This window comes from Epargyreus clarus, unplaced genomic scaffold (assembly GCF_041222505.1).
Source record: "Epargyreus clarus isolate Ecla_fem2 unplaced genomic scaffold, WU_Ecla_fem_2.2 ptg000008l, whole genome shotgun sequence".
NCBI classification, from domain to species: Eukaryota; Metazoa; Arthropoda; class Insecta; order Lepidoptera; family Hesperiidae; genus Epargyreus; species Epargyreus clarus.
Genome location: NW_027332216.1, coordinates 2,061,966 through 2,350,323, shown reverse-complemented (window position 1 = coordinate 2,350,323; position 288,358 = coordinate 2,061,966). Strand labels below are relative to the sequence as shown.

Sequence of the window (288,358 nt, the reverse complement as noted above, 5' to 3'; positions counted from 1 at the left end):
GTGTTTAAGTGAAATTTTATTGGAAATGCCTATTTTTATTTGGACGTCTCCCAAATCGTTGCAATGAAATAATTTATTACTGTTTCCCTTTGTCCGAGATCAGTTTTCATATTGGAAATTGAAGTTTTTCCGTGAAGCAAATATTAATGGGGATTTAAAATTCATTTTGATTTTATATTACTACCGGCGAAATTTACGTGCCTGTTTTCGCTTAAATTCTCAAATTTATTTAATAATCTGTTATTAATAAAATGGGCACTAATTATTATGCTACCAGAAATATATCAAATTTATTGTACTGGTTACCAAATGGTAGTGTAGGTAGAGTCTGTATGGTCAGAATAGCACTGTTAGTCATACAAAGGTGCTAATTTCTAACTAAATTTTATTAAACACAAAATGCTTCGTATATAGTTTTTACCCGACTGCCAAGGAAGGGTTATGTTTTTCGCGCGTATCTTGTATCTTTCTTTATTTGATCCGATCTTACAAACAGCTGAATAAATTTCGACAGTTAAGGTGTCATTAAATTCGTCTCAATGACCCGAGTGTCCTTAGATAGGTGATAGAAAAAAAAATCAAAAGGGCGAATTTTTGGCGCGAATTAGTGACACATTTAAAAAAAAAGGTTCCATTAATTGAACCTATCGAGTGGGGTATCAAATGAAAGTAAATTAAACGTAGACTATAAAAACATATTTGTATATATATAAAACAGCAAGATGACTGACTGACAGACAAATTAAATGACTTTTTCAGTTTTTAGAAATCAAACTACCGCCAAAACCGCTCAACTTAGAGTTCTGAAATTTTGCACAAAGGTTCACTATATAGCGTAAATAAGTGCTAAGAAAGGCCTTTTGGAAATTCTTCCCCTAAGAGGGTAAAATAGGGGAAAACGGTTTTTTTGAAATCCTTTAATTTTGAAGTAACTGCTACAAAATTTTGTATTTGGCTTTCTGGATAGGAACAAGGACACGCCTGTTTATCCCCATCCGAAAAATTAACCCCGTAGAGGGTAAAATAAGGGTTAAAAGTTCATTTAAACAATCGTCAATTTTGAACACTATGAAATTTTGTATTTAGCTTGTTGGATAAAAATAATGAAATTCTACCCAATACGAGGTAAAATAATGACCGGAACTTTGAATTACTGAAGGTATATATTTTATGGAGCGTAAATGGTGGATTGTTTTTGCGAAATAGTAACACGTTTTAAAAAAAAGTTAACTAAACCTATCGAGTAGGATATCAAAATAAAGGAACTTAAAAGAGATTACACATACGTTATATAACATATACATATGTATAGCTCATCGAGATGACTGTCTGACTAAATGAGTAGTGTTGCTGTGATAAAGGTCAACGCAAAGGGAAACCGCTGAACTTAAAAGTGCTGGAATTTTAATCATAGGTTCTTTATATAGCGTAAAAGAGCGCTACGAGGACAAAATAGGATAATATTGTTAGACCACCTAGAGATACCTACTATGAAACTTTGTATTTGGCTTTCTGGATTAAAATAATAAAACGCCTATTTCTCCGTTTTTGGAAATTCTACTTCAGCTTGTATAGTGCAGTCAGGTTTTTTGATTTTTTTAATTAATTACTTGTTTCCTTGCTACTTCATTTAAACTAGAACATCAATTACACTGTCATAAAGTAGAAATAGGTGATACAATAGTGTTTCTATCTTTAAAATATATTAAAACTTGTTGCATCGTGTTTCTTCGACGAGCGCTAAATAGAAACGTGTTCTTTACCTATTAAGAAAGTTTGGTACAACATTAAAAGTTTGCATTGAACGAAATAACAGCACTACAAAAACTTGGTCTATTAATAGGAATAAACGCAATGCAGTATACTGAACCATGGCTGGTCTTAATTTAATTAATAGTTTGCGGACATCCACAAGGCGATTTGCATACTTTCCATCTTTATCACTCCCGTTTGATTAGAACGAGATAGAACTTTAACTAATATTTGTCTAAGCACTCAACGACATAACGCTCTAAAATACTAACACAACGGGGGTGTAAAATTAATGATTTAGTTTTCGTAGATAAGCAAATAAGTAAAATTTCACATTAAGATTCAGGGATAGGTGAACAAATGGACATGCAAACCTACAATAGAAATCTAAGTTCACACTATATTTTTCAATCTTTCTGCCTGGCATACTGATAAAACGTCGGGTGCGCCACGCATCTTGTTCGTTAGAGACTGTTCTCTCTGTTACGCAGCTTTATGCTCACAGGCGTGAGTTAATCTGTTGTCGAGAGGCTCTTTGAGCCTGCGTGCGTGTGGCATGCATGACAGGAAAAACTTTTATGAAACGATATATACGATTATGATACAATATCAGTATGATGAAGTCCGGTCGCAATGTACCAAGGAGAGTTCTACTTAAAATTTGTCACCATCACACAAAAAGAATAAAGTAATCAGGACAGCGTTGTAACATTATAATACAATAAAATATTCCTTTGAAACGTCCTCTTCAGAACTTAATATCAGCGTCTGTGAAAAAACAAAGCGCTGATTAGGCATAAAAAGATTATTGCTCAATTTGGGTGGAATAAATCTGGGCTTCCCATTCACGTCACGTTCCCTTTTGTTCCCGGCGTTTGAATACTTATTACTGAGATTTTTTGGCACACTTCAACTTCAGCTTTGCTACTCAATATTGGTTTATTTCATTGTCTCTTGCGACGGCTCAAGAATGGATTAGTTACTTAATATTATTGCAAGTTTTTTTGGCGCGGCAACATATGTCGCGCACGATATCAGATCCCATTGCACTATATACAATTTAGTGGGGTTTTCATGTCATAACTTCATAAGGCGTTGTCCGACTAGAAGTCCTTGAAATTCGTCAAGAAGTCGTGTCCAAAATCTAATTTGGTAATATAATTGGTAATGAACAAGAATATGGCGTACACACTGTACAATTAAAATAAACGAAATATCAATAAATAAGTAAAATAACATTAATTATATGTATACTACTCGTGTGTACATATTGAATATTTACATTATAGAACACAAGAACAATGTGTCTACTCCTTTATGTGATAAGACAAAGAAGTGCAGTGTCAGAGGACGCCGCCTTCATTATATGATTATTTAGCAGTTTAAGTTAGCGTAAAATTACTCATTAGTCTTATAGTAGGCTAGATTGTAATTAATATAAAGTACCCTATTACTCATACGGTACTTTATACATGCAAAAAAAAAAATATTGAATATTATGGACTATTTTGAGATGAGAAAATATTGGACCTTTAATTGTATGCTTTACGTGAGGTATTTGAATTAGATTCAAAGTATCAAAATCAAAAGTTAGATTAAATGCTCCCACGCCACCACGGCACATGACCACTTCATAACCCACCACCTCATTTTAAACTTTACTTTTGTTAAAAAAAAACATTGACAAGCGTTCAAATAACGTTTCGATTTTCGCAATTAAAAGTTTCGGCAACATTATAAGTTTTTAATAATTTTTCAAAATTCTGTTCTGCGTTATAATGTTGACGTGTCTTGTTCAGCGTCTTGTTCTCTTCTTGTAAAAGTTGTTCAATATGTTTCGAACTAGTTAATTGTCTTCGAATCTTTGAAGCATAGATGCTTGAATATTTCTTTTGTTTTCTAAATATCTTTGTTCAAATTTTGCCTTTAAGAAGCATTTTAAGAAAATGTTCGAATGATGTTTGGAGTATTTTATTATCGTGTTCTAACATTGTAGTAATTCGTATTATTCGTAGCGTAGTATTCGCTGTTTTAAATTCGTAAGTGTACCATAGACTTGTTAACTAAATAGACATAACTAGACTTTTTTACTTTTTATAGTAAATGAGCAAGCAAATTCATCTGATGGTAGATGGTTACTGCTACTGCTAGTGGAGATCTGTAATCAACTGGAATACGTGTAACCATAGCAACGATGATTTCGACTTGAACAGTAGCATTACCATGAGTTGGCATAGAAACGCCACTATAGAAATGGTAAATAGAAAACTATTGTCATTTTGCTAGTGTATAACATAACTACTATCGTTACGGTATTTCTTGACAACGTCTGTCAAATTAATGACTCATGGGAGCGAATTTGTATGGCAATAGATCATAATGACATTCGCTAGCGATTTGATTTCGATAGGTTTTTTACGTATCGAGTTACGTCACTACGGATTTTAGTTCTACGAGTAACCACCAGAGGCGCTGTACAATTTTTCATACATTTATTTTACGCAGTCGCTAGCGAGTAATACTTTTGTAAACTCATGGTAGTCCTACAGGAGGAAATCGCCTTAACCCTCGCCTGACAAACCATACCATCAAAAAGCGTCTACCAAACAACGCAATGCTTTAAAGTAGTATAGTCAGCGTAAAACTGCTAGTCCGCTCTGAATATAGAAATGAATCGCGTGTCCATAGCAGATTGTATGACTACACCTGCTCGCAACAACTTCAGAGCGGACTTGCAGTTTGGCGCTGACTATAAAAGACTTTAAAACATAAAATGCGTAATTCCCTTCAGACCACATTTAAGATTCAGAGCGTTGCGAGTATAATTTTTAGTTCGCGAAATTTGCTTGCGAGCCGCGAAGAATCGTTTGTCTTGGAGCTGTGAATCCGTGACTGAAATGTGAAAGCTCTCGTCCTAACCATTTACTTGTAAATAGCTGGAATTGGGCATCCTATTGCCTAAAATTTCAATTATTTCTAAATTTTTGAAGTCGTTATTATTTTATCAATATCATTGACAGCTGACAGCAGACAGCAGTGATATTTAGTGGTTAAATATTTACCGGTGGCACCACCGCCACACCTATTTCTGCCTAATAACAGCCTGCTGTTATTAGGCCGCCTAACCCTGTAGGCGCTGCTGTGCTCCGTTTTAAAGCGTGTGGTAAGGGACATATACTTTTCTGAGGCGTTCCAGCTTAGTCCTCAGGGATAGCGGCACATCCGTGGCCGACCTCAGGTAGGAATATCTAACCCCTATCTGGGGTTGATTACAGATGTCCATGGGCGGCGGTAGCCACTTACATACTTACGTATACTGCATACTCGTTCGCTACTTTATATTATACAAGTATTATAAACACTTTTAAATAATCTGAATTTAAAAAATATTTTTTCTTTCTTCATTAAAATTTTGTCATTCGTCGGATCCAAACCGTAATGGCATGGTAGAAAAATCATTAGCATTCATAACGGGATTTATGGTGAAATTAATGCTACAAATCTCTTTCCACTCCGATCTTTTTCTTACGAGTATTGAAGCCGATTTTTAGGAAAGGGTATATATATATAGGGATTAGTAAAATTTCCTCGAATTTTTGTAAAAAATAATAAATACTGTTTTTTCGCCTACAAGAATTATTACTGTAAAATGTCTCGACCAGGTAGCAAGCATATCAAGTTATTAATACTTTAGGAACTCTTTCCGTATGTAGTGTAATTTGGTATTTGATTTTGATTTCTTATTGTTCAATGGAAAAAGATGCGGCGGCGATACCATATTTATTCTACCATCCTCTAAAACCACCTTCTACTTCGTGTGTATCGCACAATGTTGCTGGAATGGTGTGTCAATTTTGTTGGTATGTTGTATCGATGTTATGGCTATATTGTACCAATGCTTGCTATGTTGTACCAATAATGTTGGTATATTGTACCAAATATTGGTTAATGTTTGTAAAAGAACAGCATAAACAAACGAGGGCTTATCTCTAAACTCTTCGAATTAAAACTTCCCAATTTCTAACCCGTGTCATGCGTAAATCGGAGCCGACATCCAATTTGGCGTCGTCACGTGGGTGGGGGAAAAAATTGAAAATAAATTGATCTCGTAACTCGAGCGTGACGCAGGCAATGGTTTAGAAGGAATGGGATTACGGCCGTGCGTCGAATGTCGTGCGGTTTGGAAATAACAACCTCGAGTTGCCATGAAATGTTTATTGCGAACGTGATTTGTCAGGTTTTGTAAGGATGTGTGAAATGTGCGGTGATTTTTTGTGTGCTAATGTGATGGTAACAGGTAACAGTTTGGGTAAAGCGGCATCACATGATCACACCTATTTTACTGGAAAAATGTGTTGTGTGTTTCAGGCGCATTGTTTTCTAAGTCTAAAACCAAAAAAGGCTTTGTGGAACCAATTACAGATGAGTTGCCATCCTTAAGGATGAAGACCATTATCCTTGAGGTCACCTGTTTATGTAGATACATGATGAAGGTGTGGATACACCCACTTCAAACGTGAAGATTGCTTCACGTTAGACAAGTGTTACTAGTGGTACCTCCATAGTGGTACTATCACCTCTCAATATCATAATTGATACACAACTTAAAATTGTGCAATCAACAAAACATTACAAACAAAATTATTAACTTACTTTTTTAATTTAAGTTAGGTTGATACCTAACTTAAATTAAAAAAGTAAAAACAGAAATGCGTAGCGGCAACAAAACGCCTTTTTAAAATTTACCGGCATTTTTAAAGGCAATATTTCTTTGTGACACGTGTGCTCTTATGAACATCGTCCCTTATAATGAGCAATTAGACGACACGTGCTCCCGCTAATTCCCGTGACCCGGCGCCATGTTGAAAAAACGACGCTCGCTGATTGGCCAATTTAAATTGCTCGGCGTTCAGGGAATTCCGGTCGAAACCCCAATTATTTTGGCAAAAAATATCGCAAAATGACTGACTCGATGAGAATGGCGGATATTTTTGGAACGAGTAATATGATGTACGTAAATTAAGTTCATTTTTAAAGTGTAATAAGGTGAGTATGACGTGATGAAATTGTATCCCTATCTTTAAAGTCGAAATAATGTTTTATATATATTTTAACTTATATTACAGGCAGTAAACATTAACAGGCAGTTTAGTGTGGAATTAGCACATGAGTTTCTTAGTGATTGGATAGTTTTTTAAATTTCTTATCTAATGTTGCTACACCACTTCAAAATGCACAGCTTCCATGTCTTGAATTTTGAGTCCGTCATTGTACTCATTTAATAGTATCATCAAAAGTTATAAAAATGTTCCAATTTTTATACTACAATTATTTTTACGTCTAAAACAGTCCGCACAGCTGTTGCAATAACAAAACCGTACTCTACCAGTACGTTTAAAATTGATTAACTTGACACACTCGTCGAAAGCTCTCGCAGGATGCTCGGAGCCGTCATTCATCAGTCAAAAATAAAAAAAAACAGGACATTTCGCAGTGGAGAGGCGGTCCGCGACAAATTCAATCAACACGATGACATCGTTTCATATTTTCAGGCACCGCTCCTACGGGAATTGTTCTATACGTCAGGTGACGTGACAAAATGTATTTAGTTCGGGACATGTTTTAGAAGTTATTTGTAAGCATTGGTATTTTTTGGGAGTGGATGTAATATATAGCAAACTATGTAATATATTAGTTTACCATGAGATAGGTTTGAACTAGGCAATCTATAGAAAAGTACACATCAATGCAATCACAGAAAAGTCACATAAGAGTGTAATCAAACTACGACCCTAAGTGCGTCGTTGCACTTGGAAACTAACGGTCATTATTAATAATCAATCTGTCTAATGTTTTGCCGACCAAAGACAATTTATAATTGCTTCATACTTAACATTGTCAAATTTCGATCCTTGGTATAATTTTTTGTTAATTATAAACAGCGTCAGTAGTGAAGAGTTCTCCAGTTAATTAATAGAGTAAGTGCAAAGATGATCGTAATAAGGCCATTCACATGCAAGCATCATTTGGAGTTTTTCGAATTGATTAAATCCTCTTTCCATCGCTAAAAGTTTCGGGGAATTGGCTTAGCTGTTCCCAGATTAGCTCGTATACACGGAAAACATTCTAAATGAGAATTTTTTATTTTTTGGTAATACAAGCTTACAGAGTTTACGGCTTAGTTTAAAATAAAGTATATTTTTATTTAAATTAGTATAGGCGAAGAAATAAAGAAGAAAGATTTTTGTATTTTTTTGACCGATTAATTAAAAAAATATTGGGCCGATTAAAAAACAATCACGAATATTTAGACTGGATTTTTTGAATTAACATAGGCTATATTTTATATCGAAAAATAAAAAGTTTAAGGAAAGGGAGATCTCCCGCCGAGCTAGGTAATTAGGCCGTGATCCGGCAGTCTCAGTTCGGAGCTTGTATAAGTATATTATGCAATATGTTGAGATAACTTCATTAGCGTGATTTAGAATACTCGTGGCGCCATCTCTTGGCGGGAAGTAGCCACAAAGTGTTGAAGAAGAATATCGAGACTTTATTTAGATAATAATTATTAACTACTCAAAATGACTTGAAAGTTTATAAAATTTGTCACAGTTTTTTAAATAAATGTATACATAATATACGAAATGAAATGAGAGCAATGCCTATTCCGACTTCAACTAAGAACAATTTAAAGCTAAAAACCTTTACGCATCTGCAGTTGTAAATGGAGCGGCGCTGATGAAGATTGATGTCCAAAGTTGGGACAAAAAACAAAAAGGTTGCCAAAGAACAACAAGAGAGTATCGAAAAGCAATAATGTATCACAAGTTTTGTCGTTAGCAGTTCGCAACTCAAACGGAGGCTCCAGTAGTTTCAGTTCGGGTTCTTGTGTTGTTTTTGGGAAAAAAGGAAAGTGCTAAATAATAGCTTTGTCGCTCTCCCGATTCAGGATTGGATTTAAAAGCTTTAGTGATTCGAATTTAAATACAGGACTTGGTCTTTTCTTTTGCGTGACTTTCTGAAATCTGTGTAAACTGGTAGAACCCTTTGTGGTTCGACTCTGGCGGCACCACCCATTTCTGCCTAATAACAGCAGTGTTAAACATTCCTGTGTTCCGTTTTGAAGGGTGTGGTAAGCGAGACATACTTTTCCCAGGGATTCAAGTTTAGTCCACAAGGGTAGCAGCGCATCTGTGGCCAACCTCGGGTAGGAATATCTAATCCTATCTGGGATTGATTACAGATGTTCATGGGCGGCAGTAGTCACTTACAATCAGGTGGACTGCATGTTCGTCTGCTACTCCTTTATTATTTATAAAAAAAATTAGGTCTTCCGAAGATCCCTCCTTTTATGATCCTCTTCCATATGAAGATAGACCTTTCGAAGGTCCTTCAATAGTTCAATAGATTATTCTGCAAGGTAAGCTTTAATTAAAAAGAACATGAATTGTTTAATTGATATTTTTTCAATAATAGATTTACTACCTTCTAAAAGTTGAATATAGATGAACTTTTGGATCAAAGGATAAAGCGTTATTAGATAAGGTATGATTAGATTAATAAGATTATAGATTTTAATCAGTCACCTTTTCCCATAGAATACGTGGATGTAGATAATAAAAATAGGTACACTACTTACCCCACATTATCAGCAACACGCATGTCACACCAAAACGGATCATCATAACTTTACGGTAAATCCATACTTTAAATATCGGCTGTCTTTTTTCTGTTACCATAATAATATTAAACAGTAACCTCTGCAGCCATTTATAACGAGCATTGGGGAGACGCAGACCACAACATTAGGGTGACCGAACTAAATACATATATTAATTAAAACTTCGGTAAAACCGCAAGGGATCGGTCTTCCGTAACGTATTTATCGTTTGTTATGGAACTGTGTGTTTAATTGTGGCGATTGGGTTCAATTTGTAATGTTTTTGTACTCACATTTGACTAACAAATTGTTGAAAGAGAGCTTCTTGAGCAGTTGTGATTGAAAATCGATGAAACGCTACAAAGTGACAAAGATACTTGTAAATGTATATAATTTAGCCTGCGAGAGAATGAGATAGATTATAATTATGAAGTATTTTTGTTAATTAAAATCTCTAAATAAATTTGCTCGAAGGTTATGTTACAAAGGTTTCACTGTGATTTAACTTCTACCGTGTGTGAAATGTACACATGTTTTTGGCATTATATTATTTGTAAGCCTAATATGTTTATATTTTAGGAATAGGAATATCTACAGCCTCATGCCTCACTGCCGCATATGGACATCTGTAATCAACTCCAAATATGATTTATCTTCTATTTGAAGTATATCACAGATGCGATTCTGCTCTTGAGGATTAAGTAGGATCATTTCATTGGTATCTATACATCACTGTTCAATTAATAGCACAGCGGCTTTATACCACTGCTATAAGATACGAGTAAATGTTGTGGTCACCACATATGAATAATGTTGTAGCTATGTGTTAGTGACAAACACTAATATATCACCTTATTTTTTTGTGAATGTAAAACAATATTAGAAACACTTCAAGATGTCCTTTGCAATCCTGAGATAATGACAACCCATACTTTAAGAAACACTGACTTAGTGATTTCTATTGTAAGTTATGTGTGAAAAACATCTGTTAAAGCATTATTCCTCTGGTATTGCGAATATCGCGTATAAATTTTAAAATAAATACCCAAAAAGATCCCAACTGCCTACATTTTACAAATATTGTGTTCCGTAATGAACAATTAAATAACACGTGTCGGGCGAGTCCCGCGAGTGGACGCCATGTTGAAAAATGTACACCAGTTAAATTGTTCAGCGTTCTGGGAGTCGTGAACGGAACACAAATTTTGGAGGGAAAATATCCAAAAGTAAGTTATTTGTAATTTGAAGTGTCAAATGGGACTTAAAATATTATTATAATATATTGAAATAATACTATAGGTGGCTTAAATTTAATTTTTTCAATAACAATGTTTTTATTTTGTTTTCTTTAAAATAAAAAAATAATTGGTAAAAATAAAACACATTTACGACTGCTATGATCGAAAATTTTGTCTGTAACTTGGCTACTCATTTTTTTTTAATTTATGGTCTTAAATTTTTGGACGTAACATATGAGCGACAATAAACTAATACATAAGCCACACGTTAATGACTGACGCCAGGACAGCTCGCGATAGTCAGCGACTACCGCCGGTTTTTTTTTTTTATTTATGCATCCAAGCACTTACAGGCCGCGACGGCCGGTGCCTGCGTCGTGTGGGGCTGAATGAAAGGTCCTCCTGAAGGGAGGACCATCCCACTAAAAACTCCTTTAAAGGCATTCGTCCGAGGGGACCGTACAGCCGACATCGGATAGCGACCTCTCGTTGTGGAACGAGAGGCGCTAGCGGCGCTCCCTAGAGAGCGACCGCTGGATAGATGACACTGAAGGTGTCAACGTATCATGAATAAGACTAGAATCGTCGGGAAGACGATTCTCTATGGAGAGTTGAACGCCCCTGTGGGCGGCCAGAAGATTCTCCACATCCGTGGAGAGTTTGTTAGGAGCGTCGGTCAAGATATTTCTTGGCCGACGGCAGTTGTGACGGGTAGGAAGAGGGGCAGCATAGTCCGCTGCACCCTTGATGAGTGGGTTGGAATGATTTTCTGAGCGGTCGAAGAACGCTTCAGAGAATTGTTTAAGGACTTGTTGTATTGGAGCGAGTTCCAGGTCGCGGTGAAGGTCGGCGTTCCTGACATACCAGGGGGCATTAAGTGCCCGACGACAAAAAAGATTTTGTATGACCTGGAGTTTATCTAGAATGGTGGGATTCGCGTGAGCGAAGACTGGAGAGGCGTATGTTAACACCGGTCGAATGCAAACCTTATACAGCGTTCGCTTATTCCTGGCTGACAACTTGCTGTGTCTGCCAATCATGGCGTTGAGGCGGCTCATGTAAGAGACTACCGCCGGCGCGGGCTGTCGCTTATATATAATGCTTAGTTCTTTCGAAGAGCAACTGCGATAGAATTCAAAGTAGGGGGTAGATTTCCGATTTCCATTATCAGCAGTGGCCATCAAATGAACTGCATGCTCATTAAGTACTTCAAAAACACAAAAACGATATTTAGACATGATTCTCGTCTTAGTAAAGTTTAATATTTGGTACATGTATAAACTTTGAGCATCTGTTGCATTAGTCTACAAGAGGAATAGACATTATGCAGTGAAACGGCTGCAACTAATACAAGAGAGAATTTGTCACGGGAACGTGCCTTGCTGTTTATCCCGGGGCTATTTTCAAGCATAATATAGTTTGGGACGTGCGCAATATCGCACTATGAATATGAGCTGTCATGCAATGAACATACAGTATACAAGGATATAGTACGATGCTATACACCGATATAGTATATAGCGGCATTTGAAGCGTTTACAATATCGCTGATAGCACATAGAGTGTATTTTAAAGTATCGCATATAGTCCACGCTATACTATATAGTGTAGATCATTGTGACCTAAAAAGTTGCAATGTCTTGTTTTGGAAGGTGGTAGAGCCAATATGGCTTGACTGGGGATACTCCAATACACCAATTTTTAGCAGTTTTTGCGTATCGGTGGTTTGGTGTAGATGTCGATTGATTTACATATGAGACGATCATCTTATTGCTTAGGAGTAGCAATGTATTTATGATGTCTTCAGTTCTATACGGAGCAGATTGTCAGTTAACCATTAGTAGATTTTCTAACTTGCTTGTTTGCCCCCTTTGAAGGACGTGTTAAGACATAGGTCACGAATTATCATATAAATTTAAAAAAGAGACAGTTTAAAACGTGCCGCGGGCCGGATGCCCGGGCCGAGTCCGGCCCGCGTTCCGACAATTGCCTTTATCCAGTTTAAACCCTTCCTATTTCTTAGTACCCTATCTAGGAGTAGTAGCTATGATGAATAAGATATTTCTGTCGCATACACGAACTAACAAGATACGTATCTAATGAGTTGCAGCTTTCCATGTCAAAGCTCGATGTGCATAATGTAGCGAGAATTGCGATAAGCTCAAAAGCTTTGCAAGTTGCGAACATGCTAAACAGCACATTCACTGGTATGTACTGTCATGTCTAGAGCAGTGGGCTAATAAGATTAAATGTAGTATGGGAAGTACTTATCTATTACGTGGTCAACCTATTACTGTCCCACGGCTGGGCACGGGTCTCGACTCAAGTTGATAGGGATGTAGGCCATAGTCCACTACGTTACCAAAGTGCAAATTGGTCGACTTCTCACATCTTTAAGAATTTTTTAAAGCTTTCAGTTGTGTACATTTCCTCACGGTGTTTTTCTTCATCAGATCCTTCATTTCATTAGATTATTTCGTTAAATCAAGTGGTAATTAATTTCTAATACTTAAATAAATCTATGCGTATCTTTGATCCTTGGACCCCCGATACAACCATTTCATCCACGTTATCACTGCTGTTAGACCATCTATCACTATTGCACTGATTGACAGATGCTTAAGAGGTCATAAGACGATGATTAGCAGCATTACAGCCAGTAAGACAGTAATGGGTTGATGATGAAGTCGATTTGCATTTAAATTATTTAACGAAATTATTTTATAAAATTTCAATTTCTTAATTTTTTTCAATTTCTGAAACTTAAATCGTATACGTGTAATGTTATTTTTCTCCAAAATATCATCTTCTTTATTTACGGAGAGCACTTCTTGTCGCACCGAGATTTTATCAGCAGATCCAATACTCGATCTAAACAAACGCTATCACCCCTCTCATCCGCCATTTTGTTTTATGAACTCTTTATTTATGTTGCGAAAGAGCAATTTATTTTTCTTTAGCGATTTCCTCTAAGCATAGAAATAAATGATTCTGTCTTTTTGTATGTTTTCACTTTCTTCATATTTTTGAGGTTATAATAATGCTTTCGATATTAATACTTTATGATTCCCTGTGTCATATATGTCATAGACTCATAGATATACACAAACACAAATATACATCCAGACTATATCTACCTATATCTACATCTGACTATATCGACCAGGGATCGAAGCGAGACCCTATGCATGGTATGTCGGTGACTGTGGAATCACGTGGGTCATTTGATTGATACCGAAATAAGACCTCGGTTTTATTATTTTTACCAGTTAGCTTGTTGCCAATAATTTAAGAAAAGGTTAAATCATATTGATGTTTATGCGTATTTTATTGAGTACAACTATGAGGCTGTAGGCTACTTTCTAAGCTGGAATCATTCAACCTTAGACTAATAAACCGATAATGCACGCAAAGCCGTGAAACAAAGCTAGTTTCAAAATAAACAGCCTCTTATCTTTTAAAAATAAGATAACATTTTTTTAGCATGAGGAATTGGAATACAAATTCAATAAAGCGAAACGCACTTTGTATCATCTTGATAATGTTACACCCCTTATATTCAATTTCGTAAGGCCTAGGTTACAGGGGTTGCGTTCTAATAAGTTATGTTTCTTACAAAATCTATATTATAAGTTTTCATTTTTTTAATCGAATTAATACGAGGGTCAAATTTTGCTATTGAAATTAATTTTGAAATTATGCATATATGTTTGGTTTGGATGACAATGCAATACATGCTTAGTAAGGTCATTCTAAATCCAATATGGCGGACGCCCCAAATTGGCGGATTAAATATTTTTTTGAATCCCAATGATAAGGTATCCGATAGCTTTTTTAGAAGAATACGAAACATAAAATGATGATGGCAAAAGCTTTTAAAACATTTTTATATTTATTTGTGTGGTTGGTCTCTGCAGATCTCGTATCTTCTCCTGCCTCATAACATCAGTGCTAAGCGCTGTACTGATCTGACATAAAGGGGATGCTAAGTTAAATTTTAGGGCCGGCTAATTTGATAATATCAGATAGGACTAAAATCCTATTTAACGGTTGACATCATATCTCTATGGTCCAAAGGTCCAGTAATGACCACTTACTATCAGGTACACATTATGTTCATTATGTATGTATGTACATAGTTTCATATAAAACATATCCGGGCTACATGCATCGTATTTTCATAATTTCTGTTAAATTGTAATAACGTTAACTACATTATTCAAGCCATCTAAAGCTAAAGCTTTATGAAGGAAAAAGTAAGCTCATTACGAAAAGACGCAACATCAGAAGATTGAGAGGTAAGTAGATTTGCGAGACAGAATTACATTACCTTTGTATCTTGACCAAAGAGCTAATTGTGTAAGAAGGGAGATTTAGCCTTGGTGACATGGTGGTGGTGTTTCATAATAAATAATTTTACTTAAATATTTTTTTTATAAATAAAATTGTAATCATTATTAAACCTATTTCTGTATTACACCAGCTGTTAAGTGCTGCTATGTTTTGCTTATTACTTATTCAAGGTATTACTTAGTTTTCAGGTAAAAACGCACCTGCGGCAAACTTCAGGTTGATCAGGGCTTGATTACAAATGTCCGTGTACAGCAGTCACTACCTAGGATGAGGTGGACTGCATGATCGTTTGCTACTCTTATATTATAAAAAAAAATCAGCCTCACAATCGGGGATCCGAAGTTCAAATCCCAGAATTCTACCTTTGTTTTTTAAAAAGTCAACCAATTCGGACTTGTAAAGCGCGGTGGAATATGTCCAAAATCTCTCTAACTCTGAGAGGAGACTTGTGCCCAGCAGTGGGACAGTAATGGGTTGACAACGAGGTACGTAAAACTTCGTACCTTCGTACATAAAAATGTTGTAACAAATGGGTTGATGATGAAAACATACTTTTAAAACAAGCCTGAATTCCAAGAATTTTTCTCTTTAAATAAGAACAGTTTTTCATAATCCGAAAGCGGAAAATGAAATTGTATGGCACAATAAGGCATTTTTAAGTACAAATATTGCAGACGGCCCGTCTCTTAAGAGATTCCCTCATAATTTGCGTGGCTTGAAACATTGATGTAAGAAATTTATAATGAACTCTCTTGATTTCATATTAAAAAATGTTTTATTGCAATCTTTCGATCTTGCAAATTTATCATCCAGTTAGAAATTAGGGAAATATAACAATTGTTAAACACAATTATGCATAATATATCTATTATAGCCCCGAATTTGGTGGATGCACCGCCGTGCGTCTAGATATAAACTGGTACCTATTGTTACAGGATATCTGAAATTAATCCTTAATCAGGATTGAAATAGGCCTATAAAACTGACGACATACAAATAAATTAAAACGCTTCGTGACCACATGATCATACATCATCGCCATGAATAACATATTAGCGAGAAACTTTTGCTGTTCAACAACGGTGGTGGACGTCGCGATGGTACATTTTCAACTATGATTTAAGATTGATTGAAGGTAATAGAACTCTTTGTGGTTTCACTCTGACGGCTCCACCGCGATTCCTAATTCTGCCTAATTAAAGCAGTTAAGCGTTGTTGTGTTCTGGTAGGAAGGGTGTGGTAAGGGAGACATACTTTTCAGATGCATTTTAGTTCAGTCCTCAGGGGTAGCGACGTCTTTGACCGACCTCAGTTAGGAATTTAGTCTTATCTGGGGTAGATCACAGATATTCATGGGCGGCAGAAGCCATTTACCATAATATGGACGGCATGCCCGTCTGCTACTCCTATATATCGTATATATAAAATTCTCGTGTCACTATGATAGTTACCGTATTCCTCCGAAACGGCTTTACCGATTTTCACCAAATTTTATATGCATATTCAGTACGTCTGAGAATCGGCTTAACATTTTTTTTATTTATATGGCAACACAAAGTTAGCCGGGTCAGCTAGTAATATATAAAAAATAAAATAAAACAGAAACTATGATTTTTTTTACCTTCTCCATGAAACCTTCGCAGCTTCTTGCTCAGTGCCTCCGAGAATGCCTCTTTTATACTTCAGACGTTACGGCGAGGGAGATTGCTGAGCTAGCGACCCTTGGTAGGCGGACATCTATAACTTGTATGGCGATGTGAACGAAATGTTCAAGAATGAGTATGAATTAAAATGTTTTTTTTGCTCGGAAAATTCTCGTCAAGCAATGTTTTAAATAAGCTTCTGGTTTTTGTTGTTAGCATTAGTTTTAGTTTTCAATTAATTGGATGTTTGTACTAAATAATTTATTATTAACGGAGGACATTTAAGGGATAAGAGAAGAAGAAAGTCACTTCTGGGTCTGGGTGTTTGTATTATTATTGTTATATTATGTTTGTGTTATTGTAGTAACACAGGTTTCTCAACCCAGTACAGGGGCCCTTGCCACTTGTTTTGTAGACACCATTTGAAAGCAATAAACTATTTTTATTTTTATTTTATTTTTTTTATTATCTTTGCGGCACCACCGTCACACCTATTTCTACCTAATAACAGCAGTGTTAGGCGCTGCTGTATTCCGTTTTGAACGGTGTGGTAAGGGAGACATACTTTTCCGAGGCGTTCCAGCTTAGTCCTCAGGAGTGAATTATTAATGTGTGAATACAGGCACATAACTGGCAAATTGACAATAAAGAAATGGTAAACCGAATAATTCGGTTCGGTAAAGGTTAAACCGAATATTATTCGGTATTCGGTTATTCGGTGAAACCACTATTCGGCGCATCTCTAATTACAACGTAGCCCTCAAGCCTCTAGCCGATCTCAGGTGTGAATCCAAAGCTACTTACGATTGACCTCATTACGTGGACTACATTTGTAATCCACGTCAATTAAAGCATAATTTACATACTTAAATGCCCAACATTTAAATCTGTTTTCACCACAGATTCCCTAGGTTTAGAAGTTGAAAAGAACATATTATTTTCATTCCAAAGTAATGAATGATTACACCTGCACCGTCCCAGATTTAAGAACTACTTCATTCAGAGGAAAAATAAAAGCTAGAGTTCCAAGCGCCCGTAAAATTATGAAAGTGCTTCCAACTAGTGTTTGAAATAAATGTATGCGAGCGTTGTGAGACATGGCCGTTTTTTAAGAAAAACGTTTATGTATAAAATATATATATTTTTCGTAATATTGAAGTAGAAAACTGTATGTGAAGTACGCAGTCCATCTGATGGTTAGTGGCTACTGCTGCTCATGGACATATGTAATCAAGTTCAGATAAGAGTCCTGCATGAATTCGGCCACAGATGCGTTGCTGTTGTCGAGACATGAGTTGGAACGCCTCTCACATGAGTGTCTCCCTTACCACACCCTTCAAACCGGAACAGCAATGCTGAACAATGCTGTTATATTGGGTTTAGAATGACGTCATAAATCAAATCATTCATCGTCATTCAAACCAAAGTGAATGCAAAATTTTATAAAAATAATATAGCTTACAGAAATATATAGGTACATACATCATCATCATCATCATCATGAATAACCCATTATTGTCCCACTGCTGGGCACGCGTCTACTCTCATAATGAGAAGGATTAAGCCATAGTCCACCGCGCTAGCCAAGTGCGTATAGGTAGACTTCACATACCTTTGAGATTTTTTTTTATAAATCTCTCAGGTATGCAGGTTTTCTCACGATGTTTTTCTTCACTGTTTAGCAAGTGATAATTAATTTCTAATACTCATATAACTTTTAAAAATCAGAGGTGCGTGCCTGGGATTCGAAACTCGGACCCTTCGATCGATTATATACCTAGGTACCTACGGTTAGGTACCTAGGTACATAAATACGTCCGAAAAACATTACACTCGACTATCGGATAAAAACTTAAATTGGAGGTCTAGTCTAGATAAGATCAGGCTCGAAATTCTACTGAATATCAACCAACCTTAAGTCAAATTAAATGAATTTTCCAAGACATAAAACTCCACTTCTATCTTATCATCACAATTTTGCTGCGTCTTTTCATAAAACTCTCTTGATAAAGTCTCGAAATAAAACTGTTCCAGTCGGCATAAATTTACAACAATGTACTTAGATGAGTAAAATACATAGATAGATCATTCCTAACAAGAAAGTGTAACCAGTTTTGACAAATGAAATTGTTGCGTAAATAAAGTTTTGCCACGACTCCGTGCTAAAATGTCCCTAAAATGTTTGATATGCTTAGTCATTTATTACGTAAATTACACAATATTAGTTATCTGCACGTTGTACATTTTTTTTTAAAATTGTTTTTTATTTGATCTAGTATTCAAAAAATCCTTTTGTGGCTTTATCCAATTTCAAGGCGGTGAAGTATCTTTCTATTTTACTTATAAAAGACACTGTAGTTTAGAGTGCATGTAAAAAGTCTACTTATGTAGCTACTGAGTGCTAAGGCGGAGTTATTTCCTTTATTTCGTCTGAGAAAGTATGTCGTTTTCATGCTGCACGTAGCTACACTATTTTAACAATTTTAGGAAGCTGTGAAGTTGACGGGGTATGAAAATATTTATCTAGGTAACTTTGTAGTTGTCCCTGTAGTAGGACTAGAATAGGACTACAGTATCCCCTGCCTGTCGTAAGAGGCGACTAAGAGGGGGCTTCCGGGGTTGCGGGCGGCAAGAGCTCGAACCGTCCAGTAAGCGACCCCGGGAAGGACGGCAATATGTGTGGTCGCATATCGTCGTAAACACCACATGGTTTGGGAGGAGCGAAAACTGCTCTCCCAGGGCAGAGCCCGATCGGGGCATCGCGCTTGAAGGACTCCGGTTGTGTTTCGTCGGAGATCCCGGAGTTTTCCAACAAGTGATGAGGACGGCCACCGGAGGGGTTTTAGTGCGGTAAAAATCCCACATAACTCGACGTCGCTCCCATGTCGTCGGGTACCTTTTGAAGGTTTCCCCCTCGTTAAAAAAAAAGGTAACTTTGTAGTACGATTGCTGTGGTTTTACCGGTGTATCTGCCTGTAGTGCATCTGATGGGTACTGATCATTGCCATCTTTTGACATCTGCCAATCATACCAGTCATAGTCATATCGTACATAACAGTCTTGGAAAACTAACGAAAATTCGAATTAGGGCAGAGCAACTCTTTTTGAAGCAATATTTTTAACCACATACTTAAACGGGTAGCACTTTCTAAGTACAATGGGTGTACCGTCTTAGCCCTCAACCATATTTATGAGAAGATTTCGTTAAAACAATAGCACTTAACTATTTTAGGGTGTATTCAAAAGGTTTTACGTATAAGACAATCGATTTAATCGGTTCGATCGATTCAATCGATTAATTAATTTTCGTATTATATAATTTCAAAAATCACCTATCGGCCCATTTGTAATGAAGCACTGTTGAATAGCTTGCGGTTAGTGGGAACACTCATGCCCAGCTTTGGGATTAAGCAGGTCAAACTATTACACCCGCAATAAAAATAAGCAATTAACTCCCAAATTAAGCCATCGGGTTCGTCATAAAATATCACAATTAAAATTGTTTCAATTCTCACGCAAAGCGGCGCGGCCGGAAAGTGCTTGGAATAACTTTTTTACGCCTCCACTTTAAAAATTGGAATAAATATTTTTTGCAAAATTTACTACCGGGTTCCGGAGTATGGGTAGCTCCATTTATTTATTTATTTAATAATAGAGTAGCAGACGAGCATACAGTCCGCCTAGTGGTAATTGGCTAATGCCGCTTATGGACATCTGTAATCAACTGCAGATAGGATATTCCTACCTGAGGTCGGCCACAGATTCGCCGCTACCCCTGAGGACTAAGTTGGAACGTCTCCGAAAAGCATGTCTCCCGTACAAGACCCTCCAAACCAGATAATAGCAGCGCTAAACACTGCTGTTAATTCGTAGAAATATTTATTTATTCTTCCCTAGGTCGTTAACACATTCATTATTCATCCATTCGGTCAGTCTGCCAATCACACATTCATAAAGTTTACTTGCTTAATTATTCACTCATAAGACTTTAAATAGTTTATTCATTCGACCCTGAATGAATAAAACAATGAATGTATATACTTATCAATTTCTTTATATATTTAATAGTTCTTTATCAAACATTCATTACAGACGTAAATTAACGTAAGTAGAAAAAATATTAGACCCATGATACAAAATACATATATCGATAATTTATTGCTTAATTCATTTATTTCTGCGATCTTTCATGCATTAATTACATTTTTATATATGGTTCCTTAACCTTTCATACGTATGTTCATTTTAAGATTTTAGCCTAAAATTATCGCGGATTTGAGACATTTTATTATGTAACGGGTACTCACAATATCGGGTCGAAATATCGGCAATAAAGAAATTAAAAAATATATCATGTATGTACATAGTATGTTAATTTATTGAAGCCTTCATTAATTCATTTACTCATTAATATACTTACCGGTTCAACATCATAATCAAACAAAATAATGAATTTCCAAAGCCTTTAGATAAATTATAATCATATCGATAAAATTTTTTTGGGTACAAATAGAAAGTCAGACGGCCCAGTCTTCAGCTGAACCCTGCTCTAAAATATAAAATAACTATTCGTTCCCAGCGTAAAATTAAAACATGCCATTTCAGTTTCACTTCTCACGCAGCGGTACGGGCGAACAAAACATGCTTGAAATAACTTTTTTACGTTCCAACTTTCGGAAAGCTCGAATTAAAAAATTTCGCGGAATAAATTCAATCCGCCGCTTCCTCGGCAGCCGTTAAAATGTTTCGTTGGTTTATTTTGGTTTTATTTTCGTGGTGGATCTGATAAAGGAAATACCGTCATGCTAGGTACGACTATCGTAAGGCTAATTTGTATTTTGGTATTAATAACGTTTGCAAAGTGTTACGATTCAGGGATTGATTACCAGATTGAGATTGATACTTACACTTTTCTATATGCGTGGTAGTTAACTAATAACCACTTGCAATGTCGGTGAAGGCAAAAAAAAAACGCTAACAAATCTTTCATCTTGTCAACTAAACATATCCCCCTTGTTCTTACAATCTAATCAATAATATCTTAACCTTTATCTTAAAGGTCCTCCTTTGTGGTTCGATTCCAGAGGTACCACTACAACTATTTCTTTCTTATAGCAGCAGTGATAAACGCTACTGTGTTGGTTTGAATGGTGTTGTAAGGGAGACATTCTTATCCGAAGCGTTTCATCTTAATCTTAGGCGTTCTATCTTAGTTGCCTACCTCGGGTGGTTCTGTAATCTTATCTAGAGTTGTTTATTTTTATTTAAATTGCACATAAATTGTTAGCTCTAGATACATTTTAGAGCAGTTTTATCGTCATTTATAAGTACATGATTCTGAAATAAGTCCTCACCGAACTTTAAGGGTAGACATGCCTTAAATTTGAAACTGAGTCCGTAATTTCGGCAACCAATTATTCCCTGGGGCGTCGTTCCGAAGTTGGTACCAAATCACCGCTCTGGTAAGCATCACTCATTTCACTTAATTGATAATGTTTGAAACAGGCATCGAACTTGGTATAAAGTTGCGTAAAATTTGTTTTTTAAAGTATACATGTATAGTAGACCCACGGTAATCCTTTTTTCAAGGCAGAAAAACAATCAATCGATTTATTACAGCCTCTGAGAGTTACGAGGAGTTGGCCACGGGAAGAGGAGTTGTTCGAGGCCACACATGGGAAAATTCAAATTTGATTCAAAATTGGATTGTATAAATTATCTAAAAATTTCTAATCTTTAATAAGTAGGAGAGAATGGGGCCGAAAGTAGCGGTAGGTAGTTCCTTGCAATTATCTCGAAAACAAATTTGTCTAAAAATATAGCCTCTAGCTGACCCGGCAAACGTTGTGTTGCCATATAAATAAAAAAATGTTAAGGGTGAACAACCCTTATCACTTAGGGGTATGAAAAATAGATAGTAGTCGATTCTCAGACCTACTGAATATACATATAAAATTTGGTGAAAATCGGTATAGCCGTTTCGGAGGAGTGCGGTAACTAACATTGTGACACGAGAATTTTATATATAAGATTACTCCCACAATTTAGATGAGTCCAACGACACCCTGCCCAGTTTAGGCTGCAGGACGTGTCAAACAATCAAACTTAGATACCCTCGATAAACATTACCCTCCGCTCTGATATAAATATTAAACAACTAATAAGTAATAACGCTTGGAAAAATCTCAAACAGCATTCATTCATCTAAAGTGGTGGATCACTGCAGCCCACTTGATCTAGATAGAACATTATCCTTCGGAACTCCCTATTAAGGGTGTTTTCCTCCCTTTCCTTAAGTTCATCGTACAAAAGAGCAATTTTATAAAATATTTTTCCTCCGTCAATCGCAAACCATTTCATTTCTGAATTCGATTAAAACTAGCACAGAATGAAATTGAAAAAATGAGTTGATTTTCCATTCCGTCGCCGTTCTTCCAATTTTAAAACGAATTAAACCCGTCTCGGGGTCTATAACCGCAGAATTGAACTAAGTTCTGGAAAATGGGAAAATAAGCATGATAAACGGTTATTAAAAATAATAACTAGACATAACTGAGCTAACATAATAAATAGATGATTTAATATAATGTTTTTAAATAATCTTAGTGAGGTGTACACTCTACCTATAGGTATATGCATTTTTTTCTTATATGGATTCTATACATTGGATCACCTCATTCTCAGAAACTACTGTAGATACCTTTACCATGAGTTTTTATCAACCCAACCCCCAATTGTTTTTACCAATCAGTGCCCCTAGCGGATTATATCAGAACTTGGAAATTGTATGGGCCAATACGTAAACAAATACCAAAACAGTCATATTTGTCAAAACGTAAAAACTCATGGTAAGGGTACTGATACGATTTGTATGAGGTTTTTATACGAATTCAAAAAAGGAGGAAGTTCCTTAATTTGACTGTATATGTATATGTATTTTTTATATCTGTTCGCGGATTATCTCTATTATTTTTTTGCTATACCATACGACATTATCGTTATGTCATCCGTTACTCAAGTCAATAATAGGTCTGTCTTTGTAGCGCTATTTTCTTTCATTGTAGCTCTTTTAATTCAGACATTTTTAAGCGCAGACTCGAGTATATTACTGGGTTAATGTTACAAACAGTCACTTTGATGTTTACAACAGCCATTAATGTAAACCACACGCTCACAAATCGTCCCGTCAGTCATACGAGCTCAAAACCGCGCCGCTTCATAACATTCTGCGGTTTGCAAACTTAATTATAGTTTCGACCCTTATTTCTGTTTTAATTACTCCTAGCGTATCACATATACATTAGTACATTTTTAATGATTACACGATACGAATTCATTTTGGTAGCATGGTCGTTTGAAATTTGGCCCTGAATGCTCAGAATTTAGGGTCGATGACATTAACCTCTTACTTCATGCGCGTAGTAGAAATTAATGATTTTTTATCGCTTTAATGCACATGTACAGGTCTCCTGATTATAAGTGGCTACTGCCGCCCATGAATATATGTTATCTACTCTAGATAATCTTAGATGCCTTCCTGACGTCGGCCAAAGATGCGCCGCTACCATTGAGGACTAAGATGGCATGCCTCGGAGAAATATATCCCCTTACCCCTTACCACACCAACAAACCAGAACAAAGCGCTTCCCACTGCTGTTATTAAGTAAATGGTTATGGCGGTGTTACCGTCGGACGAATCACAAAGGATTCTACCATCCTCAATTTGCAACTTTGTTACTTCTATGTAAAAAATATCTATTCAAGCCTCAGTACAAAAACCAGTTAACACTTGTCATATAGGGAGCAACATACATGTAATTCTAAGCCGAAAGCAGAAAAAACCTCGTTTTACATACTAAACGAAGACGGGCCGCGGGCTTCTATTTGCATACAAAGTGGCAACTTTCTAGTCAGCTGATTTTATTAGTGATGCGACTGTATGTGTGGGAGTGCCGATGTGAGTGTGTGGGTGAAATGTATCGAATTTAGGCCTTGTTTATATTTTATAGGGGTTGTAGGGTCATATTTCTCTATGCAGCGTTTGTTTGTAACTATATATGTTTGTCTCATTTTTTAGCATGCCCTTCAGCGCCAACGGCTTGATGGATTTTAACATATGAGATGTCGATGAGTGTATATAATTGTGGGAGCAATATTATTTTCATATTAATTTACTTATTTTTTAATAAGTCGAAGTCTATTGTTCTTATTATACAAATATCTACAGATATTGAATGTGTTGAGTCAGACATAGCCGATGCAGATAAAATTATAATAAATTTTCACCGAATTTTATATGCATATTCAGTAAGTCTGAGAATCGGCTACTATCTATTTTTCTCACCCTAAGTGATAAGGGTCGTTCACCCTTAACATTTTTTTATTTATATGGAAACACAACCTTTGCCGGGTCAGCTACTTATTTATCTAGATTTTGACAGGCACGGCTCGTGTCTATGCGGCTGTGTTACCGTAGTTACAAATACATATGTCACACATTACGAGTATATTGGAGAATTACTATTTGTGTGCTACTACGAGCGGAGATGTAATCGAATTTTGGATATCAATTTTGATTCGTGTGGTGAAGCAGTCATATCTCGCATGCAAATGTCCGTGTTCAACCCCAGTGCCCTTAGTATAAGTTTTACGTTTTTGCAAAAAATAGTTTTACTGTTTTTGTATATATTATACACTATAGTTCTGACCCAGTCCGCTAGGATCGCTGATTGGAAATGTATGGGCTACGTAAACAAATACAAAAACAGACATTTTTATAAAAACGTAAACACTTATACTAAGGGTACACTCCACCCAACACCTATATTATAATATGTGACTTTTTACTTACTTATCTTACTACAATTATTTTATTTTTAAGCGTATATTTCACTCACACGTTTATGTCAAAATATTATTTCCTTCTATATTTTTCCATACAGATAAACAATATAACACGACAAACAACATAGCCGTTGATTAGTATGGGGGTACAAGTTACAACGGTTCCGTATTTGCATATAGAAAGGCTACGTTCAAAGTGGTTCTGATTATTTCCATTATTTCCGCGTGGTATCTTCATTTGCCTTGTAATATTGTTATGGGATTTAATTGTGTTGATTATAATTATTATTATTATTATTTTTATAATATAGGACTAGCAGACTAGCATGCAGTCCACCTGATGGTAAGTGGCTACTGCCGCCCATGGACATCTGTAAACAACCCCAGATAGGATTAGATATTCCTACCTGAGGTCGGCCACAAATGCGCCGCTATCCCTGAGGACTAAGCTGGAATGCCTCGGAAAAGTCTGTCTCCCTTACCACACCCTTCAAACCGAAACACAGCACCGCCTTACACTGCTGTTATTAGGTAGAAATAGGTGTGGCGGTGGTGCCGCTAGAGTCGAACCACAAAAGGTTCTACCACCTTCAAAAAATGCGACAAAATGAATTTATTTATTTTTATGCGACCCTTTGATGTCCCACTGCTGGGCATGGGCCCTTAAAGTCAGTGGCGTAGCAAGGGTTTGGGCTTCAGGGGTTGAAAATTATATTTTAATAAAAAAATAGTGATAACACTGAGATCAGTGCCCAGCAGTGATTCAATAATAAGTTGTTGATATGAAAGAAGAAGAAAGGTTCTTCGGGCTAATTTTCTAATTAGATAGTTGATGAAATTAATAATTGTTTGTAAGTTTTGCCGAATCCTGAATGTGCCCCGAGGCGCGCAAGTCGAGTTTAAAAGGTCTTCAATACAAAAATACCACGGTATACCTAACATGAAAACGTCGTAATATATAAAATTCTGCCCTTCAAAACATTCCCGGGCGGACTGTCTGACTGACAACACCTAAAGCGCGCCTTGAAAAATCATCAGCGGTCACCCATCAAACTCCCGACCGCGGCAGAAGATGCTTAATTTTTAATCATCATTGCTGGGTTCAGGTCTCCTCTCAGAATGAGAAGTAGAGGCCATAGTCCACCGCGCTGGCTAAGTGCGAATTGGTAGACTTCACGTAACTTTGAAAACTTTTTTTAAAGATTTCTCAGGTACGCAGGTTTCCTTAAGATGTTTCCTATACTGTTGCAAAAGTTAAGTATGTGATAATTTGTGATACGTACATAACTTTGAAAAATCAGAGGTGAGATTAAGCCTGGGGGAGCCTCGGATTTGAACCTCGGACTCCTCGATCAAAAAGCCGAGTTTCTTAACCAGTAGGCTATCACTGCTTTTTTACTTTGAATACCAGTTAATTGTAGTTAATTGTAATTGATTGATTGTAGTTAAGTGTATATTGATACAAAAATGGCGAGATAATTCACGCTGTAATATTTATTAACATTTTTTTATCTGATTAATGTTGAAAAGTCACAAGCCTAACTTAGTACTAAATATTTAAAGCCTAAACTGTAATAATAACCGTTAATATTCGATGCCATTATTAAATTTAATGTCTGTCTGCCACCATTACGTGTACCGTTAGGATATTAAATAACGCAATTTACGTAGCCATTGTGCATTTAATTAGAAGTCACGGGACAATACAATAATTTGCTAAATTAAAAATAGGTACCAACACACACTGAAGAGTACCTTCACTCGTAACTCAGATCAAACAAATAATCCAGACTCCAGGGGGCCTACCACCATATTTTTAAAACCATCATAATTCAGGAAAGTTTTACTTCAATATCGCATTAACATTATTTTACTGCAACACTGCAATAAAAATAATAAATAATTTCGACCGGCACAATACAAAACTGCTTATTGTAATATGATAAAAATAATCTTACTTTAACAAGTAAATTTCAATGTATGATTGGAATAATATTATTTTAAGAGATGGTAGTAACCCTCCAGGACCAGTGTCACGCGAATTCGCGAAAATCGGCCAAGGGGGTCCACGGTTCAAATCCCATGCACCTAGAAGTTATGGGCGTAGGTATTAGAAATTAATTATCGGCGAAGGAAACCATCGTGAGGAAACAATTGTGAGAATCTTTTAAAATAATGTGTTAAATGTTACTAAATTAATTGGCACTTGACCACATTGGTGGACTATAGCTCATTCCTTCGCATTCTGAGAAGAGACCTGTGCCCAGTAGTGGGACTGTAATGTGCTAATGATAATGATGAAGCAGATTTCAAGACACGTTTTATAAATTACTTGTCTCTTCTATTTTAATTTAAATAAACAGGAACAATTGTAGACAACTAAAAATAAATTAGTAGGTATTGGCCAGTTGTAAGGGAAACTCAACGAGGCTTAACATTTATTTGTTAGAATAACGGAATACAAGGCAACAACTGCAGTTTTGCTCAAGAAGCAGACTTAAGCACCTACGATTGTTTCTCACAAAAAAGTCGAAACAATGTCGAAAGATGAGTTAAAAATGTTAAAGCTCACTTGCTCTCCTAGTCAGTTAAAAATTTTTTGAACAAAAGAATAAAACCGACCACTATGTCACTACAAAGTAAAATATAATTCAGATAAATGTTGGTTCAGTACATAGTTCTAGTTCTCTAGAAGTCAGCGCTCAATATATTTTTTTGGATAACGGCGTAAACAGCGTATCCAATATGAGCACCGAGAAAAAGAAAATTGAAATTGGTTAAGAAATACTCGAGTTATGCAAGTTTAAAAGAAATCAGGATTTTCCAATTTTCCGCGAAAACTGGCGAAAAATTTCAAATTTCCTTGAAATGGACCCCCTGTGAAACTAGCCGTAAACAATGGTGTTTGAATCATGCCGATCGGTCGCGGCATCGCGAAAAACCGATGGCACCACCGCCACACCTATTTCTGCCTCATAACAGCGCTGATGTGTTCTTGTTTGAAGGTGGTAAGGGAGACATACTTTTCCGAGGTGTTCCAGCTTAGTCCTCAGGGGTAGCATCTGGCCGACCTCAGGTAGGAATATCTAATCCTATCTGGGGTTGATTACTGATGTCAATGGGCGGCACTAATCACTTACCATCAGGTGGACTGCATGCTCCTCTGCTACTACAATATCATATATTAAAAAAAATCAAAATATTTTAGGTATATGATCGAAATTTCCTTGGTAAGGGCTAACTAGCTTCTACAAACGTATCGAAAATAAAAAGCAGCCCGCTCAGACAAAACATTCACTTCTACGTTTTACTTTCACAAGTCTCTTGTTCTACAGCAAACGGTAAGAGATGCTTTTTAATATAGAAATAGCATATGAGCAATTTAGCATGCAGCCCACCTCATGGTAAGTGGCTCCTGTCCATGGATTTCTATCATCAACTCCGCATAAAATAAGAGTCCTACATGAAGTCCGTTACACACATAGACGGATACACAAACACTCAGACCCAGAAATCTAAACTCATAATGTAGATATCTGCCTGCTCGGGGATCTAACCCGGGACTCTCTACGCATCAGACCGGTATGGTAACCGCTCCGCCACGCGGGTTATCAGTACTATAACAATCGTGTTGTGCCCCCACCTTGCTTGATTATAATTATATTACCTTGCTTGATTTTTATTAATTATTATTTATCGTCTTCAAAAAAGTCACATTTATTACTACTTATGATTGTGAGAAAATCTACATGCCTAGTACTAAACTTAATGGGGTGGTGTTGTGAGTTTTGATCGCTAGCTTGAAGACTTACTCGTTGTTACTAGAACAAGTACCTAACTTCCAGAAGAATGTCTCGCCTTTACTTTGTGTCGGTGCAATAATAAATTGTTTGTGCGAGTCCCCTTCTTCTTCACTTGAGATCGTTAGATTGTTTAGACGTATATTGCTTTTGGTAAATGAAGATAGATCTAAGATGTACGGATAGAACTATTCTAAATGTAAAACAAGTCAAATCCATTCAAACACTTTGCTAAACAGTTTTGGTCACCGAAGGAATGCGCAATGCATTCAACAAAATGCCGTAACTAAATTGAGGAAAGAACTCCAACAAAGGTTTTCTTTTTCCCTCTGTTTTCTTAAAAATGTAACAAGTGAACAGTTGAGATAATAATTGAATAAATAAACAAACAACACGTAATGTAACAAGAACTAAATGAAAGAATTAACCTTTCGTTAATTATTTCATTCGTTAATGAATATGTGAAACAAAACATTATTTAAATGAAATTAAAATGAATAAATAAAAATAATAAAAAGTAACAGAATGAAAGACACAGTAAATGAGAAAGAGAGTATGGTCGTTATTAATTTAATTAAGGACAATTCAGAGAAAATGTATGAGAAAGTAATGTAGTAATTGTAATTAAATCTAACGATTCGATTCCTTGTCGTAGATGAAAAACTGGAGTAGTTCTTCCAATCACTTTATATTACTTACGAAAAATAACAAGAACCTTTCATTTCCATTACGGGAAGGTTCGAGTCCCTAATTGATTGTTTTGGGCCGCTAAGCCTCTCACAAAGGCAGAAAATGTAAAAACCAACTTTTTCAATCAAGCGCCCAGGAATAAGCCTAAAAGCAATCGAAATTAAACTAAGGCTGTTCGTGACAGAAAAATATTACTTTGTTATTTAAATCGGGGTAGAAGACTGGTCGCCTGGAAGAGACTTTGCGATGTATTCTTATAAGCGTTTATTTAACTTGCTTTGTTAATTCGTGTGCATGTGCATAATATATCTTGCAACTGAATTTTGAACCAGGTAATTTCAATCGATTGAGCTGTTTGATTTGGATGACTATAATTTATTAGCTTGGTGACGTCATTCTAAATTCAATATGGCGGACACTCCTAGATGAATGAACAATTATTTTTCAGGATATGGGTATCAAATTAAATGATTTTATAAGAAGACTACGAAAACAAACATGACAAAACTTGTTTTTAAAACTAAAACTAAAAATATGAATTGTAAAGTAACAAAAGAATCTTGCAGTCCACCTGATGTTACCTATGGACATCTATTACACATTATTATTATTAATATTAATCAATCCTGCATAGGATAACAGTAGTAATTGAGGTCGGCCACAGATGCGTTCCTATCGTATAGTCAGTACCAGTATTTAATTACCTCGACGTAAATCAAATCAAATCAAATTCAGAAGATTATTTCAGAAGAAAAATACGTAATAAGCTTTAATAACATATGCCACCAAAATATCAAATTCAAAACCTTAAAATAGATAGACTCAAAAGAAAAAGATAGACAAAATGTAAAAGAACAGACAGATAAACTAAAACAAGAGGGAGCTGGAAGCCAAGAGCGTTTTAAAAATTCTAGCGATTTTTTTCCTTTTACGCTGATAGCTTTGAACCTTCGCAATTCCATGAAACAAAACGTATGCAACTCGATACCACCGACACCTTTCGAATAAGCGAGTGTGTTGTTCTTTGTGTTACTGTTCTATCTATTCCCAGTGGAGTGTGTGGTGGGGTCTCCAGGTCTTGTCTAGTGGGAGATGTAAACAAAATTGAGGTATGAAAAGTGGTTACAGGTAAGATGTTATGAAAAGAGTGGATGATCTGTTAATTTTAAAACGCAGAGTTTTTAGCTGTTAAAATCGTAAAGTGTAATTCCTTGTCTACAGCATTTTAATACAAAACAAACAAAACAAACGCTTTCTACACTAACAGCCCCACAATAGGATTCCCTGTATCGTGGGTGCTATGGACACACACAGAGACAAATACACAAACATCCAGACTCAGAAATAGAGACCTAAATTCATCATTTAGATTTCTGTCTGGCCGGGGATTGAACCTGGGATCCTCTGCGCGTCAGACCGGTATGGTGACCGCTCCGCCACGCGGGTCGTCAATAGGAAGTTAAATATCTATTTATTTATAGCAGTAATAAACTCATGGTTTAAAACTGTGCTATTCAATCAGGGGTCCAAGGTTCTAATTTAAGACACGAAGACTCTTCTGATTTTTAAATTCAGATTTTTCTGATCTACTAATCTGAGTTCGGTCAAAAAATTGTTCTCAAAAGTCTGGGTAGACAGGCTAAATTTTTTTTTGCAATGTTATTTGATTCAAATATAATATTTAGATCTATGGTTTACGCATTTGTGTCATTCATCTTTTCGATTAAGTGATTGCAAAATAGTCGATAAACAAACTCCTCCTAAATTGGGAGAATTTTATACCCAATAAACCTAATTGTTTAATGTTAAATTTGAACGTCCACAACTTAGCAAATTAAGCGAGCGTAAACGAAGGATCATTGCTCGCAAACTGTTTATATGAGGAGTAAGACATTAAACTGAAATGTTTATTGCTGTTTCATCCTGTTTGCTTGGAAGGCCGAGTATAGTACTCCTAAAATGGAAGGGATTTAAGTGGATGAATAGTTTTTACGCAGTTGGTAGGAGTATGTGAAATGTGAAATGTTGGTAGAACCTCACGTTATTACACTGAAAGGATTGGTCGCTACATCATTTTGTACAGATTCAGATTCTTTGTAAATATCGAGCAATAGGGTTAATAACTTGTTTGCCGCCAAAATGCAAACCTGTAAACGTTTGGCTTGATCAAAACCTATGCTTTATCCATAAGTTTAAATTTGTAACTGTTTGGTAAGCGTGCGGACTCGTAATTAGACTAAAGTTTAGCTATTTAACATATCAGGGAGACACCACACGATAGATCGTAAGTGAAATAATACACGTGAGTGACAGTTCATGATGATCATCATCATCAACTGTCGCAACGACAATACATGTGGTCAGCGAATGCGTCGACATAATTTGTCATTGTCGCTGTATTAGCTCTCAATGCCTTTCATTCTTTGTGAATCCTGTCCGAAATTATGTTGATTATAAATAAATAAGTAATAATAGACATTTTCGAAGCTTCGCCCGAAACTACGTATTTCGTAAATAGAGTATGTTCTAGGTCTAGAGTCTTCTGCCATTTTCTTTGTTTATGTCTATAATGATCTTAAAATGATCTAAAAAATACATTTTTTTATTTTTTTCAAACACGAAAAAAGATGACAGAAACAATTTCAATTGTCAAAACTCGTTACATGTTCTTGTTAGGAGTGAGTAATCTTTACTAATCTATGGTTTATGTATGTGGTATGTAGTAGTATGTACATTAATGAAAGGTTACGTTTGAAAAGCGTTTATTTAAATGTGTTCTATATTTCATATTTGTTTTGTATGTATGAATTAAGAAACGCTTTTATATGACATAAAAAGCGCGCTATTCATTACTCATTCCAACATCTAAATCTTGTGATGCTAAACAAAAACAACGCAGTTTAACCTGCACAACCTTTGCCTGGGGCTGAATAGAAAATAGTAGTCGCGTGTTAAGTGTAAAAAAAAACTAAAAGCAGGTGTTGACGACTGACGCGGATCCTTTGCGACGCCACAAAGGTACCACCAGCATTGTGTTTCGAGCATTACTTGACGACGTGGTGTGGTCTAAGTGAAAAGCGGGAGCGGTTAATTTGTAAGAGTTTAGATATAATAGTAACTGTGTTAATAACTAGAATGGGGAAAACAAATTTAGAAGGTGTTAAAATTATTTTTTGTTTCGTTCTATGGAGGCATAACCGCCAGCTGTTTTTGCCTAATAGCAGCAGTGTCTAACGTGATGTATTCCGGTTTGAAGGATATGGCATTTCAATTTAGTCCTCGGGAGTAGCAACACATGTTTGATCGGCCTCAGGTAGGAATCTAGTATTATCTTAGGTTAATTACATGTGTCTACGGGCTGCAGTATTTATCATTATTTGGACTGCATACTCATTTTAAAACGTAGTGGCACTATATCTGGTGGTGACAGTGGATTGTCTGTTGGTATTAAAACATTTAACAAATATTTCAAAAATATTCATAAATGTAGATGACCAAATTGATAAAGTATTTTGTTTTTTTTTTAAGGTTGTAATAAGGTTGTCATATCAGTATTATAATTTCATTAATGTAATCTAGATATAAATAGAATTTATAAAAAATAGGGCCAATTTCAAACAAACTTATTCACTACAGTGCAAAACAAATTTTATATTCAATTATGTGAAACAAATTTTATTTCGGACTCAATCAAGTTTTCACATTTATTTTTCTAGCGTCAACTATACGTATGATTCGATTATGGCCTGTGAATAAAATGCACTATGGAGGTCATATTGTTCGCGCTGTCGAATTGCATCGCAAACAAAAGCTAGCATTCCAATTGTTACAGCCACACATAGGATAGGATGTATTCGTATATACCATTTGTTGTTTTGTATCGTGTCGCGAATATAACTACGGGGATGGGATAAGCGCGAATGGTTTTCGCTACGTTGGCGTTGCGACATGTCAGGTTTTAAAGGATCAATGAAAGTATCATTTAATAACTTTATTGTATTGTCACGCATTTTGCTCTTATTCAACGACTAAGGCATTTAATTTATTACATATTACCAAGATAGCAAACGTAGTGATTCTCTACATATATTTTATTATTTAATTTATATTGCAAATAACCATTAATAATAAATCGTTATTGTTCATTTTATAACGTGTTTCAAACCTAGTATTAAGTAACTTTTCAAGTTATGTGTTTCTTCAACCTATTTTATTTATTTTAGTTATTATTGCATTTTATTTAAAATTTTATTGATAATACGAGTAGGTTATTAATATCCGATTACGTACGTAAACTTAGTAAAATTATTCTTCATATCAATTTGTTCTAAACAAGTTAAAGCAATACGTTGTAACAGTTATCGATAGTATTTCATGATGGCCCTAGTTTATTCAGTACATAAAATGTTAGGAATGTTAGTATTCAGAGTGATCCAGTGATAAAGTGTTAGCACCAATTCTAACTGCCGTTATGAATACATACTCGCAGTTTTTGTTTCCAGAGTTATACATACATATATGATTTATTTATGATTGAATGAGGCAAGGCTTTTAATGGACGTTTTGCTAAAAGTCAATTTGCTAATTAGACCTATTGCACAGTAGACATTTTGGGTATTTGGAGGTATTGTTGCTCAGGCATATTCAGAGTGATAGGTAACAATCAGGTGTGTGCGTTTCCTCGTGATGTTTTCCTTCGCCGTTATAGAGATGTGGTTCGAGCCTCAGGCCCTCTAAAGTTGAGACACCGGGTTTCAACTACTAATATGTTATTACTCATAATTGTGTTGTGTATTAAGTATAAGATGATCGATAAGATAAGATAATCAATGTTTTCATGTAATTTTATGGATAATGAGTCTTTGCATATTACTCTAATCTGTTATTAGAGAGAGTATTAGAGAGAGTATTGCGATTTTGGAATGCCGTAAGTTGATGTTATTACAGTGTAACAATTCCCGCTCTCGTCTGTAACTTGTACCACACGACGGCTCCTCTGCAGTGTTGAGCGCGCCGCGGTGAAGTGTGACGTGCAAATTATGAGGCGGATACACGCTACGGATTCACTTCACTTGGGTGCTGACACTTCTAGTTTTCTTTACTGTTGTGTACGTAGCAACAATGGTACATTGTTCACTTATAGCTAGAAGCGGCAATATTTAATATCGTAATTTATTTATCAGTAAGAGTAATGCAAGGTTTACATGTTTTCGAACGGTATATAAGGTAAGATTTAATAACAGCAGTGTTAAGCTTTGTACTCCGGCTTCGCGGGAGAGGCAAAGGAGACGTTTCAATTTTGTTCTAAGGGGCAGCAGCGCATCTCTAGCCAACCTCAGATATTACTCTAATGTTATTTGGGGCTGAATACAGATTTTCATGAGTAGCATAAGCCATTGACCATCAGGTGAACAGCATGCTCGTTTTTACATCAATTTTGTAAAAGTAATAAGTAAATTGAAAATACATATCACTTACATCCATTTGAGTATTAAAATAACCAGCACAGTTCAAACTAAATGAACTGGCGAAATATACACCATATCGCCTATTTATATATATTTTTAGCGCCATATTGGCTGACTGATTCCAACACCGGCTTCCGTTAAACTCGCGTTTCAATTAACGGGAATGTTTAACGAACTGAGTACGGGGAGTTGAATGAAGTTATTACATGTGCTACATGGAAGTATATAAAAATATATGTATATAAGGATAATAGATGTTTCTTTTGGGAAGTCGGTTAGAACAGGATAGAAAGGTTCTTCTGGAATTTAAAATTTTGGAGATAGTGGTTTGACTCTGGAGACACCACCGTCACACCTATTTTTTGCCTTGGAACAGCAGTGTTAAGCGCTATATACTATTTTTAAGGGTGTGGTTTCAATTCTGTTCTGGGTCTGGGTGTTTTTGATTTCGTCTTTGTATGTGTCCATGGCTCACGCTACACAGGGATTCCTACTGTGTGGCGGTAGTGTAGAAAGATGTCATATGTTAACGTTATTTTCTATTAAATTATTTTAAATATTGAAATCACAAGATCTTAACCTACACATCTTTTCTACATTTTATGGATAATAGTTCCGTATTATCTTTATTATACTATTTGTATTTCACTTTAACGTCTTAACGCTTTTTTAGTAAAGGTACACTTAGTAAATTAATTAACTCTTAGTTAAAACCGTTTGGTGTTTGTCAGGGTATCTTACTTTGTCCTTTAGTCTTAACACTGTAAAAAGGATTGTAGCATTTAGACTGTAATATTATCAACAATCAAAGGAGAAAGCCAAATACAATTTAAATAACCGAGTAATACTGAAAGTTGGCTCCTAAATAACTAATCGGACTAAAAGGTACAAGCCGTTGACACTGTAAGCGAGTTACGACTTTTTTATATTCAAACTTTCTTTTGATTGCTCTTTTATTGTTAGATAAGTGCTTTATTAGCCAAACATTTACCAAGTTGCCTAAAGACATAAAACAACAGATCAAACATCAAAGAAACTAAGGTTAATTAATTGGGACCGTCTGGAGTTTCTCAGGGCGTCATTCTTTGTCCTGTAGATTAAATACCTGTCAAGAGTGAACAACGTGAACCGGCTTCTAATCTAATTTACGTTCAAAAGGCTAGGTTCAAGTAGGGATGGTAATCTAAGATCGTTTTATCGAGGAATCGATTTTAGGGCCCACAAGATTGATTTGTAATCGATCATTGTCGTCGTCGTCAACTCATTAATTTCCTACTGCTAGCCACGGGTCTGCTTTCAGAGTTAGAGAAGTTTGGAGTTTTTTTAAGTACATGCGTTTAAGCAAGTAATAATTAATTAAGAACCTTGGACATTTGAGCGAGTTGCTCAATTTTAACCGCTATCACAGCTTACGTTTTTAATAAATAGTAGGAAATCAATCGATCTCAAATACTATACAATGCTCATCAGAGTTCGACTTCGCACTTCGATTCGATTTGAAAATCAATAAAAAAGTCGATCTTTTTCGTGAAGTATCACCATCCCTAGGCTCAAGTTTATTAAATTTATAATAACAAAATAACATCGAAATTTAATAGCTTTGAAGTCGCTTCGGGGTGTATCTGCGTCGTGAATGTTTCGACAATATCGGTGGTTTAGTAATTTAACAACGTTCTAGAGTACAGTAAATATTTTTTAAATGTCATTTATATTTTTAATATTTATTTGATACATTAGGATTGTTGTTATCCGTTATTAACTGACGACTAAAGTTATCCGATTATTAACTGATTGATTATTTGAGATATTAGAAGTTTCAATATATATTTCAAATAAGGATAAATAAAAACGTATACAAATTCCTCTTTATTTTTTAATTAATACATTTTTAATTACTAAGATACATTAAATGTTAAATATAAACTAAAAATGGACTTATTTACAAAATATATACAAATATATACAAACGTATACATAGATTTCTTGCTTAGAGAATTCAGTAAAATATTTGGAGGATTTTTTGAGCAGAACCGGACCATATATTAAACTATATAATGCTATATAAAACTAATGTAGTTTCTACTTTAACGAGTAGATCGTAATATTTGTAAACTATTCCAATTAACCAATTATAAATTGACAGAATGCGATAGCAGTAACCATAGCTGTCAGACACGCTAATTACACTAGGTTCTAAGTTTGATATGCGGCGAAGAAACTGAAATGAATTAGGTTCTATACTATTCTGTTTTTGGATATTCCACGATTTATAAATCGCATTGATAGGATATGAGAGCAGAAAGTCAAATTTCAGAACGCTTTAGTAATGTTATACTTTCTTTACTATAACCTTTAAAATATTACATGAGTATATAAAACATGAAAACAAATCTATCGTTATTTCATATTTAAAAATCCGACAAAGCATTTCGGTTATAAGCGCTTACAACTACAACACAAAACATTACTCTCCAAGCCCAGTGGTAAAACAGTTTTAATGACATATTATGTCTTTTACATACGTTACCCACATGTATAGACGCGTCATAAATTTAAGTTTTCCGAGAATTTTCTATGTGTGCTCTTTGAATGTGCCCGCTTTCATTGCACTCGTTTTCCGCGTTTTAAATAAAATAAATGAGGGAAATTTCTACTTTTACTGCGGTGAACTGTGCTTTTTAGATCTTTTTGGTGCTCGCATAGAAAATTAGTTACTTGGATTGTCCACTGACGGTATTGTTTCAGTTGGACTTACATATTTGTTCCTTTAGTATTTTTCCATAAAATATTGAAAAAAATAAAAATTTATATAAAATTGTAAGTTTCATTTATTGTACTTATGACATAAATTGCTTTAAGTGCGTAAATAATAGTTAATTTATTTACTTCAATACTTAAAAGATTTCGCTCTTTAAAGTATTATTTATTTACGTAAACATAATAAAAACAAATTAAATAAGATTATAGAACAAAATGCAAAAGAGAAAAAATTAAGTGAAATACATTCCGAGCTGATAGCAGTAAAAAAGTAACTAACATTTTTAATACCCCTGTGCCGCACAAAATACATTTCATTTCATAAATGTATTTTTCATTTTACAATTTCAGAATTCAAATCAAGAGTGAGTAAGCAAGCCGAATGTTTTAATATTTGGAAGTAACAAAAAGAACCAAATTTTTAAATTACTTTCAATCTGCAAATGGGTACCGAGCCCCGAAGGCAATCGTAACATTTAGCCAAGACCTCGATATTGATAAGGCAGGACAAAGGCTATACAAAAAGTGTTTAATTTACTGAGTAAACTGCCGGTTTAAACAGGAATGGATAGAACCTGAATAAAATAAAGGCCAGAGTAAAAGCGAATTGACAAAAGGTAACGTAAGGCAACTGTTTCATGGAGTCACGATTGCGAATAAGTCACTTTTTCTTGGGTCATTGTAACTTAAGGTTGCACCTCAAAATATATAAAATAAATAAATAAAATTCCTTTATTTCAGGCAACTAAAGACCCATATAATATGTGTTAGTAACAAATTACTTAAAGATAATTTATTTATTAGATTTTATTTATATATTTTTAATTTATTAAATAAAGACAGGCCTGTCTTTATTTCTGTCTGTTTGGTTACTAACAAACTTGCACGTGTTATTTACTTTATACCTGAGACAAAAACACATACATATTGCATCTCAAACAAGATATTGCAGTATTTAAAATCTTGGTAATTTCCACAATATAAACGAACGCAAATAAATAATACAAAGTATAGATTGCGTTCCCTTTAAAATGATAGCGCCTAATTCGATATAACATAAACATCGCGAAATCGGTTAGCATTTTTAAAGTTTTCTTTCTTCCTTTATTGATAATGTTTTTTAATTAATGTTTTTTTATTCAGACGAGGGTAATGTTTTTTGATCGTTTGTTTCGTGTTGATCGTTTGTTGATTCTCTGACACGCCCTATTGACTTCATGGGTTAACGGTGAAATCGTTTAATTGTAGGTATCACTCCCACAATTTTAGTACTTCTTTTTTATTTTTAGAACGTCTCTTCAATTCAATCATTTGAATTAGCTCCATCGCTTATCGCCTGTCGTTTCGTTGTCAAACAAGTCAGTACTCACTACAAAGGGTGAATCGGGGAGAGTTTGCACGGGAATCGAATCCGCGCCGTCCGTGAATACGAATTGGCTCTATTTGATTTTTGTAATTGCGAATTTTGGAGTTCCGCCGCCGAGTCAATTTGTAAATGAATCACGATGTTCCGAACGTGCTTTATTTAATCTGATTGCAACAGAGCCATATGCAAATAAGTTTCGTTTGTAAATAATACATATACGTGTACGATTCTCTGACAATTAAATGTATATTATGTTTGACTTCTGGATGTAAATAAATAAAATTGGACACGTGCAAGTCGAACTTGCACACGGAGGGTTCCATTCCACAAAAAAACAAATCATATTCTGTGAAAAATTACGTGTCTATCGCTAGGTGTCCAGATGGACAGGCGGACAGACGGACACACGGATAGACGGCCAAATGGGCTGACGGACGGACTGCCGAAGTTTAATAGTAGGGCTCCGTTTTACCCTTAGCGCTTTGTATGAAAAGAAAAAAACTGTTTAAAAAAAAGAGCGTAGTGAGCAGTATTCTCGGTTCGCCTGATATTGTCAAACTATTTGTATGTGATTTCTAGTTATATGTAAAAGACACTTGACTTTTTCTACATTCAAAGCCCCACACTACGATTCCATGCGTCGTAATACATACATAGACTAAAACACCCAGAACCAGAACAGAAATCTAAGTTCATTATTTACACATCTGTATTTTCGATTCTCCTATACTTCTGTTATCAGAAAAGTTCAACATTTCTTCGTTAAAATTCCTTATTACATACGAAGCCGCGGTAACAAGCTACTTCATAGAATGGATGTCATTACGAATCTGTCGTGAACGGTGAAGCCGGAAATGTCACTCACACATCTTCTCCGATTTCCTCGTTATGTTCCTTGACATTATTCTCCAAATCGTATTTCGTTTTAAATTGTGTTTTGTTGCAATTCCGTGGTTGTATTTATATTAATGTTGTTATTGTTATTTTATGCTTTCAAAGGTTCGCAAATTCTGCCCAATCTAAATACCTATTTCAAAAGTATAAAAATTAGAGGCTACCATAGCACTTTTGAAAGTGACACTTCGATACTAATTAAATTAACGCAACAATCGCTAGTTCCACGTTAGATCGCCACAAACCAAACGTAGACTGCAACCTGGTATTTTCGTTCGTTATTTTAAAAAAAGTTAACATCATACCGCTGACTTTGACTCATTATCATATCGGAATGAGAAGGATTAGGCCATAGCGCAACCGTGATGACCAAGAATTTATAGACTTCACATACATTTGAAAACTTATTTTTTAGATTTTCAGGTCTATAGGTATCCTCGAGATGTTTTCCTTCACCGTTTAAGCAAGTAATAATTAATGTCTAAAACGCACATAAGTTTGAAAAATCAGAGGTGCCTGGGATTTGTCCCATGGACCCCTCGATCGAGAGGCCGTGTTTCCTAACTACTAAGCTATCCCTGCTTTAAATAATAGCTCAGAATAGTACACCGACTTATTTGATGAGCACCGTAGCGTTCGAAAAGAATCTTGCTTCAGAAGTTTATAAAATATTAACTCGTTCCAATGTAAATATAAAAACATACTCATAAGGATATTACAAACGTTCATAGTATCAACATGGAACATTTGCAAAAACAGCGAGCAACGTGCTCGCGTCCGGTAAATACCGGTTTTTACAGGATTAAACCGGGCCAAGCCGGATATGCAAATAAGCTTGTATGAGAATTTACGGGCGCTGCATGCAAAGTAAAGTTTGAACGAGTTTTAAAAACTAAATACTGAAGTGGGTGGAATGTTTTAGTGCTTTTTTCCGAAGAAAGACCCACAGGAACGTGACTTAACAAAATGGCCGTGGATATAGGGTTGCTAACGATAGTTAGAAACAGGTAAAAACGAAAAATGTAATGAATCTTAAGTAACCGTTGACATATTTAAGTCGATACGCTTAGGTTGAAAAACTAATGAACATTGCAAATTTAATGTTTTAATGCCTATGTCTAATTAACCTTAATTATCTGTGCTCTGTTGGTTACATGTTATTTTTGTTTCTATTGCGTAAAATTGACTGAATACATTTTCTAGTAAATTTTGTTTGAACCATTGTCTTCCTGTGGTATGGTATATTATTGCTCGTATACTAAGAATAAATAAAATGCAATGAATTTATTTTGTGTGTTTGTATTTTTAGTGAATAAAGATTTTTTATCTCAGTTATTCTCAGTGTCATAGCCCTAGACTAAAGCACTCATTTCGAAATAACAAACAGACCATTTCATTTTATTACACAAAATTGGTAATAGAAGTTGGCAACCCTAGTGGGAGCGCAAAAAGTAGTCCGAAACGCGAAACATGCCACATTATTCATCCCAAAGTGAGATTCAGGGGAGAAATTCGCAACTTTCTGGAGTTTACAGTAATAAAGCGAAACTGTACAAATAGGTGAATGTTTAGTTCGTTATGTTGGGAACCACTGGTAATAATTTACCCCGATCTCTTATCAAGATATTTTATTATATTTTGATAACGGGTTTGGAAAATATAATAATTTTATCCGGTTTTGTGGAATAAATTAGTTAAAAATAAACTGATATTTGGTCAACCACAGTTCTACGAATTTTGTTTGAAATTAAAAATTATAGCAAGAGATAACACTTGTTGATAACGTGATGTGACCAACGCAATTAGCATACGCTAATTGGTCCCGACAAAGAGCATCCAGAGGAACACCATGGGGTTTTAGCTATACGGGTCTAGTATATATTTTTCGATGCACCAGCGACTGAGAGAACCCCATGTAGAGTTTTCCCATGTAAAAAGAGGTACTAACGCATCTAAAATCTGGGGCCAATAAAAGGCCCATGTGCGATGGTCTACTATTTCAACTTTTCGATTTCTGATATGCCACCAGGTGTTTACTCCTCAATCAACCCAAAACAAATCACCCACAACACAAATTCTCCCGTCCGCTCTAAACACAAACGTTTTGCAATGAAACGGTTGAATGGGGCTGTCCACTTAATTAGACTCGTAATTCACGAAAGGGTGGATAAACGATTTGCATAACGGGGTCGGATGTCCCTTTAAATCCCGGCTAGACTCGGCAGAGATTATATAGGCTAGTGTTTATGACTGTTGTAGGAATAGGTGAAGAGCTGGTAAAATGTGATGTTTTTTTTTAACACCTTAAGAATAAGGGTGAAAAGAATTATGAGGATTATATCCATGCTTGGGCAATTTTGGGTTGGGAATTACGATATTGTATCATAACAGTGTGAAAAAGCTAAAGATCAATTTGCTATTGGTCAGCATTGTGGATTAATATCTAAAAAGTATATGGGCAATGGGCAATGGCCTGCTTCGTGCCATATGTGGTTTGTTTTGTGGTTCAACTCCTGCGGCATAATTGCTACACCTAATTCTCATAACAAAACAGTTGGGCGCTGTTGTGTTCTGCTCTAAAAGTGTGTGGTAAGACACTGAGGCATCCCAACTTAATCTTCAAGGGTAGCGACACATCTATAACTCTTCAGGTAGGGCTCTATCGATCCCCGACGAGACAAATGTCTAAGACAAATTAAAATAATCTTATTCGGTATTATATTTAATATTATTCGGTATTACTTTATGATTAAATTATAAATAATATATCTTTATCCTGTCTCGTGCACGCGTATCCACCATTTGTTAGCCCCTTTCCTTTCACAGGTCTGCTGGAAGAAATTTCATTAGAAATAAGCAGTACCTTTGCACAAAATGTTATTTATAAGACTTTTGTATTAGTTATCTGTGTGCATAAATAAATAAATAAATAAATAAAATAAATAATTTTGGATATGAGTGTACCAGCTTTTGTGTAATACGTAGCAAATCGTAGCATCAAGCTGAGTCTAAAAGACCTTAAAAAATTAAGCATTCAACTATGAGTTAAAAGTTTACCCCCATTTTCTTCCCACCTGGATTATTCTCTATTTGAATATCATTTAGCCGCTGCATAAGTTTTAATGAGCGCTTGATCAGCTTAAATTCCATAGTCTCGCTGAAGATAGGTAAGTTTATTTCCATCATTAAGAATTGTTATATTTTGATCATTATGCTTCAAAGTTTTAATTGGACTTTGTTAACTTTAGTGCTAGATTTTGTCTATGTTTTCGCATCACAACAGGGAAGATATTTTTCTTACATTATATATATTTTAGTTTAAATTATATCTTATTAAGATAAGTTATTCCTTATTCTATAATTTTAAAACACTCAACCCGGTGTTTATGTAGACCGTAGGCGGCTTGTAAAGTAAAAAAAAACATCCAGTTGGAACGTTCGGAGAAGTAGCCATCCCTGAAGGATATGGTCCTTCAACCCAGAACATTAAAACTGCTGTTATAACAGAAATAGATTGCAGACTGAATTTCCTCAACATCGTATTCAAACATATATAAACTAGACGTACATGTATTGCTCAATTTGAATTAGACTATCATCATCAACCTTTACTGTCCCACGGGTCTCCTCTCAGAATGAGAAGGATTAGGCCATAGTCCACCGCGCTGGCCAAATGCGTTTTGGTAGACTTCACATACCTTCGAGATTTTTTTTAAGAATTCACAGGTATGCAGGTTTCCTCACGATGTTTTCCTTCACCATTTTGACATACATACAGACACGCACATAACTTTGAAAAATCAGAGGTGCCTGGGATTTGAACCTCGACCCTCGATCTCAGGCCGCGTTTCCACACAGGCTATGTCTGCTTTAAGTTTTGAACTGCTGTTATAACAGAAATAGATTGCAAATGGAATTTCCTCAACGCAGTATTCAAACATATAAACAAAAATAAACCAGATGCATGTGTTACTATTTGAATTACTATCGTGCAATGCTAATTCCCTCTCACGCGTAAATTATTTCTCTAATTAAGCCGACGGCGATCCAGCCACTTCATTGCACTAACAGTTTGTTTATTATGCTAATGTTTTGGATTTATACGCTGTGTAAACTGCTTTGAAAATCGTATTTGTGTGGTTCTGATGTTTGTATTAGACGACCACAACCCACGTAGTGGACGCATACATGTGTAAATACCTAGATCTAGAATAGAATCTTAATTTGTCATTAGGTTTGTGCTTGACCAGGATGCTGTCCAGTCTGTTACGCGTATCGTCAATTTTGAGGGCGAAAAAAGATATTTCTATTTAATAGAAATTTATCATACTAGACTGGCATGTAGGGTTCAGAGTTCAATCCTCAGTGAAGCAGATATCTAAATCATGAAGTAAGATTGCTGGTACGGGTCTGGATATTTATGTCTTTGTGTGTGTCACCAGCGATAATGTAGACTCAAATGTGGGTCTATGAGTGTAGAAAAAAGCCTTAATTAATGCGGGCATGGTGTGCTTAATTTTAAATACCCATAATAAAAAGTTTACAATTTTAAGTGCACAAAACACAATAAATCTTTGTAATTCGATAGTAAATCAGCTAGGAGTGTAAAAAGCAAACATTTGCGGCGATCGTACTGCGCCCGTCCAGCCAACACGGGAATGCTTTCACGTCTATGGCGCGAAGCACGACCGCCATTTTGGCGAAGAAATATTAATGACATTCTTCTTATTTCAAATGGTCTCATAACAATAAAGATATTGTACTTAAAACAAGTAATTTAATTAAAAAATCAATAACTAAAAAGGCACTGCACTAAAAAGGCTGGAGTAGAATTTCCAAAATCAGGGAAATAGGCGTTTCATTATTTTTATCCAGAAAGCCAGATACAAAATTTCATAGTGTTTGCTTCAAAATTGACGGTTGTTTAAATTAAATTTTAAACGTTATTTTACCCTCTACGGGGTTGATTTTTCGGAAGAGGATAAATAGGTGTGTCCTTGTTTCTATCCAGAAACCCAAATACTAAAATTTATAGTAGTTGCTCTAAAATTAAAGGATTTAAAAAAAAAACTGTCATCCCCTATTTTGCCATCTAAGGGGTAGACTTTCCAAAAAGCCTTTCTTAGTACTTATTTACGCTATATAGCGAACCCATGGGCAAAATTTCATAACACTAAGTTGAGCGGTTTTGCCTGTACGTTGATTTCTGAAAAATTAAAAAGTGATTTAGTTAGTCAGTCAATCAGTCACCTTGCTGTTTTATATATATACAAATATGTTTATATATTCTCCATTTAATTTCCTATCATTTGATACCCTACTCGATAGGTTCGGTTAACTTTTTTTTTTGAAATGTGTTAATATTTCGCGCCAAAAATCCGCCATTTTTTTTTCTAATACCTATATAAGGACACTCGGGTCATTGAGACGAATATAATGGCACCTTAATTGTCGGCATTCATCCAGCCGTTTGTTAGATCCGATCAAATAAAGAAAGACAAACATACAAGATACGCGCGAAAAACATAACCCTTCCTTGGCAGTTGGGTAATAACGTAACGTACTTGTGTAAATAGATTTAAACACCAAGGTAGATTTGAGGAATGTTGTAAACCTGAACATTTTATAACACACGTTGGCATTTTACTTTTTTGAAGTAGAGTTCGGTATGATACAAAAGTTTGTTCGAGAGGCCACATTCTTTCATTACTTTGAACAAGAATTGAAAAGGTTGATTGATGATTTTAATAAAAGATTAAGAGAAAGTTACAAATGGTTTAAATTAAGTTGAAACTTTTTCGATAACTTAAAATTTTCAATCAATCTTAATTATTCCAAATTTGATAATTATTGCTCAGAAAAATTCTAAAATTTCGAACTTTAGTAGGTAAAAAATGATTGAGATTGATTATTATTATTGGCTGTTAAAATAATTGAGAGAATTGTAATCCAATACAATTATTTCAAGACACAAAGAAATATTCGTGGTATAGGATATCTTAGTGCTTGTACACGGATATAAAAGTAACTATTTGTCTTTGTAATTTGATAGTAAATCAGAGGAACGGAGATAAAAAGCAAACATTAGCGGTATGCACTCGTCCGGTGAACACGGGAAGGCTTTTACGTATCTATGGCGCGAAGCACGGCCGCCATTGTGGCGAAGGGGTTTTGTGTCAGGTACTTATATTTTAATTTAAAAGCTCTTTTTCAATAATGTTAACGAAATACAACCCTTTCATTTTATACCGGCATTTTTGAAGTTATACTTCTTGTAGGGCGGTTAGGAAAAGTGATAAGTGATTTATTACAAACCCACAGATAAAAAAACGTCACCCTATTAAAGTATATCTCTATTAATAAATTTATAAGAAAAACAATTTTTTAAGCTATAAAAGAAATCAATGTCAGATCTTAAGCTACAACAATAGTAATTTTGAATCCTATAAAGTCAATTAATCGAATAATTAATAAACAGTTTACAAGTCTGTCAAGTAATAACTTAAATAATTAATCAAAAACTAAAATCAGTCATTAATTCAATAAGACTCAGTAGGACTTACAAATCTTACCAATCGAACTAAACTACTTAGAAATCAAGCTAATATTTCACTTCCTTCCACAAAGAGTCGGTACCGCTAAAACGATATTTTACAATCACGGTCTTCTTATTAGATTTCCTTCGATTCGATTCGACTTACAATAACTTACAATAGGTAATTAATGCGGCCAAGTTCCACAAAAGAAAGACAAATAACCAAAGTTCGGAGCGAGCGCTAAGTTCCCACAATTTCTTCAGTCAACAACTGTAAGAGCGTTTTGATTTATAAATTTATTCAACCTCCGAATACTTTGGAATTTTACGAGTTGTCCCATAGCTGGGAAACTTTTGGTATGTATTATAATAATATGAGTACTATATTTGTCGAATATGTTGATGCATCTTTTGCGATGTCTATTGAATAAAAATATTTAGAAATTAGTAAAATTAATTGAAAATGGTAGAACCACAACAGTTGCGTTGACTGAATTGGGCACTCAAACTTACTCCTTTTTCACATTTTTCTCTTAAAATGTAACACGCTTTTCATTGAAAACCCAAATATAAAACGCCTTTTTTCCCAATCAAAATAAATAATTTTAAAACTTTTTATTTCGATAAAATATATTAAAAATCAAAAAAATATGGAAATAAATTAAAGAATCTTAAGATTATTTCATTTGTTCCATTATTTATTTTAATGACGAAGTTACGACTAACTTATTCGTAAAAGTTACAAAAACTAATGCGGCATAAATATATTATCGTCACCTATAATTATATTGGATCATTACTGAGGGCTGATTGATGGTCCACGGAGGTCCAATCAGTCAAAGTGAAGCAATGATTGGCCCTGAGCGGTGATAAACAGGGCCATAAATCAACGGTTTTGTGGGCCGTCTTCATGCTACCGGTGGTAAACTTTATTCTAATAAACCTAGGAATGTTTATGTCTATTTGTGTGCTGTTAGGGTAGTACACTGCTGGGTACGGGTCGTAATGGGAGGAACCTTATTTTAGTAGACTTATTTGTTTTTTAATTTTTTTTTAATATAGGAGTAACAGCCGAGCATGCAGTCCACCTGATGGTAAGTAGCTACTGCCGCCCATGGACATCTGTAATCAACCCTAAGTAGAATTAGAGTCCTCCTTCTAGTCGCCCACAGATGGGCCGGTAGCCTTGAGGAGCTTGTTATGTTTTTATGTCTCTAAGTTTTGGTTTTAGTTTGACTATTTTAATTCTAGGTAAGGGTTTCGTCTAAGTGAGAATTGGGAAATTCACTATTTTGGCCAAGTGCGAATTGATGGACAATGTAATGTAACTTAGTACTAAAAGTGTGTGAACACTTAACACTATTTTGGAGAAGGCAGCATGTAGTCCGTGGGCCAGGTGCTATTTCATTAATTATACGCTTCACAACTATTAAGAAGAACTTTTAAACATGTAGCATACCACACTGATAATGTAGAGTTAATTACTCTACATTTTAAAAATATCTCTCAGAATATTTCCTAATGATGTTTTTTTTGGTGATGGAGTTTCTTACGCCGCTTCTTCTCCTTAGCGAAATACCTTCCGAAGCGGTGGTAGTTTGTTGACTTTCAAAAAGTATTCTATATGAATCAATTTTGAATAAATGAGATTTGAATTTGAATTTCACAGTTAAAAAGTGGGTCACTTTTGAGACATATGATTAATTTCGAAAAATTGAACGCATGACTTCAAAATTGATACGCCGAGTTCCATCCCACTAAGCCACTAAGCTTAGTCTTCATAACGAGTAGTTTCCAAAACAATAGAACACAGATGTCTTTCTGAGCATAATTCTGTATAATGTCCACCCATTATTTCAGTTATGGGTCTTCACCCTCGGATGTACGGACATCTTGATAAGGGTAGCATAATTTGCACCCCTGTCACTATATGGCATATTTATGACGATAACTCGCCTTAAATGATATAATTTTACAGGGCCCTTATGTTTTTAGGAAACTGTTATGTAAAACAAGGTTAAGGAGATTTTGCAGGTTTGTATCGGAACAGGAAATCGTTAGTAAGTTTTGTTTCGAAATAGAAACAGCGAGCATGTATTTCGCTTGATGGTAAGTGGCCTACCATAAGTGGACAACAGTAATCAACCTAATTTGAAGGTACTACCGACACGCATTCGACCAGCGCGGTGGACTATGGCCTCATCCTCCTTGACCTCTGAATGGGTCTCCTATGCCCAGCAGCGGGGCAGTAATGGATTGACGATGAAGAACCATTAGTAGTTCGACTCCAGAAGAACCACTACCACGCCAATTTCTGCATTATAATCTTCGATCAGGAAATAATAGTAGTGTTAAGTGCTTACATGTTATGGCTTGCAAAGCATGTTAAGGGAGAGTCACTTATGAGGGATTCCCACTTAGTCCGCTAAGGTAGAAATCCATCTGCAGGATATCTAAGTAGGATTTTAATACTATTTGGGATTGAATATAGAAGACAATATGCGGTAGTAGCCACTTACCATACAGGGGGTACCATAGGCGATTGCAACTTTTTTCAGTAAATAACGCAGATATAATTGTTTTTTTTCCCCGAGGCCACTCACAAATGCATTGTTAGTACTAAGCACTAAGAATTAAGGAACATTATTTAATGTTAAACATTTAATACTTATACTAATTTGAGGTGCTTAAATATATACTAAAACTGCAAACTTTGCTTAGCTTTGTTGAAATAAGTAAGATTTAGCTAGCAAAGGTATTCTGAATTGCTTTACAAACATCAGATTTGAAGCTTTTGCAAATTCACTCATAAGGTTTGCCTTACTTGTTCCTAATCTAGCAAATTTTACTTAAACCATTACTTATATTCATAAAAAATATAAAACATCTAACGGCTTAAAAATTTTTTTTATTACTACCACAATTTAAACGAATCTAAGACACCTTATATGCTAAAATCTATCAAGCCGATTGAGCTACAGGTCCTGCCAAATAATAAGACATACATACATACATCAGCATACATACATAAGCATACATACATGAGCTCAAAAAACATTACCTACTATTGGGTAAAAATTTAAATCTTATATATAAAATTCTCGTGTCACAATGTTAGTTACCGTACTCCTCCGAAACGACTTTACCGATTTTCACCAAATTTTATATGCATATTCAGTAGGTCTGAGAATCGGCTTGTCCCTGTAGTTCCGGGACTAGAATAGGGCTACGGTATCCCCTGCCTGTCGTAAGAGGCGACTAAAAGAGGGCTTCCAGGGTTGCGGGCGGCAAGAGTGGGAGCTCGAACCGTCCAGTAAACGACCCCGGGAAGGACGGCGGTATGTGTGGTCGGATACCGTCGTAATCACCAGATGTTGTGGGAGGAGCGAACGCTCCCCTAGGGCAGAGCCCGGGCATCGCGCTTGGAGGACTCCGGTTGTGTTCCGTTGGAGATCCCGGAGTTCTCCAACAAGCGCCGAGGACGGCCACCGGGGGGGTTTTAGTGCGGTAAAAATCCCACATAACCCGACGTCGCTCCCACGTCGTCGGGTACCTTTTGAATATTTCCCCCTCGACAAGAAAAATAAAAAAAGGTCTGAGAATCGGCTACTATTCATTTTTCATGCTCCTAAGTGATAAGGGTTGTTCATCCTTAACATTTTTTAATTTATATGGCAACACAACGTTTGCCGGGTTAGCTAGTAATGTATAAAAAGTAACGATCATACCAGGCGCTCATAACATCAAAATATGTGCCAAAAAACCGAATTAATTTCTTCAGCTCAGCTGAAACAATTCGATTCATGGACGCATTATAAATTCGCTGTCCGTACGATTCTAATCAGTTGGACTGCTATCGAATCTGGCCGAATCAATATGTGCGGCCGGTGTGATGCTTGATGTAGGGCTGTCACTTTCGAAAACTTGTAAATTATTTATTTATTACGTTGCATAAGCATACTTAAATAGGCAAATTACCCATTAGTGTCTGTAACGTATTGGCCGAAAGAAGCGCTATGTATCCTATACCTGTGAAAGTAAAGAAAAAACATTTTTGATCCCTTTTTTGTAGTGAAGTACTAAATAATTTTTATCTAAATTTTTATCGTTACATTAATTTGTTTTTTATTTTACTTATTCTTGAACTTCTCAAGTGCGTGTTTTCCTAATTCTTCATTTTATAAACGGCTATTGCTCATCGAACTCATCTTATACTCATCTTAGTTGTACATTGCATTGCATTGTAAAATAATATTAACTATTCCTGTCTATAAAATCGATTGACAGCCCTATTTCCAGCTAGGCGGAACAGAGCAGTAATAACCGGATTGTTCCGGATTTGCGTTCCAAATGGCCAAATTACTTATCGATGCGAATGGTGCCAATATTGTTTGTTACCTTTGTCTTGCTTCTCGAATTTAGAGGCCTAAATGAGGCATAAATACTTCGAATAGCAAGCGATTGTGCAGTCTGTTTCCAATGCTCATTATAGCTCATGGTTATTGTGTAATCAACTTAGAATGGTTCTTTAAGGCGTTCACATGATTTAAATGAGACCAATGTAGCAAATGAGCGTGTAATAGTGGCATCTAATAGTAAGTGGTTACTGCCGATTAGTTAGTGCTGTTAGTGGTGACATGTAATTACAATGACAGTGGACAATGTAATATAGAGGGAGGTAGAGGAGGAGATATCTTAAGCTGATGATATATCAAGTTCCGAGGGCTAAGGTGGTCACGTCACCTGTGAGCCATCATCATATTATTATGCGTTGTTATCACCATCAACTATCAAACTAGGGGTACTTTATGAGATAAGTGGCAAACGAACTTGATAGTTAGTGGCAATTGCTCCATCATCTAAATTTGATTGCAGTCCAACTTCATGTCGACGTCATCGTGAACGTCACTATTACATATGAGTGCTTGATGAAAATGTATTTGCCATTTCACACCCTATAACCAAAATATAGCAGCAACACATGCATTATAATACAAACACAATGAAGGCTAACTTGAAACGCCTCGTGCGTCATTTACCACATCCTTCATTATTATTATTATGGTAATAAAACATTGATACTCCCAATCAAATTGATTATTACCAAGTAGGGGTAAACATTTAATACCCTTGGGTACCCTTGAGTTTTTGCAGCTTTTGCAAGCTCTACAAAAACCCTTCATAAGGGCCCATTGAACCTAATCTCAGGTGCCCTATTGATAAGGGGGTCACAGGTGTCGGGGCACACCATTGACGACGGAAATACCGGAACATTGGCATAACATCCCAGTTTCAGTAAATTAGGTTAAAGGGTCACATAGGCTTTTGTTTTGAGAGTTCAAATGGTAAAGTAAAAAGGAAAGAAAATATTCATCTGATGTTTATAAGCTGTTATGTAAAGTAACATTTCAAGAAGGTTAAGAAAAATAAGGTAAAAGGAAAGGTTGGTAAAGAAAAGTAATTGTACGTAATTTTCTTTAATGAATAAGAAAGATAAAAGAATAGAGCTTAAAAATATATTCTGTTGAATAAGTTACAGTAACAGGTAAAAGTCGATATCGTGATATAATCTTATATGCATAAGTTTATTTTTTTCGAATACTTCAACTTCACTAAATTGAAATAAAAACTTACATAGTTTCACCATTTTGCGTTCATAGATTGCAATAGAAATATCGTATACGTAACGCACACATTGACTGAATCAACGATGAGAGATGCATCAATTTTGTACACGCCGAACACGTAGAAGGAGATTGGCTGCGCGTTGATCAAACTCACAAAACGGTGAATAATTGCTTTCTCGTTTTCTTTGATACCTGGAAAAGTATTATTCATTTTATTATGGGAAGCTGTAAGACAGAATTACCATCAAGAGTAGCAGACGAGCATGCAGTCCACCTGATGGTAAGTAGCTACTGCCGCCCATGGACATCTGTAATCAACCCCAGATAGGATTAGATATTCCTACCTGAGGTCGGCCACAGATGCGCCGCTACCCCTGAGGACTAAGCTGGAACGGCTCGGAAAAGTCTGTCTCCCTTACCAAACCCTTCAAATCGGAACACAGTTATTAGGTAGAAATAGGTGTGGCGGTGGTGCCGCCGGAGTCGAATCACAAAGAGTTCTACCACCTTCAAGTTACGAGTATAATGGTAAAACTTAAATCTTTTGAGACCTTTTTTGTGTCACGCGGGTTCACGCGTGTCTTACTAGTATTTAATATTAGCATTTGTTTTAATATTGTTTTAATATTAGCATTTTCTTTGTGATTTACGTACTTGTAAACCTTATGACAGGAAAAGTATGAAACGATAGAATGAACAAGTGATACGCAAGCGGGTAACACACGCGTGTCACATGCGTGCAACCACGTGAAATCTGGATATCAATACAGATACTAGTATTACATACTTGTTATTACAAACCTGAACGTAATGTTTGTTGTACCAAAATCGTTTTGATGTCCTTTGTTTTACTCTCACAGCACTCGGCTAGGATACATGGCCATAAAGTTAGGATAAAAGCCTCTATTATCCCGATTACGAAAGACGCGAGGACGGAGGCTAAGTTACCCTAAAATGAAAAAATACACTATAAAAATTTTGAATTTTCCAACAAAATTTATTTAAAATTGATTTAAATTTTTGGACTCACCACATCAGCACTGCTTGACATGAAGCGGTATATCAAAATGAATAAATTCGTCGTATTACAGATCAGACGTAAAGTGAACTGAAAGATGTTATTTGTTTAGATATACTTTCTAAATTAACATAAAAATATTACAATAAAGTATAAAAAGTTAACAACGAAGCACGTATCATTGAATTTGGAATATTTTTTCTTGTATTTAAGAATGTTAATTCCAAACACGAAATTCAAAGGAGGCGCTGTTTCGAACGGCTAGAACATAATATATTTTCTCATTAGCCAAGCTTTCGTCGAAATCGAATTCCTTGGCACAGAAACTTAATTTAGTTACAGAGCCAACTAGTTGTTAAAGTTGATTTCCAATTTCGCTACTTACGGCCAACTGAATGTTTTTGGAGATATCGTCTGCCGTGTCCACTAGTGCTTGGTATGCGTCTACCAATTTCATTATTTCTACATCTTTATCTCTCTTTTGTCTTACTCCCGGTAGTAGAACATTTACGACAGGTTCCTTGTACCATTCTGTAGGATATATTTTCTTCAGCGCCTTCCATATGTAATGTAATCTGTACGTCACTATCAACAGAAGGAATATTCTCCAAACCTCCTCCAATTCTATGACAGTGACACAAATTTGAGAAGCAAACAAGATATGTAGTGATGACGCCTTTCCATCTCTTCCGTGAATCAGAGCAAATGATAAAAGCAACTTCATTGATACAACCAAAGTTGTCAGCGCTGATATTTGCAAGCCTAATGTTGCATCTCCCTTACCGATGTTAAGATTCTTATCCACTTTTCTTATCTTCATAAAAGTATCTCTTATAACGTTCTCTTCAAAGAAAACGTTATAAATAACAAGTATGAGATACTGAATAGTGTAAATGGAATTCCATAGGATGATCTCGAAGGTTTTGTGAATGTTATCTTCCATGATAGTAAAGACTAAAGTCAGCGCGATGATGAAGCTGATACTTTTATGACATATCTTTATTTTCTTGGGAAACTTGAAGTGTTTATCTATTCCAAGTATGTAAAAAGAAGTTGTAAGCAAAGTTATACTTGAAAATAGTTTGTGCATTTTCATAGAACGTCAAAATAAAATATATCTCATTAAACTAATCTAATTAAATTTCTTAAAACTTGAATGTCTTTAAGATATTCAAGGCAAGCCCGCTTTGTAAATCGATTTTGAACTCGAAATATTTACTGAAATATTGCTTTACGAAAATTATTTTTAAATTTCAACTCTTCATTAACTCCAAAATATTTTATGTTCATATTATGCTTCTTTTGAGCGCTGCTTTATAACTACTGCCGGCCTCCTTTCATTACTTTGAATGGCATCTTTAATACCTTGAAAGCCATTTAACGTAGTTTATGTATTATGCAGTGCTTATCAGATGAAGACTTCAGTAAATGGGAAAGGCTTTTAATACTGGACAACGTTCATAACAGTAAGCTTTCAATGGCTTATGCTTTAAATAATTTATGGTATGGATCCCGTGGACTGTAATATTCAGATGCATCAATGATATTATCAGAGGGATTAATTATTTGTGAGAAAATTTCATTCTCCTCACATACAAATTGATATTACCATTTTTAATTGGTCTCTCGCGGACATGCCGATGCGTGCGACAGGCGGATCAAGAGCTGGTTTTTTTTTATTTCCAATTACCAGTTTATTTATAATACAATATTATCTAAAACCTAAAGTCAATACATGATCGAAAAGTTTTTTACCGTCTTTATATGTTTTTTGTTTTATCTTTATGTCTAATTTAAAAAATCTTTCTTTCGGTTCATTCTATACAGTTGGTCTTTCTCTATAGATTGTTCCGTCCGAGTATCCCTCATTAGGAAAACATGTAAAATCATTCGCTATCACTGAGAGGTTTATAGTGACATCTCACAAGTAGACAAATCTACCCAGTTGTAATTTAGTTATAGGTAGAAATATTTTGGTATAGCCCATTGGCTATTTTAGCTTTACCCAAGAGCACAAAACTGCGGTTTTAAAGGTTTTGCCTGAGTTGCCTAGATCACGCTCCACCTACTTAATTATTCAACGTGAAGGCGCTTACTTAATAGTAGGTCAGGAAGGCTTATTAAATATTCACTTGCATATTAGAGACACATAAACCCACGTTTATTAAGGTAAATTTCGTGTGTAGTCAGGTTACTTATGCTTTAGAAATTGCAATTTTAGATATTCCCATTTAGGTAATAGAAAATGCAAATTTGGTAAAAGGTTCAACTTATATATTTTACAGTTCTTCTTATAAACGCTTTCTACACTCACAGCCCCACACTAGGATTCCCTGTGTCGTGGGTGCCATGGACACACACATAGACAAATACACATACTCCACAACACCCAGACACAGAAACAGAAATCTAAATTCATCATTTAGATATCTGTCTGGGCGGGGATCGAACCCGGAACCCTTTGCGCGTCAGAGCGGTACGGTGACCGCTCCGCCACGCGGGTCGTCGTTCTTTCTTATATGATTGAAGTAGTTAAGGGGCATATAATCTACCTGATGGTAAATGGTCACTATCGCCCTTAGACATCTGTAACGTATTCGATCGATCACAAATGTGTTGTCACTGAGAAAAAAGACGGTCTCCTCATATGTAAATCGGCGTATCCACACTCTATCACCAAAATGCAAGAATTGCTTCACTAGTAATAGGTGTGACGGTGATTCTTTCAACGTTGAGCCATATTCCTTTACATAATGCCATATAACCATAATATCATCTTTTAAAGTATAATTACAAGGATTTCATTTCCCGCGTTCGGTCCCTGGCCAAGCACATCGTAAGATCTTTTTTGCTCTTAATCACTTCTTAAGAACATAACAATAACGGGCGCCACCATCGTTGATAACAAATTTAAAATAGATTAGCTGGCTACAGCCGCGTTGTCCAGAAGATGACTTGAGCGCAGTCCGGCGACATTCAATTAGTACTGCGCTAATGAACTAGTTGGCGCGGAGCCAGCGGAGTTGTTGCTCGCGTTTTTGGTATTTTAGGATCAATACATTTTTAGTTTGTCAGTCTAGTTATACTACAATACTGTAATTTAAGCATTTTTACGTTTACTAATCAAGTAATAGAAGAGGTTAATTTGGTTTAAAAATTCAGTTTATGTACTCTTATACAAGTGAAGTGAGCATCCTGTTCACCTGATGGAAAAAGGTCGCTCTACCAATAGTCATCTGTAACCAAACTCCGACCAGAACAGAGGTTCTACCTGAAGCCGATTAAACATACTCTTAGAACTAAGGTCGTCGACTCATATGTAAGTCAAATATTTTACGCTTAAATTACACGTTCCCGGTTAAACCATATTAGTTACCCCATTTACAGATGATTAATATCAAGATTCTAGATGGTTCCTGGTTCTAAGTAGACACCTAATTGAATTTTTTTGCTCTTTATCACTGTTGATAACAAATTTAAAATACGAATAGATTAGCTCGCTACAGCCGCGTTGTCCAGAAGATGACTGGAGCGCAGTCCGGCGACATTCAATTAGTACTGCGCTAATGAACTAGTTGGCGCGAAGTCAGCGGAGTTGTTGCTTGCGTTTTTGGGATTTTGGGTTTCGATTAGTAAATTTTTCAAGTTTGGCAAGTTAGTTATGCTTTTGATCTACCATTTAAGTAACAAAAGATTTAAATTTGGTTGAAAGTTTTAACTTAAAACCCTTAACTTGTTGGTTACAAATGTTTATGGTGGGAAATTGTTTGTAACCAACTCCGCACAGAAGAGGAGTTCTACCTGATGCCTGAACACTTGTGTTGCTACTCCTCAGGACTAAAACCGTTGCTTCATATGTAAGTCAACTAATTTACGCTTAAATTACATGCGGCGCTGGTACGACCCGGTTTAATAATCTTAATGGTTAACATCAAGATTCTAGATCATTCCTGGTTCTAAGTAGACACCTAATTGATTTATTTTTGCTCTTAATCACGGCCTAAGATATAAAACAATAAACAAGCTTCGCCACCGTTGATAAGAAATGTAAAATAGATTAGCTCGCTACAGCCGCGTTGTCCAGAAGATGACTTGAGCGCAGTCCGGCGACATTCAATTAGTACTGCGCTAATGAACTAGTTGGCGCGGAGCCAGCGGAGTTGTTGCTCGCGTTTTTGGGATTTTGGGTATCGGATCGGTAATTTTAAAGTTTGTGTATGATATGTTATTAATATTAAATCTGTTAATGTTTTGATCTTACAAAAGATCGATGTTTGACAATTTCTTTATACTAGACGTTGCCAAATTTTGATCTTGGGTAGGTAAAAATGGGAATAGTATGTACAGAGCTTACCTTTCGCGCTTTACTCATAACTTCCGTCCCATAGTATATAACTCGGTGCTACAGCGCAGCGTCATGATTTACTTCTAGTGCTCTAGTGCCCTATTGCCCTAAACCGGACCTTTATTATTATTTTATTAAAGCAACGTGGTGTTCATCTGAGGGAAAATGGTCACTTCCAACCTATAACATCTCTATAAACTCCATATAGAATTATAACCATAAAAATATAGAAATAGGTGTGGTGGTGATATTTATTTGTTCCAACTATAATTAGAAATTAAACGAACTTACCTAAGTGAAGTTCCATTACAATTGTACGAACTGCATAGTCTCGAAATGATACTATAACCCACCCACCCATACTTATTTACAATAAGTAATACCCTTAATCATCATGTACCCATGTTGTAAAATAATCAAGCCAAAGAACATGCATCTTGTTTGTTTTTCTTTAATTTATATGTAAATTAACACAATATTCAAACCAATGTTTCAGATATGAGTTGTACTGCTTCAAAGTGTTTTCAGACAGAGATGCCAACATGATGTTCATTGTAGCGTCCGACATTCCTCGGCGAGAAAACGCTTCCCGGACAAGCGCGCGGCAACCAGGGTAAGGCGTTGACAGAAAAGGGGACTGCTGGAATAAGATTTTACTAAATTTACATGAGGACCAAAACGCAACACTTCTGAAGTAACAAGTTTCATAAATACAGGGTACCAAGGCTGCGTTGGCCAGTCTGGTACTACCAAGATTCCCCCCGACTGTTCAGAGATAATTTTTTGCAACACCCTTGCTATTAAAACAAATGGAGGAAAAGCATAAAAATAATATGGTTTCCATGAAAAAGTAAATGCATCTATTTTAGCAGCATCTGGGTCGGATTTCCAAGAAACATACAAGTCACATTTCTTATTTGCATGACTGGCAAATAAATCTATTTGAGGAACCCCAAAAGAACAAACTATTGCATTAAAATATTCATTTCCCAATTCACATTCAATGTCAGCGTGTAATTTTCTAGACTCTCTGTCAGCAATAACATTTAGAGAAGACTTAATGTATGAAGCAAAAACAAACAATTTCCTGCTCTCACAATATTTCCATATGTGTTTTGATAATAAATTTAAATGTGGGTATTGTACACCGCCCATGCGGTTAATATATGAAATGGCTGTAGTGTTGTCAATACGTAATAAAATTTCACAATTTTGAAGATTATTGGTGAACGCCTTTAATGCAAGAAATGCTGCATTTAACTCCAAATAATTGATATTTTGTTGTCTATCAATCTCGTTCCACAACCCTGCAGCCTTTTCATTACCACATGACGCGCCCCAGCCAGTTAGAGATGAGTCTGAAAATATTTCGAGTGCATAATTACCACATCTTATATTATTAACTGATGTCTCAATATGTGACAGCCACCAACTAAAATCATCCCTTAGTTTGTCCACCAGAGGCATATTCGCCTCATAATTATTATCAAATCTATTCAAATATAAATACTTTTGTCTTTCTAATTCTTTAGTATATAAAAAACCATAATCAATAGCCGGGCATGCTGAGATTAGCAGACCAGTTAAATGTGCAAGTTCTCTAATTTTACAATATCTTAAGTCATTAAATTCTTGTATTTATTTTAATCTTTAACCTCTTATCTTGTGGCAATGCTATAGAAAAATTTTTCGAGTCAATCAAAAACCCCAGAAACTTAACAGTTGTCTTTGGTATCAATGAACTCTTTTTATAATTAATTATAAATCCTAAATTTGTTAACAACTTTATGGTCTCTTGCACATTGTTATGACATTCTAAATAAGATCTGCCACAAAGCCAAATATCGTCTAAATATATAACGGAGACAAAACCTCTTGATCTTAAGTTTTGAATTACAGGTTTTAGAAGTTTGGTAAAAACATATGGGCCGGTGTTCAAGCCAAAAGGTAGCACTTTAAATTCATAATATTTTCCTTTAAAAACAAAACGTAAATACTTTCTAAAGTCATTATGAATTGGTACTAAAAAATATGCATCCATTAAGTCAATAGTACTCATATAACAATTTGGTGACAATAATTTAATTAGAGTGCGAGTGTCTTCTAGTTTAAAATGTTCAGTATATGCAAATTCATTAAGACTTTTAAGATTCAATATGAACCTACAACCACCATCAGGTTTTTGAACTGTAAAAATCTTTGACAAATATTGTCCCTCTGATGGCTCACACTGAACTACGGCACCAATAATGAGAAGCTTCTTTAAACACTTATTTATGTTACAAACCTCACTTTCTGAGAATGACTCATTCCTTGGTACTATAATTTGCTTAGGTGTCCGTAAAAAGGGAATTTTATAGCCGTCAATCCAGCTTAAAATTCTAGGGTTGGATGTTAATCGTACCCACTGATCTTTAAAATAAAATAACCGACCACAGTATGGATGACTAACCTGAGTCAATTGCGGTTGGGGATTGACCTCAGAGGTGCCTTGGATTGAGCCCGAGCCTTCTGTGATATTGGTACCTGAGCACGAGGATTCTTGTAAGTCTGGAAATACTTCTGTGGCCCGGCTTGGTAAGGGTACCTCTGACTCCTGGATGGATTTATCACCGGGCCCTTGAAGTTTAAAGACCTTCGTTGTGTCTGTTGTTGAGGTTTCTTCGCCTTGCTTATACTTATTTCTAGCCCAGACTTCTTAATAGCTTTTGCAGCTTTTAATTTTTCAGAAAAGCTTTCACCGAAAAGCCATTCATCGATCTTTGTTTCTTTTACTGCGTCTTTAGTTGTTTGATCCAAACTTTGCAAAATAAAGTTCCTTCTTGTCATGAATTCCTGGTATTGGTGATCACATAACAAGCATCCAGCATCGTTGATCAGATTAATTGCTTGCAAATTCTCCTTGTTCTTAATAACTTCTCCAAATACTTTAGCAAGAGCTGCAAGGGCGCACCCAACTTGGTCTTGCTTATTGGCTATGGCCTTGTCCCTCTTAACTACAATATCTGTGACTGCCGCTTGAGCTTCCAAATTAAGCCTTGGGGCAGCTGTCCTACAATTTTGTGGAGGTAGATATTTCTTCTTTATTGCAGCCCTCGTTTCTCTTGCCAAACCATTCCTTATAACATCAGTCCATCTAGATGCCAACTCCTTGTGAATGGACGGCCCAAACTTACATTCCTCGGGAGCGTCACCCAAAATATTAATTATATCTTGATCCAAGGTCCTCCTCTGTAATTATAATTACTTCTGTATAATTGGTTTAGGTGATATACATAATCAATCCATCTTTAGTATACTACTCAATAGTAGTGTCTTGTTATACGGGTAAATACCCAATACAGAGGGGATAAAAAGAAAAAAAAACCCTATTTAATTATCAATAATGGATTCTTGATATCCCGTAGAAATGACCGCATCTACTTAATAGTAGCGTTTTATCTTATAGGTAAATACCCTATTAGGTATGGTGAAGAACCATTGAGGGGCTAAATAGCTCCATTGTCAATATTATTTACTGACTGACCATAATAACTAATCAAGATCGCCTAAATAGGTGACAAGCTTAGCTACATGAAAAACATCGTGCTTTATTTCTTGCTAAATAACTAAACAAAATAAGAACGCAAAACAAACAAAAAATACCCTGAAAAAACGAATACATAAGCGTAAAATTACCTTCTTGTTCTTCCTTATCGTCCTTATTATTTGAGATTGACATTTCTTCATTGGATGATAAATGTATTACATCCTCAATTGGTGTCGGCGTACGCAATGGCCGCCTGTTACGCATCTTCAAAATCTTTTTTTCATATTTTCTTATTTTCCGGTCAAATTCTTCTTTACTAATATCACTCCTACGTCTCTTGGACATTATTAATCTAGATATTTCCGATTATTTGATAATATATTATCAGTAAATTACTTATTTTTTAATTTATCAATTAAACGTAAACCACACAGGCTGCACGAAAAACGATAATGTCATTTATCGGTAGGGGGCGTTATGAGTAAGTTGTATATTGTTTTAAATGATTTAAATTCGAGGTTTTTAGCTCTGAATACTCGTGACACAAGGCTGGCGGATGCGGTATACTACAAGTCAACATTATCATTGAAGAGACTATGCAGTGAAGTACAATATGTTGTTTCTACTATCTTTGGAGTTGGAGCATAAACATTAATAAACAACCATGTTGCTCCAATGCGAATTGGTGGTCAGATGTATTGAGGCGGATATTAGTTACTGAAGCAAACGCATCTAATTAGTACTCAAGATAGGGCTCTTCTTTATTGCGACGACACGATAGCGGCGCGGCGGCGGCATCGAGAGTAGTCTACACATAGTTCTATTAAATTGTACTGTACACTGTCTTTGTGGTACGGCACGACAGCGACAAGCTATTTATAGCGCAGTTAAAGTCGTAACAACATCTTTATACGATTATGTATTGTGTGTATGTTACTGTAACGACCGGTCTCAATAATCTAGTAAAAGTTAAACTAGGTTAGCTACCAGAGTTTTTCTGTGACATTAAAACTATCTGTTACTGTCGTCTCAATAATAAAATTTTTCGCAACGCCAACTATAGTTAAAGTCAGATAGATTCCTTATCTTCGGAAGTTCGAACTGCACGGTACAGTATTGTCACGGTAAAGATCTGAATAGCAGACAAAAACCTTAAGTTTTACTGGTACATCCTAGGATTTATCTTACTTCGGTTTTACAGTAACATAATAAACAGGTAGGTTTCCTCAGCTGATGCTAGTAGACAGATATTTCATCAAAAACTAGAAATTATCCGCGACTTCATTCGCGGAATTAAAAAAATTGAAGTTAGTAAGTCTTGTGTTTTGACGGCGACGTCACTAACTATAGTTTAACTATATGGAAGTTACTCGTGTAAGAATCTGCCTTACTAATAATATGATGAGTTCCAACTTAGTTACCAGGGACACCAATGTATCTATCATCGACCTAAAATAGATCTGCTTGAAACAGTGTCGAAAATAGGTTTAAATAAGTTGGAATCAGATGTCATTTCAGGAAGAGTAGGTATATCGCCTTTCCCTTAAATAAAATAACGTATTTAATTTATATCGAGTACAGAATGAACGACATGGCGTAAATGCGTGAAGGTGGTAGAACCCTTTGTGGTTCGACTCTGACGGCACCACCGCCACACCTATTTCTACCTAATAACAGCAGTGTTAAGCGCTGCTGTGTTCCGGTTTGAAGGGTGTGGTAAGGGAGACAGACTTTTCCGAGGCGTTCCAGCTTAGTCCTCAGGGGTAGCGGCGCATCTGTGGCCGACCTCAGGTAGGAATATCTAATCCTATCTGGGGGTGATTACAGTTGTCCATGGGTGGCAGTAGCCACTTACCATCAGGTGGACTGCATGCTCGTCTGCTACTCTTATATTATAAAAAAAGGTGATGATACGCCATACACATATCGATGTTGGCTTCCACATTTATCTATATATCATCAGGGCTTTATCAAAAATGAAGAAAAAGCTGCCGGTGTAATGCCGGTGCCGTGTCGTATCCTCTCGAAGAGGAAGCACCCAATTGACGCACCGGTAATGTTATTCAAGGTTGTTAATTATAATTACAGCCGCAATTACACACGTGTGTGGCTTGCAATTACCGACAGGTAGTGTAAAGTACTGTGTTTAGGTTTACGGATGGAAATTAATTGTTATTAGAAACTATGTTAAAAGCAGTGATGATAAACCTTAGTACTCCCTTTGACACGAACCGGATTGAGCGTAATTATTTAGGTTACATGATATGGAATTCGATAATTTGTTGCAATGTTGGCAATGTTCGATACATTGCCAACATTGCAACAAATTATCGAATTTTGTTGAATTAAAATTTAAATTACAATTTAAATTAGGTCCGAGTAGCCTCCAGATTTTTGTAAACTTTTATTTACGTATAACTTTGTTAGTTCGCATGTATGTGAATTTAAATCAGTTAAATCCAAACGATTGTCCTGAATTTTTTATACACGATTGGTTTGGATGCCATTACATAACGCTAAGTGACAGCATCTTAAATCTAATATGGTGGGCGCCCCAAGATGGTGAACTAATTATTTTCCATGCACATCCATGATATGGGTATCAAATACTTAGTTCAAACCTTACCTAGTTTTAACCTATACATAGTTTTCCGGTAAATACTTAGCTTTCCGGGAACAATACAAAAAAGCTTCCGTCTATTGTGGGGAGTGACCTTTTTTTTGGAAACCTTTGATGTGTTCTTCTCAGTCACGGGGTCAACGGTTAGGATATGCCGACTCTTACTGGCTAAAACCCCACGTGGATCACCTGAATGCCATTCGTAAAGAATATATTCGTAAGGACATATGAAAAAGCATTACTTCGTGTTGGTTCTTCTTCCGAGCAATTTCCAAAAAGAATTTGCCGAGAAAGACCCGTGGGACATAATTGTAAAACATACAAGGATTGTTGCTTTATCCAATAATAATAACTTTTCAAATACTGCTGAAAAGTCATGCAATAGTATTATTAACAAACAATTGGAGTACAATTATAGTATTTTGAGCAAAACACAGTAGATGTTAATTGACAGAAATGACTCCTAATGACAGTGTTGACGTGTAACTTTCAGTGTAGTTAGGGACATGCTAAGCGCTCGTCAGGAACTCATAAAGCCCTATTATATTCAATACGCCTTTATTTACTGTTGTAATTGTCAGTTTCGTTTTATGTAGTCACCAGCTAAAGTGGGAGAATCCTTTTAGGCTCGACACCACCGCGACAAATGTTTTTGCCTAATAACCAGTGTTAAGCGCTGTTTTGTTCCGTTTTGAAGGGTGTACTAAGGAAGATATACAATATATTCCTTTGACATCATGTCTGTGATTCTAACTTAGTCTTCAGGGTAGCAACGCAACTAGCCGACCTCGGGTATGACTCTAATCTTATGTGGAGTTGATTAGAGATGTCATTGGGCGGTAGTAGTTACATACTATAATGAGGCATGAGGGATTGCATGTTGTCGCCTAAAATTTATTACTTGTGCAACATTTTAAATATTAAATTATACTTAATATGGCTTGAGTATAGTATGTCGGCACGTACAGGCTCGAGCTTTCGTCTAGACGTGAATTATGGACCTGTGCTCATCAGTAAGATATCAACAATGTTGCAGTATTAACATATACAATAAAATTTATCATTAATTAAATATGTCTAAAAAGATAATGGTAATTAAACTTAGCATAGTTACCCCGTCTACTTAAGGTTAACTTAGTGTTATTATTAATGTTCAAATTGAACTAGCATAACGGTATATAATTTGCAAATTTTGGGATAAAATTAACCCTAATCCCGAGGCGTTATACGTTGCTAAATTTCACTGTAACGCTTCTGAAGATCGTACCGATTAATTGCGTTACAAATTTTAATTAATGAGGAAGTTGCGCATACGGTACTTTGCTGGGGTGCTGGTCTAAGTAATAAGCGGGGGCGATAAAGGCGTTAAGCGATAAAAAAAGCTAAAGAGAGAGAGAGATAGACAGAGAGGGAGACTAACATTTTGATGTAAGTTGCGAAAAAAATAATTAAAAGTAATCATCATCATCATCATCATCAACCCATTACTGTCCCACTGCTGGGCACGGGTCTCCTCTCAGAATGAGAAGGATTAGGCCATAGTCCACCGCGCTGGCCAAGTGCGTATTGGTAGACTTCACATACCTTTGAGATTTTTTTTTATTTTTTATGAATCTTTCAGGTATGCAGGTTTCGTCACGGTGTTTTCCTTCACCATTTAGCAAGTGATAATTAATTTCAAATACGCACATAACTTTATAAAATCATAGGTGCGTACCTGGGATTTGAACCTCGGACCCCTTGACCGAGAGGCCGAGTTTCTTAACCACTAGGCTATCACTGCTGTGGCAATTAAACTTATAAATGTCCTAAATTGAGTTCAGGTAAACACTATAATCTTAAAATGGTTTCTAAACATGGTTAATTGGTGACCACGTTGAATGAAGATCATGTCACGCCTTTTCAGCACAAAACATAAGTATTCTGTGTATTCATCGGTTGCCGGGGAAACGATTTAAAAATAGATTTTAATAAAATTCACTCCATCTCTCATTACTTGGACCAAACATGAAAAAAGCACTTTAACACACGTGCTCCCTTGTAACTGCTCAATAATCCTTTCAAATCGAGATGATTATAAATAAATTGTAGCATTTATTAAACGAGGGATTCAACATAAATTATGATGTAATATTAGCTTATCTGTTGTGTTTTAATTAAATAATTTTATTTTGTTGTATCTGTGGTCAAAAGGAAGCACTTTTTAAGTTTAAGGATATATATGTTGTGTGTTGAAGTGAAATGAAGCGTACCGAAGCAACACAAGTTATTATAAGTTTTTATCTTATCTTATATATAAAATTCTCGTATATATAAACTCCGGCGAAACGGCTTTACCGATATTCACCAAATTTTATATGCGTATTCAGTAGGTCTGAGAATCGGCTACTATCTATTTTTCATACCTCTAACTGATAAAGGTTGTTCACCCTTAACATTTTTTATTTATATGGCAACAAAACGTTTGCCAGGTCAGCTAGTAATGGTATATATAAGATTTGAAGGTGGTTTGCATTTCGACGGAAGGTACATACGTACACCATCTTCTGCCTAATAATAGTAGTATTCAACGCTGTTTTTCTGAGATGAAAGGTGTGATAGATAAGGGAGACACTTATCCGAGGCGTTCCAACTTAGTTCTCAGAGAAAGCAACGCATCTTTTGCATGTTAATTTGTGATCGATTTCAATATGTTAAAATTGGAATGTTTGAAAAAATTAAACGTATTTGTTGCAAATTAATAATTTTATTTGGATGTGGTTAATAATAACCGTTAATTAACAATTAGCTTTCCAGTAAATTTAATGTGCCGATTGAATAACTAAACAAACCGCAGCATATTGGCAGATTATAATTAATATTTCAGTTCTGAAGCCAAACAGTCATAATTTGTAAAATGTTAGATGGTGCTGAGTGCATTCATTATATCATTTTCGAAAATTGGAATATAATTATGATGATTTAATTATATTCATACTGTATAAATCTATTTTGAAATATGAATGGAAAGGTAATATTTAGAGGCAAGATGAAGTAGCTTTTGATAAACCATTTTGAAAAGTAAGTTTACTATAAATTAAAAGAGATATTCTTATATTTAGTAGACATCATAGATAATACATAATATATATAATATCAGCGTTCGTTTACATTAAGAAACGTAAAGTTAAAAATCAGCGTTAAATTGGACACATCATCCTCCAGCCAATTATGTACTATGTAATATAATATATGTTGAGAATTCCTGTTCAAACGATTTAGATTTTAGAACTAGTTATATAACTAAAAGTTTATAGAAATTATTTTTTAATTCACATTGATATTGATATTTTATTTAAAAGTTATTTTGATGATGATGATATTTATTTATAGATACTGCAAAAAGCATTTTACAAACAACGAATATTTTCGAAATACAACACGGAACTTGTACCAAAACGTAAAATCGCAATAAGCCTCGCTGCCTTACCCCACTTGACCCGCCTCACTAATTAGCCCTCTACAATTAGCAGAAACCATTGAACCACCATGAGAGCGACTTTACCTTCTTTCTTTGAAGTATATCTCAAAGGTTAACTCACTCGGTATACTTTCAGTAAATGAGTTCATCTATTGCCAAATTTCTTAGCATTCAGAAATCTAGTCCAAAACGAGATCATTTACCTATGCCTGTGCATTTTTTAGGGTTCTGTATAATATGTTTCATAGCGACAAACCGTCAAAAGGACCCATATGTGAATAAACTGTTTGTTTGTTTTTTTTTTTTTTTATAATATAAGGGTAGCAGACGAGCATGTAGTCCACCCGATGGTAAGTGGCTGCTGCCGCCCATGGACATCTGTAATCAATCCCAGATAGGATTAGATATTCCTACCTGAGGTCGGCCACAGATGCGCCGCTACCCCTGAGGACTAAGCTGGAACGCCTCGGAAAAGTCTGTCTCCCTTACCACACCCTTCAAACCGGAACACAGCAGCGCTTAGCACTGCTGTTATTAGGTAGAAATAGGTGTGGCGGTGGTGCCGCCGGAGTCGAACCACAAAGGGTTCTTCCACCTTGATATAATTAAGAAAAGGATTGTCTATATTTTTTTTATTATGGAAGTAGCAAATAATCACGCAGTCTACTTGATGATAAGTGGCTACCGCCGCCCTTGGATCTGGAACCACAGATGCGTTGATTCACCTGTGAACTAAATCGGAACGCCCGAGAATCCAACCACAAAGGGTTTTACCATCTTCACCTCGACTATAAAATGTTGATAACGATTAGTTGACGTAAATACCCATTTTTAACACGCTTTTATTAGCTTGGGTTGTATGTATGTATGTATGTATGTAACAGAGTAACGGAATCTTTGATCCCGATTTCTATCCACTTTAAACGTTAGTTTAATTCAAAATTTTGAAGAATTATCAAAATCCGATGACAATACACGTTTTTAATAATTTTGTACCAATGTCCTTATCAACATCCTCAGGATTAACGATTTTCGAGGCGAGATTGTTCATGCGCCTTAGAGAAAGTTCAAATAGTTATTGCGTTTTAGTTTCAATAAGGCGTAACTGTTATAGCGTGTTTTTCAGTTTAGAAAATAATAATGTTATTTGTTTGCATTGTGCCTGACATTTGACGTAATCGCTTTACTAAAAAGAAAAGGTTATCCATTCTTCGCATTTATTTTTCTTGTTTCTTGTATCACCTCTTTATGTAAGCAAATCATTTTTATTATTATAATTTCATACTTAGTAGTAACAACAAATTATGTATTTTTCCAAGGATACCTCCAAATTCCCTATTCGCACACTAGCGCCATATCAAACGGTGCAAATCTGGCCAATTAGAACAGCTTAGAGCTAATCCTACAGAACAAGCTGGAAATAACTATAACACTGTGGGAATGAGAACGTTGTACGGATTAATTCATGTATGTGTGTGAAAATTTTTTTATGTGCTCTTACTTGTTTTTCTATTGCATGCCGTTTGCACCTATAAGTGAAGTGACACTTACTGCTTATATACATATAAATTGTACAATGGATTTGTCAGTGATTAATTCGTTGGTGCAACTATTAACAAATAAATAAATAAATAAACAATTGAACATCAAGAGGATTTTGGGAACTTAGAAAATGTTTGTTTTATACAGAAAACCACAAAAAAATAAATGAAGGAAATATAACTCATAACTTAGTAAACAAAAACTTGATGTTTACCTTTTTATAAAATGTTGCGAAATTGAGACATTTAAATACGTAAGGGGTCCTCACGATATGCGGTTTTTGGTCCTTCTAATTATTACTTATTTTCTTTCTAAGTCTAAAAGCTATGTAAAGTATCTATAGCAAACATTTAAAGATTTTTCCTCGAACACACACTCGCGCTCTGGCGCAAATCAAACGGCGCAAATCTGCCCAATTAGAGCAGCTTAGCGCAAATCCCGCGGAACAAGCTGGAAATAACTATAACACTGTGGGAAGAACGTTGTAAGGATTAATTCATGTATGTGTGTAAACATTTACAGGATATTAGGAACATAAAAAATGTGTGTTTCATACAAAATACAAACCAAAACTGTTTTTACCCTTTGTGTACAGAACCCTAAAAATAAGTGTTTAATAGAAATTGATCATGTTGTTTAATATTTTATGTACCTACGTAAAATAACTGAATGTGTTCTTTTATTTTTGTGCTATTATTGAGATAGCTTGGTTTGGCACTAATACATAATATTTTTTAAGTAAAGGACAATGCCCATGAAAGTATGGACCGCCGTCCAGAGTTGCATCAAATTGAAACTTGTTGTGGACGATGTATAACTAACCAAATACTACCACCAATAACTAGCAAAAAGCGCAGCTTTATAAGGGCTCGCGTATCGTGAATGGTATATTCAGTTTAAGATCCTATATCAAAGATGATGTGGTCACTTATTAATTAACAATAAATTATTAAATCTACCTTTCGTCAGAAGACCTATGAAGAGCAAAGGTACCTTTGATCCAGAACCAGAACCACTTTAAATGCTTGTGGTGGATAACTTATATTAGATCCATTTTTTGGGATTGTAATTTTTTTGCGATTTATCCTTGGTATCTTTTTACTCTTGAATTTAAACTCCGCCATACTTATAAAATTATTGCGTCTGATTTACAAAAAATATTTTTTAAGTATATATAGGTATAAGCTATTGTGGATGTCTGAAACGCAGTACATTATAAGCTAATCTGGGGTCTGTTACCAATCAACAAGATGGTGAATGACCTTTATTATTCTCTTCATGTCGATTTGGGTCATTTATCAGTGAATGTTGAATTCACCACGACTTCTTTAATTTACTAAAGCTCCGAGGAATACATTCCGTAAAGCTGCGAATGAGCTACTAATTAATTCTGTTAAATAACATTTTTATCAATTGTTAAATTAACTATTAAATTTATGAATTAAATTAATGAATTATGTGTGTGGCCTGCTCAATTAGTTTTGTATTTTCTTTTATGTTTCTACCTAACATAACCAATTCTATACAATACAGGAACGAATTTCCGTAAAACTCAATGTGATAGTCGCTAAATTGTAAATTTGTCACTGGGCTTTTTGTCACAAACAAAGTATTTTTTGACGATGGAAATGAAATTTGCGGATGGATTCTAAACGGGTAGTATTTAAACGAGTGACTGCAAATAAAAGTTTTGAATGACAAAAATAATGAATTTTGGTTATAGTATTACTAAGGGAGCAACTGGCTGCGAGTGACGAGAAATTAACAGAACAGCAACTTACAAACATTAATTTGAGCGACCTAATATTTTTCTAAGTGTAAACATTACGTCCTGCGTTTTATTAAATATTTAGCAAATGTATTTTTTAATACTGAGCAGCATTTTATTTTAAATGAAGTGTTTCGAATACAAAAATCACTTTGAAAAATACTATAATAAGTAGAATATTGTGTGCTCATGTCATTGATCATGAATAAAGGTAAGGTCTGAATTCATACAGATTGGGCCCACCCGCTCGCTGGGCGCTGTCGCGCCCTGCTCGCTTCGTTTTATATTGTCTTATATGTTCCAACCTAACCTAACCAATTCAATTACAAAAACCTAACCTATCTTAATACTAAAGTTGCCTCTCTATATTTCCAGTCGCTCACTTAGTAATGTAGTCGCTCACTTAGAAATGTAGTCGCGCAAGTTATTAAAACAGTATGTCATTATCAGTCGCTAAGATTTTTTTTATTTGATCGTTTTATAATTTCCCACTGTAAACAAAAACTTAGATTAATCGGATATGTGGAGTTTTTGAAACTGCACTGCGTCAAAACATTTGTAATATCCAACGAATATTATAAAGGCGAAAGTTTGTGAGTATGGATGGATGTTTGTGCCTTATATTAATCGGATTTGAATGAAACTTTACAGTATTACAGTCTATAAGTACACCAGTATAACCTGGAGAATACAATTCATAAAGATATGGCTATACTATACTTAGTTGTCAGAGCTATATTGATGTACCTACCATACGATGATACGTAAATTTTATATGAATGGATGAATAGTAATTAATTAGATACATTTTCGGTACGCATATTGTAAATAGATTAACTTTTTCTTTGACACTAAATAAATCGGACGGATAGTTTAAGTTAAGGTGGTAGAACCCTATGTGGTTCGACTCCGGCGGCACCACCGCCACACCTAGTTCTGCCTCATAACAGCAGCGCTGTGTTCTGGTTCGAAAAGTGTGGTAAGGGAAACATGGCTTTTCGAGGCGTTCCAGCTTAGTCCAGTTTAGTCCAGGGGTAACGGCGCATCTGTGGCTACCTCAGGTAGGAATATGATCCTATATAATATAATCCTATCTGGGTTTGATTGCAGATGTCCATGGACGGCTGTAGCCACTTACTACAGGTGGACTGCATGCTCGTCTGCTACTCATATATCATTAAAAAAAAACTTATCTGAGACGTTCCAGTTTAGTCCTCATGGGAGCGGCGCTTCTGTGGCCGACCTCTGTTAATTACAGATGTCCATGGGCGGCAGTAGCCACTTACCATCATATGGACTGTATGCTCGTCGGCTACTCCTATATTATAAAACAAAGAAAAACTTGAAACAAAACGCTTTTAAAATACACCGGTGAAACCTCGGTGAAACGCTGCCACGTTAGCATTTTCATATTTTTGATTGACATAATTATGTCATAAATGTCTGCATTCATCATGACGTTTTTTTTATTCTGCCATTATTTAAACAAAAATAATCCAAGTCATACAGCCATCAATGTTACACTAAATTTAAATTTGATAAAAAAGTGTTTTTTTTTTGTGTACAAAACCTTATTTCAATCGTGTTGGTCCAATCTAGACATGACCTTAAGTAACTGTGTTAAGTTTCAAATTTATAAGCCCTGTAGTTTTTTCAAAAAAGGGATGGAAAGCTTGCAAGATTTTCGAATTATAGAGGACTCGCTTCGCTCGCCCTAATTATTTTTTAGATCAGCACACTGGTTCTGAAGTTATTTACCGAAATGTGACATAATCTCAAAATCGAAAATATCCGACGATAGATTGATGGTCGGTTTTAACTGATAGTAGGCACCTATAATGTAGTTCGATTAACATGTTCCATTTACTTTTAAAGGTAGAAGTTAAAAAACCTAAAATAATCCTAAAAACCTAAAATAATGAATTCCGAGTATAAAATACCGCCTTTTTAATTTTTAAGAACAACAATCAACATTTCGTCTTATTTTATCTTAAATGGAATCTCCTGTTCAAATAACTATTCTGATCGACAAACTATGTAAAAAAATCAAAAAATAATTTTAATATTACTTTCATTTTGACGCATGAGAAAAATCAGTACCAAGAATGGGCATTCTCCTTTCAAATAATGTCCAAATTAGGCTTTGAATCATACGTAAAATAGAAATGTTTTAAATCCAATTGGTGCTTTAAAACGCATTATTTTTGAAACGAAGTGACATCGAAGTCAGAAGGTGATGAATATAAATAACTTAGTTAAAAAATACTTTTAGCTGTTACTCAAGTAAGTATATTTATAAAAAAATATCACCAACATTCTAGAGGGCTGACAAAGCCCTCTAATAACCAAATTGATGTTGAATGTCTGATGACGTGTAGGTACTTATAGTTGTGCAAACAAGGTATCAGGTGGTTCGCATTAACTAATGAGAAGCCTGAGGACCCTTCAGATCTCGAAAGCTTGCTTGCACATACGAGTATAATCCATATCGTTAAATATTAGAAACTAAAATGGCAACGGCTACATGGTCAAGTATATTAAGCATATATTTATATAGCATGGGAGTAGCAAACACGTTAGAAATTAATTATAAATTGCTATAATGGTGAAGGAATATACACACGTGCGTGTTCTATAAAAGTTCTGAAATGTGTGTGAAGTATCAATTTGCACTTGGCCAGTGCGCCGGATTATGGCCTAAGCTCCTCTCACTCCTCCTTACCACAAAGGGTAATTATTAATTAAGCGTAATATTCAGAGGCTGAAGGTGTTAGAACCCTTTGTGGTTCGACTCCGGCGGCACCACCGCCACACATATTTCTACCTAATAACAGCAGTGTTAGGCGCTGCTGTGTAACAGTTTGAAGGGTGTGGTAAGGGAGACAGACTTTTCCGAGGCGTTCCAGCTTAGTCCTCAGGGGTAGCGGCGCATCTGTGGCCGACCTCAGGTAGGAATATCTAATCCTATCAGGGGTTGATTACAGATGTCCATGGGCAGCAGTACACTTACCATCAGGTGGACTGTGTGCTCGTCTGCTACTCCTTTATTATAGAAAAAGGCTAATCGCAAATAAATATTTGATTGTCAAATCTTATAAACAAACAACGCCTAATACAGAGCTTGTTAGAAATATCAAGACTTATTATCACTCAACGCGCGTCAATTGCTAAGTAATATTTAATTACATTTGCTAGACGATATGTCTGTCCCCTAATATAACTAGACAATGCCTGGAATTTATCTCTCGTTACTTAGTGAACATAGTGCCACCTGATACCTTCTTCGATAAACGTCTCCCCCAATTTACTTAGTAATAGATGAATGTGGTTGGTTTATGACATTAGTCTCTTGTTTCATGGGCGCTAACAGACATATACGAAATAATATAGCAGTACCAGACGAGCAGACATCCGCTGATGGTAAGTGGCTACTGCCGCCCATGGATATCTGTAATGAACCCCAGATAAGATTAGATATTCCAACCTGAGGTTCGCCACAGATGCGCCGCTACCCCTGAACATTCATACCCCTGGACTTCATGCTCGTCTGCTACTCTTATATTATTAAAAAAAAAAACAGAAAATTGGAGATGTCTGGTATTCGATCCTCAGGCCCCTGATCGACAGGCCGAGATTCAACCACCAGACTGCTTCTGATAACATACCTTTGTTATATGTACTTACTTACCTATGAGTACCTGTTTAAAGTAAGCCTTACAAAGAAGATTTGGAGGCAATAAAGCGTCTAAACAGTTCGAGCAATGAATGTTTAAACGAAGCAAACACCTGAGCGAGGTTCCGCTATTGAACGTTTATTTATCCGTTTACAGCCGACACGGATGTTTAGAGCATTTTTTACGAGCGCCCGAAATTACAGTGAGGGTGTGGTGCAAGTTGTAAGAGTTAGAGTTTTTTTATATACTTTTTTTTATATAATATAAGAGTAGCAGACGAGCATGCAGTCCACCTGATGGTAAGTGGCTACTGCCGCCCATGGACATCTGTAATCAACCCCAGATAGGATTAGATATTCCTACTTGGGGTCGCCCACAGATGCGCCGCTACCCCTGAGGACTAAGCTGAAACGCCTCAGAAAAGTCTGTCTCCCTTACCACACCCTTCAAACCGGAACACAGCAGCGCCTAACACTGCTGTTGCTGCGGTGGAAATAGGTGTGGCGGTGGTGCCGCCGGAGTCGAACCTCAAAGGGTTCTACTACCTTCAATCTAAGTTCTATCGGAAGTATCATGTAAGTATCATCATCATCAAACCAATAATGTCTCAATGCTGGGCACGGGTCTCCACTCGGAATGAGAAGGATTAAACCATAGTTCACCGTGTTGGCCAAGTGCGTATTGCTAGACTTCACATATGAATGATAATATGTATCTCTCAGGTATGCAGGTTTCCTCATGTTGTTTTCCTTCCCCGTTTTAAGTGATAAAATTAATTTCTACTACTGGGATTTGAACCTCAGACCATTCGATTAAAATATCGAGTTTCTTAACCACTAGGCTATCACTGTTATACGTGTGTAAGTACATGTGTATGTGTATGTGTACATATCTTTATTATACTTAAACCCAGCAATAAGGAAGACTGACTAATCTAATAGAACCAAATACCGTTGCCTGTGGACATTCACACAACCAGAAGAGTCGTCGGTTTTGACAAAGCGATCTTTTTGCACATCTCTTAAAAAGCTACCTTTAACAATAGCTGCTGAGAAATAAAAAATACATTTAAAAACGTTCGCACAAATAGCTAAAATACGCACGTCCTTAAAAAAATTTGGGATGCTATTTGATAATTGGTTTGCAAATATGGACTTCATTGTTTTGCAGGACTTTGACCAAGAATCCGTGCAGAATAATGATTAGAACGCTCTCTCTTGTTCCTTGAAGCAAAGCTCTCAGAACAGTCATTATAATGGAGCTGAATCGGCAATATTAATTTTTAGTGCTGCAATAAATTGCTACCAATTCTTTATCACTCGCTACCTGAGAAAGGCAATAAAGACAAATATTTATAGCAACCCCTAAATAGGAGTGTATTACAACATTTTATTAGGGATAGTAAAAGTGAATGAGTTCGCTAAGTAATTATTTTACACGTCTGTAAGAAAGACGCTTTGTATACTCACAACCCCACACCCCTTATGTGAGTGTTACCCCTGTGTCATAAATGTCATTGACACACACAATGACAAATACACAAATGTAAGACTCTCAGTTCTAGGTTCACATATATGTAGTTTATTTCCATAGATACACCAACATTCATCACTTAAACTATTCCAACACTTAATAATTAAACCCACAGCAATTTGGTACGGTATATTTCAAATCCGGACTATTACAGCTCACTATTACAGCTCACAATTGAATGGTCACAAAAATGCGGCTCACAACCAACTACCCTACAAATAATAATTTTCCAGCACTACCAAATACCCTACAAATAATAATTTTCTCATTTTCTTACATTCTTATCAATATCGTTTCCTTGTATTTTATTTTAATTTTAACACAGATTAAAATCATAATATCGGTATTATTCTTTACAATATTTTAATAAATATTAGATAAGATAATCACTAACTCTTACACAAATACCCAGACTCAGAATATAAATCTAAATTCCGTATTTTGATATATGTTTAACTGGGGATCAAACCCGGAACCATTTACGCGCCAGAGTGCAGAGAGAAATGTTCGCGTTTCGTGCTACAGATATCCATGGACCGAAGTGACAATGACGGTACGTATCATGAAGTGGACTGTTTGTTAGTTATTACAAAGATAATAGAAAGTTAATAAAAAATGTGATCAATAATTCAAGGCTTACGAAGATAATTTTTTAACGCAACATTGACTATATTTTATGTATTTATCTAATTATTGAAACACCTTAAACTAAGAGTAATAAGGGAGGACTTAATGCCTAATGGCATTCTCTGCCCGTCAACCCTGGGCGATGGCGACAGTATGTGGTAGGCGTTTACACAAAAGTAAAATAAACTGAGACATATTATACATACATACGTACAAACTATAGTCCATTATTAATAATTGGTCCTCCAATGTTTTTACTATCAAAGATTGGATAAATTTATGTAAAAAATTAGATAAAAACGGTAATATGTCGAACAATTTCGATAACATACCCAAACTTCAGGATTTAATCTTTTCCTACTCGTAACTACTTCCGTAACATAGAGTGTAAGCAGCCGCTCAAAAGTTTTAAGCGTTACGGATTATGTAAAATTCTCAAACCGGGATTGCCGGGTATCAGTACACAGCGCTCGGGGGAGACATGATGACGTGAGCAACCATTGTTACACTCATAACACTCAGTGTAGACCATGTTTGCAAATTATTTTGCTGATATAAGTTGTCGAAAAGTAGTTTTGAAGTGAAAGTCGTTTGGCAGGAACTGAACTCACGTGATCGTTACACTCAAATACAATCAGTCAGTCAATAAATTGTTTATTTGCATGAATATAGTACAAAGTTAATACAATATTGAACACTGTTACATGCCACCCAGGAAGATATGCAATATAACATGACGTTTATTGTATGCATTTTAAAATGAATGATTTAATTGTAGTAAAAATTAATAATTAACGTTAATATCATTTCCAAACAACGGTTCAAAGTTTTAACCGTTACGGATTATGTAAAATTCCGCTCAAACCGATATTGCCGGCATCAGCGAACAGCGCTCGGGGGAGACCTGTACGCTTAGTATGAGTTCTTAGATTTTGACAAAAATTACTGTTTTTGTTTTTGTTTACGTATTTCCCATATATTTCCAATCAGGTCTGATACAGATACAATCCTCTAGGGGCGCTGATTGGAAATGTATGGGCAAATACATAAAAAAAACCAAAACAATCATTTTTGTAAAAACGTAAAAACTCATACTAAGGGTAATGATGGCGTGAGCAACCATTGTTCTACACATAACACTCAGCTTGGAGCATGTTTGAGAATTGTTATTTTGCTGATAAAAAGTGAACTTGTTGAAAGATAGTTATGAAGTGAAAGTCCTTGGGCAAGGACTGAATTCATGTGTCCGACATTCTTAAATACAATCATTTTTTTATTTACCAGAATATAGGTGTAAAGTTTTTACAATAATACAATATTGGACACTATTATATCCCATTCAGCGAAATATGCAATAAAACATGACTTTTATCGAAGTTCATTGTATACATGTAAAAATGATAAAAATACAAGTATTATAATATTAATAATTTGATAATAATAAAAAAATATTAATTAATTGTGATACTAAACTAAATAAAAGAATAATAAATGTAAAAATAAAAATTAAATATAAGCAAAATCTTCAATATTAATTTCAAACAATGCTTAAAAGTTTCAAGTTTTGCGGATTATGTAAAATTCTCAAACCGAGATTGTCGGGTACCAGCGCACATCGCTCGGGGGAGAGATGATGGCTTGAGCACCCATTGTTCTACACATAACACTCAGCAAGGACCATATTTGTGAATTATTTTGCCGACATAAAGCGAAAAGGTTGTAGAATCATTTTATTTGACAATGCGAGTGGCAGAGCGGTCTTCGAACATATCTGAAGTACGGTGTTCGGAGTTCGATCCCCGGTCAGACAGATAAATGGTAAGTTCTGATTTCTGTGGAATATCCTAGTGTGAGGCTATGAGTGTAGAGAGGGTATTATTTATGAAATTGTAGTTGCAAGTTTTATAATATAGAAGTAGCAAAACTAGTATGCTGTCCACCTGATTGTGGTCACTGCCGCCAATGGACTACTGTAATCAATCCCAGATAAGATTAGATCTTATCTGGGGTTCGCTTCCTCTTAACAGCCTTGAGAACTAAAATACAAAGGTAAGTATAGCAGCCCTCAAAGCAGAACACAGCAGCTTTTAACACTGCTGTTATTAGCCAGAAAAAATATGGCGTTGGTACCTCTGAACCACAAAGGGTCCTACCTACTAAGATATATTAAATAATCTTTTAAATGCAGCAACGCTCATAAATCCATCTTACTAAGACTTCTGTCATATTTGGGATATTACAAAAGAAACTTTCTTTCAAAAACGTAGTATTCTTATGAACTGAAATATCACTGTTACATCGTTACTCCCTACTTTCGTTTTACGAAATGTCTATCATCTTTTTTGACAACCCTATCAAAACTTACATCTAACTCGCATTTCTTATAAGCACTGAAGTTTGGTTAGGTTTTAGTAAACATACGGTGACTTTTCCTGCGATTCTGTATTAATACAATCCCAAAAAGACTGCGATAAAGTCGTGATGCTGACGTGTCAACTTGCTATACCCGACGTTGTTCAAAATAGTTTCGTGGTAGCGCAGGTTGTCATATAGTGGCGCCCTTAGAAGCGATGTAGACGGGCGTTTATAAAACGCGCTACCCATTTGCTATTTGCTCATAAGATGTAATATAGGCTTGATTTCTTCAGTGTTGAAAAGTGGATACATCAATATATTCGACTATATTCGTGCGTGTCCCGTGAATTGCAAGATTACAAGCGAAATTATATACACTATCGAGAAGATTTGAACCATAGTGACCGTATCCATTCGTGGTCTAGCACTTATCAACCCCATGTTGAAGACAACACCCCTAAAGAAAATAACGAACCACCAACATCGTTAAAAATATAAATTGTAAATAAAATCATTCATGCGATAAATTTAAAATAAAAAAAATATCGCTTAAAAAACCGCTGCCTTTGTAGGGCGCGGCTTAATCGCCGAGTGTAATCGCGCTAAACTTTTGTATTAGGTTTTAAGCCGTTTTAAAGTTCGGCGGTTTATGTCGCTAATATATGAATATGTAATCAGACCTTGGATCTTCGGCTCAGTGAATAAATAACCTTATTGAAGTCATCCCTCAAATGAAGAGAAATGAATGACTAAATGGAAAAACTGTAAACGGAAAGGTTTAAGTTAGTATTTTCAGCTACAGTGTTTTTGAAGACTTTTGTGTAAAAGACTTATCGTTTGTAAGAGACCAGTCTTAAGAATAAATTTAGAAAATATTTAACCATATCATATACATTTAATAATAAATAAAATTCAAGTGCGTTTGAGAGTGCTTTGGAGAATATGTTATGCTGTCGGTACAAGTAGTTATACTAAAACTAGCTGACACGCCTGATGGTCAGTGACTTGGCTTCTCCAGTTTGAATTGTACTAAACATATGCGCAGAATATCCAATTGTTTAAGAAATGGAATCTTCCACGAATATTTCTACTGACACGCCAAACATTTGCAAGCATGTTTGAACCAAGAACCGAATAAATTCAAAAATTCGGTCCAGAGTCGTCGGCCGAATAATAAAATGTAAATAAATCCACGCCAACAGCTCTCAGGTGCTCTAATATTTATCGACGGATGCCCTTGAGCCATGCAGCTTGAGTTTGGCTTGAGTTTATTGAAGTTAACATCGAATTGGAATTTATATTGTAAGCCATAAATAAGATTTACGTTAGTAATAAAATTAAAATAAACCAATTTTTGTCAGCCAAAGTTTGCGATTTGATAATATGACCCAATAAGTGTTATCTACGAAGGTATAGTCCGCACCAAACTGCTACTCCGCTCTGAAGTTGTTGCGAGCAGGCAGTCATACAATTTGCTGTGGCGACGCGATTTATTTTTGTATTCAGAGCGAAATAGCAGTTTTACGCGGACTATATCATTGTAATATTTCTATGGTGCTTTCGTTCACGTTATGTTAGTATATTTTTATTTGCTTTATTTTACTACTAATTTTTGTACCACTTTCTATAGTCTTAGTATATCATCAAGATTTTCTGCGTAAAAATCCATTAAGTACTTGGTACCATTTATTTAATTCTTAATAACGTAAAAACGTTTTGGTATTACCAAAGATCTACGTTACATACATTATACATTTAATTTGATTGCACCAGAATTGAATTGAGTTTTCGCAGACATTTTGAAACCTAGTTCCAGGCGAGCAAAGATCGGAATAAATTCTAAAATTCCCGTGCCGGAATGGTCGCCGGGTGAATAATAAAACGGGAATAAATCTCAGGGAGCGCCCTCAGGTGGCCCAATATTTACCGACGCGCGTCAACGCGCCACTATGGTGCAGTTTTTGAAAGTGTAATTGAACGTAAAAATAAAATGAAAATAAAATAAGTAAGTAAATTATTAACATATTTTACAGAAACTTTTAGTTTGTTACAGTGACTTAATAAATAAAAGTGGAAAAATAAAATATATGTTAAAATTTCCATTCCTCTTTTTAATTTTAATTTTACAAATGAAAATAGATTAATATTTTGTCATTATTTAGTCATACGGTTTTTAAATAGGTTCTCGATTGTTTTTATTGTTTTGTTCTATTACATATGTTATGTCTATTCTGTTATTATCGTCTGTGCTATACTATACTGTTATTTTGTGTATGTTTATAGTAACACTAGCTGACCCGGCAAACCTGCCGGCTACCATATAAATAAAAATATGTTAAGAGTGAACAACCCTTATCACTTAGAGGTATGAAAAATAGATAGTAGCCGATTCTTAGACCTACTGAATACGCATATAAAATTTGGTGAAAATTGGTAAAGGCGTTTCGTATGAGTACGGTAACTAATATATAAAATTAACATTAATAGTTAAATGTACTATCAGTTTTATTTAAAAGTAACTTTAGAAATGAAATCTCCCATGTTTAATTACAATTGTAATTTAAAATAACAATGTAAATTATAATACCTTGCTGGTACGCTGATATTTATTCGCATATTTCTACGCTATCGTGAGCGGCATTTCGTATTATTTATAAATATTTTTCAAGATACTTATTATACTCCTTCAAGATACTTAGTGGAATTTAAAGAATTTCTATCGCTTCGCAAAGCGTAGTTTCATATTCTACATAAATATGGAATTTTAAAGAAAAGTAGATAAGAAAAAAGAATAAGAATAGTATGAGTGTGTATTCATAACTTTTATAAATTGACAGTTAGCTGTGATTTATTTCAGACAAGTTTTAAATCAAAGTTTCTACTAAGTATACTTATTTAGGTAGAATATAGTGCCATCGGCACATAAATGAATTTATAATATACACAAGGCATATACAATATACATAGAGATAGAGTTATTTTCTCTTAAATGTTTATCTCTGAAAACCAAATTGGAATAACTAATAAGACTCAAAGGTGGTAAAATTCGTTGATAAAATATAGCGGCAGTGTTTACTTGCAACTTTAGTGTCTAATTTGCTACATTTTTAGCTGTAAATAAACTTCATATATGACTCTTATTAACTTTATTTTTGATAGTATATCACACATGACCACTTAACACCTGGTAGACAAACAGACATTATTTGATTGAACTTTTTATACACACGTAATAAATAAAGTCGTGAATAATGTGTTTTGTAAATAAATAGTTTTGTAATAAAACTTCAAATATTTTGTACAAAATATATTATTACTTTTTAACACTTCCAATTGTATGTAACTTGCGTCTTTTTACAAAACGATGAAATTGACAAAATAATTATGAACTTTACAAAATTATTTTAATTTAAAATAAAATTACAGTTATACAAAACAATGTCTATTGAACGAATTACACGCGAAAAATACAACACAATAATAGAATAATAATGAATGTTGTATTTAAATACTGATAATTAATTATTTAATTATAATAAACTCAAAAATTGAAATTTATTTCTACTTTTTTGAGCTCTTTTTTACTGAGTATTTTATTTTTAGTATTTCTTCTTATTTATTTTACAAATATTATTATTAAACTAAAGGCAGTGAAAATGGAAACTATTGTGCAAAATATATCTAATAATTACAATTGAAATGATTGAATGAAGGATGATGAAACAGCGTAAATAGATAAAAGATATAACAATTAATTGAAACAAGAAAATTATAAAAATTTTTCCTTTACGCCGATTTGTAATTTTTATAAATAAAAATGACGAAAAAATCGGGTCTGTTTATCTTATATTAGTTATCTTATTTAGTATTTACAGTATGATGTTCTTTAATTGATTACTTTTAAATAAATGCGATTTTTAATGAAACTAAAACAAATAAATAAGTATATAATACCTAACAATATCTATATTTAAGAGGATTTATAACAAAACAACTTTCACTCAATTACCTACCGGGATACCTTTAACAACAATTGAGCAATATTATTATCTTGTTTGAAGAAAATCTTTGGGTATCTATCAAACCATAGATTAGTCAAATAGACTCATTGGGCATATCTGGTATTATATCAGTGTAATAGATCTCATATAAAACCATCTCATATAAATGCTTGTTGGGACCAGTTAGCGTGATGTTTTCTGCTCTCGTAATTCTGTATTTTCATCTTATTCTGATTTAAAATGTAGTATTAGGAGTATATTTGATTACTAATCTATGGTCTATAAACAAAAAAAACTTCATCACACCATTTTTACTTCAATTCTCAAACACATCATTTGTAATTTTTAACATTGTCCATATACAGTTTCACACTGCTGAAAGTGTCCACTCTGATAATTTTTACCACTTTTACTCCGGTACCTACAAACCGGTAACAAATATCAATTCCCTTCCTTACATTATCACTTCACTTTCCCTACATTTTCTTTTCTTTCCTTTCTCCGTTAACATTTACAAAACTACTGTTTCAAGTACTATACACAATTACACACACGTTCGAGTCATCACAAATCAATTACCTAACTTCATTCAGCTCAGATTTTGTAAGTGCAACTAAAATACTTGCTTTAATCACTCTTTCTTCTTTACCTTCGAAAACCTACTTAATAACACAAGGGTTTAACAAAGGTTCCAAATTACTTAACACTTTTATCACGTTATCAAAACCATTACTCTACAGTACTATATTAATGTTGATGACTTACAGTATGGCTACTATCACCTTGTGCTAACCTATGATCGTTCGTTCAAGCGTCCATTAAATGTAGGGTTTAACTATAGGATTATATACAATAATTACAAAACATTTCGTTTGAGCGCCCGAAAGTTCACCCTCCCGCAGAATTTTTATTTGATCAGGAAACGAGGCTTTTAAAACCACTTAAGAGCTTAAAAGGGGAGCAAAATAAGTCATACGTTTCGAAATTTCGTCTATCTCATTAAGAGAATTCGTGCAAAGATTTCTAGATAAGATTTTTAAAATTCTAAGAAGATTTTACAATTACATTGATTTTATAATAAACACAGAAAAATGAAAGCACTATAGACATAATGATATTAGGTGTTCAGAATAATTTAGTTAACAACAACGGAGGGTTCAGGTGCTCAATATAGCGTCTGTCAATGTAGACTCCAGTCCAAGGGTAAATCCCTTGAAGTGGACCTGGAGTGAAGAGAGGGCGGCGCGTGAGGTGCGCCGCGGGCCGCATGTCAGTAATCCAGTGACTCCTCGTCCGGAGACCTCTTGCGGCAGCACAGACGCCACGCAGCGCCCAAAGCGCACAGACCAATCACGATGGCCAGCCCAGCACCCAAAGCTGGAGCCATCCAATCTCCACTCCCAGCATTCCTCGCTCCAACACATAACTCCGGTGCTTCATCGTGAAGCTGACCCAGAGGAATCCCACTCAATAGATCCAAATATCCAAGTCGACGTAGACTGTCTTCGGAATACGCTTCCCTGGCTCGTTTGTCTTCTGCAGTCCAGAATTTTCTTTCTCCAGTAACAGTGGTTACGTTTGGACAATTGACAACACCATTGCAAATTAATCTAGCAGGAATGCAGAGAGCTTCTTCTCCTGGGCATATAAAATCGCATCCTTGTCCAGAGCCAGACTGAACAGACCCACTATCAGTAAGACGCGACGTCATTAGGGTTCCATCAGAATTCTTAGGCAAATGGTATAATCCTGTCCAAGCTATTTTGAATGTAGCTCTAGCTGGAGAAGCGCTGCCTATGAATACGATCCTAATTGACCTCGTCTTTTCCTTCTCAATCACAAGCGGATCGTCTAAAGATTCGAAACCAAGTTCACCCGCCGATAATATTGGGAGTTCACGTGCCAACGACACATTTTCTCCGCACACCGATAAGTACGGTTCAACCCTACCTGGCAAGTATATTTGAATATTGCCATCGTCGCAGTGTCGCGATGCGAATTTGATGCTGTCGAAATGCAGCCAAATGTCTCGCTTCTCTTCTATCTCTAAATCCCAAATACATTGAATACGCTTCGGTGGTTCCGTGTAGCCTAGTGCCTCGAGATGTGGGTATACAATTTCCCCGTCTGACGCGGCTGCCAAAACTGCTGGGCCACACAATGGGCCGTGAACGAATTCGTATCGAGCTTCAAAGAGCGGAGAGGGGTTTTTGAAGTACGAGGCTGCGGCATGAGCGTTATCTACAATAAGTTGCAGGTTTAGTGATTCTCCGGATGAAACTACTCTGTATGGTCGCACACGAGAGACAGTGTTCGCGTGTTTGGCGCAAAGACACGAGCCAAGGGACCGTTGGACAGCTAGATGAAGAGGCAACGGGGTGGTAGTTACTATCGAAGTATTATATGTCTTGCCTCCCGGTGACGGCTCCCAAATGATCAATTTATCAGCCCTATCTTCGTAGCAGTTTTGGCAAGATACTGGTGTATATGGATGTTCCTGTAACAAAAAGAGAATTTTAATTAATTTCTTAATTGAAGTTAATATGATGTAAAGCCGTATTTTCCAAAAACGATTTTTCCAACAATGATAATATCCACAGAAATTGTACATGTGTATAAAAATATTTTTATTTAAATAATTTTCTAATCAATTTTGTATTTACCGAAAATTAACGACTAGTGAAAATACTATTTAGGCTGTGTTTAATTTTAAAGTACATAACCATGAAATAAAAGAGTCAACAATCTGCACAAATTAGGATATTGATTTCTCTCGTTAGGTTCGCATTTTTTTCAAGTACCCAATATTACGCATGCGGAGTCTAAGTACTTTGCTTATTAAAATTACCTTAAAGTTCACATTCAAGATGGTAAGTATAACTCGTGCGTAGATCCTCTTATCGGTGACAAATCTGTACAGGCAGTGGACGTCCTCCCCAGGGGGTGCTTGTTTGTACACCAGGGTGTTGAGTGGTGACCGCAGCCTGCCAGCCCGCTGCTTCCACGAGGCAATCACCTCGTCACAGGCGGTACCAGGCACAGGCTCCCCGAACCGCGTGTTGTTGAAGAAGTCGTAATGAGCCCAGTAGTAAAGGGACGAGCTGGGAACGAAACCATTATTGTAGTTTTCATTCGTAATTACCTTAAGGGTAAATACGGAACCCTTTTTGTAACATAGGAGTAGCAGACGAGCATACAGTCCACTTGATGGTAAGTGGCTACTGCCGCCCATGGACATCTGTAATCAACTCCAGATAGGATTAGATATTACTTCCTGAGGTCGACCACAGATGCGCCGCTACCCCTGAAGACTAAGTTGGAGCGCCTCGGAAAAGTATGTGTCCCTTACCACACCCTTCAAACCAGAGCACAGCAGCGCTTAGCACTGCTGTTATTAGGTAGAAATATGTGTGGCGATGGTGCCACCGGAGTGAAACCACAAAGTGTCCTACCATCGTAAAACCCCTATAACAAACCTTGAAGGAATCTAATCTTATTGATTACAGACGTACATGGGCGGCAGTAGTCACTTACCAACAGGTGGATTGTATGCTCGTCCGCTTGTGTAATAAAAACAATGATAACCGGTAATGGTCTACGGTAATCGACCGTTATAAATAACGGTTATAATTATAACGACCCGTAACAGTTTATAAATAGGGTCGATTAGCCCGATACGAATACTTAATGAGGGCAAATTAGCGCTTCAAAGAAAATATTTCTACAGAAGTTTTATTACTACGATCATTACAGTTGAAGTAAAAGTCAGAAAGTATTTAAACTTCTTTCGAATACAATTATTTTTATCAGAACCTTTATCGTTTGAACGAGTCTTGTAAGATTTTACGACATGAAGGTTATTCAGTTAACTTTTATTGCAAAGTTTAAAAAATAGATCCATTCATACTTAGAGAGGTAACTAGAGTATAATTCGCGCCAAACTGCTAGTCCGCTCTGAAGTTGTTGCGAGCAGGTGTATACAATTTGCTACGGCGACGCGACTCATTTCTATATTCAGAGCGGACTAGCAGTTTCGCGTGGACTATACCATTAACTGCGTGACAGTGAAATTATGGATATTTTCGCTAAAGATATTGTTTTTAGCGATAAGAAATCGTAAATAAGTAAACAGTACAAATAATAAGCAATTTGGTAACACCAGTTAACTATTACAAAAACGACAAACTATATGGAAGTGAACAATAAGGTGACTTCATAATAGTAGCTCCGGGCAGTTAACTAATACTGTTATAGCCATAACGGTGTAATTGAGTTCCATTATGACATTAGCTTTGTTGCTTTTCCATTATGCGCTGGCTTCAAATTTGTGTTATTTTACTACGATTATTTATATTTGTTGGAGCAGTAGCTTAGTGGTTACGGACTTTCGATCGAGGGGTTCTAGGTTCGAAACCCAAACCTCTGATTTATCCAAGTTAAATGCGTATTGGAAATAGTAATCAAATCAAATCATTTTTTTAAATTCAAAATAGGTTCTTTACTGACCACTTTTTGAATGTCAGTAAAACTACCACCACTTCACAAGGTGTTTTGTAATGGAGAAGAAGCAGCGAAAGAAACTCCATAACACACATCTTTTTAAAAAATCCTTTGTACTGTATTTTATGATGTTTGCTATTTATAACTTTTCAGTGTACAAAACCTCATAAATAAATAAATAATTACTAGCTTTAACAGTGAAGGAAAACATCGTAAATTACATTCGAAATTAAAAATAAAAATGTAGATTCGATATCTAATGTAGACAAGTAATCTAATAGCGGTTTGGAATATGAACTATGTAAGGAACTACGAGTATGTATTTGAAGGTGGTAGGGCCCTTTGTGGTTCGACTCCGGCGGCACCACCGCCACACCTATATCTGCCTCATAACAGCAGCGTTAAGCGCTGCTGTCTTCTGGTTTGAAGGGTGTGGTAAGGGAGACATACTTTTCCAAGGCGTTCCAGGTTAGTCTACACGGGTAGCAGCACATCTGTGGCTGACCTCAGATAGGAATATCTAATCCTATCTGGGGTTGATTACAGATGTCCAATGTCCATGAGCGACAGTAGCCACTTACCATCAGGTGGACTGCATGCTCGTCTGCTACTCCTGTGTTATAACAGCCAAACATCAGCGCTTAACACTGCTGTTATGAGGCAGAAATAGGTGTGGCGGTGATGCCGCCGGAGTCGAACCACAAAGGGTTCTACCACCTTCATATGCGGCAGTAACTACTCACTACTAGGCAGACTGCGTGAACGTGTTACTTTTCTCTTACAAACAATCTAACGTTATAGTCAGCGAAACATTGCAAATCATTATATCATATATGTTTCATACATGCTTATAGCATATGTGCAACACCGTACAATATCACAAAACTTTATCAACGTTTTTGCTTCCAATATATAAAATAAAATTGTTCTATAAGCAAACCACTGATATTATAATATAAAATACTGACCGATAATAACGTTATAACTATAATAGTGGGTCGGAGATTAGCTAATAACGACTGCCATAACGGTGTAATTGAGTTCCATTATGACATCAGCTTTGCCTACCCCATTCATGGATTCGGCAGATTTTCCTTACAATGTTCTTTTATTTTCCTTACGGTTCAATATAATGGTTATATGCAACCATTCACGTCAACCTGTTATATTTTATCTTTTTTTAGTTGCTAATTATATTTTGTGTTTTAAATATGTAATATTTTTTGTCAGATTTACACAAAATTATAATATTTTTTGTAATATAGATGTAGCAAATGAACCTGCAGACCACCTGTAAATGGCTATTGACACCCATAGACATCTGTCATCTACCCCAGATAAGATAAATTCCTACCTGAGGTCAACTACAGATTACCCTACCCCGGTCTCCCCTTACCACATCCTCCAAAACGGAACACAGCAGCGCTTAACACTGTTTAGGGTTTACTGTTTTAGGGAGGAACTTTTAGTTACAGAAGAGCCCATAAGTCGTTAGGTAGGTATATAATTGTTGCAATAGAAGATAATAAACGAATAATACAAAGAAAAAAGCATTCTGAAACCGCAAATAGTGACTCCACAAAGCTAATGTCGTAATGGAATTCAATTACGCCATAATGGCTGTAATATTATATTAGGCAACTGGCAAGAACTTGGTATTATGTGCTAATGTGAAAATACCTAGTCTAAGTGCTATATTGTGGTATGAAAGAGAAATAATGGATTAGTAATAAAATATCTAATTATTAACAAGGGAATGGGAATCCAAGCAGTTAAACAGTTCTTTACTAAATAAAATCTTAAAATTGATGAAATGACAGAAAAAATACATTTTAGAATGTGGGTGTAGATATATTAAATTCAGAATACCTAACAAATATAAATGATTTTGAAAATTTCTAACTTACGGGAGCTTAACGGAATAAAAGCTATAGGGATAAAAGCACATGAAAAGAGCATGTTTCTAATTTTTTCGTAATATTATATTAATATTTTTTTTCACATTTATTAAGCAAGTAAAATTAATATTAATAATAATAATAATAAAATTTTATTTCAGAATAGGTTTGTTTGTATTAAGTAATGTAAGTTATAAGGAAAAGGAAAGTAGGTAAGGTAAGTTACATTTTTTTCGAAATTTATAAAGCAAGTAAAATTAATATTAAGTAACGTAAGTTATAAGGAAAAAGGAAGTAGTTAAAGTAAGTATAATAATAATAATAACTTTTTTATTTCAAGCCACAGGACTCATATGTGTTAGTATTACATTATAGACTTATCCTATGTTAGTACTTAATCTAAAACTAATATGTTATACATATTGTGAAATCATTGCTATGCCATTCCATTAGAAATGGCACAGCAATGACCCACGTATCGGTAGTCTAATCTGCTTTCAATCATGTTCAGGATGCTGTTGGCACCGCCCCGCAGTCTGCGCAGTATAGTAAAGTAGAAAGCAGTAACACTATTTTGGAAAGTAGGCAAAGTAAGTAAAGTAAAGTAGATAGTAATAAGGGTATCTTACCCACTATAGCTGCCAGTTTTGCTTTCAAACCGCACGAACATAGCGTTCCCGGTGGACACGAAGTCATGTTTCTCCATCGGCCTGCTGAAGGTGTCGCAGAAGGTCTTGATGATCTTCGCGTCATCAGGCCGGGGGGCGTCGTAGAGGGTGAGGGACTCCCCACAGTCACCCGTCCAGGGGACTATGGGGGACTCTATGCGGTTGATCCGGAAGCTAAAGAAAATTAGATTGATTAATTAATTAATTTATTTATTTATTTATATATTTATTGTAACACAAACACACGGTTAATGTACAACAGGGCAAACTTAATGCCTGATTGCATTCTCTAAATGTTAGTATTATCATATTTTTTCATTATAAAACACATTTTTGGTGCATTTAAATTTAAAGTTAATTTATTATATTATGTACCAATAAATAAAGATTATAAAGCAGGCACAATACTTTATTAAGTAATAATTAACTAAGTATCCTCACTAACTTTCCCCACTATCTTCCTTAGATCGCTGCTTAGCGATAAGGCCGCCTATTGCATACGATTAACTACATAATTGTATATTATTGTTATGTAATAAATAATATCTATCTATCTATTAGGAATAGAGAACATTCATGGCACTATAAGATGCAAATATGTAAAATACCGGGAAGGTGTTTACGAATAAATTTGTTTTAATTGAAGTGTAATTCAAATATTGACATTTGGAGTGAAGTAATTAAAAAAATATGAGAGATATAAACTAATTAATATACGAAATTATATCAGACAAAGGACGTATATACTTGGCAAAACTAATACTAAACCATACTTAATCAAAGCATAAATACAAAAGTACTGTAATGGTTAAACCGAAAGTGATTTCATTGGCTAACAACAAAATAAAATAAAACGTTATGTTTCCTAGTTTATAGCGTCTATGAAGCAAATGACGAAAAATTTTCCTCACTTATTTCTACCTAATAACAGCAGTGTCAGGCGCTGCTGTGTTCTGGTTTGAAGGGTGTGGTAAGGGAGACAGACTTTTCCGAGGCGTTCCAGCTTAGTCCTCAGGGGTAGCGGCGCATCTGTGGCCGACCTCAGGTAGAAAGGCTATCTGGGGTTGATTACAGATGTCCATGGGCGGCAGTAGCCACTTACCATCAGGTGGACTGCATGCTCGTCTGCTAATCTTATATTATAAAAATATATATATATATATATATATATATATATATATATATATTAAACAGTAAAAACAAAGGCGAAATAAAAATAAAACTGCATATAAAGCATATTTGCGAAATACCTTCATTTACGATATTAAAGATCTTATATAAAAGTTATTTATTAATACAATTTTCTTCATATTAAATATTCCCGGAATGTAATTACGGAGAGAGTTGGAGCAAAAACGTCGTTAGTTATTAGAAAAATGTAATGTATTACTTTGTGAGGAATTATAGTCTGAGGGTATGATAAAAGGGTATATGCCAATAAAAAGATAGCTGTAGTTATTAAAAATTCTTGTATTTGTAAAATAGAAATATTATGAATGGAAGAACTGACTTCTAAATTTGTAATTAAAAATATTTTGAAATTCAAAGCAATGTCTGTAAAGTATGCAACAATCGCCTTTTGTAGGAAATAAGCGAATTCAATGAAGTAAGAAGCCTTTTTAATTTTATTCTTAAATATTATTAGACAAACCAAATAGGTTTGACTCTGAAATATTTGTGCTAAATTTAAGTGCTTTGGATTTACGGTAAGTTAATATTCTGGTATTCATTTTACGTTAGTAGTAAACGCAAGTGGAACTTCATATTATGTTTTTGATATCTCATGTTCTGGGTGCGACAGACTTACCTCGGAAAGTACAGCCTCACGACTTGACCAGGGAACCCTTGCATCAGGTAAGTACAGGACGTATGAGGCGGGTACCAGTGAGCCACTGACAGGAATATACCCTCGGTATCTCCAGATTTCTTCAATGATTCCGCTGTGAGGAGCCAGTCGCAGTTACCAATCTTTGACCCTGGAGCTTCCACGTGACCTGGCCAGTTGCCAACATTGAAGTGGAAACCCGTGTTGAGTAGTGGACCTGAATAAAAAGGGTGATATTCAAATTTTGTATTAGCTAGAAACTTACATATTTTCGCACGGGTCTATTTTTATACAATCTATTAATACTTCCACATATTGATATTATAATCTGGTAGAATTGTAAATATTTATTTCGCAAAGCAAATTCGGAACCAATATTACGCATAAAATCTATTTTCCACGTTTTACTCGTATGTAATTATAAGACCAACTTGCGTAGCATCGCGTAGGCCGCCGTAGCACTAGCGTAGTCAGGGCGTAGCAACGCTCATGTAATGAACTGAAGGCTACTATTTCTTCCTTATTGTCATATACTTGACATACGTCGATGTCATGAATACAAAAAAGATAGGTACACAAGTATTCAGTACCCTTAGTATGAGTTTTTACGCTTTGCCAAAAATGACTGTTTTTGTTTTTGTTTTTGTAATTTCCCATATATTCCCAATCAGTGATACAATCCGCTAGGGGCGCTGAGTGGAAATGTATGGGCAAATTCGTAAACAAATACCAAAACAGTAATTTTTGTAAAAACGTAAGAACTCATACTAAGGAACACAGGACAGATGCAGAATAGAAATATACATTCATTATTTATAACTTTGCCATTCTTGGAATCTAACTAACCCTCTGAATCAGATTAATGGTGTCCACTACGTCATGCTGGTCATCATAGTTTTATTTACTGATAAGTACCACTTTCTACTTTGTTATTTATCTACTTCTATACGATAAAGAGGGTTTTGGTCTTACCAGCAGGTGAGCTCACGAACTCCACAAACAAGTCCTGGGAAGTCCCGATGATGGAGTACGGGAACTTGCCCATCCCGCAAAACGTCCCGATCACGGACGCAGACTCGTCCTTACCGTCGTAAATCCTTATGTAGTCATACGGACAGTTCTCTGAACCTGTGTCGAAGAAGATTTCTTTTAAATTTTATTATGGTCTTACAAAATTTGTATGGATATAACTTGATCCTGGTTTCATGAGTATAGCACACTTGTCTTGTCTTGAATGAATGATTTTGATGAATGTCTATATAGGGTAGCAACATACATGTGGCTGACCCCAGGTAGGGTTTTAATCATATCTGGCGTTGATTACAAATGTCCATGACCGGACAACTTGCCATCAGGTATACTACACATTAGTTTGATACGAGTATTTCTATATTATATTAAAAAAATCCTCCCTAGACATACCGAAGGACATGGAATTTTTCAAAAAATCAGCAAAAAGTGATTTACTTAAAAGCGAAGTATAAGGTTTATAAAGTGGTATTACAAACTGTTTTATCTAATAAAATGTTATACGGAAAGAAATATATTGTAGTTACAATATTTTTCTCATATTTCACTGGAGTCAATTATAAAAGTTATGAAGCAAAGATAAAAGGCCTTTTATAAAACTTAACACAATTTCACTAAACTTTCCTCCAAGAATAAAGTTATTACCTAAATTAACATTTTTATCTATTCAGGGATTTTAATAGTTAGAATTTTGACGATTTCTGTTGGGTTCATTACAAAGTTTAACTTGACTAGGCAAGTTATTATAAGTGGAGGCTGTTCGCCGGTTTCTTCTAATTAAAATATCCAGAAAAGTAAAGCTTGAGTTGGGCTTTATAATTAATATTCCGTAGTTGTCTTGCGGAGTTCACGTGTTTCACACGTTTGAGATTATTTGTGAAAATAGACGTACAGTTAAGAAATTTTACAACTATTGGTCGAGTTTGTACAAAATCCATAAGTTCTAGAAATTTAACGGCTAAACGTAGCATACAAACTCAGTTTGTTCGAGATAATTAATTTGAGTCTGTTATTATACACTTACTTTCCCGGGAACATCTTTACATTCTGAGGGATTGAAAGAAGAGCAGCGCCTTTTTGAGCCAAGTTATCGATTATTGCGATCAAAAACACGTAGGACCAACGGTCCTTACATCAGATCCTTCGGCTTATTTCAGCAATGGACTTATAAGGACTGATGAATAGATAACATTGGATAGTTATGTCAAAAACTATTTGAGAGACCCAAAACTTTGTTGACGGATATACGAAGTTACTTTCGGACGTGTCCGAAACTTCGAGAGTTTTCAGTTTCAGATCAGTTTTCAGTCTTTCTAAAATGACTGTTTTTGTATTTGTTTACGTACTTGTCCATACATTTCCAACCAGTGCTCCCAGCGGACTGTATCAGAACTGATTGGAAATGTATGGGAAATACGTAAGCAAATACAAAAACAGTAATTTTATTAAAAACGTAAAAACTCATACTAGGGGTACAGTTCTCTTGTGTATCCCGAAATATTCTCTGGTATTTTGATTTTAACTTTAAACTAGCCTGAATTTAGGTTAGATAAACGCTTTTAATATCAGGATTAGGATTAAGTTTCTAGGTTTAATATTCATAGCTTTGTATTCTGTGAAGTTTAATGGTTATGAGTTATTTCTGTGACTTTATGCATAAAGGCGGTATTTTGCTCATTTTATTTGCATTTGGTAAATAAGGAATACCGGGAGAATTAAACATCCATTTTAATAACTTTATTATATGCACGGAAAAATGAGATACAATTTGCTAAAAATGTCCATAAAATAAATTGAATATTACAACAACATTGTAAAGAATAAAGGTGTGTTCTATAGTTCTACTATCTTTCTGATTATCGATACATTGTAAAAGTTTTATCCTATTACCAAAACTTGCGTACTTATTCGAATATAAGCGATTAATTCCCCCATACATCATCAAAGCTGCTAATAGCGGGCGAGGATACACATAAACTTCATATAATATTTCACAGCTATATTCCCTTTAGGCTTTTTACGAAGTATCCAATAATTTCCATCGTTATTCCGGGGTGAGGTGAGCGTAATTTATTGCGATCGTAAATAACGAACGTCCAATAATGGACATTAAATCTGAACGCTTCCAGAAACTTCGATCCGATATTACGTTCTTAGGAGCTGTCAAAAGTTTGCGTACCCTCGTTACTGTGTACAAAATTAGCTGGCGACTTCTGAGTGGAACGCTGTAAGTGACTAAACGATTGTAATGTATTTTGTTATGTTGAGGCTTTGTTGTAATGTTCAAAAATATTATGAGCCGTACCAAATACAACATTCGTTAAAAGTATGAACCAAATATACGATGTTTAGTGAAGAATGCTTACAATCTACATTTGTTCGTATGCATTCTTGAAAGATGCATAAATAAATAACCTATATAAAGCTATATAAATATTAAATAACCTTGATAAAGCTGACGAGCTGCCTTATGGACAGTAGTCAACTTCGCGAGCGGACATTAACAATACCAGAGGATTTGCCAATGCATCGCCGGCTTTGAAGAACTTTACACCTTTCTCTTTGTACCTCTTTGAAGAGCCTCATGACAGTGCTCCGGGAATACCTCAATTCAAAGACGTACAATACCGGAAGAATTCATTCCACATCTTGCATGTTGCTGGCAAGAACATCACTGGCAAGGACATATTCTAATTAAAATTTATTTCAATTCATTGAATTTAATAGTTTATAATATTAAGTCATACATATTTATATATGAAACATCTATGTGGTAGTAATTTTATAATGTATACCGAAACTAACACTAACACTGACTTCCAATAGCATATTTTTACTTTTATTTATTTATTTATATAAAGGTCGCACCAATAAGGATAGGATAGTCGAAGAAGATAACTTAAATAAAATAATCATCACTCAAATAAAATATGAATATTACTTTGTTATGTAACAGAAGTGTCGGTTACAGCGTTTCAACATTATCGGGGTGTTTAGGGATAAACAGAGATATATTTAGCATTTACGGGGTGGTTTGGGGTAAAATGAATCACGTGGCTGTCGAGGCCAGCTACCTACGAGGAAGTTTGCATTTTATTTACGGAACACATGTTTTATTTCGAGGGGAAGCCTTGCTGAAACCGCGCAATGTTTTTGAAGTCATAGGAATATTTTTAGGTAAATATTTAGAGCGGTCTTTTACGTAAGGGTTTTGTATCTATACATATTTTTGTTAGAATAATCATTGTTTATTCGTTATTTTAGTAAGAATTATGTTTCAATTTAGAATTATTACGAATGTTAAAGTATGAAATATATTCTCGTGCCCTATGAATGGACTTAATGTTTGCTAAGTTATTGACGCTTAAATTTTCGTGGAAAAAAATAAAAACAGTAGATCTTTTTAATTGTAATATAAATACGTCTTTTTAATATTATGTTATAATATAACAGGAATAAAAGATAAACAATTGAAACTTCTTAACCACAGTGATTTAAAATAAGTGTATTTAAGTAATAAAGTATACATGTATCATCTGTAATCAACCTCAAATAAGAGTACATTCCTACCTACTTACCTGAGGTAGTTCATAGATACGTTGCTTCTCCTGGGGACTAAGTTAGAACGCCTCGAATAAGTGAGTCTAAATTATTGATTTAGATACGAGTGTCTGACCTATGACTGTACCCGAAACGTGTTATCAATAAAACAAGCTTACCTGACGTTATGGGCCTCATGGGACATGTCATGATATTTTCGCATCGCTGCCCGTCTATATTGAATTCTTCGTTCTCTATATACAGCTTGATGTATGGAAGCCGTGTGTTTAGATGATACCTGGACAAAAATATTCAGTTTATTGAGAGAAAAAAGCTTACATACAACAACAATACATACGCAAAAATCATTCAATCAGACATAAAAATTAACCATTTCTTCATTTAACAAAGTCTATTGGCATTACTTTTCATTCATTCTTAAAAGGACTAGATAAAAGAATACCAGAGCTTTTTCCAAAAACTTAAATGCTCCGAATTTTGTTACGCAACTTACCAGTTTACCCCTTTCTACTCTCTTTACAATTGTTCTCTTACAATACATTTTTATAACGAAAAAGAACAAAAATGCCCGAGCCATTTACAAAAACTTAAACTAAGAAATGTACAGCTGTCAAAACTTACTCTAAAACATCGTTACCCGTTACGCAACTAACCAGTTTACTCCTACCTACTCACTTTACAATCATCCGCTCACCATCCATTTTTAAACAGAAAAAAAAAATTAAGAATGTCCGAGCATTTTCCATAAACTTAAACGCTTCGAAATTTGTACAGCCTTCAAAACTTGCTCTAAAACAACGCTGCCAGTTACGCAACTAACCAGTTTACCCCTACCTACTCACTTCACAATCGTCCGCTCACATTTGGCTTGGTGCCAGGGGAAGAAAGGATAAAAAGTATGCAGGAGGATAAAAAAGTATTGCCAATAGCGACCTCTATGTTACCTAGGCCCCTAGAGGTAGGACAAAGTGCTTTTTATGGCACTGAAGTGACAGGCGTGCAGTTTATGTGCACTTCATAGCCGGCGAATTCATCATCCTTTTCGTATTTTACTTTTTGAATTTCAAGCGTATTTCAATTGTTAAGTAATATACAAAATGTTAGGAATAAAATGTTCTAAAATTATAGACTGCTGTATATTTTTAAATTATACATAATAGATCTTCTTGTCGATAATACTGGATAGTAGTCCTAGCAGTTTTCTTTAATTTAATGTCTCTCAGATTAAAAAGAAATAGGCAAAATAAAGAATCAAATATACTATTAGTAACTCTATGGACAATATTTCAATATGAAATAAACACAAAGAATTAAGTAAACATAACCTAAAATTTTTAATTAAAATATATATAAATTGGTTATTTTCACCGTAAATTCTTCATAAGTCCCAGTCGGGTAATTTTCACCAGAAAGTGCCTATCTTCTGTTAAGATTATACGGGATTACTTTGGTTAAGCCAGGCATCCAGTGCATGAATACTTGCAGTGAAGATCTGTCTTCCATTGTATGTCTATTTGATTACTCTGTATGAATTACCTAGCTAATACATACCTACAGTGGAGATTTCTGGGATACACGCCAGGGTACGCAGCAGATTGTACATAGCAGGTCTGGAGCCGGCAGTCCCGGAACACTCGTTCGCAGTACGACCTGGGAACATTGGAAGTTTAGTAAAGGTCCATTTGAAAATATGAATATAACACACGGTGCTGTGTTGGCAGTTCCTTTTATGAGAACTTCGCTGATACGCTACCGCGTGTTTAGATATGTTTAAAACATAAGAAAATATAACACTCTAATTTGTTTCCACAAAATATAGATAATAAATCTCATGAATTAATTATAGACTTTTTCGCACATAAAACTTTTTTGGAAATTCTTTATCCCGGAATTTGGTTACTGTTTTGTCGTGCGACTAGATTTATGAAACAACTACAAAAAATGTCAATTACAACGACTACTACTATATTTAAACAAAGATTTTAAATGTCAAGTTAGAACATAGAAGTAGGAAGATCAATAGCCGCCGTCGTCTCCAGACTAACACTCGGCAATTTGATTGGTCGCATAAATCAGTGCGACTGTAATAATGGCTGATTTATTTACATTCCGGTCACGTGCACAGTGGTCGCTATTTGGCTGCCAACAGAAAATTATTTTGGAGAAAAAGAAATTTCTATTTTTCCTTTAAACTATTCGTGATATTAAACCGTTCAAAACTATGAAGGTTTTAGTAGTTATTGATTTTTTGTAGCATGAAAACTGATACCTTTATTTTTATAAATTGTCCCAGAACTATTAAAAAATAATAGATATCGGTTTTTAGTAGCATAGGGACTAATTTTAATCTTTTTTGCAAATAGTGTTTTCGAGTGTATATATTTTTTTTATAATATGGGAGTAGCAGACGAGCATGCAGTTCACCTGTGATGGCAAGTGACTGCTGCCGCCCATGGACATCTGTAATAAACCATAGATAGGATCAGATATTCCTACCTGAGATCGGCCACAGATGCGTCGCTACCCCTGAAGACCAAGCTGGAACGCCTCGGTATAGTATTTCTCCCTTACCACAACCTTCAAACCAGAACACAGCAGCCCTTAACGCTGTTGTTATAAGGCAGAAGTAGGTGTGGCGGTGGTGCCGCCGGAGTCGAACCACAAAGGATTTAACCACCTTCAATATCTCATTTATTCAGTATGTCTCATTTATTGGCACACAACAGCCCAAACGGCTTGACAGAGTTTTGGAGGCTCTATTGAAGTAAGTTATACTTATTCTTAAATATACAATGTATTATTCCCTTACTCTGTAAACATTTGTCATATTTTGTTTTGAGTTGTAAATTACAATATAAAGTCAGTTTAATAACATATTTCATCGGACACCAACAAAGCTTCGAAACTTCTAACAAACAACCCAATTACACTATAAATTTATTACCTCGTAACAGATCCTACGCAGGGTAACAAACCCTTATATTAAGGTGTGACAATTTATTCATTGGAAAATAGGAGCTAGTAATAAAAACGGCACTCCTTCAAAGCCAATCGATTAATATTTCTTGTGTGTTCCGTTTTTACTATAAAAACACATGGGACCTATGCCCAGGGCCCCGACGTCACGGGGTCCCGAAAGACTTATATTTGTTTAAATGCGAAAACAGAGTATATTGTTTAAAACTTTAGGTGTCTACAAAGAGTTAAAATTAAAATAATAACGAGTAGTGAATGACCATGGGTCCACTCTAATACGTACATAATTTTGAAAAATCAAAGGTCCCTCGTATATAACTCGTCACTGATGCTCATTGACATCTGTAAGCAACATGAGCAGGAGGTGTATGGGATTCGAACTCTACTATGATGATTGGCTATATTCGGAATACAGCCAATCACAGGTGCGTTGTTACTCCTGAGATCTAAGATGGTCGCCTCAAGTAAGTAAGTCAGCATTCACCACCGTTCTAGCATAACGCAAGATCAGCTTCACGCTGGAATTTGGTGTTGCGGTGGTAACATTCAGCTCGAAGTATACCGGTTTAAATTAAGGATATTTAAAGTAGATAATTTCCTTTCCGCTCTAAGCATACCTACGGATTTAAATTAAATCATATTTAAATATCCAAATTCAATTTAAATAACTCTCAGAGAGTAAATAAACGACTTCATATCCTTTCTACACTAACACTTTCGGCAATTTGATTGCGAAATACACTCGTAAATCAGTGCGAATATAATAATGGGTGATTTATCTACAATGCCGGTCACGTCTCGACCAGAGTGGTGGCCATTTTGGCGCCGACAGAAAATGATTCGGGGAGGTTTTGTGACACTTGGAACTGTATTAAAGCAATTTGTAAGTTCCAATTTGATTTGCTGTCAAGACGCCATTTTGAGACGACTTAATTATGGCGCGGAATATCAATTTTGTTTAGGCTACATTATGTTTTACTGATTGCCATAGCCATGGTTAAACTCATGGATCAAGGAGTCCGAAGTTCGAATTGCAGGAAGGGGCCTTTAATTTTTCAAAATTATGTACGTGTTAGAAATTAATTATCATTTGTTTTAACGATGAAGGAGAACAGCCTGAGGAAATTTGCATATCTAAGAGATGTAATAAAATAAGTTCTTAAGGCTATGTGAAGTCTACCATTACTCACTTGGCCAGCGCGGTGGACTATGGCCGAATACTTCTCATTCTGAGAGGAGACCCGCCCAGCAGTAGGACAATAATGGATGAACGTCAACGTTACGGCGCCTACATGGCATGATTATTATGATAGATAATTATTTTAAAATACGTTTTACAATTTTTCGAAGCTATTAAGTAAAAAAAAACAAGTAAAATTCTTCGTAGAAAGTGTAAAATCATTTACAATTTTTACCTTAAATAATATCATCTTTTAAATAATGAATGAAGTAAAAAGATGGCATATTTAAGTTATGAAAAATTCTTGGAACATCTAATGTATTTTATTAGCCGTGTTTTAATAAACAATTTTCCAACAATTTATAACGTTTTTATGTTTTAATTTAGAAACATAAATGTATTTACGGACGTATAACTTGTGCCATTAAAGATGGAAATTCAGAATGACTTCATTTGGACAAGTTTTACACAAAAATAATACATTTTAATGAATGAATAGACAAGTAAGTGTTCAACAGAGCAAGTGATCGTATTAATGAATAATTATTATTCATAATGAGATTCGCATAGCAGAGCGGTCACTCACGGTCTGACATAAACTGAGTGACAACAATAGGTTTGGCAGATATCTTAATGACGGATTTAGATTCTGTTTGTGTATTAGTCTTCGCATGCGTCCATGGCACCCACAATACATTGAATCTTGGTGTGCAGTTATGAATAGTTATAAAAAGTCTAAAAGAAGAAAATCTTATGATTTTCGACCAAAGGAATAAATTAATTAACGTTTGAAAAAAATAATGAACAAATGAAATTATTAATTGACATATTATATACATAGTTACAAAATATTATTACATATTTACAAATGAAATGACTTTTTACAAATGAAAGATTACATGAATGGTCGAATTAACTATTAACTGAGTGAATGAATGAATAAAAGAAAGAATTGACAAAAGTATTTTTTGTCTAACTCCTATTATTTTTATCATTTCTGACGTGCGTAACGTGTACGTCCGCTGTGGGGAATAAACACCTTTTTCATTCATTCCCGTCACGTCGCATCAGTGGTCACCATTTTGACGCCGACAGAAAATAATTTAGTAACTTTGGTCAGACCTTAAGTAATTGGGGAGTTGGGACTTGATTTATTCCCAAGGGAACCCGCCGAGATGGCATTAAGTTAGATAATAGTTGCAAGACTTGTTTGTAGTTTGATTTTGAGTATAAGTTTAGTTGGCTTGATATATTTAGTTTGCTTTTAATACTTAAAGTCTTATTGAAGTAATTATGAGAGGATAAACAATAAAATTACAAATTTGTAGCTAGGCATCCGATGCCACAATCAAACTGGTGGTGTTTTTCATAAAAAAAAAAACTTGTTCGATTCCCGGACGCGGTAATACCATTTTTTTAAAGATCGGCCTCGTAAATCGTGTCAGCATTTTTCGCTATTTTTTATAGTTTCAATTATTGAAAAACCCTGTATTACTTCAGCTAATTTAATAAAAATGGTAACTTTGACACTATAATATGCAATTTCTATACGGAATAAAATGAAAAAAAAAAAAGTTCCAAATTTCCTTCCCATAGAAAATGTATCAAACACACAATCAATACACGGCAAAATAAACCTAAGCAGTGAAACAGAATTAGCTGTAATTCAACAAACTGCATACGCATCCGTACTTGGAATTGCAAACACTGAAATACAGATGAAATATTTACCTAATTCTGTCACGTCGTCGGCCATAAATTTTGCCGCCAGTTTGGGAATTGTTCCACTAATAACGATGAGCGAGCTAAGTGCTGAATTGATAGGATTTGTCACACCAGTGGCATGGTGGTTGTTATATTGATCAGCGTTGTGGATATTTTTGTGATATAGAAGAAGTTAATGATCTTGCATTTCATCTGATGATAAGTGATTAACTTTCTATTAGAGTCCTATATCAGATCAGCCGATGCGCTTCTACCCCTAAGAACGAAGTTAGAATGCTTCGTTTAATGCACGCTATTTCATATTTTTCTTACCAAAGATCTACATTTATCAATTGATACCTTAAGTAGACGGAAATTTATTAAATTATTCAATAATATTGGGTTTTAGTGTCCCTTATATTAACACTACTGCTACTTCTCCTATAAGGTGTGTTCCAACAGTTTCACTGCGAAGCATTATTAAGCTTTCAAAATTTAAATGTTTGTGTGACGGTAGTAGCACTGTACGGTTTCTTGCTGCATACACTATTAGCGATAAATAAAATACCGAATTATGGAGTAATTATTATATTGTCCAAAACCGATACTTAATTGTAATGAATGAGATGCGCTAAAACTACTTGATATAAATGAGAACGCGGCGCCCTTGTTGGCTAATTGATGCGAACTGATTTGAAAATATAATTATTTAATGAATGACGTGCGCGCGGCTTGGGAAATGCTGACTGCAGCAAATGCACGGTTGCACCGTACATGCTCCCAAGGGCGAAAGATGAAATGAAATGTAGGTATGAATATGTATGATAGTGTAACAAGATGATTCCATTTTGTCCTTATGCTAGAATCTAAAGTCTCTAAGTGAATTTTGTTTTTCTTGGCATAGGGGTTGTACACTTATTCACTTTATGCACTTTAGGTATTTCACTATACACACTTTCACACCGCACTTGATTATCACATTCACGATCACATTTATTTACGCTCGAGGATTCTGCCGCTAAAGGCAGCTCGATGACAGTTGGTTGAGAACCCGCCTGTTCGGCCCTCGCCACCGCCGACTGCCGAAGTGTCCAGCGCCTGCTACGGACTCTACGTGCCAGGACGATCACGCCAATGACCAACGTAGCTCCCAAGATTACATAAATTAAAGTGTAGTGGTGTACGTCATGATAGGACACCCGCTGGGATAAGTTTTCATTTGATTTGAGACCGTGAATTTGTCTTTTGATTTCTTCTAATTGTTTTTCATTAGAAGAGAATGAGTTATTGAGCTGCAGAGGGGTAGGAATGCTTATATTAATCATATAATTGATAGGTTCTATGTCCTGCTTGTAAAAAATATTTTCAACGTGAATGCTACTGGAACCTTCATTATGCGCATAGATTGTAAAATTTTCAGTTTTAATTAAACATCCTTGATCAACTGTTATTATTCCTGCATTTGTTAACCGAGTAGCCGTTACATGATCTTCACATAACACACGGATGTAGCAACTCCCGCAGCAGAAGAATAGATAGGTATTTATCTTGCTAATTTCTATCCATTCATTAGTACAGGTAGCATAATTGATCTTGCATTTCCTTGTAATTGGGTCCATTTCACATAAATTTTCATAATTTTTTAAGATGATAAATAGGGCCCTTTGAATAACATAGGCGACCATTTATTCCGTCGTGTAGACATGAGTTGATATCTTGTTCAGATAATGTTAAGTATTTCTCGTTTCTTAAATTAATAGCAACGTATTCTGCTATCGGTATAAGTCGAGCCATGCTAAAATTACCAATAATACGTGGTATTGATAAAATTTTCGTGATTTCAAACGGTTCTCGTGTTACCAAAGGAAGCCGTAATTCAAATAATAAATAATCTTCTGACATTCTTGCTTTTATTTTCAATAAATTGTATACGTTTCTAAAATCGTTATGTAAGTTATTAATAGGCAATGTTAAATCCTTTGTTAGATGACTTGATATGCTGGTGAGTGTGCTTTTAAGCTGCTCCGGAGAAATTAAATGAAAATTAAATTTACCGTGGTATATATCTGTTACGGTATCCAACAAAGTAGACTGCACACTTGCTAGCTGTCTTAACATGTTGTTCGCCGCTATAGCTCCCAAAGTAAAATCACTCATAATGATGTTTCTCTCGTGGTCAGTCTTTAAAGCATTCTGGATATGTTGAAACTGATTTGATAGGTAATTTAACATTTTATGTTGTTTATTAATGGATTGCTCATTTCTTTTTAAAACGTTGTATTCCACTTCTAATACGGAAGTTTGATTTCTTATAAGTGCCATCAAATGATCTTCATTGTCTTTAATTAATTGTATATCGTGTTTATACTGTTCTGCGAATCTTTCGTCGAGTACTCCGAACAGACTGTTCGCCAGATATCCGACACCGTTAAGAAGACCGCGGCGCTTACGTATGTCCGCACGCGTGCTAGAATGCTGACTTAGCAACAGCTGGTTATAGTAATGTAATTCCGAGAACTCTTGCTGTAATTGCGTTGATATTACGTCACAATGCGATATATTTTTAAGAAGATTGCATGTCGTACCTAAATATTTTATATATTTGTTGCATGCTTCTGTACCTTGCCAATATGGATTCATGTTATAATAGGTGACTATTTTCCATTCGTCCCTTATTAATCTCATATCGGTAATTTTGTCAAAGTACAGTCCTTGATTGTATTTAATATAATCCACATGATATGAACAATGACATGTGCCCAAAATACTCATGAAAAAGAGCAATAACGTAGTTAGGGATATAAAATTGTAACCTGATATTTTAGATTGTCTTTTAATAGGTTTGTCATTTGAGACATCAGCCGGTTGCGTCGCTTGTTCGACTTTAGTTTTATTTACCGGGAGTATTGATAATTTTATAATCGGGCGTTTTATGAAGCCACTTTTAGTTTTTAACGTGACCACCCTGACATGGCCGTCAGCTCCCGGATGTAGCTCGACGACGCGTCCTACCGCCCACTTGCCAGGGGGTAAATTCGCATCATTGATCATCACTACATCATTAATTTGTATGTTGGGTTGCTGATGTTTCCACTTGCTTCGTGCAGACAGATGACTGAGATACTCTGAACGCCAACGCTTCCATACATCTTGAACAATTTTCTGAGTAAGATACCATCTCGTACGCATGTCAGCTTCGGTTTCTACAATATTCATGTCTTGGTTTAAATTTATAAAGCTCGATGGTGTCAGAAATTCCATGTCATCAGGATCTTCTGTTAGCGCGCATAACGGCCTGGAATTCAAAACAGCTTCTATTTGCGCCAACACCGTAGAAAATTCCTCAAAAGTTAATCGCTGCTCACCAACGACTCTTCGAAGATGATACTTCACACTTTTAACTGCCGCCTCCCATAGACCACCTGCCGAAGGCCATGACGGGGCATTAAAATGCCACTCTATTTCCATATTAATTAATTCAGTAATGAAATCTTGGTCAAATGTTTGTAATATGTTTTGAAACTCCTGTGCCAAAATATTACTAGCGCCCACAAAGTTTGTTCCATTATCGCAATACATATGCCGCGGAGATCCTTTTCTAGCCGCCATTCTGCGCAATGCTGCCAAAAATGCAGACGAGGAAAGGTCGGAGACCAGCTCCAAGTGAACTATTCTTGTGGCCATGCATATGAAAACTGCTATGTAGCCCTTAGTGGTCTTGATACCACGACCCTTGTTGGCCTTTATAAATACGTGCCCAGTAAAATCTACACCGGTATGGTAGAAAGGTTTGGCTGCGTTGCATCGCTGTGTAGGTAGATCTCCCATTAATTGCGTTATTCTGATTGGGTTATTTTTGCGACATGTCACGCAAGTGTATAACCGGCTCTTGACAGCTCGGTTGCCACCCAAGATCCAGTATTTTTGACGAATAATTGATAATGTCACTCTAGCCCCACCATGTAAGGAAAGGGTATGTGCGTGATCTATTACTAAGTTAGTAAGGGGACCACAATGCGGTAAAATGATAGGGTTCTTCATGTTTGAATTGATTTCCGCCTTATTTAATCTCCCTCCAACTCTAAGAAGTCCGCTTGTATCCAGAAAAGGGTTTAATTGCAATAATTTGCTTTTTGTACATATAGGTTTATTTAGTTGTAAGTTATTAATTTCGCTTGTAAATTCTGCTTGTTGTACATACTTTATTAGGGTATATTTTGCTATATTTATTTCCTTCAAGGTAAGGTAACTTGATTGACATGTTTCCTTTCGCTGCGTTAGTTTTATAAATCTTAAGATCCATCCAAAAACTCTTGTTAGTTTCTGATAAGAACTAAATCTTGTAAGAAGCTCTTCAATTATACTAGTTTTCTTGGTTAAAGAATTTACTTGTGGCGATTGTTTAACTTCTTCATTCGTCTTGTAAATTTCAGTTTGACTACGGTCCAGGCTGGTGTTACTGTCTGACAGCCATAAAGGCCCCTTCCACCATTGAGAGTGTTCTATCAGCTGACTTACACTCATGCCTCGACTCGCACAATCTGAGGGGTTTTCCGCCGACTTGACGTATTGCCATTGCTGCGGAGGCATAATTTTGATAATTTCTCTCACCCTGTTTGCAACGAAGGGCTTCCACCTTCCCGGATTCCCTTGAAGCCAAGCAAGGACGACTTTTGAATCCACCCAACCATATGTTCTGATATTATATTTACTGAGGCATTCATGTACTTTAGCCATGAGTTTAGCCAAAAGTAGTGCACCGCAGAGTTCCAACCGCGGTAATGTTATTGTTTTGTTTGCTGGAACGAGCCTGGCTTTTCCTGCCACCAACGAGACCTTGACGCCTCCCTCCACGCTGATTCTAGAGTAAATGACGCACGCATACGCCTTGGTAGAAGAGTCACAAAAGCCATGAAGCTCCAGCTCATCACCTTCCGCTGTCGTGTGCAACCACCGTGCTACCTGAATCTGATCTATACGTGACATGTCCTCTCTGAGTTGCATCCACTCTTTTAAGATGTCATCTGGTACTGTATCGTCCCACTGCATATTAGACACCCATACCTTTTGAAATAATAATTTTAGTCTGGTCGATACTGGGGACAACCAACCAAGTGGGTCATATAACTTGGATATGTCCGACAGCATAGATCGTTTGGTTGGAGTCTTCGTCACCGACTCAATCTGTGATTGGAACTCAAATGTATCTTGTTTAGAATTCCAACGTAAACCCAATGTTTTGGTCGATTCCGGTTGTCTGAATTCAAAATTGTTTTGCCTCTGATCATCCTCTTGCACATTCTTAATTAAAACTTGCGAATTAGATTTCCACTTCCGTAAATTAAATCCTCCAGATTTCAATAACTTGATTAAATCTTGCTGTAGCCGTGATGCTGATAAAATAGACTCCGCCCCGTGTAAAACGTCGTCCATATAAAATGATTGTTCCAAGACCTCTATAGCCTGACTATCTTGATAATGTGATCTTTCATCCTCTGCCAGCTGCTTTAACGTCATCATTGCCAAAAACGGCGCGGCCTTGGTGCCGTACGTGACCGTGCAGAGTTGATATTCTTGTAAAAAGGATTCGGAAGTGTCGCGCCATATTATTTTTTGAAACTTCTGATCTCGTTCATTTACCCAGATAAACCTAAACATTTTTTCGATATCCGCGGTGAAAGCGTAGCGGAATTGTCTCCATTTCAATAACAAAGATTGGAGATCCTGTTGAAGGTTAGGTCCTTTTAACATTAAATCATTTAAACTGCACCCTGATGTTGTTTTAGTGGATGCATTAAAAACTACGCGAAGTGCAGTTGTAGTTGAGTCATTACGTAAAACACAATGGTGCGGCATGTAACAATTAGGTTTCTGGTTTCCGGACGATGGTTTCATATGTCCGCATGCTTTATATTCATTAATAAATAATTTGTACTGTTGTTCGATATAAGGGTTATTCCTGAATTTTCTCTCCAATTGATGAAACTGTGCAATAGCCGTATGTTTGGATGAACCTAAATGCTCCTCAAAATTTTCTTTAAACGGAATTCTGACCTCGTACGAGCCATCTTCCCGCCTTGTTGTAGTTGACTTGTAATATTTAACGCACTGACTATCTTCTTCTGACAAAGAGGGTGATTCCGATACATCTTCTATTTCCCAGAATTTCTTTATATCGTCAACATGATTTAGTACTACGTTACATTGCAGTGTCTTTACATTTCCACATAAAATCCACCCCAAACGTGTCTGTTGTGCTATTGGTAGGTTAGCTTCATTTGATCTGCTAATCCCGTCCAATATAATGTGTGAGTACACATCGGCTCCTAGTAGAATGTCCACAGGTCGGCTGATATTAAAGTCGGGATCTGACAGTTGTATGCCGTCCAAATGGGACCACGTTGGCTTGCTAAACGTGCAACTAGGTAAGTTCTTGACGAGTGTGTTCATAATAAATACTTCGGTATTGAATGAAAAATCGCTATATAACGAATAACATGTTATATTCGTCATACCTTTGCAGCTACTTTCCTTGGCTCCAACACCTGATATTAATCCCTTACAGCGTTTTCTTGGCAAACCTAGAACTTGTGTAGCATGCTCGGAGATAAGGGAAATTTGAGAGCCTTGATCAATAAGTGCTCGCATTTTATGAAAAGATCCATCTCTTGCTTGAATCTTAATTACAGCTGTAGCTAATAATATTTCACTTATATTGTTATTGCCTTGTTGCAATACCGAGTTTTGGTTTAATTCTTGAATGCTATTTGTACTAGCAGTAGTTATATTTACCGAATTTTTAAATGCTTCATGCACAAGCGTATTGTGTTTACCTTGACATTCGCGACATCTTCTTTCTGACATACATACCTTATCTTTATGATCGTAAAGGCAATTTTGGCATAAACGCAGTCTTGCTAATGTCTTGCGTTTCTCTTGCGGTGTCATATTTAAAAACTTATTGCAAAAGTAAAGTCCATGAATTTCTTTACACAATGGACACAATAATTTTGCTGTGTTAGCAGGTGAATGACCACCTTTATACGCAGGAAAGGATTGTTTTGCATTGTAATTTGATTTAAATTGTTTTAAGTTAGAGAAGTTATTTTGCGAGTTATTTGATGGTTTTAAAGTATCTTGTTTCTTCCGAGACGACTCTAAAGTAGTAAATTTGTTTTCTAAAAATTTCAAAAAATCTTGTAATTTTGGTAACTCTCTAGGATTTTTTAAAGACTCTAAGTAATTGTTGTGAGACTCCGAATCCAGTTTTTGTAGTAAAATGTGAACGATTAAAGGATCCCAACTAGTTGTATCGACACCAAGCTGTTTAATAGCGTTTAAACATTCTTGTGTAGTGTCGTGTATTTTCTTGATATGGTTTACTGATGTTTGTTGGGTAACTGGCAGGTTTAACAAAGTATTTACGTGCGTTGAGAATATCAATCTTAAATTGTTATACCGATTGTTCAATATTTCCCAAGCGATGGAGTAATTCTCGGTGCTAATAGGCAGATGTTGTATTAACCGTTCAGCTTCTCCTCTTAATTTACCTTTCAGAAATTGCATCTTCTGGGCATTTGAAATCGATATATTATTGTGGATAGCTTCTATAAAAAGATCTTTAAATGATATCCAGCTCTGATAGCTACCACTGAAATGAGGAATGTCCATCCTTGGAGTCCAACTCTCCTGGTGCGTTACTGACCACATTTTAGAATTAATTGCTTTCTTCATTTCGTTGTAGGTACTCTCATGCTTCGTATAAGATTGTTCATAAGTTACATCCATTCCTTCTAACTCGCTGTCCAATTCCCAATGCAGGGAATCAATTACTGACCACCTTGATTGTAGACTACGTAAAGCGTCTTCTAGCTCCCATTTTTGAGACATGACACTCAAATTTATGGAAGATACAGTCCTAAGGAATGCTCGGAAGTTACTCAATTGTCTTTTAAGCATCTCATCTAATTTGCTATTAGAACCTCTAGAAACTTGCCTGGTAGATGACGACGATTGCTCATCCTCGTAGTCGTGGGAAGGCCCTGCTGATCCCGCCTCGCGCTGCCGACTTGTCTCTCCTTGTTGAGATGGTAGTGGTTGCGATATAGATTTACCAGTAGGTTCCAGTGCAGTTCTTTTTAATAATAACTGATGTTGATCATGGATAAATGATTTTGTTGATTTATAAACATTAAATGCTTGCTCAAACTCATTTTCGGTAAAATACGGATGGGTCCTGCTTCCCTCCGTTGAAAGCCGATCATGATTGTATTGATAATCTGCCCAGTAGGCTTCTAAGGCTTCCAATCTTCTTTTATAATAATCAAAAGACTTACGTCCCGCGGAATCCTTATTTATATTTGTGACTATTTTGGACATAGCCACGTGTAACTCACCCTGATTTTTGTAAATTTCTTCCATGTTTGCTGAGTAATAAAAATGCAACGGTCTTACTTGTTTAATCCCTGCTTACTGCAAACATGTAGACTTTCTTCTCCTCACTGCAATCCCTGATAATCACTGCTAGAGTTCTTGATAACCACTAACAATGTTCTTGAAAGTCACTTGATTTAAACTGATAGTCACTAGTCCGGCACACGTGGTTACAACCACGCCACGCGGTATCACTTTTAGGCTCGAAGGACCATTTAATAATGTATGGTTTCTTGCTGCATACACTATTAGCGATAAATAAAATACCGAATTATGGAGTAATTATTATATTGTCCAAAACCGATACTTAATTGTAATGAATGAGATGCGCTAAAACTACTTGATATAAATGAGAACGCGGCGCCCTTGTTGGCTAATTGATGCGAACTGATTTGAAAATATAATTATTTAATGAATGACGTGCGCGCGGCTTGGGAAATGCTGACTGCAGCAAATGCACGGTTGCACCGTACAAGCACTACAAATCCCAAGTACACAAGTCGTTATATTTAATATGTGACGTCACTAAACGAATAATGTTCCGAAACGTATCAAAAGAAGTATACCTTAGAAAACCATAATGTATGTATATAAAAGTTTATTCCCGGAAAGAAAAATAAGAATGTCCTTAGTTCTCTGTCTGTCAAGTTTATAAAAATTATAGCTTTAGAGAGGTATTTTAAAATGCTTCGGGACGTAACCTTCCGCTAATGGAACCCACGTCCATTGTCTAATAATGGAGGTTGACAGCTTATACAAGTTTCATTGTCCTGTCGTAAGGAAAATGTAAGCATTTGTGGCGAAACAAATACAAAGTCAGCTATATTTTAACGATAAAACATGAGGTTGCAAGACTGGCTTTTTCTCGGTTTTGTCCGTATATCGTAATATAATCGTATATATTGTTGTATGTGACTTACGTATATATTTAAAAAGTTACGGGTACCAAAGGGGTGTTAAGAAAAATAACGAAACACTGAGAATGTTTTTTTAAAAAGAACGCGCATGTTAAACGGAGTTAAGAGGGTCAATGACCTTTCGTTTTTAAAATAGGTTTCAATTTTTAAATATTAATAGGTCAAAGACTAGTTCTTATCCCTACGAAATATGGAATACCAAATAAATAAATGGTCACAAGTTTAGACAAGATTGTTTATTATTTCTAACGTTTAAACAGGTTAGGTTAGATTATGTTACTTTAAAATAAGGTTGATGCTATTATATCGCTTACACATTATAACTTGAGTCAATAATTAACTACTAAATATTTTTCGTATGTTTTCCACTCACACATAAAGAACGAGCGAGAGGTGAGATCGCCGCCACTTTGGATTACAATATTTCTTATTACTAGTTACGAGTATTTATGTTCATTGCATTGATAAGTAAAATAGAAAGATACTTCACCGCCTTGAAATTTAATGAAGCCACAAATGGATGATTTTGTCATTTACTTTTTTAATTTAAATAAAAAACATTTTTAGAGAAAATTAACGTATAAATAACTAATAATACTACGTAATTTACGTAATAAATAAATAAGTATTTCGAACATTTTAGGGATAATTAATAATTTACAACGGAGACGAGGTTATAATTTATTTACGCAACAAATTCTCAAGTCTCAAAACTGGGTACACTTTCTTGTTTGGAGTGATCAATCTAGTATTTTACTCATCTAAGATCCATTGTGCATACGTTCGGTATGGAGCGGCCATTTTGTAATGCATACGAATTGTATTTGTAATGTTTTGTTTGAAGTGCAGCTTTGTTTGTTGTTATTAATGATTTTGGTGTGTCCATTTCGGATATGATGCTTTGCTGAAATAATTTATGGGAGATTCTGTTAACAGATTGCTACTGATAGAATTTCAATGGAAAATGGATTTAATTTTAAGTAAATCATTATTATTAAAGTTATAAGTAAAATATTTATAATTGCCATTTTAAAACTTTTGTTATTGTCACTTTAAATATATGGAAAATTAAAAGCTGTCGAAAAGCGTTAAATTTATAAGATGATCCCAAGAAAGATTGTTGAACACAAAACTCTTAAAAAGTTCTCGTGTCACAATGTTAGTTACCATACTCCTCCGAAACGGCTTTACCGATTTTCACTAAATTTTATATGCATATTCAGTAGGTCTGAGAATCGGCTACTATTTATTTTTCATACCCCTAAGTGATAAGGGTTGTTCACCCTTAACATTTTTTATATATATGGCAACACAACAAGAAAAAATAAGCTTTTGTTTGCCGGGTCAGCTAGTCCCGTATATTTGTATATACCTTGTGGTGGCCGGTATTGATTTTAAATGCGTTCACTTCGTAGTAATGATGCTTTTATGAACGATTCGAGGTTCAATTTCAGTTCACAATCGTAATAAACTTTAGTTTGCTTTCAGTGATGCATTAATCGCTCGGCCAGTACTGTTAAAGTGCGACCAGTACTAGTAATTTACGATAAATGAAGCTGAAGTATGTTGAATAATAGAGGAACCATTGGGAATACCTTTTTAAATATTTGAATTATTTATATTTATTAATTCAGTTTTAAAAAAACAAAAAAGACAAAAAGTATCGTTACCGAGAGATTGATAATAACGGACCGCGAGTGTATTGTTAAAAATCTATACTAGTTTATGACATAAATTGCGGTAAACATAAAAGTTTTTTACACGGCTTAAATATCAAAAGAATAATCCGTACATTCCTTTACCAAATAGTGTTGGGAAAGCGTGATAGATAATGCTTCAGGCATTTGTATGTAGAGGTCCGTGCCCAGCAGTGGGAATAAGATAAATTCACTTACCCTGCTACAACTTCGCCTCTCCTATTGGGATACAGTTCTGGATGCTGCCCATACCGAAGATACACTTCGAACTGCTGCTCTGCCCTGCGAATATTATTTATAGTTTAAACATGGTATAGGATATAAGAAGATATATGTGCATAATAATTAAAAATATGATGCCGAATAGATGATGTGGATGAAATAAATTATATTAAAGTATATTACGAGTATATGTACATACATACGTATCGGTTCAGAAATATACATCGGTGTAAAATAATCTAATCTTTTACATATTTTTTTGAATGATTCGTGTGAGATTCGAAAGAATGAGCCTTAGGATAAAGAAATGGTGCTTTCTATAGTATACTTTCATCAGCTTATTAAAATTATAAAGCTAACTGAACAATATACAAAATTTAAATCGAAATGTAAGCTTAAAACTGCGTACGTTGCGTAGATGGTAAAATCAGGATTTAAAACCCTTATCCTCTAATGCGACTCCAATAAGATGAAAATAAGGGAGATAAACTATGCAAATAAATTATGTAATTTAAATTATTAGACCAATTAATAAATCAGATACTGAAAATGTATTTATATTAATAACAAGCATTACTGTACCCTTACCATGAGTTTTTACGTTTTTACAAATATGACGGGTTTGGTATTTGTTTACTTATTTGCCCATACTATTTCCAATCAGCGCCCCTAGTGGATTGTATCAGAACTATAGTGACAGTAACGTAACATTAAATGTCTAAATTGACAAAATTGCGCTTTATGTTTTGTCTCTCTTTTTTGCGAACATGTGAGGCAGACAGAAAGACTTGAGCACTTACTTATTGTTACGTTTACTCAGCCTACTGAAGCAAACGGAACAGAATATTGGATTGAGTAAACGTAACGTAAAATTGTGGGATGTTTTGAAAACTCATGGTAAGGGTACTGAATTTATTATCGTCGGCTGAAAATGTAGAGAAAAATGAACTAGTGTTTTAGCAACTTCAAAATTATGAGGCATGGAGTAAAGAGTATTAATTTCGCGTGACCTGGCAAAGGCTGGTAGCCAGTTAGATTTTACATAAAATATAAATGAAATTTTGTGGCCAACACGCCGGGTTACAGAAAAAATAAGCTGAAACATTAAGTTACGCTTTTAAGATTAAATAGGCATTTTTTAAGCTTAATGTGATATAGAATTAAATAAAAATAGCACTGGCAAGTAACTATGACAATATAGATAATTGAGGCTGCTAGAACCAGAGTGGCCTAACTGCATTTTAATGATTGTTGAACTATCTGTATTTGCGTAATTTAAAAATGTTGTATAGCCCGCGTAAACCTGCTAGTCCGCTCTGAATATAGAAATGAATCTTGTCGCCATAGTAAATTGAATGACTACACCTCCTCGCAAAACTTCAAAATCGAAATTACCATTTAATAAAGAATGTGGGCATCGTTAGGCCCTCGGCAGTTGTGATTTATCGGAATTAATAAAAAAGTTTATAAATAAATTAAATTTAATAGTTGGTAAAAACCGTCAATTGTTGCGGTGGTCGATTGAAGAGACATGTGTTGAGAGACAGACTTACATGTGTTTTAACACTTGAGAACCAGAGAAGTATACGCGCCACCCACACAACAGCAAAGAGTGATAACGGTGGCATGACGACACTCAAGACCTAGCTAGCTATAAGGTCGTCCTATGCCGCGGTGTGACTTCGGCGCGTGGCGCAGGGTTTTCGGGCCTCGAGAAATCCCTCCTTACCCGGGCAATCTCCTCAGTCGGTACACTGCCCACCAGTGTTATGAACTGCCGTGAGGCAGCGGTGCAGCGTTCGGTCCTCTATGTGACCTTACACTCAAGACCGTCAAACCTTTTGTTGTCACAACACATAAGTTGCTCTTACCTTAAGGCGTACCCATAATTTATATCCTATAATGTATCCTCACTTCTAAAACATTATGATACTTACACACAGCAGTTTTATAAAAACAAATCCACAAATAGTATGAACAAATCAAGAACTTTTAGAACTTTTAGAGCAAATAATCGTTTGAATGTGATTTCAACGTAAACTGTACGCTATATCCCAAGGTAAATAAACTTCGTATAATACAAAAACGAAGTAAACATTACTCTATTACTAGAGTATTACTCTCGCGTCACAGGGCAAAGGGTCTGCGATGTGCCCAGCGGTCAGTTTTAACGAAATATTCGCATGTAAAGCAAATTTGAGAGATTTTTCACTCGAATTTTGAATTGACGTGCACGACTTTTGAATGGCTTAGTACGGTCCCGCTGGCAAAGGTTTACGGTTTTTGGTTAAATGTAGGTGCGGTTTTTGTTTTATTATGCAAAATATAAAATTAATATGGAATGCCGTGTTGGTTTGGTTCTTACGGCGTTCAGGTGGCGAAACTTTATAAAAATTACATGTTTTCTCGTGTACCTAACTCTGTATGTATTACTTTTTATATCAAATCAAATCTCTTTTTAATACGCTTTTATTAGCTTCAGACGTATGTATGTTGGTATGTTAGTATGTAACGGAATCTTTGAACATGATTTTAACCCCCTTCAAAACGTCGGATTAACTTGAAATTTGGCATACTTATTAAGAACCGATGACAATTCAATATTTTAAACATTCTGACCCGTTATCCTTACTAGGATAATCAGGATCAGCGATTTTTGTTTTCCTGAGACCCGGAAGGTCTGCGTTAAGACCAATAAAGGAATCTACCAGGCGCGCCGATCACCTAACCTGACCTGACCTGACCTGATCTGACCTGACCTGACCTGACCTGACCTCAACTTCGACGCGTCCGTTGTTAATAGCATCATGAAGCGGTGTCTCATCATCCTTATTCATTCAGCACTTCAACATCTGCACCTTCCTTTAACAAGATTTCCACTATTTCATTGTTCCCATTTCTTGTTGCCAAATGTAAAGGCAAATATGATTTCACATCATCGTCATAGTCACAACTTATATTATTAACTCGAGCTGTAAAATTAATTAAACTACTAACAGTTTTAAAATCTCTGCAGGCAGCAGCAACACAGAGAGAAGAAATTCTATAACTATTTTTGATATTATCATCATCATGCTGTAATATTAAATCGATGATTGGACGACGTCCTTTTGAAATGGCTAGATGTAAAGCAGTTGACCGTTTTTCTCTTGAGTATTGCCATCAGCGCCTGTTTTTAAAAGATGCTCTATCATCCTTTTTCCGTGATTACTTTTATCCAAGATAGAGGACCTGGGATATGGTATAAATTATGAAAGAAAGCAGTTAGCATTGGCAATTCGGATGTCATTCAACAACTCCTCTGGGATTTTCACGTTAACAATAAAAATAAACACCAATGTAAACACCACTTCATACAGCTGTGTTAAACAATGACCCAATATTCATTTTTGCACTGCTAAGCAAAGGTGCTGATGCTGATTCGAAAGATAAACTTGATAATACGCTACGTAATAATCGATAAAATAATCGCTAAAATAATCATTAAAAAATTAAAAATAAATAATAGTTAAAAAAAAATATAAAATACGCTTTTATAAAAAATTCGACCAAAAAATGAAAAATAAATAATAGTTTAAAAAACTAAAAAAATACACTTTTTATAGAAAATCCAACTAAGAAATAGAAAATAATATTTCTAAAATTTGAATTAAGAATAGTGTAAATAAAATAAAAATATTTTTTATTGTAAAAAAGCGTGGGGTGCTTTTTAAGATATTATCAAAATGATAATCCTTCTACTCAATATCTATCAATAAAATATTTATAACTATTGACACCATGCACCCCACGCTTTTTTACAATAAAAAATATTTTTATTTTATTTACACTATTCTTAATTCAAATTTTAAAAATATTATTTTCTATTTTTTAGTTGGATTTTCTATAAAAAGTGTATTTTTTTAGTTTTTTTAAACTATTATTTATTTTAATTCAAAATAGGTTCTTTGCAGAGCACTTTTTTAATGTCATTACATCTACTAATAATAATGATTAATTTCAAATGATGATTAGTTATATTATACCACCCGTAAACAACCATAATAAATTTCAAATGTAGATTGAGAAGTCAATCACCTAAAATGATATTTGACTTTATGAAAAACTACCAAACTCATATTTTTCTTGCGTAACCGATATTGGTAACTATTTCCACAAACTAGAGAAGGAAATAACCAAAACATCAAACAAAAAAGAAATTTCAAATTTCAATCAATATATCCCGAAATAGAAATGGGCTTACCTCGAATCAAAACTGAAGTAAGTTTGGTCGGTGAAGTTATCAGCGTGGAAGACGATCTTGACGAAGTTAGTCTCCGAGATGAAGGTCTGCGGTTGTTCTATCTCGCCGCAGAAGAGGCCAGGCTCCTTCCGGTTTGAGACGTCGGTCTTAGCATTACCGTCTACTATCTGTGAACAAATAACCTTTGCTTAAATTACTTCTTTTAAATTTAAAAATAAAGTGTCTGACTGGCTCCTTGATAAATGTTTTTACGGCGAATACTTTGCGTATAAGGAAAATAGTAATCAGCTCCTATATTAACATACATATTTATTTCTTGTTATTTAAATAAATTAAATTAAATTACACATATTTGACATTAATATACATAATTGAATAAAATAACTAAAAAATATTACTTGTATTATGAACTTGACATTGCACACTATTTTGATAGTAGAATATAAGAATATATAAAATATTTGTAACCATTTACCATTCCTACATTCTGGAAATAAATAATTTTCATTTCATTTTATTACGCTGGTTAAGATTGAAAAGATTATGAAGAAGTACCTTTCAATTTGATCGGGATAATTTTCTGTTATTTTGAAGCATGAATTCATTGTTAGGTAACAAAATGGGGAAAATACTGTTATATATTTGTGTTTTAAGTTTTGCGATAGTAGAGAATGTTTTGAGTTACGCATTTTATAACTTTTATAAAACTTAGGATGTATTGCAACTTATATATTGTCTATATCGTACATATATCGTCCCAAAATCTAAAAGTTAAACAATTTTCTGTCTTTACCTAAAGGCTAGAAGAGATTTTGTTAATCTCACATAAATACGAGTAACATCATAACATGTGATTGTTTTTGTACACGTTTATCTCCAAGCTAAACGGATTTCTAGGATTTTTTTCGAGTGTGTTCTTTTGGACCCAATACGTAGCTATTGTCGAGATCTAAAATTGTTTTGTGGCAGAATAACATCTACCCGAGTCAACTAGTTATAACTACAATATGTTTGATATCATTTAACAATGTAAGGTTAACAAAGATAATTCCATCCAACTTACTAACAACCAGCCAATTTATTTAAAAATCAAACAAAAAGAAAATCCAAAACGATGGGCGAGTGATCCGATAATTATGCTTTTAAATTGGCTCGCAATTCCGGAGTTGTTCCGCCTTGGAGTTCAAAAATTAATTAGTAGAATTGGTAAAGCGTTCGTCTACTTAATTACTGGCTTCAACGCCGACTTTCGAACGTGATTTTTGACTTACGGCTTGTGATTTTATGATTTCGTGGTTCGGTGGATTCATATTTTTGTATATTTATTTTATTGCCAAATAAATAAAATTGATGATTGCAGGATCGAAATTTGTTGAATGGAATGAAACGTACTGAAGGTGGTAGAACCCTTTGTGGTTCGACTCCGGCGGCACCACCACCACACCTATTTCTGCCTAATAACAGCAGTGTTCTATGTAGTGTATTCTTTTCTCTTTCTCTTTCTTTTAAGTCTATCATGGAAAGTGGAAATATACGTGTAATGTGTGTCTCAGTTCTCAGTCAATTAGAATAAAAATATATCAAGAATATTAAGTATATAACATCCTTCTAAATTACTTAACATTATATACTAAATGGGGTTATTTTATCTTCTCAGTTTTTCTTACTTTGCTGGTGTATTTTTTCGTATGTTTTGCTTACTAAGTAATGTTTAAGTTATTATTTTCTAAATGTAACACAATATTCTTTATAGATAAATCATAATTCTTGACGCAATTGATTTTAGATGTTTATGTGTTTGCTTACTAAATAACAATTAGGCATTGCAATGTTTTTCGTTTCATTACAAAACATAATATTTTATTCGATGCGTATAAAGTGACGTACGTTGCAATATTTGAGTACTATCTTGTAAATATCCTTGCACTATCACACTCTGAAGATTAAAAACTTTTACTACTTCAGCTGTTAACTTACTTGCATGTATCCCTTGTGACACGTCGTGCCGTTGATAAGAGTACCCACTTTGAACTTTTTGAATCTTATCCTCAATATCCAGTCTTTTGGAGATCCTCTGAAAGCTCTAAACCTGTAACAAAAACATTTTCAGGATTTATAAGTTACATGTTGAATTAGCTACCGAGCATGTAGTCCACCTAATAGTAGGTGGCTACTGCCTCCCATAAAAATCTGTAACCAACCGCAGATAAGATTAGAGTCCCATCTGAGGCCAAGTACCTAGTGCCTCAGAAAAGTAGGTCTTCCGTATCACATCCTTCAAATCGCACTGCAAATCACTGAGCTTATTAGACAGAAATAGGTACCTATAACCTTCAAAAGTTTGATACCCAAAAAATACACCCTTTGCCTTAGCTTATTAAAAATTGATGGTCTATGCCTATTAATATAATATTTAATAAAAAAGGCTTGATTTTAACAAGCACATTTGAAATTTTGCGAATCTCGATATAATGCCAGTGGGAGGGTAATAAAAATAAAATAAACGTAATCTTTCGGCACGGGACTCCTCAAGGGAGACATTTTGGGCCCCATTTACTACTTCGTGTCCATTGAAAGCACTTTCACTTAGAAAATTGCAGTCCTTTATATTTATTTCGGATTTTATAGTTGTTTGTTTTCCGAAAGTGCTTCACTTTCACATAAAAACAAATAAAATAAGTGTTATAGGAACCAAAAAAAATATTATTTTAAGGAGCATTTTAAAATCAGTTTTAATAATTTGTGTCATATTTTTTGCATTGATGCCGTGGTATTTATAGTTAGCTTATGAAATATGACCATCATTGACAGCAACTCGTAAATATAAGTTTTGTGGCTCAAGTATTTTTGTATGATAAATCAGATGTTTCAAAACAAATCGTTGTTTCAAAACAATTGTTGTTAGGTTTAGATTATGCTAAATGTGTGATTTGTATTTAGTTTTTCTACTTACCTATATGTGCATGTGAGGGGTCTTCCAAAATTTTCTGGTGTGACTGGCGGTGATGATACATCATCATATATGTCCACTGTCTTGTTACAGTGATCTCTTTTCGGATCTGTAACAAAATAAAAATGTACATCAATATCAAAGTCTACTGTAGCGTAGTATCATTAAAGGACCTAATTAACATTACTTGTGAAGTTAGTTTCATTCAAAGTGGCTCTTTATATATTTATTCATTCAGATTCGAGTTTCCATTCAGTTTCTTATCAAGCATATTATACCTTTGTCAACAACATACTTGTGAAAATAACGTGAATTTAGATCCGTTTAAAGTCACGCTTAAACTTCACTTTAAACACGATCTACCCTTTACGTTTTAAGCTCATAAAACGTAATACTTCTAGTATTGCCTCTTGTATTACTCCCTACAACGAGACCGTTGTATCGCGCTTTCAGCAGTAACGGCTCATAAAGCACTTTCCTTCAGCACTTGAAATCATGATAAAGATCTTGGTAATTTAGTTTAGCTGGTACTTCATATTATAATGGTTAAATTAGGTTTACAGTACAAGTGTCAACATGTTCTTGACATTTAACTGTAGGATTTTGATACGTATTTTTTTGGTATTTGGTTTGGGCAGTTGTGGCTTTACAGTTAGTTATTATGCGAAACCTACCATAACATATATGTAATGTAATATATGTTATGTTGAGTATGTTTTTTCATGTGAAGTTTGTCAGATTAGATGGATTTTGCGAACACAAAAGTCCATATCTATACGCTGGAGAGCTAACTAAATAATCCTGTCATGATTGGTCAGAATATGCTGTGCGAAGACATTTTATCGTGTTTTGATTGGTGGAGCATCACTTGGTCTGACAGCTGAATGAATGATGACGATTACTGCATCACTGGTATTTACCAAATCTAACTGTACTATTTATGAGTACTTTGTATTAAACACAATCATAAAACACCACATCATACTAAATGTCATTCGAGCAAAATATCACTTGTAGCGCAATAACTTTTTATGTCCTATGCAATAAATTTACCGCCGTCCAATGACATAACAAGGGATTTGTGGTATGATGTACGCTATCGGTCAAATATGAGGAATGTGGATGCATGTGAGTTTATGCAATGGTAATTCTCGTTTAAGTTTATAGAAAATCACATGTGAATGAATTAATAATAATGCAACTGAGATTAATTTTATAATAATTATGACTGTTTTTTGCTATTATATCTGTAGTATATATCTCTGAAGTAATAAGTCAGAAATTAAGATTAAGTGACTTTAAAGTAAAGCGTATTTTACACTGTTTTGTTTAGAATAGAAATACAGTGTCTTTTGTAGAATTTCCTCTAAAATACACTACATAAAACGTACTTTTAGTAATAAAACACCAAGCATACTAAATGGTGTACAACAGATCACTTGTAGAGCAATAACTTTTTATGTCTCGCGCAATAATGCTACCAGTTCCGCGACATTACAAAGGATTTGGGGCATTTTATCACGCCACCTAAAGATCATATTTGTGGATAAGAATTGTAGGTTTCGTAAACATTTGAAGATTTCTCTCACATAATAAACTGGGTGTTTATAGTTTTTATGTTATCTAAGTCATATTGTGTTAATACGATATACTTATTTGAGTGTCACTATATAAGGAAATGAGAAATTATGATAAATGATTCCAAAAAAAAGTTCTTTTGTACCTGCTACATTTATGACTTTTATATATTAAGTATTCTTGTTAAAAAAACATAATATTTAGGTATCTACAAAAATTTCAGAGTACCTAGTCAGTCAGTTTGATCTGTTTGTATCATAATTGTAACTATGACTTACGATTTTGTTATAAATAGACACATAGGAATTGTTGCACAATAGAAATTAGCTAGTCCGCATTTTTCAGTGCAATATACGTTACTATAGAAAGTTATTTTAGTCATAAACCACCGCATACTAAATGTCGCTCGTACAACAGATCACTTGTAGCACAATAACTTTTTATGTCCCGCGCAATAATTCTGCCGCCGTTCCGTGACATTACACCGGATTTGCGGGATTTTGTCACGCGATGGAAAGGTCGGACCGGCAAATACAAATTGTACATTTGAGGAACGATTGGTGATTTTTGTTGTATAAATTGTATTTGTATTTTGTTCCTAGAAAATATGGTTTATTGTATTTGTAAAATGAAATAGATATATTTGTATTAAATATTTTGAACTTAATTATACACATAGTTATTTTTGCCGTTATACAAGCAATGATTATATCATTTTATTATAATATATATTTTATAAAGTACTGCATCATTATTGTACACACTTCAGTAAATTATATATCTACATTGTTAATGAATTAGTTATATATTAATAATGTGACATATTTAAATTTTTTACAATTAATTAAAACTCGTAAGTTTTTATATAATGTATAGTGTAACGCTTTCCAAATTTATCAGTGTTATCTAAAGATCTTTTTTCGTTTTTCAAAATAATTTTAGTTATAAAACACTGTGGATAGTAAATGTCGCTCGTACAACAGATCACTTGTAGCACAATAACTTTTTACGTCCCGCGTAATAATTCCGCCGCAGTTCCGTGACATTACACCGGATTTGCGGCATTTTGTCACGCGACCTTTACTTTACTGTACCCAAACACACGCACTTTGAAGACTGTAAGATTAACAAAACTTTCTTTGAAAATATTTATAAAATGATGTTATTGAATATGTATGAAATTGTAGTAGTTTACGAATACAGCTTATTTTGTGGTAAGTGGTCACAACTGCTCATTAAATATGTATACAATGAACCCTAAATAGGATTGAACTTATATCTAAGACCATTGGCCAGTGGCAGTGTTTTTTTCCAACTTGTACCATGAATCAACACTGTCTCTGTAAAATACATATGCTTGTGTATTTGTACATATTATCTCTGTAAAAAAATAAAAATTGATCACAATGTATTTCATAAAACTTACAAACGACAACATGTGAGTGACAAAAATTCAAAATTGATTCGGAAAACCGTACACGGGAAAGTTTGTTTAATGCCATTGTGCTAAACTCTCCGCGGGACTGTTTGTAATCGAGTTGCGAGACATCACACATCTGCTCACAGATGCCGGAGTGGATAAAGATAAAATGGATAACATTTTATAACCCTTCTGGCATAAGCTGCTTTATCCTCTATAATGCTGCTGCGTGCACAAGCTTTACATGCGTGTTAAGTTAGGTAATACATGGTTCAGTTGCAGTTTGTAAATTGTTTTTTTAAGTTAGATAATTAAAGCATAGATATACTAACGCTTTTTATTAATAATCAATGTATCGAATGTTTTTCCTACTGTAAAGTGCTAAATTGAGATCTTTGGAAGCCAAAAATTTAATAATCGGCTCTTACTACAGGCAAGGGATAGCTAGGGAGTAGCTCTATCCTGGTCAAAAATATACAAGGACGCTATAATGGCAACATACTAGTTATATTTTAAACTTAAAAGGATTTTTAATAATGATTTACTTCGATAGATTTACACTCGAATAAAACAACATCAATAAACATACGTCTAATATTAATCAAAACAGTAAATAATCGTATTAAAATTTTATAAATTTAACATCATTCTTTACTCATAAATTGTACTAGTATATTATATAAATCAGAGTATTTCTCACAGACCTGTAGTATTTCTCAACTTCTAAGTCGGTACTCTTTGAGCAACAGAAACTTTCTCCAATGGCACAAAACCCTCGAACAGGACTACGTACGGAGAACTTTGGAAAATATTATAGTGTTCTGTGGCTTCCTTATACTTTTATTGGTGTCCCGGGGACTAAAGTTTCCGCTTCGGATAAAAGAAAATGCTCGAACTTTACATACTGTTATTTCTTGTATCAACACCGCAAAGAGTACCTAGTAAAAATTGGCCAAAGTATATTTTCGTTCATGTTTGTTTTCTGGTGGTTCGAAATTCGGCCTTTGGGTTCGAGGTTCGAATCCCGGGCGTATTGGAAATAATCATTTGTTTTATCAGTTAAGGAAAATTCTTTGGGATAAGTCGCAAGGGTGCAAGCTCTACAAATCCGAATAAAGGAGGTAATTGATGAACTCTCTTTAGTTTGACTGCGGAAACACCACAGCTATTTAATAACAAAGATTATAACGAATTCCTATTTAGTTTTTTCCTATTATTCATCTGTGGTTGACCCCTAGTAGGACAATATTAACTTTTCATAGTAACATTTACTACATAAAAGGATGGTAAATAATACACGAGTTCATACCGACGATCGAACGCTAGCGGTCGCTGACTACAGGCAACAACAGTCAAAGACGGCAGGCAACAACAGACAACGGCGACAGGCGACGACTATTGTGAACGGTCACCGAATGTTGTCTCCCTATTAGAGAGAAAACACACGAACGATAGTGAGCTTATTCAAGAATGTAAAATAATTGATATCGACGACCTTCGTCGACGATCGCTGACGACAATCGTCGACAATGCCACGAACTGGGCCTCGTGTAGCTCCCCAAATTGATTTATAATTCATCTCTGGCAACACAATAATAAAAACAATACAATATAGCAATCTGTATAAAAATGCCGAGCTGATTCTGTCAGACACAGAATAACGACAGAATAATGGATATGTCAGTCTTGCATGATTGCTCGAGGGAGCGAAGTTACAGAAAAAGTCAAGAAAACAAAGAAAAGAAAATGGTGGAACAAAGAATAAAGTTTCATATAAATGTGGGCTCAAATTGCCTCTCTAAGTAATGACTTTGTTAGATTATAAAATTTCTTTTGAGATACTCAGTGGTATTAGGTTGAATTATAACACTTTATTTGGTGACACAGAGCGAAAATGTTAGTAATAATTTCAAGAAAATATTTGAAAAATGTTTTTTGATGCTATATTCGGTCTATTTCGCCCTAAAGTAAATAAAATAGCATAATAATACAATAGACTGGATACGGGGAGAAAAAGTGCCATCCACGATTTATTACCAATTAGTAGTAAGTCGGTCTGTTCTATAAAAATCGGAGATGATTTTAGGTTAGTATGGAATATTAATATATACAAATTTTGTGTGGAAATCTCTCTATAGCCTTATACGTTTGTTTTTATATAAACTGAAGCAATATTTTTCCCTAAAACTTCAGCCACAGTATCCTAATAGTTAGTATAAATGTTTCCATTAGAATTAAAATATGCTGCCGAAGTGTTCAAAGAAAAATATTATAAACATAATAAAAGCATATTTTATGACACTATTTATCAAGTAGCGAACTCTCGACATAATATTCATAAACCATACTAGCTACATTGAAAATGGCGTAAACAGGCTCTTGAAGGCTTTCATCTTAAATCAATACAATCTTGGAAACTTTAGACAACATCATCAATCACCTAGAAAATTGAGAAAAACACAAAGTTCTGCTTGTAATGGAAACATAATAGGAAGGATACGTTAGATGTACGTATAGTGACGTATAGTCCGGGAAAACAAAGTTAGCGGAAAATTCCCGGAGGAATCAGTTCCAATACAACTTACGTTTGGTTGGAATTCCACGTTACGTTCTCGCGGTTCTAAATATTTGATTGTAATTCTTTATATACTTTCTTAATAGTTGTTTATCATTGATGTAGTAATATATACTACCAAAGTATTTTAATGTTAAAATATCAACTGTCTCAATTGAGTTTGTAATTGTAAATAAATATAAATTTATATAGGAGTTTTAATTAAATTAATTTCATTATTAGTAGATTGTTAAATGTGTAGATTATTAATATAAAATATGTCTTTTAACTTAGGATGTTATAAAAAATTGATTATTATACCGTGTTTACAAAGGAATTGTATGGATAACAGATTTTGACAAACGACCTGTCTAACTTCCATCTTGAATTCAATGCAATCTCGAAAACTATAGACACAGCCGTCATCAATCACCTGGCAAATTGAGCAAAACGCCAAGTTCTGGTAATAGAAATATAATAACGAGGAAGATACGCCGAGTATAGGATCACTAGTGATGTATGGTGTGATGTATACGCCTCAAGGGAGTTTATGGGAAGTTAGCGGAAAATTCCCAGTGAAACTAATGAAATAAACCTGACGTTTGAATTTATTTATTTAGATGCTTACTTAATTCATGTTGTGTGTTTTGGGAATTAATAGTTAGGGAATTTATCCCATCTTATAAGGTTTCGTTTTCGTTTGGCTTTCCCATAAGAACTATGCTTATCTGGTTAGTATATATAACTGTGTTATAATGGTATGTTTACTTTAAATCTCAAAACTTAAAATAAATACATTTGAGACGTTTGAGCGTCTAAATTGTTTCCACTAATGTCTTCCAATTCAATTTTAGATATGAATTAACAATAAATTTAAATAACAAGTTAGTTTCAATGTTATTAGTAATTATTTGTATACGTACCATCACCGTCATGTTCACGTTCACCGTTCATTGATTAAAAATGCCTACTCATTATTTATTATTTACTGAACAAACACATGGCATTGTAAAGGTGAATGTTCTGTAACGTCAGCAGAATGTGTTTAAAATTCGAACAATTTCGTGAAATACGTATATTACTGTCCGTGTAAATGTGATCTAGTTACATGGATTGTGGTCTCGGGAGACCACAAATGCTGTCCCCATTGTGGTCTAGACCGCACAGTCCGCAAATACTGCGCGGTGTGACTGGATCGGGTATAACTAAACAGTATAATTGGGTGAATTAATATTAACAAGCTGGTGTTTCTGTATTTCGATTTATGGAAAAGATTTACCTACATACGTACTATAGATTATGTTGTTGTTGATATTATGGATATACAAAGACAACACAAGCTTGCAAAATTACTAAAATGTAAATTGATGATCTAGACGTGTCATTAAGCTTTTTCTGGCTGGGTATCAAACGTAATATCGACTCTTTAAGGGTTCGTACACAAAACTGCGATGCGACGTCGCATCGCAAAAATCTGCGAGCTCCCTCGACGCATCGCAAGAACTTGCGAATTGATTCGCATCGCACAGTGGTTGTTGTTGTTGTTCACCCTGAGAGACGCTACGCCGCACGATATCGCATCGCAGCAATTCGCATCGCAATTTTCTGCGTTGCGAATTCGCATCGCGTCGCATCGCAGTTTTGTGTTCGAGCCCCTAATACGGACAATACTTTGAATAATCAGAGGTCCATGCCTAGGTTTTCAACCTCAAACCCCTTGTTCGAGAGGTTGAGTTTTAACCAGTAAGCTATCACTGCCTAAAGGACCATGGTTCTACAAAACGATGATTACAGTATGACGAAGATAGTATTAAGCCTCAACCAAATTATGAAGGATAAGAATATCAAAAGGTACTTAAAGAACATGATATAAAAACTCCCATCGTGAAACTTTAGCGAGAATAATAATGTGTATGGAGATCTAATGTCAGGGGATGCCCGCATATCTGGGACAGTAAATAAAAGTCATTCCCGGGGGCGAAATGATCTTTTTTGTTAGAAACTTTGGGAGGAAGTGTAAGAAGCTTCACGGTAACTTGGTTCTTACCCTCGAAGTTATGCGTTAGTATTTTATGTTATGTTATGTTATGTTGGGCATCTACGATTGTTTGTATAGATGTAAAGTTAAATGTGTTTGTGATCGTGAAACAATGTGTGCAATGACACATGCTTTTGTATGTTCTTTTTTGTGGACATTGTGTAATTGGACGGCGATGTCAATTTGATATGTACGAGTAGTTATAGATAGATGGTAAAATTAACTTTTTACACTAAACGCCTAGTGTCCAATGATATGAATTCTATGGTTATTACTATATTATTTATTATTTCTAGAACTTAGATTTCTAGACTTTCTTCACTATTCTTAGTATAGGATTTCTAAGAGTGCACGACATTTCGTCCCCATAAGAAAATTTTAGGCTGTTTGTATAAAAACCGATATTTCTTTACATGAGTATTTCATTTATACTTATGGGACATTTCTGTTTTTTGTTATTAATTTATTATTACTTTTCTCATCTAAGTAAGTAGTAATTCAGACACGTAATGCCATTCTACTTAAAGTGAAGCTCAAAGTTAACAAATAAAGGCATTCTCACATTTTAGAAGCCCCTCATTCAAGGATATTCAAACACTTCCATTATCTGGACATATTTGCTTAAGGAGCACTCTGTTTAATTTAAAAGAAACTCCCTTTATTGTCAGAACCCCGGAACAAAACAACGAAATCCACTATAATTAATTAGTTGATATAAACACAATATTCCGGCGTCAAGTCGGGAAGAGACTGTTTAATCCCGTGCCCCACAAACGCTGCAGTCCTGCGTAATTAGGGCCTGTCGATCCGTAGGACCGGGATTGAGACAGATGGGTCCTATGAATTTGGGGACTGGGATTCGAGTCCGCATATTCTTCAAAGTTATGTATTAATGTATTATAAAGAAATACTAAATGTGCGTGGAGTCCATCTGATGGTAAATGGCCAATACTTTCTACGTAACTGAGTTAGATCCATCACTAATACGTTGTCATACCTAAGACTTAGAACATCTTATTTAGAAGTCTCTTCTTCATCACGCCTTTCATATTTGATCAAAGCAGCACTTAACACTTCTGCTATTAGACATAAATAATTACATGATATAAAGACAACATTCTAGCGTCAAGTCGGGAAGAGACTGTATAATCCTGCGCCCCACAAACGCTGCAGTCCTGCGTAATTAGGGCCTGTCGATCCGTAGGGCCGGGATTGAGGCAGATGGGTTGTATGAGTTTGGGAACCGTGATTTGAATCCACATTCTTTTCAATTAGACACATATAAAAATACTAAATGAGCGTTGTGTCCACCTGACAGTAAGGTACCTTCTCGCACCAACTGAGTTCATTATTGTTGCGTGACAATACCTGAGGACCTAGTTGAAATACCTTATAAGTCTTTCAATCACCACAGCCTTCAACTTAACACAAAGCAGCACTTAAGACTGCTGCTATTAGACAGAAATAATTAATTAGTTGATATAGACACAATATCGTCGAGTGGGGAAGAAGCTGTTTAATCCCGCAAACGCTGCAGCCCTGCGTAATTAGGGCCCGTCGATCCGTAGGGCCGGGATTAAGACAGATTGGTTGTTTAGTGTGCGAATTTATTCACTTTGTAGCTTATAGTATAATGTGGTACTATGAATTTTGGCTTGGCTTTCGATAAAATAATTTTCAATGTTTATTTTTGTATTTTATAAATTACGAAATAAACGTGTAGTTCATCTTATGGTAATCACTTCTTCCCACGTAACATATTGGGTTTAGACCCCTTATGGATGCGTTACCATCTTGACAACTAACTTGGAATGTCTCTTATAACTGTATCTCTTACAACACCCTTCAAAACTAGAAAACAGCAGAAAATACTACTGCTATTAGACAACAGTCGGTTGATGTAGACACAACTATTATTCCGGCGTAAAGCTAAAAAAAAATGATCAGTTGAAAAATGTATGACACGTATTGGCCACTAACCTACACATACCTATTAAAGGTGGTAGAACCCTTTGTGGTACGACTCCGGCGGCATCACCCCCACATCTATTTCTGCTTCATAACTGCAGTGTTCAACGTTGCTGTGTTCTGGTTTGAAGGGAGTGGTAAGGGAGACATACTTTTTCGAAGCGTTCCAGCTTAGTCCTCAAGGGTAGCGGCGCATCTGTGGCCGACCTCAGGCAGGAATATTTAATCCTATATGAGGTTGGTTACAGATGTCCATGGGCGGGACTGGCCACTTACCATCAGGACTGCATGCTCGTCTGCTACTCCAATATTATAAAAAAATACCTCTAACCCTCATTGGTGGTGATGTTCTCCAACACCCAGCTATGAAGATCGTGTTTAGCACTGAGACATAAAGGGTTAAAGCTATTAATCACAACGGAAATCCAATTTGAGAAGCGTAACTAGTTTAAATTAGTCCAGAAAACTCTTAATTTGAGCGGAATTACTTGCTTTCATCCAATTTTCTTGGCAAGAGAATTCGTGCTAACACAATCGTTATGTGTTATATGGCGGAGTTGTTCCCACTGGAAACAAGACTGTATTGTTTAGGGTTAGGGCTCATTTTGAAGGGATGAGTGTACTTTAATCAGCTGATTGCGAGAACTTTTATTCCGTTGTAAAGAACAACTCGTTGGTCGATGAAGTGAGAAACTATTGTTATTTGGATGAGGCATCTTATCTTATTTTATGTTAGTTTCAAAGGCTAGATATGATAAAAAAAAACGCTTTCTACACTCACAGCCCCACACTAGGATTCCCTGTTTCGTGGGTGCTATGGACACACACAGAGACAAATACACAAACACCCAGACCCAGAAACAGAAATCTAAATTCATCATTTAGAAATCTGTCTGGCCGGGGATCGAACCCGGGACCCTCTGCGCGTCAGACCGGCATGGTGACCGCTCCGCCATGCGGGTCGTCACCAAGATAGAACAAGTACGGCTCGGAGAGATGCCACCTTCAAATCTATTTTTATCGTGTAGCACTTACGCGTTTTGTTAGAGTGCGGATGCCGGCTGACATACATATTAGGTACATACTGAACCATTAAATTCTACCATTTGTGGTTAGACTTCAGAGGCACCACGACCACACTTATTTATGCCTATTATCAGTTACGTCACTGTGTTTCGATTTGATGGTTGTGGTAAGGACATACCTACCCGAGGCGTACCAACTCGGTCCACAACGGTAGAAAGGCATCTATGGAATCCATGGCTATGGCTTTATGACTTTAGGTAGGATTGCAATCTGGGGTACAGACTTGGGCAGCAACGGCCACTTCTATCAGATGACCTGCATGCTTGTTTGTAATTCAATGATGAATTAACAGACTGTGTCTGGGGCTGCATGTTTGTGTTTTCGAGTTTGTGTATGTGTATGGCACCCACGACTCAGCGAGTCCTAGTGTGGGGCTGTAAATGTAGGAAGCGTCTTTTTATTATTTTATTAATAAGTATACAGAAGTAAATAAGATTTAAAGTTCAGCTTGAATGTTAGTAAGCTTTAAACCGTTGACCGACCTTGTTTGACGCTAGTAGTGGTAGTAAATGTTATTATTTTATTTACTAGTAAACAAAAGTAAATAAGATTTAAACTTTAGCTTGAGTAAGTAAAGTTTAAAGCAGTGACCGGTGCGACTGACTCGGTCCGCAAGTTACGACATCGACTTCCAACTCTAAGAAATTATTAGTTGCAAGCGTGCTCCAAGTACCATAAGAAATTGTAGTTTCGAAACATATTTTAGTTTTCTATTAGATGCCTTTCAAAGTGAAAATAAATTTGAAAAAGTATAAGTTAGAGTATAGTGACAACTTTGCCTTTTGTATTAAACTTTTTGGTCAATAAATAGTAGCGAAGTAAATATTTAGGTTTTTATGCTGATAGACATAACATGTGAGTTTAAAGGTAAGTCTCAATCTGTCGACCGATTCTGAAACCTCGTTGAACTTATTTCTGCCTTTTTAAATATAAAAGTAACACACAATAATGCAGGCCAGATGAAAATTAGTGACTACTGTCGATCATGGACATATGTAGTCAACCCCGAACCACATTAAAGTCCTAAGTTAGGTTGACCATAAACCAGTTGCTGAGGACTCAGTTGGAATGCTTCGGTTAAGTATGTATCCCTTTCCAAACCTTTTAAATCGGAACACAGCAGCTCTGAATACTGTTGTTCATAGGCGCTGCCGTTTTCTTGTTTGAAGGGTATCAAGGGGAAGACACTTACACGACGCTGTAATATTTATTCACTTGGGTCACCGATCTCATGTAGCACTCTCATGATTACAGAATAGTAATTTCTCCATAAAAAATCTAAATTTAGACAGCACTTTTGAACCATGCAAAAAGCTGCAAAATGTTACAAAAATCCGATTACATTTTCAACCTACAGTACCTAAGTGACACAATTAGGAAGCTTTTAAAGTTCCGTAGTAAACTCCATTGACCTCAGTACACGCTGTTCGCTCATGCGAGCACGTTGCCAACAAGTTACACATGAGTTAGCTTGTTTCACCAACGAGCAACACTCTCATGACCAGATAGATTATGTTTAGAACTACGTTTATTGTCATTTCTGAGCTCTATTTTATTTTACGTCTATTATTTTATTTTACATTTATAAAACGTAATCATTTGTTTTTTTTTCACGAAATAAAAACGTTATGGGTGTGGTGGGGAGTTTCCTGTGGCTTAACACCTTATGAAATGGTGGTAGATTATTTAATGGTGGTAGACGTTTAAAAGAACTCTGCAAGGAATATATTTGAAATGAAATGTTTTTGGTTCTGATTATGAGTGAGTACGATTTTTTTTGTGTTATAGAAGTAGTGGTAAATGGTAAGTGGTCACTGACCATGAGAATCTGTAACTGCCTCTATATAGAACAGGTTTTTTTTATAATATAAGAGTAGCAGACGAGCATGCAGTCCACCTGATGGTAAGTGGCTACTGCCGCCCATGGACATCTGTAATCAACCCCATATAGGGTTAGATATTCCTACCTGAGGTCGGCCACAGATGCGCCGCTACCCCTGAGGACTAAGCTGGAACGCCTCGGAAAAGTCTGTCTCCCTTACCACACCCTTCAAACCGGAACACAGCAGCACCTAACATTGCTGTTATTAGGTAGAAATAGGTGTGGCGGTGGTGCCGCCGGAGTCGAACCACAAAGGGTTCTACCACCTTCAAAAGGTTTTCTACCTAAGCCGATGATGGACGACTTACCTAACGACGTTACCCCTGACGGCTCATGTAATTCATCGGATATTTTATACCAGGACCATTTAAAAGTTATGTCAATTTGAATTTTTATTCAATACTCAAAGCTGATAAATTTTCAGTTTATTATTTATTTAGAGTTTAGTACAAATAAACGCTGTTTACAAAAACATTGTTAATTAATTGGAAAGTAGTCGGCTAACAATTTAATTAGTATCTTCGAAGCTAAAATACAGAAGCGCCGGCCTGATCTAACCGGAAAGATAGGAAGGGATGAAACAATAATACTGTATATGAGAAGGGTTGAAAGAAGTGACTTTGGACAAAGTCCCTTATTAAGGGATTATTATCTCGGAGTATTCATCTTAAGAATGCTACATGTTAACTGTTTACGGAGTTTTGGATAAGATATATTAATTTTTCTGTCCCACTGCTGGGAATGGACTTTTCAACGTCGTATTGTCATCCAATAACTGCCCCACTCTTGGTTAAGGGTTTTAGGGGCCAGAGTGAAGGAGTTTAGACAATAGACCACCGCACTGGGCAAGTACAAATTGGTAGATTTCCCACATTTTTGAGACCATTGTTAGAAGACTCAAGTATGCAGGTTTCTATACTATGTTTTTCAATGATATAACATTTCTAATAAGCAGTTAGCACAATTCGAACTTCGGACCCCCTGATTGAAATCACGACTAGAGATGGGCAGAGGGTTTAAACCCATCGGAAATAAACCGGGTTTTTACCCGGTCGTTGGGAAGAAATAGGGTTTAACCCCGAAAATGGGTTTTTATTCGGGTATTTACTATTTTCACGCATATCTATCCTTTTTTAAGCGCAATTATTACTTTGATGATGATACTGTACTAAATATGGACTGTAAAAAGACATTTGCAGCGCCAAAATGCCATTTTATCACGCCATTATTGAAGAGGATAGATGCAGACTTAAGTAAGAAGCCAATTAGCGTATGCTTTTGATGCAAATTTCAAACAATGTCCACGTCCCGTTGTTATTGTAGAATATAATATCCTGTGGCCCCAGTACTGGGTTTAAACCGGGTGTTTTGCCCATCTCTAATCACGACTGCTATATACACCCCACGATATTTTATATACATGTAAATATACAATCTGTTCATTAAACACAATACAATATTTATATGTATGAAGTGTGAATGATTTGTATGTATGAAGCACTTTTATATGCATGAAAAATTATTTCAGCAAACACTGTCTACATAAAGTGGAACGTTCAATATTTTCCGTGTATTTACTTTGAAAATATTAGATCCCATTCAATTTTAAACTATGAAAATTTAACGTCAGGGCGTAATGGAAAACTTTTGTTTTTCATACAGATACAATGTTTGCACAGTAATGTTTCCGGCGTGTATTAATTGGAAATTGATTTGGAAGTTCAAAAGCTTTACGGGTAGTTTAGTAGTTAGTTTTAACGGTTCAATGGAATCGTTCGCGGTCTCGGGTTAGAATTTTGACTAGAAATGTAAATTATTTTTTGTATAAAATTTTTGTAGCAAATAATTAAGTGATCAATTGTAACTACGGTTGAAATTGTATCTAAAAGGAGAGAGGACTAGTTTAAAATATCTCGTGTGTCAATATATCATCCTTGCCAAATTTTTAAAACTGCAACGCAATGCTAGACACTATTTTATAGGTAGAAATTGGTGTGGTGATGATGCCTTCCGTATGGAGCCATAGACTATTTTACCTCTTTGTTTGTGGTATATAATAATCCTGATGTTAGACCTATTGTAACATAATATTATTATGTAATAATTTATGTCTTGGCATCACTTGTAATAATCTTACAAAGATATTGCACAAAAAACAACTACAAGACCTTAATTGTAACTTTTTCTTTTCCCGGACATTTTATCAAACAAAACTGCGCATAAAATATTTTACGCGACAATTCACTAACATTTGAAAAATAAGAGAAAAAGTGGAAAATATCTTCCATACGACGTCTCCAAGGGTAGGATGCAAAAGAAAATATGTAACAAAAGGACTTGGAAACTATTCAAGATCGGCATAAAGCTCCAGGAATGACAATTTCCAGGGAAAATGTTGAAATGAAACTATATCGAGATAAACCGTATATTTTTTCCGGGAAGCCAGTAGAGGTTTAAAATAATTTTGAATTCTGTAAGGTTGTTTAAGTTCTTCAATAATCTACAGAAGAAAAAAATTGAAGTGTCTGTTTGTAATGTACAAATGACCGATTTTTAATGCCAATGAATGTATAAATGTACATATTATATGAAAACAAAACCAAATTGTATGTCTGTCTCTTTGTTCCACTTCCAACTAATCTCCTTAATATCCGGACAGATTTTAACCAAACTTTTACTGGTAATTAAGCTGCTACTATAAGAAATAGCATCCAATTATTTTCTAAAACGAAAATACCCTATTTTCGTTTTAGAAAATATCATTAAGATACAAAATCATTAATATTCCACGCATAGAATTAAAACCCATGAAATTTCTATAGCACTTATGCAGACGCGGGTAAAATCGCGGGACACCGTTTGTTTGACATAAAAGAGCAGAGAGAGATAAATAACTTTCCTTATATTATCATGTAAGTAAGTGATTTGCTTTGAGCGTGAAACTGAAATAGTCCATTAGAGCAGAGATCCTTTGATTTAGTGAAGATATTACTGGAAATTAATTCTCATATGTTGAAAGCAAACGTAATGACGCAATCTATATATCTAGAATTAGTCCAAGGTATTCGAAGTCTGCTAATATGTTTTAGGAAATGTAGTCACACATGGAAAGCAAGGGATGAATCTGTCCTATTCATCAAGTTGATTAAGATAATATTCACCAACTGAAAAAGTACACATATCTAACGTCATATAATAATATAAGAAAAAAGTTTTGGAAGAAGTAAATAAAATAAGCATCACAAAATGTTTATAAAACATTACATAAATTGAAATTAAAATTTCATTAAGAGCCAAATAGTAGAGAAAATAACATAATTACAAGCTCCGTTTTTCTAAAAATAAAAAATAAGACAGACAAATAATACGTACACGTGATTCTGAGAAAGCATTGCAAAGAAATAAACAAACAAACAAAAGAAAAGTCCTTGGAAATGTATTCAACAATAAAGCTTCGGAAATACAGACGACGTTGTTGGGAGAAATATAATTGATACTGCCATAATTGCAATTGTTTTAAAAGAAAATATTGGACTGAAGATAGGTACTACAGATTTTTGTAAGTTATTCAATGTGACTTGTTTTTAATAATGTAATTTTGTTGCAACAAACTGCGCTTAAGAATGTTTAGAGAAGCTTTGATTGGGTTCTAGTAGAATTTGTTAGATTGGATAGAGAAAGTGATTTAAAAAAATGTGATATTATTATTTATTACCAGCTGAAGAACGAATGAGAAGTGTTCAGGTTAATCTTAATCCATATCCTCCACGCTGGCCAAGTTTTTTTTTATAATATAGCAGACGAGCATGGAGTCCACCTGATGGTAAGTAGCTACTGCCGCCCATGGACATCTATAATCAGCCCCAGATAGGATTAGATATTCCTACCTGAGGTCGGCCACAGATGCGCCGCTACCCCTGAGGACAAAGCTCAAAACGCCTCGGCAAAGTATGTCTCCCTTACCACACCGTTCAAAACGAAACACAGCAGCGCCTAACACTGCTGTTATTAGGTAGAAGAAGGTGTGGCGGTGATGCCGCCGGAGTCGAACCACAAAGGGTTGTACCACCTTCTAAAATTGATTGGTAGACATGTATTTTTATATGAAAACAGTTTTTATTCAATTGCTCCGTTTTAGTTTGAAGATATGTCCCACCTCTGGCCATCTATCATACACGACCTCAGATAGAATTAAATTAAATTGATTCCATTTAAGGTCGGACACAGATACTATTTTTAGGACTAAGTTGGAATGTTTTCTAAAAGGCTCTTTACTATATATACTTTTAATTGTTCAAACCAGGATCCCATACAGTGAAAAGTGTAGCATGCTTGTTAACACATTTTCTCTTATATGAGTTCGATTATAGATGTCCATGGGCGGCAGGTACCACTTACTAACAAAAAAGAAAGTTGTCCCTTGCTATCAAACAGTGTTTTACCGTATCAAAGGGTATTCATAAAATAAAATCAAATAAAGTAATAAAATCAATACTAACAAAGTAATTCCGGTTATGAATATGTGAGTGAATTGAATTTTTAATAATATCACCAACGGAGCGGCTTACTAACAACATTGGTTGAATTTTCATGAATTTATTCAATATTTTGTTTGGCGAGCTATATTTATGAATGATTGGAAGGGTAGGATGATAGTTGTTACATGGCTATGGAGATTTCAGGGTTCCAGGTTTGATTCCCGATAAGGCAGTTAAGAAAGAAATAAGACGTCTGTTCTAGTTGTTTATGGGTGTATTTTACTATCGTTTAGCGTGTATGATATCCGCAACGTAAGCAATTTTTAAAATGCTTATTACTACAACAATGATTATTTATTACAAGTTTATCTAATTTACTAGGCTGAGTCTATTAATACGGGTACTGTACGAACAATTTATAATTATTAATACGGTTACCGTACGAATAATTTATAATTATTAATACGGGTACTGGACAAACAATTTATTATTATCCGATTCGAACCGGTAGATTTTGAGAAATCTCAAAAAAACTACAAAAAAAATTTTTTTTAATGTTTTTTATTTAATAATAATAAAAAAAAAGCCTAACCTAACCTAACCTAACCTAACCTAACCAATTGAATAAATGTACGAATAAATATATTTAAAAAAAAAAATTGAATTTGTCACATTGTTTAAAGAAAAAAAAAATTGAATAAATGTACGAATAAATATAATTTATTAGTCCAGTACCTGTACAAATAGTCACATTGAATTTACTATACTAATTATTTGGTCTTTCTTAATTATATATTAAATACAAGGACACTGTTATATTTTCAGTAACTTCCGTTTCAATTTTATGTTTCTAGACCTACGTCGAAAGGTGATAGAACTCGTAAGGTTAGGCGGGGGAGGGACCCCTATACCTATTTCTAGTGTTGAGCACTTCTACTCGTAACATTTCTTTGCAATAGTATTCCTATGCATGCCATTTGACGTGTCTTTCGTGCTTTGTTTATTAGCTCTATTTAATAAATTAATACACTCTTCATTAATTATCATCATCAATTCTTTTCGGCACCACAAAATAATATTAGAAAGCTCACCCTTATATGTCACATAAATCCACAGGTAAATATACAAACAGAGGCAACACATTTTATTACATTTCCGGTTTGACGAAACCCAAAATTGGACTATCCAAGCTGAATACCGTTAAATTTCCGCAAATTAATTGAATATTCTGTTCGGTGCATCCCTTTGTGTTTTATCATAAAGGGGATGAGGCTTTGTTTATACAAAATTGTTGGCCACACGACTCTGTTAATAAAACAAGATAATATTTTTCATAACAACAGCGTTTATCAAATGTCACCAGTGCTTCACGTATTGTGTTTCTGATTAATTATTATCAATTTATTACGATTTTACTGTTGATGTTATCGTAGGTCTTTTTTCACTTTTCCCGGGACGTACGCCTGTATGAGGGGCCGCATAGCGTCGTACACACTATAGTCTGATTCATAATTAGGTGTCCAAAATGTAAGCAAAGACATGTCACTGTAAAAATTAACAAGAAACCAAAACTTTAACAAACTCAACAAAAAACAAAAAATTAAACAACTATACACAACTTAACAAATGCGCTATGAAAACGAAGAAACATTCGAGTTCGATCACAGTCACAAAAATGAATAACTTTTTTTTTTTTTTTTTTGGCGCCCAGATGTAGGTGGAAAAAGGGCTGACCCTCTACGGAGAGGGAGGAGCAAAAAATGCGTCCAAGCACTTACAGGCCGCGACGGCCGGTGCCTGCGTCGTGTGGGGCTGACTGAAAGGTCCTCCTGAAGGGAGGACCATCCCACTAAAAACTCCTTTAAGGCATTCGTCCAAGGGGACCGTACAGCCGACATCGGATAGCGACCTCTCGTTTGCGGAGCGAGAGGCGCTAGCGGCGCTCCCTAGAGAGCTACCGCTGGATAGATGACACTGAAGGTGTCAACGTATCATGAATAAGATTAGAATCGTCGGGAAGACGATTCTCTATGGAGAGTTGTACGCCCCTGTGGGCGGCCAGAAGATTCTCCACATCGGTGGAGAGTTTGTTAGGAGCGTCGGTCAAGATATTTCTTGGCCGACGGCAATTGTAAAGGGTAGGAAGAGGGGCAGCATAGTCCGCTGCACCCTTGATTAAGGGGTTGGAATGGTTTTCTGAGCGGTCAAAGAATGCTTCAGAGAATTGTCTGAGGACTTGTTGTATTGGAGCGAGCTCCAGGTCGCGGTGGAGGTCAGCGTTTCTGACATACCAGGGGGCATTAAGTGCCCGACGACAAAAGAGATTTTGTATGACCTGGAGTTTGTCTAGGATGGTGGGATTCGCGTGAGCGAAGACTGGAGAGGCGTATGTTAACACCGGTCGAATGCAAACCTTATACAGCGTTCGCTTATTCCTGGCTGACAACTTGCTGTGTCTGCCAATCATGGCGTTGAGGCGGCTCATGTAAGAGCGGGCGGTATGGGTGACCTTAGAGACGTGGGGTCTAAAGGTGAGGCCCGGGTCAAGGGTAACTCCTAGGTATTTTACTGTGGGCCTCCATGGAATGGGGGCCCCAAGTAATTTGACGGAGGGCAGGTTGTTTAAACGCCTGCGTTTGTGGTCGAAGCGCATTGCGGAGCTTTTCTCCGCATTGACTTCGATGCGCCATCTCCTAAACCAATCTCCTAACTCGTTGACCGAGCGTTGGAGTTTGGCGAGGACAGATGACTCCTTTTGCCCTTGGATGTAAAGGGCGGTGTCATCGGCGAAGAGTGAGAGCTGCACCCCATTTTTGGGGATAGGAATATCGTTGGAGTACGATATGAATAATGTAGGAGCGAGCACTGAGCCTTGAGGGACTCCGGCTGTTACGGGGCGTGGGGGAGAGAGGATACCTTCGTGCCTGTAGCGGAAGGTTCTGTCCTGAAGGTAGGAAGCCACGATGCGGACTAGGCGATCAGGAAGACCAGAATGGTATAGCTTGTATACCAGTCCTCCATGCCAGACTTTGTCAAAAGCCTTGGCGACGTCAAAGAAGACTGCTAGTGTCTTGTTACGTCTTGGATAAAACCCGCTTGTGATGTACTCGACAATGCGGTGGACTTGTTGGGGGCACGAGTGCTGGAGGCGAAAGCCAAATTGGTGAGGAATGATGAGTGGGGGAGCATCTATTGGGAAGAGGTGTCCTCTTATGTGAACGAGGATCACCCGTTCGAAAACCTTGCCCATTGCATTGAGGAGGCTAATGGGGCGGTGGTTGGAGGGAATATGTTTCGGTTTCCCAGGCTTGGGAATACCGATAACTGTTGCTGTCTTCCAGGCTGTTGGAAAGAAGCTGAGATCGAGGCAGGCATTGAAGATAATGACCAGAAGGGTCAGTGCCTGCTCGGGGAAGTGTTTGAGCGCCAGGTTGGAGATACCATCCGGACCTGGGGCTTTACGAGGTTTCAAACCGCGGATGACGGTCCGGACCTCGTCTGTAGTGATTTTAATGGGAGCAGAGGTGACAGGGAGAGAGATCTTTTTAAGGACCTCCTCCTCCACCTTGTGAATGTGGATAGGGTCGCACGGTTGAGTGCTGGGGGAGCACTGCGCAGCGATGCTATCTGCGAAGCATTCGGCCTTCTCAGCGTCTTCGAAGGCTATGCTGCCGTCGGGGCGCGTGAGAGGGGGAGTGCTTGAGAAGGCTTCGGTACGAAATCGTCTAGCGATTTTGTAGAATGCCTTATGAGAAGGTTGGATATCCTCCATGAGAGAGTTCCAGTTGGAGTCCCTCATTTCGGCTAGCCGGGATCTGACTTTCCTTTGGAGGGCGTTCGCGCGCCTCCTAAGGACAGGGGTGGGATACTTGGCGGCCCATCTGAGGGCTGCGTTTTTAGTTTGGATTAGCTTCCTGACCTCGCGAGGTAGTTTGCGGTACGGGACCTCTACCACCTTCGCGTTGTCATGAAGCGAAGTCTGAACTAGCTGGGTGAGTGAGTTCACCGTACTGTCTATTTTCTCCGAGCTAACAAGGTAGTCTGGGGGAATAGTATACGGTGAATCGGGGGCCTCTATGGCCGAGATGAGAGATTTCTCGTACCCTTCCCAATTAGTGAAGGTTTTCGAGGAGGTATGGGGAGTTGGATCATAGGGACCTAACTGTAGAGAGACTGGACGATGGTCTGAGCCCAGATCGTCCAGTGTTTCGATCGCTCTTGTATTGAGCGCGACGCCTTTAAGGAGGGCGAAATCCAGCACGTCGGGTTCTTGGTCTTCCCGATCGGGGTAGTGGGTAGGCGCTGTTGGAGAGAAGATATCAAAGTCCAGTGCGCGGGAAATGGTTAAGAGTTTCTTACCGTTGGTGTTAGTCAGACGACTGTTCCAAACGGTATGTTTGCAATTGAAATGTCCAAATAGTACGACAGAGTCTCCGAGCGAGAGGAGGGCCTCCAAGTCGCTTTGGAGAGGGGCTTTATTGGCGGGGAGGTAAATTGAGGCTATGATCAGGGACGGGTGTCCTGTCATGCCTAATTTGCATATGGCGGCTTCCATATTGGTGAGCTTGGGTGTTTCCAGAGGGGTGCAATGGAAGGATCTCTTGTAGTAGATGGCAGTGCCTCCGCCACGACGGTCGTCGGCTCTGTCATTACGTACAAGCGCGTAAGAGGGGAGACTTACGCCTTTAAGGGAGGGCTTGAGGAAAGTTTCCTGAACAAGCAACAGGTCGATATCCCTGTTGCGGACGAACTCTTTGAGTTCGGGAATGCAAGGCTTAAGACCTCGTGCATTGAAGGAGATAAGCGAGACGCCTTTAGGTTTTTGACGACCGGGATGAAGGGGTTGAGTATGAACGTTACTCATTGAATGGACTTGAACAACGCTAGGTGTTCAGAGTAGATTGCGATGCGCTCCGCCTGGCTGGCGTTACGCATCTTTTGCGAGACGAGTATGATCTCGTCGAGGTTCACGCCCTTAACGCAGTCCTTAAGGAACATGATATGTTCCCTTACCGATGCGTCTTGGGTGGGACGGGGAGTGGGAGTGGCCTTAGGGGCCGGGGTTGGTGGGGCGGTCGCGGGTGCGACTTTCCTCCAACTCATGGGAGCGGTTGGGGTTTTGGAGGCCCCTAGCCGCGGGAAATTGGTCGAATTGACCAGAGGTGGGCCTGCTTTCGAGGGCTGCTTTTTAGCAACCTTCTTTTGAGCGGGACGGGGGGCTTTAGGGCAGCCACGGTAGTTAGCCGGGTGCCCTGAAGTGGTGCATAGCACGCAGGCAGGAGGGGACTCGTCTTCACGAGTTCTCTTGCACTCACGTGTGGCGTGGGGTTCTAGGCACTTGACGCACCTTGGGGGGGCAGTGCAGTTCGCCGCTGCATGGCCGTAGAGCTGGTAGCGGTGGCACTGGGCAGGGTAGCCACGCTTGTTAGGTGGTTCCACCTCGATCTCAGAAAGGCCACAGATTGTGAGCTCCTTCTCCTTGAAAATGTCCTTGGAGGACGGGGTCTTGGCTAGAATGGCCAGGGCTAGAGGGTATTTGACCCCGTTGCGGTTGTACAACTTGTGTACACCTTCCACGGGGAACCCTTGGTTGACTAGATCCGTTAGGATTTCGTCGGTGGGAAGCTCGTAGGGGAGACCCCTAAGGACCGCTTTGATTTTGCGGTCCTCTTCTAAAGCGTACGTGTGGTACGGGAGTTGAAGGTGAGTTAGGAGCCTAATGAGGCTCCTGAAGTCCTCGGTGGTGGGGCATGAAACGCGAATAGAGTCGCGAAGGTTACGTGGCTTGGTGTAGTGGATCTGTTTTTCCACTAGGGTATTAGAGAAGTCGGACCATTTCGACTTATCTCTGAAGAAAATGTGTGGGGGCGGTTTGCACTTGGCAAGTGCCGGTTCGCAGCGTGTGGCTGGCTTGGCGGGCTTAGCCGCGGGGGTTGAGCTCTGGGGCTCGGTGGAGGCTTTTGGCACGGGGGCCAGAGTGGAGGCTTTTGGCACGGGGGCCAGAGCGGGGGCCGCTGGGGCTGGGGTGGCTTCGATAGAGGCCTCGGAAGAAGTCTCACTTGTCGCCTTAGCGACGCGTTTGACCGGTCGTTTCTTGGTCTTCCTCGACTTGACAGGGGTGAAACCCTGGTCGTCGTCGGAGGAGGGGGCGGTGATGAGGGTGTGCTCCGACGATTCGTCGGAGGAGGCGGGGCGTTTCAGCGAGACGGCGTCAAAGTCCATCTCGTGTCTCGGGGTGGCATCAGGGGATGCGGGTGAGTCGGTAACGGACAGGGGATCCGTTACGGACTTTAAGGGCTCGCAAAGGGAGCGGAGTTTGACAGCGTCAATGGGGCGGTTGAGCTCCTTGCTCAAGAGGGAGGACAGAGCCTCGAAAAACCTATCTGTTACCATGTAGGCCATGGTAACCAGGGATGCCTCCCTGCCGAGGCAGGGAGCTAACGGGGAGGGGGAGGGAAATGCAATTACCCCTAAGGGAAAGTAACTGCTACCGTCACCCTTGGGATAGCCCAAGTGCAGTGGGATCGGGTCTGCCGGTTTCTCTCAGGCCGAGAGGTCTGAGAAGCGCACCGGGTCAACGCTAGCTGGTTTCGTTGGCACCGTTAGGTATCCACCAACTCAAACGCGTCGGGACGTGAGTTTTGTTTATTCCCAATAAATTGGCAATAAACAAAGCACGGACCGCTATCGATAATATCGAGTAGGCGAGAACCGGCCGAAAGGCCAGAGAAGATTCTGGGTTAGGAAACACTAGAGCGCGAGCAGGCGGGGCTGCTCGGTCTGGCGTTCAAACGCAGAGTGAATGAATAACATCAGCTGCGAAACTTAAAAATGACTGCACAAGAAATGTTTTGGATTCCGATTGCGTTACCACTATTACATTTTAATTTTCTACCATAAACCTTGTTTTTTATTATTATTACTGTATGGAACGAAATTGAGGTAATATAAATATTAGAAAATGTGAATTGATCTTAATTTATTTAGATTATTATTTTATTATTGTTGTATTAATTTAATATTGTCAAAAATAAGAAACTACCATTTGAAAATGATTTTCTTGATAGGTCAACACCTTTGTTTACATTTTGGACACCTAATTATGAATCAGACTATAGATGGTTTGGCGAGTTTATGCGCACCAGGGTAGAGCCCGACGGGGCAACACGTAAACTCTGATTGCGTTCCTTTGGAGATCCCGGAGTTATAAGAGTTACACATAACCCCGTGTCCCGAAACCAGAAAAAACTTTGTTCTTCTGCTTATCTGTGGGTGGAAAGTAAGAGCGTCAGCACAGAGGTTAATTTGCACATCTCTGATATGCTGGGTCACCGGATTTTTATGCTTAATCGTATCATATCGTATGATATATTATCGTTTTGTAACATTTATTCTTTCAAATCATATAATTTATTCTATCTTTAGGGTATAACTTCAGTGGAAACAAAAATCACGTCAGCAATTGAAGGCATCTGTTGAATTTGCCGCATTTGTCTCCCCATCGAACGCCAGCAATAATACTGGCACGTGACTATTACTGTACACTGTATTGTTAATGGTTTGAATGGGCCTCGACAAATTGCGCTCTATCCGCGTTTTACTCTGTGATTATTACATGTTTGACATATTGGAAATATTGTTGAATGACTTTTACACTGATATAGGTAATGATCGTGCAGTCCATCTGATGTTGTGTGCTTACTATATCTATCTATCTACAATTAACCTGAAATGTATTAGAGTTCTTCAATAAAATTAAGTACATACTTAATTTTATAGTTTATCTTAGATGCTACTTCTCCTGAAGACTTAGTTGAGTCGCTCAGTTAACCATTTCTTACCACGGATTCTACACTAGATCGAACATTGTCTTCATTAAGCAAGTGCTCTTTAAATATGATTGATAATTTCCAAAATGTTACCGTAATTTCTGACCAAGACATCATTACCGAAACATTGCCTTCATAAACCAGAAAACGAATTAGTAAAAAATATATAAAGTCATTACGAAAGCCGTTGTAATTTCATTCTTCAAATTATATTTAAATCAAGCTCGCCGGGGATTGAATTTGTTATCCTCCGAGGTTTAGTGGGTAATGAGACCCCGTAATGAGTCCTGGGAAATTTGAGTACCACTGGGAATAATTCCCGATTATTGTATCGTTATACCCGTATCTAGAGGTTCTCTCCTAATGATGGCAATTTACAAATCATTATGGATTATTCATTTTTTTAAAGATTTCTCAGGTATGCAGGTTTCCTCCCGATGTTTTCCTTCACCGTTTAAGCAAGTGATAATTAATTTCTAATACGCACATAAATTTGAAAATCAGAGGTGCGTGCCTGGGATTTGAACCTCGGACCCCTCGATCGAGAGGCCGCGTTTCTTAACCACTAGGCTATCACTGCTTTGTATTTAGTATTAAGGTAAAATAACTTTTCGAAGAGGGCATTTTGATGGTTGGTAGAATGCTTTGATTCCGGAGGAACCATTGTCACACCTATTTGTACCAAATAACACCATTAAGCGCTGCTGTGGTCTGGTTTGAAGAGTATGGAAAGAGAGATTTATCGACATACTTAGCTGAGACGTTCCTCAGGTAGGATTCCAGTCTTATCTGTAGTTGATTACAGATGTTTTGGAGGCATGCTCGCTTGCTTTTTAATATTATACAAAAAGGGGCCTGATATATATTGCCCATCCTACGGATCTTATGGAGTTTTTACTGTTATAAGTAAGCATAGTAATACATGCACTATAAACTATCTCTATAAAATAAATATTAATAAATATACCCATGTATGTAGTCTCCATTTAGTTTCTAGGTTTAAATATATACCTGTTATCAGCCATAACTGAATGTCAAATTTCACAAAACTAGATGTTCGTTGAAAAGCACAAAGCTCGTTCAAATTTTTGAGTATTTGAAGTGAATTTTCCGCGAAAGCACAAGCTCTCAACTTTGCTCCGTTTACGGGAAAACCGATCGATAGTAGGTTGAGTGGACTCGGTAACTTATTCAACTGGTATTATATTGACTAGTTCTAAGATACTTTATAGATGGTCCTCTAAAATGTGGCAAGATACACAATAAGTTTTTAATGTGGTAGAACGAGAGTTCTATCGTATCATTCGTATTACATTAAAAACTTATGCGGCAGAGTCGAACCGCATCTCTGCGGTTTGACCACCACTTCACGTATTTCTGCCTTATTACAAATGTTAAGCGCTGCTGTGGTCTGGTTTGAAGGGTGTGGTAAGGGAGACATATAATTCAGAGGCATTCCAGCTTAGTCCTCAGGGATAGCGGCACATCTGTGCCCGACCTTAGGAACGAATCTAATCCTATATGGGGTTAATGTCCACGGGCGGCAGTAACCACTTACCATCAAATGGACTTTCTGCTATTCCTATGTTATAAAAAAAAGAAAGATAATAAGTTACTAGAACTTCTCAAGGTAGAGTTTACTTGTTGGTAATTATGCCACACCAATTTCTGCCATATAAGGGTGGTTTTATGGGCTGGCCTGGTCTGGTTTAAGACGTGAGAGAGACGCATATACTAGTAATCCCAGATAAAGGCTTCGGATTTTAGTTGTAGCTTCTGAACCTTTATAAAACTTAGTAACTTGATATTCTGAAATAATTAAATCATTTTGTATTCCCGATACGAAACTCACGTAGATACACAAATACGCGCAATATAGTAGAAGTTTTGATTAAAGTAAATAATGACTATTATAACTAAGGTCTACGCTCGGTAAATGAACATTTAAATAAAACATTTGATTAAGCAAGGAGGGAGCTAAATTGAGAATCTTTCCAACAACTGTATCAGCAAAAATAATCTTCGCAGTGATAAAATAATCCGCTAATACACATCGAGTCTCACGTAGACACACAAATCCGCGCGATATAGTGCCCGTTTCCTATAATTTATACCCGGCTCGGTTATGAGGTTCCCGCAGATATAATATTTTATTTGTACGGTAATGCACTCGAGGAAATTGACTTGGGTGCCTATTCTACGTCTATATCTGTTTATGGCTTCAAAAATATAATGTAAAATCAATATAAAACTCAGAAACCCTATAAATAGAACTATTTTAAGTAGGTTAAAATAGGCTAAGAAGACATTTAAAAAAATGTCTCATTAATAAAACAAATATTTCGTAAAGCAAGTTGTACCTATATCTATTAAAATATTAAGTAGTGAATAGTGAACAAACTTGAAAATCTGTTTAATAACTATATCAGTAAAAGTAATCTTGGATATAAAATATTCTGCTAATACACATCGAATCTTACGTAGACACACCAATCCACAAATATTGAGAATCTCTCCAATAACTATATGAGCAAAAATAATCTTCGCAGTGATAAAATAATCCGGCTAATACACATCGAATCTCACGTAGACACACAAATCCGCGCGATATAGTACCCGTTTCCTATAATTTATACCCGGCTCGGTTATGAGGTTCCCGCAGATATAATATTTTATTTGTACGGTAATGCACTCGAGGAAATTGACTTGGGTGCTATAAAATTGAGGGCACGTAAATCAGCGGTATTGCGGTTTGGAGATATTAGTATATCGGTAGTGGAGTCACGGTTTTGTTTCGGTGTGAAATGTTAAGATTGGGTACGTCAGTATGTTATATAGTGTTAGTAATTTTGTATCACAATAAGGTTAAGGTCATTCAACCATGCTGTATATTAAGGTTATAATAGGTTTTTTAATATCAGAATATTGTGGAAATTAAAAGGAATGTGGCATTTCTTACCCAATTTATAATATCCTTACGACTGACAACCTTATTTCATTTAAAATCTATTTTTAACTATCAATAAAAAATGTATAGGTAGTATTTTTTTCCTACCACTTTCTGAGCTCCATTATTTTTTGGTGCACGTGGAGATCCTTTATATTTTGGCAGAATTTTTTCGCAAATATTTATTTCTCGTATACTCGATTTAATATTCTTGCAGGAGAAACATTAAAAATAATATGTCCATAAAAATAATATGTTCAATAAAAATTGGCTTGATCATCGCTTATGAAAACCACACAAATAAAGCATATCGTTTCAGTTCTTGTAATTTATATTATGGTTTTATATGTATGAGGATTCCGTTCATATATTTTATATGCACTCCGGCAAATTAACTATGCTATAAAATTGATGCATGATCTAGTGGTTTTCAACGACGTTTAAATTTTAAGTAAAGTTGCTAAAATTTGTGTTCGCCAAAATGTTATCAATATAATTAATGAAAATTTGAGTATTTTTCTTTGGTCTTATATTATGAGGTCACTTCTTCCCATAAAAATCTGTAATCAATTCTATACATAACGAGCTTTTGCCCGCGGCTTCGCTCGCGTTACGAAGTAATATTATTAACTAAGAAGATTTATAAAAACTTTCATCCCCTATTTTATCCCCTTGGGAGTAGAATTGATCAAAAATCCTTTCTTAGCGGATGCCTACGTCATAACATCTACCTGCATGCCAAATTTGAGCCCGATCCGTCCAGTGGTTTGGGCTGTGCGTTGATAGATCACTACGTCAGTCAGTCACCTTTGAGTTATATATATTTAGATTAGATACCTGCTGTCTACCTGCAGTTGTTAACAGATGCGTTGCCACTTTTAAAGTCTAAGATGGTTACCCCATATTATTATGTAATTATGTTGGTTATGTTACCGCATGTATAATGTAAGTCACTGGTATGCCGTACCCTTCCATTGAAACTCAAGCACTGTTTTATGTTTGAAATTGCTGTAGACCTATACCTTCCAGGTCCAATTATTCTACTACGTTTAGAAATCTAGGGCGGTTACGGTTCCCTCCCTACCTCTAGTTAGCATGTAACATTTAGAATAAAATTACTTTTAAAACCCTTACACTTTAGCCGTACTTTGTTGCAAATAAAATAATTTAATTTCTTAAAGTTTCTGCAAAAAGCTCAACGCTCTCCATTCTTTATTTTCTGCAGCGGTTGCTCCACGTCGTGCTTCAGTTATTAAGCAGTCAAGCACGTTTCTTAATCTTGAATTATATTTTGTTGCTCATTTACTTAGTATTTTATAACTGATTTGAAAAGAGCTTTTTAAGATGTGTTATAGCTTTTTAAACATATGTGATGTTAATATTTTTATGACTAAAGTACTGGGTTTAATTCCCGGTAGCATAGATATGTATTAACGAACCCTTATTCAAGGTGTAAGTTCTTCCATAATTGTCTTTATGTAATGGCACTCCAGTAGTTTCCGAGTGACGGGGTATTAGTTATGAGAGCGTTATATATTTTGTTATATTATATTACATTGATCCTTTATTACAGGCTCACTTTTGATCCCAAACCCGATTATTTTTGTTAAATAGTATTCTTTATGTACACGCCTTATAGACTCAGGTCTCATCAAAATCTGTTTAGCCGTTTTCATCCTGTACATAGATACATAAAAGTTAGTTTTAGTGATGGATTCGACTGGTCACGGTACAACCTAGCATTAATAATAAATATTAATCTTTTTCATTGTACCGCTTCAGAAAATCAATTTGCCATCCATCGGTTGCCATAACAACAGAAATAACTCCAATAGAAAGATTAATCGACCGACATCTGGAAGAGGCGGGTGGAGTGGTCGAAGATTAGTCATTTCGGATTTAGGAAGTAGGGACACGATATCGAATGGAAAGTATCGATACTGTACTCATAAGTAGTATTAAAAAATAGTATCGTACTCGTAAAATTATCGATACTTTTCTTAGTCAATGACGTCAGTTTATATTTATATTGTAGTTTGTACAATACAATAATGATAAAAAAGTAATAAAATCCCAAATCAAAATGTGCATAAAAAGCTATTACTTAAATCCAAACTAATATTATAAATGCGAAAGTAATTGTGTGTCTGTCTGTCTGCTACGGCCAGACAGCTGAACAGTTTTTGATGGAATTATACATGAAGATAGTTTGAAGTCCCTGACGCGACAGACTACGTGGCTCGAAACGAGTGGAAAGAATGACGACGAACGACAAATGAGCGTAATGAGTGCGTGAACAAATGATTTCGAACGCCATCTAACTTTTAGAAGTTTCCAAATGATTGAACTAGATGGCATTGCCGAAGTTTCCCTAAACGGTCATGTTTTAAGTAGGTAATTTCTAAGAATTATTCGATACGATGCTTCCAAAAAAGTGCTCATTGAGTCAAAGTATTGAATAAGAAGTATCGAGTAAAAAAGTATCGGTATCGAAAGGAAAAGTACTGGATACCACAAAATATCGATACTTTCCGTGTCCCTATTAAGAAGCCATGCACTTGACGTCTTTACTACGATGTAATAAGGGTGGTTTTGCTGAAGCAAATCTAAGCGGTTGTAATAAGTTCTACTGTTTGCTTGCCCCTAATTTATGTGGATGGCGTGCTGCGAGCAATGGTTCTGTCATATATAACAATTCTTACGTTTTGGTTTCAGCTAAACGATTAATTCCAGTGATTTAATAACGGGGTCGTTATTTCTTAAAAACGCTTGATGCTGCTTTTGGACTTATAGTCAAACATGGCTCCATACGTCACATATTATGTTATGAAGAAATACCTCGAATTGATATCTAGTATCATAAATAATGTATCTAAAATTATCATGATCGTATTGGAAACCAAGCTCGATATTTTCTGCGTTTGTGAAATTGGATATACTGTGTTACAAACCGAAAGAATAATACAAACAGTAAAAATGTAAGAAGAGTTGCAAGTAATTGGAAGAGCCTGCACAATAAGTACATTGAAATGGAATGAATAAATCCATTAAATATAATTAAAGAAATATAGCCTATCTCACTGCTACAATACGACACCTATGTTAAATCCATCAAGCCGTTTCATCTGCAGGCCAAAGTATAAGACATACATACACAATTACACACAAACAATATAGAGTTGCAGTTGGGTGAAAACAAAAGGGAGATATTATCTAGCAAAAGGCTCATCAGTAAAACAGTTTATTAATCATCTCACAAATCTTTACTACAAAAGTAATAACTGACAATCAACTGCGTTATTAAATTTGTTATTACATTTAACATCACCTCCCTCCTATAACCATCCTCACAACGCGAATAAAAACACAAGCCGAGACTAATTTAAAAATGAATGAAATTTTAATACGAAGAAGCCAACGAAATTACAGAGTTATTTTACTGAAGAAACCAACGCGGTAAGCAAAATTCTCTCTCCGACGAAGGTAATAAGGTGTCACTTTAAATTTACGTGAAAACAAAGAACTTTATAGTCTTTTGAAAAAGAAATTTTAATGTTGAAGCGTTTTAAAGGCAAAATGGCAGTTCCCATGCACTTTGTTGGAGTAATAGTAAGTTGTCGGTTATAATGAATTAAGTTTTTGCTTCGCTTTTTTACGTTTGCTGACTGTACTTTTAGTCTCGGATAAATTTGTACTCCTCCCACTTGTATATTTTTACAATGTATTTTAAGATATTTTTATTACTTAATTGGACAAAAATAATATGAAATATTAACATAAAGGTAACAGAACCGTCTGTGGTTTAAATACGAAGGTATCATTTCCATTGCTTTGGAGCAACAATAAAACCCTTTTTTTCCACTATAAAGGGTGTGAAGCAAGTGTGAAGTGTGGTAATGAAAATATTTGTACCAGCGTTATAATTTAGTTTTTATGGGTCATAACCGACTTTGTTTTTTTCAGTCATCGCCAGGTGGATTGTATGGACCTGAAGTCGGCCACAGATGCGCCGCTACCCCTGAGGACTAGACTGGAACGCTTCGGAAAATTATGTCTCCTTTACACCCCTCGATCCAGAGCATAGCAGCACTTAACACTGCTTGTATCAGGCAGAAAAAGATATGGCGGTGGTACCGCCGGAGTTACACCACAAAGGGTTCTACCACCTTCATATTCTGAGAGGAGACCCGTGCCCAGCAGTAGGACAGTAATGCAGTTGTTGGCGTAGTTCGGCCGTTGTTCAATCGCTCACAGTTCATCTCAGTCGATGCGAGCAGAGAATCACATCATGATACCGTTCACACGATCCCGAGGCGCTAATGGCCCGCATCCGAGGCCGGATGACGGAGTCGATCATCTGATTTCCTGCGCTCATTCGCCTGAGGTTATTGTGTTTCGTTGATGTGTTTATTGTGCCTTTTCGGGGTTTGTGCGGAATGATATACCGTTCCAATTTTACGAGAAAGCCTCAATATTTAACGTATTCGTGTATGTTTGTGATCTACACAATAAATGGTCCAAAAAATCGTTAAATGATGTTGATTTTATCAGTTATTTCGAAACTATAGCATAAGTATTGCATTAGTAAGGACACATTAATTTTCAATCTTGAAAACTAAGTGGGAATGCCTTGTCGAAAATCGCTTTCAGACTAGGATTTAACAGCGCTTAAAATTGCTGTTATTAGGCAAAAATAGAGATGATGTTATCTCCGGAGTCGAACCACAAAGTTTTTACCACCTTCAAAACTTGGAAAAGTCAGCACTTACTTCGGATCCAAACCATCAACCCACATTGTATAAGCCCATAAAAACACCGACCAATAGACATGTACCCTTACCATGAGTTTTTACGTTTTGACAAAAATGACTGTTTTGGTATTTGTTTACGTATTTGCCCATACAATTTGAATACAATACAAGCGCCCCTAACGGATTGTATCAGAACTATAGTGTCAGTAACGTAACATTAAATGTCTAAATTGACAAAATGGCGCTTTATGTTTTGTCTCTCTTTTTTGCGAACATGTGAGGCAGACAAAAAGACTTGAGCGCTTACTTATTGTTACGTTTACTAAGTAAACTGAAGCAAACTGAACAGAATAATGAACTGAGTAAACGTCACGTAAAATTGTGGGATGTTTTGAAAACGAATGGTAAGGGTACTGTTCTATTTGTGTATTAATATTAAATAATATAATCAAAGTGACTTATCTGTCCTTGTCAACAAGACGGCAAGCTCGCTTTGAGGTTTACATTGGTAAAGTTTGACAAACAAACAAATTAAAGGGATTAATTCAAATAATAGGCACTGAATACTGTAAATAACGAAGGTTATGTTTGTCAGTTATGTAAAGGCAGTACAAAGGGGTGGGAGTTTGGCCCGGGGGTCTTATAATAATACTAGTACGTTATTTTGGTACAAATTCAACAGCAGCGCTATCTTCAGCAGCGGTCTGACGCGCAGAGGGTCCCGGGTGCAATCCCAGGCCATTCAGAAATCTACATGATGAATTTAGGTTTCTGTTTCTGGGTCTGTGTGTTTGTGTATTTGTCTCTGTATGTGTCCATGGCACCCGCGATACAGGGAATCTTAGTGTGGGGCTGTGAGTGTAGTAAGTGTTATTATGGTAATGAAGGTAATGAAGGGTATGGTAAGGGAGATAATTTTTTCCGAGGAAATCCAGCTATTTCGTAAGGCGTATCGATGCATTTGCCGACCTCAAGTATGAATCTAATTTTATCTGAGGTTGATAACAGATGTCCATGATCCACAGTAGATTAACAGTTACCATCACGTGGACTGCATGCTCGTCTGCTACTTCTATACTTTATATCAAACATTTTATGTCAAGCTTCCACATGAGCACAGCTATGGATAGGTAGAGCTAGTATATAAATAGCTATAGAAAATAAATAACCGGCAGGTCTGTGTAGCTGGCAATGTAATTACAAGTAGTTTGTATGGTTTATAGTCTATTGTGAAAAAGAATAAAATGTAAAACAGTTGACCGAATTACTCGTAGTGTCATGTAAGATCTAGGGGAGAAGAAATATACGTTTTGGCTTCAAAATATAGAACAACTTTTATTTAATCTCAACAATAATAATCTAACGAAATAATTATTCCAATTAAAGCAAGCCACCATGGGAGACATCACATCCTATTTCTGCCAAATAATAACAATGTTAAGTTCTGCTGTACTCTCGTTTGACGGATTTGAACGACTCGTCCAAAGTCAGTCCTTAAAGGATTTTTTTTAATGTAGCAGTAGCAGACGAGCATGCAATCCACCTGATGGTGGCTACTGCCGCCCATGGGCATCCGTAATCAACCCCAGATAGGATTAGATATTCCTACCTGAGGTCGTCCACAGATGCGCCGCTACGCCTGAGGACTAAGTTGGAACGTATCAGGAAAGTTTCGCCAATTAGTAAGTGTCGCCAATTCTATGTGAGTTGATTACAGATATCATGGTAACGGCAAAGTTCCAACCATAACGTCGTAAGGACTATAATCTGCTAAGAAGTAAGCTCCATTGTCGTCGCATGTTATTACTTGCACCACAAATAGACTCGTGCAATTTTGCGAGCTCGCACTTAAGCAGGGCATTGTTTGTTACTCTCCTACCACGGCATTACCACCTTTATATCTTTAGTATGTAGAACTAAAATTCTGTGAACGGAGCTAAGTAATTTTGCCTGCTATATGTTCTTTGGCGAAATTCATGTTGACTGATGACTTAGTTATCTGATCTCGTGTAAGATTGGAATCCAGGACGATCTAGACCTGATTAAAGCTTAGCTTGATGATTGACTTTCTAGTTACTATAATATCTATTCTGGTAGGTAATATTAGACGTAGTATTACGGAAATTCATGTCATAAACTTAAAAGTGACTGAATTAAAAGGGCTACAAAGGAGAAAGTACTACAATAACGGATTAGTTGTCTGCCATTGTTAGAGACTACACGTCAATAATGTTTAGTAAAATTAAAATATGCGAAAATTTACTAGAAAAATAAAAAGAAATGTTTTGCAATTTGTTATGTTTTAATATTTTATCTCGACTTCGTAACAGAAAATCAAATCAAAATCAGCCATGTTGTTAAGCAATAAGTGAATGATGTACGACTATTATAGTTTTCCTTCTTAGAATTTTTCCTGATTTTAATATTAAACATTGTTTCTTACTAAACTTCATTATCTTAACAGAGAGTAGTAACTAGAACCGTTGCAGTAAAGGGTTTATACAAAAATAGAGCTGCCCTACATTCTATTTCCAACTAGGGCCTTAACAGTTAGAGTATATTCCTGGCTTCCCTTCAGGCAATACAAGAACCCACACCCAGACATTAGGTAACCATATAATTGTATTCGGGTGCACACAACACGAGTGTCTGTAACAGAAATTTACAGTATCTATCTTAGTGTCAGATAATGCTTCAAGATCCAATAAATGACATTAGATTTTTTATAATATAGAAGTAGCAAACGAGCATGCAGTTCACCTGATGGCATGTGGCTAGTACATCTGTGCTACATCTGAGCACTAAGTTGGTACGCTTTGGAAAAATGTCATTTATGTCATGATCTCCCTTTTTTATATTTATACTAGCTGACCCGGCAAACGTTGTGTTGCCATGTAAATAAAAAAATGTTAAAGGTGAACAACCCTTACCACTTAGGGATATTAAAATGGGATAGTAGCAGAGTCTCAGACCTACTGAATATGCATATAAAATTTGGTGAAAATCGGTAAAGCCGTTTCGAAGGAGTACGCTAACTGACATTGTGACACGAGAATTTTATATATAAGATAATAAGTGAATGATGTACGACTATTATAGTTTTCCTTCTTAGAATTTTTCCTGATTTTAATATTAAACATTGTTTCTTACTAAACTTCATTATCTTAACAGAGAGTAGTAACTAGAACCGTTGCAGTAAAGGGTTTATACAAAAATAGAGCTGCCCTACATTCTATTTCCAACTAGGGCCTTAACAGTTAGAGTATATTCCTGGCTTCCCTTCAGGCAATACAAGAACCCACACCCAGACATTAGGTAACCATATAATTGTATTCGGGTGCACACAACACGAGTGTCTGTAACAGAAATTTACAGTATCTATCTTAGTGTCAGATAATGCTTCAAGATCCAATAAATGACATTAGATTTTTTATAATATAGAAGTAGCAAACGAGCATGCAGTTCACCTGATGGCATGTGGCTAGTACATCTGTGCTACATCTGAGCACTAAGTTGGTACGCTTTGGAAAAATGTCATTTATGTCATGATCTCCCTTTTTTATATTTATACTAGCTGACCCGGCAAACGTTGTGTTGCCATGTAAATAAAAAAATGTTAAAGGTGAACAACCCTTACCACTTAGGGATATTAAAATGGGATAGTAGCAGAGTCTCAGACCTACTGAATATGCATATAAAATTTGGTGAAAATCGGTAAAGCCGTTTCGAAGGAGTACGCTAACTGACATTGTGACACGAGAATTTTATATATAAGATAAATTACTGTTGTAATTTCTATAAGTGTCTTTCAATAGTTTCAATGTGTACTGATGAATAAACAAAAAACTATTTAAATTAAATGCCTAAAAATTATTATAAATAAATAAAGAATAGGAATATGGAGTTACGTTTATATTGAATTTGGTTCACAGATCTATAATTTATAGCTAACTAACAAACAGACATCGATATAAAAAAAAACAACATAGAATTTTATACGTAAAAAATACCTCCAAATATACATTTTCAAAAGCAATACCAACTGAACATCAAAGTCAGGCATCGAAACGTAATAAATCAGTACAAATAACCGTAAAAAGTTGCCGGTAACTGTAAATACGTCATAATAACGCATAGCCCGAGTGCCTGCGACAGATATTGCTTTAGGCTTTTACTGAATTAAAACTATCACATTCATGTGGAAGGCTGTTATGGTCGGGAATATCGGAAATATCGTAATGGTTATAAAAGTCACCTTTTGCGCTGTAAGGGCTTTTGGACAAAAGCTTTATCAATTTGCTTCAGCTTTTACTGTAAAATGGGTTTTTTCGCTTTTTTATAATACAGAGTCCCTCTGATGGTTAGCATCTTCTGTTGTCCATTTAAATGTGTTATTGACCACAGATAGGATTTGATTGCTACTTAGCTGACGTACTAAGTTGAGCAGCATCAGGGCTCTTGTAGGCGTTCCAACTCAGACTAAGTTGGAACGCCTGCAAGAAGTGTGTCTCTTAGCAAACCTTTCAAATCGAATACAACGCGTAACATTGCTTTTACTAGGTAGAAAAAGGTGGCGGTAGTGCCTCCGAAGTCACACCACAAAGGGTTCTAACACCGTTCTATCAATTTCATACCCCATTTTATATTATCATTGAAATTGGGCACTCTCACCGTAAATCCTATGTGAAGCGAAGGAAGCCGGGGATTTTAAGATTCAATGCCACTCAGGATTCAATATACCTGTTGCAGTTAAAAATTTTCAACAGTCAAAAGTACATTTAACTGACCAAAACATGCAAAAGTATTTTTTTCCTGAATAGGTTGGAATAAAACTATTGATTTGGCCCTGATTTGAAACTTCATCTCAAGATTAGTCCAAATCTGTCACCTAGACTACTATCTTTACTAATTTAGATAAGTAAAAGTACTGCAAGTAATATCCTCGTAAAATTATCCTAAGGCGGCATTCCCGTACTTTTAACTACCATTAGTGATAAGTGGTTTTTCAAGTTTTACTTAACACTAAAATGGTAGTAAAATGAACCAAGTATCATCTTTACAAAGTTACATCAAGTTGGGAGCTATTATGTTCCGACAACTTGAAGACATAAATTATAAGTCGCCGCGGAGACCGGTAAAAATAATCTTAACGGGTTAAGTTATGTACATTGTACCTTAGACAAAATGATAGTCTCGAACAAAATATTGAAGTAATAAACCGTTTATATCACGGGCCTTGAACGCGTCAAACAAGTACTTTGGCAGGCATAATAATTTCATAATATAGTATTATGATGAACTCGGTCCGTATCTGTGCGCATACTACGGTGCTTGTGTGGCATAACTTATATCTGTACTTGTAGATAAAGATAAACGTTTGAAGTATTTCAAATGTTATCTTCAAACTCTTACTATCGCACTACTGGGCACGGGTAATGTCTGACAGAGCTAAACCATTTTAAACGTGGTAGAACCTAATAACAGCAGTGTTAGGCGCTGCTGTGTTCCGGTTTGAAGGGTGTGGTAAGGGAGACAGACTTTTCGGAGGCGCTCCAGCTTAGTCTTCAGGGGTAGCGGCGCATCTGTGGCCGACCTCAGGTAGGAATATCTAATCCTATCTGGGGTTGATTACAAATGTCCATGGGCGGCAGTAGCCACTTACCATCAGATGAACTGCATGCTCGTCTGCTACTCCTATATTATAAAAAAAAGCTAAGGATGCACTCTACCACGTTGGTAAATGAGGATTCTACACGCTTTTGAAAACTTATTTTTTAGATGACTTGGTATACAAATTTCGTTAATTCAATGTGATAAAGAAATTGCAATACACATAACTTTGAAAAAATCCGAGGTACGTGCCTGTGATTTTAACTTCAGAGTCCTCGAGGCCGCGATGCAGCCACTAGACAATTACTGCGTCTCAACTCAAAATCTAAAAGTATTTTTTTATAAAAATAACTGCATTCCATTCACCATATCTGCGAAACAAATAAAATAATTAAAAGCATACAAAGCGCTAACTTAATCAGATTTAAAACAATTATTTTATATTTGTTACAATCCACCCTCTCATACTCATTAAGGGCTCGTTAAAACTGACATTAATTGTTTGAAGCGTTGACAAGATGAGAATATAACTATGGAGTGCACCCTGAAATTCAGTAATGGGAATTTAATTAATGAATTGTTCGATATTTTATTAACCAATACTCATTATTTTGTTTCGGATAAACGTCACCATGAAGCGATATTTATAAGAATGCAATTGATGTTAATTTTATTACTTTTATTTTTCACTAGCTGACCCGGCAAACGTTGTGTTGCCATATAAATAAAATAATGTTAAGAGTGAACAACCTTTATCACTTAGGGGTATAAAAATATATAGTAGCTGATTCTCAGACCTACTGAATATGCATATAAAATTTGGTGAAAATCGGTAAAGCCGTTTCGGAGGAGTACGGTAACTAACACTGTGACACGAGAATTTTATATATAAGATAATATAGGAGTAGACGAGCATGCAGTTCACCTGCTAAGTGGCTAATCCCGTTCATGGATATCTGTAATCAACCTCAGATAAGATTAGATCCGTTCCTGAGGTCCACAGATACGCCGCGGCTTCTGAGGACTACTAGAATACCTCGTAAAAGTATGTCTTCCTTACTACAGGTTTTGAACCCTGGACTGTTAAAGCCAAATTTCGATCCACAAAGCTTTGCGTTGTCGCAAACTTACGTAAAGTTATATTTATTATGATGTCAACAATAAAGGCTATTATTAAGCGACCCGCCGACAACTGGGAATTTATTCCCGGGAAGTTCAGCGGAACTCCCGACTTCGCAATGTTAACTTTACGGAAATGCCGTAACCTTGTAATTTTACTATTGCACTGTTAAGATTTTACGATTTACTACTAACTTGCATTTTACATAATGCATTAAATACAAACAAATACAATGATAGAGTGAGTGAGAAGTGAGAAGTGAGAAGAGCAAGAGAGAGACAGATAATTATTTTAAGAATTATCTGAAGAACCTAACTGCACCGCAGTTAAAATAGCAAAAAAAGCAAGCCTAGTGGTTAAGAAACTCGGCCTTCTCGATCGAGGGGTCCGAGGTTCAAATCCTAAGCACATAACTCTGATTTTTCAAAGTTAGGTGCGTATTAGAAATTAATTATCACTTGCTAAACGGTGAAGGAAAACATCGTGAGGAAACCTGCGTACCCGAGAGATTTATAAAAAAAATCTCAAAGTTCTGTAAAGTCTACCAATACGCACTTGGCCAGCGCGGTGGACTATGGCCTAATCCTTCTCATTGTGAGAGGAGACCCGTGCCCAGCAGTAGGACGTTAAGCGGTTGAAGATGATGATGATGATGATGATGTACTGCACCGCATGTTATGAGTTATGATATAACGGATATTACATATCCGTCATGTACATTGAACTGCAAGGAATGAGACATACATACAGTCCGCGTAAATTGCTAGTCCGCTCTGAATATAGACATGAATCGCGTCGCCATAGCAAATTGTATGACTACACTTGCTCGCAACCACTTTAGAGCGGACTAGCAGTTTGGCGCTCACTATACTTTCGAAAAATATTATTTTCCGTTGTTGCGTAATTATGCTATCGTATACTACCGTGGCCGTAAAACTGAAACAGTACATGTTAATATTAATTGCGAGAATTGAGTAGTTCACGTAATTGTGATAGAACTTTACATACAGGTAAGTTCGTTTTATTAATAAACTAGCTGAGCCGCCGAAATTTGCACCGCCTCAAAATCTATTTATTCAAATATATTTCATACTAGCAGAACCCGCGGCTTCGCCCGCGTAAAAAAATATGATATGACATACAAATAACTGTAATCGTAAATTTGTACCTTCAAAAATTTTAACGATAAAGTAGCATTAATATTTAATTAATAAAAGCGTCACTTAGTACCTAAATTGGTCAAGCTTTCTTGAGAAACATACACTACAACTCTAATTAGTGGACTGTAATGAAACTTTTTTTAAATATAAGTTTCATGTAGGATACAATAATTATTATTTACACTATTCCATAGGAACCGTCCATGTTATATGGGGCCTTACATACAGTGGTTCTTTCCAGGGTCTCTGGCTGGGCGGTTAGAGCTCCCATTCTTGCCACCCGCAACTCCAGAAGTCCCCCTTTAGTCTCGTACAACAGGCAGGGGATACTATAGCCCTGTTCTAGCCCAAAATTTTAATCCAAGGTCTATGTGCCTACCACATCACCATCACCATCCACGCATAACCACAACCATACCCCACGGCAGGACAAAATGTTGGCACGCAGTGTGACTAAAGTAGTTCCGATGTGACCTAATCAGTATACCAAAATGTAGGCCAATTTGAATAAACTTACGCATTATCATATATGAAATTTGCATCCGTCCACGTTGTCGTGTATTTGTCTGAATAGGCATTTCTAACTTCGAAGCTAAAAGATTCTCGTATACATATAACACTTCTTTTACCTCCTTAGTAGAATTTCAAAAACATTCATATGTAAATATGCATCAACAAATACTTTATCAGCAAATTTCTGAAAGCTAATATTCAACACCAGCGGTCGGCAACCTGACACCCACGGGTGGTGTGTGGCCCGCGACTTTCCCTTGTGGCCCGCGCGTCTGCGCGTTACTAATAATTGGCCAAGTGCAAGTCAAACCCGCACCTGGAGGATTCCGTACAACCAATTTTTTTTTTAATTTCTAGTATTTAATATTGCAGCAGCCATTAAAGTACACACATTGTAAAAATTTGAACTGTCTACCTCTAACGGTTCAAAAGTTAGTTGGAAAAATATCGAATAGCAGTTTGTTGTATGGGGACCCCTTTTTGTTTTCAACTTTTTTTTATTTTTAGTATTTGTTGTTATAGCAGCCACCGTTATGCATCGTCTGTAAGAATTTCAAATAACTATCTATTACGGTTCCAGAGATAGAGCCCTGTGACACACGGACGGAAGGTACGGAACCCTAAAAAACCGCTGTTCTGCACTTCAGCACGCGCAATACATTCCCATATTAAAAATATATGTTACGACGGCCCGTGGAATTTCGCCCTACACTAAACTTCTCTGCACTCTGTTCTTTTGTCTTTGACGACCCGCGTGGCGGAGCGGTCACCATGCCGGTCTGACGCGCAGAGGGTCCCGGGTTCGATCCCCGGCCAAGACAGATTTCTAAATGATGAATTTAGATTTCTGTTTCTGGGTCTGGGTGTGTGTATTTGTCTCTGTGTGTGTCCATAGCACCCACAATACAGGGAATCCTAGTGTGGGGCTGTGAGTGTAGAAAGCGTTTCTTTTTTTTTTTCTTTTTTTCCAGACACGCCAAAGGAAGTAACTTCAATAACGATTTTTAAATAATCTTTCTTTACTTATAGTAGTACCCTAATGGGGTTGATTGTTGAGTTGCTAAAAATGCTAAAAAAGATATGTAAACAGAAAGGCATAATGCATACATTCTTTTATAGCCGTCTTAAGGGTTGATCTAAAAAAGAAACAGTGACTCAGATGCTTCGTTGAGTCCAATGATAATTTTTCATAGTGGTTGCTTCCAAATTAAAAGATTATAAAATAAAGTTCTCCTATTTAACGACTTTAAGGGTTGATTTTCAAAAAATGGAAAAATAAGTGACATATTATTTACAAAAAAAACATATTCATTCATAGACCTTTCTTAAAAATCTGCGGACTTCTAAACGAAGTTTCTACCCCTATTATACCCTCTTAAGGGTAGATTTTCCATATATGGTGTTAAAAAAGTTCTATCATTTCAACCAGAAAGCCAATTACCTTTTTTTACAGTCCTTGCTTCCAAATTAACGGTTTTTAAAATAAAGTTCCATCCCCTATTAAACGTCCTTAAGGGCTAATTTTTCAAAAACGGTGAAATAGGTGTTCTATTATTTTCAATTAGAAAGCAGAATACTAAATTACGTAACTTTGCTCTAAAATCTGCGAACTTCTAAACGAAATTTCTACCCCCATGTTATTCTCTTAAGGGTAGATTTTCCATAAACGTTGTTAAATAAGATCTATTATTTCGTACCAGGAAGCTAAATCCTATTTTTACAGTCCTTGTTTCCAAATAAACGGATATTAAAATAAAATTCCATCCCCTATTAAACAACCTTAAGGGTTGATTTTCCAAAAACTGTGAAATAGGTGTCCTATTATTTTCAATCAGAAAGCCAAATAACAATTTTCATAGACTTTGCTTAAAAAGCTGCGGACTTCTAAACGTAGTTTCCACCCCAATTTTACCTTCTTAAGGGTAGATTTTCCATAAACGGTGTTAAAGAAGCTCTATTATTTCGAACCAGAAAGCTAAATGCTATTTTTACAATCCTTGTCACCAAAGTAACGGATTTTAAAATAAAGTTCTATTCCCTATTCATCGAACTTAAGGGTTGATTTTCCAAAAACGGTAAAATAGGTGTTCTATTATTTACAATCAGAAAGCTGAATACCAATTTTCATAGATTTTGTTTAAAAATCTGCGGACTTCCCAACAAACTTTCAACCCCCATTTTACCTTCTTAAGGGTTGATTTTCCATAAATGGTGTTAAAAAAGTTCTATTATTTCCAACAGGAAAGCCAAATGCAAATTTTTATAGACCTTGCTTCCGAATTAACGGAGTTTGAAATAAAATTCCAACCCCCATTTAACGACCTTAAGGGATGATTTTCCAAAAACAATGAAATAGGTGATTAATTATTTTCTATCGAAAACCCAAATACCGATTTTCATACAGTTTACATCAAAGCTGGGGGACTTTCATACAAACTAACAACCCTTATTTAACCCATATAAGGGTTGATTTTCCCAAAAACGCTAGAATTAAAGTTCCACTATATCTAATCAGTAAGGCAATGACTAACTTTCGTAGTGCTGGCTTTCAAATTGGCAAATTCTAAAATAAGCTGTCAACCCTAATTTTACCAACTTAAGGGTTGATTTTCCAAAAACGATGAAATAGGTGTTTAATTATTTTCTACCAAAAAGCTAAATACAGATTTTCATAGAGATTAGATCAAAACTGGGGGATTTTCATACAACTTTACAATCCTTATTTAACCCACATAAGGGTTGATTTTCCATAAACCGTAGAATTAAAGTTCCACTATATCTAACCAGTAGAGCAATGGCTAACTTTCATAGTTCTGGCTTTCAAATTGGTAAATTTTATAATAAGCTGTCTACCCTTATTTTACCAACTTAAGGGTTGATTTTCCAAAAATGGTGAAATAGGTATTTAATTATTTTTAATCGAAACCCCAAATACCGATTTTCGTAGAGTTTACATCAAAACTGGGGGAATTCCATACAAACTTACAACCCTTATTTAACCCACATAGGGGTTGATTTTCCAAAAACGGTAGAACTAAAGTTCTATTATATCTAACCAGTAAAGCAATGGCTAACTTTCATAGTGCTGGATTTCAAAATGGCAAAATTTAAAATAAGCTATCAACCCCTATTTAACCACCTTTAGGGTTGATTTTGAAAAACCCTTAAATTAGATTTTTATTACTTTAAATCAGAAAGCTAAATACCAATTTTCATCCAGTTTGCTTTAAAACTGACGGACTTTCATATTAACTTTCAACCCCCATTTAACCCCCTTAATGGTGGAATATCAAAAATTCTTAGTGCGCATCTATATTATTAAATGAAGCTATATTTCAAATTTCATGATTGTAGCTTCAGTAGTTTCGGCAAAACCTTGATTAATACGTTTCGAACGTGAGTATCTTTTCGCTTTTATATATATAGATAAAACTAGGTATCGCTTGTGTGCGCTCGCTGCTAAAGCAGCTCGCGGAAAGGTTGTCTTCTTTAGTTTTGCGTGCAAAATTTTTTTACATTTTTTCCCCTATATTGAAGTTTTATTAATTCTGATTGGGGCTGTTTGGAAAAGATATGAGTTAATATTTGCAAAATACCAAGAATTTGGGTCGTGATTTTTTTGTCTATAAGCCATACATTTTAAAGACATAATAAGGAGATAAAAGCTTGAAATATTACATACAAAAATAACTATTTATAAAAATTGTTATTTCTTGTATGACAACACTAAAATATTTTTTTATCAAAATGTGCAGAATATTAGTACCTACAAACGCCTCATACATTCTAATGATATCAATAGAAGGCAACAGCTTGAAATATTGCATACAAAAATACATATATATGAAAATTATTATTTCTTGTATGGCAACACTTGAATATTTTGTTACCAAAATGTGAAGTCTATTAGTACCTACAATCGCGTCATACATTATAAGGTTGTCAAAAATATACAAAAGCTTGAAATATAACATACAAAAATGCATATATATGAAAATTATAATTTTTTGTACGGGAACACTGAAATATTATTTTACCCAAATGTTAATACTTCTAGTATCTACAAACGCCTCATACATTGGAATGACATCAAAAGGAAACAACAGCTTGAAATATGACATACAAAAATACACTTGTATGAAAATTATTATTTTTTATATGGCAACGCTGAAATAATTTTCCACCAATTTATACAGTCTATAACTACCATTAAACGCCTCATACAGAAAACGGACGTTTAGTGATGCTGGGCTTGGTGGTGGTGGTATTTAAAGGGAGACAACAGCACGAAACACCACATACAAAAATACAAATGTATGAAAATTACTATTTTTTGTATGGCCACACTAAAATATTTTTTTATCAAAATGTGCAGAATATTAGTACCTACAAACGCCTCATACATTCTAATGATATCAACAGAAGACAACAGCTTGAAATATTGCATACAAAAATACATATATATGAAAATTATTATTTTTTATATGGCAACACTTAAATATTTTGTTACCAAAATGTGAAGTCTATTAGTACCTACAATCGCGTGATACATTATTACGTAGTCAAAAATTTACAACAGCTTGAAATATGGCATACAAAAATGCACTTGTATGAAAATTATTATTTTTTATATGGCAACACTGAAATATTTTCTCACCAATTTATACAGTCTATAAGTACCATTAAACGCCTCATACAGAACACTGACGTTTAGTGACGCTGGGCATGGTGGTGGGGGTCTTTAAAGGGAGACAACAGCCCGAAACACCACGTACAAAAATACAAATGTATGAAAATTATTATTTTTTGTATGGCAACACTAAAATATTTTTTAATCAAAATGTGCACAATATTAGTACGTGCAAACGCCTCATACATTCTAATGTTACCAATACAAGACAACAGCTTGAAATATTACATACAAAAATACATATGTATGAAAATTAATATTTTTTGTATGGCATCACTAAAATATTTTTTTACCAAAATGTGCAGTCTATTAGTACATACAAACACGTCATACATTATAACGTTGTTAAAAATTTGCAACAGCTTGAAATGTGACATACAAAAATGCACATGTATGAAAATTATTATTTTTTGTATGGCAACACTGAAATATTTTGTTACACATTGGTACAGTCTATAAGTGCTATTAAGCGCCTCATACAAAAAAATGACGTCAAATGGTGGCAACAGCTTGAAATCTTCGATAATCCTGTAGAAAATACATTTGTATGAAAACATTTTTTTTGTATATGGCAACATTGGATTTTCGATTTTTTACATAGGGTCCATTTGAAATAAAAAATATCTCCCATACATTACTTATATGCTCTGTCTACGATTTCCGCCCAAGTACTCAAAAAGTGAAAATCGTGAAAAAAAAATCTGTATCCCAGTGTTGCCAGTCGATTAAGACGAAAATGGTCAAATGTCATTACGGCACCCATAAAAAATAGTCCTGTGAAAAAAATTAATTAAAAATATTTCTCCTTCTACTTTTCACATTTTTGAATGAAAAGTTCCAAAAAATGTATGAAAGGTGAAAAAAAAAACTTTACCTGGCAACATTTCGAGTCGAGCTCCATGACCGCCCGATACAAAGCGACTCGCTCAAATGTTGCCAACCTCAAAATATTTCACTTCGAAAAATGCATTTTTTCGTACATTTTACAAAATGGCTGACACAAGGTCCGCCATCTGGTTTAAAAAATATAACATTGCCATATGATAAAATTGAGGCTACACTCCGGCCAATAAAACAAAAATGTCAAAAAAATATTAATAAAACCACCGCGCTACGGCCCCATAAACACACCTCGAAAAATGAAAGATTTCAAACTCAAATATCTCGGCGGCCATCTTGTTTTTCCATTTTTTTATAATTTTATCGTAACAGTCGTCCTACAATTAGCCGAAAATGACACCAATATCAGGTAGGCGCGCAGAGTAAAAAAAAAGTTGAAAATCGCAGGAGGGCCGCCATCTTGAATTTTGTATGTTTCCCATTTTTCCCATAACCACCATAATATACCAAAAAAATATCGCATACATTATTACTACCCCCCACCAATAGTTTAGGCTGGGGTACTCGAAATGTCAAAAAAGTGAAAAAAAAAATCTAGTTCCCGGTGTTGCCAGTTTATTTGGATGAAAATGGTCAAATGTCATTACGACCCCCCTGACAAATACCAATGTAAAATATTTTCATTAAAAATGTTTCTCCTTCTACTTTTTACATTTTTGAATGGAAAGTTCCGAAAAAAGTATGAACGAAGAAAAAAACTCCTAAACCTGGCAACACTTCAAGTCACGCTCCACAACCGCCCCATACAAGGCGATTCGCTGAAATGTTGCCAACCTCAAAATATTTCACTTCAAAAAATGCGATTTTTTATACATTTTACAAATTGCCTGACGAACGATCCGCCATCTGGTTAAAAAAATAAATAAATCCGATTTGGTAAAATTGAGCATATATCCGAGAAAAAAACCAAAAAAAATCAAAAAAATATTAAAAAAAACACATCAGTGCCACCCCGCAAACACACCTCGAAAAATGAAAAATTTCAAATTCAAATATCTCAGCGGCCATCTTGTTTTTTCAACTTTTTTCAATTTCATCGTATCTGTCGCCCTCAAATTAGCCGGAAACGATACCGATCTTGGATAGGTGCAAAATTAAAAAAAAAGTTGCCCAATCCAGCTCGGCCGCCATCTTGAATTTTGAAAGTTTCAGATTTTTCCCATAGACACGGAGGCAAATAAAAAATTCCACTCATACATCAAACCCACCCCCCACCACTCCTTCAGGTCGATGAAGTCGATTTTTCGTAAAACTGAAAAAAAATTCCAGCGGCCAGTGTTGCCAGTCGTCATCGAAGAAAATGGTCAAATGTCATTACGACAGCCAAAAAAAATATTCCAGTGAAAAATTTTCATCAAAAATATTTCTCCTTCTATTTTTCATATTTTTGAATGAAAAGTTTGAAAAATTGTAAGAGTGGGGAGAAAAAAACTCAAACCTGGCAACACTTCGGGCCGAGCCCCACGACCGCCCCGAACAAAGCAAATCGCTCAAACGTTGCCAACCTCCGAATATTTCACTTCAAAAAATCCGTTTTTTCGTACATTTTACAAATCGCCTAACAGACGGCCCGCCATCTTGTTGAAAAAAAAAAAAAAATCCGATTTAGCAAAATTGAGGATACATCCGAGAAAATTTTAAAAAATGGCAACAAAATACTAAAAATCCCAAGAGATACGACCTCCCAAAAACACCTCGAAAATTGAAAAATTTCAAACGCAAATATCTCGGCGGCCATCTTGCTTTTTCATTTTTTTCCAATTTCATCGTAACCCCCACCTAAATATTATTCGAAAAAGAAACAAACATCAGCATAAAGTCAATAAATAAAAAAGTTAAAAATTTTAAATCGGCCGCCATCTTGAATCTATGGCATCTCATATTTTTCCCTTTGCCTCGGGGGGGAGAGGAGAAAACCCGCCATAGACAACAAAGTCGCTCCTCGCCGGCATCATGGAGAACGGCATGTCAGTCAGTCAGTGGTAAGTTCAGGATTATATATATATAAAATAATAATAATAATAAAATATAGCCTATGTTACTCGTGGATAATGTAACTTTCAAATGGTGAAAGAATTTTTAAAATCGTTGCAGTAGACTTTGAGCCTATTCATTACAATCAAACAAAGTTTTCCTCTTTATAATATTAGTATAGATATAGATATACAGGCATAAATGATTCGCTTGGAAGGATCATGCATTTGATACAAAGAGGGGTTCGGGTTAATTTCCCGATTTGTCAGAAGTCTAAATGATAAATTTAAGTATATCTTAGAAAAAGTTGTAATTCATTCGCCGGAAGTATATCTTATAAAATATCTAGAACTTAGTTATACGCTTGCAATCAAATTAGCTAATCCCAATATAGGGCAAGTCACTGTTGATTGTGCAAACTTAATATCTTGCGGAACAACAGTCTGGTAGCTTCAAACTTGAAGCTTGAAGCTTGTAGCTACAACTACAAGCTTAAAGTGACTACAATCTTTAATCTTCAAGTCACTTTAAGTTTTGAGCTTATAGCTACAAGTTTTGGGATCGAAGCGACCAGCTCAATAAGCTATTTTCAGAGCTTAAAAAGCTGGAAGCTTAAGTAATAGACTGATTTCTGAATATTGAAGTTATCATCTGAAGTTGCCGGTGGTGAAATTTTATAGAGTTGGTAGAAGTCTTTATGACTTCTAGAGTATGCATTACTATGGCCGCTATAACAATAAATATTAAAAAATCAAAAATATGTGTTTATCGGTATTTTCGGCGTATTTCGATTTATTTTACCGTCATTAGTACATACCTTAAATTTACACAATGCATACTTTTAAAAATTCTGTGACCATTTAGAATATGTGCTAAAAATAAATACTGAAATTTTTGTATTACGGACCTACTGTGTGCATTTTCGATTCGCACTTGAACATTTTTTTTTTCATTTTCGATATAAATATCTTTAACTTGCCAACTTAAGTATCTTGAGAAGTTTCACTATTATGTTGCAATTCTGTGTATAAGTTGTAATTCATTCGCCGGAAGTTGTCGACGACGGAAGCACAACTTCCTTATGCGAATACAAACTTAGTTAGCGGTACCAGGTTCATATCCGTTGTCTTTTAGTGTAGCTATTTCAGTGGTAACATGGTTATGGTGTATTATTATTCTGATGTTAATAAAAACTAAACGAGTTTATACAACCTGCTCAATAGTTTTTTTTGTAATATACTCGCAGCAGAAGCAGACGAGCATGCAACCCACCTGATGTTAAGTGGCTACTGCCGCCGATAGACATCTGTTATCAACCCCAGATAACCATAGATTCCTACGTTAGGTCGGCCACAGTTCCGTCGCTACCCCTGAGGACTAAGCTCGAATGCCTCGGAAAAGTATGTCCCCCCTTACCCCATCTTTCAGACCTGCACAACAACACCACTGCTGTTATTAGGCTGAAATAGAAATGGTGATGCCGCAGGAGTCTAACTACAAACGGTTCTTCCACCTTCAAAAAGTACTTTAGTACTTGTTTTTTTTTCTTTTCCAGTTACTTCACTGAAGAACAGCGGGGTATTGTGTTCTTATAGTAAATTGATTTATTATTTAAAACTGTGTTAGACGTACACTTTATAATTCTAAAGCTCTCGTGGGAATTTAGTATAAACCACAGTGACGCGTGCTTTAACTAGAATGATTATAATTTGGTGTAAGCTATAAAAGAACTTGAAAATTACAATTTAAAATTTTAAAACATTACCGAAACCATAACTTTATTTTGACTAGAAGCGTGCAGGCGTTAAATGAATGAGCTTTCTAATTAAAGTAAAACGTCAGCCTGGGTAATGACATTACCGTGATGCTTGCTTTATTTGTTCTACGGTTGGCGTGCCGCACGCCACGAAACCTAAGGCGCCGTGCACGAAATTCCTTATGGTGATTAACCTTTGATGTCGATAGCGTAGTGATTAAGAAACTTGGTCTTATATTGGGAGGTCTGAGGTTTAAATCCCAGGGACTCCGATTTTCGTATGGATATTACCAATTAATTATCGGTAAGGAAACTTGCATTTCTGAGGGTTCGAAAAGAATATTATTTTTACCCTTCTGGAGAGTAATGTGTGAAGGGTGTGTTAAGAGAGACATACTTTTCTGATGCGTTCCAGCTTAGTCCTCAGGGGTAGCGGCGCACCTGTGGCCGACCTCAGGCAGGAATATTTAATCCTATCTGGGGTTGATTACAGAAGTCCATGGGCGGCAGTAGCCATTTACCATCAGTTGGACTGCATGCTCGTCTGCTACTCCTATATTATGAAAAAGTCGAGTAGGTATATAACTAACTCAATAAAGTTACTTTTTAAATAAAGGCATAATTAAAATCGACGAAAACATCTCGAAGTCATAATTATGATCATTCGTGTTGATATCTCAAAATCCGTACAATTTGTCGAGAACCTTGTCAGTTTTCGTCTTTCAAGTAAATTTGAAGTGTTTACATGAAAAGAAACGGGTCAAGTGTGTCGGATACGTTATGTATGAAAGCTTTGGAGAACACACACATACACAAAATATAAATATAGGTAAAAAAGTTTCTTAAAATTTTTTGAACGTTACTTGTAATAAAAGGTGTGGCGGTTTTCCTATTCACACACACATTCACAGTCACACCTACTTCTACCTCTGTAACAGCTACTGTGTTCTAGTTGGAAGAGTGTGAAAGAGTGTATAAGAGACCTCAACACAGAACACAGCAACACTTCACATTGTCGCTATCAAGCAGAAGTAGGTGTAGCGGTGGTGCCTCTGGAGTCAAACCGCAAAGGGTTCTTTCATCTTCGCAAATCAAAGCTTAAGTTTCCACACAAAGTTTTCCTTCACCTTTAGATCATGAATTTCTAGTACCTTGAAAAATTGGGTACCACCTAGGATTCGAACTCAGTACTCTCAGATTAAGAAACCGAATGTTTAACCACTTTTCACTCCTTTAAATACAATATCTAAAATATTTTACGTCTTGCGACCAAATGCAATTAATATAATCTTGGTAAGGACTGAAACCATAATTAACCATAAAGTTTATGGCTAAACATTATCAACGGTAATAAATTAGAGTTTCAGGTTTAATTAACTCCTTAATCTTAAACGTCAGGTGTGTCTGTTAAAACTACCCTTGTTAAAGAGTAATGACCGTATATTTTAATAAAATAAGACTTTTACAGTTTTAGTTTTGTATGTACAGCAAGAAAATTATATTTGTAGATAGATGTCTAAGATTATAGATACCTAAAATAGATATCTATCCTGAATTAAAGAAGGGAGGATTTTTAACGATATAATGACGATCAATTTCTAATACGCATAATTATGTTGAATCAGAGATGCCTGGGATTTGAACCCCGGATCCTTACTTTGTGAAACCAAATTTCATACCACTTGTTTATCGCTGCCTATTTGATAAATTGGTATATATAATGGTATTCTGTACCCTTACCATGAGTTTTTACGTTTTGACAAATATGACTGTTTTGGTATTTGTTTACGTATTTGCCCACACAATTTCCAATCAGCGCCCCTAGCGGATTGTATCAGAACTATAGTGTCAGGTGTCCGTAACGTAACATTAAATGTCTAAATTGACAAATGTCGCTTTATGTTTTGTCTCTCTTTTTTGCGAACAAGTGAGGTAGACAAAAAGACTTGAGTACTTACTTATTGTTACGTTTACTCAGTCTACTAAGCAAACGGAACAGAATAATGGATTGAGTAAACGTAACGTAAAATTGTGGAACGTCTTGAACACTCATGGTAAGGGTACTGGTTTAGAAAGTGTAGTAGGTAAGTCAGATATATACGAAGTATTCCTTTTCCATGTTTGTTGTGTGGAAAACAGGTTATTGACCTCACTTATAACTCTTGTCCTAGACCTGAAACTTAATTAAAGCTATCACTACTATTATTTAAATATCAAACCTAATAAAATTCCACATCCTTCGAGCTTAATAACTCGCACAAAAAGACAATCAAAGGTTCCAATTCAAGCAAATCGTTCACTCAATTCCTTTTTCAAACCGACGTCGGCGTGATTAACGCGCGCGAATCATTCCATGTCAGCCGACATTAACCGTTCGTTCGCGGCCTATTTGTCCGTTTACTCATTCGTCCGTCCGCTTAGTTACGTCATTAGTACACCGCCGCACATTTTTTTCACTGGCGCTAAATGTACACGATTTTTTACGGCGGCCCAGTTAATTTGTTAGCGGAATGAGTGCTTAGACAAATGTAGGGCTTTAAAACGAGTGTCTGTTCTGTAAACATGTCAGTTATTTCGCTGTGACGTTTTAAAGTAATTAAGGTTATGTGTACACCCTAATGCCTCTTGGAATAAAGTATGAACAGAATTGCTTAATTTCTAAAATACACAGCTGACTGATGTTTTAATATGGGAAATATATTGTTTATAAAATGTAGTCTAAAGATTGTTCTTTTAAATGATAAGTTAATTAAATACTTTACTGTTCTTACTGATCTTGCTGCTCTTGAAAACACGTACCTGCAAAAAATAAAAATCTCATGATAATGTTTTCATAATAATTATTTTATATTACTAAGGAATATTGGAATATCCGATTTTAAGAATATCGGATTTTTATTGCTAAAGTCTTGGTTCAAATCGTCGTCCAGTTAAATAGTTAAACATGCATATTTACAAAACATTTAAACGTATTTTAAACGTTTGAAAATATTTGATACCATTGTAACACCGCTTTTTCCATCGTCTTCAGTACAAATCCTTCGTCAAGAAGAGAATGATGTCCACGCGTAAGACATAATAAGGGTTGAAACAAAATAAATCTACAACCATAGATATAAAATTACTATCCTAAACTGAGTTACAAATTGTATTAATATCTAATCTGTCTATAAACAGCTATGTAACATTTAATTCAACACGGTCGATTATATTCCCTGGGGAGTGCGGGCACGCGCGGGGGAGCTAACTAGTTCCGTAATAGTCGCTAATTGAACGACCCGTAATATGAGCCTGGGGATTACAGGGATCGTGCTTGATTCACTCTGTAACCTGTAGTATGTTTTAAATAGTAACGTGACGTATAGGTAGTTTACTTTTTAAAGTATAGTCCGGCTAAACTGCTAGTCCGCTCTGAATATAGAAATGAATCGCGTCGCCATAGCAAATTGTATGCCTACATCTGTACCCTTACTAGGACTTACCCTGCCCTTACAATGAGTTTTTACGTTTCGACAAATATGACTGTTTTGATATTTGTTTACGTATTGGCCCATACGATTTCCTAGTTCTGATACAATCCGCTGGGGGCGCTGATTGGAAATTGTAAGGGCAAATACGTAAACAAATACCAAAACAGTCATATTTGTCAAAACGTAAAAAAACTCATGGTAAGGCTACTGAATATAGAAATGAATCGCGTCGCTATAGCAAATTGTATGACTACATCTGCTCACAACTATTTCAGAGCGGACTAGCAATTTTGCGCGTACTATACCCGTGGTTTGACTGGGAATTAAATATTGCTTCTTACTTCTGCCTTATTACTGTATCCAGTGTTGTGTTTTGCTTTGAAGGGAAGGGAGTCATTAATAAGAGGCTTTTCAATTTACTACTCTGGTGTAGGAAAAATATCTCTGTGAGTATGAGCTCGAGTTACCCAATCCTATCTAGGGTTGATTACAACTATTCATATACATTAATTTCAGTATGTATCACTGTACGTTTTGTTTTTTTTTTAATTGATCAGTAGGTCCAAAAATAAGATTAAAATAACATATAGGTACACGAAAAGTAAATTAAATTATATTTCCGACCAGAAATCTTTCATTACTTTAGATTTTTCTACTAAATCTAGAAAGTCTATGTATTTGAAATTCATAGGGATAAACCATTTTCTATTAAAAGACTAAAAGGTGTCTATGATATTCGTATATGAAAACCGGCTCGAGTGAGAAGCACCCTTGGCAACTTTTATAAGGCGCTCAATAGCTTAAGAAATGACTAGCAGGAAATATGGAATGGTTAAAGTAACTGCTTCTCTGCGATGTAATAAGCTAGTGAATAGCTAAACGATGAAAGAGTAATTTAATATTGTTTGGATATAATTAATGATTTTTGAATAAATTTGTTTATGAAGCGTTTTTGTATTTACAACGATATTATCTTGTATAATATAAAATTCTCGTGTCACAATGTTAGTTACCGTACTCCTCCGAAACGGCTTTGCCGATTTTCACCAAATTTTATATGCATATTCAGTAGGTCTGAGAATCGGCTACTATCTATTTCTCATACCCCTAAGTGATAAGGGTTGTTCACCCTTAACGTTTTTTATTTACATGGCAAGTAGTATTACACAAAACCAATAATACACGAATGATTAAATGATCAAAATACAATACTCGTAGTAAGGAACAAAGAATTTTTATTATGAGTATAATGTACTCGTACTTATTTCAATCAACATCAATATTTTGTGACATGTGACGTAGCCAAAAACTGACATTGGTTAAATAACCAATTTGATACAATTAAAAAAAAACAAAAAAAAATGTTTTATTCTTCTAGAATTTGATTCATTTCTAGTAAGATCCAATTTATATCTATAGATACTAAATGTGTGAGCACATGCCAGAAAAAAAAAATATTTTGGCAGGCACGGCCTTTGTCTACGCTGCAAAAATAATTCAATACACATGGTAAAGGAGAATACTTTTTGTGTTCCACGGCACAAGTCCAATACCCTAAAAGTCTTAAGGTGTCAATAGGGCCTAAAGCGGCAATAGTTTCTCGTTTATCGCTTATCTACCTCTAGTAAGACATCTCGGTCACTCATCCACCATTGAAGTAGGTTAAACTTGGTCAGACGGTGTAAGCTACAGTGGAGAGCTTTGAAAACTCGCTCAAATAGGGCTCTTTTCATAAGAAACCGTTATCCGAAGATCTTAAAGAGACGCTGAGCTGCAGTTATTAATTTTGAAGACAGACACGACTTATAGAGGACGACATTGTGAGCTAATATCAGTGGAATTGGAAATGAAAAATCTTTTACATTTATAAGTTGAGGCTCGAAAATCATACGAAGGACAATCCCAGTGATAGGCTATTTCTATAGCTTCATTCATACTATAGACAATCTTACTAAGGCTATTTCTGTAGCTCCTTTGGGAGTTCTTGTGTTGTATATGACGTACATAAACACCCAGATAAAGAACATACGTCAAAAGTTGTCACTTAATTGTATTCTTATTCGATAGACTTTCATACTGGCACTTTCTGTCGAATCACTGCATGGTTCAGCTTCAGTAACCTGAGTTCGTGTCTGCTAAATTACGTAGAACTATGTTATTTCGCTTCGATAAGTGTCTATTTATGTAAAACGATTTAGTTCCGAGGAGTCTAATCCTCGGAACGGAGTATATGGAAAGGGTTAGAGATATGCATGGACGGAAGTGATCTCTTTCTATCAAGTGCATGTTCTTTTGCGGCTTTAATAAAAAAAAATACAGTATAGAAAAAGCGTGGCAAGGTACCACAAATAACATGGTTTTAATACATTTTCATTATATTGAAGTACCATACGAATATACAGTCCACCAGATAGTAATTGGCATCTGACGCCCATGGACATCTGAAATCAATTCCAGATTAGATTAGATTCCTACCTGGTGTCCGACACAGATGCGCTACTCCTGAGGACTAAGCTGGAACGCCACGGATAAGTATGTCTCCCTAACCACACCCTTCAAACCAGAACACAATCGAGCATAACTTAATCATTAGACAGAAATAGCTGTGGTGGTGGTGACTAGCGGCAAAATATATGACTCTACCAGACTTTAAAATAAATAAAATAGATAGTTAATTGTATGAGGCGCTACATTGCGGAAATTGCTATTAAATTAGGATTAAAACTACTTCGCAATAACCCGCTACTAATATATATTTTAAACCATGCAATATGTACTACCCTCTCTCCCACAAAGGCGTGCAGATGCAAAAATATACATATATATATACACCACCATACAAACACCACCAACACGTGTTTCGCTCCAAAACGGAGCATCATGAGGGTAAGTTGACTCTATGACGGTTAATCGTTAAGTCAACGACTTAACTTAGTAGTTTACGTGACTTAGCGAAGAAGTTTTTTATTTTATTTTTTATTTATTGATTTAGATACACCATCGACTTATCACTAGACATTCCTTAATATTAATATTACAATATGTTTGGTTCAGTTTGATTCGCCATTACATGTATATACAACACTCATCGTATTATAGCTTTACAACGATGTGTAGGTTAGGTTAGAATATAACATCCTTACTAATCCTAGCTCAAATAAAATAGACTTAAAATACAAAAAATCGTACTAAGCCTACTTATCAAAATGTCAATCACATCCTTGATTATCGGTGTAACGTGTTAGCAAATGTGGGGACTTATAACTTTTCTCCCCAACTCACCCTTCACGCTAGGGGACCCTAATCACCGTTATTAATGACCAGTTGTAATCCCCAGACAATAGAAATCAGGGGTGCCTTTTAAATAGGTGTACGATGTGTGAGGGAAGATATAAAAAGAAAAAATGATGCAACAAAATCTAAAAATTAAGAAAATAAAAAAGTAAACAAGAAAATCGAATGTCATCAACATCAATATGAAGTCTATGTGGCCAGGAATCGAATTCGAAACGGAAGTCATATTAGAACGGTATGTTGATTGCTACACCACATATGCTTGGGGATATGGGGGAATGTCATCCACAACCTATTACCAATTAGTAATAATTTATTCTGAAATATACGTCAGTCAATCTGCAATGGTGCCAGTATTAAGTAGATGAAAGTTTATGCATGGACATCTTGACAAATTTCGCTCCATATATATATTTAATCTCTATTTACCCGACTGCGGGGAGAAATGTTTTTCGAACGTATGTATTATTTTATTCGTTAATTTTTTTAACCGACTTCCCAAAGGAAGAGAGGTTATCTATTCGTATATATATATGTATATATGCCCAACGATCCACATGATTCAAACACCATTGTGTGCGCGTAGTTTCACAGGCGCTCATATTGGACACGCTGTTTACGCCGTTATCCAACGAAATATATTGAGCGCCGACTTCGGAACTATGTACTAAACCAACATTTATTCGAATTATTTTTTATATGGAAGTCGGTTTTATTTTTTTTTTATTATTTTTTATTCTTTCATTTAATCATTCTGTAGCACACCTACAGCTCAAGCGGATTGACGGATTCTAACATTACAAGATGTCGTTAGATTCATATTACGGGAGTAACATAGACTCAATTTAGATATTTTCAAGCAGGTTTGTTCCTTTTATAATACATATTTCCCTTGTTACCAGAGTCTAGTACATAATTATGATTTCAACTTTCGCGATAAGGCAACTGAAGTTCACATGAATAGTTTGACCTCATAAAACCAAGTACCTTGAAGTCTAAAAAACGCAACGAAGCCAAACGAAGCGTTGCTTCGGGGAAGCGTGTTCAATTACTTCCATATTACCTGCCTACTTTGACCTACATTCGTTCCGCCCTTGGCTCCCAAGAGGTCTTAGCCGAAGACGTTTAATATTCAGAATGCACTACGTTCCTATAGTAAGAATATATTACTGAATCAAAAATTATGTCTAATAGGAAGGGAATAGAAAGTTAGTTTAACATTACTACCGTGCTGTAAGAAGTTCAAGAAGTCCGAAGGGACCGAGATTCAAATTCCAGGCCCAGACCTCTGATCTTTTAAAAGACTACTGAGTTTTTAGGGTTCCGTGTCCAAAATTTAAATAAAATAACCCGCTACTTTTCGGCGTTTGTTACTTTATCAATTAAACCGTAATAGATAGGTCAAATTTTCACAATGCATTCACTTCTACGGCTGCTATGATAATAAATACTAAAAATAAATGAAAATTTGGTGGTTTGGAAAACTCTGTGTTAGTTTAATTCGCACTTGGCACAATTATTTCGCTTAAGTTGATGCAATCGTTGATATTGAATTCAAGGGAATATTTTTGGAATGAAAATTGAATACTAATTTACTATAAACATTTACATGGAATAGTAAATGTACACTTTGTGAAGGGTGTAAAACTGATGCTCACATGCATGCACGCACGCAAGCACGCAATAGGCATATTAATTTCCTGCTATTAGTTTATTTTCTTTCAATTTTATTCATTTATCAATCAGTATCTACCATTCTTTCATTATTGTTTTATTCACTCATTTGTAAATGTCACGTATTTGTAAATAAATTCATTTATAAATTAATATATTCATAAATTTATTGAATTATCTTTTTATGAATGAATTCATAAAACATTCGTTTATTCGCTCTTTTATTGATTAATTTATTCATTCATTAACTCTTAATCAGTCATTCATTTATTCATTCATTTTAATTAATTAATTAATCTAATTATTTTTTAATCATTTCATCTATTCATTTGCTAGCTTTATGCATTTATTTATTTACCTTCAACCTTCTCAGTTGTGGAAAATTCGTAAACATTCTCAAATCAAGATGAAAAGTTCTCAAAACTCATTACACAAATGTGTGATTAGGTTTCTCTCAAAAGTTGTAATCAGTTCCTTTCACAGATCGGAATTGTGATATCGGTACGGTCGCCATATATTATTCTTATCAGAAAATGAGCGCGGGTGTATGATAGGAACATAAACGTTAGAACAAACTTTTGTCCTTTATAGAATCGTATTCATTTGATCATGTGATGATTCTTAGCAAAGTTGTTGTGCATGATCCCATGAAGGTTTCTGAGTTGGTACGATCAATTTTCGACAGATGGCACCACTGACATTCCAATGAAGTAATTTTCAGTTATATGTATGTCATGTCGTTTTTATTAAAGCGCGGGCGCTACTAGTATACAAATTTAGGGCGAAACTTTCTATATTAACTAAGATTATAAAAATACTAACTTTAAGATCTGGATTTGTAAGAACTGCTATATTTTGTAATTTTGTCCCAATTAAATAAATAAATGTAATGATGATTTGGACAAGAAGGCCCACTTGAAAAATTCACCCTGATATATTTTGTACAATGTCGTATATTAACTGTATTAAGCACATGTATCGTACTAATGTTAACGACTCGCGTGGCGGAGTGGTCACCATACCGACCTGTCACGCACAGGGTCTCGAGTTCGATCCTCGACCAGACAGACTTGTCAATGATTTCGATTTCTGTTTCAGATTTCTGATTCATTGTGTGTGTCCATGGTACCCATATCCCTGGGAATCTTAGTTTAGAGTTGTGTGTATTTAAAAATATATACCTACTCGTATATCGTGCAATGTTCCTACGTCAATAATTATACTGCGGCATTGGTTAATCTATAAATAATAATACTTTTTTCATAGTACAAAAGCATTTTAAAATAACTACTACTTTTATACGTGTAACCACATAGTAAGGTTTATGTTATATTGATCACAGATTTTATCAGCTCTGCTCGCTCAGAACATGTTTTAGCTACTTATTTTACTTAGTTAAGAGTCGTTTTTATTTGGTTATTATTTTAATGAATTTCTATATCGTTTAACTCGTATTGCAGGTAAATACACGCATTAGGTGCATTACAAGTTAAAAGTCTCAGGCGTTTTGTGAAAAATATTATTTTTATGGTAAGTTTTATAAAACTGTGATACATTATCTACAAGGTAAACCCCTGCATCACTTTTGAAAATATTATTAAGTGTATATAATATATATATTACGAAGAAACTCAATTCCTGAAATTTACTTACGTAAAAGATCTTAAAAAGTATGAAGTTTATCGAACTCCATTTGGCCAGAATGGACTATGGGCTAAGTCCCCTTACCCAGAGAGGAGACCTATGCCTAGCAACCTAAACTAAATAAATCTTTGTAGCGATCTGAAGTCAAAGTCAAAGTCAAAGTCAAAGCATATTTATTAATCTGATTTATTTATTTTTTGATTAATCTGAGATCGATTAATCAAAAAATAAATCGTTTGGGCCAGAAAAAACGATTATTTTAATCGATCTCCAGTAATGAATCGATTTAGTGAATCGATATTTCATCCTAGAAAATTAAAGTTGATCCTTTGTGTTGGTTGTATGTGTTATAGACATTTTTTACTGACTGATGCGAATGTCAGTGGTTGGTTCTGAGGACTTTTTTCGCTGTCTTCGCCCTTTTCAGCTGAAAAGATCAATTTTGGAGGATCGATTCTTTGGGTCTCGAATTTTTTGTGATTCGATTCGATTTGCACTTCGATCCGAAACGTTTTTAGAATAGATCTTTTTCGGAAAGAATCGCCATCCTTTATTCCTTGTAGTTTTATTTACAGATGCGTTGCAGCTTCTGATGCTCTCTCATTCAATAACCAACCAACCAACCAAAAAAGCTAATTGCTATTTAACCATAACAATATCAATATATCCTTCCAATATAACTAGTTTTATTTACAGATGCGTTGCAGGTTCTGATGCTCTCTTATTCAATATTTTACCAACCAAAAAAGCTAATTATTATTTAGCCATAACAATATCAAAATATCGTTATAACGTAGTATAATATAACGTTATAGCCGCTATCGTTGTATATAATGTAACGATTATTAATTTAGTCCTGGCTCGGAACGCGTGGGTATTTGTTAAATATTCATAGCCTAAGCACATTAGATCGTATAGCCGCTATCATGGTACAAGTCACAAGCGAGTTTTATTCTACCTTTGAACATCAATCACAGTTAGTAGCAGCTGAAGGAAGGAAAGAAAAAAATAACGTGATTAAAAATGAATATACAATGATATAAAATTCATTTTTGTATATAATTTGTAAAAGTATATAATATGTAACGTATACAACTATGCGTATCCTGCATATGCATAGTGCTGTGAGGTCAGCCTTTAACCTTTGTTCCTGTCAAGTTTATCGTGATACTTATATGACATCCTGTATACGTATACAATATACATTCTTAATTTTATCTGTATTAAAATTTAAATTGTTGTTTACCAAGTTAGTATGTGATTTAAAGTTGTCTTGTGCCATAAAACTTATTCAACATTTTGGAAATAACTATGAAGATATGAATTACATATTGTAGTTACGTTACAAGGGCTGTTGTGTAGGAACTGAAGTACGAGTATATTTATAATACTATAATAGAGAAAATTACTAAGCTACTAAATTGTAGGCTCTAAATTTCTTTGTATATATATGAAATACAAGTAAATTTGTCTCCGTTTTTATCACCCGTAATCGCTAAAGCCTATGCCGTGGGTCACCTAATCCCTAATTCCGTAACACGGCTATAACTTGCACCTCGAAAGCTGTCTGACCTTGGCCCATTTGCCAAGTATATACCTGCGCATCCCGGTAAAGCGGCTATGATGGATTTCGTATGCTTACCCCGGGGTAAATTTATAAGCACGGAGCACCGTGAAATGGATTTCAGGAGCTTCAAGAATTATTTTCCGGTTACAGGCTGTTTATTATGGTGTTTTAAGGTGAATAATTTTAAAGGGCTTGCAGCAGTTAGTAAAAAAACTGATCAAAGGGTGTGAAAGGGTCAAAAAATTATAAGGTTTGAAATGTAGGAGTTTTTCTGCATATTTTTATGAAATATTGATCAGCTTAGCAGTGTATCAGAAGTACAATGGTGACACCCAAAGGGTTTCGGATTAGATCCCAGGTCGAACAAATATCCGAATGACGAAATTTCAATTCTGTTCTAATTTTTTTGGTTCCATGGACACATGTCCCATGGTTACATAAGCCCACGATACAGAAGAAATCGTGCTGCATATGAGTGTAAAAATATATGACAAGGTCTTAGTTACATTGTAGGTAATTCAAATTATTATAGATTCTTTTTTTTTTATAATAAAGAAGTAGCAGACGAGCATGAAGTCCACCTGATGTTAAGTGGCTACTGCCGCCCATGGACATCAGTAATCAACCCCAGATAGGATTAGATATTCCTCCCTGAGGTCGGCCACGGATGCGCCGCTACCCCTAAGGACTAAGCTGGAACGCCTCGGAAGTCTGTCTCCCTTACCACACCCTTCAAAACGGAACACAGCAGCGCCTAACACTGCTGTTATTAGTTAAAAATAGGTGTGGCGATCGTGCCGCCGGAGTCGAACCACAAAGGGTTCTACCACCTTCAATGGTGTGATAAATCATAATTATAATGTCCTATCCTATGAATTATGTTCAGTTTTTATAAGTATCAACTATTAATCTTGTTCCTTTTTTGGTTTATTTTTTTTAATAATAAATGTTTCTAACACGCTTTTACTACTATAAACACAAAAAAGCTGAAATTTTTACCTCAATTCCTGAAAAAACCTTTCTCTGTACAAAGTTATCGACGATTACGACAAATGTTGTTTAGTTCAAAACCTATTTTCTAGACCTTGATAAAAGAAACCGGCGTGAAGAAAGTAATTGGTAACAATACTGCCTGTGAAGCAAAATGATGGCGAGTCCGAAATATTAAAACTGGCGAATGTACAAAATAAAACGGCCAAGAGCGAGTCATGTAAGAATGGTTCCGTGAATATATATATTTTTTTATAATATAGAAGTAACAGACGAGCTTGCAGTCCACCTGACGGTAAGTGGCTACTGCCGTCCATGGGCATCTGTAATCAACCCCAGATAAGATTAGATACTCCTACCTGAGGTCGCCACAGATGCGCCGCTACCCCTGAGAACTAAGCTTGAACGCCTCGGAAAAGTCTGTCTCCCTTACACCCCCTTCAAACCGGGACACATCAGCGCCTAACACTGCTGTCATTAGGTAGAAATAGGTGTGGCGGTGGTGCCGCCGGAGTCGAACCACAAAGAGTTCTACCAACTTCATAATTCATAATAAGAGAAATACATCATTATAATTATTATTTACAGTTACAATATAATTTTATGTATTTACATAGCACTTACATTACGTTAACACGTATAATAATGAACTTAGTGAATTGTTATTGATAATTTATAACTGTACTAGCTGACCCGGTAAACGTTGTGTCGCCATATAAATAAAAAAATGTTAAGGGTGAACAACCCTTATCACTTAGAGGTATGAAAAATAGATATTAGCCGATTCTCAGACCTACTGAATATGCATATAAAATTTGGTGCAAAATCGGAAAAGCCGTTTCGGAGGAGTACGGTAACTAACACTGTGATACCAGAATTTTATATATAAGATTATATTTTGATAAACAATGCTTTTATTATATGGTTTTCTGCCACGGAACCCTAAAAGAGAGAATACGTCAGCTTTTTGTGCGATCGTTATCTTTGTCGTCAAAAGCCAGACTTGGTGTATACTAAGCTTTTATATACCAGTCAGCCCCTAATGTCTTATGTAAGGGTAGTTAGGCAAACTTTAGTGAAAAGAAGTATAATGTTCGCTGAAAAAACTTTCAGGAGGCAGTTAGAGACTGAAAATATTATATAATGTTATAAGTTTTTAGGTTAGTGATACTCAGTAGACTAGTGAAATTCTACTTCTGACCACTGCTACGACTAACTCAATCATCTTGGAGATAGACTATTCTGGAACATAAGACGTTCCGACATAGTCCTCAGTAAGAACATAGTAACGATAATAGGCTGAAGTAAGCCTACACTAACACGTGAGGCGTGCTACGTTGGTTCTATGACATTATGAAATTAGTTCAGTGAACTGATTGAATGTCTTGCACCAAGTATGTAAGATCTACAATAGCATTATATCTATGATAATCATGATAATGATAGCCTTTATTAACAATCTTATTTCTTACATTTTATGTTTTCATATATATATATTATATATATATATATATATATATATATTTTTTTTACATTTAATTTATTTTAAGCATTTGTAGGTAATTAATTCAATTTTCTTTTAGACACCAGTTTCTTGATTGTCTTGCTTTCCAGCATAGGCCTCCCCGAGAGTTTTCCACAGAGATCTATCTCTTGCTTTTCTCATCCAAGTCGTTCCTGCCATCTTTTTAATATCATCTTCCCATCTTTGATATTGTCTACCTTTTCTTCTCTTTTTATATCTAGGACACCATTCCGTCACTTCTTTAGCCCATTTTACAGTATGACTTCTAATCAAATGTCCTGTCCATTTCCATTTTTGTTGTAGGATCCGGTACTTTATATCTATTACTTTTGTTCTCTTTCTTATTGTTGTTAGTGGAACTTCATCCTTTAATTTTATGTTGAGTATGCTTCTTTCCATTTTGTGTTTCTAAGATTTAATGTTTTTATTTGTGCAACTCCATGTCGGACATCCATAGGTCATACTTGGTAGAATACACGTATCAAATATTTTCTTTTTTCCTTTAATTGGTACATCTGAGTTTTTCATTATATCTTGAGTCCAGTATTTCTTCCATCATATGTTAATTCTGTTATTGATTTCCTTCGTGGTGAGGTCAGTAGTAGATATTATTTGGCCAAGGTATATAAACTCATTTACATAATCTAATTCAATAAAGTTGTGTGGTTTAATGGGGATTTTCAAGTGATTCGTCATAAGCTTTGTTTTGCCGGTGTTGATTGATAGTCCAACCTTTTCGCTTTCATATACAAGTTGTTCAATCATGTTCTGTAGGGTAATTGGGTCTTCGCAAATTAATACTAGGTCATCAGCAAATCTTATGTGGTTTAGTACTGTTCCATTAATTTTTATACCGTAATCTTCCCACTTGAGCTGTCTGAATGTATGTTCTAAAGTTGCAGAGAATAGTTTAGGTGATAATGGGTCACCCTGTCTAACTCCTCTTCTAATTGGAAAATATTCACCTTCCTTTTCTGTGCGTATTTTGGCTTTCATATTTTTGTACAAGTTCTCAATTATACGAATGTACTTATTATGGACTCCTTGTGAGGTAAGAGCTTCCCATATTTTATCGTGTTTAAGCGAGTCGAATGCCTTATTATAGTCTATAAATGCTAGGTAATAGTTTATTCCATATTCGTTACATTTCTGAATTATTTGTTTGATGGTATGGATGTGGTCTAAAGTTGAGAAATCACTTCGAAACCCTGCTTGTTCTTTTGGCTGATTTTCATCTAAAGTTCTTGTTAAACGTTCTAGTATTATCTTGGAGAATAATTTATATACATTAGACATAAGTGAAATGGGTCTGTAGTTTAATATATCATCTATTTTTCCTTTTTTGTGTAGTAAGATTATAGTTGATGTAGTCCATTGGTGAGGTATATATTCGGTTGTTAAAATTTCATTAAATAGGTCCGTGAGTGTATTCAAAATAATTTCAGATGTTCCAATTAAAAGTTCGTTAGAAATGTTATCTTGACCTGATGCTTTCCCTCTCTTTTGTGATTTTATTGCTTTAATAACCTCATCTTTCAGTATATTTGCAATTGGTTCCTCAAGGTCTTTGTTGTTGTTTATATTTGATGTTATTTGCACGTCATTGTAAAGTTGACGGTAGAAATCGGTCGCTGTTTCTAGTATTTCGTTTCGTTTAGTTTTATGTTTTTTGGTCTTATGGTGTATTATTTTACTAATCCAGGTTGTATTTTCTTCAAGTTCTCTCCATATGTTTTTTAATCCCCCTGATTTTACTATGTGAAATTGTATTGTTTCTTTTTTCCGTTTCTGTCTGTGTTTTCTTATTTGTATCATTATTTCTTTACTTATTTTAGTTATCTCTTGTTTGTTATTTTTTCGGTCATTAAAAAATATATACATATTTATAGATACATATCATTATATCTATGATATGTATCTATAAATATGTATAAGAAGTTTCACGTTTATATATAGGTACGTAAAATATATCGATATAATATCGATAGGTTTTATTAAAAAAATAAATAAACATTTTCTACACACAGTACTGCCTCACACGTCACAGCCTCACAGTAAGATTGCCTGTATCGTGAGTGCCTTGGAGACACACAAGACGAATACACAACCTCCCAGACTCAGAACAGATATCTAAATTAATCATTCATTAAAATCATCATCTGTCTGGCCGGGGATTGATCCCGGAACTCTTTGCGCGTCAGACCGGTGTGGAGACCGCTCCGCCACGCGGGTCGTCTATGTATTATATAAATTTTCTTCCTTATCGGCAATGATCAAAGTAAAAAATAGTATAAATTATTTCGTTAGCATTCCTCAGTCTTAGTGTAACAGTGATGAGTCAAGGTCAGGGTCAAGAAACCTCTCACTACCCTTTATAATGAAGGGCGACACCTACTACACTACTTCCCCCCACTGCTATACTCGTAAGATCATGCCTGATACTTTACTAAGGTGTTTTGTTGTAAAAGTATGTTTATTAGGAATATGTATAATTTTGTCCCGTTTGTGTTTCATGTGACGAAATAATTTGGTCTATAGGCAATCGTATAAGTAGGGTGGACTAGTATAGTCTAACTCGAGAGAATCGAGAGAAGCTTATCTTAAGGGTAGTAGAACCCTTCTTGATTCAACTTCGGAGGCATCACAGATACACTAGTTATGGTATAATGGCTGTGTCGATTTATTTGGGTTTATACAGATCTTCTTTTTTTTAAGGATGGCATTATTTTATATTAATTTAATCTGTTAACAACAATGTAAATTAAAAAAAAAACGATTTAACACTATTTAAAATAAAATAAAACTAAAACAATTTACTAAAACATTTAAAAACTAAATAAATGAGTCAAATCGCTGTCCCGTGGAAGTGTACCTAAGAGCAGTATTACCTCGCTGAATTGACAATTGGGTCAATGACACTTCAATTAAATAACAAATTCACTATACATGGAACTTATATAGCTACATTAGTACACAAAGAGTATTTTCATTTTTCAATCCACCCAAGCGGACTTGCGGACATCTAAACTCCTAACTGGGTCGAACCAAAAAGCTAATCAGCCATAAAAAGGTCCAAAAGTACAAGCATAAGGTACCCGAACAAAAAACGCTTTTATTCCCCCGATTGAAACCTCCACAACAACCCGATTACTTTCCCATCGAAGCATGAGGAGCTATTGTCCTGTAAAATCGATAGACTCAGCCCTGGGATATTAACGACAAAAACTTCAGAGAAGCCCGGGTATATTGTGTTTCTGGTACATTAAGTTCGAAAGAATACACGATGTTTTTAATAGCACATGCAAGGTGAGAAGATTATTAGGAAATTTACAAAAAAATAGTATTGTTTTATAGTTAATTGTATCAGGCGTTACTTTGCGGAAATCCATGCTATTAAGTTAAGATTAAAACTACTTCGCAACAATCCGCTACAAATATGTATGATGGTATATATTTTAAACCATGCAGTATGTACCACCCTCCCTCCCTCAAAGGATGCGTGTAGATGCAAAAATTAAAAATATACACCACCATACATACCACCACCAACACGTGTTTCGCTCCAAAACGGAGCATCATCAGGATTAGTTGACTCTACGACGGTTAATCGTTAAGTTACTGAACTTGCGAACCAAATTGTTGCGAACCAGATTGTTGCGAAGTAGTTTTAATCTTAACTTAATAGTATTATTTTATGCTAGGGTTAACGAATTAATATAGCTGGAACGATGTTTAGACTATGTTACTTGAACCATGTTTTTTGCAATGAATAAATTAAAATAATATATATTTTTATAATATAGGACTAGTAGACGAGCATGCAGTAATCAACTCCAAATAGGATTACATTGTGATATTCTTGCCTGAGGTCTGACGCCTCAGAAAAGTATATCTCCCTTACCACACCCTTCAAACCAGAACACAGCAGCGCTTAACACTGCTGCTATGTGCTAGAATCAGGAGTGGCGGTGGTGCCGCCGGAGTCGAACCACAAAGGGTTCTACGTTCACCTTTATGCAAAATAAACAGCATGTTAAGTGGGCACGCCAAGTTTAACTTAGATAACACTCGACTATTTACGAACTCAATACATTACTACGGTCCCTGACCTGGATTCGTGCCAGATGGTTTAAATACGAGCCATTTATACAAATGCTAATACGGGAAGCAAATAACTAAATATATTGATTTTTTTGTCTTTATCTTAAGTATTATGTGTGGCTAGTTGTAATCTTACGAAATACGCTTTAGCGTACTCTATTTAGCTGTTAGGGTTGAAGGCCATGCGAAAGAATGAGGCTTACATACATACATGCCCTCCAAAAACGTAACCCTTGGCATTACAACTTAAGATTTTCGATATAGTAATGTTTATCAGGTAATATGAAAAATCTAGAGTTTAAACAGCGTTTTAAGAAGGGTGCAAACAGAGCTCTCCTTCAAAGCCGGCGTTGCATTGGCAGCTCCTCTGGTGTTGCCAATGTCCATAGGCGACGGTGACTGCTTTCCTACTACTACTAATCATTAATATCACTATCATTTAATATTATTGATCTATGTATTGATGTATGTACGTATTTAAAGTATAAAATAAGCAAAATTAAATACTCGAGGTATTAACTAACTTAATACACTAAGTTGTAACCTGGACTTGTGCCAGCGTCAGCTTATGTAAATACATCTATGTAACAACGTAAATGTTTCTATAAATTGTATGTATTATTGTATGGAGCAGTCCTTTTATGTAGAATAGTGAATACGCTGCATGTGGGCTGCATGCTTATGATGTTAAGAAGTTATTTCCGCCAATGCTTCAGATTGTTAAGACTTCCACAAAATTCTGTTTATATGTATGTGCGATTGTTACATTTTTAGATTTTTGTATAAAAAGGGCAAAAAAGAAACTCTATTACTAAGCTTTCGCCGTCTGTCCGTCTGTTACAGGGCTCTATTTCTTGAACCGAAATAGAGAGACTTGGATTTTTTACGGAGTATGCATAAAAGTGGGCGCTATGACAACAAATGTTAAATAAAAAAAAATGAAAATTAAGCGGTATGGAACCCTACATGTCAGACTCACACTTGGCCAATTTGGTAAAATGCAAACTTATTATTTACTGCAAGAAGTACCTTGAGGTTTCGACTGCCTTTTATAATAGCAAATGAAGTCGTGGTTCCGCTCATGATCCGCTATCAATTTTAGTAGATTCGCGGATCAATTTTAGTTATTCTTCCATTTTTGCAAAAGAAAGCAACTAACTTATATTCAGATGAAAGCAAACAAGAACGAAATCATCCCATTCACATTTGATAAAACCATATTGAAACCAAATAAATGAAAGGCAAATTACCTTGTATTGTTTTCAAAATAAGGCTCTTTACACATGAGGCTGTTAACTCAAGTTATCACAGCTTATATGTGATATTAGCACTTGGAAAAGCATTTTATTTTGCGGTAAAGCAAAGTAACTTACGTGATAGGTCTTAAATAGATATTCGTCGTTTCGTATATGATATAGTAGTACTCAAAGAGATTTGTCAAGCAGAAGACCTTTTCTAAATTTAAGTATGGCTCCCCTAGTGTCTATTACAAAACCTTTAGACTTAAACCTATTAGAAGGTATAATCCAGCCATAGACAGGAAAACAGAATTGACGTAAATGCTTATTCGAGTACGATTCTTAGAGTGCTAAATCTGATAAAATCTGATAAGATTAAAAGTACGTTAGATTTATGACGAATTATTTTAATATACATAAAATAAATAAATAAATAAAACACGTTCTAAGAAGTGGCTGGTCGTTATCACAAATATGTAGACGTTATCAAAAATATGTGGACAACATTAAACTACTTAGCAGCACTTAGCCAGCGCGGTTGACTATAGCCTAAGGCACTCTCACTTTGGGAGACCCGTGCCTATCACGGGGACAGTGATGGGTCGACGGCAATATAAACGCGTACCCATAGCCTGCCCACTGTGCGATCAGCCTTAAAGGGGTGAGAGATACATCGGAACAACGAAACATTGATATCTCAACTTCACATTCACATTGGTTTTGTTTCTCGCGTATTTCGCTTGAAGTATTTATTATTAAGTGAGGGTTGTTTATCTGTCTTTAAAATTTCTACACAAATATTTGGTGTATACCGAGAATATTTATTATTAAGGACTTGGATTTAATGTAGAGATGGATTTACGAAAATTACTAAATCGTAAAGTTTTAAAAAATAGTCACTTCAGTCGTTTTACTTGGAATACATTATTTCAATGGAATATCTTGCATTTGTATTACAAATATTAACGTAACGTAAACGTTAAATATGTGAGTTCAAATCCTTTTTTATGAGCTGATAGGAAATCCCTTCTTACAAGCCAGCGCGAAAGGTTTCTTGTAAGTATGCGAATTATACTTTTAATTTAATTATTCTACAATGTAACATATGTCACCGATTTTAACATTTTCTGAACTAAGAATGGGGAAGTTAGCACATTAATTTATAACATTGATGACCAGTGTGGTGGACCGCTCTCCATATCGGTCTGACGCGCAAAGGGTTCGGGTTCCATCCCCGGCCAGACAGACATCATAATGTGTGTGTGTTCGTGGCACCCACGACATAGGGTAGTAAGCGTCATCTTTTATTCTGTTACGTAAGCTAAACGTTTTAAGTTAAATCTCTACTAACAAAAAACCTAGAAATATGTCATTTGCACACGAGTTCGTCATAAAACGTAATGAGCGAAGAAACCATTTATTGAAAATCCATCCCTTAAACAGTACCCTTACTATGAGTTTTCAAAACATCCCACAATTGTACGCTACGTTTACTCAATCCAATATTCTGTTCCGTTTTCTTCAGTAGACTAAGTAAACGTAACAATAAGTGCTCAAGTCTTTCTGTCTGCCTCACACGTTCGCAAAAAAGAGAGACAAAACATATAGCGCCAGTTTGTCAATTTAGACATTTAATATTACGTTACTGACACTATAGTTCTGATACAATCCGCTAGGGGCGCTGATTGGAATTTGTATGGGCCAATACGTAAACAAATACCAAAACAGTCATATTTGTCAAAACGTAAAAACTCATCGTAAGGGTACTGGGCTCGAAGAGTTTTGTAAGAATAAGCTAAATATTGTATTCAACTGTGGCATTTTATGCGATCTTATTTTGGTAAATCTTTTGTAGATACCCTCGAACAAATATACCAAATATCGATATCATGAGACGAGGGGTGGCGGATAGGTGATATTTGTCGCTCATTTTTTATCCAACCCTATTGTCTCGTTTTCTATTCTTGTAGCGAATACAATACACGTTGTTATTATATTTTATTGTATTGAAAATGTAGCCTTCAGTGAGAAGATATTGTAATAATGTCTATAATGAAGTATGTTCAAAAATATTTCTTTTCGATCTACCTAGTGATGAATTCCGGATCTACATATGTAACAGCTTTAAATAATAATCGTACCGTAATCATATTGTTCTTCAATAATGAAACCTAGCGTCAAGGTAGAAATTTTACTTGATGTAAAATAGTCGAACATTTTAAGAAGTAGCTAATGCGTTGGCTTTTTTGAAAAAGAGTTCTTTTTGAACATTTTTGAAAAGCCCCGTGTCATAGCGCTCTGAGAATATGATGGTTCTTTTTAGACAATTTCTACACTCATAGCTCCACACTAGGATTGCGTGTGTCGTGCGTGCCATGGACTTACGAAATTCATCATTCAGATATCTGTTTGACCGGGGATCCAACCCGGGATTCTTTCGCGTCAGACCGGTAAGTTACGCGGTAAATAGCGGTTTAGTAAATTGTTGCTATTTCTCATACCTATCTTTATATATATATATATATATATATTTCTTATGTGCGTGTGTATGTCACTGAACTCCTCCTAAACTACTGGACTGGTTTTGATTAAATTTGTTGTGTGTGTTCAAAAGGACTTGAGAATGGTTTAGATTCACAATTTAGTCCGTGGGAAAAGGTTTTTGTGCATGAGCCCATGAAGGTTTCTGAGTTAGTACAACTAATTTTCGACAGTGGCGCAAATTTTCAGTTATACGTATGTCATGTTACTTTTATTAAAACGCGGGCGAAGCCGCGGACACTACTAGTATATTAATATATTACATACCTATATAGTTGTCAGGACATACTCAATCAGATTCTATATTAAAATTAATAAGTATAATATTAATAATTGTGTGGATATTTTATAATTTAAATAATACCGTTGCATAAATAATGTATCTGGTTGCATAAATTTAATTACGCGCGAATTGTATAATTATTGCAATGACAACAAAGCGTATTTTACACGTTGTCCAATTAAATAACGGCATTTTGTATTTTATGTAGCAGGATTCGGGTTAAATATGTATAATGTACTGTCGATTAAATTCAATATATTATTATCGGGAAATAAGGATTATAAGCATTAATTTTATATATAATGGAAGCTTTAAATGCGCTTACAGTTAAACTGATGTTAAGTGATCATATATGATGATGAGCATTATTATGATACAACATTTAACATGTTTTATCACCAATGTTTACTAGGAACGCCTTTCACCCTTTAACTGTTATAGGTATATAAGGTAAAAATAGATGTGGCGGCGGTCCCACAGTAGTTTAACTAGTGGGATTCTAGCACTTTTAAAATTGGCTGGCTGACAATTCTCCTTTTTTTGTTAACGAGGGGAAACCTTCAAAAAGTACCCGGTACCGTGGCTGATAGTTCTCCAAGTATGTAATCAACCTTACATAAGATAATTTTCCTGTCTGAGGTCAGTCAATAAATGCGTTGCTACCCCTGAGACTTAGTTCTCAGACATTGTGAAATATTGATCTTTGGTAGCCCAAAAATGGATAGATGGATTATCAATATCCGGCGTAAACAATCAACAATTACTGCTAATTCTTTATCACAAGTACACATGTCTAAACCAGCGCCTTTGCAGATCCCGAGCGTCTGTCATTCCATTATAAGCTTACAAGACGCCCTGTCTCCGTACATCCACAATACTGTCATATTTTTTCAGCTAATCTCGTTTGTTATTTGGTGACGTGGCTGACGTTGACAAAGATTGGAAGGGGTGGGATTTATGACGTGCAGGGGTTAAGTTATTGGGCTGTGCTTTGTATGTTATAAATTTTTAGTTCAAAATTGATTTTGATAATAATGGCTTGTTATGGCGGGTTATTAGTCCCGATCATCATTGGTTAGTATGCCCTATTTGTCTTTATATTTTGACTTTTTTTTATTATACTTGTAGCAAAAAAGTATGCAGTTCACATGATAGTAACATGATAATATTTAATCAATTATTTCTGCCTAATACAAATTGTCTTTCAATCTTTGATAGGAATCATTGGAAAGATTATTATAACGAGCGTAAAGAAATCATCAATTATCGCTTAATGCTATCACAAGTGTACATGGTTGACGTCAGTTGTTAATAATCAAACTATCGAATGAATACCTACAAAAAACCGAAATTAAACAAGTTATAATATGGAGAATTTGTCAAATGTCGATTTTTTGGTCAAACATTTGATAGATTGATTATCAATAACCGGTGTAAAAATCATCAATTAACTCTTTATCACAAGTACACATGTCTAAATCAGCGCCTTTGCAGATCCCGAGCGACTGTCATTCCATTATAAGCTTACAAGACGGCCCGTCTCCGTACATCCACAATACTGTCATATTTTTTCAGCTAATCTCGTTTGTTATTTGGTGACGTGGCTGACGTTGACAAAGATTGGAAGGGGTGGGATTTATGACGTGCAGGGGTTAAGTTACGGGGTTGTCTTTCGTATGTTATAAATTTTTAGTTCAAAACGTATATGTTGTAATGTCTGGTTATGGCTGAATATCAGTCGAAATATTTGATTAGTATACCCCATTTGTGACGTATTATTTTTAAGACTTTTATATAATATAGAAGAAGTAAACAAGGTAGCCGTCCACGTGAGGGTAAGTTGCCACTGCCAGTCACGTGTATCTATAATCCCCAGATTAGAAGTCCCCATTGCATAATTCAAACCTGTGGTTGGCCAAAGATGCTATACTTCCCCTGAGGACTAAATTGGAGCACCTCGGCTAATTATGTCTCCTTTACCACATACTTCAAATCTGAACTCAGCAGCGCTTATTCCTACCATTTTTACATGGAAATAGGTGTGGCGGTGGTATCTCCGAAGTCGATATGGGTCTATCACCTTCAAATACAAAGTTGGAATGCCTAATACGTCCGTGTAAAGTAGTTATTTCTTAAGGAAAATCTAGTATATCTTCACTTACACAATGTTTATTATTTTTCCCGGCGTGAATTCTTAAAAATCACTCAACGTAAGCAGATGCGGAAAATGTCTCATTTTAGGCTCACGTATTCAATTTGATATGCAAATCCATGGAAATTCTCACGAAGTCTTTAACATTTCGAGACGTGACTCATATATCAACGTGGATATATAATAGGGTGTTCTGAAGAATATATGTGAGATATGTAAAGGTGAAAATGTTTGGAGGTGGTAGAACCATGCATAGTTTGACGTTTAATAGCAGCTCAGCCTTATTTCTGCTTAATAACAGTTTTAAGCACCGCTGTCTTCTGGTTTGAAATGTGTGGCAAGGTAAATATTGTACTGTTATAAGCATTTGACAGATTTATTCAGGGGTAGCAACAAATCTTTAATCCTATCTAACGTTCACTCCCATAAATTATTTTCATTTTAACGCAGGGACTGTAGTACATATTTTTTGATTTAAAATTCTACGTCATTTTTTAAATGTTTATCAAAATGAAATTACTTAGTTGATTTAAAAGTCAAACAGATGAAAATTAAAAAACGTTACTGTTTTTAATATGAACACATAAACGCCTAGGGCCTGGAATCGAATCTAGAACTGGCAGTAGACAATATAGAATTTCAAGTTACACAAACAGCGGCAAAATGGCATGAGACGTAGAATCGCTAATACGCTCACATAACGACATCACATCAACACGACTTAATGAAAGAGAACAAACGTAAGGCATACATAAATCAGGTGTAGCAAGGCAAATTCAGCTTAATACCAGACCAAATTGAAAAGACTCTCCCACCTTATCAATTTACCTAACGAAGTGCACGCCCTAATTCAGCCGAGTTGGCACATCTCCAAAACTGTCGCGACTCTGTTGCTTAGTGCCGAAATTATAAGGTGACCTACTTGCTACCGGAAATGTGCTTATGCGCAGCTAAATTGAGTTTGCCTATTAATTTGGTGTAATTTTGTCAGGCAATGGGAAATTCATATTTCCCGTAGGCATGTGAGCATCTGTGCCAGCTTCGATATCTAGGGCGATCTCTTTTGAATTACTTACCGAAGGGGTATTTACTTAGTAAGTTTTACAATAACCAATTTATGAAAATGAAAAAAAAATGGTAAAGAAGACCTCCCACCGGGCAAGGTGATTATACCTGTGAAGCGTCATGTTCCGAAAGTCTTAGTTCGAAAATTCTATATAAATGCAATGTATGGAGAAAACTTCAATAGCGCGATTCAGAAATTCCACTGACGCCATCACTCGACAGTATGTCCAATCGAAATTCATTTATTTCGGTTTTTGGACATTTTCCGAATTATCTATTGAACCTTAATATACAATTTCATTTTCACAATGCATTTTCATAATTAATGATATTTTTACGCTCATAAATTGAACCTAACTTTGTTAATATTTTATAATATGTCTGTGTTCTAACCAAACTTCAATTCACATTTGAAAAATTTCTTTAACAACCCAAAAAAATGCTATATATCAATACGCACGGTTGTGTGTCCACCAAATTCTATTAAGTATATGTCCGTGTACCGATATTTTCTTTTAAAGCACGAATAAGTTACCTTATAGGCAATATAGTTGGCATCGGTGAACCAAAATTTCAAACTCCACTACCTTGGCAAGAGCCCTGAGAAGTATTAGCTCAATAAATCGATTGGTTTAACCCGGCGCCACCCAAGACCCTGTATATGATTCATAACCCAATAAAAAGACACAACGGCTTAAGGCACGTGTCTCATTGTATTATTACAAACTTTTTTTTATATAATATAGGAGTAGCAGACGAGCATGCAGCCCACTTGATGGTAAGTGGCTACTGCCGCCCATGAACATCTGTAATCAAACCCAAGTTAGGATTAGATATTCCTACCTGAGGTCGGCCACAGATGCACCGCTATCCCTGAGGACTAAGCTGGAGCGCCTCGGAAAAGTCTGTCTCCCTTACCACACCGTTCAAAACGGAACACAGCAGCGCCTAACACTGCTGTTATTAGGTAGAAATAGGTGTAATTTATAGTAATAAAATTTGTAAATGTCATCTCTATGAACATTATCGTATTACCGAATTTCTGTTACCGCTTCTTTCCCAAGAACAAAATTTGCAAAGCAGCGGTAGTTCAATGACGTAGAAAAATAGTTTCGAAAATAATTTTAATAAAATATTTTGCTTCCAAAATGTATTCACTTTCAAAGTGCTTTGACTTTAATATTTTTAAATCGTTCTTTTATTTTATTCGCTTAACTTTCGTTTGTAGTGTGATAAGGGACTAAGATACGACCTCGGCTCAGTTCAAAACATTCAAGTCGGGAAGCTGGCGAAGCTCCAGATTAAGAAGTTTAAGTCCAATAATTATAATTTACGGAATCGGACATAGTTTTAAGGTAATCGTACTTAGTACTGAGTCCAATGATGTTATCTTGATACTTGTGTATAAGTAGACTTGTTTGTTAGTAGTAATGTGGATTCTCTAGAAGGTAATATTACTTATACATTTTGATACTAGAGTATTAAGTAGTAAGTGGCCTTCGAAACATAGTCTAACTAGACTATGCTCATAATAACATGGCTAAGACATAATTATAAGAGTTTTGGTTTTACTATTTGAATAAGTTACTTTATATATGTGGATCTATTGAACCGTAAAAGATACTTTTAGTTTTAGATTAATATTTCTCTTACTACTGAGTTATTTTTTTTAATATAGGAGTAGCAGACGAGCATGCAGTCCACCTGATGGTAAGAGGCTACTGCCGCCCATGGACATCTGTAATAAACTCTAGAAAGGATTAGATATTACTACTTGAGGTCGACCACATTTGCGCCGCTACCCCTGAAGACTTAGCTGGAACGCCTCAAAAAAGTATATCTCCAAAAGTTCTTGTACAATACTAAAAAATGATGGTACGGAATTCTCTCTTGTGGCCAATTATTAAAAAAAAATTAGATCCTGCGAAAAATAAAAAAAAAAAAACAGTTTAGGTGATGGGTCGCAGAATGTAAAGTACAAAAGAAAACAAAGGGAGGTTCTAGCCTCCCTTGAATATGTAGATATGGAATGTAAGCAACTGAAGTGTGTGATGAATGATAATGAATGTCAAGCGTGCGTGAAAAGATTAATGAATTGAGGGGAGCATAGACGTTGGCAAGATTGTATTCTTGATACATCGTATGTTACGGTTTTAAGGTGCTAGAACCTTCATGTTTCGATTCTGTACCCTTACCATGAGATTTTACGATTTGACAATATAACTGTTTTGGTATTTGTTTACGTATTTGCCCATACAAATTCCAATCAGCTCCCCTAGCGCATTGTATCAGAACTAAAGTGTCAGTAACGTAACATTAAATTGACAAAATTGTGCTTTATGTACTGTCTTTTTTTTCGCGAACATGTGAGGGAGACAAAAAGTTCATCGACACTTGAGCACTTACTTATTATTACGTTTACTCAGTGGTGCGCTTTCGACAACTAATTCTACTGAAGTAAACAGTATAATGTAGGAACAGAATAATGGATTGAGTAAACGTTACATAAAAATGTGGGATGTTTCGAAAACACATGATAAGGGTACTGATATAAAGCCATTTGAGATAAGTTGATAAGATTTTACGAGTTTCTGACGATATATCGTTTGCTACGAGCTGACATCCTGGGTTTTAAGGTTAGAACCCTTCGTGTTAGAACCTTCTGTGGTTCAATTCCTATGTATATCTGCCTAATAACAGTGTTAAGCGGTGATGTCTTCTGATTTGAAGGGTGTGGTACGGGAGACATTTTCGAGGCGTTCCAGCTTAGTATTATTTTTGAACGTCAACGTAATCTACCATAAAAATACACACATGTACTGTGTGGGTTATATACCTTAAATTTAGAAAACTTGATACACCTTGCCACACAATAACTCTCCATAATACTTCTAATGTACACCCCATTATTCCACGAGTCACCTCTTGGAAGCCTCGGCTCGTTAGACATGGCACTCAGCTCCGAAAGGGGATACTTTGAGAACAACTGTCTGTCAGAATCAATTTTCTGAAACTAGAGATGGGCATGACGACAGGCGGAATAAATTTCGGGTGTCGCTTCCCTAATATGAGGAAGCGACTAGTATTTTATCTGTTGCAACTTTTATTTGGATTTTCCAAAGAAGTTTATTTGTTGCCACTATTTTTGTATTTTCCAAAGAATTTTATTTGCATTTTTTTTTATTTCCTCGTGCTGGTCACAGGTTTTTATCATCTGGGGAAGTCTAGTGTAAACTCTAAAATTATTTCAATGTGGATTAGTGGTAGAAGAAATTATTTATTTATTAATATAGAAATAGCGATCAAGCTTGTAGTCCACCTAATGATAACTGGCCACTACCGTAGCTTATATATTTGTAATCAACCCCAGATAAGATAATACTTCTACCTGAGATTGGCCACAGATGCGTAGCTACAGGTAAGTTTCTTACTAAATATGTTAAGGGAAAAATTGTGAGAGGTTTCATTAGATCTTGCTCCATCGTAAAAAGTAGACGGACCGGCATTCCACTGGGCACACAATATCGAGAAATATTTCAGTCATGGTTCATTATGTGAATGTAATGTAAATCAAAAATATTTTATTCAAAGTAGATTATTTACAGAACTCTGTTTCAACGTCAATATCAATGTATCTAGTGCTCTGCACAAACTGTTTTGTTATGGAGAAGGAGCGGCAAAGGAACTCCATAACACACATGTTTTAAATAAATGTTATTAACAATGAGAAACTTAACTTATCGGTAACTAACTTATATACACATAACTTAATTACTTAGTTATTATCGCTCAGTTATTACAAGTAAACACACGATTCGGAATCTTCGTTTCTAAAAGGCGTCTCTCCAAAAATTCCATCTTATATTTAAGGCGTGGAATTCTAACCTCAGAGTCTGACGTAAGACGAGAAACGGGCTACAATTTGTAGCACCATTCTCCCACAGCTCTGTAAGACGACACTTTGAGTACAACTGCCTGTTAGAATCAATTTTCTACTAAATATAGAGAAGGGTATGACGACAGACTTAACTACTTGTTTCACTCACGACATGTAGCGATAAGCTATACTTACGAGTATTAGAAACATTTCATAACAAAATTTAATACGTAATTTCACACCGTCACATGAAAACGACAAGGTTATTATTATTTAAAAAAGAACTAGGTTATTAACTTAAAAGACAATTATAATTGAATATGTAGATAAATATAGCATAGTTATAGCTTTAGCATATATGCTTCAAAATCACAAATATCTAAGTGGTTAGAATGTTATAATCATCATCTTTATCAACCCATTGCTGGGCACCTCCTCTCCTTATCTCCTCTCAGAATAATAAAAATTGGGCCATAAGCAAATGATAATAAATTTTTAATACTTTTTTTTTTATTTATTAGAGAAAACAAACAATAACATTTTTTTTTTTTTACCTTAATACTGACATAACTTTGTGAGAAATCCTGGTATGTGAACCTCGGACCCCTCGATCGAGAGACTTAACCACTGGAATGTCTTCGCTAGAAACTTATATATAAGAAGAATAGTAGAATTTATTCCTTAAGAATTTCGTAACATAACGCTGTAACGTTTTCAAGAGGCGTCGACTCGTTACCTCGTACACAACCTTGAACAACATTAGCTGTACAACACTAGTACGTCGGAATCAATTTTCTACCCGAAACAGAGTAGGGTACACGTAGGCGTTATATTACCTGGGTTAAGGACTTGTCTCCTTGTGAACTTGTAAGAGATATTGTAGTTAAGATAAAATAGGCTATTGCTTCAACTTATAGACTAACGCTATGTTTCTTACATTATTAACGTAGATTATAAAATATTCTAAATCATCTTAATAGGATTATTAAAACAGACACCACCTTTTAATGAAAATGTAATGTAATGTAAGGTAAAAATAATTATAGCTCTATTCGGAAGCTATTATCGTCATCTATTTCAAGCCTCAAACAGTTTTAGCTTAACATCGGCTATAATATGAGATATCATCTGCATCATCTTCAGCTTCAGGTGGAGCCCTATTCTATATGGAGCTGGTTACAGAAGTCCATAAGCAATAGTAACAACCACCCCGTAAAACACAGCATGCTGCTTTTTTTTTAGTTAGTAGAAAATACTTAGATATCAGAAATCAGAAATCAAAATACTTAAAAGAAACTCACTACAAAATTATTTCGACACCACTAAAATTCATAACCAAGTCTACACGCACGGCAGTACGCCCACCAAAGTTCAGGAACTCTTTCATTAATTGTTGTTGATTCATTTTATTATGTAACGGGACCCGTACGGACGGGACGGGGAGTACCCGTTACATAATAAAATGTCTCAATTCCGCGATAATTTTAGTCTAAAATCATATGTTGTTGATTCGTTTTGCGTTTCTCGTAGACGGTGCAACATGGCCTTAAACAATATAGTTAAGACATACGCTTAACATGTTATATATAAATTTAATGGAACACTCCTCTTTGTTGTCGCAGCACTTAGGTCTCGACAGAACCTACTCCTTCCGCCTCGTGCCTGCAATATTAATGATTTAGCGGGTGTATTGAAAATTGCAATGTACGACGTTTTTTTATATTATAGGAGTAGCAAAGCATGCAGTCCACCTGACGGTAAGTGGCTACTGCTGCCCATGGACGTCTGTAACCCCAGATTGGATTAGATATTCCTACCTGAGGTCGGCCACAGATGCGCCGCTACCCCTGAGGACTAAGCTGGAACGCCTCGGAAAATTACGTCTCCCTTACCTCACGTTTCAAGCCAGAACACAGAAGCGTGTAACACTGCTGTTATGAGGCAGAAATAGGTGTGGCGGTGGTGCCGCCACAGTCGAACCATAAAGGGTCTAGCTTCAAAACATGTAACAAATTTAATGGAACACTCCACTTTGTTGTCGCAGCACTTAGGTCTCGACAGAACCTACGCCTTCCGCTTCATGCCTGCAATATTAACGATTTAACGGGTGTATTGAAAATTGTAATGTACGACGTTTTAGAGGCTATTGACTTATGTGTGCGGATTTATGTGTACAATAAGTTGATAGGGTGAAATTAATAGATATTCGACACTCACAGTGGGTATCATAGACACACATAGAATACAGAAATAGAAACATAATTTCATCTTAAAGATATCTGTCTGGTCGACGTCGAACCCGGGACCCTCTGCGCCCCAGACCGGTATGGACTTAAGTTGGATAAAGGGGTCATTGCTTTGCATTGGATTATTTTAGACATTACAATTTATTCTTTAACATTCTTTATTTTTTCACGACATTCTGTTTGTAATTTAACTTAATAATAATTGTATTTTTAATTCATAGCTCTATATACTCATTTGTTAAAATTTGCATGTTGTCGTCGCCTATAATTGTCCTGGCACTTAGACTTATACCTACTTGAGTTTGTTTAATATTTAATGCACTAGTGTATGTTGGCGTTTCAATAAATAAATATATAAATACTTCTAACGGCGAAGTTGAAACACTTTGAAACTTTAAAACTTGTCGCGAAGTACGTTTATTTCTTGACAGAACGTCGTATAAAAACAATTTTAGGGGAGGTGGAAGGGAATTTTCTACTTCAATGCTATAAATAATCCTAACCAAGACCCTGACCTTATTTGCAATGGACAATTGGAGTTTTTAGTAAATAATAGTAAGCTCAAAATTAATTTAATTTCTGTTTCTTCAAAGTAAGCTCAAACTTAATCATATCATATATTTGACTTGTTGGTACATATGTGTGCTCAAAATAGTCACAACTCATTTATTTTCCATATACAGTCAACATAAAGTACTAACTGCACAAGTGCGCGTACATTGTCTCGAGGGCGCATTAGCTGCGTGCAGTGATAAATTGTTTGAGCCGCACGAGTGTAGCAGATAAGCATTTATGGGTTGCTTCCCGTGATTGATATGTTTTGTTCTTGAGATTTATCTGTTCTTACGGGCAAGTTACGTGTTTTTGCATAATTACGTTCTTATGTACGTTTGCTGATCCGGCAAACGTTGTGTTGCCATATAAATAAAAAATGTTAAGGGTGAACAACCCTTATTACTTAGGGGTATGAAAAATAGATAGTAGCCGATTCGCAGACCTACTGGATATGCATATAAAATTTGGTGAAAATCGGTAAAGTCATTTCGGAGGAGTACGGTAACTAACATTGTGACACGAGAATTTTATATATAAGATGAATGATTATGTTGTCAAGTTCTTAAAATCGACCGACGACCAACTACGGTAGCTGGCGATAGTGTGTTAGTTACAATACACACTGTTCCTTCCTTTTCTTGTAATTTTCCTTTGATTGATGCACTTCTGAGAATAACGTTTAACTTAAATTAAACATTAGATGGTACTAGAGAGTTAGCCAGTGATAAATAGTTCCTTGCAATATTACAAGATGTTCCACGTAAGTAATAATTATAGTTATGATAAACAATAGTTTGTATGTTTTTATTTTTGTAAAGTAATATTATTTTAGTAATTTCTTTTTCTATAAATTACTATTTAAATACAACAAAAGGAACAAAATGTATGTTGTATTTTGTCTTTTCTTGCACTAAGTAATTTCTTAGGATTTCTTTTTTATTTATGTGTACTTTGTTTCGTTGCGTACTTTAATTTCCGTTTGTGTACTTTAATTGCCGTGACTGGTTCACGTTTCCGGAGGTGTGTTTTGGTAAAGAATAAATTCGCTCACATACCGCAGTAGCTAATATTGCAACTAGTATTTTTGGGCGGTTTGGAGAAATTTAAATGTGCCAATAAAAACAAAATCTAAAATGACGACTTTTGTAACTTTTCCACCAATACATTGTAGACAGGAGCATGGAAATTTTACATTAATTTTAATATTTTTGTTATGTATTTTTTAATTGTAACTATGATAATAGTTAACATAGACAAAAACAAATGTACTTTTCAGTAATATTTATTCTTATTAAAGTAATTCTTATTAAAATTAAGGTGGTAGAATCCTTTGTGGTACCTATTTCTGCCTAATAACAACAGTGTTAGGCGCTGCTGTGTTCCGTTTTGAAGGGTGCGGTAAGGGAGACAAACTTTTTTGAGGCGTTCCAGCTTAGTCCTCATCTAGTAGCGGCGCATCTGTGCCCGACCTCAGGTAGGATATCTAATCCTATCTGGGGTTGATTGCAGGTGTCCATGGGCGGCAGTAGCCACTTATCAGGTGGACTGCATGCTCGTCTGCTACTCCTATATTAAAAAAAAACATAGCATAGCATGAAAAACTTTAACATAGAATCTACAGCTGCTATTTAGTGATAAATTGTTTATGTCATTTCGCACGCGATATTCCGCTTGTTACAAATGCGAATGTAACAAATGAGCGTTACGGGTTGTTTCGCCGTGATTGATGCGTGTTTTGTTTCTTGTTGAATCCATCTGCTGTCTCTTTAGAATCCGTCTGCTGTCTGTTGAATCCATCTTCTTCGGCTAATTGCTTTGCAGTTTATTCGGTTACCTATCAATGTATATTGTTTCTTTGCAGTTTTTCCTGATTAATGTGTCTTATATGATTGATGCGTGTATTTTCAGTGAAATATGTCTTGTTTGTATATTTTTTTACGTTATGCTCTGATTTAATAAATTTAAGGAATGCTTGATCGGGATTGATGTAATTGATTACTTTCTTCTATTCTTTTTTTTATCGATTTTATTTATCTGTATTATATAAGTACATAATATAATTTACATGTTCGCAATTTGTTGTAGCAGTATGTGGTGCGCTATCACCACGGTATGATTACGTATTTCCTGTGGCATAATATTAAAATATAACTAGACATATCGCTCTTCACAGTTATAATATTTTAACATTTATGAAAATATTCGCAACAAACGCGTAAAATATTCAATGCAATATGCTTCTGTGTTGAAAATTCGAATTTGAAATATTTGCATAATTATGAAAGCCGTGCAAATATTTTCAACCTACATAATTGAATGGATAAATATTTATCTGAATTATTGAAAACAATGTTACTGATTGTTTAAATATTTTTTTTACCTATTGTTTAAGTAGAACAATCAACTAATCCTATAAATATATATTTGACGACCCGTGTGGCGGAGCGGCCACCATACCGGTCTGACGCGCAAAGGGTCCCGGGTTCGATCCCCGGCCAGACAGAAATCTAAATGATGAATTTAGATTTTTGTGTCTGGGTGTTTGTGTATTTGTCTATGTGTGTGTCCATGGCACCCACGACACTGGGAATCCTAGTGTGGGGCTGTAAGTGTAGAAAGCGTTAAAAAAATATCACACATACATAAGTCCCGTCATCGTCAGTCCATAATTGTCCCACTACTGGGCACGGGTCTCCTCTCAGATTGAAATTTTTTGGGCCATAGTCCACCGCGCAGGCCATGTGCGAATTGGTAGACTCCACAAACCCTTGTATTTTTTTTCAAACTTCTGATTTTTCGACGTTATGTGCGTATTAAAAATAATTATCATTTGCTTAAACGACGAAGAAAAATGGCGATGCTTGTCTGCTACTCCTACATCATTATAAAAAAAAAATATTCGCAAAAAAGAGAGACAAAACATAAAGCGTCATTTTGTCAATTAAGACATTTAATGTTACATTGCTGACACTATAGTTCTGATACAATCCGCTAGGGGCACTGATTAGAAATTGTATGGGCAAGTACGTAAACAAATACCAAAACAGTCATATTTGTCAAAACGTAAAAACTCATGGTAAGGGTACAGTAGTGAGACAGTAGTGGTTTAACGATTTTTCATTAGGTAATTGAGCTGAATCGATTAATAAAGTATCATTATGTAAATATTCAGCAGGTTTAATAATTTGAAATTATATTTTACCAATTAACCAGTCAATACCAAATTTGAGCTAAATATTTAACTATAAATTATAACGAATATATTTATACTTATAACTAGCTTTCAGGCAATCGTTATTAATATTCAGTTCATTTATTTTAGAATGACAAAACCATGCTAATTGTTTATTTCTGATTAATAGACTAATATATGAATCAGAACACGTGCTCTGTGTGTTTGAAGTTTATTTATAATTATTGTGTATAACATTTTCAGTCTGTAATTAAATATTGCCAGAACACTATTTAGTTTTGAAGGTGGTAAAACCCTTTGTGGTTCGACTCCGGCGGCACCACCGCCACACCTTTTTCTGCCTTATAACAGCAGTGTTAAGCCCTGCTGTGTTCTGGTTTGAAGGGTGTGGTAAGGGAGACAGACTTTTCCGAGGCGTTCCAGCTTAGTTCTCAGGGGTAGCGGCGCATCTGCAGCCGACCTCAGGTAGGAATATCTAATCCTATCTGGGGTTGATTACAGATGTCCATCGGCGGCAGTAGCCACTTACCATCAGGTGGATTGCATGCTCGTCTACTACTCCTATATTATAAAAAAAACACAACATCTGTGTGCTTAGTCTATTCTTTGTTATCCCAGATAAATAATAACGTTTTATATGTTATGCAATATATTTATATGTTTGCATGGCCGGAGATCGAAATCAGTCTTGGTTGCTGGAAATTCCTATGTGTATATTGTACACAAACAAAAAAGTACACAAACACCCACGACCACAAAAATCTAATTTAATCATTCATACTTACATGGCCGGGGATCGAACCCGGATATATTCTCCCTGTACGGTGAACGAATCTTTTTCTCTTTTATTTCGGGGCTTTCAGCTGTCGGCGAACATTTTTGTGACACTTCGTGGCGTGACGTCACGTTTCCAAATATTTCCTGTTACCTTCATTTCTCGCGGATCTTTTGAAGATATTTTCGGTATCATTGTTTGCTCTTCTATTTGTTCGGGAATATTGTGAAAATTAGAGATGCTACGTCAATGTGTTGTGATATTCAAAATATATTTTTGGTTGTTGATAACGATATTTCCTTTCTGATATTTTAAGTTTGTGCGTTTACTGATTATCTATATCATATTTTTTTTTAAAACTAAATATGATAGTCTATATGTAGAAGATGATTATAATGATGTATTTAATTTTTAATTAAGAGAAATTGGATATAAATACGATAAATTCTATATATGCATGGTGAGAATATAATCATGTAATTAATTTTAGGGGAGATTAGGTTTAGTGTCTTTATTTTAAAAGTGTAGTTAATTAGTAAAACTGTATATTTTGTACCTAGTAAGTATTGCAAAGATTTTCTATGATTTTATTACATAAAACAAATAATGAAATACTTGTTTTTAAGTAAATATTTGTGTGAGTCAAAATATTATCACATTTAGTAGTCGATCTCTAGCAGAATATGTTCCATTCGCCGTCATCTTTACTATTGTAATCTTTGTCAAACATTCCGGTCACGAACCTCGAAGGGCGCGTGAAAGATAAAGCAGGGACTAGATTTCCCTTTGCTACGTTTGCTACTAAAACGGACAAATTGAGTAAATTTTGATTTATTGATCATTCTTAAAGATTTATTTAAAATTATTTTTAAATATTTCTAGATATAGAAATATTAGTAAAAACGTAAAAATTGTATCAGCCTATAAATACTTTAAAAGGGAAATACGTAAAATTAATGACTTATAATTTTCATAAAATACAGTCTTAAGACTGTAATTTATTTGCTTTCTTGCTATAAATAAAAGAATTAAACAAAAGAAAAAGCGAATGTTTGGCGAAATATGTTCCATTCGGCTTCACCTTTACCGTTGTAATCTTTGCCAAACACATTCCGGTCACGAACCTCGAAGGGCGCGTGAAAGATAACGCAGGGACTAGATTTCCCTTTGTGCTCGCTACATTTGCTATTAAAACGGGCGAAACTTATCTTTTGATTTTGTGACAGTTTCAAAAAGATTTGGATTTAGCACAAACATAAATAATTCTTGATATATTAAGTTATGAAAATATAATAAAATAAGTAGTTATTTTATTAATTTTTTAAACTAAAGTTTTTGAACTAAAGTTAAAACACGAAACTAAGTATCTGATTTGAAAGTGTACTTATTTAGCCCGTGAACCTTCGAACACTATTACCTATTAACTTTCATAACTTTTTGTTAGTTAAGATCATTCAACATAATACATACAACGTACATAATATCTGATAGCTTTTGATATCTTTTATCTTAGAAGATATTGATGTAATAGCTTGATCTAAGTTCAAGTGCCACATGTAAAAAAAAACATCAAAATATTTTTGCAACTTTACAAATGTCCATTTAGCCTTTACTGTTTCTTAGTTTTTAGGACTTTCTCACTCCAATATACTTCCTTATCAGGACACCCTCTATACATTCTTTTATCTATGACAAGTGGATTCCGGTCACGAATACCTCAGCCCGCGTGAACGGACAGACAGATAACAGTTCCCTAGATTTGTTTTCGTTACGTTTCGTTACGATTGCTACTCGAATGGAAACAACGATAAGCTTTGAATTGTTGTAATTGAAATGACAAAAGGTTTTAAGTGCTTTTAATAAAAACGGGGTTGGGAAGTAACTTTTGTGGCTTGACTCTAAAGACACACCCAAATTTATGTATTCTCTACACTAATATTTAAAAAGAGGAAAACTTTGTTTGTATGTTTGTTTGTAATGAATAGGCTCAAAAACTACTGGACCGATTTTAAAAATTCTTTCACCATTCAAAAGCTACATTATCCACGAGTAACATAGGTTATATTATATATGAAATATATTTGATAAATAGATTATGAGGCGGTACAAAGTTTGCCGGGTCAGGTAGTCCTAAATGAGATGAAAGTAACCGACCTTATGGTATGCGGCACGTAGACATCTGTAATCAACCCCAGATAAGATTCCTTCCTGAGGTTGAACACATATGCATTGTTATCCCTCAGGATAAAGTTGGAATGCCTCGGATATGTACCTATGTCTCTTTATGGGTACTCTTCCTTACCTTTTCCTACAAATAGGAACACTGCAGCGTTTAAAAATACTGATATTAAGCAGAAATAGGTGTAGTAAGGGAGACATACTTTCCTGAAACGTTCCAGCTTAGTCCTTAGGGGTAACGGCGCAACTGTGGCCAACCTCATGTGGGAATCAATCCTATCTGGGGTTGATTATAGATGTCCATGGGCGGCAGTAGCCACTTACCATCAGATAGACTGAATGCTCGTCTGCTACTTCTATATTAAAAATAGGTATCGCGTTTTCCTTTCATAGTCTAACCTCAGAGGATTCTAGCACCAAAATACCCATATTTCTGTACTGGATCCTGTGTTCCACGTCTTTGTATTCATAGTACCAGCAAAAGTCAATTACTATCTCTATAATAAACTTGAAAACACTTCCTCTCAAGCCAGATTCTCTAGCATACGCCATTGTTGAACGCCGCACGCGGGTTTAGTGTTTAATGCAATTGCACGAAGGCCTATATTCGCAGGAAGTGGGTACGAGGCAATTTCCTGGGCGTCACACAGTGAGTGAAACGTGACGGCAATATATTAGACACTGTTCTGATTTATGAAAAGTCGAAACTGTTTTTTGTTTGTATGCGTGTTTCCTTGTATGAACGACAAAACAAACAAATATCAGTTATTTATTTTTTAAGAACCCTATAGTGAAACGGAAAATATCGATATACCTTTGTATTTTAGGGTTACCTTTGTATTTTAGGGTACATAAAAAGTAAAATAGTCCCTGTTACTAAACGCTGTCTGTCCGCCTGACCATCTGTTCGAATCGCAAAGCGTATCTCTTAAACCATAAAAAAATTTACACTTGTAATCGCCTTACAGGGAACCGCTATCTTTCAGCAGTTTTCGTTTTATCTACTGAATCGTAGACAGCAATTTTCAAAATGTATAATAATAAATTCTAAAAATAAAAGAGTGAAAATTTGGCGGTACGGAACCCTCCGTGTACATGCGTGAATTCGACTCACACTTGTCCAATAATTAATTTTAAATTTGTTAAAATACACCCAAATAAAATTACATTTTAGCTTTAGTTCAGAAAATCTAAATGATTATAAACAATTCTCAACAAACAGAATATTTGGAACATTTTCGTCCTAAATTAAGTTTATTTACAGTACGAATACTAACTTCGAAAACATTACAACACATGAGTAGATAACGGTTTTTGGTTTAAAAGTAAAAATAATTTAAAATTCGAAGTCATGAAAAATTCATAGCAACTCGAAACTTTGAGCATCGCTTGCCAGTTTTATTTAAAGTTTACGGTTTTGTTCAAATAGAATTGAATTAATATCATACGAATGTTTCAAGTTGTGTTGGAGTTTTCGGAATTCCCAATTCCCGTTTAGTAATATGATAATATACGTAACAATTGTTTCTCTTGGAAACAATTTTTAAAGTAACTCGATAATATACTGAAAGGTAGACGCAATATGGTTTGATAGGGGAGGTATCAACCGCCATACAAATTTTTTGTAGCAGGAAAAGAGTTCTGCTTTTCGGTAGAAGGGCTTAGATGCTGGCTGATTTAGATATATAACCATCTCAGTTCCCAGAAGTGGCGATGCATCTTGGATCGGCTTCATGAACCAGTTTTGGTCAGACCATTTACGGCAGTTTACTTCAGGTGATTCAAGTTCGTTTGCTACTCCAATCTTTTTAAAAAGAAACACTGATATAGTGGTCGATAAACTCACCTAAATATTCTAGGTTCGAACCGATTAGTGAAAATGAAAATATTAAGCCCGCACTTCAATATTCTACAATTCATAATATATGAAGGCAAACTGTTGTTCTAAGGCGGAAATAGATGTGGCGGTGTTGTTTCCGCTATTGAATCATGAAGAGTTCAATCACCTTTAAACATAACTATAAACATTTGTTGTTGGTAAGCTCACTATGGGGCCTCTTCTCCCAATCAGAACAGACTCCACGGAATTGCTTTAAAATGGCTTTTAAATGGAGTTTTTATTTAAATATTAGTATTAGAGTTATAATTTAAATGTAGCAAATATCCTTGCAGTCAACTTGATTGTTAGATGTCACTGTTACCTTAGTCGCCTGTTGACATGCGTATTAGATGTCTATTATCAATCCCAGATAGGAGTAGATTTCTACCTAAGCTCGGCAAAATTAGTTTTCCTACAGAAATCCTAAACTATCTACAGTCCTACATGAATACTAAAGTTAGCAACTATTATCTTAAAGTTTCTAAGTCAGTTGATCAGTTCCACACAATGGCTGACCATGATATATTCTCGCTAACTAACCTACTTCTTGTCACTAACTTGTGTCAGTGACAATGAAAGACGGTAGTGTCACTTACAAGTTTAGTCCATTCAGCATGTCTTCAGCAGTTATGGTTGTAAATTACTGGAATATAATAAATTTCAAAGATGTAAGTAATACGAATGTTTTATTTGTTTGAAACAAATATTTTTCGAACAGTAATAGTGAACTGTAAACTTTTTGATGACAGATTTAAAGATTTTCTTACAAATTGACCCTAAGTAGTATTAACGATTTTAATATTATAAAAAATCGATATTATTCTGAAAAACAAAGCTTATGTCACTACTGCAACGAATCCACGACACATCATACGTTTCAACTACTGTGCGTGCCAAAGATTATGACACACATGTGCTGGAAAATATTACCTTCTGAAGTAAAATAAAATTGTCCCCTAAGGGCCAAATAGAAGATGAAAGTTTGTCCCCACGCAGATATTCTCGAAGCACTAACCATTTATAACGCACAGTCAATTTATCGTGGCGCTCGTGCTGGTTTAGAACTGTAATTGTTCGCGTGTGATTAATCGCCACTGCAACTAAACTTGTTGGAAAAATAGCTGCGGGATGATATTTTGTAGTTTTCACGCGGTGTGCACGTGTTTCGGTTGTGAAGTTGCTTGGTGTCTATTTATTTGTTTTTATTAATTAAAGTAACAAATATGGTCTTATACCAAACAAGCATAGCCTAGTGGTTGGAACTCGGTCTCTCAAGCGAGCGGTCTGAGATTCAAATCTCAGATTTTTCAAATTTAAGTGCGCATTAGAAATTATTACCACTTGCATTAATGGTATAATGAAGGATAACATCGCGAGGAAACCTGTATACCGGAGAATTTAAAAAAAATCTCAAAATCTCAAGTGTGTGAAGTGTACTAATAGATCCCTGGGTATGACATAATCCTTCTCGCATAATCATATTCGTGTACAAAAATACATTTGATTCTTGTTTTGAAAATACCAATGATATTACAAATGCGTTTCTACATTGAAGACTAAGGGAGGCAACCTACGAGCGATAGAGAGCTAATGTATCAGCAACAGATCATGCCAGTGTTCGTCGTCGAAAGTCGCCGACTGTCGCTGCTTATCGTTGGCGGTGTTATATATTTGAAATAAATTGATTACAATGGAAAAATAGATTGATGGTAGAGAAATGTTAATTATAACAATTTTAATATAATTTACCTAAACCTTAATAATTTGCTTTATGATAATTCAGGCTATTAACAAAAAATTCACCTATTTCACTTTTGACACTTTTGACAATTTTGGTAAAGAGGTACATGTTTAGTACTTTATCAAACCACTTGTAAGGCACCCTACCTTTGACAAGGGTAACAACTGGTATTCAATGATAACCAGTGTCGACTTAACGTGTCCTTCAGAGCACGGAAGCGTGTATAAAATTTAGCTATTTACGATCAGCCATTTAATTTCCTACCATGCCTGACGTTGCTCAACTTTGTAGATCAGTTGATCGTATGTGCCGTGTGTTGTGTGTGCCATGAAGACACACGATACATGAATACATAAACACCTAGAATAAAAGTTCCTCATTTACATGTCTGGCCGGGGATCAAACCCGGAACCTACTGTGTGTCAAACCGGTATGGCGTGATGTCACGTGAGTCGTCAGATCTACACAGGATGGAGGGATATGTTCCCTTCATACTTGCCTTTGTCTGGCTGGCGGATTCATTGGATAAAATTGGATCAGTAGTTTTCAGAAAATCACAGACACACATTTACGTATATATATAAACATATATATACATACATACATAGCGGTCGAATACAGAACGTTCTTTTTTGAAGTCGGGTAAAAATATACAGACTTGCAGAATTAACCGAGATAAGTATATTTCGTAGAATGAGTGTGTACTTATTGTGTACTTATGTGTTATGTGTATAACACATACGTGTGTCAACGTCGTGTCAGATGATAGGAAAATGACACATTTGAGTATATTGAAAAGAAAAACAATTTTCGTTGAATTTATACGATATCTTCAACAATAGCGCCCATAAGTGAGAATCCTAATATAAGAACGTTGCTCATTTATTTTTAATCTATTCCAAGTATCACAGATAAATTTATAAGAAATATAACACAAAAGATTAGTACCGACACTTAGAAAGAGATTTTATCTTACAAACAAGTTATATTTAGCGTAAGAATTTATTTTGATAACGTCTTTCAGAACAATGGCATGACGCCAGTTATAAATAACGTTCTTTTTTGAAGAGGTATTCATGTTTTGGACAAAAGCTACAAAAAGTCATAATAAGTATCAATTCTTGTAATAATTCATTCAACTTCGAAATAAAGTTTAAAAATTACGAGTTCAAAACATATTATTGATACTTTAGAAGAGATATACAAAAATAATTTTAAACTGTTTTTAAAATGAAAATGAATCGAAATATGAATAAAGAAAGATAAGTCTGAAAAATATCATCAAGATTTCATATCAAAAATCTATATGGACTATAGTATTTATTTCAATTGGAAGTGGCTCGCGACGTTATCAATGTCATTGAATGAGTGTATTCATTGCTATTAACCTACTGAGTATTATCGAGTCCAATTTACACAAATAACTCATACACGCACACAAACACACACGCAAAGATACACACACATAAATAAGGAGAATTGACATGACACAAAATTGTGATAATATGTATTGTGTTAGAGATGTAATATATAAAATGTATAATACTACTAAATACATAAATAAATTACCTCGTAGCTAAATATCATAATATTAAATTTTGGTTTTAGGGAGACTATTTTAATATGTGTAACAGGCATAAAAATCTATATTGTTCTACTAGCTGACCCGAAAAAATGATAAGGGTGAACAACCCTTATTATTTAGGGGGATAAAAAATAGATGTGTAGGCCGATTCTCATAGATACCGGATAAGCACAAAAAATTTCATCAAAATCGGTCAAGCCGTTTCGGAGGAGTATGGCAACGTAAACTGTGACACGAGAATTTTAAATATTAGATATTATATCGTTTATTATTGCCATGATAATATATATAGTTATTCCTTTAGCATGTAGTAATATTCATCATAATAACGACGTGGTTCCAATAAATAACAGCTCAATGAAGTATGCATTTGGTAATTTACTTTAAACACCATACTTAATCCTATCAAAAACCGATTACAATACATATTTCATTAAGTTTATAATGATGTAAACATACAGTGACTTAAATTGTAATTCAGTGAATAAATATTCCGATTATTATATTTAAATTCCATACTTTTACGCTACTATATTTGAAAAACATCTTTATCACAAGTCGTAAATTCCCGTCCAAAACATTAAAAGCCTATAGTCAACAAACCACAACAATGATACCACAGAAACGTTTCACACAGAAAAACCAACGAAGACAATCGCGCCTTTGTTCCGCAAATAAAGCAAAACCAATACTGGCTGTCCGTAACGAAATAAATTATTAATATCTATTACTGACCTGTTTTGGCCGGGTTACCGGCAACTGCACACACGTAACAGAGTATAAAAACCGCCCTCCAATCCATCTTGACGCACAAAACCGTCACTGAACAGTAAAGTTGTGGGAATTTATTTGCTTGTGTCACATTTTTCGGTCACTATTTATTCGAACATAGCGCACGTAGCGCGTAGCACCGTAGCGGCGTAGACGTCCGCTCGGCTCTGTAGCGCCCAGACAACTGAGGCTCCGTTTGCTACGAGACTCCGAGTTGCTGTTATTGATTCTTTTAAATGTTATTTTTGGCGATTTTACATGATACATAGTGGGCTACGAGATTCCTACGAATTAGAACTTAAAAAATATATTTTTTAATTCTATAATTATTTTATTCGCTAGATTTATAAAACATAGTAAAATATTATAATTATATATGGTTTTATAAAAATAAAATAGAAGCGAATATTATTAAAATGATTTCTGTGACTTTTACTTTTACTGTGACATATGTTGTTATTAACTAAAATAAAATCTATTTATCTAACCCTATAAAAAACGCTTTCTGTAAGAAAAAATCAGGCTAAATATATAACTTCTTAATCTCAAAATAAATAAGTAAGTGCAAATCAAAAGTAAACACTCAGTACGTACGTTATTTATAATGAACAAGAACAAGAAGTTGCGGAAACTCATTCCGCAAGCGAATGCGATTCACAATTTCTGCACGTCGCCGGTGCATTTTTAATTAAATAAACTCCAAATGTTCCCCCACTTAGTTTATTTTTGAGGAATAAGTGCAGCGCTCGAGAGATTATTTTAATGTCCGCGACTTTTAAGAAATGAGAAACTCGCGTTACTTAACTTATTTACTTAGTTTTATTTTGATTTTGTCAAACCAGTGTCAGCTTGCATGAACTAAGATCACTCTAGTTATTCGAGGAATTCTTTGCGACACTCATGATTTTTCCAAAACATATGTTTATTGAATATAATACTTTTCCAAACTAAATAATCATGAAGTTTTTTCTTTCAAGAACACATAGGGTTGACTTCTCTTACATAAGTCTGTAAGAATAGTAAAAGAAGTCAATTATTCAATACAACGTCACGAGTTTCTGATGCCTGCACACCTGAGAAATCTTAAAAAAATCTCAAAGGCTTGTGAAACCTAACAATACTTGACTTGGTTAGCGCGAAAGACCTGATCGTTCTCACTTTGATGAGACCCGTGCCCAGCAGTGAGACAGTAATGGGTTGACGACGATATATTATGTATGTATAATGTATAAAAATTTTGAAACAAGCCTGACACTGAAAGATACTGAAATCCCGCTGAATATACTGAAATAAGTAAATATTCAGCTCTTTATCTCGAATGAACAGTCGCTTTTTACATTTGTTTAATTACTTTTAGTTGAATTTTATTATTTTTACAGACATTTCAGTAACAAAGTTTAAGGTCGAAGAACTCAGAAAGAAGGCATCGCTGCTACTAATATTTTTCGTACAGAAAGTTTTAAATTCTGCTTTTGTTAGGTGCTACTGTATTCTGTTTTTAAGGATGTGATACTACAGATAAACTTATAATTACTATTCGTAAAAACGACATTATCTGAAAATAAAACATAGCTAGATCGATTTATAGCCACCCAAGCCCCCTAGATAGATATACAAGAATTGCACGTATAAAGGTATAAGATAGATTAGAAGGTGGTACAACCTTTTGTGGTTCAATTCCGAAGGAAATACCAAATACGTATTGATGGCTGAAAAAGCACTGTGTTCTATATCTTTATCCAAGGCGTTATGACTTAATCATCAGTGGACATATCGGTGGCCGACTTCAGGTAGGATTTTAATCTTATCTAGGATTGTTTGTCCCTGTAGTTCCGGGACTAGAATAGGGCTACGGTATCCCCTGCCTGTCGTAAGAGGCGACTAAAAGGGGGCTTCCGGGGTTGCGGGCGGCAAGAGTGGGAGCTCGAACCGTCCAGTATGCTACTCCGGGAAGGACGGCGGTATGTGTGGTCGCATACCGTCGTAATCACCAGATGTTGTGGGAGGAGCGAACGCTTCCCTAGGGCAGAGCCCGATTCGGGCATCGCGCTTGGAGGACTCCCGTTGTGTTCCGTTGGAGATCCCGGAGTTCTCCAACAAGCGCCGAGGACGGCCACCGGTGGGGTTTTAGTGCGGTAAAAATCCTACATAACCCGACGTCGCTCCCACGTCGTCGGGTACCATTTGAAGGTTTCCCCCTCGAAAAGAAAAAAAGAAAAAAAAAAGGATTGACCGTCCATAAGTGGCAGTGGTCCTTTCCATCAGGTCGACGACATGTTCATTAATTATTTTTATTAATTCTTGAAGGTTCGACTCCGGTGGCACCACCGCCACAACTATTTCTGCCCCATAACAACAGTGTTAAATACTGCTGTGTTTTGGTTTGAAGGGTGTGGTAAGGGAGACATTCTTTTCTTTCTTTCTTTTCTTTTCCGAGGCGTTCCAGCTTAGTCCTCAAGGGTAGCGGCGCATCTGTGACCGACCTTAGGTAGGAATATCTAATCCTATCTGGGGTTGATTACAGATGTCCATGTGCGGCAGTAGCCACTTACCATCAGGTAGACTGCATGCTCGTCTGCTACTCCTATATTATAAAAAAATATATATTAGTCTTATAAATTGAAGAAGTATTTTCTGCCTAAAGATGACTTAAGTATCGATCACCATTGATTCCAGAGTACCAAAAGAGAATCGTATTTATCAGTTTTCCATACAATGGGAAAGTTTCACTAAATATTGCCTTCAGTCATGTTCTCTGACAGGCTTTTAACGTAATAACTCATTTCTGATTCAGAGCAAAATGTACTACAGAAGTTGGAAAAGTCTTTGTTTCTCGTGAGGTCAAGGTCACATTGTCTCTTCCAATCACTGCAAATAGATGTAATCTTAATTAGATTTTGAAAAACATATGTGGAATGAGCTTCTCTTCGGAGTAATCTTGTTTCTTTTCTCGATATGTGTTTAAAGAACGAGATATCTGACTTTGTAAGTTGTGATGCCGCGCTTAAAAACGACTTAAAGACGCCATTTTGATTTCAATAAACCTAAGATTACTAACACTAAGATTCCAAGATACGTCTAACGATATCTTTTCTTTCAAATACATCTTAGGACAGAACATACGCGTGTCCTTCTTTGTTCACAAGTAAAAAATGAAAATGAAAATTATGAAAATGAAAATTATTTATTGCCAGAATGTAGTAATGGTAAATGGTGACAAATTTTTTATATGTTCTTACATTCTACTATAAAAATAGTGTGCAATGTCAAGTTCATAATACAGTAATAATTTTTAGATAATTTAGTCAATTATGTATATTAATGTCAAATATGTTTAATTTAATTAAATTTATTTAAATAACATGAAAAAAGTATGTATGTCAATATAGCAGCTGATTATTTTCCTTATATGCAAAGTATTCGCCCAAGTCGTAAAAACATTTATCAAGGAGCCAGTCAGACACTTTATTTTTAAATCTGTAAGAAGTCAATTCTTTAAATTTATAAATCAAACAGGAATATTAGAATTTTGCTGTTACACTTATAAACCACCACAAGGGAATTTACATAGATTTTTTCCATCCATTTGTATTCTTATAACGCACTTTTTAACCTTATAGTATGTTATAGTATTTCGCCACACCTATTTCTGCCTAATAACAGCAGTGTTAGCTGCTGTTTCTGGTTTGAAGGATGTGGTAAGGGAGACTTTCCTTTTCCGAGGCGTTTGGGCTTAGTCCTCAGGGGTAGCGGCGCATCTGTGGCCGACCTCAGGTATCAGGTAGGATATCTAATCCTATCAGGGGCTGATTACTGATGTTCATGGGCGGCAGTATCCACTTACCATCTGGACTGCATGCTCGTCTGCTACTCCTATGTTATATAAAAAAATTAATCTCTAGTTACTTAAGTGTGCGCTTTGTTGTTTATTTAAAAAAATATTTGACTTATAATGTTCCTAAACATTTGCATATAAATTAACTGACTTCCTTATTCAATGGGAACTAGCGTTAACTTGATTTTTCTGTACATGTCACGGAAGTTGAAGCGAGTAATGTACTAACGCGAAACGTGACGCGTAAAGACATTTTATTTTATATTACACGGGACACGGGATTTTATATTACTCGATATGAGAACACTTAAAATTTATCAACAGTTTTATTATTATTTACATGTTAATTATTTCTATTATAAGAAATGTGTTCTTGAAAAATGTTCTTACATGAGTTTCAAGGATTTTATAATAACTACAATACGTTTATAATAAATTTTTGGTAGAGCTAAAGGAATATTTCAAAACAAATTATAAGTTAGATATTTTTATCACAATTATATTGATTATTTTTTTAATGACTTATTCTAAATTTATTGTACTGACAACATTCATTGGTCTATATAAAATTGATATAAAATGAAATTATTCAGTTAGTCCATTTTTCAAACCTAAAAGTCTAGTATAAATAATATACTACTTTAGACGCACGTGAGATGTAAAGAAATTCCATTTTTATGCAGTACGGGATAAGCACGCTCTTCAAAAAAGGAAACTAAAATTTTATGTTCAATCCTTACTTTTTATCTGGTATTTGATATTATTGTAATCCAGGGTTCAGTCCATCTGGCGTTTTATTGAATTTTTTATTTTGTGCGTCAAGAATATAAGTGTTTTTATAACATTAAAAAACAAACATGCCATTCAAGTAATAGTAACTTACTACTGCCATCTATACTCTATAGACAACGGTAATCTACCTCAGATAAGATTTTACCTGTTCTATCTAATCTAATCTAAGTTAGAACGTCTCGGATAATTATTTGTCCCTTACACTCTTCAAAGCGGAACACAGAAGCACTTAACACTGCTTTTTACAACAGACATAAGTGTGGTGGTGGTGCTGCCGAAGTGGATTCTAGCAACTTAACACAAACTCTACATGAGATTGGAGTTGTAAGGCAGACTTGCCTTACACATTCACAAACCGGAACACCAGAGCACTACACTGTTATCATAACACAAAAATATATTTGAACGTTGCCGCCCTTTTCTGCTGTCATTTTTTGAACAACTAAAATAATAAGAGCAAATATTAAACATTTTTGATGTGAAACATCTATAGCCGCACGTAAAAAAGATTTCTGGCGTGGCGACGCTTACCTTTAACTACATAGACAAATGTTCTATAAGGGACAGAGCTATTAGAACAATGTGATAAAAAAAGACAACTAGTGTTTGACCTTGCGTTTCAAGTGTACGCAAACGTAAATATTGACAATGGAATATAGTGACCAATGATTACTTCAGTCAAAACGGGACATCGATTTTTTTATGTCAAATACTTTTTACTTGAAAAAATATAGTTAAAAATAATAAAAAACACGATTTTATGATAAAATTAACTAAAAAGTAGAAAATAATTTTCAATCTAGGAATCATTTAAGGAAAAGTAAATAGTATAATTGTGCAAAAAATGTGGGGCGCATTATGAAAAGTGATAAATGGAGCACCCCATGTTTTTTTCATAATTATAATATTTACTGTTACTTAATTGACAATGGCAACGGTTCATTTCGGAGACAACGGCACGAAGCATCGAAAAAAGGGACTGTCCCGTTAAAAACGGGACGTATGGTGGTTTTCCCATTGATACGCATGCATTGTCAAAGACAATGAAATAATGGAACAGAAGGTAAAAAATGTCCAAAACTGTCGATAATAGTTTTAGTACATCGTTTACGTAGAAATGTTATAGTACAGTTTAACTAAATAAATTATTATTATATAAATATATAATTTGAAAGAATGTATCTATACAGATGTATCGACTGGTTTAAAATATACGATTTAAAAATTGTTTATATTTATTATCATAGATTAGTAAAGATTACTCACTCCTAACAAGAAAATGTACCCAGTTTTGAGAATTGAAATAGTTGCGTAAAAAAGTTTTGCCACGTCTCCGTGCTAAAATGTCCCTAAAATATTTGAAATAATTATTTATTTATTATGTAAATTACGCAGTATTAGTTATTTATTTGTAAATTTTCTCTAAAAATGTTTTTATTTGTCAAGAATTAAAAAAAAGAACTTACTAATAAGCCGTTTGTGGCTTCATTCAATTCCAAGGCGGCGAAGTATCTTTACTAATTTATGTTTATTATTTTCAGTTTTATTTTACACACGACCATTAATTGCAAAGTTGTGTACATTTTATAAATGTTATGTACTAGCTGACCCAGCAAACATTGTGTTGCCATATAAATAAAAAAAATGTTAAGGGTGAAGAACCCTTATCACTTAATAGATATGAAAAATAGATAGTAGCCAATTCTCAGACTTACTGAATATGCATATAAATTTTGATGAAAATCAGTAAAGCCGTTTCGCAGGAGTAAAGTAACTAACATCGTGACATGCGAATTTTATATATAAGATTCGAATCTTACCGTGGTCTTTTTGAGGATTAATTTCTGGCTATACAAAGATTGTTTATTAAATTATGTTTAGGTTAATTTATTCAATTAAAGAAATTTTAAAATACCGTATACTATCCTATATAAATTTTATGGTAATACTTTTTATTATTTACCACAGGTATCGAAGAAAATTTAGAGATTAGGATACAGAATTTCCCATATATCGCTTTTATTTTATTAAAATAAACTATAAAAAGTTATATTTTGACTAAAAACACACTAATATAAAAATTAAGCAGTGGGATCTTAAACTATAACATACGACATATGAACATCGTGAACTTCAATAAAATGTCACTTCTGTTCTGTTGATCTATGACCATGCATTTTGCGTCTTTATCACTTTCATTGACAAAAACATACTTTGTCTCTTTCTGGTTACTCACGTAATCATGGCGGATCGAACACGAAAAATAAACAAAATTTAATAATTTCTCTTTATTTACGTGTAATAGGTGATTCCATGAAGCTTGTTTCTTTTTATAGCATAATTTTTGCATTTACGTATTGCACAAGAAGGCATTTTGAGGCTTAAAATTCAAAATAATTACGTTTAACGTGTTCAGTGACATTAGTGTGTATTACTACGCCGCGCGAGAGCGACTGGATTCGTTTTAACTCGTTTTACACCACTTGACGTATTTTGTATGTTTCAAGTTTTGCCCGCTTGCGGCGTAACTTCAGGTTATAGATCAATGCTTGAAAACAAATTATTTTTCTAATAATAAAATGTCTGACCGTGATAATTTAGAGAGTGAAAGTGATCAGCCTCCTGCAAAGAAAGCAAAATCACACTATGACACACCATCAAGTCATCAGTAAGTTAATTATTTTTTTAAAATTAAAGTATGCATTTATCTGTGCATTAAGCACGCGTATATTTGGTGTGTTTTGAGCGCCAGCAAATGTAAAATCTACTATCTTGGTAGATTAAAATTCTCATAAATTTCATTGCATACAATGTTTTTAAATTATTAATTAATTTTAATTTCATTCTTCTCAGAGAATAAATTTATTAAGACTGACAGAATTGTATTTCAAAATCAGCTGATGGCGTGCAGCGCTCGAAAGTTTTTTCTTATTTGTTATAAATATGAACATTAAAAATTAATTAATTTTTCTAATCATAGTGGCATTTATTGTGAAACATTCATTATTGATACTTATAATTTACGATTTTAGTAATATATTGAAATAACTAGCTAAGATTCTTGAGTTTACTAATATATTGGAGCCAATTTAAATTTTTCTGTATATTTTAATAACATATTTTTTATAAATATTTCAGAACCCAACAATCATCACAGGGGTCACAAAATATTATTGATGTGAAACATCTATAGCCGGACGTAAAACCGATTTCTGGCGTGGCGATGCATGCCGTGGCGCGCTATACGATGGTATATATATATACAGTCTATATGCAGTAGTGTGTACGGTGTGGCGACGCGTCGCCATGCGCAATCGAATTCAATAAATAGTCATCGTTATCTGGAAAAAAATCGTAATATTTTATTTTATCATTATGACATATTTAGTTCCTATCACAATATGTTCTTTTCTGCATATTACTTTTACAAAATAATGTCGATGTTTCACATCTGCCAGGCGTCCCGTGACGGCTCACAATTTTTTTTTTCATTTACGACGAACACAAAACTGACATAATCATATCATTGACGTCACAGCCATGCAAGTCACGAACGTTGCTGCGAATAATGTAATATGGCGTACGCTGCACGTAGCGCGTAAAGACGCTTTTACAGTCTGTGGCGTTAGGTACCTGTTCTATTGTAAAAGGCTAAGCGATAAAAATACAGGGGAACGTAAAACCATTCTGTTTTATTAATTTCCATGAAGACGAAGGTATAAGAACTAAATAATGCATATTTAGGGTCTTATAGTAAAATTGCAATCTCTTAAAATCACACGGTTGCGACCGATAAACTTTATTTGAGCGAGTTTATTCGAGTTTATCACAGTCTTTTGAAACCATTCAAATTTATCCTCGTGTAGTGACTTCCCGCTACTCGTCAAGAGATGGCGCTGCTGAATCACGCTATCGAAGTTTTCTAAATATCCTGCATATATACAAGCTCCAAACTGAGACTGTCGGAACACGGCCGCTCCCCGGGCATGATCATCTAGGCCGGCAGGAGATCTCCCTTTGCCAAACTAGGATTTAAAATTAAGGTTTTTTTTTTGTTGACGAGGGGGAAACCTTCAAAAGGTACCCGATGCCTTGGGAGCGACACAGGGTTATGTGGGACTCTTACCGCACTAAAAACCCCCCGGTGGCCGTCCTCAGCGCTGTGTAGAGGACTCCGGGATCTCCAAAGAAACGCAACCGGAGTCCTCTTAGCGCATTGCCCCGCCGGGCTCCGCCCAGGTTCGCTCACCGCACCGTCTGGTGCGTACGACGGTATGCGACCGTCCATACCAACATACCGCCGTCCTTCCCGGGGCCGTTGGCCGGGCGGTTTGAGCTCCCACTCTTGCGACTCACGACCCCAGGAGCCCCCTTTTAGTCGCCTCTTACGACAGGCAGGGGATACCGTAGCCCTATTCTTGTCCCGGAACTACAGGGATATAAAATTAAGGTCTAAAGCAGAACATACATTACCTATAAGTCTGTATTTTTATTGCACTGTGTCATGTTCATTAATTCTACGTCTTTTCTTCCCGTGCATATTATAAGACAAAAGTAATGGCTTGATTCTAAACCCAATCTCATATTTACTACTGTATAATATACCAATTATTTTATTAATGAATGGTGTGCTAATTTAAAAGCTTTTGATTTATAAACTTGTATCATACACAGAATTAATATAGTCTAAGTAAAATACTGTTCTATTCAAGATATTTTATGTATGTAAAATATTTTTTAAAAGATAGTCATGTTTAAATGCTTCAATTTGTCCGTTTAATTCGCTACTCGTTTCTTGTCAGCGATGAAACACATTCTAGGGTGCTACAATTTTATGTTGCGGAGTTATTTCGGATTGAGTTAGGGGTGGATAATCTGTTATTGACTTTTTCTGTAAATAACGTTATGTTTTATTTTTATCGCATATCCAGGCGAGGTACTTTCGGAAGAAAGTGTGGCTGTAATGTCTTACATTTTCGATGTGTTTCGCTATTCAATATTTTAGACCCTAGGTTTTACGTATTGACTTGAATATAATATTCAATTACATTAGGGCTTAAAAGGCGTGGGAAACGAGAAAAGGGATTGAAGTAAGGTTCGATCAGGATTTTTTGATTGTACATTTGAGAAATTAAGTATCAGGTGTAATGATGAAAGATAATACTATGAGGAAAATTATCTACGGGTAAAAGTATCTCGTATGTTCTAGGCATGGTAAAGTCAGCGAATGACGTAGGCTTTTCATGGTTATTATGAAAGAAGACTTATACCTATGCTTTACTATTGACTCGATCATTTGAAGGTGGTAGAACCCTTTGTGATTCGACTCCGGCGGCACCATCGCCACACCTATTTCTGTCTGATAACAGCAGTGTTACGCGTTGCTGTGTTCCGTTTTGAAGGGTGTGGTAAGGGAGACTTACTTTTTTTTTTTTTTTTTTTTTTTTCTAGGCGCCCCAGCTTTGTCCCTGTAGTCTCGGGAATAGAATAGGGCTACGGTATCCCCTGCCTGTCGTAAGAGGCGACTAAAAGGGGGCTTCCGGGGTTGCGGGTGGCAAGAGTGGGTGCTCGGACCGTCCAGCAAGCAACCCCGGGAAGGACGACGGTATGTGTGGTCGTATACCGTCGTAAACACCAGATGGTGTGGGAGGAGCCAAAAGTGCTCCCCCAGGGTAGAGCCCGATCGGGGCATTGCGCTTAGAGGACTCCGGTTGTGTTCCCTCGGAGATCCCGGAGTTCTCCAACAAGCGTTGAGGACGACCACCGGGGGGGTTTTAGTGCGGTAAAAATCCCACATAACCCGGCGTCGCTCCCACGTCGTCGGGTACCTTTTGAAGGTTCCCCCTCGTAAACAAAAAAAAAAAAAAAAGGCGCCCCAGCTTAGGCCTCAGGGGTAGCGGCGCATCTGTGGCCGACCTTAGGTAGTAATATCTAATCCTATCTGGAGTTGATTATAGATGTCCATGGATGGCACTAGCTACTTACCATCAGGTGGACTGCATGCTCGTCTGCTACTCCTATATTATAAAAAAAATAAAACATTCAAGTGACTTTTTCTTCGCGCTGTACACAGAACAAACAAGAAACAGATGCAAATACGGTGAGACATTATGAGTTCAGCCGCAATTTATAATTCTACTCTTTAATGACTCAACTTTTAATTACTTTTTAAATGTATATTCCCTAAACATTGTATCTTTCTTTTCAATAAAGAAAAACCGTTAGCGTGGGGGAAAGATAATCTGGTATCGACGTGTTTTGTTTAAGATTAGGGTGTGTCGCGTGGGGTGAGTAGAGGGATGTTCAAATGGCGTTCAATGCTGTTTTCACACATTTGTGAGGACATTAGTTTTAATGGGACATTAACTATACTATCTTACCGAAGAATACCCAGTTATATAGAAACCATTATATACATTTAATGTTGTTAGTTTGAGAAGTCGATATGACGCTCATTTTAATCGTCAATCCTTTTTATTAAATTAACTATGGAATATAAACCAAAAAATCGGACTATTAGAAAATATAGCCTATTACACTCCCACAATTTAGACGTATCCAACGACACCTCATATGTTAACATTCGTCAAACCATTTGGGCTGCGAAGCGTGTCAAAAAATGAGAAATACATACAATGACATACATACATCATTTACGTATATAACATACGCTCCAAAACTTTACCATCCTTCGGGCAAAAAATAATCAGGTAGACTACATACTCGTACATTAAGCACATCAATATCATAAAGAAAATCTCTTAACTTATGTAGAGTCTATAACTCCATGGAACAGAAAAAACAAGTTTCTTTTCTATGTATAACTCCAATATATTGCAATACAAATGTAACGTAGATGACGTACAACATAGACTGTAACTGAGATGGACTGTAATATTTACGCAAACAGGCACGTAGGTGCCTCAATTAGTATCGACACGTGTCTCCTGACGTGCGTCGTGCTGTCAACCATGAAATTCTGATACGCATTGCAATTAGGGTTGTCGAGTTTGAGGCCTATCAATATTATTATTTACCTCAGACATTATTTGTTTGTCTAAATGCTCTAATGTGTGGAAAATCATTTAATTTAAAAGACTTTTGATGTGGTTGACGACCCGACTTGACGACCCGCGTGGCGAAGCGGTCCCCATACAGGTCTGACGCGCAGAGCGTCCCAGGCTCGATCCCCAGCCAGACAGATTTCTAAATGATGAATTTAAATTTGTTTCTGGGTCTGGGTGTTTGTGTATTTGTCTCTGTGTGTGGCTGAGTGGAACAATAAAGGAGGCTGAACTCTAAAACACGAAAACGCGAATCATTTTTAGCTACTAATCTATAACATTTCAGACCACGTTTAAAGTTGCATAAATTTATAGCTAAGACAAGTTCTATAATCCTCGAAACCATACACACTATCAATACTGTGTTGCAACATAATTATGATTAGGACTTTACTCTACGTAATCAATTTAAGTCGGGACCCTCCTTAGAAGCATCAGCTGATAAGGACATCCCTATTGGATCATATGATTCAATTAGACAATCTAACGAACCAGAACTCCCCACGGACGGCCTACTATCACCGGATACATTTCAACTACATGGTTTCCCATTGATTATGGAGCATTTCAAGGTGGTAGAATCCTGTAGTTCGTGCTGTGGCACCACCGCCACACCTATTTCTGGTTAATATAAATGATATTGTTAAGTGCTGCTGTGTTCTGGTTTGAAGGCGGTAAGGGAGACATATTTTTCTGAGGTTCAACTTAGTCGTCGGGGGTAGCGGCGCATCTGTAGCCGGCCTCAGGTAGGAACCTAATCTTATCTGGGGCTGATTGCAGATGACCATAGGCGTCATTATCCATCAGGTGGACAGCAGATTCGTTTACTGCTCTTATATTAAAAGAAATTCTTCATCGTCGATCCATTACCTTCTCACTACCGGATATGACTTTAATTTTCAAAGTGAAAAAGGTTAAGGTAATAATCGATCAAGGTATTCCAGTACGGTTTGATAAATTTCATATACTTTTTACGAAAATCTCAAGCGTTTAAAAACTTACCTTAAGGAAACCCTTATGATGTTTTTATTCACCATCTATGAACCTATGTATGTAGCTAATTATTTTTTACCTAGAGTTTTCTATAGTATAAAAAATATGCAGCAAAACGAAACACAAACCCCGCTGTGACCAACTTATCACACCACTAGATTTGTTATCTAAATATTCTTACGGCATTTTTACATAAGCCATAATATACCCAAAAAATAAAAAAAGGATGCAGGAGTTAAGCCGTCATAAATACATTTTAACTAATGTAACATCTAATAAAATCCTAATTAGTATATTTAAATAGAAAATACATTTAATTCTTGTATAATCTATAGATAAAATGAAACGGAATATAGTCTTGGTTTATTATGAGGAGCGGGTTTCCTCCGAGCATTGGGTTTATTATTTTCTTTGAAGTTCCCTTTATATCGCTACGATATCGGCTCTTTTTGGTACTTTTTTCGATGTTTGGTGCTTTTAGAGTTCCGTATTTGAAAATAAATAAGTATTTATTAGGTTAGAAAGTTTTTTAAACAAATGAAGAGAAGCAGAGCGAAGCTAAGTGAAGCGAAGTGTAGCAAAATGAAGCTGAACGATGTGTCAGTAGGGAAGCAAAGTTAACAGAAGTAAAGTAAAACAAGACGTTTTTCGCATTTTACCGAGTTGCCCCTAAAATAACCGCCACGACAAATAAACAATTAAAGAGTTTGAGACATAGTTCCAACACTGGTGGTTGTCAAAATACTGTGAAAACATGATGAAAATTCACGCAAACAGATTCTTATATTTTCCTCAACCGTTAAATAAAGTGGAAATTAATTTCTAATTAACGAAAACTCCAAAATTTGGGAAATGCGTGCTTGGGTTTAAAACCAGAATTGCAATTCATGCCTATTTTTATTTCCTTGCTACTTCAAAAACAAAAACTTCTTATACCTCAACATTAATACGGAACCACTATAAACAGTTTCGATAGCTACTTGGCAGATTTTTTGCTTGGTAGATTTTTTGCTAGGCGCACTTTCAAATTAGATGGAACTCTTGGCTCGCTTTGAGGGCCTCTGAAGTGGGGTCTTTCGACTTTATTTATTCAGGGCTACGATTTTTATTTACTGATGCGAAAACAATTATACCGGTATTATGGCAGAAGGAACACTTTTGCTTTTGAAGTCAGGATCTCCGATCTATTGGGCAGGTGAACTCTGGTATATTACGAACTCGCTGGCAGACTAGTTTTAAATCCTTGCTTTGTTTACTTAGAATAGTGAATTAAAGGCGGTAGATAGATAGTGGGGATAATTTTATTTGAAAACGTTGTGGACTCATTTTTTTCTCATTTCAAACACCGCCGTTTTAAGTTATTTTTGCGTGAGTAAAATTTTAAATTTAATATACAACATGTTTTATATTTTGCTGCGGCGACGCGTATGCACAAAAATTATATCTGTACCCTCAAAATAACCGTTTCCCTTTAGTGCCATGCAGTAAGAGAAAAATACATAAGGTTTAATTTAAACTCAGACCTTAAATAACTAAATACTATTGGATTATCACCGCTTAGACTCTTTACACAGAATACTATGTAAATGGATGCTATCCCGTAGGATTTGCGTTCGTGAACCGTAGTATCCTATGGTAATACAGCCCATGTACTATTAATAGAAATGTATACGCTTTATTCATAAATCTTTCATATGACAGAATAATCTCTCTTGTTTCGACTCCAGAGGCATCACAATAGTCTGATACATGCTGCTGTGTTCTGGTCCGAAGAGTTCCGACACTATCATACGAAGCGTTCTAATTTAGTCCTCATGGCAGCTGCATGCATCACCCTGACGTTACTAGAGTGATTGACTTCAAATAGAACTCCTGATGGAGTTAGTAACAGATGTCCATAGGCGGCAGAGACACTTACTATCAGGTGGACTGCACACAAATTGCTGCTTCGATCACATAACAACATTCACATTTTCAAATAAAATCATACATACAATGGATCAAATTTCATAAAGTAAAGTATACGTGTTACATTGTGTCTATCAAAAATGAACTTCCCATTTGGAAACTGTACCCTTACCATGAGTTTTCAAAACATCCCACAATTTAACGTTACGCTTACTCGATCCACTATTCTGTTCCGTTTGCTTAATATACAGAGTAAGCGTAACGATAAGTAAGTGCTCAAGTCTTTCTATCTACCTCACATGTTCGCAAATTAGAGAAACAAAAGAAAAAGCGCCATTTTGTCAATTTAGACATTTAATGTTACGTTACTGACAGTTCAATTTCCAGTCAGCGCCCCTAGGGGATTGTATAGTTCTGATACAATCCCCTAGGGGCGCTGACTGGAAATTGTATGGGCAAATACGTAAACAAATACCAAAACCAGAACAGTCATATTTGTCAAAACGTAAAAACTCATGGTAAGGGTACTGGTCATTTTTCTGATACAAATGTAGTCTGAAAAAACGTTTCGCGACAAATGTAGCTTGCGATAACTCATCAGTACTCTGGCTATGTGCCAACTTTGTCCGAGCAAAACCAATACCGACTGACGTCACGGATATTCGGAATGATATTTAAATTTGCCTCCAGAAATTAGAATATTGGGGCGTGTATGTTTTTGTGTCATACAACTTAATTTTTTACTTGCTTTGACGTCAGTTATATGCAAATTTTATGTCTAGTTTCATTTGAAACTGATATTATAGGTGGCTAAAAAAATGGTATATTTAGTCATCGTTTACAGAATCGTATTATAAGTAGTTGACCAAACTTTCTACTAGAAGTTTATCTATGAGGGGTAATAGTTTTCGGACATGAATTCCTTATACAGCCTTATACAGCACATAACCCTTATCAAATATTGATTACAGGTACCTTGCTATTCCGGAAGATCAAGATGGAATCAGCTTTAACACATTATTAAATTAAAATACAACAGTGTTACAACGTTATGTTTACATGATAGATGTGGCGATAATAGTGTCGCTGCAGTCCAACTGTGAACTCTTCCAAATTGAACTTCTGTGGTCTCATGAGCAGTAACGCATATTCTGTGATCGATCTCGAAAGAATTGGCCCGGAGAAAGTCTCCCATACCGCGCTCCCTCGCCGCGCTCAATGCTCTCCTAGACGCCGAATCTCATGTTGACTTGTTTGCAGATGAATGGAAGACATTCTTATCAGAATGCCTGCACTACTGTGAAACGAATGCGCGACGAATGAATGGTATAATAAACTGACATATAATAATATATTTCGATAGGTTTAATTTGGACTGGACTTGGAATTTGGTTTAATAGGTTTAATTTCGACATTTATGTACTGTATATTATTTATCGATTTTCCTATTCTATGGTACTGTACTTACTTTCTTTCTTTCTTTGTTTTTTGTTTTCTCATGGACATTGTTTTAATTATTATTATCTTGGTTTTGAATTTTACGATCAGTTTTTATTATTATTATTTTAATGTATTTATGTTAATTATTCAAATTGTAATTTATGTTAGTACATATATGATCCAGGGTAGATTTCGTTGTGGATGTTTCGCGTTTACAATATTTTGCAGCAGTGCTATTTAATATTTTTAAACCATTTTCAGATGTCATGTTTATGTAGTTCTTTGTGTAGCAATCCGGGTTGAGCAGATTATAGTTAAAATCACCAAATAGTATAATCCTTTTTCTTTTTTGTAGCTGTAGTATATATGTTTTCATAAAATCGTTGTGGTTGGTCCTTTCTAATGTATATAACCCCAATATCCAAACAGTATTTATTCAGATGTATCCATAGATAATGGTTATCCTGTTCACATAACTCTTCAATAAAGTTATGTTTCATAGATTCGTGTACATATATAGACACTCCACCTCCTCTAGTATTATTGCGAAAATTATAATAGTGGGTGTATTTTGGTAGCGTAAATTTCGTGGCTTCAGATTCCGATTTGATCCATGTTTCTGTAAGCACTATAATATGTATGATACTAGACATACTTTGTACAATACATGTTAATTCATCAAACTTTCCTGGCTTCACTAAGCTGCGTACATTTGCATATAAAAATTTTAATGCTTTTGCGTCCGTTACTAAGTTGGCGTAAGTATTTGTAGCCCTGTGTGTAATATCATTAGATATAAGTGCATCTGTATTGTTGTCTACGGTTAGTTTTTTGATTGTGTAGCAATTATTCGAGGAATACCATTTATATACTTAATAGTTAAGTTTTTTTCACCTTCCTGTATGCGGCGGTTTAGTTCGTCTGTCAAACTTTGCCTATATTTCTTTTGGTTCGGTGTTTCATCAGAATAAATTTTACAGGTCTCAGATTTAATGCTTGATTTATTTCTCAGAATTAATTTCACATCTTGGGCTCTTTCAAACATTGCTTTAATAGGTCGACATTTGCTAGGATTGTATTTTCCTAGGCGTATAGTTTTAGTAGGCTGAATGGCTACGGGAACGATCTTATTTATTATTTTGGTTACTTCAGTTTTGTCATGTTTGCGCCTGTCATCAATGTTACTAGATGATTGTACCTCGCCTATTCCACTTATTATTATATTTTTTTCTCTTTGGGATCGTTCATGAATTTCTGAGAATAGATATTCGTAGTCACCAGGCTGTGAGGGTAGGCCCGTAGAAGACATCACGGTTGATTGCATTGCTTTAACATCACTTTCAAGAGAATCAACTTTTCGTTCCATTTCTATCTTAAATGTGTTAATATTTGCTAACTCGGACTTCAGCATCTCTTGTTCCTTGACCAGTAGTTCTGTTGTAACTTTTATCTCATTCATTTGATCTTTAATTGATGATACATCTTTTGATAGTTTTTGAAAGTTTTCTTCTTGAGATTTAGCCATGTCCGACAAGAGCGACATTATTTTTGTTTGAAAGCTGTCAAATTTGGTTTCAAGATTGTCCTCCAAGTATTTTCTCTTATGTCGGAAAGTTATTTGTGGCGAACCTACTTCGGAGAGGTTAATATGCCTTAAGTCTGGTTGAGAACCACCAGCATTGTTTATGTGACTCGTAGTTGCTATCAAATTTCTATTGCTATCGTCACATGTATTAGATCCCTTCGGTGGCGATCGGACAACACTCATGTTAATAATAGTAACGGTATACTTTACTTGGTATACTCGGAGCTCGGACGATGAAGCAGGACGAATTATTTCACTTGTCTCTTTCTCGCGGGGGTGAGGATGGTGGCTTGAGTGTCGCAGTGGATAATAACAACGTCGTAATGATGCACTTGCTACTAGTTATGAAAAGTACTTTGAAATGAACGACTGTGAGTTTAATTTGCTTTGAATAACAATTAGTAATTTTAGTAAATAATTATCAACACGTCTGTTCCGCTTGCCTGACGAAGTCTGACTCATTGAGGTCCGAAAACATATAAAAAGGCACAAATGAAGTTGCCAATAACTCATCAGTACTTTGGCTAAGTGCCAAGTATAGGAAGCGAAGATCCAATGTTGAGATGTTTCGATATTTAGTCAAGAATGATACATATTGCTTTAATAGATACTAAAGTATATTAATCTGGACGTGGTTAATCCTGTTATTTATTGACATGATATATATCTAAGAATATTTCATCAGTCCTCTGGTTTTGAGCCAATGCATATACAACTTTTGCTAATAACATTGAAGAAGGAAAAAAGTATGATGTGAGATGCTAAGATAATAAATACATATAATCAATTTCAAGTTGGAAGGTACCTAAGTCTAAGCATTTGTTATCTAATACGATTAATAAGTTATAATCACAGTGTGTTGCAATCTTGAGAACTAAGCTGGACGCCTTGTGAAAGTTTCTGTTCTGGACTTAACATACAACAACATTAATATTGTCATTAAGGCACAAATAGGTATAGCGATAGTCACTCCAAGGTCGAACTACTAAAAATTCTATCTTTAGCATAAATAAATATTCAGTAAATTTGAAATAAATGGTCTTCTGCCTTTAATTTATCTCGATACTCAGTCAAAGTAAATATCGCATTAAATATTTATTCGTGTGGATCAGTATAATCCTGTTATTTACTTTTTCCGATAACTTTGAGGTCCAAAAACCTACCGCGACAAATGTAGCTTGCAATAACTCATCAGTTCTCTGGCTTCGTGCCAACTTGAGGCAGCGCAGATCCAATATTGAGATATCTCGATATTCAGTCACGGACGATATTTAAATTTGACTCAAAACGAAACACGTAGGAGATAGAATGGACCAAGTATTTCGGGAAGTTTAACCCTGAAATGGTGAATGTGAACTTAAATATTAAAATAAATATTATGTGACTGGATGGCCGCATCCTGGACGTCATACTGGGTTAAAATGGGATAACTGTATTAAAAATAATAAACGTTTTTCAAATTGTCACTAAGAAACGTTTTCTTCTCAAATTTGTTAATGAAGTACAATAATTACCGCATTTTTAAAATACTTTAATTTGATTCTTATTTAACTATATTATATGAAGTTTCTAAAGTTTATTACATATCTTTGAAAGTTAACTTCAATAGTGACAATCTAGTACGCAACTTTCTTAACCTTAACTCTTACTCAAAATACTCTCTTACTCATTTCTCATATCGCGTTAAAAGAAATTTAACCTTAAAAAAATATTAAGCTAAATATTAATGTTACAAAATACTACAGATTAAACCGCTTTTAGAAGTATAAAAGTGAATGCCGCTTAATAATTCATATACATTGAAGCTTACTCGTATGTTACATGAAATAAACTTTTAAAAGCTTTTACCTTGGCTGAACTATTTTAGTTCCAATTAGTATATACGGGCTTTTAGTCACGGGCATACAGTTAGTGCGCCCTTTTATATTTTAACTTGTATAGAGAGAATTTCAAAGGTAGAACCCTTCATGGTTCTACTATGATTTTACACCCTCATTACCCGTTTTTCTACCTTATAATATTATTAAGCGTTGTGTTCTGGCTACGCAGCGATAGCCTAGTGGCTAAAATCACAAGCACGCACCTCTGATTTTTCAAAGTTATGTACGTATTACAAATTAATTATCCCTTGCTAAACGGTGAAGGAAACCATAGTGAGAAAACCTGCATACCTGAGAGATTTATAAAAAAAAATCTCAAAGGTACGTGAAGTCTACCAATACGCACTTGGCCAGCGCGGTGGACTATGGCCTTATCCTTCTCATTATGAGAGGAGACCCGTGCCCAGCAGTGGGACAGTAATGGGTTGCTGATGATGATGATGTGTTCTGGTTTGACGACAGAGACACATGAGACGTTTCAACTTTCCCTAGACCCTTAAGTGACGCGTTTGGGACCAACGTTGTAAAACGAATCCTTTTTACTACGCTTTTATCATGTTTAATTGCTACAACTCTGACGGCACTACCTCCACACGTGTGTCTGCCTAATAACATCAGTGTTAAGCGCTGTTGTGATCTGGTTTGAAGAGTGTGGTATGAGTAGCATACTTTTCCGGGGCATTTCAGCTTAGTCCTCAGGGGTAGCGTTGCATGTGTGACCGACTTCAGGTCTTGATTGAAGTTAATTGCAAATGTTCATGGGCAGCAGTAGCTACTTAAGGTCAGGTGGATTATATATTATAAGCAAAAATCTACTAAGAACCTGAGAACTAAGTTGAAATACTTCGTATAATTATGTCACACTCTTCAAACAGGGACACAAGATAAACTAAGTTCTCAATATATAACATGCGAAAACCCAACGGTTTTACCTTCTAACAGAAATAACTCTAACGGTGTAGTTAAACTCAGTAAAACCCTCAACTCATTTCATGAAATAAATAATGCGTTCTTCTTTCCACATGACAGAAGAGATAAGTTTCCCAAATTAGTTAAATTACCGAGGGGCATTGATCTCGGGCAGGGAGATAGAATCTCGAATATTGTGTTCGGTGGGTCCCACTGATTCTACATTCGCTCTCTATGCTCGTAAGGGTATGTGCTTATAAAATAAAAAATGGGTATTCTACCTACTGAATGTTTCACAGATATGTATATATAGACATTTCTGTGAAATATTTGGTGTTATGTAAGAATAAATTCTGTGTGTTTGTCCCCACAGATCTTAATACTTACATATTATAGTAGATAACGTCTGTCTAACTGTTTGCCAGTTTCACTATCTGTCTTGTTATATGGTACTTGGCCGATTTAAATACATTGATGTTCAAATTCAAATCCCTATTTTTTATTGTGTGTATTAAATTTCTTTGCGGATAAATAGTTTAAATATTTAAATATAAACATATTTACAAAATATGAAAATTAGTCCTATTTTAGCTGAAATGGTGCCCAAAACTATAGTGTACCAACCAAACCAACCAACCAAGTGGGATAGTCGATTGACAGTAATAAACCGATATAAGTTGCAATGTACTTACAGGACATATTGTACACACTACACATACTCGACAAAATCCGCTCCGCTTACGACTAAGGCCTCACTCGTTTTTAGGGTTCGATTGTATCTCAGAGTAACCCTCAAAAAGGTGTCCACTTTGATCCCTGCCTATGACCGAACCCTATATCTATAACACCTACTCGAGCAAAAGATATTGTAGCTACATACATTTTTACTAGGGTAGCTTTCATGACCCGAAAATATCCGGTATCAAAAGTACTCAAAAGTTGTTTTGATTAAAATCAGGGTTCGAAGCAAGAAAATAATTTCATTAACCGACTTCAAAAAAGGAGGAGGATCTTCAATTCGACCATATATATGTTTTTTTTTTATATTTGTTCGGGGATAACACGTACGCCGTTATTCAACGAAATATATTGAGCGGCGACTTTAGAACTATGTACTAAACCAAGATTTATGTCAATTATTTTTTACTTTGTAGTGACATAGAAGTCAGTGGTATTTTCCTGTTAATCTTTTTTTACATATACATTGCGTAGTAATATAGGAGTAGCAGACGAGCATGCAGTCCACCTGATGGTAAGTGGCTACTGCCGCCCATGGACATCTGTAATCAACCCCAGATAGGATTAGATATTCCTACCTAAGGTCGGCCAAAGATGCGTCTATCTCACTTACCACACCCTTCAAACCGGAACACAGCAGCGCCTAACACTGCTGTTATTAGGTAGAAATAGGTGTGGCGGTGGTGCCGCCGGAGTCGAACCACAAAGGGTTCTACCACCTTCAAAATGTGTACCCTAAAATAGTGCAAAAATTACTATGAAAAGTTGAACTTCAAATTGAGTTTATAATGACGTGGTTAAATTAAATTGTATTATTTATGTAATAAATATGTGTGTTATCGTCGTTAATAAGAAGCTTGGATATTAACGATATCACATTTTTATAACGTTACATTAAAGTAATAAGTGACTCATTTGATACTACAGTTTAAAAACAGATGCGGGTAGGTGAAGTGGGGACGACACCTTGGCGGCGCTCGAATTAACAGAGAGCGACATTCTGGTCGGAGACTTCAGCAAGAGCAGTCGAATAACGGAGATACTTGTGTAGTTATAATACTTCTAATCACTAGTGTGAACTTACTTACGTATAATTGTTATATCGTTACTCTGTACCGTTTATGTGACTATATTATTACATGACTTCAAGACCTACAAGATGAGTTTGATTTCATCAGAAGTGTACAAGAACCAGCTCACAATCATGGACGGCGATTCGTAAGTACGAACATACTTGACACAGGAATAAAAACCGTGAGTTAAAACATTATTATGTCATATGTGAATTCATCTTGGTAGAATAAGTAAAAATGGGGGTAGATAATGTCGTTGATGTAAGGGAAAACTCATTTGAATTAAGAAAATGGATAGATTGAGACTAGTAATTCAATGAAATGTTAATACCCTCTGAAAATGATATACTTAAATTTTGTGAACAAACTTTACTCTTATCAAATTACTTGTTAACATTGTAAACTGAGGTGTTTACTTCAAAATAAGTGCATTTTCTGTGAAGAAGTGTCTAAAAGTAATTTTGCAAGGCAGTTCTTGTGGTAAATCTGTCCATTTGGTTAAATTCTGTGGTGTAAAAAGTAAATCCTAATTGTTCTAAAGTTACACCTACTTTGAAATATATAGAAATACACGTACTTATGAAAATATTTTAAGGATCTTTAATCTTAAATGTCAGGCTTTATAGATATGGGAACCTAATGGTTGTTAATATAGGCTAATGTACGCCAGAAATTGCATACAGGTTAGATTTGAATTTATTTTTGATAACTTTTAATGTTTCAAACGGGGTTTACGTATATGCGTTTGTTTTTATTGTATGGAAGGGACTATGCGGTAGCAACAAACGCAGTTACAGAGTACAGTATACCTACTTGATATAAGTGACACGTTTATTAAGTTGCAAAATTTTGATTATTCATAATTGTACAGAAATGTATAATATCTACGTGGTACATATTTAACTGCCTGCAAAAAAGTATCACGACCACGGTATTGAGTGGCTGAGTGTACCCAGGAGGGAAATGGTAAATGAGTTTAAGGTTTATTGTTTTTTTTTTTTGGATATTAATTGACTATATTTAAAAATAAACTTGCATTCACATCTACATTGTTCACATTTTCATTTTATAAATCAATGAAAGTTTCCTTTTGATTTCATATACTTGATACGTAATTGTTATGAAAGAAGCATACGTACGTTGCCAAATTTAGATTTCCATCAATTCTAGGCGAATTCACGCAGTACTGTGTACTACTGTGTTTTGACTCCCATAAAGTATAAATGCACATTAGTTAATGATCTATAAGAAAACTGAGAAACTTATGCGCAGCGGTCTTTGGAATATTATATATAAAAATATCTCTCTTATCTCCCATTCTACTTCAGACTGACTCACTTATACATAATATTAAATGTCTGTTTTAAATTTAGTATGCAACGTTTCGTTTTGTATTAATATTTCTTTACATCTCGTAATTTTAAATCTTTAAATTTCAATTTGAATTTGACACATTACACGTCCTTTTGGTTTGAAAATTGGGCACTATCAAATACTGGTAAATGAAGTTTGTACCTTAAACGTTGAGACGCTTAGACTATCGATATTATTAATTATGTGAGCCATTTACGAAATGATAAACGGGATCCACTTTGTATGGGATTGAGAATAAATTATTTTAAGTAAAATAATAATAATAATAATAATAAATTGATGCTTTTATAACTTGAGCTTAGTTCTATTTACAAGTTACAGCAATTAAGTTATTATACGTATTAAGTGAGAAACGGTCACTGAAGCCTACATAAATTTAGATACCTGGTCTCTTGTATACCATATTTAAAATGAGTCTTGCCTGCGACTTTGTTCATGTGGAGTCAGAATATAATTTGAATTGCATTTTTAAAACGAGTCTTGCCTGCGACTTTGTTCATGTGGATTCAAAATATAATTTGAATTGCATTTTTAAAACGAGTCTTGCCTGCGACTTTGTTCATGTGGATTCAAAATATAATTTGAATTATACAATGCCCTCTGTCAAGATCACGGAGTACGTTAGTAATTTGGAATTGTCCATTACCTGGTCATGTAATGTTTTTTAAAAAAAATGTATACTTTTGACATCAACTTCGTAGTTTTGGTTTTAATGCATTTTCAAATATACAAACCGACAGACAATTTTTCTTTTTCAAATATATTCGATGTAAACACGTGAAGATTTCATTCTTATTATATGTATATCATAGCCAAATGAATAATAATGTAATCAAATAAAAGCATAGGTACATTTCGATGGGATTTTCTTATACAATAATTTACTTTTCATATAAATTTCATACGGTTCACAATTGCGTCATGTCTAGGTTTTCTCTATAGAAACATCGAGCATCTCCTTGAGAGTGTTGGTTGTAAATGATACATATTATATTAATATAATCTATATAGATATTACGCACTAATATAATTTTTATTACAAACTATATAAAAGTCAGGTGAAGCCGAGGCGTTTGAAATATATATAACAAAGTATTAGCCTGATCCTGATTTTTAGAAAGCGTGACGTCAGCGTTACTGACGTCACCATTTGCATGATCATTGTTACTCATGATTTAAAAGGAAATTCAACAAGGAAATAACTCAAAATAGTGATAATAATTTAATAACAACGACTTTCTAACATTACACAGAAACATAATTTAATAACTAGTCATAATATTATTTTCTTGCGAAAGGAATCAACAATCGAATAATGATCTGCTTTTATTTAAAATTAATCACAAGTTTTAATAATTATAAAAGTAATTTTTAACCTCACCAAGTTCGTCCGTACCGTCCGAGCGCTCGCAGCAAAAAGCCCCTATCCGTTTTTTTTTTTTTTTTTTTTGTTTTTTGGCGCCCAGATGTAGGTGGAAAAAGGGCTGACCCTCTACGGAGAGGGAGGAGCAAAAAATGCGTCCAAGCACTTACAGGCCGCGACGGCCGGTGCCTGCGTCGTGTGGGGCTGACTGAAAGGTCCTCCTGAAGGGAGGACCATCCCACTAAAAACTCCTTTAAGGCATTCGTCCAAGGGGACCGTACAGCCGACATCGGATAGCGACCTCTCGTTTGCGGAGCGAGAGGCGCTAGCGGCGCTCCCTAGAGAGCTACCGCTGGATAGATGACACTGAAGGTGTCAACGTATCATGAATAAGATTAGAATCGTCGGGAAGACGATTCTCTATGGAGAGTTGTACGCCCCTGTGGGCGGCCAGAAGATTCTCCACATCGGTGGAGAGTTTGTTAGGAGCGTCGGTCAAGATATTTCTTGGCCGACGGCAATTGTAACGGGTAGGAAGAGGGGCAGCATAGTCCGCTGCACCCTTGATTAAGGGGTTGGAATGGTTTTCTGAGCGGTCGAAGAACGCTTCAGAGAATTGTCTGAGGACTTGTTGTATTGGAGCGAGCTCCAGGTCGCGGTGGAGGTCAGCGTTTCTGACATACCAGGGGGCATTAAGTGCCCGACGACAAAAGAGATTTTGTATGACCTGGAGTTTGTCTAGGATGGTGGGATTCGCGTGAGCGAAGACTGGAGAGGCGTATATTAACACCGGTCGAATGCAAACCTTATACAGCGTTCGCTTATTCCTGGCTGACAACTTGCTGTGTCTGCCAATCATGGCGTTGAGGCGGCTCATGTAAGAGCGGGCGGTATGGGTGACCTTAGACACGTGGGGTCTAAAGGTGAGGCCCGGGTCAAGGGTAACTCCTAGGTATTTTACTGTGGGCCTCCATGGAATGGGGGCCCCAAGTAATTTGACGGAGGGCAGGTTGTTTAAGCGCCTGCGTTTGTGGTCGAAGCGCATTGCGGAGCTTTTCTCCGCATTGACTTCGATGCGCCATTTCCTAAACCAATCTCCTAACTCGTTGACCGAGCGTTGGAGTTTGGCGAGGACAGATGACTCCTTTTGCCCTTGGATGTAAAGGGCGGTGTCATCGGCGAAGAGTGAGAGCTGCACCCCATTTTTGGGGATAGGAATATCGTTGGAGTACGATATGAATAATGTAGGAGCGAGCACTGAGCCTTGAGGGACTCCGGCTGTTACGGGGCGTGGGGGAGAGAGGATACCTTCGTGCCTGTAGCGGAAGGTTCTGTCCTGAAGGTAGGAAGCCACGATGCGGACTAGGCGATCAGGAAGACCAGAATGGTATAGCTTGTATACCAGTCCTCCATGCCAGACTTTGTCAAAAGCCTTGGCGACGTCGAAGAAGACTGCTAGTGTCTTGTTACGTCTTGGATAAAACCCGCTTGTGATGTACTCGACAATGCGGTGGACTTGTTGGGGGCACGAGTGCTGGAGGCGAAAGCCAAATTGGTGAGGAATGATGAGTGGGGGAGCATCTATTGGGAAGAGGTGCCCTCTTATGTGGACGAGGATCACCCGTTCGAAAACCTTGCCCATTGCATTGAGGAGGCTAATGGGGCGGTGGTTGGAGGGAATATGTTTCGGTTTCCCAGGCTTGGGAATACCGATAACTGTTGCTGTCTTCCAGGCTGTTGGAAAGAAGCTGAGATCGAGGCAGGCATTGAAGATAATGACCAGAAGGGTCAGTGCCTGCTCGGGGAAGTGTTTGAGCGCCAGGTTGGAGATACCATCCGGACCTGGGGCTTTACGAGGTTTCAAACCGCGGATGACGGTCCGGACCTCGTCTGTAGTGATTTTAATGGGAGCAGAGGTGACAGGGAGAGAGATCTTTTTAAGGACCTCCTCCTCCACCTTGTGAATGTGGATAGGGTCGCACGGTTGAGTGCTGGGGGAGCACTGCGCAGCGATGCTATCTGCGAAGCATTCGGCCTTCTCAGCGTCTTCGAAGGCTATGCTGCCGTCGGGACGCGTGAGAGGGGGAGTGCTTGAGAAGGCTTCGGTACGAAATCGTCTAGCGACTTTGTAGAATGCCTTATGAGAAGGTTGGATATCCTCCATGAGAGAGTTCCAGTTGGAGTCCCTCATTTCGGCTAGCCGGGATCTGACTTTCCTTTGGAGGGCGTTAGCGCGCCTCCTAAGGACAGGGGTGGGATACTTGGCGGCCCATCTGAGGGCTGCGTTTTTAGTTTGGATTAGCTTCCTGACCTCGCGAGGTAGTTTTCGGTTCGGGACCTCTACCACCTTCGCGTTGTCATGAAGCGAAGTCTGAACTAGCTGGGTGAGTGAGTTCACCGTACTGTCTATTCTCTCCGAGCTAACAAGGTAGTCTGGGGGAATAGTATACGGTGAATCGGGGGCCTCTATGGCCGAGGTGAGAGATTTCTCGTACCCTTCCCAATTAGTGAAGGTTTTCGAGGAGGTATGGGGAGTTGGATCATAGGGACCTAACTGTAGAGAGACTGGACGATGGTCTGAGCCCAGATCGTCCAGTGTTTCGATCGCTCTTGTATTGAGCGCGACGCCTTTAAGGAGGGCGAAATCCAGCACGTCGGGTTCTTGGTCTTCCCGATCGGGGTAGTGGGTTGGCGCTGTTGGAGAGAAGATATCAAAGTCCAGTGCGCGGGAAATGGTTAAGAGTTTCTTACCGTTGGTGTTAGTCAGACGACTGTTCCAAACGGTATGTTTGCAATTGAAATCTCCAAATAGTACGACAGAGTCTCCGAGCGAGAGGAGGGCCTCCAAGTCGCTTTGGAGAGGGGCTTTATTGGCGGGGAGGTAAATTGAGGCTATGATCAGGGACGGGTGTCCTGTCATGCCTAATTTGCATATGGTGGCTTCCATATTGGTGAGCTTGGGTGTTTCCAGAGGGGTGCAATGGAAGGATCTCTTGTAGTAGATGGCAGTGCCTCCGCCACGACGGTCGTCGGCTCTGTCATTACGTACAAGCGCGTAAGAGGGGAGACTTACGCCTTTAAGGGAGGGCTTGAGGAAAGTTTCCTGAACAAGCAACAGGTCGATATCCCTGTTGCGGACGAACTCTTTGAGTTCGGGAATGCAAGGCTTAAGACCTCGTGCATTGAAGGAGATAAGCGAGACGCCTTTAGGTTTTTGACGACCGGGATGAAGGGGTTGAGTATGAACGTTACTCATTGAATGGACTTGAACAACGCTAAGTGTTCAGAGTAGATTGCGATGCGCTCCGCCTGGCTGGCGTTACGCATCTTTTGCGAGACGAGTATGATCTCGTCGAGGTTCACGCCCTTAACGCAGTCCTTAAGGAACATGATATGTTCCCTTACTGATGCGTCTTGGGTGGGACGGGGAGTGGGAGTGGCCTTAGGGGCCGGGGTTGGTGGGGCGGTCGCGGGTGCGACTTTCCTCCAACTCATGGGAGCGGTTGGGGTTTTGGAGGCCCCTAGCCGCGGGAAATTGGTCGAATTGACCGGAGGTGGGCCTGCTTTCGAGGGCTGCTTTTTAGCAACCTTCTTTTGAGCGGGACGGGGGGCTTTAGGGCAGCCACGGTAGTTAGCCGGGTGCCCTGAAGTGGTGCATAGCACGCAGGCAGGAGGGGACTCGTCTTCACGAGTTCTCTTGCACTCACGTGTGGCGTGGGGTTCTAGGCACTTGACGCACCTTGGGGGGGCAGTGCAGTTCGCCGCTGCATGGCCGTAAAGCTGGCAGCGGTGGCACTGGGCAGGGTAGCCACGCTTGTTCGGTGGTTCCACCTTGATCTCAGAAAGGCCACAGATTGTGAGCTCCTTCTCCTTGAAAATGTCCTTGGAGGACGGGGTCTTGGCTAGAATGGCCAGGGCTAGAGGGTATTTGACCCCGTTGCGGTTGTACAACTTGTGTACACCTTCCACGGGGAACCCTTGGTTGACTAGATCCGTTTGGATTTCGTCGGTGGGAAGCTCGTAGGGGAGACCCCTAAGGACCGCTTTGATTTTGCGGTCCTCTTCTAACGCGTACGTGTGGTACGGGAGTTGAAGGTGAGTTAGGAGCCTAATGAGGCTCCTGAAGTCCTCGGTGGTGGGGCATGAAACGCGAATAGAGTCGCGAAGGTTACGTGCCTTGGTGTAGTGGATCTGTTTTTCCACTAGGGTTTTAGAGAAGTCGGACCATTTCGACTTATCTCTGAAGAAAATGTGTGGGGGCGGTTTGCACTTGGCAAGTGCCGGTTCGCAGCGCGTGGCTGGCTTGGCGGGCTTAGCCGCGGGGGTTGAGCTCTGGGGCTCGGTGGAGGTTTTTGGCACGGGGGCCAGAGTGGAGGCTTTTGGCACGGGGGCCAGAGCGGGGGCCGCTGGGGCTGGGGTGGCTTCGAAAGAGGCCTCGGAAGAGGTTTCACTTGTCGCCTTAGCGACGCGTTTCACCGGTCGTTTCTTGGTCTTCCTCGACTTGACAGGGGTGAAACCCTGGTCGTCGTCGGAGGAGGGGGCGGTGATGAGGGTGTGCTCCGACGATTCGTCGGAGGAGGCGGGGCGTTTGAGCGAGATGGCATCGAAGTCCATCTCGTGTCTCGGGGTGGCATCAGGGGATGCGGGTGAATCAGTAACGGACAGGGGATCCGTTACGGATTTCAAGGGCTCGCAAAGGGAGCGGAGTTTGACTGAGTCAAATGGGCGATTGAGCTCCTTGCTCAAGAGGGAGGACAGAGCCTCGAAAAACCTATCTGTTACCATGTAGGCCATGGTAACCTGGGATGCCTCCCTGCCGAGGCAGGGAGCTAACGGGGAGGGGGAGGGAAATGCAATTACCCCTAAGGGAAAGTAACTGCTACCGTCACCCTTGGGATAGCCCAAGTGCAGTGGGATCGGGTCTGCCGGTTTCTCTCAGGCCGAGAGGTCTGAGAAGCGCACCGGGTCAACGCTAGCTGGTTTCGTTGGCACCGTTAGGTTTCCACCAACTCAAACGCGTCGGGACGTGAGTTTTGTTTATTCCCAATAAATTGGCAATAAACAAAGCACGGACCGCTATCGATAATATCGAGTAGGCGAGAACCGGCCGAAAGGCCAGAGAAAATTCTGGGTTAGGAAACACTAGAGCGCGAGCAGGCGGGGCTGCTCGGTCTGGCGTTCAAACGCAGAGTGCCCTATCCGTCTTACGCAGGTGCTTTTATAGCGAACGCTCGGGCGGCCATCTTAGTTTTGACAAGGAGCAGGTAAACGTAAATTAATTTCGAACTACCCTGCCAAAACTTTACAATACTTCAATCTATCGCAAAATAATTCTTTAATTTAAATGAAATCACACCATCTGAATAAATACACCGAATTTACAAATTAAATAAATATACAGAGACGTCTCGCGCCGATACGGCCATACTGATTAGCTGGGCGTGCCCTGCCCGGCGTATAAGATTATAGCTGACCCCTTCATCTGAAACAATGATGTTTTGTAATTTGAGATAGGTATCTGTAAACCAGTACCTATAGTTAGGCAAAGCGTATTAAGCACGGATAGAAACTTATGATTGTCGTGCATTCTGTTTTACTATTACGATCATGCGTCTATATTGGTTTTTTATTATTATTATATCTTGCAATGCAAGAAGTTATTTATTTAATTATTGTAATTATATTTCGTTGTATTTATGATTTTTAAAGGAAAGATGCTGTGCTCTGGGCGGTCTTGTTCGCCGTGGTACACAGGGGTTCTAAAGGATATGGTATTAGGGTCGATGCTGTGCTCTGGATCTATATTTTTAGATCGTGGTACACAGAGGCTCTGAAATATAAATATAAGGGTATTGGAGCACTATGTATGTGCATGTATCCTAAAGCAAATGTTTTACTTTTATTTAAGAGTGTTGTTTAACATATTGAATTTACATTTTAAGAGTAAAATATGCTCACCGTGTAAATGCAGTGCTAGTAATATGCACCGGGGTTGCTTTTCATTGTTGAGTATCTCCCGAGGTAGACGGTTGTGGATCTGACACGTTGCTCTCGGGACACGTAGCATCCGGAACTCTTGGATCTTGTGATTCTTCTTCCGCCGATACGGTCACTTGTAGAGCTGGTTGCGGTGCTGGCCGTAGTTGGTCATGGGAGACTTTCCGCGGTCGCCCTCTGCCGATTACTTTCTTCACCAAGTACCGGTCGTTCTGTAAAATGCTACACACTTCATAAGGCTCACTGTATTTAAGATCTAAGCAAGTTTGATTTCGCGGATTATTTTTTAGTAGGACGTAATCACCTTTCTGAAATGGGCGAATCTTAGCTTTGTTCCTATCAAACCTGCACTTCTCCCTTTCACCGGCTGTTATCATCCGCCTCTGGACATGCTGGTAAAGCTGTTCAATATTAATAGTTTCATCTTGAAAATTAACAAGGTTCAATAGTTCCGGGGGTACACAATGTTTTCGACGAGTAATTAATGTCAATGGTGCCACGCCCGAAGTGGTTTGCGGTGTGCAGTTAATAGCCAACTGTAGACTATCAAGCATGCTAGGCCAGTCTGTAGTTTCATAATTACTTATCATAACTAGCCCATTCTTGAGTGTACCTACCATTCGTTCCACTTGCCCATTCGCTCGGCTGACTCCTGGAGATATGGAATGAATATCGATACCAATATTGTCACAATAGATCTTAAATTCTCCTAAAAATTCTCGACCACCGTCGACTATAATCTGAGCAGGAGTTCCGAAAAGATGTACGGTACGCTTTAGTGCGGCCAATGTGCTGTGAGGACTTTTATTCGTTGCATAATAGAATAAAACGTACTTGCTGAAAGAGTCAATGGTTATGATTACATAATCATGATTGTTAGTCGTACCTAGTTTTCCAGTAATATCCATGTGTACCACCTGGAATGCTGCTGTTGGTTTCTCTATTGGATGTAACTGTGCTTGTATTGCGCCGGAATGACCTTTCGATGTTTTACAGATGACACAATTGTCTACAAATGTTCTAATAATAGTGGACATTTTATTAAACCAATAGGTTTCTTTCAACTTCTGTAAGGTTTTTTCCCAACCAGGGTGTTTGAGTGCCGAATGGTAGGTATTAATTAGACTCCACTGAAAAGCCCTCGGTACAACTACTGCTTTCTGCGCATTTGCTTCGGAATCTAAGCAAACCTTCATCAATGTACCATTTTCTAATACATACCCGTCGATCTGGTCACCACGACTTAGTCCATCTATGGTCGGGCGTAGGGTTTCATCACGGCGCTGCTCTACCTTCAGCCAGTCAAGGTCCCGTGTCATTATATTAACTTGTAACGTACCTGGATTTCTGCTAAAGAAATCTGCATGCTGAATATGTTCACCCTTTCTATATTCTATGTCGAAATCGTAGTTTTGCAGGAATGCCCACCAACGATACACTCTAGGGAGAAGCTCCTTCTTATTCTTCGACGCCTTGAGGGCGTTACAGTCAGTAATAACTTTAAACTTACGTCCGTAAAGATACTGCCTGAAGTGTTTTATAGCTCTCACCACGGCCAACGTTTCCAGCTCGTATGAATGGTACCGGCTCTCAACTTCGGTGGTCCGCATACTCATATAGGCCACGGCATGACGACGTCCATCAATCACCTGCGCGAGTATAGCACCATAGCCAAGGCTACTCGCGTCCGTGTATAATTCAGTTGGTGCGTTTTCTTGAAATATGGCTAATACAGGAGCTGAGGTGAGATGTTGTATAATAATGTTACGAGCTTGCTCATGCCGCTCGTTCCATTCCCAACGTGCACCCTTCTTTGTCAACTCATATAATGGTAACATTATACGTGAAAAGTTAGGAATGAATCGGCGGAAATAACCAGCCAATCCATTAAATTGGCGCACCTGCTTTATAGTATTAGGAACTGGAGATTGAACAAGTGCATCAATTTTTCGAGGACTTGGGCGTACCTCACCATCAGAGATAATATTGCCTAAGTATTCAATAGATCGCTTAAAGAATGAAGACTTTTCTGCATTTATTGAAAAGCCCGCCTTCTGTAAGGCTATAAGGATTCTTTCAATATTAGATAAACCCTCGTTAAAGCTGGTGCACTTATTCAATACATCGTCTACGTAAACTTGAGCGATACCTGCACTTAACAAACCTTGCAAAGCCCTATTCATACATCTTTGATACACAGAACAGGCATTGCTCAATCCAAACGGCATTGTTAAAAATTCGTACAAGCCGTCAGTTGTAACAAACGCGGTTTTTTCGATTGAATTTTCTGCTATCGGAATTTGGTGAAAACCCGCGGCCATATCAAATGAATTATAATAGTAACCATTAACCAATTGATCAATCTGATCTGAAATTAAAGGAAGAGGGTAGTGGTCTCTAAGAGTGTTTGAGTTTAATTCGCGATAATCAACACATAATCTGTCATCTCCATTCTTCTTCTTCACTAAAATCATAGGGCTAGAATATGGAGATTTGCTTTCCCGAATAATGTTGTGATCAATTAATTCCTGAATCATTTTCCTAACTTTCTCGCGTTCTATGGGGCTTAAACGATATGGTCGACGTTCGACGTATTTATCGGGATTCTTTAAACGGATTTCTAACTCACCAGTGTTGACCCTAGTGCTAGGAAAACCTTTAATAAACAAATGTACGTACTTATTAAGCAATATTTTTAACTGTTCAAGTTCATAGCTATCGGTAAGATCGCAATCAAGTTTTTCAAATAGGCAGTTATTCGATTTAATGGTCATTACCAATGAGTTGTTAAATAACTTAGCCCCGTTATTAGTTACTAAGACACTTAAAGAGGTGTTACTAATTAAGTCCATGCCCACTAATACACTTGAGCTTAATTCAGAATCTGGAATAATACAAAAAGAAACTTCTATACAGATTCCATCTATTTCACATACTGTTTTTAAAGTTAATAATGATATCACCGGAAAATGACCTAATCCGCGTAAATACTTAACGTTATAAATTCTTTTCCCCGGCAATTTTGAAGCAACTGATTCACACATTACTGAGCATTCAGCTCCGCTGTCAAAAATCGCGTTTATCGAAAAATCCCCAATAATAATACGCATACTAGTAGTTTCTGCCTTACCCACACAATTGATATTTGCTATAGTTTTATCCCGTTTGAAACAATTCTCATAAGTGTGTCCCTCCTTCATACAAAAAGTGCACATTCGTTTACTTTGCGTTGAGATAGTCATATTTCTATTCTGGGTTATATTTTTGTTTTGTGTTGAATCATTCTCAAGTGATTTGAACCAACAATCACGTGCGACATGATTATTTTTCTTACAAATTTTACAGAACAATGACATTTGAGAATCATTCAACTTGAACCGCTTACCTGAGACTTGAAAACCTGACTCACCATGTGTACGTTTTCTTACCCGAATTGATGATGCTACTGAAATAAGTTCTGGAACAGACTTTGCTCGTGCATTCATTAGTTCGATCCTCAGACGTTCATCATTGATACAACCGATGACCGCTTCAACCGCTTCGTTGCTACCTAATTTATCTTTCGTTACGCGTTTCCACAAAACCCAAGCCTGTGATAGAAACTCTGCTATGTCTTTTGTGTGGTCATAGGAATGTTCTCGAAATTTGACAATATCCCTAGAATACCGATTTTCTGGTTCAAAAGTCATAATAAGGTTTTCCCGAAATTCATCCCAGGAATTTGTTGATACTAACCAATTATCTCCCCATAGCTTGGCACGGCCCTTCAAAAGACTACCAGCCTTCATTCGGATGTCATAATCGTCAAAATTATATTTCTCGATAGCCGATGATACGTGCTGACACCATTCTCGTACACCTATATTACCATCTGGATCAAAGGACGGTATAAAAATATCGTTAATTTTTACCTTATCATTGTGTCGATTCACTAACTGTTCCGACATCTGCCGCATGGTCTGCATCATCTGCATGCAAAACTCCATCGACATAAATTGATTACTTACTGTTTCACTAGGGGGTACCACCGAGGTGCTAGGATGTCCGGCAGAAGTGGGAGGGCATCCCGCTTCTGATAACAAAGTATTAGCCTGATCCTGATTTTTAGAAAGCGTGACGTCAGCGTTACTGACGTCACCATTTGCATGATCATTGTTACTCATGATTTAAAAGGAAATTCAACAAGGAAATAACTCAAAATAGTGATAATAATTTAATAACAACGACTTTCTAACATTACACAGAAACATAATTTAATAACTAGTCATAATATTATTTTCTTGCGAAAGGAATCAACAATCGAATAATGATCTGCTTTTATTTAAAATTAATCACAAGTTTTAATAATTATAAAAGTAATTTTTAACCTCACCAAGTTCGTCCGTACCGTCCGAGCGCTCGCAGCAAAAAGCCCCTATCCGTCTTACGCAGGTGCTTTTATAGCGAACGCTCGGGCGGCCATCTTAGTTTTGACAAGGAGCAGGTAAACGTAAATTAATTTCGAACTACCCTGCCAAAACTTTACAATACTTCAATCTATCGCAAAATAATTCTTTAATTTAAATGAAATCACACCATCTGAATAAATACACCGAATTTACAAATTAAATAAATATACAGAGACGTCTCGCGCCGATATATATAATAAATATGAATTGTTCGGTAATAAGGTGTATCATAAGATAGTTTGACTAACTGTTTGTTTGGCTGGCTGGTATAAAATCATGATCAACTTTAATAGACCTTTTTCAGGTCATAGAAATTTTAGGTTGTGATTGATAAGGAGCCACATGTTATGTAAAACAGTTATAGTTTTAAATCTGACGATCGTGATGAGACAAAATTAGAATCAGACAAGATTATTAAAATCATGTCATGTCATAGGTATTTCAAAATTTTTAAATAAATCTGACCGTTCAAAGTAGGTAAAAATCGAATTCAAATATTCCGTTACATACATACAGGTCAAGTTAATAAAAGCGTGGCAAAAATAAAAGCGTGTTTAAAAAAAATCTTTTATCAGTTGTAGACACAAATAAGTATAGTTAAATAATGGCCGGTTTCTGAAGTCATTTTTCTTGGTAGGTAGTTTACGAGTGTGTATTCAATAACACTATCCGTTTGATAACTACCTACGGAAAAAAAAATCCGCTTCCGAGGAACTCAATGTAAGACAAGGTCTGTTTAAACTCCGTTTAGATTAACGGACCATTTTAATGTGTTTATTCTTTCCATAACATTATTTGATTTTTTTTTAAAAACGACGTTTGCGTAAAGTCTAGCAAATCTTCCTTAGTATAATGCATAACTTTTACAGTAAAATAGCCCAAACTATAACTTCCTTATGGGAATCTTAATTTAAAACTTTTGGTGAAATAGAAAGTTAAGTAGTTAAGCCATACACAATTGACAAGTATGTCGCTGACGTGAACGCATGGGTCCTTTGCTTTGTTAATTAAATTTTGAAATTCATGTAATAGTATGTATTATTATAACTGAATATAAATTCAATTTAATGTAATGAAATTTCTTTCTGACTTTCAAAAGTGGGTTATGTGGCCCTACTTTGAAAGAAATAATTTGAATTTGTGATAAATAACGTAAAAAAATTGGGTTCATACAACTTATACGTGTTATATTGTGTGAAATTCATGGTTAGTTTACCATTATTTAGTCTTTAACTTTGATATCATTCATTTCAAATATTCACGATATATTATTATTTTGATACTGCTTCATCAGTTGATAAAAGACGTACATTGGAAAGGCAACTATTTGTATAAAATAACATTGTAATAATTAAAAGAAGTACTAAGTAGTAATAAAATAATTTTATAATAGTATTTTGAGTCGCACAGATTCATTTAGTGGCCAACTATAGATCTATCTATCTATCAGTATAACAGTTATTGAACAGGTTGTTGAGCATTCCGAAATGGACTAATAAGATTAACGTCGTTATTCTGATGCGTAACTTTATCGAATCAATAGTTGTTGGAGATTTAACTATTGGACTTAGAATCCAGACATAAGTAAAGTGGGCAGCTAGATGTTGTCATTACTGTAGGTGTAGGAAATTTTTTTTAGTTTGATTTTTATTTATCTGTAGTTAAGATGGATTAGTGCAGATGCCTCGAGCAGTGTAATGTTCGCGGGTGTCTCTTGGTGATGCATATGGTTGGGTGTATGTATGTATGTATGTTGGGTGGATGTATTACATTGAGTGAATATTGCATTTTTAGAGTAAATTTGAGTTGAGCACTGGCCGAATGTTATCGTAAACAAGGTATAAAAACTGCGGTGATACATGACTAGAGTGATCCTATATGAACATCACCTAGTTTAAACCGTGTGTTTTATTATTTAACAATGGTCTAATGCATTCGCTTCAATACCTGTCGCGCATATGACATTTATGTAAAGAGTCCTTATGAACTATGCCTGCAACAGAAATCCGTGGTGAACACTGTTGGGGCAGATTTATAACCTAGGTAATACACAACTAGTGTGATTCTATATGAACATCACCTAGTTTAAGCCTTGGTTCGGATCAACAGTTCGGGCTTTTTACATGCGAGTCGGTATTGCAAGAAAATGCGTAGAGTTTAAGCCATGTTTTTGATAAACAGTTCGGGCCTCTTACGTGCGAGTCGGTATTACAAGAAAATGTGTAACTCTTCTGGACTTAGGCATTAAACAACTGGTTTTCTTTTGCAGCTCTTGCATCAGACCATACACGATCGAGGACGAACGTGTGAGCAGGACGGCCGAATGTTATCGTCGTTAATAAGAAGCTTGGATATTAACGATATCACATTTTTATAACGTTACATTAAAGTAATAAGTGACTCATTTGATACTACAGTTTAAAAACAGATGCGGGTAGGTGAAGTGGGGACGACACCTTGGCGGCGCTCGAATTAACAGAGAGCGACATTCTGGTCGGAGACTTCAGCAAGAGCAGTCGAATAACGGAGATACTTGTGTAGTTATAATACTTCTAATCACTAGTGTGAACTTACTTACGTATAATTGTTATATCGTTACTCTGTACCGTTTATGTGACTATATTATTACATGACTTCAAGACCTACAAGATGAGTTTGATTTCATGTGTGTATGTGTATAATACGTATATTTCAATATTTATTAACATATTTAATCAAAGTTTCTTACAGCCGTGGCTCTGGTAAACTACGCTATATTTGTTAGGTACAAAAATAATTGTTTGCTTCAAATATTTTTCGTGAATTTATTCAGATACCCTCCAGGCCTACAAACATGTTACTAGTTCACATATGAAATATTTATGTTAGATCCTCTTTGAGTTTTATTTATGGAAATGTTTATAACGTAGCCAGGGAGGTCCTGTCACAAAACGGTCACTATGTCGGTCGGCAAATTATGATTATTTTATTTATGTTAGACGGGTTTTTTCTAATATTATTAGGAAAACTTGGCAGTGGCTACTGCCACGTGTGGACATCTGCAATCAACCCCAGATAGGATTAAATATTCCTACCTAAGGTCAGCCACAGATGCGCCGCTACCCCTAAAATCTAAGCTGGAACATTCGGAAAAGTATGTCTACCTTACCACACCAATCAAACCAGAACACAGCAGCGCTTAACACTGCTGTTATAAGGCTAAGTATGTGACTATAAGTGTAGTATTATTTTTATATAAATCCTATAGCGTTGTTTATATTACAATTCTATTCTGTGATACGTTAAAACACACGATCATCCAGCAGACTTACTCGGTGCGGTATGAATATAAAGAAGGCTAAAGATTAGCCGATACTGCGTGAAATTGCTCTCACAGATCCGGTTGAAACTCAAACAGTGTATTTTATCGACATAGTGAAAGTAACACATTATTTTTAATATTTACAGGTGGTAGAACTAATATTGTCTGAGGAAGTACCACAGCCACATTTTTTTCCTGCTGTGTAGTTGCATTTCGGTAGAAGCGTTTAGTTGCCGGCTGATTTAAAGGCTCGCGCATCGTGCATAGTATATTCAGTTTAAGATCCCATATCAGCAAAGATGATCTGGTCATTAATTAATTAATAATAATAATATATTAAATTTTCCTTTCGTCAGATATCGCCCTAATGAGGTGACCATCTTAGTAGACGATCCCGATATAAGACAAGGTCGTCAACCACAACCAACGACAACAAATTTGAAATATACTTTTTGACATATTTCATTTAATATAAAAACCGTTTTATCCATTAAGCAGCTCGGTGAAGGATTTTATATCGGGATCTTAGACCATCTTAGTACTCAGAAATAACAACGCAGGTTAGCTTCAGATAGAACACCTGTTTGATATGGAGTTGGTTACAGATGTTAATAAACGGTAGTGATCAATTACCATCAGTCGCCTTTTTTTTTTCTTTTTTTTTTCTTCTCGAGGGGGGAAACCTTTAGTCGCCTGCGCCTGCGTTTACTATTTCATCTACTTCGGCTGCTATTTACAAAGATGTCTTTAAAAAAATAGTAAATCTTTATAAAACGTGTGTTTTACTTCTATATGGAAAACATCTTCAATAATTATGTTTTTCCAAATCCATCTAAGTATGATCAAATAATTATTTTTTTATGTTTGAGATCTCAAAAACATAGATTAAATTTTTCAATAGAAGAAATTCAGTAGAGGGAATTAAGTTTGGACAAAAAGAGACACGGCTCCATCATATATTAAAGCCTATGACAGAACAATGACATCAAAATAAAGTATTTTATACAGGCGTAACGAAATATTCATAATGCTATCTACAAAAAGGGACTCGTTAATTGTACGTTTTGGTACAAGTTAAAAGAAATCATTAGAAAAATATATTATTGGTAATTTCAATTCATATTAATACATTGTTAATTCGCTGATCCGACACATGTTTTTTTGTATGGTAAATGGTACAAAGAATTTGATTTGTAATCTATTTGTAAGTTTAGTATGTAAAGCTGCTCACCAATTCAATTCCAAATTTCAAGATTTTATTTTTTGGTACTACACCAATATACTGTGATGTTTTATTTACGTGGTCCATGTAAATAATCTTTTGTAAATAAATAATCTACAAAAGTAGATCTCTCCTGCCAGGTTAGGTAATAATGCTTTTTGTTTTTTTTTTTGTTCACGAGGGGAAACCTTCAAAAGGTACCCGATGTCTTGGGAGCGACACAGGGTTATGTGGGACTCTAACCGCACTAAAACCCCCCCGGTGGCCGTCCTCAGCGCTGCGTAGAGGATTCCGGGATCTCCAAAGGAACGCAACCGGAGTCCTCTTAGCGCATTGCCACGTCAGGCTCCGCCCAGGTGAGCTTGTCCTTCACCGCACCGTCTGGTGTGTACGACGGTATGCGACCACACATACCGCCGTCCGTCTCAGGGCCGTTGGCCGGGCGGTTCCACTTCCCACTCTTGCCACCCACGACCCCAGAAGCCCCCTTTTAGTCGCCTCTTACGACAGACAGGGAAGACCGTAGCCCTACTCTTGTCCCGGAACTACAGGGATATAGGTGATCATGCCTAGGGAGCTACTAGAGTCAAGACAGATACTATACATACGAGATGTTGTGATCGGATCGGATCTCTTGATCGGAGCTCGTAGCAGCAAGCAATTATATTTCTTTTGTAAAGATTAAAGTTTATAGCGATGAATTGTAAACACGAAATCCTACCTAAAACTGTCATAGATAAGTAAGACCGGTTTATTTAATTACCTATCTCTATATTATCACCCTAAAAACTAGATACAGTAGTGCACTGATTTCAATAACTACAAATAAATTTGGTAAGAATGTCGACACGATGGAACCACAGAGGATATTCTCAATTGACTAATGCTTAGAAAGTATTTTAAATTATTACTATGACAGATTTAATTATATAGTATTATATTGTTTACAAAACGCTACCCGCTCGCAGCTCATAACTTAACACCCCAGTGGCGCAGGTGAATCACTTGTCAAAGTTTCGTACCCTTATCAACCGCGAACGACATTGTCGTTTCCATTTTTTATTATAATGTCCTGTCTGTCTGTCTGTCCTGGGATTACTGGGACAACTGTTATTGGCTTTGGCGTTTTTGCAGCCATTTGTATATTGATTACATACTCATGTTAAAAAGTTGAATTTTAAGCGGGAAGACAGACGACCAAACTTGTCTTCGAATCTGCGTTCTGAATTCTCTCTCTATCTGAATTCCGAATTCGTCTCTCGATCTGAATTCTCTGAATTCTGCGTCTTCGAATCTGAGTTGCCACACAAGTGATCCTATACGGGTTCCGTGTTGTGTTTTTCGTACGGAATCCTAAAAACACGCTACAATGAGTTCTACCACTTTAAATGCATTTTACGAGAAAGCTACAAACTGTCATTCCTACTTCACTATAAAATAAAATTATCTTTTTAACGATGCTTCAACATGCAAATAAACAGACTCGCTGCTAACGTATCACTGACTTCGAATACGGCAAATAAAAATCCAATTAGGTAACTTGGAGGCTCGTGTGTGCTCGTTGCTGGCAGCTTTTTAGGGTTCCGTACCCAATGGATAAAAATAATAACAAAAAATACAACCGATTTCTATGTCACTACAAAGTGAAAAATCAAATAAATGTTACTTTAGAACATAGTTCTGAATTCGGCGCTCAAAATATTTCGTTGGATAACAGCGTAAACAATATGAGCAAAAATATACGCGTCGAATAGATAACTTCTCTTCTTTGGTAAGTCGGTTAAAAAACGGAATCCTATTACTAAACCTCCGGTGTCTGTCCGCCTGTCTGTCTGTCACAGTCCTCTATCTCCTGAACTGTACTAGATAGACACTTGAAATTTTTACACAGTATGTATAACGGTGGCCGCGTTAACAATAAATACTAAAAATAAAAAATGTTGAAAATAAATCGGGTTTGCTACACAAGAAACCGCAATTTTTCGACATATTTTTCTTTATCTATTGAAACGTAATAGTTAGTTAAATATTTGCAATGCATTTACTTCAAGGGCTTTACAAGAAATAAATACTTAATATAAAAAATAATAAAAAATTGGTAATACGGAACCCTCCATGTGCGAGTTCGACTTGAACTTGGCCACTTATTTTTATAAGTTCGTACGTTTTAAGTGTGACGTCACATAATTATGACAATGTTGACGTCTGTTGTTGGTGTTGGAATAAAGTTGTTTGACAAATTAATTCGACAATTGACATTCTTTTTCATATAGGTAAGTCATCGTCAACCCATTACTGTCCCAATGTTGGGCACGGACTGCTTTCTGAATGAGAAGGATTAGGTCATAGTCCATCGCGCTGGCCAAGTACGAATCGGTAGACTTCACATACCTTTGAAATTTTTTGTTGTTATTACGATCTCTCAGGTAAGGTATGTAGGTTTACTACGCACTTACGCACATTTAAATAAAAAAGGTGCGTGCCTGGGATTTGAACCTTGTATCCTTCGATCGAAAGGCCGAGTTTCTTTACCACTAGGCTGTCACTGCTATTATGAATACCACTGATCTGTTTATGTTTGCAATATTCAATAAATAATTATTAGATTCCCCTTGTTACTAATTGGTAACTCGTGAATGACAGTCTTCGTCCCCATGTTTGATCTTACACCTACCGTCCTTTTCAGGCATGTAGGTAGAAATAAAAAATCACAATATTTTATTAAAAATACTTTTATTATTTCTTTTGCGGCAGTTGAGTAGTGCACTTTTGTTGTATTTAAGACACCCATTTTCATTTTCTGTCTTCGTCACCATCAGTTGCTCCACCAGGATCCTCTCTCCACAGCTGATACTTTCGCCTTGGTGTTGTTAAAATCGGGACTAGAACCCCAGCCTTTAATAACGGAGGTGGCGTGAAAGATTTTTTGTAATCTGAAATAAGAATTTTCAGTACAAAAATAGATTTGTAATGAATCCCTTGTAGAATTAAGGTCATACCTCAACTAGCCTCACATGAGCCCAATAAGGACTAAGTTGAAATGCCTCGTATATAATAGCTTTATAAGTGTCACAGCCTTCAATCGTATCTGCAGTACGTATTTACAATTTTATAGTTTGAAAAAAAAATAGTTTAATAGTTTTCTAGTTTGATTACATCAATTGCACACATTTTGGAACTTTATTGATCATTCCAGAAATTTTCATAACTTTCTAGAAGTCTACATGAGTTAGAGAAAGACATTTATAATCACATTGACATTAGTTAGAGAAGGACAGATATATTATTTTACATTATCGACACCCTCAACCACCCACTTCCACCCACCCCGACAAACTCTCTTACGCACAACAGGAAAATGAAATGAAATGATTTTTTTTTTTTTTTAAATGAAAATATTTTATGAAAATGACATATTTTATGAACAGGAGACCATGAGGTATCTACCATTCCAACAGGAAGTTGATCGGAGTTACGGATGATAGAGAAAACATTGAATTTACGAACGAACATTAGCATTTTATATAAAATATTTAGATATTTAGATAATATTATTTACACCTTTCAAAACGATTTTTATTTATAATCCAATAATAAATTAAATAGCACTTATTAAATTTAAAAGAAAATTAAAAGATCTTTTCACACTTACGAAGGCTAAAATCGTTTGGTTTTTAAATATTTTTGAAAAACGTTACCTTTGCTTTGTAATGTAATTTATCTAACTTACTATTTATTCTGTCCATTCTTCTAGGTCGTAATAGCCTCAAATGGGTGTCCATGTGTTTTTTAAAGGTCGTCCAAATTACATTAAATCCTTCCTTAAATAGAAATCAAAATTTTAATGCCTTATGCACTATTTGCTTTGTAAAGTATGCAGTGTAGATCTAAACGAATTTACAAAGTTAAGAAGGTGGCCATTAGTGGCTTAATTTCAGGTAGGTTATATATTTTAGAGGGTATGTTAATCGGTATGTCTCGGTTGGTTGGTCGGTTGGTTTTTTTTTATAATTATAGATGTTACAAATGAGAATGCAGTCCACCTGGGGGTAAGTGACTATTGCATCTTGTCTCTGTCAGTCTCTTTAGTTGGTCCCTCCCTCCCTAGTCCCTTTTGAGGATCGTGATCTCTATTTCCAGAGATCTATCTATTTCTAGCGATCAGTGGCCTGGTGTATTGCCTCGCTGATTGGTATCTTTACATGTTCAAATACCTGGTCTGACCATCGTTTTGAGCTGCGTCCTAGGGGTCTCTTGCCTATAGACATCTGTAATTAACTCTATTTTAGATTAGATTTCTATCTGAGATTGGCCACAGATGCGTTGCTCCTCCTAGGGCTCCAAGGGTCCCTTAGAGGAGTAACGCCTGGTTGGAACACCTCGTATAAAATTTTCTCCCGCCAAACCTTAAATCTGCTGTAACTAGATAATAATATAAACAAGTGTGACGATGGTGTCTCCGGAGTCGAACCGCCAAGGGGAATCCTCCATGAGTGGAAAAATTCAGAATCTCTTCGCATCAAACATGACTTTCTGACGAGTCCAAAATTCCTATCTACTTAACAACATCTCTCATTGCTTTTTAAAATCTTTGATAAATATTAATAAGTGGTACTCACCGCCAACTTTTTTGGCAGATTTCCTAAAAAATCACTGCCACTGTACACAAACATATAAAACATTTCATTTCATACATTGTAATAACTAAAAACTGTGTTTTTTACATAATATAGGAGTAGCAGACGAGCATGCAGTTCACCTCAAGGTAAGTGGCTTCTGCCGCCCATGGACATATGTAATCAATCCCAGATAGGATTAGATATTCCTACCTGAGGTCGGCCACAGATGCGCCGCCACTCCTGTGGACAAAGCTGGAACGTCTCGGATAAGTACGTCTCCCTTACCACACCCTTCAAACCAGCACACAGCAGCGCTTAACACTGCTGTTATGAGGTAGAAATAGGCGTGACGGTGGTGCCGGAGTCGAACCACAAAGGGTTCTACCACCCTCAATAACTGTGTTCTAATAACTGTTTTGTTGCAACTATTTTTTTTAGTTGCGAAATCTATCCAACTGTAATAATAACAATTGTACAGTCGGTTTGAAAAATGCGGCCTTTGTTCGGAGTAGCGAAATGTAGGCCGCAATTCTTTTTTATTTTAAATATTTAAAATTACGATAACTTTGGGTTATGTACAAAAGTAATAGAATTTTGATTTTTAACTACATATAGTAGGTATTGTTATCGGTTTTTATTACAATTGGCATGCAATACGTATTGCTTTATTATACTTCAGAAATTATTGTAGCCTTCAAACATTTTTTATCAATATTACCTCTTCAATCATATATAGCATTGATTACAAATACCTTCTACCATTAGACAGATACTTGAAAGTGTAAAAATAGTTGTCTCGCCTGCACGTAATTATATGTAGTAGGTAAATGAGATATGTTACTGAATCTGACTGTACATTTGTTTGTTTTAGAAGAGCGTGATTACATTATAACAAGACAATACTGTTTACAAGTAAACAGATAATAATGAACTAACTGTTAGGGCCTCTATAATTCTTTCAAGCCAAACATGACCGCGGTAGTAACAGTTTTACAGTCAAATTTTAAGATCTTATACATACTAAACTTATAGTATTGAAAAATCATTTGGTCATCGACAATCAAAGGAAGTTAATTACATAGTTGCAATAGACCCGACATGGTGAGGAAAAATGTCTACAACTTAATACCAATTGGTAGTAAAGTCAAACTTCGATCAATCCGAGATTGTGTCCGTGGAAGTCGGGATAACAGCTTTTGTATGAAAATCTCGACACTATACGCTCTATAAACCTTTTTTTTTTTTTTTTTGTTGACGAGGGGGAAACCTTCAAAAAGTACCCGATGCCTTGGGAGCGACACAGGGTTATGTGGGACTCTTACCGCACTAAAACCCCCCGGTGGCCGTCCTCGGCGCTGCGTAGAGGACTCCGGGATCTCCAAAGGAACGCAACCGGGGTCCTCTTAGCGCATTGCCCCGTCGGGCTCCGCCCAGGTGAGCTTATTGCTTACCGCACCGTCTGGTGCGTACGACGGTATGCGACCACACATAACGCCGTCCTTCCCGGGGCCGTTTGCTGGGCGATTCGAGCTCTCACTCTTGCCACCCACGACCGCAGAAGCCCCCTTTTAGTCGCCTCTTACGACAGGCAGGGGATACCGTAGCCCTATTCTTGTCCCGGAACTACAGGGATACCTCGCCGGGGACCGCTAAGTACGGCCGCGGTGATTTCTCCTCCGAGCGGGTTCAGCGCGCTCCCTTGCTCGCTCGGCGTCTTCCTTCGCACACATGACCATGTCGCAGAAGGTGATGATGCCGTCCCAGGCTTCGCTGCGCTGAACCAACGCTCTATAAACCTATGCGTTAAGTATCTTTATGAGCCATTTAGATGGAGAGAGTTTCTCGCACGTTTCGGGTTGAGAAGTCGTACGCCTTTTCTTTTTTTTCGCTTAATTACAAGAATTAATTAAACGGAAAAATAACATATAATTAAAAAATAAAACACCCTCGCGCACTGCACTCATGGTAGCAACTGACATACAATCTCGAAATACGATTATTACTTCTGTTTACACGAACGCAATATAAAATTCCATGCGAGGCAGTTATGGCCCAAGGCAAGGAGTGAGAAGAGCGAATGTTTAGACAACAGAACAAAATATTTTATATTCCTTCGATAATCGTATCTTCGAGACGAGAAACTTTCTTCATCTAAATGGGGTATTAATGATAGCAACATTTTTGTCACAAATCACATCACATCACATTCAACTCAAAGCAAACGAAACGTACTAAATTTGGAAATCTTTATTTCATTTCATGTGAAAAATAGCACGAATTTACGCCCTATTTTCTTTTTGAGAAACGATTCCATAGGATCTGGAGAGGTTTTCAAGCTTTCGGTTGTTGTAGGATCTGAAATATTTAAAAGGTACAAATTATAAAAGGAAAGATAAACAAGACATTTGACTGTAATTAAATATCTAATTACACTTTAATCAAAATATTATTAGGGTGATATTAAAAAAAAAGTAATATTGAGTGCTAATCTTATGTAAAAAAATCTCGTGTCACAATGTTAGTTAACGTATTCCTCCGAAACGGCTTCACCGATTTTCACCAAATTTTATATGCATATTCAATAGGTCTAAGAATTGGCTACTATCTATTTTTCATACCACTAAGTGATACGGGTTGTTCACCCTTAACATTTTTTTATTTATATGGCAACGCAACGTTTGCCGGGTCAGCTAGTGCCTGCAACCCATTTATGGCCCACTACTGAGCACGGGTCTCTCCTCACAAGTGGAGAAGGCCTGGAGCATACTCCACCACGCTGCTCCAATGCGGATTGGTGGAGGACAGGTTAGTGGCCAACCCGTTTGTCGGATGTTTTCAAACCGCCCGAAAGGCCTCCGACAAGGTTTAACGACTGCCATCTATGGACAACAACCGGGACCGACGGCTTAACGTGCCCTCCGAAGCACGGAAACGCGCATGAAATTTTTGCCACTAGCGGTCACCCATCCAACTCCCGACCGCGCCCGGCGCTGCTTAACTTTATTGATTGTTTTCAATCAACACAGCTAGCGGGGCTATGCGCGCTTCCAGGTCAGCTAGTAGTAAAATAAAATTCTTTATAACTTGAAATAGGCATGAAAAATACTTTACTAAAAATACAAACATAATGAATACCTTTTTTTTTTAATGTAGACCATTGTTTAGCTTATGTTTCACATGTAACGCTTCATTTATATTTAATATTGCTCTGATACAATCCGCTAGGGCCGCTGATTGAAAATGTATGGGCAAATGCGTAAACAAATACACTCATTTTTGTTTTTGTAAAAACGTAAAAACAGTCATTTTTGTAAAAACGTAAAAACTCATACTAAGGGTATAGATACTGAACGTGTCGGGCATAGATTAGTAAAGATACTTCGCCGCCTTGAAATTGAATGAAGCCACAAACGGCTTATTTTAGTAAATTCTTTTTTTGAATCCTTGACAAATAAAAACATTTTTAGAGAAAATTTACGAATAAATAACTTATTTACGTAATAATTACGTAATTTACGTAATAAATAAATTATTAATTCAAATATTTTAGGGACATTTTAGCACGGAGACGTGGCAAAACTTTTTTACGCAACTATTTCAATTGTCAAAACTGGTTACATTTTCTTGTTAGGTGTGAGTAATCTTTACTAATCTATTTAATACCTTTAGTTAAAGTAATATTACCTTTAATCCCTTTCATCGGTCTCAACACGTAAGGGATTTGCAGCTTCCGCCACTCCACCAGCGATTTGAAGGGCGGCGTCGGAATCACTGGGATTGTAGGTCTGATTATCTCTGATAAGGGCTTGGAGAAGAGGTATATAGCTATCGTTGGTATCTCCGGCCCTAAGGTCACTGTTGATGTCAATGCTGTTGTGCGTTTTCTTCCTGCAAAGTAAGGAAAGAGACACATATACATATTATAATTAAAAACTAGGAAATGACCATACGGTCCACCTGTTGGTAAGCGGCTACTGCAAGGACATCTGTAATCAATCCAAGGTAAGACCAAATCTATGGACTCTCTTCCTTTATGAGGTTTGTATATCTATTGTTATCTCTTGTTATTGTAGTTGTTTCGCGTTGCTATCTCTAAGGACTAAGCTGTAACGCCTCCGATAAGTATGGCTTTCTTACCATACCCTACAAATTGGAACAGAAATATGTGTGGCGGTTGTGCTTCAGAAGCCGAACCACGGAGGGTTCTAAATTCATACTACTATTAAGCCCATCAGCACAGAGCGACACCACTGGCGGCAGTAACCACTTAACATAGGCTGTATGCAAATTTTCTACTACTTCTATATAACAACTAGCTGACCCGGCAAACGTTGCCAAATAAATAAAAAAATGTTAAGGGTGAACAACCCTTATCACTTAGGGGTATGAAAAATAGATAGTAGCCGACTCTCAGACCTACTGAATATGCATATAAAATGTGGTGAAAATCGGTAAAGCCGTTTCGGAGGAGTACGGTAACTAACATTGTGACACGAGAATTTTATATATAAGATACAACACTAAATCCAAACCCCAATTATATAAGAAATTCGAACTAAAAATTTACATTTTCACTCGAAACTTTTTCGATTAATATCGAAAGTGACCTTTATAATTCGTTTAATAACGTAATAAAACTAAATTTAATTAAAGACTATCAAATATAAGTTAGACTGATCTAAGTCCTTAATACTAAGATGAACTATGACGTCAGCTATCAAATCGCCGGGGGCTGTTATACAAAGTAATTAAAACGTTTAATATTCAATTTATTATTCATAACCTCCATAAACTAGTTGAGCTTTAACCTATACCTAATCTAAATAAGGTACTTGATCGACCACAGGAGGTAAGCGATTGAGCGAGGAAGTAAGAATTAAGCGAATGTTCTTATTATTTTTTGTTGTTGGCTGTACTTTTGTACTGTTTGTGCCGTGCGTTTGTTTTGTACTGTCTGACTGTGATCTCTATTAATGTAAAGTGATGACAGTTTAGTAGAGACATTGCGTCGCGTTTTGTTACATCTGATTTGAATTTTGTATATTGGTGAATGCAGTTTTTTTTTCTTTGAGTAGCGAATGGTGTCGCAATCTTCTTGATTGTAAATTTTCCTGCTGCCAATGGATATCTGTTAAAAACTCCGAATGAGATTGGAGGCGTATTTGAAGTCGGTCATGGATGCATCTGTGAGACCTAAGTTAGACAGTCATTATAAGGCAGAAATAGATGTGTTGGTAATGTACCTACAGTGAACGACGAAGCTTACCATCTACCGCCATTCTAAAGCCTTCACAAGACCTTTAAAAGTGTGTAGTTTACTTGTAATTAAATTTTTTATCGCTTATAGTTAACCCTTTCGCAGTAAAACACGTCACTTATTCATTTCTCGGACGAAGATCCAAACAAAAGACGCACCGTCCAAAATAATTCATTATTATTATTTCATTTAAAATTAATTATTTACAAACAACAATATTTTGAAAGAGCGGGAATTAATTAAAATACCGTCTTCATTTTCATAAGGAAAACATTTCATTATTCGAATTCCCGTTCTGTTTCTCGCTTGTAATAGTCGGGAAACAATAGACTGGTTTTATTATCTAAATGCTGGATTTGATTTACGTTGGCGGGATCCTGTTCCTTTACATTTAGTTATCCCAAGGGAATCAGGTTCCGGCAGCCGTTAATTTTGTTATTTCTTCATTGTATTAATATTTTAATACTCGTATAGGCACCACCTTCTTACCTATTTCTGTCTAATATTAGCAGTGTTATGTGCTGCTGTTTTCCGGTTTGAAGTGTGTGGTAAAAGAGACATACTTATATTATATATTCTAAATTAGTCCCCGAGGGAAGCTACCCATCTGTAGTCGATCTCTTACATAGTCCTTGGAGATAGCAACGCATCTGTCACCGACCTCAGGTAGGAGTCTTATCTGAGATTGATTACAAATTCCCGCAGTAGCCGCTTACCATCAATACCCTTACCATAAGTTTTTAAAACATCCCACAATTTTACGTTACGTTTACTTAATCTATTATTCTGTTCCGTTTGCTTCAGTACAGTCAGCTAAACTTAACAATAATTAAGTGCTCAAGTCTTTTTGTCGGCTTCACACGTTCGCAAAAAAGAGAGACAAAACATAAAGCGCCATTTGTTCAATTAAGACATTTAATGTTACGTTACTGACACTATAGTTCTGATCCGCTAGGGGTGCTGATTGGAATTTGTATGGGCAAGCACGTATACAAATACCAAAACAGTCATATTTGTCAAAACGTAAAAACTCATGCTAAGGGTACAGGTGGACTGCTTGCACATTTGCTACGTCTATGTTATAAAAGCAGTTACCACGAGACCGGCTCATTTACTCCACTTGAATAATAATTTAGGTAATACTTACTTCTACCTTTTCCAATTCGTCTTATTCTGACGGGTCGCTTGATGACCATGGAAACTTTCGTCCATGCTGTCTGTAAGGCGTTCTGTAATAGTAATTGGTGTGATTAAAGTAACACCTTACTCGGCTTCCGTTCTTGTGTTCTTCATTGTTCATAGTGGATCGAATAGGATATCAGAATTTCCAACGCCTCTCCCACAAATAAACAATAAACATGAAACTAAATACTTGATTAGACTTGAAAATAAAGAGTTCAGATACAATAATTAAAAAAAACTTATTAATATATATTTTGGTGCTAAGTGCTTCCTGCATGATAATTCATTTCTAAAAACATTTGGAAAATCCTACAGAGTTTTTAGTTTATATGTCAAATTTCATTTTGATAAATAAACGAAAATACTTTGAAATACCCCAATATAACTGACAACTTGTCATTATTTCAACATATTCACTATGAAAATTAATGAATTAATATTTTAATTTAGTTTTAACAATAGTTTACTTACCCCCACATCATGCGACAAATTCGAAATAAAATTGTTAATACTCGCGTAAACATTTTCTACACATAAAATAATGACCACAGACGTTAATACTAGAAGCGGCTTCATGACTAAGTGATGCTCTTTCATAGACAAATATTAGCTAGTATGAATAGGCCAGGCTTAGAATATAATATTTTCAAAATATTCTAATGGTTACACATTGTAATATTGCGTAGAACAAAGATATTTTTACACCTAGTTACAAATATTTTTATAGACATTGCTTTGGTAAGCGTGGGAATATATAATCAAATTTTTCTTTTCTAAAAACTAAACTAGTTTAATATGTGGTCGATGTAAGCCTATTATAGAAAGAGTGATTAGTTATGAATTCACGATCTAAATTTCCTTTATGAAATTATTAATTTAATGAAAAAGATGAAACATTTGAACGGAATTGATATTGCGGAATAGAACAGAGAAGGTCCGAATAAAGAATAAAAAGAAATGAACGATTAGAGAACACTATTACACGCAGATGTTCGATTTAAAAGGTATGGTAAAGAATACGTCATTTTCCAAGGCTTTCCAATGTCATTAATCCTCATGAGTAGCAACGCACCTGTAGCCAAGCACAGGAAAAGATTTAAACTTATCTGGGGTTTATTACCTACACTTGTCTATCGAAGGTACTTTTTTTTTGTTTACGAGGGGGAATCCTTCAAAAGGTACCCGGCGCCATGGGAGCGTCGCAGGGTTGTGTGGGATTTTATCGCATTAAAATCCCCCCGGTGGCCGTCCTCAGCGCTACGTAGAGGGCTCCGGGATCCCCAAAGGAACGCAACCGGAGTCCTCTTAGCGCGTTGCCCCGTCGGGCTCTGCCCAGGTGAGCTTGACGCTCGACACACCATCTGGTGCGGACGATAGTACTAGCCACTTATCATCACATATATTGCATGTTCGTTTGCTACTCCAATATTTTAAAATAAAATGAAAAAAATAAAACTATATTTCTGCTGTCATCACTATAGAAAAGGTATGTGCTTTACCGGTTCATTGAAAACTCGATTGTATACATAAAAGGTCCTTTCCACTTTCCGAGTCACTATTCAAGTGGCACTTAGCATGACATTAATACTCAGTGATAAATATCTGTCTTTGTGTACCGCGTGTACGCTTTGTAAGGCTACTTGCTAACGTTACGTGTTTCGGCACATAGTTTTCATAAAAGGATTACATATTTACTTTTTCATAATATAGAATTGTAGAATAAGCAAACGAAAATTCAGTTAACCGTAAGTTTGCATATCCTTCTATGGACCTCTGTAACCAACTTCATATATGAACATTATTTATTTTAACTGAATCCGATGACAAACGCGTTGCTAAGATGGTCGCCTCTTGTCCCTGTAGTTCCGGGACTAGAATAGGGCTACGGTATCCCCTGCCTGTCGTAAAAGGGGGCTTCTGGGGTAGCAGGCGGCAAGAGTGGGAGCTAGAACCGTCCAGTAAGCGACTCCGGGAAGGACGGCGGTATGTGTGGTGGCATACCATCGTGATCACCAGATGGTGTGGGAGGAGCAAAAACTGCTCTCCTAGGGCAGAGCCCGATCGGGGCATCGCGCTTGGAGGACTCCGGTTGCGTTCTGTCGGAGATCCCGGAGTTCTCCAACAAGCGTTGAGGACGGCCACCGGGGGGGTTTTAGTGCGGTAAAAATCCCACATAACCCGGCGTCGCTCCCACGTCGTCGGGTACCGTTTGAAGGTTTCCCCCTCGTTAAGAAAAAAAAGGTGGTCGCCTCATAGATGTAAATGTAAACGCCTCTACACGTTTCCACTCAAACCCAAAACTACTTCAATCTAGAAATAGGTCAGACAATTCTATCTACTTTCTCAATTGACATGCTGACTCTACCTATAAAAATCAGAATTAAGGACTAAGTTTAAATTCCTCGTATAAGAACCTGTCACTTACCCTTTACTAAGCACTTGACACTGTTATTATCAAGCAGAAATAGATGAGCGTTGTACCTCAAAAATCGAACCACAATACTTTTAAATAAATCCACAAGCACTTCAAAATAAGCGTGTAATAAACGCGCGAAACAAACGTCAAGTGAGCAAGCGGCCTATCAGCCTATGTTTTCTGTACACCATGACGCTGCAGTTTCGTTGTTTCGTGAGCCCAGCGGTTTGTAATGTTAGTTTATTTTTGGTCGGTGAATAGGCGTCCCACAGTACGCGCGTTTGGTTTTCGTTTGAAAGCTTTTCGACTGGGAGCGTTTTGATTCCTTTTTTAAAGGAATGAAGTGGAGAATACAGCCCTTACGTACACATCCATTTGATTTGAGTGGCCATTGCAGTGGAACGCGTTTTACAAATCTTGTACGTATGAATACAATAAGAATAAACAAATCTATACACATTGCCAAAGTACAAGTATAGTAAAATGAGAGTCTAGTAGTTAAACGGCAGCCTCTTACACGGTGTCCGAGGTTCATGGTTCAAGATCAACGGTATCCAAGATTAGAAACCCAGGCACTCAACTCTGTCGGAACCGCGGATGAGTGCTAATAGCGTACCCGTGGTTTCGACAAAATGCGTCCAGAGGAACACCATGGGTTCTTAGCCGGTAAGAGTCCGGCACATCCTTTCCACTGCCCCCGCAGCTGAGAATCCTTGAAGGGATTCCCCGCGAAAAAAAAGGCACTCAACACTGATTATGTCCATATTAAAAATAGTAAAAAAAATGATTACGCGCATAAACGATGTAAGAAACCATCGTTACAAAACCTAAACGCCTAAAATTTGTTCAAGGGTGCTCTTTGCCAACGCGGTAGACTACGGCTAAGTCCCTTCACCCTCCAAGGGGATACGTGTACCTAACAGTAACAAAATAATAGGCTGACAATAGCGCGGTGAACGGTCAACTATGGCTTCATCCTCATTCGCAGAGGAGATAGACTAAACCTGGTTCCTATCCAATAGAACTAATTTGTAATGCCTTTTAAGAATCCCTGCCTTATCATATACTAGAAAACAAAATCGACGTTTAACACTGATGTTTTATATATAGAACTACTCATACATTCAAATCCCCAGCCCATTGTTAATCTATCTGCTACTGCATCGTATCGATCCAACCCTAAAATACCGAATCGAACTAAGCAACTGCGAACACAGTATTAAATATTCAACGGGCTAAAAGCGTAGCCGTGTCGGTGTCGTCGCGTCCCGTTAATTGTCTCCTTGATTAGACAGGGGATGATATTTTTAATAACGCGCTTAAATATTCATGCCACTTTACACGGTACGGGACACCTGCGATTTTGTAGAGGTAATTTTGTGACTCAGAATGAAAATATAGACTTAGTTTTTGGAATAAATTGAAGTTGATTCTGCAGATTTATGTGTAAGCATAATAATAATATACACGGTGCAAATAATAATGTCTGAACTGTGTAAAATAGTTATTATTGAAATAAAAATATTATTCCTTCTATACGAATAATAAGAAAAATGTATCATTTAGACCAACGACGTCACGAAACCTAACATAACGTGCACTCTGTGTAATTGCCAGTTGTGCGTCAATTTAGAGTTGGTTATCTTAATTTTTTGGTCTGTAGAAGTGGAGACCCTAACGCTATTTAGTGCGGTTTCAGTTATATTTTTGGTGATAGAGATGTGAATATACTAGTACAGATAGAATAAAGTTTGACTAACATTTACATAATTTTTGTAGTCAACCTAAGTATGCTTCTTTTTTGACATCCCAAACGGCTTGATGCATTTTAACTTATGAGGTGTCATTATCTTATATGTATATAAAATTCTCGTATCACAATGTTAGTTACCGTGCTTCTCCGTAACGGTTTTACCGATTTTCACCAAATTTTATATGAATATTCAGTAGGTCTGAGAATCGGCTACTATCTATTTTTCAAACCCCTAAGTGATAAGGGATGTGACCCTTAACATTTTTTATTTATATGGCAACACAACGTTTGCCGGGTCAGCTAGTTTTTTTCTAATTTTTGGGAGTGATACAAGTATAAGCTAAATTGATTTTCTATTAAATTAATTAATTTATAACAGTATGTATTTGTTGGTTTTTATAACAATAGTATGGTGGAGTTTGCTCAGAACGCTTAAGCATTTATCTATGTATGTAGTTGGGAGGGAATCCTCAGCTACGAAGTGGAACATAAAATGGGTTGCCGCCATACTTATCATTCTATTTTACCCTGCTACCTATTTCAGGCACGCTATCTCATTTAGTATGATTTTACAAAATAAATTATATCTTCTAGTACAAGTTATAGCTATTTATAACAGTTACCAAGCTACAACTGTTATAAAAACATATCCAGTTTGCTATATACAACACTTGCAGAACAGTGATGTAGCAGTGAGCTGGGAAGCCGAAGTGTGCCGGCGACACGCTTCGCCACGACCGCTGAATCACGAGACTGGGGCACAGTGAGCCTAAATGATATTTTTAAACAAGAATATATTAATTATTTTCATAACCTCAGACTTATTAACGTCAAGTAAAATTAAGAAATGAAGTTTTATTAGGAAGTTTTGAAAGAAATATGAAGTTTAGTAAGCTTAGTAAGTTTAGTCGCACTCGGCCATTGTTGTGCACATATTTTTTTCCTTCTAACAAAAGACTCGTGCCACTTTTCTAGATATGCTCCAGGCCTTCCCCAGTAGAGGGGGGTGACTCGTGCCAAGTAAAGAAACATAAAAACGTCATTTTGTTTATTTCGGATTGAACAGACTTCGAGAGTACAGGTTTCATATCTTGCTGCGTTTAATCGCGCGCTCGAAAATACGGATTTTACCGACTGTATGCCGCATCGTGATTTGGCTTCGAAAAAGTAAGTAAGTCATTAATCGGCTATGCTAAAAGTAGATAATATGCCGGAGCCCTTAGTCCCATAGAATTCAGTAATACGCAATAATACAGTATGTTTCTATACTCAATTTAATCAAACCGTCTGGCAATAAACTTTCCTTACAATGTATAATAAATATAATATATAATAAATATAATATAAATAACTGTTAACTGTAACCCGAAAAAATGTTAAAGGGTGAACAACTCTTATCACTGGGTATGAAAAATAGATAGTAGCCGATTCTCAAACCTACTGAATATGCATATAAAATATAGTAAAAATCGGTAAATCCGTTTCGGAGGAGTACGGTAACTAACACGGTGACACGAGAATTTTATATATAACCTAATATTACATTAAAATTCTCTCACTGTACCTCCAACCTTCAGTAAAGTTGCCTTTTAACTACTCGGGTGGTGACTCTTGCTTTTCAAGGGGCTCTCGGTCGGAAGAATGATTTTTTATCCACAAGAAAAGGGAAGTTGGAAATGCGTCGCTCTCTAAGTGCTCGGGTATTTTTAACCCTTTCTCTAAATGTTTTGCAACCGTTAATGTATACTGTAGTACTAGGAAATATTCTAGCGAAATACTAAATATAATGCTGTTTTTTTTCTAATTCATTGCATTTTATGAAATTGAGTAGCAAAAGCAGAATGCAGTCCATCTAATGATAAATCACTGTCAATTTTTAATTGCAATTAAGTTCTACTTGAAGTCGGTCTTAAATGTACTGCTCCTCTGAAGACTAAATTGGAATGTCTTGTGTAAGTATGTCCTACATCCTTCAAATCTAAACATCACAGCGCTTACAGCAGAAATAGGCAAATTATAATTACTCAAATCAAATCAAGTTTTTGTTATTCAAAATAGGTTCTTTACAGAGCACTTTTGAATATCGATACTACTGTTGGGAGTATTTAATACAAAGTAGTAAAAATTGTTTAAATTTCGTGGTTTTTGGTGTTATGGGTGCTATTAATTCACACTTAGGTAATAAAAAACATTAAATCGATATCAAAATTTATTAGAGGTACATTCAATTTTTAGAACAGAACTCTACCAAACACATATAGTATATAGTAACGTACACCACAGCTTTTCTTCTACTAAGTGAACAATTAGCTAGCCAGAATAATATAGAACCTTTTACGCTTAAATGGTTCGAATGTGCCTCTGAATCTTAGTTAAGTTTGAGGATGAGGATGAGGATGAATATTGAATCGGACACGTAGCTGTATCCGGCGTTACGGATAACCGGGTTACGACAACCGAGCCGCCTGATTGACGGATACGTGAGGCCACGAAAACAGCGGCTAAAAAGATACAAACTAACTGGTCTAGGCTGTCGTAATAGCCGCCATAGAAACAAAACATCGATAGTGATAAGTAAGCAGTAATACTTGCTTAGGCACCTCAGTGCATATCCCTCTTATAAAATAAGAAGAAAATATCGTACATGATCTTTGGCTAAATTGGATTTTTTGATTGACTAAACCCACAGAAGCATACTATGGATAATTCCTAAAAAAACATAACAAGAAAAACAAACACGATACACAAAAACAAGATAAAATAAAAAGTAATTTATTTCGTCGTATATTAAACAAAACATAACATAATTCGTTAAACAAAAGTCTAAATCGCTTATTTCGTAGCCCATACCTACCACGTCTTACAGGGTATCACTGATCAAACGTGATTGCACATTACCATGTCAAGAACACGCGTAGCATCGTCTCTCGTCCCTAATATCGAGTGATGTATCTTGGTACAAAGCTGGGCCTTGTGTCAAACGAATATATTATGTACACTAGTACATTTAAAAGCTTTGTTCTGACGTAAATGGAATGTGATCTGAATAACACTAGTATTGATTTGATTTTTGTGTATTTGTTGAGAAAATATGATACAAAAAATAAAAAATATTTATTTCTTAGATTATCTTATACCTATGACCTTATTACACCAGACCTTATTTACATATTTATGACTTTTTTTTATAAAATGTATGTCAGTCAATTACGATCCTATTTTTATCATAATTTAAATACATGAATGTAGGTTCGTCATGTTTTCTGTAGGATGGTAAATTTATTTTGAAAGCACGCATTTTTAAACTATTTTTACATGTTTAGTTACATCAAAACACTTTTATTCAAAATAAATTTTAGCTAGCTAAAACTAAAACATACATAGTATACTGTAAGATAAACCGTTGCCTAGGCACACCTGAAACTAGCTAGTTGGGTTGAACTCGCAGTGGTAAACCACAGTTACTTCTGCTTCGAAACGCCGCCCGCACGAGTTTCGACATAACTAAACAAATGTTTTGGAGTTAAAGTGCAATAAATTTAAATGTGTTTTATCCGAGAACGGCAGATATTTTAAGTGTATGTGTTAATTTGTGTGTATGTACAATGTACATGTGTTTGTATGTATGCATGTGTGCATGTAAGTTTATTTTTTGCACGCGTTGTGGTTCAAACATTGCAATATAAGAAAAACTTTGCAAAATTTCTGCTATTAGATCCATTACTTTAATTTATACATCTTTTTTTTCTCGAGGTACCTTCAAAAGGTACCCGACGACGTGGGAGCGACGCCGGGTTATGTGGGATTTTTACCGCACTAAAACCCCTCCCGGTGGGCGTCCTCAACGCTTGTTGGAGAACTCCGGGATCTCCAACGGAACTCAACCGGAGTCCTCCAAGCGCGATGCCCAACGGGCTCTACCCTGGGGGAGCAGTTTTCGCTCCTCCCACACCATGTAGTGTTTACGACGGTATGCGACCACACATACCGCCGTACTTCCCGGGGTCGCTTGCTGGTCGGTTCGAGCTCCCACTCTTGCCGCCCGCAACCCCGGAAGCTCCCTTTTAGTCGCCTCCTACGACAGGCAGGGGATACCGTAGCCCTATTCTAGTCCCGGAACTACAGGGACACTGCGCCAGTGGGCGCTATCGACGCCTACGGGGTTTCCTTCTCCGCGCGGGAATTTATACATCTGTCAGCTAGTGTTGCATTATTCTGTATAACATTTTAAACTTTAAGATTTCTTTTTCATTTCTTATCATTAAAACCACCGGTGAAATTTAATATTGTCTGCGGTAACGAAACATTTCCAAAATGTCACTACGATAAAATTCAAACCCGTATGAACAAATTTCATTATCAAGCCGCCCCCAATCACTCAGTGATCCTAAACACACAAGATCGTGGGCTTAGGGAATTAAATTATACCGACCAATACAGTATGATGAATTTTGAATAGGGAATGATATAAATAGAACCAGTAGTGTAACCACTGTAGCAAAAATATAAATAAAAAAAACGTTTTTCATATTTATCAAAATTTAGATATCCGCTAGAGTGTCAGACAAGTTCTAATTATATTTATTGGTAAGTCAAAGCCAAAGATAATATAGGATTGAAAACATTTCGAATAAAAATATAACTAAAAAAATATAAAATAACACATTCAGAACGTTTAATAAATTAAATAATATAAATTTACAGTCGATAAATAAGCTGCTAGTATTTAAGTCGTATAAAAAGAATAATGTTCATAAAGTGTCTTCTATTCAAATAATTTTACCCTCCCTAACTTTGCGATAACAGTATATCTGTTTCATATTGAAAAAATGCCCTAAATCCTTTTATATAAACTTGAAACCTAAGGCAATAAGGAAAATAAACCCACCCTTTGTTTATTTCATCGAGTCGAGAACAAAAAATATCTCTTCCCAATCCACTTGACACCGAATAACTTTATATACTCAGATACAATTCCAACAAATGGATTTTGATGAAGGGAAGCCAAGTTCTAACAAAAAATCCACAGCGCTTTCATTACAAAGGAATGAAATTTATTTACGATAATTTTATTTTAATTAATAATCTTTATCCTTCTTCTAATATTTTTCTTTTGTGTATAAATACAATTAAACATATTTATAAATCTTTGTGAGGTTATAAAGCATTTACTGAAAATATCTAAACGGAAATGAGTAACTGAATTGAGGTACGCTTATTAAAAAGGTCTAATAGATTGAAACGTGTTTATCAGATAATTGTGTAACAGTATAAAAAAAGAAAATAAAAAAGGTAAATAAAAATAAAAATTTCAAATTTATGAAATAACAAAAATTCTATATTTGGTATTATTTACTTACTTGATAGTAACTTGACTCTAGCACTTCTAAATCCGCAAAATCCGCTATATCAAAAACATATAAAGCATATGAACAATTCCAAAAAAAATCATCACGTGCGTTATCGAACTAACTTGGCTCCAGCACTTCCGCGCTCACAAATACTGCTGTAGGAGCAGTCCTAAACAAATGCTGACGTCCGTTTGCTCAGAAGGCTCTATTTTAGACGAACAATACTTTATTTGATACGCACACAGAGGCGAGGTGTTTACTTAATTTTAGGGATTATTTACGTATACAATAAGGATTAATTTCCTGTGCTAACAATCTGTTTATCGATCACTAGATACATAAAGGCTGTATGGGTATTGATGAAATTTTCTGTTTACTTTCAAAGTATTAATATGAGAGATTGTGGATGTTATTTTACGCGAAATTTGATGTAAATATAAATGTTGAGAACTTGTTCACGTTATTATCTTTGGATAGTAACCAGTAAGCCTTGTTAAAGGCCTTGTGGACTGTTTTAATAAGTCAGACTAGGACTCTACGCCTGACCTCCTTTTACCAATACACATTGGAGCAGTGTAGTGGAATATCCATCGAAATTGTAGGGAGAGCTCGGTGCAAATTTCTAAGAGTGGGACATATAAGTGGCGGCAAGCATTTTTGGTGTACATGAAACACACAAAAATAAAAGAATATAATTTTTCTAACATTTATTACCAAAATATTAAAATCAATTCCTAAAGCAAGTGATATTCGTTGCTTTAGTAATTGATTTTAATATTTTAATGTGTTCTACATTGTTTAACAAATATTAATAAAATAATTAATTTCTAACACGTACGTAACATCGAAAACTCTAGGTCTCCTCCAGTGGGATGATTACAATAAAAATAGCTCGACTGTCTAAAACTATATCCATTGCCTATAATTTAGACGAATCTATTGACACCGCATATGATAAAACCTGCTAAGCCATTTAGATACACACATACACATACTCATACAATACGTTAAAAACCTTATCGTAGTTGGGTAAAAAAATCGCAGGCACATATAATCGAATACAGAACTCTTAAATTAAATGTATACCACTGGGATTTTATTACTAAAAAAAGTACCGAAATCGTATCATATGCGTTTTTACTAGAAATTGCGAACGTACACGCCACCCCATCTGTCAACCCCCAAATCGCGGGGATTGCGGACAAGGGAACGCTTTCAAATCTCCGATGTAAGTTTATTGCGCCTATTTATAACGCACTGACAGACAAAAAAGCCTACGCCTCTATCTATATATCTTTATTTTTTAAACGAATATATATTGTAACGTTTTTGCTGGAAGTTCTTCGAGTTAGTTCGTTTAAGGGAGATTCATGATTTGGGTAGTTTTAGTGCAACTTTTATGGTTTAATTTATGAGTTTGAAACAATTTATTATTTGTTTTGAACGTTTGAATGTTTTATTTTAGACCGTTTAATGTCAATTGTTTAAAATGGAAAACTTGTTTTTAGGCGTACATAATTATTTAAAAGTTATATTGTAGATTATATAAATTACACATGTAGATTCATCGCTTTTATTTACTTCTATACAAAGGTATGCATAGTTTGACAAATTCGAAATTATTTACTTAACCTATTATTACATTTGTTGTAGGAGCAACAAAATAGGATTAGTAGAATTTACAGATGTCTATGTGCGGCAGTGAACCCTTAATGTCAGGTTCTCTTCAAATATTATTCATCTCTTAATTTCGTCTGAATTGAGAAAAGTAATAGTTATATCTTTCGCCTAGGGTCTAAAAATCATATTATTATAAATGAGACGGATTGAAACTCAAATTGCTACAAAAACAGATACCTATTCATACCATCTCTTAACTTCTCTAACTTCTCTTCTTACAAATACGGAATATTTTCACAAAATCAGTTTCCATCTGCCTCCGTTCGATTTTATGAAAAATCAAAATTCTCCGCGGAGCATCATTAAACTTCTCACGGATTCCTCATTGTCCAACCAATAAAGAATTGTTTGCGCTTTCATTATTCGAACTTCTATCTTTTATTTAAAATCAGACCATTTTCTTGGTGCAGTCGGAGACAAGTAGATATTTTTAGCTATGCAAGGTTATACCTATTTCTATTCATAAGAGGTCCATATTTTTGTAGGAAATTGTATTAGAAAATAGCTATTCAGTCCAGCTGATGGTAAGTGGTCACTGTCACCCACCGACATTTATTATCAACCTCAGATAGGATTAGAGTCTCACTAAGGTCGGTCACAGATGTTACTACTACTGAGGACTGAGTTAGAAAGCCTTATATAGGTAAGTGTGTCTCCAGTCTCTTCTCTCTCTTCAAACTACAACACAGCAGCGCTTAACACTGCTGTTATTAGGCGCAAATAAGCGTGGCGGTGGTAATTCCAGGGTCAAAGAAAGAAGGGGTATTGAATATATTTAATTTTTGAGTTTTTTTACCACGAAAACCCTTAAAACCATGCAGCTATTCACCAGCTTTAAATTCTGGTGAAAATACCCTGATATTTACAACCGAATAAAAATAATATAAACGTCAGAGAAATAAAATAAAAATAAACGTGGCCGAGGTAAGAGCATTCTCGTGTAATAAATGTAATGTAGAAATAAATCCATAGACCAAGCACGATATAGAAGTGCCGTTAAATATCTTGAAAACATGCAAAACTTATCATTGTTATAACTAATTTGGTATAAAAAACGAGATCAAATGTAGAGCGAAAGAGTGGATACTGTCAAGATTTTCATTCATAAACTTTCTTGCTTCACTGTGAAAACATTTCGGATTTAACAATTGAAATAAATATTTTATTTAAAATATAAATAAAAAAAATATTTCAATTGTTAATTACTAGTCACTTAGTTATTATCAATTGGTTATAAATAATACGTCAAAATATTATTTCAAATGGTTGACACAATTGGAATTGCTTTAATAACTTTAAAATTACGAATAAATGACTATATTTAAAAATTATATATCACAGGAAATAGTGTTTATTTGTATGTTTAAAATAACGTTCTGATGATCCTTTCACTACTATATAACTATATTTATTACAACGGTTATAAATCAGACAGAGATGTAGCGTTATTGCCTTTACATTCCACAAACAATTCTACCATCAATGATAACATGTGCTAACGTAGATAAAATCAAAGATCGCACGTCATTTCTAGACGTCACCTTCTCTATGGACACACTCGTATCTATGGACGGCACTCGAGAAAAGCGAAGCGGTACTCCAATCGCTGTACACGAAGATATTTCGTTTTTAATCTTTCAAACGGTCCTTTTATTTCTTACTTTTACTTATGATTTCCGAGACATAATATATAACGTTCCATCGTAATACATAACATTATATCAAAATCGTAAGGTTTATATGTACTTTGGCTGACTGATTTTTATTCGACGAACAAATTATGTATGTATTTAATAATATTTTTACATAGTAAAAAAGAAAGTAAAATCGGTTATTTGGTAAAGATAAAAAATAATAAAACAAATTATCGTAATAATACGTAATATACGATAGTTACAAACAAAATACCACTACATCAGCCTGCAGATGGAGTATAGTGCGTGGAGTATAGTGCGCCCTTAAGGGCGTTAAGCTATCGTAAAAATGTCTTATCTTAAAGTCTTCGCCATATTATTACCATATTGCCATAAATCTACTAATAAGTAGCATAATTGGCTACTCAAGACAGGACAAGGTGTTATATAACGTCAGAGAATCAATCGTCGAAATATTTGGTGGGAAATCATTCGTGAGATGACAGCTGGTGGGATAAATCCTACCCACATACATCGAATACGGTTTACTGAACACCGTTTGAAACACGCTCAATACTATTTATATCAGTATATTAATATTTACAAAAAACATTTCCATAAAAAGATTATCAGAATTTATTTGATGTTTCAGTACGAAATAAATATTAATATTTGTTCAGATCATTTCGCAAATAAAATAGCGAGTTTTATACAGTCGAGTATCAAACTTTATAAATAGATACTTAGTACATAGCTAAACTATTTTAGAAATGAGTTACATAATAAATAAATTAAGTAGTAGTAAGTACTTGATGTCTAGTAAGGGTTGCCTATGAATATTATGTATAACTAACCCCAGAGAGGTATCGAGTTCTATTTGAGTTCAGCCATAGTTACGTTGCAGCCCCTGATGACCGATGTACGAGTATGTTAATAACAATCAATATTGACTAATTTAACCTATCTATCGCTAATCCGTGTAAATTAGAAGACACATACTCATATGTCACGATGTAATTTGCAACACGTATTATCACGCATGCTCCTAATTCCGTAATTTTGTAGATATAACATAAAATAACTGTGACGGTTGTTTTTGCCAACTTTAAATAGTTAAGATAACACAATAGATATTTTATTAAGAATATTATCATTCAATATAAAAATATTTTGGTTACAAAAACCCATTCGATATTCGCTTTGATCCTATTTCAACACTACCATTTTTATAATCTCACCAAAGAACTGAATATAAAAGATAACCTAATATTTACTCTGTATGTAGATTGTAGGTACTAGCCAACTCACATTTTAAACAATTGAAAGAAGTAATAGCTGTTTAGTTAAATAATTGTCTAGATTTCTAGATAATTATTCACACACGTCACAATAAAATATACGTGATATAAAAAGAAGAAACTTAAATTAAAACATATTTTGTGAAAGTGAAATTTTACAATCTGACGGAGCAAAAACTACTCAAAAATAATTACTCCGATTTCATTTCAACCACTAGTCATAAAACGGGAAAATCCAATTTATGATTTACCAATTTTGAGAGCGATAGATAAACGGCGGGTTAGACTCGTAAAGAAACGATAAAGTAAATTAAATTCAATCTTGGGAAACCTTTTTTTAATGTCCCTTCGATCCGGTTACGGCGGAACTGAATTAGAATATGGACAGTTTTCTTTTAATGCTGATTGGTAAGAAAAGTTTTATTTTTGTTCTTTGGAAAACATATATGTCATTAAATACACGTAAACTTGTAATATTTCTCAAGTTTAATAAAAAAATACATTTTAGAAGACCCAATGAAAGGATATACTATAATATTGGTTAAATTTTTTACAATTCCAGAAATTCTAATTTTAATTGCTATTAATTCATGTATCCATGTTACCCATGTAATCCATAGCATGCGTTCAACTTATTTAATATAACAAAAGTTTATTGCAAAAGGGTTTACTGTTATATAAATTAAACAACTTAAATATATTTCAGCAACTTCATTCATAAGCGTGAATGCAAATGACGAACCTCAAATAGAAATATATGAAATCAGAAAAACAAGAGACGATCCAGATTTACGACTAGACTACCAATATTACGACCCCAATGAAGAAAAGGTTGAATATAGACATAGTGTCAATAACCGTGATAACCACAAAAAGAGAAATTTGAATGTTGACATCGTTACAAATAATCTTATAGATAAACTAAAACGAATAGTGAATTCGAAATATTATGATTCAAACAAAAATGATGATTACATATCTAGTTATAAGGATTTAAAATATGAAAATGTATTTAAAGATGGGAAAACACCGGTAGTCATAATAGCGGACAATAAAGTTTTATACCACTTGTAAGTAAAAAATGTATTTAAAATTTACAATATTAACGCAAAAACTATCAACGTCAATAAAAATAATTATATGATGAGTATTTATGTAAAAAATAACAATTATGATTTTTGTAGAATTCCGCGAAAATCCAGACTTCATAACAAGCTGCAATCGGCACTACGAAGCATCAATTTTGAAAATGGTAACAATATTTTCATAGAAATTATTTTTATTGAAACTATTTAAAAACAGATCAAACAAGTGGTTCATTTAGGCACTAAGGCCAGTAATACTGATACGAATAATATACATACGATACATTTGACAGATAATATGTCAAAAGTAAACTCTTTCTACACTCACAGCCCCACACTAGGATTCCCTGTGTCGTGGGTGCCATGGACACACACATAGACAAATACACAAACATCCAGACCCAGAAACAGAAATCTAAATACATCATTTAGATATCTGTCTGGCCGGGGATCGAACCTGGGAACCCTTTGCGCGTCAGACCGGTATGGTGGCCGCTCCGCCACGCGGGTCGTCAATCCGTGTAAAATAATTTAAACCTCACACGTTGGTGAAAGAAAGTATTTGTATTAGTAGTCGCCACCTAGTATTTGACTCACAAAGCCATGACCTAAGCCCATGTAATAACAGGAGACCAATAGCCAGTGTGACATCAATTAAAGTATTAATAACTTTATCTATATTGTCGCAATAGAATTGCGTTAAATTAATGTTTTTTAATATTTCAGAAGTAGAAGACAGAACAGCACCACCTCGCACAAAAATAGTTTATGAGTATGACTATGATTAATAACTAATTCTGGATAAAGTTTTAGTAAAATTGTTCAAAAAACTAATTGATATGTAACATTTTATACCTAATTATATTGAAATTATATGTGAGCTATTTATAATTTAACTTGTTTGTATGGAGAGATGTAAACAGTCCGAAAAAGTCTAATCTAATCTTAACAGGCCGCAAAAGTCTAATTTTCAGCGTTATAACAGCAGTGGTTAAAGGTGGTAGAACCCTTTGTAGTTCGATTTTGGCGGCACTACCGCCACACGTATTTCTACTTAATAACAGCAGTGTTAGGCGCTGCTGTGTTCCGGTTTGAAGGGTGTGGTAAGGGAGACAGATTTTTCCGAGGCGTTCCAGCTTAGTCCTCAGGGTTAGCGGCGCATCTGTGGCTGACCTCAGGTAGGAATATCTAATCCTATCTGGGGTTGATTACAGATGTCCATGGGCGGCAGTAGCCACTTACCATCAGGTGAACTGAATGCGCGTTTGTTATTTCTATGTTATAAATCAACAATATGTTATGTCTTAATAATATAGTAACCGCAAAAAAAGTTGCAATACATTACAGCGTTATAGAAACACTAGAAAAGGTTGCTAAAGAAGATTTTCTTCGAAAAGTAGGACAAATGGTTAAAACACATAACGTTATTACATTTACATCATATCACGATATCCCTTATAGAAAAATCTAGAAAAGGTAACTTAGAGTTTTTGTTCGCAAAGCAAACCAAATATTTACAATACATCACAGCGTAACGTTACGTTTACATCAAATCAAGATGTCCCGAAGAAAAACTAGAAAAGATTCCCAAAGAAGTTTTTCGAAAAGCTGTTTTAGAGATAAACGAGCAACGACGATCTTATGCCGAAGAAAACATACAATATAAGCTACGGATGACAGGTCTAATACAAAAGCTGACATTGTTGTTGGATTAAGCTAAGTGCACACCATCTGCTTCCATATTTTGATTTTATTTTTTACTTTTATTATTTATAATGTTGGTGGTATGCTTAGTTTAACTATGAAAAAATGTCAATGTATATCCTATTCATGCGAATTTTAGTGAAATATCCTGATTCAAATCCCAGGCCTTTCATTTTTTAATCAGATTTAACTTATTAGAAAATATGGTAATTATCAGTTTGCTCTCTGTAATTCCCATTGCGTTAATTTTGATGATCAATAACCCGAGTCATTCATATTTTGAATACGGCAGTTTAGGGACACCCACGAAAAGTCTGTGGGTATCAACCCACATTGCCCCCCTCTAGTGGTTAGTAATGTGTTAGCTCAGGTAGAAAACAAATCATATTTCAGGTTAATTACAGGTTCATACGGGGTCATAGCCACTTAAATATGTCAGACTATAATTATGCTCATTTGCTAATTTAATTTTTGCGGCTTCAATTTAATTAGTTGTATTTCTAAATACAATGACAAGAAGTTTCGTGTCGTGCAGAGTAAAGGAGAGCGGACAGAGTGTAAGGACCTTTAGAATTCAATATGAAAGCAATAGTTGCCAGCGCGAGCTTAAGGTAAAGCCAGGTTACAAATAGATAGGGATATTCCTAACTAATAAAAGACAATGGTAAGCCTTGTAAGCCAACATAGTAACAAAGATACGACAAGGAGCAAATGGTGGTAGTTGAGGGTTCGATATAGTGTGTCATATTTGTGTACTAGTTTGGAGTTTGGGTCTAACGGGTGTGTCGAATTATGTCATGACGCGAACTTACGTCTATAATAATCAATACTCCCAATTATTTGCCGATCAAACTATATAAATGGTCTTATTTCGAAGTATGGTAGAGAAAAATAGCCAAAGAGTTAGTTAGTTAGGAGTTTCAGTCCACCTGATGGTAAGTGGCTACTGCCGCCCATGGACATCTGTAATCAACTCCAGATAGGATTAGATATTCCTACCTGAGATCGGCCACAGATACGCCGCTATCCCTGAGGACTAACCTGGAACGCTTCGAAAAAGTATGTCTCCCTTACCACACCCTTTAAAACGGAATACAGCAGCGCCTAACACTGCTGTTACTAGGCAGAAATAAGTGTGGCAGTGGTACCGCCGGAGTCGAACCACAAAGGGTTCTACCACCTTCAAAACTGTAATAATTAGGTTGCGTAATTTTAAGCTCTATCTTTCTAAAGAAAATTTATTTTTCTTGATTTAACGGTTAAGGCGGTTTCCGTAAAATTTTGGTTGCACGTAGTCTGAAATATATATTGGTAGCTCATTTAAATAATTAAATGTTATCATCAAATTATTTTCAGGTTAAATTAAACTGAATTTACATTAAAGGTTGTTAAAAAGGTTTATTTTATTAAATGATTTTTTTGAAATAACTAAATAATTATTGTTGTAAGGTATGTTACAAAATTATCTCGAATATTACATTACATTACATTTAAATATTCACACAAAGATCCAGCTTAACACAGTTATAATTAGGCTTGGCCGAAATCCAATCTCAATGCACTAGCTAACGATACAAGCTTTACGTAACACCAATTGACGAATACCCGATCCCAATTTTACATTACATTTGAAAATTCACACAAAGATCATGATTAACACATAGATATAATTAGGCTTGGCCTAAATTCAATCTCTATACACTAGCTAACGATACAAGCTTTACGTAACACCGACTGATGAATGCCCAATCTCAATGTTACATTATATTTGAACATTCACACAAAGATCCTGCTTAACACATAGATATAATTAGGCTTGGCCGAAATCCAATCTCTATGCATTAGCTAACGATAGAAGCTGTACGTACTCGTAACACCGACTGATGAATGCCCGATCTTAATTTTACATTACATTTGAACATTCACACAAAGATCCTGAGTAACACATAGATATAATTAGGATTGGCCGAAATCCAATCTCTATGCCCTAGCTAACGATACAGCTTTATGTAACATTGACTGACGAATGCCCAATCTCAATGTTACATAACATTTGATCTCGTTAGAAATTCGGCCCAAATCACGGCCTTCATTCAATTAGTATGGTGATTATTGGTGACGGGGCGTTCCATTATTGGCTTAAGCCCATTCTATTCAATGATGAACTAATATCCTAGTGGATAAATTCAGTGAGTTTAGATTAATCTCGATCTTAGGTGTGAATCCCTGGCATTTTAGATTTTGGAAATTGGAATTTCGAAATTACATTATTTAGCAGTGAAAGAAAACATAGTGCGATCACTTGTTTAGAGTGTACTCTAGAGTCAGTATGTTCAACATAATTATTATTGTATAGCAAATTTTCTTCACAAAAAAAGCAGACGAAAAAAAGAACCAGAAAGAGGAGATAAGTTTACGATAATGCCTCCTACTCTTATAACCCTGCACTACACTTTTTGTATCATGTGCCACAGATACACACAATATGTAACGTAACAAATTCTGATAAATAAGGAAAGATGATTCATCCAAAACAAAGCTTTACTTATTGGGGTGAGACAGAAATTAATAGAGAACGTATAGAAGCCAATACCACTCGCATAAATAGGAATCCCAGCGCTTATTCAATTAATCCGGCACGCTTACTATAAGTTATCTTATTGTTACCGTTCTACGAGTATATAGGCAAAATTAAACGGAAACCGCATAATATATAATTAATACTATTGTACAGAATATATTTGACGATGATACGTGATTTCTTTAAAAACTAATGATTAAGAAAATTTTTACTGTCGTATGTCATGTAAATCAGCGTTCATACTTTCCACTGAAATGCACGATCTGCTTCACTAGAAATAGTTGTAGTGATGGCACCTCCTCGGTCAAACCATTCTTTTTACCGTCTTTCAATGTGACATCATTATATATATTGTTTTTTTTTTAATAAACATAGCCAAACATAGCCATAGATATAAATCATAACAGCACTGCACAATCCATTACTATACAAAAGATCTGAATGGAGACCAATTACTTAAAATATTTTTAGTAAATTAAATTGTATTTACTAAAATTATATTATACGACAACAAAAAATACCATACAAGGAAGGTAATTACCACATCTACATAGCAAACCAGGAAACAGGTAATGCAGATGACAAATCTATCAACCAATCTATTGGAGATCGTAACGCTTAGCATTAGGCGGCGACCGCTCGTCTATTCACATTATCCTGACAAACGCCGTACTTTATTGGACGCAGGTTAATAAATATTGATGTCTTAATAAGTCCGCATTAGTGCACCAATATAATACAGATATATTGTTGGAAATCTCTTAAAGGATAATAACAAGATAATTGTGTATTTTTATGAAATAGGAGTTACAATCTTTAATACGATCTCAAACTATGATAAAGCCCATTCTTAAGGTCGGTCACTGATGCCTGGATACTCTGATGCCTTAAAACTAAGTTCAAAATTATTTGTGTAACTGTATTCTTTAACACGCTAAAATCTGAAATAGGTGTAGGCGGTAGTATCTTCACGGTCCAAGATTATTCTCGAAGATTTCTTTTATAATAAACTTATTGTATTTTTTTAATCATAAAGGTTTCTTTGTAGTATATTTAATCTTTTTGGTATTTTATACGAACACTTGTGTTATTGCTAATGTCCCCACAATATAAAACAAAAGCATCAATATTTATCAGTCTACGTCCAACAGAGCTCGGCATCTGTTTGGATAAATGTGAATAGACGAGCGGTCGCCGCCTAATGGAATAAGCGCCGCGATCTCCGTCCAATAGATTTGTCACCTGGCTTTAAGCTAAGCTTTGCTGATACGATTGCTTTCACATAGAATTCTATTCCACAATGATTTTGTTAGATTTATTTCAACTAGTAAGTTTATTTGGCTACGTTTTACGGGCGACTCGATGTTTTATCGGGATTTTTTACTACGCGCGTCATCTATTTCCACGACACACTATAACTTCGTAACACACTAGAACATGCCACTATGTGACGTCATGTATTTTGTATGTATATGAGGCCTGTCTTACTCATTACAGAACACTTTCCACAACTAGGTGCTGTACTAAAATGCAGGACTGATTTGAGACTAAAACGTGTCAAATATCTCACTGTCAATTTCTCGTTTAATTTGCGATTGTAACAGCTAATATCATGCTTATTCTGCTGCTGGCAATATAGGCTAATAAAGACGAGATATAAAACAAAATCATCAATATTTATCAGTCTACGTCCAACAGAGCCCGGCATCTGTTTGGATAAATGTGAATAGACGAGCGGTCGCCGCCTAATGGAATAAGCGCTGCGATCTCCGTCCAATAGATTTGTCACCTGGCTTCAAGCTAAGCTTTGCTGATACGATTGCTTTCACATAGAATTCTATTCCACAATGATTTTGTTTGATTTATTTCTACTAGTATTATTACTGGTAGGAGTATTATTATACTACTATATAAAAAAGCAAGTAGGTTTAAAAATAACATATGATAATGCCTAATGATTAAAACGCGGCCGCATAATCGAGAGGTCCGATGTTCGAATCTGATGAAACGGTATGGTCTGACGTAGCTTCAGCTCCACATGTATCATTAAGTTAAGTTTACCATTGTAAATACGAGTAACATTTATTTTATTTTAAAAGACGTGTGTTATGGAGTTTATTTCGCCGCTTCTTCTCCATAACGTAACACCTTGAGAAGTGGCGGTAGGTGTATTGGCATTTAAAAAGAGTTCTGTAAAGAACCAATTTTGAATAAAAAAATGATTTGATTTCATTCGATGTTAGAAAGTTATGTGCGTAAGTACTTATAAATTCATTATCATTTTTTTATACCGACAATTTTTAAAGACTGCTGACCAATCATAATAATCAAGATTGATGGCATAAGGTTTCCTCTAAAGCACGGAAGCGCGCATAC

General features: G+C 35.9%; 2 protein-coding genes across 2 annotated transcripts; both read right to left on the bottom strand.

The window, feature by feature from the left end:
* Positions 1-82,881: 82,881 nt before the first annotated feature.
* On the bottom strand, positions 82,882-215,669 carry LOC140744100 (uncharacterized). Its single transcript, XM_073075569.1, has 12 exons — positions 215,465-215,669; positions 120,906-121,011; positions 119,930-120,041; positions 117,953-118,119; positions 113,686-113,769; positions 98,132-98,230; positions 96,739-96,857; positions 92,963-93,118; positions 91,973-92,207; positions 90,127-90,339; positions 85,948-86,200; positions 82,882-85,596 (listed from the first exon to the last, which is right to left on the bottom strand). The coding sequence occupies exons 1-12, from the start codon at positions 215,529-215,531 to the stop codon at positions 84,370-84,372; spliced, it is 2,838 nt and encodes a 945-aa protein (XP_072931670.1). The 5' UTR covers positions 215,532-215,669; the 3' UTR covers positions 82,882-84,369.
* Positions 215,670-262,276: 46,607 nt separating this feature from the next.
* LOC140743990 (uncharacterized) lies at positions 262,277-267,070 on the bottom strand. Its single transcript, XM_073075426.1, has 4 exons — positions 266,952-267,070; positions 266,446-266,527; positions 263,726-263,929; positions 262,277-262,396 (listed from the first exon to the last, which is right to left on the bottom strand). Exons 1-4 carry the CDS (start codon positions 267,054-267,056, stop codon positions 262,299-262,301), a joined length of 489 nt encoding a protein of 162 aa, XP_072931527.1. The 5' UTR covers positions 267,057-267,070; the 3' UTR covers positions 262,277-262,298.
* Positions 267,071-288,358: the final 21,288 nt, after the last annotated feature.

Excerpts from the sequence above, each read along its gene's own strand:
- LOC140744100 (XM_073075569.1), bottom strand. The coding sequence starts at position 215,531 with ATGGATTGGAGGGCGGTTTTTATACTCTGTTACGTGTGTGCAGTTGCC. Across the intron at positions 90,340-91,972 it reads GTGAGGCTGTACTTTCCGAG|CTTCCGGATCAACCGCATAG; the intron begins GTAAGTCTGTCG and ends AATTTTCTTTAG. Across the intron at positions 85,597-85,947 it reads TCTTGAATGTGAACTTTAAG|GAACATCCATATACACCAGT; the intron begins GTAATTTTAATA and ends TTTTTGTTACAG.
- LOC140743990 (XM_073075426.1), bottom strand. The coding sequence starts at position 267,056 with ATGAAGCCGCTTCTAGTATTAACGTCTGTGGTCATTATTTTATGTGTA. Across the intron at positions 263,930-266,445 it reads ACGAATTGGAAAAGGTAGAA|GAAGAAAACGCACAACAGCA; the intron begins GTAAGTATTACC and ends CTTACTTTGCAG. Across the intron at positions 262,397-263,725 it reads ACCGATGAAAGGGATTAAAG|ATCCTACAACAACCGAAAGC; the intron begins GTAATATTACTT and ends TAAATATTTCAG.